We start from the raw sequence: 288,358 nt of genomic DNA on the forward strand, positions 1-288,358 counted from the left end.
TATAGTAGACATATATTTAAATTTTTAAAGAAACTACCAAACTGTTTTTCAAAGTAGTTGTATCATTTTACCATCCCAGTAGCAGTGTATTTGAACAGTTACCCTGAGGTTTCTTGATTGATCTGATCTCTGCCTCTTGATAGCAAAATCTGAATTTATTAAGCACCCAGGAGTATGTCATATTCTGTGGGTTCATATATGTATAACAAAAAGTATTAACAATTTATACAAAAGGACACGGTCATTTCCTCTTGGTGTGGGAGTGGGTGGTCAAGAAAGGATGCATGAGGGATGTAAGCACACTCTTGTTAATCTTAGCTGGTCACCTAAATCTTGGAAGCCAATTGTATTTATAAAGAATGAGTCTACCACCATGAGAAAAAAAATTTATTTATGAAAATCTTAAGCAGTACAAAACTCAGAAGCTCTACTTAGGTGCAACAAACATCGATATGATACTAAGCCATGCTAATCTTGCCCATAAATTGAATAAGATTTAAGTTTGACAGAGCATAGTAATCCTTAAAGCAGCACTCCTCAAATTGCAGTATGCCCCTGTGTATTTTTAAATAAGCAAGGCTAGAATGAGCTATAGTTTTTCAGAATCTATTGAGTGACGGATGCAGATTACATGACGTGATCTGAACAAAGGTGCACATGAGCTTGAGCACAACACTTCACATAGGTAAAAATACTGATGCCATGATCGACCCATATGGCCCACAGATTCACTAAGACTGCTAGATTCTCTAGGGATGAAGTGACGGTTTTTCCCAGCTTACCGTATTCATAACACGTTATTATTGTTCAATTTCTACTAAAGCCTGTGGTACAACTAGCTACCATCAGGTAAATGCTTTTGCCTAGAAGAGAAATGCAGTTTTGTTCATGTTAGTGCCAGCAGAGGGAATTTGACATTAAAAATTTGGTCAAAAATCTATAGAAAACTGAACTGTACAGGGACTTAGGTTAAAAACATTTTGCAGAATTTGTGAGCTCTAAGGTAATAACATCTTTTCAGAGTAGCATGTGAAGAACCTACCAACAGTACACATTATAAACAAAGTTAAGAGCGGAAAAAGATCTCGACTAAAGTGGGGAGGACAGTATGAAAGTATTTACAAAAAAAAGGTTCAGAATAAAGGAATATTTACAGAATGCTAAAAAGCTATTAATCTGCAGCCACAATGAGGCCCCTCCGAGCTCCCAAAACCTTTGCTTTCTTCTCCTTTCGTGCTTGCTCATGTTTCTTCCGTTGCTCCTCCCTAAGAGGGACAGGTACACGTTAGGTTCTAGTGAGCTCCACAACAGACCACTTTAAAGCACTTGTTGTTAGACTAACGTCCAAACTTAAAACGACATCCAGCACACTTGGAGGACACTTACAGGACACTGCCCTATCTGGTGTCCCTGTGATGGAAGCCACACCTGTAAATCACTGTCTTGTTAAAGGGCTGGAAATTGGTGTTTTCCTTTTTATCTTAATGCAGATAAGATAGTCAAGCAAGGAACTGGAACCAGAAGGCACCTTGCTGACTGACTCTGACCCTTGTAGTTGTTGTTTTAAATGAGAAGTCTCTACCTCAAAGTCAAAGGTCAAGCTCAAAATTACAGTCTAGTGAAAATGCTAGAAGTAAGAACTAGGGTCTTACTGACTTAAGCTACTATGTTTTTCTGAAAGAGATTAGGGGAAAAAAAAAAGCCCAGGATCATGTCAATGATCTTAATAGCAAATATAGTTAGTAAAGGTCTTGATGGCAGCCGAATATAGGCAACTCAAATGACAGGTACCATATGTCGGGAGGGTTTCATGCAGGGAATCGACATAGCCAAGATCAGCTGTAGCTCAGGGTGAGCTCTGGCTTGAACTTGGTTTTCATGTAGAAGAAAGTCTAAGGACCATCCCGGGGTTTCCCTTGAGTAGGGCGTTGAAACCGAGGTTTCCCTGGGAGTGAGGAATTTACATCCACCTGCATATCTAGGTACCCTGGGCACTTGGATTGGTGTCTGGAGGGATATCCAGGTGCACTGTGTGGGCAGGTAGGTCACATGAGGGCCATACTCTGAATCTGGGTCCTCTTCTGAATCACCATCACCTGTAGAGCTTCGCAAACAATGCAGAAGCTTGGGCCCCACCTCAAGCCCGCTGTGTAGAACCCATTGGGTGGGGCCTAGACACATGTACTTACAGAAAGCTGTGATTGCACAGCTTTCTATAGATGTGATAATAGATGTGATTGCACTTCTAGCCTCTTTTTAAACACCACTTACTGAGACTCGCTATCCCTCAAAGGCTCTGCTTTTATATAGTCTTTCAAAATTAAAAGACTTACAGAACTAGATAATTATGTACTCACCTGGTCTGGAGACAAGGCTGTTTGTAAGTTTTCTTACGGAAGCTAACTCTGTTTACATGCTCATTATTTTCTTTAGATGATCCCCATGGTTTCAGTTTTCCTAGTTTAGAACAGAGACAAGGACGGATTTATGACGATTCTTGTATTTATATTCCCAGTTTGGTTCATCTATGACTACTTACTTGCTATCACCATTTTTACTTTTTAATAGACATTTGCCAGTATAAGTCTCCTATTAATTTCAACTTCATATTCCACAGATATAAACCATATTTTTTTCTCTGAAAAAAAATGTGTTCTACTTTTTAATCCTTGGAAAGTCACAGGAAAAATCCTAATACTAAAAAAGTCCAACAACTCCTCTTCTTTAGCACATTAAAAGAAGCCATCACAACCAAGTAGTTTATCCCAAGGTTGCATTATGTATTATGTTTAATAAAAGTAGCATTTCACCTGTGCAGTTTGCTATTACTGTTATCTATTAAAATGCATTTGGAGTGGAAGGAGTAGGAATATTTTGTTGGCTGCAGAATTTGGACCAAATTTCCAGATGTTTATGTATTGCTGTATTGGTATAGTTTATGACTTTGAGTATCAGTGATTATCATTTGGGGTATTTCCTATTTTATAAAAATCACTTTCACACCCCTAGCATCATTTAATTACCAACATTTGAAGTAGTACTCATTTTCCCTTCCATAAAGGAATTAAGTAACTTGTCTAGGATTTGAACATAAGAAGCACAGATGAAGTTCTCATCCCGATTTTCTGCTGTCAATCCAAGTTAGTGGTGGGCACAGTCATTCCCGCCACAGATACTTTTGGAGCAGCTGGTATGTGCCAGGGACTGTTGTAGGTGCTGAGGACACAGCAGTGAAACAAGCAATCAAACACCCTTGCTCTCCTGGGCTTCTATTCCAGTGCTAGAAGTAGGTGACAGTCAAGTCACATATTAGGTGGTACCATATGCTATGAAGAAATGTAAAACAGGATGAGGAGTAAGGAGTGTGGAAGGAGGGAAGGAGGGAGGAGAGGAAAGGCCTGAGTTGGTGACAGCTGAGTACGTGCCCCATTGTCATGAGGGAGCAGTCATGCAAAAAGTCTGCGGTAATAGCATGTATTCCAGCTGGAGCAGAGGGATAACAAGTGCAAAGACCTGGAGGTGGGAATAACTGGGTGTGTTTGAGGAGTTGAAACACCCGTGTGTTTGGCACAAAGTCAGGGAAGGGAGGAGGCGACGACTGAAGTGGGGGGAGAGATGGGAAACCTTAGGAGTTTCTGAGCAAGGCAGTGATGTGCTCTGGTTTGTTTTTAAGATTGTAGTGGGGTAAAGAGGCTATTCTAGAAGCCTAGGTTAGAGATGATGACCTGGACCAAGTGGATTAAAGCTAGAGGTGAAAGGACTAGCTGAGGGGCGGGATATGGGGTCTGAGAGAGAATGGGGAGCCAAAGACGACTGCTACGTTTCTGCCGAGACAACGCTGGAGATACAGGTACCATTGCCAAATATGAGAAAACTTGGGGAGAAAAAATGGGATGTGTGAGAAAAGATTTTTACCAGTTTAGTTGACTCTCACTGCTAAATAAGATTTTTGTTTTCATTATATTTGTTATATTGACATTAGTAAGTTAGAGACAAACACTTACATAAACATGATTCTTTGTTTTAAAGTAATTCCAAAAGTACTGAAAGATGGATCACATTAAGTATTGATATTTTAAATAGATACAAGGTTACTTTAATATATGCTCAAGAGTGACATCTGGCCAATAAATTTCCCAGGTTGTTGGACTGGTGGTTCCCAGCTAGTCTGGGATCCTTTGAAAGCTATAAAGAGAACATTCATTTACCTACAGACTAACTTCTCTAAGTGTCTTGATTTTGGCTGAAATTTTATTAATTCTTTATAGTAATATTGATTAGGAACTATGTCGTTGATTAACAAAAAAAGTAAGTGAATCAATTATTTAGTATTTAATGGACATTCTTTTTAATTATGGGTCACAGGGATGTGGGGGCAGGAATGGCTGTGGTCACGTATGGCTGCCACTGTCACTAGAATTTTTACATCCTCAGATGCAGAGTTCGTTAATCTTATGTCATCGCATGTCTTGTACCACAAAACATCCCCACGTACCTTTGTGTGGCTCATAGCTGAGGGGACGAGACAGACTTGCTTTGAGATCAAACACTGGTTTCTTATGGGAGACTGGAGTCTGTGCTGCTTCAGCCATCAACTTGAAAGGAGTAACAACTAAAAAAAGCCAACACACAAAACGCAAGAGCTTAATTAGGAAAAAAAAATACCTGCTATCCTGCTATGGTTTATTAAAGTATCATTCTTGATCTTAGAAATATAATCTATATGAACAGTCTGAATCAGATGGAGGGTTAAAAAGGAGACAAGGGGAGAAAAGAATAACTGAGGAAAGCTAACCACTGAGATTTGTTTCCTGTTTGTTGGCAGCTCCCCAACTAGTCTAAACATTATGACGTTTTCTAGGATCCTCAAGGATTTTAGAATCCTGTTTAAAGAATTAACTGGGTAATTTTTCAGGCTGTTTCCCTGATATTAATTATCCTTCTTAAAAATGATACATTATTAATAGTAACATTTTCATTAACACAGATGTAAGCCTGCAAGGAACCTAATCACGTTAGATCCTAATCACAGGGAAAGATTCATGGCTCTGGTTGTTACTAAGAAAGGCTGTTATTTAAGAATGAAATTTTGTACCATAAAAGTTAAAAATACACCAGGATGGTATAATTCAGTAAGCCAAATTTTTGCTACAGTGGGGCAACACATATCTGGCACACATTTTATAATCCTTTCCGCTCACAGGCTGCATTCAGGCCATTGTCAAATGTTAGCACGTGCCTGTATGTGATCTAGCAGCCAGGATCTAGGACGATCTAGTTAAACATACCAGAAAAGCACAAAATGCCTGTGCGTAAGCTACCCCATTGTGTCGATATCAAGTGGTGGGAGGGAGGGGAACAATGGGGCGGTCACACAGTGCTGATGCGAGTGTAAATTAGTACAATTCAACCGGTGCAGTAAATGTCTACATACCCTTCTAACCAGCAGCCCCACCCCAGTTCTAGAGAAACTCTTACACATGTACAGGAGACATGTTAATGAATGGTCATAGCTACACCATACGTAATGAAAGTTGGAAATACATGTCCACAAGCAGTAAAACTAAAATTGAAATAATTATTTAATTGATAATTGAAATTAACCATACCAGTGAAAATGAATGAACTTTAGCTCATTTCTCAATAGGACGATTCTTGAAACATTATGCTGAGTGAATAAAGCAAGTCACAGGAAAAAAAATAGTTTGATTTTGTTTCTATAAAACTCATATTTGATAATTGGGGGAAAAAAATCCAATCCTAACTGGGCACACCCCTGATTTAGAGGAGAAAGCTCAGAATATGGTAAACCTTTCGTTTCTGCCTCACGTCTTTATCTGTGAGCATGTGTGAGCCCTTTCTCATTATAAGGCAGATGGCTACTGCTTAGTGAGCCCAGGCAGCGTAGTGCTCTCTGCAAAATGACAGTGTCATACCTTAGGCAAGCCCACTCTCCATCTTTCAGCACTCCCTTCTGCCCCTTTCTTCCCATCCTACGGGATGACTTAGAGTGTTCCATGGAATGTTTGTTTGCTGGTCTAGTTAAGGGTTAGGGTGGGAATGAAAGAGGAGGAATCATATAAACTTACTATTCCCACCTCTGGATTCTTGAAATTTCGTTGTCAGTCTCACTATTCAATTTAGGTCTCTAAGGCATGAAGAAATCCTCAAGCAGAGTCCCCACACTGATTATTACCAACAACAATCCTCTCCTCCAGTCTGAAGGGCCTGCTAGATTCCTCTAGTGTCAGGGGATCTGACAATCCTTTCTGTGTAATCAAGGCTTTCGACTGACATATTCAATAGGGCTCTCAGGAGAATCTTGACGTACTCAGTTTGAATACAGGCTTCAACCTGTACTGTGCTACTGTTTTAAACCTTCGCACTGCTATTACAGTTCTTTTGAAAACTGCCTGGTCATTGTAGATGATGATGAAATAACACTGTGTACAAGAGGATCTGTATGGCTTATGCCGGCCTACCCAGTGTACCAGTCAATAGTGGAGCATTTAGTCCAGGAACTCTGGAATCCTGTTAGTTTCAGAGTCCTGCAGGACCGTTTGGAGGCTGTGATGAATACTGTGATCCCCCTAATCCATTCCTGAGTCCAAGAAGGGGCTGAATACTCCTCAGGGAGGGTCACCATCTCAGAACTCCTTTGGACAGGATGGAGTCCTCAGGCAGATAGCAGTTTTTCGTTTGTGTCTCTGGCTTTTCCCTCACCAGTATAAATGAAAAAAATGCTATGGTGGAATGTTTGCTTTTGATTTTATAGATACGCAGAGGCTTTAAGGAAACAGATATACTTAATAATTTCAGGAAGTTATATGGCTTAGAGAGGAACCAAAAGTTTTCGGTTTTTTTTTTAGTGTTTTTTTTTTACCTGCAACAGAATCCCCCTTTGTGGTCTTTAACTTGTGTGTCCCAAGCACAGCCTGGTCTTTTGGGGTACTTCCAGATATGGTCACATGTGGAGACTTTCTGGCCGGAGTCTTGGTTAGTGAACGCTTATGTTCATTATCTTTAGTAGTGGCTGAAAATCTAAATAGGATGGTAGAGTACAAGACATGAGTAACTTGCATCAAGCTTATAAACAAAAGCTTTTCCATCACCAAGCAGTGAAAGGGCCTCAGTAAATACTGTTACACAAATGAACCTCTTTTGCAGAATAGACGTGGTTTTAAAACCCTGATGCTAACCATTTATCAACTTTGGTTATTTGTAAAATATGGCTTTGTATTCTCTTCTCTCCCAGTCTTGGCTAATGATAGTACAAAGCAGAGCTCGAAAGAGATGCCCGCAGGCCTCAAGTTATAATTTAGGAGGTGCTCGAAGAAGCTCCCGTTATTTCTCTTCTTGGTGATGACAAGTCAGAGGGAACAGGAGACTGCTGTGCCAAATGAGTGGTAAGAACAGATCTTACATCTCATCAGAAGAGTATTATTCATTTGAATGGCACATAAGCCTATTCTCTACTCATAGCAAACTGCCATAAATGAATTTCATTGATTATCTGATGCATAGTTTCCCTACATGTTAACATCTCTGAAATTGGGATGTGTTTTACACTTGATAACACGTCATAGTTAGCTGGCAGTGTCTTTTCTAACGGGTTCATAAAATAATGGTGAGTCTTCAGTTGATGGTGTCTTACGATTAACGAAAATCTAGTAATGACAGATAAAATTTACAAAGGGTTTGTGGCGTAGTGTTAACAGACGGGGACTTCTGGCCTTATAACTAAAGATTTGATGCTGATCCTGAATCAACACCCAAAATTATTACCAAAGACTCTACAACAGAGTTAAAAAAAACTGGATGTGCGAGGACAGACGGTGTGAAGTCCAGGCTGTTCTGTATACTGCAATGAAACAAGGGCTGACGCCTGACCACAGTGTTCTTAAATAGCGTTAAATACAATCAGAACTGCCAACTGTAGGTACCTCATATTCCCAGCTAACTCAATAAATAGATCTCCAAACTTCAGAGTGTTTTTAAGATGTAGAAACTATGTCAGATAATTGTACATGTTGGGGAAGTGTTACCATGCACCAGCTCTATTAGATGCTGCAAATGTCCTTAAAAAAGGAGAATAAAATTTTGGGGAGTGTCATAGTTGAGGGCTACAAGCAAAGCAAACAGGGCTCAATGGGGCATGATATAGCTATGACACTGGAGTACCCATTGTGCTATATAGTATTTATACTTTAGGACGAGTCCACTTTTTAGTTCACTGCATTGAGAGATCTTCTGTAGGAATTTAGCTTCAACTTTAAGTCAATGGAAAAATTTCTCTACACATCTTTGCAGGCATACATTAAACTAATAAAATGAAAAAATATCCATATATACCTTATTTTCTATCTTATGAATCAAATGTAAGCTTAGGAAAGTTGGATGAAACAAGAAAACTAAACACAAATTTAAAAAGATCAGAACTTATAAAACCATTTACTGATCTTTCTCTGTTCCGATCCTCATTCTCATTCTTGCTCATCAACATGAAAACATATTTGACGTAGTGCTTGTGACATGTACTAGAAGATATACAGCTCTGAGACCTTGTCCTCGATCACATTTTGGAGCTCTGCTTTACCTGACATTCATTTTAGTTGCCGAGAGAGTGGAGCGCTTGACCGCCCCCTTCACACATGAGGTGCTCCGACCTGCAGCGCCTCGCGACTGGCCTTGAGAGCGCTGCTGGCTTGTGGGGGTACAAGCCACAGACAGTCTTCCTTGGACACCAACTGGAGTTGCCACCACTCCCTTCATGACGGGCTGTTTCTGAACAAAGGGAAATGCACTGTTGAAGCTTGGTCTCCTAATATTGTCTTTCTGGCAAAGTGCAGAAGAGCACCCACCTTTATCCTTGTTTCATCCCCACTACCTCATCCTATCCTACCTGCCTGGCAGGTTTGGCAGTTCCCTACACCTGTGTTGCTATGGTGACTGACTGAAGAGTAACATTTGGTTGTGCTGAATAATGTGTTATAGAAAGCCTTTCTCAGATCCCACGTACCATGGTAGTTTTTAACTAGAGAAAGAACGTGGCTTAAACAGTCCCGTGTGGCCAGAGAGGGAGAATAAATGGGTTCTCTAGTGGACATATGGTAACTTTGAGAGCATGATATGCAGTTTATTAAATACGAATTCAAAGAAGAACCTATTATATAATTAGCATGTGGAATCTACGAGTAATTCCACCCCTACCTGTCTCCCTCTACCCCCAACAGCTTTTAAAATTTCTTTTGGGGGAAAAAAAACAACTAAAGAAAAGAAGGGAGGGAGGGAAATGCTTTCTTTGAAATAGCTGGAAAGAGTTCCACTTGGGTTATTTTTTTAGATACTGTCAAGGCACAAAGAATAATTCAATGGTTTGCTATCATCAGGCTAAGCTCTGTTGCAAGCAGAATAAATCTAACTTCATTAACAGACAATAGAGGAGGACTACTGAAATTGACAATGTAAAGCCAAAAGATAAAAAAATTCAATTGTATCCTATGAAATACGAACAACTAGAGAATTATGTTAACTTCTCATTGTGACATACAAGCAGAGGAGATTCTAATGTTGAGACAAATTTAAAACTAAAATATTTAGTAAATATACATCTTTACCGTAAGAGAACCCAAGTTAGATGTATTAAGCATACTGTTATATTTAATCTCACCTTTTACACCTTCTTTCTTTTCCCTAAAATTCCCCGTGCCATACTGCATCTCCTCGCAGTTCACACTTGGTGCCAGGACCATCAACTCTACATCTCTGTTTGAGTACCTTATAATGTATAAGTGATTTTACTTGCACTGAATACCAATCATTTTGACTTTTTTTCACGTACAACATTATGCTGCTGACGCTAGTAGTACTAATTCATTTTGTTAGCAATGTAATCAATTCCTCCCTTTCTTTTAGCAATAAAAATCTTGTTCTAACAAAGCAAAGAGCTCAATCATATCAGATCATACACAAAAATAAAAATGTGGGTTAAAGATTAGGGGAAAATAATAAAAGCAATAAAAATAAATATAAGAACATATTTTTATAATCTTGGGACAGGGAGCACATGAGAAAAAATTCAGAGCCTTAAAAGGAAAAGTTGGATAGATTTAACTAAAAATAAAACAAAAGCACCTTCCACAAGGTAAGACATCATTAATGTAGTTAAAAGATAAACTGTAGGAAAATATTTGTAACATATGTATCATTAATATAGATTAATGGCTCATAAATATGCAAAAATTAAGAAAAAGCAAATTCAGAGAAACAGCCAATTGTAACATATGAAGATATATAACATCCAAACAACATGTAACAGAATCAAAGAAATGTCAATTGGGATTTTTTCATATTATCAAAGATTAAAAATTTTGATCATTCCCATTGTTAACAAAGTAAACAGCCATCTCTGGCGCACAAGCTTTCTGATCTTTGTGGAGAGACATTTGGCAACCAAATTAAACAGGTCTTCGTTCTCTGATCATGAAAGTCAAGGAGAGACTGGTCATGGCCAGGATGATTTTCTCTAAGATCTTGGCTCATTTATCACTATCACTATCCAAATGACTAATCCCAAAACATGTTAACTGTCAAGAAAACTTCATCTCAACTATGGCAACGTCACTGTAACTGTTTTCATTCTCCAGTCTCCAGGTAGGTCATACCAAATAAAGCATCTGATTGGCCAGTTCCTTAAATAATGAGAGTGGGGTGGGATTTTAGAACTCATTCAGATGGGGCTATCACTAAAAAAATAAGATAAGCTACTCATTTATTCAACACATCTTCAAGGATACACTCAAGTTTATGGTTGAGACAGTTGTTCTGCCCTTAACTTTTACCTGGAAATTTTTTTTTTAAATTAAAGTTTATGGGGGTGACAATTGTTAGTAAAGTTACATAGATTTCAGGTGTACAATTCTGTATTACATCATCTATAAATCCCATTGTGTGTTCACCACCCAGAGTCAGTTCTCCTTCCCTCACCATATATCTGATCCTTACCTGGAAAATTAACTCATCCATATTATGTAGTACAGAAAGCTTGATTTTTCAGTCAAGTACTTAAGTAGACCCAGCTTCATGATAAGCAAGATGGCCCTGTTTCCAGGCATATCTGCAGCTAGCTCATGCCTATGTAAAAAAGGAAGCCAAATGCCGACTTTCTATAAAGTGTCAGCATAGGCCTGTTGCGCCAGTATTCAACTGTGAATGTGGTGATACCCAGTCCTTGCTAATATTTAAGAAAGTCTCATTATGGGCATCCCAATGATCTCCTCTCTGAATTCTCCAACCTTGTTGTTAGATAAGTATGAAAGAATGGAGACGTTTAATGCCAGGACTTGGCTTTGTCACTGTTTGCTAGAAGGTTGACAGTGTCTTCAAGTATGGTAACAGTGGTTTTATAAATACTGTTTAAATGAATGGTTATTATCCGATATTAAATTTCTCACTAAGAAGCTTGGTTTTTTTTTTCTTTTTAATTATTTAGAACTTACCACCCAGTGCATTTCCTTACAGGCAGTAGTATCAGAAAATTCAAAACTCAACCAAGTGAATGATATAATAGACAATGTACCTGCCAACAGTGCCATTTTCTGCCCTTTTAAAATCGACATTATACTGTTTTGTGTTGTGTGTAATACCACGAATTGCCTCAAATTCTTTTCGAGAAAGAGGCAGGTTGTTATGTATTATTAAATTATAAGGCAAATGTTTCCCGGCCCTCTATGTGGTAGCCCTTTAACACGGGATTCCATGTAGGACAATAACATCAACTTTCTAGGATGTTACCAACTCACTACTCTGCTAACTCAACCTCGGGGTTGACTTCATCACCTTTTCTTACTTGAAGGGGCTTTGAGTCCAGTAGGACCTGGACTGAAGGCCTCCCAGGGAGCTCAGTTATCACTGGAAGCCTTTAGATTAGCCACTGCTTGTCACCCCTTCTTCCTTTAGGTGCGAGACAGGGAAAGAAGATGGCTTCAGCCACGTATCGGTCCATCCTCAGCAAAAGTGGTAGGCACAGGGCCTGAATGTGGGAAAAAAACTCACTCCCACTTGGAATTGGTTCTATATAGTGAGGACTCACTCTTTTATCTGGAGGGTTATGAAAATTCTCATGGTGGGAAAAGTTAATTTTAGATAATGAAAATACATTAAACTCAAACAAATCCATTCCACTAATGTAGTAATGGAAAGCTAGCTGTGTTAACCATGGTGTATACACGGTATCAACGTTAACTTCAAATAGTTTATTCCCATTAAGAACATAATTACCTTCAGTTCATTAAGTAAATTGTGTTGTTCAAAATGTTTCTTTTTCCTCTCAATATATTGATCAATGGACTCCATTTCCTTAAAACGAGCCTCATGCAGCTTCTTAAAGTCTAGAATGTTCCACAAAATATGAAAATTAATAACAAGACAAAATCCATTTATTCACTTGCCCTTTGTTTTCCTATTAATATTTATTTTCTTCTTTGCATCCCTGCCATTCAATTTCAACATCATCTTTGCCAAAACTTTAATTTCAAAACATTTAGTTTTTGCAAACTCATGGACAAAACATATTTATCTTAAAAAGTATCTTGCAACAACATGGATGGACCGAGAGGGTATTATGCTAAGTGAAATAAATCAGAGAAAGACAAATACCATATGATCTTACTTATATGTGGAATCTAAAAACCAAAATAAACAAACAATCAAAACAGAAACAAACTCATAGATACAGAGAACAAACTGATGGTTGCCAGATGGGAGAGGGGTTGGGAGACTGGGTGAAAAAGGTGAAGGGAATAAGACGTACAAATTGATAGTTATAAAATAGTTACTGGGATGTAAAAGTACAGTGTAGGGAATATACCATGTTTCCCCGAAAATAAGACCTAGCCGGACAATCAGCTCTAATGCATCTTTTGGAGCAAAAATTAATATAAGACCCGGTATTTATTATATTATATTATATATTATGTTATGTTATGTTATATTATACTATACCCTGTCTTATATTAAATAAGACTGGGTCTTATATTAATTTTTGCTCCAAAAGACGCATTAGAGCTGATTGTGCGGCTAGGTCTTATTTTCGGGGAACATGGTAGTCAATAATATTCTAATAACTGTATGATGCCAGATAGGATCACTTTGTAAGTTACATAAATGTCTAACCACTATGCTGTACACCTGAAACTAATATAATCTTGAATGTCAACTGTAACTGAAAAATAAAAAAGTAATGAAAGAAAATAAAACAAACTATCAAACATTCACCATCTCTCCGTTGTCCATTTCACTGCTAACTGGCATCTTTGTTTAGAAGATAAGAAAAGAATAACAGATTTGTCCTCTCCCCTCACCAATTAATCAAATGGCCTTACTTAATCACAAATTTGACGTTTTAAAATGCATAGAAAGCTCTATGCCAAGCACAGGCAAACTTTTTCTGTAAAGAGACAGATAGTAAATATTTTAGGCTTAGAGGCCATGAACGGTATGGCTTCTTATATTTTTTTATACAACCCTTTAAAACAGTAAAAACCATTTTTAGCTTAAGGGCTCTAAGGCCAACGCGGGCAACAGTTTGCTGACCCCCACTCTGTGCTCTTTTAATTAAGTATAATTAAGTATACAAATTTCTAATATATGCTGAGCAGCATTACAAATACTATAAATATATAACAATCAACATTCTATGCGCCAGTCAACACAGAAGACGAATTACATGTCCAGAAATGGAGTCCCTTAGACTTATTATTAAAAAAGAAAAAAAAGGAAAGAAAAAAATTTATTACAAGATGGATATTATGCCAAGCACTTTGAAGACATTCACTCTCAGATATTTACTGAATACCTGCTACATGCTAGAAGCTACTGTGCTAGGAAATCAGAAGTGGAAAAACAGTCTCAATAAATCTATGTCAACCTGATAAAACAGGCAGTAAAGAAAATAAAACAAACTATAAAACATTCTATCAATCTCTCCATTGTCCATTTCACTGCTGACATTTTTGTTTAGTCCAGAGGATAAGAATAACATTTAAGAATAACCATTCTCACTTTCAACTGAGGAAGTGGATTTACTGAGGATAAGTACATTGCCCAAGGTCTCAGAGCTAGAAAATGACAGAACAAGGAAGCCAGCCCCAGTTCCAGCATCCCAGCTTTTAAAATTGTGACAATACACTGCCTCTCCAATAGCAGCCTGAGCTGAGGGGGACCAACCATTATGTTATGTTTCTTTGTGCACAAAACTTACTTGGAGTAGTGCTTGCAGTTCTTTTAATTTTTCTAGATTTGGAAAATCCATCTGTGTAGAGAAACTTCTTTCTTTCTGAAGGTACCTTTGAATCTTCATTACCTGAGTCCGAAGATACAGAATTAATGAAAGATTTCAAAAAAATTCTTCCCATTAAGAAATGTTTGAAAGTTAACGGGAAGCATATTCATATAATGGGCTCTGCTAAGGTGGTGGGAGAAACTGCACATAAGAAGCACAAAAAATGAGCTACAGTATCACTACAGTTTTAGCTCACATGCTTCAAGGAGGCAGAAATTTTATGCTTCCTGTATAGAAGTTATTTTCCAGAAATTTAAACACACTTTTTCAGAGCTTTTGCTCTGAACATGCTATTTTTTAGAACTAGAATGACAGAAATCACATCATCCCACCAGCCTAAGAAACACCATTGGCATTTTGGCATATTTCTTCAGGTCCTTTTCTTCTACACAGGCAGACCTCAGAGATACTGTTGGCTCGGTTCCAGACCACTCCAATAAAGCAAGTTGTCATCTTTTTGCTGGTGGAGGGTCTTGCCTTCAATTTGTGAAAAACAACATCTGTGAAGTGCAATAAAGCTAAGCATAATAAAGCAAGGCGTACCTGTACTTGTTTTGTTTTTTAAATCCAGTTGATATCTTGGTGTGTATAAGGTTTACTATTTTCCCCCACCTATAATCATTTTCCACATTCTGTTATCTTTCTCAACTTGAGGCAATCTACTAAAAAACACGCAAGTGGGGTTTTCAAGAAATACCACTTACAAAGTCACCTATCCCTAAGATTCCCTAATGCATCCATAAAATAAGGCAAAAAGACTATTTGATAGAACAGGAGGAATTCCAGGGGTTTCTGCTTGGACCCTGCCTCTAAAACCATAGAACAGTTCCATGAAAAACAGGATATTTACAGACTCAGAGTCACTCCTCACAAGATACTATTACAACTGGAAAAATAGTAACTTTACAGAGGAGCAACTTAGCAGATACCAACTTAGCCAGATGATGGGCTGTTAACACGACCAGTCACAGGACAAACCAACATGGGGTGCCTTCTGGGGTGCTGTCAGCATCACTGCACAGGATTATGGCCAAAGTGCATGATCTGAATCTAACCATCACCACGCATTAGACAAACCAAGTCCAGGACCAAGAAACAACTGGCCTGTATTTAAAAATGTCAACATCCTGAAAGACAAAGGAAGACAAAGGAACTATTCCAGATTAAAGTAGACTAAAAAAACATGACAATGAAATGCAAAGGATGAACTCAGATTTTCCTTTGTTTTAAGGAACAAAATTGATAAAATTATTGGCATAATTGGATGAAAATATTGGAATAATTACTGAAATAATTGATGAAACTAAATAAGGTCTATCTATAGATTATTACATCAGCTGTTCTCATACTTTCTAGTCTCAGGATTCTTACGTACTTTCAAAAATTATTGAGGTTCCAAAGAATTTTTGTTCATGTACATTAGTTATTATCTATCAATGTGCCATATTAGATACTAAGACATTCAAAAACATTTGATTCACTAAACACAATATGCCCATTCAAATGTTAACATAAATTTATGAAAAATGGCTAAAATTTCTAACAAAAATATCGAGTAGCGGTATTTTTTTAATTCAATGTCTTTACTATTTGGCTTAATAAAAGGCAGCGGAATTATTTTATCTGTTTCTGCACATAATATGTTACCATGTTGTTTTGGTTTAAGTATATATGAAAACAAATCTTGCCACATACAGATATATGTTTGAAAGGGAAGAATATTTTAATAGCCTTTTCAGATAATTGTGGATATTCTTCTCTGATACGACAGTAAAACTTGACAAGTGGTAGTTTCTTAAAAGTTAGTTGCAGTGTGGAATATGAAGCCACATCAATAAACTTTTTGTATTCCGTACATTTGTGAGAGAAAGTCCTTGTGTTTTAAGAAATACACACTGAAGTATTTAGGGTAAAGGCGCCCATATCAACAACTTACTCTCAAACAGTTCAGGAAAAAAAATGTATACAACAAATATATGTGTGTATTAAATATAAATAAAGAGGAAAAAATGTATTAACATTTGGGAAATTTAGATAAAAGATATATAGGAACTCGGTACTATTCTTACAACTTTAAGTGTGAAATGATGTCAAAATGAAGTTTTAAAAATTCTTCACAGCCTGTGTTTCGTTAGGCAAACCTGACTTAATGGGTCCACCCTCATTTTTCCCCCACCATTGAAAATGAGTCCCAGAGCGAAGTCTCCCTGATAAAATGGTTGGTGGAACAGCAAACATTTGGAATTCCACCCTCAGCTTCTGACTGTCGTATTTCATAACAACTTGCTCTAAATCATGATTTTAAAATGGGTTTATGAGGCATATGCACCAAAATTACCTGGAGTGCTTATTAAAAACAGCAGACTCCCAGGCTCACCTGAGACCTACTGTATCAGAACCTAGAGGTAGATTTAGTAAGACACACAAAATTCTGGGGAAAATGGGAAGGTTCAGCATTAGAATTTCTGCATTTAACTCTATGGTGGACACTAGAATGGATCACCTTCTATCTTGATCCCCTCAGGCAAGCCTCAGGTACCCAGACAGATTGGCTGGGGTGAAACGAATACTGAGACACTGCTGTAATTGGCAGGCTTCCTAAGGAATGAAATCAGAAAGTACCAGGTCCTGGTAGGTGTGGGGCAATTGAAATTTTCTGGTGTCAATGAAACAAACTATTAGTTGAGAAAGTTTAGGGAAGAGGTTTTTAGGGGGTTAGAGATTAAGAAGAGAATGCATTTATCATAATAAAAAAGGCCACACCACTGGGACTTTGCAGCCCCCTTTTAACTGCCCTGGTTGAACAGGCAAACATGTCTTTGTACCTGTCTCTGGAGTCAGCCAGGAGGTACTGGACAAAATGCAAGCTTTCCTCATTACTGAGTAGACATCAACTTGCCTAAACGTCCAACTACCATTTATTCTGGTTTTTCAAGTTCCTAAAGATGACCTGATGGCCTACTGTATTTGCTTCTAACTTTTGCTTTAATTGCCAAATCCTTAGAAGTTATAATGATATTATGGGTTGAACTGTGTCCACCCCTCCCCCCGCCCTCAAAATATGCTATAGCCTTAACGTCTAGTAACTTTGATATAACCTTATTCAGAAATAGGGTCTTTGTAAATGTAATCAAGTGAAGGGGAGGTCATTAGGATGGACCCTAAGCCAATATGACTGGTGTCCTTTCAAGAAGACAATGTAAAGAAAGAGACACACAGGGAAAATGCCATGTAATGAAAGAGGCAGAGATTTAGAGCAACGCAGCTGCAAACCAAGAACCCCAAGGGTCAAAAGCCACCACCAGAAGGTAGAGGCCAGGAAGGAGTCTACCGAGTCTCAGGAGGATGGCCCTACTGACACCTTGATTTCAGAATTCCAGCCTCCAGAACTGTGAGAAAATAACTGTTCTTTTAAGCTGCCCAGTTTGTCGCACTTTGTTATGGCAATCCTAGGAAATAGAGTTATGGCTACTGTAGCAATTTTGGAGATAGATAGATAGATAGATAGATAGATAGATAGATAGATAGATAGATAGACAGACAGACAGAGATGGATATAGATATATGTATACTGCTTAGTAACTTGGCATAGCATTTATCCCACTTTTTCCCAAGGACACTGCATTCTCACCTCCTTGGCTCTCATCTGGTGGAGAAGGAACTTCTGCAGCAGTTTTGAGGCCCTGGTTTTCCTGCATTTCTTGATTCTGGAACTCAGCTGGATCACTTGTTTGTACCTCAGAATGTTCCTGCTACAAATTTTAAAAGGAAATAAATGATTTAAATGATAAATAAGAAGTGACGTATTTGAAAGTCACTAAGAGTAGATCTTAAACGTTCTCATCACAACAAAACATTTTTGTAACTGTATGGTTATGGGTGTTAACTAGACTTACTGTGGTGGTCCTTTTGCAATATATACAAACATCGAATTATTGGGCTGTACACCTGAAACTAATGTTACATGTCAATTATACCTCAATCAAAAAATATACCATTAAAACACTATTGGCCAAGATTAAAAAAAAAAAAAACCACGAAAAAAATTTAAAAACATTGCTTATAGTCAGATATTTTAAAAAAAAAAATAGAAAGAAGTAATCACTGCCTCCCAAAGATAGGTATCAAACCGAGGGGGAAAAGAAGTTAAAGGTGAAAAGGAGGAGAATAAGATTTTTGAGTGGCAGATCTGGCTCTCTTCCTCACCAAGTGTCATAAAAGTATTGTTTGGGGACTAGGAGATACAAGGGACCATGGCAAGATTGGCTCTCTTAGGGATGAGAAACTAACACTGAAATACCCAGATAGGCTAATGACTAGAGACCGTACAAAGCTAGAACATAAGTATGAGGACCATGTATTGTAAAAGTTACGTTTGAATGAAAGGATAATAAAACCAGAGTGCTCCCAAAGCAAGTGAGGGAAGCCCCTGGATTCACATGGCTACTCTGCTGAAAGACTAAGAAAAGCGTGATTGACAGGCCTGGGACAAGCTGGGAAAAATTTTTAAAAGTCCTATTTGATGTTGGTTTCTCTTTCCTCCTTACTTACTACACCTTACTTAAGTAAACACTTAATGAAGGTTTGTATTTCTTCAACAAGTATTTTATTTGTGCTTAATACTTAGTGAACATTTCCCGAGGGCCAGCGCCCGGGGGTGATGATGAGCAGCCTCGACTTGGGTCTTTGCATTCAGGGAGCTTATAGCACACAGCGTTTACCACCACCTGATATCAGAAGGGAATTAAAACAAAGTTCCCTAAGTATATACCAATTTTGACACCGGTGGTGGCTCGTTTTCAGTTTGCACACTTCCATTCATCTGAGAGTCAGGATTCCTGTGGACTGTCTTGCGCCTTCTCATGTTGGTGACGTGGCCGGCCGGCTCCCCCTCAACTTGTTCCTGGCTGCTAACATGCATCTCGGTCTCATCACAAGAGGATGCAGAAGTTTGACTTTCATCCTGAAAAGAGAGACATTAATCTGCCATGTCCTGTGTATGTCCTATGTATATGTATGTGATAATGCTCAGAAAGAATCAGCATTTAAACAGAATAAAAAACATATTACATATGTAAAATAGTTTTAAAATGCTCTAGCACTAAATTATAGATAAGAATTACAGAGTATTCAAAAAGAAACAATCACATTTAATAACTCAAGCTAAAAAAACCTAGGCTAGGAAAGCATTCAAAGTTATCTTAGTGTGAGTAAATAAGCAAATTATTAAAAGTGCATTCATTTATTGAAGATACACTATATGCTAGGCATATGCTATAACTGATAATAATTACAGCTAATACAACTTTATTGGACAAAGTACTAATATTACCCACAGTTCACTGATAGGGAAACTGAGGCTTAGAGAGTCCAAATAACTTGTCGAAGATCAAAGTAAGAGTACGGTAAGAAGGGTACTTGAAGTATCAAACTAATGTAAAGCTACATTATCAAAACAGTGTGGTACATGTACTAGAACTTTCCAAACAGACTGTTTATATAAGAAATCATTGTATGACAATGGTTATACTTCATATTTGTGGGGGAAAGTAGGATTCATTTAACACATGATGCTGAGAAACTGTTTTAAATGTTTTTTTGTGGTAAAGGGGCAATGAAACTTGACCATTCTCTCACACCAGAATGAAATCTGGATGGATGAAAGATTTAAATGTAAAAGGTAAAACTATAAAAGCACTAGAAAAAAATAGATGAATATATTATCATGAGTGTGAGGAAGCCTTGCTTACCTAGCGACTATAAAGGAAAGGCTTTGCTTGTTTTTGGTGTTGCTGGAATTTTTTAATACAAAAATTCTAATGTTTTGAAATAAACTAATACATACATATGGCTTAAAAATCAAATACTAAAGAGATTATGAAGGAAAGTAATTGGTTCTCTGCCTACCCTTCCTATTTCTACGGCTTAATTTCATGTGGTTACTTAGATGTCACTAGTGATTTGCTGATGAGGTATTCATTTATATTTTCAATAGCTATTCTTAGTAGCTATCATGTGCTAAAATTTAGCTCATTTGTACCACTTTCATCTCCCATCTTCTTCCTAAAACAGAATAATACTTTAATCATTCTATTAGTTACCTTTGCAGCTTTAAATATACTTAACACCTTGAAATCTTGTTCCACAACTACATACATCTACCTTGTAAACTGCAGATATTAGCATCCGTATATATTTCCCTTCACCTATTGTCCTCCCTTTATTTCTCAACTTGTCTTCTATTGTCTTTAAGTATCAAAGTAAACAGTATTTAAAGCCTGTTATATAACCTTAATTGAATCATTTCTATTTCGTTAGTGTAGCTTGATTCTAAGGGTTTATAAATCAGTAAGTTATGGTACGGCTTTATTTTATTTTATATTTTTTAAAGCTTTTGTTTGTTTTCCTCCGTTTCCTTTAGGGTCATCTTTTCCTTTATCCTAAGTTCTCTCAAACTAACTGCAGGCTTTTCTCAGATGTCTGTGACTGTTGGTCATCTATCATTTCAGAGCAAAAACCTCATTAGGAGCTTGAATGTGCGGGGGTGCTTGTTATCTGGTGGGATCTGATCTACTAGGTTCCTGAGGTGTGGAGGAGGCTATTGTGCTGGGGGGTCCTTGGATGTCAGCAGGCAGAGGCCTTTGCTTAATAACCATTTAATTTCTTACAGAGAAATCTTCTACTATTTTAGAGGGTAGTAGACACCCGGTACTCTGAACATGGAGGGAGGGGGGTAGACTGCTTTGTATCCTGACTTTCCAGTCCATTTCACTACGGTGCCTGGACCCCACACTCTGAGAGTGATTTAGTTGGCTTGGGGTTTGGTGAGGCCTACATATCAGAATTTTTAAAAAGCTCCCCAAATGATTCTCCCCTACAACCTGGGTTGAGAACCACAGTACAAAATAAATGTGTTGGGCATGAAAGAATAAGGGGGCTCAGAGAGGGGAAGATTTAATCAGAGGTGAAATATTACAGTACTATATATGGTTCCAAGGGATATGAGGTCCAGGATATGCCCAAAGAAGTGGATGACTGATGAAGAGTAGAAATGAAAGTCACAGGAGTTAAGGAACCAGGAGGCAAGGGTCGTAAGGGACATCCAGATGCATTCACCCAAAATAAAGTCAGGTCATAAGGCGATAAGGAAGACGAGACAATAAACACTGAAAGCAACCAGGAGGTGAACAGGTGAGTAATGAGAATAGGTGAGCACACCTTTCTACACGACCGTAGAAAGATGGTATCTGGATCCCACTTCCCAACGCCCTGGATAGTCATGATGAAGAAAGTGAAAAGAAACTGTCCACTACAGAAATGGTACCTCTGGGTTACACCACATATTGCTGGAATGTTAAAAAATTTTAAATGTTTATAACTTGGAATATAAAGAGTTATAGAAACTATAAAGACAGAGGAGAGGAAGTTCAGTTCATGTTTTTATTTCCTTCATTTCCAGATATATAACGGATGCTCCCTGAGGCCCAGTTCCTTAAGGCCTTTCAACATTTTTCTCTATTTCACATTAAGAATCCTGGCCCTAATGAAGCATTCATTGATCCATTTAGGTGTCATGACTTGTCCAGAATCTCTGGTGTGGGTGTACAGCAGCCATGACAACCCCTGCCATCAGCACTGGTTTATAGTTGACAAGTCTCTTTCACAGTTACCACTTAATTTGATTCTCACACTAGTCAATTCAGCAGAGCAGACGTTATTGTTATTTTATACAACAGGAAACTAAGAACCAGGAGTTTGAGTTTTCTGAGGTCACACAAAAAGAAATGACAGAGCTGTTACTTAATCTGGATTTTTCAGACGTTGAATCCATCTCCCTCCCTAGGCATACCATGCAATCTCTTGTAACTTTTGGCATTTGTATCAAAGTTAACCTGTGCATTTGTATCAGGTCTTATTCAACAGATTACTGCAAGGCAGTTTTGCCATTTATAACAAACAGTTATTACGAAAGGAGTTACTATTTCCAATAATGACCTCGTTGGTAATAAATAGCATGTCTTAAAAGTCATCACTAATTGTGTTTCTCATTCATTAACTAAATATGATTGTTTTGCTGTTAAATAGGTGATAAAAAACCTTACCTGATTCTCGTTTTCTTTTCTTGCTTCCTGTTTAAGGTGGGCTTTCAAGGCTTTTAACAACTTGTCTGCCTGCAGAAAAGTTGAAGATCTTAGCAATAAAGCCAAAAATCAAATAAGCAAGACAGATATATTGAACATTTTCTCTTGTTCTTACATTCATTTAAAGTCCTTTGGGTAGGTTCTGGGAATAGAATGATGACCAATACAGAACTGGTCTCCGCCTTTACAGATTTCATAGCAGAATGGAGAAGTCAGACAAGGAAAGAGGCAATGGCAATGCAGTGGGCTCAGTGCCAACACGAGGACGCTCAGGCTCTTGTGAGAACATAATTGGGCTTGGCCACCAAGCTGGCCCACTAGGGTAGACTTCAGCAGGTAAGTGGACATGCCAGTTCTAAGATAAAGACATGAAGGCTCTAGCTGCTGACGTCTGAAGGTCGAATAGGAGAGTGGGATGCAGGGAAAGGGTAAAGCAAGCATGGGAAGGCAAGAATGAGAGTGGAGTTTGAAGAACAGAAGTTCAGTGGGGCTGGAGTATGGAGCTGTTGGAGGAAATGGTCAGGGAGAATGCTGGGAAAGTAGGCAGGGGCCTGATCCCATCAGGCCTTGTAAGCCTCTTCAAATTTACCCTCAGGATAAAGGGCAGTCTTCGAAGAGTCTGCAGCAGGGGAGTGGTGACGAATTTTGCATTCCTCAGAAGGATCATGGCTGAACAATGTGCAGGATGCATTTGATGGGGGTAAGATGGAAGACAGGGAAACAGCTAGGAGGCTGTTGGAGGAAACCAGGGATGACTGGCCTGAGCTAAAACAGGGCTGAGGCCGTACAGATGGATTCGAAACCTTCCTAGGAAGTAAAATCAGCACAAATATGGGGCTTGAGGAATAGGGAAACTTCATTATACCTGGATTTCTGGCTTGGGCAGCTGGTGGAGCATGGAGGGGGTCCCTAAGATGGGGAATGCCAAAGACGGGGCAGTCTTTGAGAGGAGGATGGTTATAGGTTCCTGGGGGACGGCAACTCCTACTTTCTCTTCCCCCTCAGGAAACTACCTTCTTATTCCTTCCCGAAAAAGGAATATGAATCGGAATCGTCATATTTTCCTATGCTTAAAGGGTCAAGCATATTGGTTGGGATGGTCAGGGAAGACCTCTCCGAGGTGGTGACTTTTGAGCAGAGATGTGAACACGAAGAGGCAGCAGATGAAGATGTGAGGAAGGAGCGTTCCAAGCTGAGGGACACCAAGCCCAGGGGCCCTGAGATGGGTTGGTGAATGTGAAGGAAAGAAAGAAAGCACAGGTGAGCACCGGGACAAGGAGGGCAGGGAGCTCAGACAGGTGACGACAGCCTGGGCCAGCACTTACAGGCCACAGTGAGCAGTATGGATTTCTTCCTCCTAACTTCTTACTGTAAAAAAATGTCAAGTCTATAGGAAAGTTGAAATGGTGTAGTAAACGCGTTTATACTCCCCACCTAGATGCAACAATCGTTCATATTGTCTCATGTTTGCTTTCTCTATATATTAATATGTATTAGGTTGGTACAAAAGTAATTGCAGTTTAAAAGGTTAAAAATAATTGCAAAAACTGCAATTACTTTTGCACCAACCTAATATTTCTTGCCAAACTATTTGCAAATAAGTTCCAGACATTATAATACTTTATCACTAAATACATCAGCCACATCTCCTAAAAACAAGGGGATATTTTCCTACATAACCTCTATGTATTATCATACCTAGGAAAAATATTAATTTCCTAATGTCCTCTGTATGATACCTAGCCCATAATTAATTTTCCACAAGTGTCTCCAATGTTAGCTGTTTTCTTTTTAAAAAATTTCCCTCCAAATCGGGCTCATGCCAAGTTTTTCATATTACTTTTGGAGGAGTTTGGATTTTATTTTAGGTGTAAGGAACGTCATTGGAGGGCACTGAGGAGGAAAAAATGACACTCGAAGTGTCAAATAGCACCCAAGTACCAAGAGAATACTACTTGAGGCAAGAGTAGCGGCAAGGAGAGCAACAGACAGGTGGAAGCAGCGGCAGAGGACGAGGGTGTTGTGGTCCAGGTCTGCGCACTGGACATGGTGCACAGAGGTCAGATTTCAAAGATACTTGGGAGGAAGGGCTGACCAGGATGGACGGGTGTGCGCGGTGAAGGAAGGAACGAGAGTGATTTGAACCATTTACTGAGACTGGAATGAGATCTTAATTGTGTTGAAATGACCATGCTGTTGAAGATGCACTTAAATACACCAGTCAGCAGCTCAGGGGAGAGGTCCCACTGGAAAGGTGGATTTGGGAGTCGTTAGTCCTAGATGAATTTAAAGTTATGAGAATGGATACGCTTCCCAAGGAAGAAAGCACAGTTAGAGAAAAGGCCAAGGAGAGAACAACTCTGGAGCCTCCACATTTAGAGATTTGGCAGAGGAATAGAACCAGCAAAGGAGCCTAGGAAAAAGTGCTAGGAAGGCAGAAGAAAATGAAATATGAAAGAAGTCTAGACAAGAAAGTGGTGTGAGCAGAAGGAAGTGTTCAGTCACGCCAAACTCTGCTAATGGGCAAGTAAGGATAGAGACGCAGGGCACGATGGCCTCGATAAGAACGGTTTCAGTGGAAAAGAAGAGAGAAATTGGACAGATGAAGGATGTGGGGTCAAGACAGGGTTTTTGTTTCTTTTTTTAAAGATGGGTGATATGAAGATTTGATTGCATGCATACGGAAATGAGCCAGCAAAGTGGGAGAAATTGATGTAGGAGAGAGAAGATAATTGCAGAAGTATAACTAACAGTAGAGGAGGCAAAAGGTTTCCCAGCATAAACAGCAAGGCTGCCCTTTTACTGTAATAGGAGGGAGGCAGCCTAGGCGGGGACAGGTGCAGGCTGTCTGGAGCGTTTGTTGGTGAAAACATGAGGTAATTCTCAGCTGATTCCATCTATTTTTTCCATGACCTATAAGGAGGTGAGGGAAGGGAACCAATCTGAGGCAAGAAGATATGAAATAACTGTCCTCAAAAATGGGAAAGTTAATGACTATCAAGAAAGTGTAGTAGAATCTAATGCTCCCTTTATGATTTATAGTCATAAATTTAAATTAAGTTCAGTCAACAAATTCAGGTGATTTTTCTCCAGCCAGGATCAACTGGTGGGTTTAATCAGGCTTAGAGTTTTGCCAGGTGAGGGAGGGGAGCTGCAAGAAAGTGGAAACAGTGCCAGTCTGTGTAATCTAAGCTTGCAAGAAGGAAAGTGAGGGCATGAGTGAGAAAAGGACCAGTGGCCAAACAATAAATATTAGTAACTGACTCCTTCATTTTGCTTTATCATTAATAATAATAGTATCTCGAACGAAAGAGCTAATTCTCTCTAAATTTATTTAGAATGTTATCATACTGGTAAAATTTATTTAAATCTTATTGTTACATTTAAAACATAAATCAATAATTTCTTACAGTGATTTACTCATTTTTGTTATGTAGTTTGAATTTTAAAAGCTCATTTGATTTAATAAACTCCTGGGCTGTACCAACTGTAAATAATTTAAAACATTTTAATTATGGAAATTTTCAAACACATACAAAAGTAGAGAGAATAGTGTAATGAACCCTCACGTATCTATCACCCAGTTTCAACAATTATCAACATTCGGCTCTTCTTACTTCATCTAGTCCCTTCTTTTTCTGAGTCTTTTATACCAAATCCCAGGCATCATAACATTTCACCTGTAAATACTAAGTAGGATGTACAAAGAGATAAGGATTAAAAAAGAGAGAAGCATAACCACATACCGTTGTCATACCCAACAAAATTAATAATACCTTAATATAATTTAATACCTAGCCCACGTTAAATTTTCTGTCTCAAAGGTGTCTTTTTATAATTGGTTATAATAAAGCTTTGTATGACTAAATCTGTCTGGGAAATAGTACCTCTCAACAAATATTTGACACCTAATATGTGCCAGCCAGATATTGTGTGCTAGGCAGGCAATGGGGTCTGTAGCGACAAATACTTCTCCACCTCTATGAAAACAGATGATTAATTGACTACCCCAGATCAGGTGCCTCAAGAGACAGTGATAGGACTTTCAGAAAAAGATCTAAACTTGGCAATAGCTTTTTAGAGATCCAAATGGTTGTGGGGCCTTACTGTTAGCCAGAGATCTGAATTCAGGTGGCAAGCCACCACTGTAACTCTCTTGCTACCCTCCGGTGCATTATTCTAGCACTGCCAAAAAGTACTAGAACAGACTGAATAATTATTCATCATCTCCTGTACAAAATGTACTGCACTTAGTGCTGTGAAGACTTCCAAGGTGAATGGATGAGATCCTCGTTCAACTTTTAGTAGAGAGGATAACATACATAAACAACCAGAGTACAAGGTGTGGAAGGCTGTAAGTGTTCAAAGACAGTACTTGAAATTAAACTGTTTAAAAAGCACAGAGGGCTCCTGGGGTGGTAGGCCTGTGGCTAAGGGAATGAAGAGGGGATAGGACGAGGCACCAAGTCAGTGATGACATTTTAGTTGGACTGTGAAGAGTAATCGGAAATTATTCATGTAGATAAAGAAGAGGGAGAGAGAAGGGGATCTGAGCCCAAAGGGTCAAAATTAGCAGACATAAAGATGGACAAAGGTACCAAGTGTTCAGGGATGCAGGACTGGATAAAAGATGCCAGCTAGATGACAAAAAGCCTAAGGGATTTAAGCTAATACCCTTTGTTTACGAAGTATTAGGGAACCATTGAACATCATAGCTCATAAATATCTCCAAAGACACTCCTTTATCATTCAGTCCTAACAGGTACTTGGACACTGATTATTTTGTGTAAGCCATTTAAAAACATTTGTGATGCCTGATTTTAGGCATTCGCTCATTGTAAATACCACAACCAGCAGAAAAAATATCCAGAGTATACATTAGCATTATGTGGGAAAATTCCATTAGACTCTAATACAGAACCCCAATCCCAAATTGAATCCCCACATTTCCCCTCAACATTTTGCAGCCTCAGAGTCAAAGACTGTACTGGTGTGGAAACAGAACACTACCACAATAGTGATCAATAAATGAACGATCATACTAGATCAAGGCTGCATTATAGAAAATGTATCCATGGGGGTGGTCCCCAAATAAAGTAGCAAGAAATTTTGGACGCTATTACAATTTACATAACTGTGACTGTTTGGAATTTGCCAGAATCCAAGGCAATTATTTCCGTGACTGCCAAACAATCGGATTAGACCCAGCATTCCTTGAGCTTTCTAAGCCTGCATTTCGTAATTGATGCCCTGAGAAGTATCACAGAGTACGTCCAATAAAATCAAACAAATCCTTTTGAAGCCAAGGCCTATGTGAGCCCCCACAAAAATCAGCCTCAAAATAAGGTGAAGACTATGGCTCCCTTTCCGTCCAACTTTTGCAGAGTTGGAGGGACCCCCGTGAACCAAATCTACGGCCCCAGGGGCGGACTCAGTCCCTCCCCACCACGTCTACCTAAGGCCGCTCAGTCCCTTCCCAACGTGTGCAGAGTTGGAGGGACCCCCGTGAACCAAATCTACGGCCCCAGGGGCGGACTCGGTCCCTCCCCACCACGTCTACCTAAGGCCGCTCAGTCCCTTCCCAACGTGTCTTCCCCCGCCCGCCACCGGCCCCGTACCCTCAGGTTAGCCCGTAGGCCAAGACTCTTGGCTAAGCTCTGCAGGTCACTGTACTTGAAGGAGTCCAGCTCCTCCAGGGAGGGGACGGTCATCGCGATCCGCAATCCAGGCAAAGCACGCAGACGGTATAGATCCCGCAACCTCAGCAGGGCGGTTCAAAACTCTGAAGCCACTGTAAACGTTTACCAAGCCAATTTTATACAGTTTAAATTAAGAGTGCTGCACTTCCATTGGTTAAAAAGGTCTTGAAGGAGGGGCTTCCTAGCGTTGACCAATAGAAAGGCTGATTCCCCTCCACATCAGATGCACGTTCTACCCCTCCCCTCACCAAAGCTTAGGCGCGGAAGGGCCCGCCGAGCCCACCGCCCACGATGTCCAATGAAGACGCGGTGTTTGGGGCGGGGCCTAGAGCGTGTTCGAAAGCGAGGCGCCGTGCTGCAGGAAGATGGCGGCGCAGCGTCGCTTGTGCTATGTTGACCTGCGGGAGGATGGCTGTTGTGAGGGCACTAAGACACTTGACGAACCGTCTCTTACGTCTTCCATGGAGTGGGACACCCAGGTAGTGAAGGGGTCCTCGCCACTTGGCCCCTCAAGGCTGGAGACGGAAGAGCCACCATCTGGCCCACAGCTGCCGTCGTGGCTGCAGCCCGAGAGGTGTGCCGTGTTCCAGTGCGCGCAGTGCCACGCCGTGCTCGCTGACTCGGTGCACCTCGCCTGGGACCTGTCGCAGCCCCTCGGGGCCGTGGTCTTCTCCAGTGAGTTTGGGGCGGCGTCTGGGGAAGGAGGAAGAGGGCGAAGAGGGTGTTACCGCTTTCGCACTGGGTGTCCGAGAGCCGGCTGGGGAAAAAACCGAGTTGGAATCTGGGAATTAAACCTTTGCCAGGGATGGGGGCAACTTTTCTTGATTTTTGTGGCCACGATGAGCCTGTCTGGAGGGGGTAGGTTTTCCCTTTCAAGCCCTCACAGTTACTCATTCTGACCCGCTTTTTTTCTTCTTCCTAGGAGTCACAAATAACGTGGTTTTGGAAGCTCCCTTCCTGGTTGGCATTGAAGGTTCACTCAAAGGCAGGTATGTACTGAAAATTCCTGGTTGGTCCCTAATCCCTGACTTAATGAGCATGAAATCGACCTGCACTAGGAGAAAACGGTTTCTGTCTTGCGCTAGAAGAAAAGTTTATTCCATCCGTGTAATATTTTGGAAGTATGCTCCTTCTACCTGTTTGAGTCTTGTACGAACTTGATGGATTAACGAATGGAAAAGTTGTATTTGTGTGTAGATTTTAAGATCTTTCTGAGGACCACATCTCCGTAGTGGCTTGTGCAAATGAAATGAGGCTAACTAAGAAAGATATGTCTAGTAGAGGAAAAAGGAGAAAATTATCCTTTGGTGTATAGTGAGAATAACTTACTAGAAACTACAATCGTCTGTGATACTTAGGACTTTTAAGTTTGTATTTAACCTGGAGTTTGTAATAAGTAACTCCAGGACTAATTCTGCTATAATTATAATCCAGGAAACGAGAAAAACACAGTTGAATGTTACAGTAGTCCCCCCTTATCCGTGGTTTCGCTTCTGCTCTCAACTGCAGTCTGAAAATATTAAATGGAAAATTCCAGAAATAAACAGTAAGTTTCAAACTGTGCGTCATTCAGAATAACTTGTTGACATCTCGCAACATCCTGCCCTTTGTCCAGGGTATCCATGCTGTACACACTACCTGATGGTTAGTCACTTACTAGCCACCTGGGTTTTCAGATCAGCTATCCTGGTATCAGTTCTGGTGTTCAAGTTACCCTTATTTTACTTAATAATGGCCTCAAAGTGCAAGTGTAGTGATGCTGGCAATTCAGATATGCCAAAGAGAAGCCGTAAAGTTTTTGTTTTTATAGGAGAAAACATAGTATATATAGATTCAATACTATCTGCGGTTTCGGGCATTCACTGATGGTCTTGGAACATATTCCCTGAAGATACGGGGATACTACTGTATTGCCTAGTAAACTTTGCATCTTGCTATAATATGATTTACAAGTGACAACAATGTTCTCAGTGAATTTAGTATTACAAGGTTCCCCAATTATGAGTGTTGGCTTTAACAAAAAGACAACGCATTCTGACCACAGTTTGGTTCAGTTTTAGGGTTATAGCAATTTTATTTTATTTTTATTTATTTTTTATTTTTAAATTGCGGGCTATTCGGGAACAGTGTGTTTTTCCAGGGCCCATCAGCTCCAAATCGTTGTCCTTCAATCTAGTTGTGGAGGGCGCAGCTCAGCTCCAAGTCCAGTCGCTGTTTTCAGTCTTTAGTTGCAGGGCCTGCAGCCCACCATCCCATGTGGGAATTGAACTGGCAACCTTGTTGTTGAGAACACTCGCTCTAACCAACTGAGCCATCCAAGTTGCCCCTCCAGAAGCTCAGCGGCAGCTCGTTGTCTTCAGTCTAGTTGTGGAGGGTGCAGCTCGCTGGCCCATGTGGGAATCAAACCCGCAACCCTGTTGTTCAGAAATCATGCTCTAACCAGCTGAGCCATCTGGCCCAGAGTTATAATTTTAGTTGCTATACTCAGTAACCAGGAAGAGTTCTTCTGTTCCTCTTTCCCAACTGAAAGACAGACACTCCCTATCCTTACTGGAATGTCGTCTTCCCACCCAAAGGGAACAGAGAAGAAAGAAGTGGTGGTCTCCTACTTGGAATTGGATCATTTGCGGCCAGAGGCAGAAGCTCTTTGAATATTTTCTTAGAGAGGAAGATAATGCATCTAGACCCATGTTATCTAATACTATAACCACTTAATATGTGGCCATTCTGACTTGAGATATGCTGAGTGCAAAATACATAACTGGATTTTGAACACTTGGTACAAAAAAAATAGTAATTAAAAATATTGATTATACGTTGAAATGATTTTTTGGTATGTTGGGTAGCATAAAATATTTTAAAACTAATTTCACCTGCCTTTTTTTTTTTTAACAAGACTAATAGAGAATTTTAAACTTATTATGTGTCTCAAACTATTCCTATTGAACATTACTGATTTAGATGGTTTATAAAACACTGGAGGGAAAGTCCCGTGTGTTTGGGTATTTTTGGAATAAGGGGAGCGATGGGACTTGGCAGGAGGAGATTTATTATCAAGAATTGGCTCATGCAGTTGTGGAGGATGAGAAGTCCTAACAGTTGTAGTTGGCAAGGTGGAGACACAGGAGAAGCCATGGTTTAGTTCTAGTCCAAGTCCACAGGCCTGAGAACCAGGAGAGCCAAAGATGTAAGTTCTAGTATAAAAGCCAGCAGGCTCAAAACCCAAGAAGAGCCCACATTTCAGTTCAAATCCAAAGGCAGGAGAAAAGACAAATGCCGGAGCTGAAAGAAGTCAGACAAGTGTTTCCTCTTACACATGAGAGGGTCAGTCTTTTTGTTCTATTCAGATCTCCAACTGATCAGACGAGGGCCACCCATATTAGTCTGGGTAATTGCTTTACTCAGTCTACTGATGCAGATGTCAATCTCATTCAGAAGTACCCTCACAAACACAAAATGTTTGACAAAATAACTGGGAACCAAGTGGACACATAAAATTTAACTATCACTTGCTAACTTGGCACCCACATGTGTCTCCTAAACTCATACTTAATTTTCAAATAAAGACACTAACCAGGGCATAATTCTGCTTAACATGGTTAAACTATCCTGAATACAACTGAAAATGCACTAATGCCTTCTTCAGAAAAGGAGGGAAGTCCATAAGTGATGTTTATTTTTCTCCTTGATTTAAATACTATTATGTAAATTTAACAATACATAAATACTGTGATATAAAGACAATACATCTTATGTTACATGATAAGGGAATAAGAGGAAAGAAAATAGCAGAAGAAAACAAACACATATACACACAAATGTATGCATAACAAAGAAGAAATACTCATGGCAATTACGGTCCTTGGTTCTATAACTGATCACATGGTCATAGCTGGTATAACTACCTTCTTCCACTACCTGTTGTGTATTCCCTCTGCCTTCAGCAAGCACTCAACTGGTCATAAGTCTACCTGGTGTGGTGATACAAACCTTCATTTGTGAAGGACCTGGGCCCGTTAGCAGACAGATATTCAAGGAAGTATTTGTTTTATATTGCATGCATAAGAATAATTTTGGTATTTCTTTACGTTTTGTTCTGTGCCATATATTTCTGAGACATTTGTCTGTAGGTACTGTATTTTGATATAATTAATTCCTACATAGGAGTTAATTCAAATTAATGTAACTTTATTTCATGGCTTGCCTTGTTGGTTGCCATATTTAAAAAAATGCAGTACTACATGTGTGCTGTGGGACTTCATTTGCCAGTAAATTTAGTATATTTTGTTGCTTGGCATTGTTTAGTATCCACTGACATGAATCTGTTTGTTTTTAACCATGTGATTTTTATACTCTAGAATTTTACTGCATAGTATATTTATGCAAATAGTTTTTCCCCTTACCAAGCCACTTTAAAATTGCTTTCAGTACATGCATGATGAAACATAGTTTATTTTGTCCTAAAACATTTCTTTGTAATATTTGGATGTTCTTACATACCAGCAAATATGGTAAGTGACTTGCCCAAGTGGTATAACTAGAACTAAAATCAACATTTCCTGATTCCCTGTCTAATAACCTTTCAGAAGATGAAGGAAGAGAAAATTGATGGCTTGCTAGGTAATAGGATTCCTTTTCTTTCATTTCCATTTTGACTGGGTAATTTTTTGTTACTTTTTTGTTATATCTGTAAAATAAAAATCCTGATTTGAATTCTATTAATAAATTGTTTAGTAATCCGAAGTTGATTATTTTGCTTCAACTAATTTAATGGTAACTAATTTATATGGTCCTGTGTGGTTTTATATGCTTAATGTTAATCTGATCAGTCAGTTCTCTTACTCCTTTTCAAACGTAAATTACTCTTCTCTATTGAAGTGACATTTGTACATCCATTTCTTTTGTGGCCAGAATCCACAAGGATATCTGTAATCTAGGGTGTACTTATATTAAAATCTGAGTTAACCTTTCTTCAATGTGACATTTCTTCATTTTCATTCCTATTATAGCATAGTTTTAGGAATGCTTTCAGAGACTGGTTATTTTGTATTTGTTCTCAGATTTTCTTCTTACCCATATCCTGTTTTTTCCTCCCAGCATTTACAACCTTTTATTCTGTAGTTCATGTGGGATTCCCATTGGTTTCCATCTGTATTCTACCCATGCTGCCCTGGCTGTCTTGAGAGGTCACTTCTGCCTCTCCAGTGATAAAATGGTGTGGTGAGTAGACTTAGATATTCTTTTTCAAATAAATTTAAAAGATCTTCCAGAAAAGGCAGAATGATTTTACCAAAGAAGATGCTGAAGCCAGGTACTGTTTACAGAAAAGATGGTAGTGGGACCAAGAAACAGTCTCATAACATTATGATTACTTTATTTTTTTAAGTTCTCACAATAGTGATTTTATTAAATTAGTTGCACATTATGATCATTTTAGATGTTTTGTAATCATACCATGTCTTCATAATCATATCGTGGCATAATCGAGAAGATGTTCTTTCATTACAGAAGTTTCTGGAACTAAGCTTTTGCAAACTGTTGTAGTAGACACTTTTTGGGTATGTGCCACGCCTGTCTCCCTCCCATAGGGTGGGACCTTGTGGCCATGTTTGAATCATGTGTTATATCACTTCCATGTGATGGGATCAAGAATGGATACTTGACCTAAGCTAAGCCTAGGTTTTCTATCCTAGGAATTTGAAATAAGGACCCAGAGACACTGGTCATTTGTAGATGGTACTGATGAGGAAGTTGGGAAGTGAAAGCTTCCCAAGGTTCAGGGTAGCTATTTTCTACATTATGCATGTAGATACAGAGAAATCTTGTCTGCAGAAAAAGAAGAGTGAAACAGGTACACAAAGTAAAAAATAATGAGACCATGTGGCCTCATAAAGTCTGAAAAAATATCCTATTGGCTATCCGTTTTATGAATTACTTCGGGTATTTCTTTATCTTCCTAATAAATTCACTTTCTACTTAAGCTTTTTTGTTTATTACAATAAACTGAAACATCCATTAACGTCTTTTCTTGACCATTAAAAACAGCTGTTGATGACCTAGTTTGTGCTAGATATGCTAACCTCACTGAGTTCGTAATAAAATAAAACAGGCTCAGAGAGATAGAAGAGCTGAGATTTGAATTCATGTCTTTACTCCAAAGCTCATTTTCCTTTCATGAAACATACAGTTTCCTTTTTCTCATTTAATGTACTTAGATAGGTATTTCTAGCTGAGTTATGGATGACACAATACTCATAAAGCCCATCCTTTACCATGAGTGTGTTCAATGTGTTTTGGGTATACCATTTGTTCTTCAATGCAGATTTTCAAAAAGAAATATATACTTGAGATATTTTACTTTCAATTCTAGTTTCTTCTTACATAATTTCTATTTAGAATTAAGTTTAAAGGGGGGGATAAAAGTTATCTCTTAAGTGTGTGCTATTAGTAACCTCAAATCTTTTTTAGAGATAGTTATAAGTAATTGTTCCAGCAGAACTGTAATTGAGTTTTTGCCAAGTGGAAATAAGCTTTTAGTAACAAATTTTTAATATAAATTTGAAAAGCATTATGGGATTCTGAGTAATTTATTAATCTTTAAAATGAGGAGTTGGACTCAAAGGTCAGTATATTCTTTTTAAGTAGAAATTGGGAAAGTATAGGTAGCATGAGTCTGGGAAGATAATCTATATCAGTGTTGGTTGGCAGTCACAGAAAACCTAACAGTGGCTTTAACAAGTAAGGGGTGGGGGCGGGTGGCCACTCCAGGAGTCTTCTAGTGGCTCAGCTGTGACAGAAGCATCTCTGGCTTTCTTGGCCTTTTCTTCTTGGATGCAAGATGCTGCTGCAATTATAAACATATCTATAGACAGTAGCATCCCTAACTGGAAGGAAAAGGATATGCGAAGTATGAGAATGGTCTTTTATCAGCAAAACAATTATTGGCTAGAACTATGTCACATGATCTCCTTAAACTGGGAAAGCAAGTATGTGACAACGGAATGATTGCCACAATTGGCTTAGAACAGTTATGGTTCATTTCCTAGGACTGGGCACACAGCTGCCCTCAACAAAATCTCACTTCTACTAGCAACAAAGAAGTGAGAAATGGCAACTAACAGTATTTGTCATAATGTGACTGCTTTTCTTCTAACTGCTACGGGGTCTACTGGTGGAGTGTGAAGCTTATGATTATTCATATGACCCTGGTTTTTGTCTTTAGTTTTTCCTGGGATAATTTTGTCTCCTGTATTTGGCTGGCAAGGAGAATCTTTCTGATTGGTTAATGGAGAATTTGTTTTTCCTACAAAATACATTATGAATCTTGAAATGGAAATCAGAAGTCAGTCTTTGCTTGACAGATATTTCTTTAGTGGGCAAGTTTGGTTTATTGATAATCTTAACTGTAGTATGGTACTAATATTTTCTCTCTCTCTTTTCTAGCTATCTCTTAAAAACAAAAGCCATAGTAAAGGCATCTGAGATGGATATTCACAACATGCCTCTACCAGAAAAGGTTGCAGAGGTAAAATTTCATGATTGTTGGGTGTTTCCTTTAATATAGACAACTCCTAATAATTTGTACCCATGAACTTGGGGACGATGCAATGGTGTGATACTCCACCAGTCCTTCATACTTGGTTTGACATGCCTTACTGAATTTGTGACACAAAGCAAAATGTAAAAAGCCATGTTGTAAGGTCTAGTTCAGGAGGAGGTAGAAAGCTTCTCAGCTCCTGCATTCCTACGGTCTCCTCTATGCTGGGAATGAAACCATCGTCTTTCATAGATCTGTCCTCTTTGTAAGGACTATATACTTAGATGTCTGCAGTGTTCCATGGACACCCCTTCCCCAGCAAAATAGCCATAACTGAAGAAAATTATGAAGAAAACAACCATCTTAAATCTGTAGAAATTTTCCTCAAGGCATAAATCAAATGAAGAGACGTTTTTTTTTTGTTTTTTTTTCCCCAAGAAAATCTATTAAACCTTGGTAAGAACAGTGACAAGCCTATGGTATTTGAGCCATAACCAGCTCCCTCCTTCCCATCCCCCTCCAGCTCAGAGGGAAAGAGGTTCCATCTGGGCAGATGCAGCCAAGAACACTGGGAGCTTTTCCCCTCTAGCTCCCCATCGAGGGCATCGTGGTATCGTCCCAGGAGAGGCAAGCTATCAGCGCTTCTCATCAGAAGCTTATTCCGGGCAAGAACAGCCAGCTGTAGTGTGCGAGTTCTACCAGAGGCACCGTAGGCTAAGAGTACTGGGGGACCCATCCACCCATGATGCACCTTACTCGTAGGGCAGAGGTTTCCTGTTGGCAGAGGCAAGCTAAGAAGACCAGAAACTACTGCCTCTTCCCAGCACCCTGCTTATAAAGCAGGGGTCTCTTCTGAGAGACACCGCCCCTACCCCCAGCTTGGGATTCCAGGGTAAGAAGCACATTGCGAAAACAGTTCTGAAGCTCTCCCAAGGAATTGACTTTATTTTATTTTTTAATTTTTCAATTACAGTTGACAGGCAATATTATATTAGTTTCAGGTGTACAGTATAGTGGTTAGACATTTATATAATTTATGAACTGATCCCCGTAAGTAATCCACTGGGTACCATACATATTTATTACAATATTATTGACTATTCCCTATGTTGTACTTTACATCCCCTGGCTGTTTTGTAAATGCCAGTTTTGTACTTTTTAATCCCTTCTTCTGAACCCCCTCCCATCTGGCAACCATCAAGTTTATACTCTGTATGAGTTTCTGTTTTGATTTTTAGATTGCACATAAAAGTGAAATCACTTATTTGGTATGTCTTTCTCGGTGTGATTTATTTAACTTAGCATAATATCCTCTAGGTCCATCCGTGTTGTTGCAAATGGTAAACTTGCATTCTTTTTTGTGTCTGAGTAATATTCCATTGTATACAAGTATATGTACCACATCATCTTTATTCAACTGTCTATGGATGGACACTTACCTTGGCTATTGTATATGAAATGTCCTTTTTTGTCCTTTATGATAGCCTTTGTATTAAAGTCTGTTTTGTCTGATACAAGTCTTGTTACTCTAGTTTTTTCCTTTCATTTCAATTTGCATGAAATTTCCATCCCTTTCAGTCTGTGTCTTTCGATCTGAAGGTCTCCTGTAGGCAGCATATGTATGGGTCTTGTTTTCTTCTCCATTTCAGCCAGCCTATCTTTTGTTTGGAGCATTTATTCCATTTAGATTTAAAGTAATTATTGCTACGTATGTAGTTATTGTCATTTTATTCATTTTACCTTTTTTTCCCCCTCAAAGAAATCCCTTTAGCATTTCTTGCAATACTGGTTTGGTGGTAATGAACTCCTTTAGTTTTTTCTGGCCTGGGAGGAATTGACTTTATTTGAAACAGTGTGTGGGATATTCAAGTCTAAGGGTGCTGCCCCAAAAGAAGGAAGTTTTGGTGATAAGCAATTCAGAGAAGGCTGGTCGTTCCATGAGAGCAAGAAGCAAAACCTTAGTTTATAAAAGAGAATCAGGGAAATAGACAGCTAAGAAGAGCTCGCCTGGGTTTGGAAGAAAAACACTGGCTTTAAAGACTACCCCTGCCCAGGGGTCTGAATTTAATTGGGTTAGACTGTGGAGCAATTTATGTTCCAGAGCATTGTCAAAAACAATAGAGCAATCACCCGGCAGTTAGTGGAGGCTATCAGCCAGGTGTGATGCTGATGGTGGCAGACAGCCTCCACAGAGATCTGGGAAGCAGGGAAAGCATCCTGCTAAAACCAGTCGTTCCAGGGTGACTGCACTGGCCAAGGCTGTGCCCTCTGAGGAGACTTCAGAGTCTGCACACTGAGGGAAGCAGACATCAATAAAAGAGTCTAGCCGGCTCACTAAACAGATAAGCAGACCCCCTCAAGAAGGAGTGTGTATGTCATGTATAGTATGCAGAGTTGCTACAGTATATTATCCAACTGTCTAATTTTCAATAAAAAAATTAGACACACAAAGAAAATATGACCTATATGAAGGATAAAAAGCAGGCATCAGAAATTGTCTTTTAAAGGGCCCAAATGTTGGGCTTAGCAGACAAAGCCTTTAAAAGCAGCTATTATACGTCCAAAAAACTAAAAAAAAAATCATGCTTAAAGAAGTAAGGGAAGGTATGATGACAATGTCTCATCAAATAGATGATATCCCAAAAGAGAAAGGATAAAAAGGAACCAAATAAAAATCCTGTGAGTTGAAAAGTACAATAACTGACATGAAAGATTCACTAGAGGGGCTCAATAGATTTGAACTGGCCAAAGAATCAGCAAACTTGGAGATAGATTGATGACCTTATGCAATCTAAAGAACAGAGAAAAAGAATGAAGAAAAATGAACTGAGCCTGAGAGACCTGTTGGGTACCAGCAAGCATACCTAAATATGCTTTGGTGATGGGAGTATGAAAAGGAGAGGAGAAAAACTTTTCAAGGCAATAATGGTTGAAAACTTTTCAAATTTGATGAAAAACATTAACTGACATACTTGAAACCTCAACAAGCTCAGGTAGGATAAATGCAGAGAGCTATGCATATCACCATATCATAGTAAAAATGTTAGAATATAGACAAAAAGAAAAAAAAAATCTTGAAAGCAGCAAAAAGAAAAATAATTCATTACATCCAAAGGCACCCCAGTAAAATTAACAGGCTCTAGAGCAGGGGTGTCCAAACTGCGGCCCGTGGGCCAACTGCAGCTCGCAATCCATTGTTAATTGGCCCGCAGCAAATTCCAAACATATTTGGTTTACTTAAATAAACCAGGTGAGGCAATACGTACTTCACCTCGAGTGAGTGGCCCGGCTGTTTGTGTATTTTACCGTATATGGCCCTTGGTGAAAACCGTTGAAAAAAGTTTGGACACCCCTGCTCTAGAATTACCTGTTTAAGCAAAAAAATTTCCTGATGAATTTTGGGTATTCTTGTATCTTGGACCGTAAAAAGTAGATTTAGTGTACTGTGCCATTTATGTCAGAAATAAGGCTTAATTTTTGTTTAACCCTGACTTCAACAGAAGACTGTTATCCATTATTCTGTACCCCACGGTAAGTTTATGAGTCTTCAGTACATGTTGCAGGTGAGTAACACCACTAAGTTTGGTTCTAGATATAGCTATTATAAGGTTAAAGAGCTATTGAAAATTATCTAATTACAACAAACGTGTGCTAAACCTGACAACCAGAGCTACTTTTGAAGACCATTAGCAAAATCTTAAAGGTATCTTTTTACTGTGAACAAAAAGTTAGGTTCTTGCCACTAGGAAAGGAGGGAAGACTAGTCAATGCTTCTGTCTCCACAAGCTTTCTTACCCCAGTCTTTCTTCCTTACCGATTGTTTGGAGTTTCAGCCTGGTGAAAAGGGGTACGAAGGAGGGAGACAGAAGCCATAACGCTCTGCAATGGCTGGTCTTTTTTCATGTGAAACTTTATATCTGAGGATCTGACTGTACTCTGGTATAAACTTCTTTCAGAAATAGAACCAATGTATTTATGAAATGTGTGGAGATATTGCCAGCTCCCAATCACTCACTTAAATTTGAAGTGACTTCTAGAACCAGCAAATTGAGAGTTAAGCTTAAGATGCCCTGATATCTGTATATTTCTCTTCCCAGCTGAAAGAGAAGATAATGTTAACGCATACTCAATTAAATTCACTGATGGAGATTCTAAAGGAAGCGACTCCTGACCAGTCCAAGCCAGAAAACTGACCCCAAACCAAAGCTTGAGTATCAGAGTCAGGCCTTGACGCTGTCTTCAACAACAGGTGCTGTTTGATCATTTCTTGAGAAACATCGACTTTAAGAATGGATATGAAAGGTGGTTTATTATGTTTGCCTCTAGGCTGATTTCCCAAATCATTTGTGAAGCTGTTTCTAGGAGATGAGAAACTTCTGTCCAGGTTTCAAAGCTATTTGCCTTAAGAACTTATTTTAGCTGCTTTTTAGTGTCATAAAACTTATTTCTGAATATATCTTTAACCGTAAATTTAGGGATTAAGAGGCAATGTCCCATGAATGCGCTGATCTAAAGATGCATGGTTGGTTTGAAAATAAAGTTGTACTTAATGTTGACGACTGATTCCTGCATGGAGCTGTTAGATGAATACTGAGAATAATTTTTTCCTTATCTAAAATACAGGTACATACATATTCTGTAGGTAACATTCAGTAAGTTGTATGATATACAATTTCTCTTTTCATTTGGAAACTGAGCTTAATAGGGTAAGAATGAAAGGCATAATAAAACCTCAAACATTCTCCTATTTTGTTTTACATAACACTTTGGCTCAGTAGCTTGTATTATTCATTTAATAAATATTTATAATATGCTAGTCGCTGGGGTAAAAGGTAAGCAGAAACAGCCACTCTCCTCACAGAGCTTCTAGTCTAGTCAGAGATGGACGGTCAAATAACCACACGAAAACATAAAATTATAACTGTAGTAAGGGTTTAAAGAAAAGGGACATAGAGCTACAGCACATGTAGTAGGTAACTGACCTGGTCTTGGTGTCCAGGAAGGCCTCTGAGGAAGTGAAGTTTCAGTAGTGGTCTGAGAGAGAAGGACGCTCTAAGGTGGTGGAGGGAACAGCCTGTGCAAGGCCCTGAGGCCCTCCCAAGACCTGCAGGAGTTCTGGTGGCCAGAGACCAGAAGATACAAGGCCTCACTTGGACTCCTGACAGTGTTTGTATGAACAATGGGAAGCCCTTAAAGAATTTTAAAGGAGGAGGCCTATGACAGGATCATTTTCTTTTTCAGAACCTCATTATGGGTGTCCTGTGGTGAACGGGTGGGAGGGGCGTTAAGCCCACCACTGACACTAGCACAATAAAGAGGTGATATAATAAAGACGAGCTTGGTGCATAGGGAGCTTAAGTTGGTTCAGATGTAGCTAGCAGGTTGTTTTTTTTATAGCAGATTCTTTACATTTTATACTGCATAAAGCATATTTTCCTTTTAAAATAAACTGCAGAAAAAAACATCTGATTTGCTTTATGCTTTTCAGTTGCGAAATATGGTTCTATAAGCAAGGGTGAAAACTCTGGTAACAAAGAGTACAAGAAAATACTATATTGAATCATCCTGGGGTTTTCATTGTATGTGGGTTTTGTTTGCCTCAATATATTTGTCTAAATATAAAAGCAGTTCTTATGTAACTATTTAACCTCTTTTTTTTAATTTAATTTATTGGGGTGACAATTCTTAGTAAAATCACATAGATTTCAAGTGTACAATTCTGTATTACATCATCTATAAATCCCATTGTGTGTTCACCACCCAGAGTCAGTTCTCCTTCCATCACCATATATTTGATCCCCCTTACCCTCTGGTAACCACTAAACTATTGTCTGTGTCTATGAGTTTTTGTTTCTCATTTGTTTGTCTTTTGTTGTTTTTGGTTTATATACCACATATCAGTGAAATCATATGGTTCTCTGCTTTTTCTGTCTGACTCATTTCGCTTAGCATTATACTCTCAAGATCCATGCATGTTGTCACAAATGGTACGATTTCATCCTTTCTTACCACTGAATAGTATTCCACCGTGTATATATACCACAACTTCTTTATCCATTCATCTATCGAAGGACATTTTGGTTGTTTCCATGTCTTGGCCACCGTAAACAAAGCTGCAATGAACATTGGAGCACACGTGTCTTTATGTATAAATGTTTTCAGATTTTTGGGGTAGATACCCAGAAGAGGGATTGCTGGGTCATATGGTAATTCTATTCGTAATTTTTTGAGGAACCTCCACACTGCCTTCCATAACGGCTGCATGAGTCTGCATTCCCACCAACAGTGTATGAGGGTTCCTTTTTCTCCACAGCCTCTCCAACACTTGTTACTATTTGCCTTGTTGATGATAGCCATTCTGACTGGGGTGAGGTGATATCTCATTGTGGTTTTTATTTGCATTTCTCTGATGATTAGTGATGTGGAGCATTTTTTCATGTATCTATTTGCCATTTGTATGTCCTCTTTGGAGAAATGTCTCTTCAGGTCCTCTGCCCATTTTTCAATTGGGTTGTTTGTTTTTCTGGTGTTGAGTTTCATGAGTTCCTTGTATAGTTTGGATATTAGCCCCTCGTCGGAGGCACTGTTTGCAAAAATCTCCCATTCAGTTGGTTGCCTCTTTATTTTGTCGATAGTTTCTTTTGCTGTGCAGAAGCTTTTAAGTTTCATATAGTCCCATTTGTTTATTTTGGCTTTTACTTCCATTGCCTTTGGAGTCAAATTCATAAAATGCTCTTTGAACCCAAGGTCCATAAGTTTAGTACCTATGTTTTCTTCTATGCAGTTTATTGTGTCAGGTCTTATGCTTAAGTCTTTGATCCATTTTGAATTAATTTTGGTACATGGTGACAGATAGCAGTCCAGTTTCATTCTTTTGCACGTGGCTATCCAATTCTCCCAGCACCATTTATTGAAGAGGCTGTCTTTCCTCCATTTATGTTTTTAGCTTCTTTGTCAAAAATTATCTGTCCAATTTTCTTTAACCTCTTTATTGCCATTTTTTGGTAGACTTTCAGTAGAAAATTAAATGCTTGAACTTGACATCAAATTAAGCTGGCTAGTTTTAAACCGATTTCTTTTTCCAAATACAAATTACATGCTCACTCTAGAAAAATACACAGCTATAGATGTGTGATAATAAAGGGTGTACACTTCCCTTTTTATTTTTGAGAGGCGTAATATAGCATTCTGGGAAGTGAGCAGGCGGAGCCAAACTATTTGGAGTCAAGTTGTGTGTTGGGTACTTATTAGCCATGAACTTGAAGAATTTATTTAAATTCTTCTTGAAAAATAGAGATTAAAAACTGAGGGGTATAGTGAGGATTAAAAATGAGTTAAAGAATACATCTAATGTAATTAGAGCAGTGCTTAGCTCAATAGTAAGTACTCAAATACTAGCTATTATCACCTTCATGTGTGTGGATACACACGAAAAGATAAAACAAAGGCAATTACATTTTTAACATTCCGCAACCTGCTTTTCACACAGTAAATGTCATGGACAACTTTCTACCCATCCATATGCAAATTTATTCATTTTAACACTTGCATATGATTCAATTATATGAATGTCAGAACTGAACCATTTTTATATTGGATCCTTGTCCATATGTTTGCATATCTGTACTGATATTTCTGTAGGAGTGACTCCAAAGTGGGACAGAATCAAATGTGTATTTACAGTTTTAATATTATGTCTTCCATAAATGTTATACTAATTGATACTCTCACAAATGGCTGGCTTTATGAACATGCTTTAGGTGGTGTAAGAGCTCTGGGGATGTAACAGATGATAGGGTGGCTGATATTAACAGATTCTAAGGCTATTTAGTTTGATACCATTTAGCATTGTATATATGTTGAATAAAAGCAGTTTCAAAATTCCGTGTAGTTAGAATAAAATTGCATATTGAAGTTCCCCAAGTTGTACACTTTGAGCTCCTTAACAGAAAAAACCATGTTACTGTAACCCTAACATCTAGCACAATATTTGGAATGGAGTTTATCAGTGTGTGTTAAATGAATAGTCTTATAGACAAAGGAACTATTACATAGTAGTTTCACAACAGAAATCACATAGCTTTTCTCTGTCTCCATTTAATAATAGCCAATTCCAAGGAAGTTTTGTAACATCTACTTTACTTTCTACTATTTGTAGAAAGGATAAAGGATCTTAGTGTTAAAACCTCGTTAACTTAGTCAACATTTAAATATTAAATATAAAAGGATCTTAAATACTTCATATATTTTAAATAGGAAGGATCCCCTGCAATATTTGTCATTATGGTACTTAGCTTGGTATTTCTTTAGCAGAAACATTTATTTGCTCATAGACTCAGGTTAAGGTTGGTTCCAAAGGTTAAAGGGGAATAGCACAAGTTTAAATGGGATGCCTCTTTCTTCAGATGGCTGCCTGTATCCTTGGACTATACCAGGAGCCACAACTTGAGTGTCAGGAAACCTGGGTCCTTCATCTTTTCATTTTGACATCAGGAGCCTACCTCAGCACAGGTCTGTGGATAGGTTCCTTTTCTCGTCTCCATAATTTACTGCATTATCTGAAATTACGCATTCCAAGTAACAACACACAGTGAAATCTCAGTGCATTCTCAGTCCATGCTGCTTTATTGCCAAAATAGATATATATATATATATATACACACATATACACATACACACACAGGTGCAGAGTTACCAACTCTTAAAGCAGTTCCATTTTACATCAAAGAATAAAATCTCTTCTAAAATCCCTTCTAAAGATGCATAGATTAAAAAGCAAGCTGCCTTTTGTAATACTTTAAACATTCAATCAAAGTGTTAACATCGAGTACACCAATCGTGCATTGGAGAAGATGCAGAACAGCAACTAAAAACAGTGAGCAACAACTGTAATTGACAGTACATAAAACTATGTGAAGGGTACTATATAATATGAATCTTTTTAATTACAAGTGATGGGTGATTTTAAGGTAAGCACCAAGACTGTTTTGTTGTTTAAGGACTGATGATGCTGTATTGCCAGAATTCCTTTCTTATCCCTGGGAGAAAAGTATATTTTAATCAGTGGCATAACATACCATCACCACAGGAGACAATCTTTTGAAAAATGCCAGTAACCTTAAAATAATCTGTCTATTCTGACTTAGGAGTATGGGTTTCTGGAGAAATTGTGATGTCTGGTTTTCTAATAATTTTTGATATGCCTTAGTGGAAAAATAGGAACAGTTTAGAGAAACTCTGTCCTTAAATCTTTATTGGTTTCATTGGCAGATATATTGTTAATAAGTGGCAGAGAAAATTTACATATGGGATGACATCTCACTTCCTGTATTTGAGTGAAGACCAAACACTGCAATGACTGTGTTAATTCAATTGTGAACTACTAGAAAGTTACCATTACACTTAAACATTCCCAAAGCTATCTGGAGTGAAATCCCACAGCAAAGAAAATGAGGTTAAAACAATTTGGAAAAATTATTTTTCAACCTGGAAGGGGCCTAGTGAAAAATCATTTAGTCTAATCCGTCTTCTATTTAGGCCTCTTTCAGATATAATGAATTCCATTCGTAAATTATTATTGTCAAAATTACTTGTAGTTATAAGGGTTATTCCAAAGGCAGGAATCTTCTCAAAAATTTTAATAAATTCACCACAATAAACATCTATTATCTTCATCAATCAAGAAAATAAATGGCAAGGTTTTTTCTTTTTTTCATAATGGGAAAACTTGCACCTGTTTACCGGGAATCAAAAGCTTTAGGCAAAAAGTTTTTAGGCAAAAAACTATGCAGTCTGACCAAATCATCAAGAATAAAACTCTGGCTATTAAAAAAAATTAACAAAAAAATTAATGTAACACAGTAACAAAAGAGAAACCAAACCACAGCTGTGTCAACATTTTCATGATTATTTCCACAAAACATAGCGGTCTCCTTTGCTGCAAGGATCCTTTATAGCTCGTCAATACCAGTACCACCCAGAAGAGTTGCCTAGTTATCTGAAAATCCTGGAACATAGGAAGTATGTGCATATTGCTCCTATTTACTTCTAGGATACTACCCTGTTCCGAAAATAACACCTAGCCGGACAATCAGCTCTAATGTGTCTTTTGGAGCAAAAATTAATATAAAACCCAGTCTTATTTTACTATACAAGACCGGGTCTTATATTAATTTTTGTTCCAAAAGACACATTAGAGCTGATTGTCTGACTAGGGCTTATTTTCGGGGAAACAAGGTAATTTTAAGAGATGCAAACTTAAGCCACATAAACTTTATCAAGACAAACCCCATACCTAACTGTTTTACGTACTTCACACTGGTATTCCCTACTTTTCCTACCCTTTCTGAAACTCTGCACCTTTCTGATTAGTATAGCCATAGCAGCTTATTTATTTATTCAACATGCTTAGTTTGTGCCTTTTGTATTGTTGTTAAACATGCTTGGGGACAAATGGAGCCAGGCAAGAGGTTAGAGGGTGAGCACTGTTATGCTCTATTCCTGACAGTTTGAATGTCTTGTGGTTCCCCGTTTATCTTCTAGCTCCCATTTTCAATGGAAGTAAGGTAACCTTTACTTAGAAAATGAAAACTAATAATCCAAACAATAAAGTCAAGCTATTGGTTTAAGTCTCTATCCCGTCATTATTAGTAAGTGCATATATGTAATTACTAGTAAACACATAACACTGGACATTTTCAGTCATGCATTAGAATATTGGTACTCTAAAATCAAGTCATGGGTCTGCCACTATTGACTGCACTTTCATCCAGACCCAGTTTTAAACATGCAGAGTTTAAATCCCTTGATTCAGAGGAAGGATACATGCAAAGTTTGAACCAAAAATGTGGCTTAATAAAGTGATTGCTTAGAAATGCAGGCAGATGCTCTACATCTATCACAATGCTGCTTCAGAACAGTGGTACAAAAGTTACAGAAAAAAGGTTAAAATTAGGACCACTATTCAGTTATAAAAGGCTGGTCCGTTAGGGTAGAGAATGATGTAAAAACTTGGAAAAGAATTGGAGCAGTAAGTTTTCTTGCCCATTTACTGACTGCTACAGCATAGAGCGTAGGTAGGGATGGTAAAGACGCTTAGGCAGAATGGTTTCTTTTCTGATTCACATTAATGAGCATTGCCTGTACAGCCCCTGGGAAAAGGAGTTTATGAACAGCAGAGCTAATACAATGTAAACTCAAAATCAATGCCCTGAAATTTAGCATAGCCCTCTGCTTTTGAACTGTTGGCCAACGGTTCCTTCCAAATATGGTATAATTAATAGCCAAGCAATGTTCTAAATGAACTAGAAGTAATTTGCTTGCATCAGCAGCACCATGAGAATGTAAACTCCTGGAGGCCAAGGGTCTCTTCATATTTTGCATATTACAGGTACACAAAGAGTAAACATGAGACCACAACAACAATGAAAAGTAACTGCATACTTTGAGATTACAAAAACTTACAGCACATTTTAGCATTTAGAACTATTAAGGTGGCTGTGAAGGGTAATCTTTAATTGTTCTAAGTAACTAAGCTGTTGGCATTACAGTAATATGCAGTTATGTCCTCATGATCATGCAGATGTCTCAATATTGCTTGGTTATTCCAGTGTCTCTAACACCAACTGATGGTGTAGGATATTTAAAGAGGAGCTATAATCAATTTAATACAGCCTTTCCCCTATCCTTTGGAGTTGCCAAAGAAGAATTAAATACTCAATAGGGACTATTTTCTTAGATCTATTCCACTTTTAGTCCCACCCCCAACCCCTGCAGGACAAGGGAACATAAACCCAAACTTTTCAAGGATCTTCAAGGTGCTAAATGGCCAAGATGGCATGAAGTCACCCTCATTCCATTATATCCTGATGTGAGTTATACGATTCCTCAGGTCAAGAAACTAGTTTGCTCGGTTCTTGTTACAATAAGCAGTCACAGGCCATAGGCCTAGCACATCTACATTAGACAAGGTTTAAAAAACCAACACACACTCTTTGGCTCTTCAATCCTTTTGTTTTACACCTTTAAATGCTAACTCCCCTAAACTAACCATAGGCATGAGGAAAGGCCAGCTATCCAAGTTATCTGTTTGGTTTTTTTCAACCCTAAATACACTACAAACTTTTCCTTTTTAAAAATGCACCCAGAAAACTAATGGAAAAAGATAAGGTGACAAAGCAAAAAGTATGCTATTAGCCTGGTGCTAAAAGCAGAATCCCTACAGGATGGCTTTTGTGGGACTGCCTTAGTAGTACATTTGTTTCCAGGTTAAGCACTAGAAGTTTAATTCAATGGCTGTTAACACTCTGTTCTAGGAAACAAATAGGATCTTTAACCTTTAACTTACACAAAAGTTGCTATTTTTCACACACTGACTTATTCAGATACATTCATAGTTTTAAAAGTACCTTTTATATGCTCTTTATCTAGAACATCTTTTTGTGCAACTGTTAATCACAGAGCCTCACAAACTCAAGTAGCAATACTTCCTCTACAACCTTGCAACTTCTCTACATGCAAAACTGTTATTGCTACTAAAATTCTACCTCTTGAAAATTATTCATTTAATGGCTTTTTTTTTTTTTTTGCAACAGGAAATATCCTTTCCTATATACTGTGCTATTTTGCATTCATTACCTTTTCAGAGGTATTTTTTTAAAAAAATGTTTAAATGCTTTTCAGAAATGGATTCTTGCAGGCGCTAAACTACTTGAGCCAATACAACTACTAAAAATACACTATGAGAATGTAACCCTGGGGCCCTGGAGATCTGCTGCCAAAAAGTTTGTCTAAGCTTGCTTCTACACAGGAGACACACATTAAAATAGTTTTACATTTCCTATCATGCTAACTGTAGAACCTGTGCCAGTAAATCCTGGACTCTCCTAATACCAAGATTTAAAAATCACCTCAAAAAACTGCCATTTCCAAGCTCTAAAGGCAGCTTTTAGAGGTAGGAATTTCTTTTCTACAGAAAGCTGTCTTATGTTTTCAGAACAAAACTTTTATGTCTACAAGGAAAGTAGAAAAAAGTGAAAGCTGTCTGAGGCGGCTTACTATAACCAAGCAAGAGTTACTACAGGGCAATCTAGGTAGGCTCCATCAGTTACATTCCCAACCCTCATGAAAAGGTCTGGAATCCCATCGATGCATAATTCAGCAGATTTGGAAATAGGAAAAGCCTGTGACAAATTAATCTAGGACACTGAACTACTGACCAGTGTTCTTCTGTTAGCATGCTGCAAACAGGAAATGTAAATGGTCTGCAGATTAGAAAAACACTCAAGCAATTAACACAGCATCTCAGTTAAGACAGTCAAAATATACTTGCTTGATGCAAAAGGAGTAGGAAACTAATAAACCTAGAAGGACATACAATGTGAAAACAGGGAAAGAACAATTTCACCTCAAACGGAGAACAAAGCAGAATCGTAAAATGGGGCCTCATTTTAATTTAAGGTTTCATAAGACACAAAGGCAGCTGGTTTCCAGCTACCTCATGGAAAGCGTAAGTATCCTCAAACACAGTATTTCACATTATGACCCCACATTTCTGTTCATAAATGAGTCTTTTTGGCCTAATCTCCTTTCCCCAGGGAGTATATCATGGATACAGAAATTTATGAAAAAAGAAAAGATTTTTCACTCTTTTTACACTATGGGTTATAATAATTTATCCTGAAGTTTAAATTATTACTAGGTTCATGCACTAACCTCTAACATGGCACTACAATACGCTACCAAGCACTAATGCTTACAAAACTATACACATCTCAAAATGGAAGACATTGGTGATTTTGTTGTTCTTAAACAACTTGTAACATTTGTCCACAAGTATTAAAATATACATATATATATTTCTATTGCACATATCCCGTTTTTAACTTTTTAAAAGAAAAACTGCCAGCTAACAGAGATGAGCAAAGGAAGTAGGTACAGCTATAGATCAAGGCATAGTCCTGCCTAAAATCATAGCTTTTGTCACCAAGAAGCGGACCAAAATAGACCAGGAAAAAATGTAGATGTATTAAGTAAACACTGGGCAAGTACGACTGGAAAATACCCATTTTGTTAAATGCCATTTGGTGACAAGATGCAGAAACAACATGAAAGAGCATTAGAAGGTGGCTGTCTTAGTTGTGAAATGAGAAAATACAAAGCAAGTGGAGAGGCTGAGTCTGATACATATTCAAATAAGTGGGCCTGAGATGGTTTCACTGGTGCTTATAGTACAGAGTTCCTATTTCCTGCCAATGATCTTACCCCAAAAATGGTCAAAAACACATGGGGAAGACGGGTTACAGACAACTGAACATCCAAATTCTCCATAATATATGGTATTTTCAACGTACCAATGGGATGGACCCATGTACGAAATTTCCATTCTGTCCTTAACAATACCAAAATACTAAAACATCAGGAAGTGGCTGGGAAGTTAGATAAAAATTTAAGTTACCTTTATCCAAAGTTATTTCTATGCTTTACCACTTAGTAACAGCCCTCAATTAAAGGAAATTAATGTATTTACATATATGATGTAATTATTTTACTAAAACGCTTCCTGTGCCAATTCAAATTGGTCGACCAATTAAACTAATCATTAAGAGTGCTCAACATTTCCACTTTTTGGCCATTTCTACTACTCTCAATTTTTGGTAAATCTGAAGTTTTCAGCATCATTGCATGTATAGCCTTGGGAAAACATTCCCTAAACCACAGAGATGATCTAGGATGGTTTATTCTTAATTTCATCTAAGAAGCTTTAAATCCTTTCTCTACTCACACAAACTCATAAAGGTTTCACTCTTATGTAAAGACCTGACAATTCATACACTGGTCCTCTGTTGATTAAGAACAACTTTACGACTATAGTCTGTTCATCATATAGTATAAGTTTTAAGGGTAAGGAAGAAAGATCCATGTCTTATTGGAACTATTTTTCTTGTTTGAGGTTTTTTCAGACCCTGAATTTCTTCTAATCTACACTGACCTAACCACAAGTTTGGGAACACTGCTTCTGAGGCCGGTTCGCTGATGAGCAAGTTAAGTTCCAACTGGAGAAAGTTACGTGAGTCCCAGCCTATTCAGCCTGACATTACAGCTATCTAGAAAAATAAATCAAGCATCCAAGTACCAATCTTGAGTCAAAGGAAAAAAGTTATTTAAGATTTTACAAAAAACAGAGCTATAGAATGTAAAATGCCATAAAGTCAGGTGGAGCTGCATAAGGCATTTTCACATCTTTTTCTTAGGAGAAGGGAGTTATATGGAAACTTCTCATCCCCCTCCACCCACCATTCCTCCATGTCCAAAGTTGAAGGCAGGTTATACTGTAGGGTCCATCTCATCTTCAGAGCAGAAAAACCACATGTCACCTTTCTTCCAGCCTAGCAGCACAGAAAACCGTCTCAAGAGCTATATAGGACTCCATAAAAAAGAATGAAGTAATTGGTGATATAGCAGCCTCTCATCCTACAGAGGTGAATAAGGTTCCATCACTGGACTCAAAACATTTGTTTCCTTTTACCAACCTTTCACTAAACCCAAGCATGCATTCATAGGGTTAGCAGCTGTACAATGTGGTCCTTCGAAGAACGAAAAAATCATTTAAAAATACCAAATGTCCAAAGACTTCTGAGAAAGAACATCTTTTTCTAGGAGAAAAATTCCTCTTCTCATTCAAAAAAGTGGATTTACACATGTAAAAATATGTATTTATACAGAGATTGTGATGGTTTATTCACATATGAAATTAACCTTGCAATATTTTGTCTTTATGCTTCCTTATCACATCAAAGGTTTTACTGCAAAATGGGACTTTTGTTCTTATCCGGTTAATCTATCGCAGGATGAGCCAGGATTTAGATACATATGTAATTTTTTAGCATCTCTTTCATTTCAGATTTCCACACATATTTGGAATTTGCTGCTGCAGCCTCCACTGTGCTTATCATGATAGTGGCTGAAACTGGAAGACATTAAAAAAAACTCTAATGTCATCCATACTTGCTATTTATATGTAAGTCTTCTTGTTGGAAACAAAAGGTAGAGAACTCACAAATACCACCATCTAAGCACCTGTTTCAAATTAAACATCAGCCTTCAGTTTGCAAGATAATTTCTTTACAATTAAGCAAGTAGCAGCAGAAGACACATGTCAGTTGCTTCTTTCTTCCTGGAGAAGTCTGCAGGATAACTGCACCCTAGGATCTTCTCTGAGTTGAATTTGAGAGGTGGAAACAAAAGAAAAGCAGCCTTTTCCAATCCAAATCATGGAGGTAAAGTGTACAGAAGAGACATCCATATTTCAAGATTAGAAAAAGTGACTGGATAAACAAAGCAGGACTATCCACTCCAGGAGACGACACAGAAATACCTGGAAATACAAAATGAATTAAGAAAAGGAAAATTAAGACAGGTACTTCTGCATTAAAAAATATTTAACACATAGAAAGAAAATAATATTTTGGATTACACATTGTCTAGAAGAAAATGTCCAACCATAACTTGAAATTCAGTATCCTCATCACAAAAGTAGAAGCAGTAGCCAGAAAAAATATGTAAGTAAAATACAAAAAGTTAGATTTATTTAAAAAACTTATAAATGAGATACTTACATTAATTTCCTTTTATGCAAATGGAGTAACATATTCCAAGTTTTTACAGCCAAAAAATGATTGTATATAAAACATGTACAATCATTTTTTAAAAACGTGTTTAAAAGCCGTATTGTACTCCAAATTTGATGTCTAAATATTTAAAGTTCAAAAACCATATGAATCACCTTACTTTGAAGTATCTTCAACTACATAAGACACAACTGAATAATAAAAATTTTGTAAAATACAAGTAAAACAATATATATTGTATCATGATCAAATGCAAGCATGTAAAAACATTAGCAGGTCATTGTTAAACATAACACTTGTGAAACTGCAAATATATGAAAAAGTAAATCAGACAAAAAAAGGACAAATACTGTATAATTCCACTTATATGAGGTACCTAGAACAGGCAAATTATTAAAGACAGAAAAGTGGAACAGAGGTGACCAGGGGCTAGGGGAGGGGGAAAGAGAGTTACTGATTAATGGACACTGAGTTTCTGTGTGGGACGATGAATAACTTCTAGAAATAGATATATAAAGGTTGCACAACAATGTGAATATACTTAATGGCACCGAATTATACATTTAAAAATGGTTAAAATGATAAACTTTATATATATTTTACAATAAAAATTTTAAAATCACAGATGAATATCAAAAGCTTAAATAAATTACTTTGGCTTACACAAACAGCCAATAGCGATTAGTTAACTAGTCTTCCTAACCCTCTATTTTCAGTAAGTCACATATATTAAAAAAAATACCTCAACTCGAAACTGAAGTTGAATAACTTATTTTGGTTGAATATAAGAGTTCTGATTCAAAACTTATGAAAGACAAATGTAAATTAATTCAGAATAAAATAACAGACCTACAAAATTTGCATTCATTCCAAAAGCAGCACTGTAAGTAAGAGGAAAAAAACAGGTGATCCACAGACAGGCCTTTACATGGGCAACAGGGTTGTTTCATTATATTAGGTTGGTGCAACAGTAATTGCGGCTTAGAAGGTTCAACAACAACAACAATAAAAAAAAAGACTGCAAAAACCGCAATTACTGTTGCACCAACCTCATTCAGGCTAATTCAAAGCTCGCACCAGCCACTAGCGCTGTTAGGCAGTTCTATGGCAAGATAATTGGCAGTGATGTTGAGGGGAAAAGAAGATACAAGCTAGGACTTTCCAGAATATATAAACCAAACAAGCATCAAAGAAGCCTTTAAAAAGAACACCTAGTAAGAAACCTGTTTAGATTCTTTTAAAAACATGCCTTCAGCAATACCAACTACTAAAATGCATATTCATCATATATATAAACCTTATCCTCCTATCTGTATCGTAATATTAGGCAATAATGCTAGAGTATCCTAAGTTTGTATTTTCTTCAAAATACCCAATTTCACATCTCAGACATGACTACCCAATTGTATACACTAAACATTCACACGTATGTATCAAACTGTAGCACCCATTCAAAAACTGAATTAGTCATTCATTATAAAGCCAAATTTCTGACCAAAGACTGACCTACAACTCCCCGTAAGATCCAAAGCACCCCCCTTTGACTGTATCTCTTCTGATCCCAACTCTCTCCCCCAATCACGGGCTCCAGTGGACTCCTTGCTCTTCCTGGAATGTCAGGTGTGCTCCCACTCTACAGCCTTTGTACTGGCTGTTCCCTGTGAGAAGACTCTTCCTCCAGGTATGTGCATAGTTAATCCCCTCACCTTTACTCCAATGTTATTTTTTCAACAACTACTTTGAGCCCCTATTTAAGATTATATTGTCCCCTCTTCCTACCCACAGACATATTTCCACCATTCTCCTTTACCCTACTCTACTTTTCCTTTTATCCATAGCAGATAACACTATCTAACCTACTACATAAGGTACTTACTTATTCCTATGTTTCTCATTTACTGCCTTGTCTAAAATGTAAGTTCTACCTCGGAGGAATCTATTTTTGTTCAATGATGAATTCCAAGCACCTAGAATAGGGTGTGACCCACGGTAAGCACTTAACTATGTACATTGATCTACAAAACTTACAAGAACAACCCTGTAAACTTGGTACCTTATTAGGCACTTCTGGGTCTCTGAAGTCACTCATTTAGTGATGTTGATTACACAAAATAACTTTGTGTTATAAAATCTGACTTGCTGGGAAGATGAAAAGGGAAAACAGGAGTTTTCAATGTAGCACTTGGGCTAGACAGATCTAAGTCAGACGGTGTGATAGTCAGCTTCCAAGATGGTCCCCCGTTCTTGCTGCCTCCTGATATTCACATGTTTTTAGTCCCCCCTAACGAAGCATCAGGGTTGATCTATGTGACTATTGTATAATAAAGAATTTCACTGGTTCTGTCCCTGAGAGGGAAAGTAAATCCTTGAAATTTACAGTAAATGTGCCAGTGGAAATTAAACGATAAACTCCTAAACAACCAATGGGTGAAAGACATCACAAGGGAAATCAGAAAATATTTTGAGACAAATGAAAACAACACAACATACCAAAACTTAGGGAGGCAGCAAGAGCAGTGCTTGCTAAGAGGGAAATTTACAGCTGTAAATGTTTACGTTAAAAAAAGACAGATCTCTTACCAACAACCTAACTCTACACCTTAAGCAATTAGAAAAAGAATAAACTAAATGGAAAGCTAGGAAGAAGGGAGAAAAAAAAATTGGAGCAGAGATAAATAAAATAGAAAGACATGGCGGCCGGATGGCTCAGTATGTTAGAGCACGAGCTCTCAACAACAAGGTTGCTGGTTCAATTCCTCAATGGTATGGTGGGCTGCGCCCCCTGCAACTAAGTATTGAAAACGGCGCCTGGACTTGGAGCTGAGCTGCGCCCTGGAGAAACACACTGTTCTCCAATTAAAAAAAAAAAAATCCTCTTTAAAAAAATAAAATAAAATAGAAAAACAAAGAAAATCAACAAAACCAAAAGTTGGTTCTGACAGGGTTGTGGGAACCCCTGACTTTGTAGTTAGTTGGTCAGAAGTTCGGGTGGCCTGGGAATCTTCCAAAGTGCAAATGCATCGCTAAAGTGAGGGAAGTCTTGTTGGAGACCAGGTCCTTTGACTTGTGGGGTCCGCATTAACTCTGGATGGTTAGTGTCAGAATTTTATCGAGGTACACTAGTTGTCAAAATAGTGACCAACAGAATGAGGAGGAAGTGATAGTTGAGAGACTTCTGAGGCAAGGTCATAGATGAGGTTGTGGCTTCTGCCTTGTTGTCCTGGATTGCTTGTTCTGGGAGAAGCCAGCTGCTGTGTCATGAAGACACTCAAGCAACCCTGGAAGAGGCTGACATTGGAAGGAACTGAGGCTTTCCATTACCAGCAGGAATCTGCCAGCCATGTGAATGAGCCACCACGGAATAAGATCAGATGACTGCCACCACAGCCACTATCTTGACTGCAACTTTGTAAGACTCTAAGCCAGAAGCTCCACCTAAACTGCTCCCTCATTCCTGACCCACATAAACTGGGAGAGGTAATGTTTCCTATTGTTTTAATCCACAAAACTTTGGGTGATTTGTTATGCATCAATAAATTAAATCAATATACTTTACTTCCTCTAAGGACAAGAAGAATGATATATCATGGGAGTTAAATATTCCTTTCTTTCTTTGCTTCGTGAATAGTAAATTCAAACACATTTCACAAAATACAATGGCTATCACTATCATTCAAATTAAGTTTTTATTATTTAAAAATGTGCTGGGCTTGTTGGACAGTTTCTGCCCCCAGATATGATAGGCTATACTAATGTAAAATTAACTTCTTAGTCTCTTATCAAATATTTACTTCCTATTGAGTGCTTCCTTTCTTTGAATATTTTGATTTACTTGAAAGGTAACAAATGCACATGATAGGAAAAGGTGAAATAAGGTATACAGTGTTTCTTGCATATCCTGTTAAAGAGCTTCTATGGTTATGTAAAACCTGTATAAGTAGATTTATTTCCTCCCCACAAATGAAAGCACACTATACATCGTGTTCTGCACCTTGCTTTTTCCTTTTAATGTACATTAGAGATCATTCCGTATCAGAACTTAAAGCTACCTTCTAAGTATAGAGGCACCTAAATTTATTCACATCACTTCCCTATAGATGGATATTTAGATTGCTACCAATATTGTGCTATACCAACGTCCCGTTTCTATTACTGTGAACCTGAACTTAATTAAGGTTCTACATCCAAGCAATAAAGCCTCCGCTCTAAAGGCATATGATAAAGACTATCACCTAAAAGGCATTTTGCCCATCGGTTTTTATTCCTTTTCTTCATATTGAAATACAGAGGGTGCCAAACAAAATGTATACACACTTTAAGAAAAGAAAACTGTATTAAAATTGCAATACTCAACATATAATGGTAACAAAAGATGACTACAGTCACGTTTGACTTCTACAATTACAAGAGGTGTTCAGAGTGGTTCCCATCAGCGTCCAGACACTTCTGATTACAGCGAACTACTGCTTGAGCAACACTGACCAAAGTGTCTACTTGCATACATTTTATTGGCACCCCCGGTGTGTACGTACACTTACATGTGTACGTACACACGTACACACACACACACACACACACACACACACACACACACATACACAGACGCATGTGCGGTCTGACAAGTTCGCGAACTCATCCTAGAAAAAGTGCTCCATACCTCATTGCTGAATGTCACTATGGTCACCTTCGAAATACTCCCCTTGGGAAGCTATGCACCGACGCCAGCACCTAGTCCATCCTTCAAAGCAGTTTTGGAACCTTTCTGGAATGGCCATCAGACCTTTATTGTATTACCCTTGATGTCCTGAATGTTATCAAAATGTCTCCCTTTCAATATTTCCTTTATCTTCAGTAAAGAAAGAAGTCACTGGGGGCCAGATCAGGTGAGTAGGGAGAGTGTTCCAATACAGTTATTTGTTTACTGGCTAAAAACTCCCTCACAGACAGGGCCGTGTGCGCTGGTGCACTGTGAAAGAAGAGCCATGAATTGTTGGCGAAAAGTTCAGGTGGTCTAACTTTTTCATGCAGCCTTTTCAGCAATTCCAAATAGTAAAGTTGGTAAACTGTCCAACAGGTACAAATTCATAATGAATAATCCCTCTGATATCAAAAAAGGTTAGCAACAAGTTCACCAACTTAATTGTCAGACCTCGCATGCGTACACACATGCATTTATATGCATATATACATATATTGTTGGGAGTTCTTTTCCTTATTTTTTTTCAATTTTTAAAAATTTACCTTACCCCTTTTTAAGTATTCAATTCAGTGGTATTAAGTACATTCATATTGTTGTGCAACTATCACCATCAATCTGCAGAACTCTTTATTTTGCAAAACTGACTCTGTACCCATTAAATAACTCCCTCCCTGCAGCCCCGGGCCATTATTCTACATTCTAATTTCTCTATGACTTTGACTACTCTAAGTACCTCACATAAGTGGTATACGAGATTTTATTCTTTAAAGCAGTTTTACCCTGAATGATTTTTATAAAATATTATCAAGGTATATTACTGAGTAGATGATATAGGTTGAACGGTATCCTCCCCAAATTCGTATGTTGAAGTCCTAAGAGCCAGTACCTCAAAATGTGACCTTATTTGAAAAGTCACTGCAGATGTAATTAGTTAAGATGAGGTCATACTGGAGCAGGGTGGGCCCCTAATCTAATCTGACTGGTGTCATTATAAAAGGGAGAATTTAGGGCACAGACACACCCACCTGGAGGATACTACGTGAAGAATGGAGTCATGTTGCCACAAGCCAAGGAACTACCAAAAGCTAGAAAAAAGGCCTGGAACAGATCCTTTACTAGTGTCTTCAGAGGGGGCATGGCCCGGCCAACACCGTGATTTTGGATGTCTGATCTCCAAAACTGTGAAACAATTTCTTTGTTCTAAGTCACCCAGTTTGTGGTACTTTGTCATGGCAGCACTAGGAAACTAGTTCAGTAGGTATGAACCCCTATTTTGCAGATAAGGTATTGTCATTTATGAAAGCACGTATCACCTCTTGCTCTTTGAGCAACAGAACCTACTTCTGGGGTAAATTCGTAAGGCATCAACACTTGGCACAGAATAGACTCATACCTAGGAATTAAAGGTGTACTTAAAAGATTTAGAAATTACAGATTAAAATAATCAATATTTGTCTATAATTAAAACTTAAGTGAATATATTCTAAAATTTGCCTAGTAGCATATTTTTATCAGCTGAACTCCTTCCATCTAATTAAATCGGTATTTTTTTTCTTTAATAAAAATTATTGGTTTGGGCAAATGATTAAGTTTTTCCTTTTTTTATACTCAATACACTGCTTTTGCTCAAAAGAAGAGGTTTAGCTTAAATATCAATAATATATAGCCACTTTTGATGTTCATCTCCAGTTGAAGCTAATGATTTATTGTTCCACCTCTCAGATATTTTCAAGCTGCTTAAACAGTATTTGGAAGCATTAGCCACTATTACTCACTTGCCAAATCCTGAGTTCAGGGTTTTGTTTTCTTTTCAAGATGAATATAAAAGTACTTAAAAGTCAAGGAAAATGTTCTTCCTGTGATAAGGAAAAATAAAAAGAACGTTACAGTAAGGATACAGCCTTCACTTATGCTATATGCATTCATATGCCAGATCATTCAAAAGAATCAAGCTATTCTAAAAAACATCACTATCGAAAACTATTCAGAAGGAACAATAAGAAAAGTTATTCTCTACCTGCACTGGTATTAATTTTATAAAGATGTCAAAACTCTTGAAGCAGTGGCTCCCAAGTATTTATGGAATACTGTCCCCTCTAATGATGGTACTATGGACCCTCTTCTCCCCAAAGACCTTTGCTTTTGTATAGATGACCACTCTCCTCTGTAAAGTAAGGAGGAAAAATGTTCCCTTCCTTTCCCCCTGCCCTGTATCTTCTTTATTCTAGATGAAATGAAAACCTACTCCTAACAAAATCAAAAGAAAGGTTTTATTTAGAAGTGCTTCTTTACCTGATTATTTTCAGCTCTGCTAAATCCAGGGCCAGCAAAGAGCATACCAGAAACATTCATTTGTATAATATTACGACATGTCATTGGAACAGGACTCAACTAACGTGCCAAGTTTAAACAGATTTCAACAATTCAGAAACCTAGTAACAGGAACCTTTCCCAGAATTTAACTTCAAAGATCAAGAGAGGGGTTGTAACAATGCAAATTAAAAAAGAGATACCCCATAATGTTAAACAAGAACTGAATACAAATTCCTTACTGTATTACACTTTGCAACCCCACATTACACAAATTACGTTCTAATAATTCCCAACTCATTTTCTCTGTAAAAAATAAGTAAAAATTGTACAGACTCCTTTAGTCCTGTAAAACAACGGAGAATTCTACGAGACTTAAGAGTCATCCGAGATTAATGCACCATTAGGCAATTACCAGGTCGACCACACGAGGACAAAGCTGCTTACTCAGATCTTAAGTTTGAGAGGTGAGACTGGGAACGAATGAATACAGTAAACGTAGCAAGAGAACGCGCACCATACAGATTCAAATTAAAATCCTGGATGGGGGAAGGGGGACCTGTTACACCAAATCTCAAGGTCAACGGACCAGGGACATAAAATACTCCGAGCCGCAACAGGCCCGGATTGATACGAGAGCCTCAGGCAAAACAGTGACCACGAAGCCGTGAGGCGAAGAGTATAAATAAATCAATAAAACAAAGATATTCTTCAAAAGATAAACCGAAAGCCGACGCAGCTGCGGCCAGATATACACCCGCGTGGGTGCAATCACCGGGAACTACCCGGCAGCCAAAGGCATGGTACTGAGACGAGCAGTGGTGGGTAGAGGGCCGGGTGCTGATGAGACACACCACGCAAGGCGGGAGCGGCCGTCCTGGGGCAGCTCCGGAGGAAACCCACTCCCGGCCCATTGGCCGATGCCCGCGCCAGCTGCGAGCAGACTCCGCGCGCTCCCGTGCCCCGCCGGGTTGGGCCGCGCCACTTCCTACTCGTCCCCCGGTCACTGGCTGTCTCGGCTTACCTCGCACGAGCCAGCAGAAGCACTTGACCGCCCGGGGGCCGGCCCACCCCCGGCCCAAAGGCCGGTGTGCCACGGAACACCTCACTCCGCCATCTTTGCTCTTTCCCAACTCCGCCAACCCTGCGGTGGCCGTTTCCACAAGCCCGCCTCTGCCGCTGCCGTTGGGTATTGGTTGGATAAAACTCGCGCAGGCGCGCTCTCCTTCTGTTGTAGATTGGTTGGAATATACGTCAATCAATAGCGCTAGCCCCATTCTTTTCATTCTCTTTTTGTTGGGTTGGGTCCCAGGGTTGAGGTAATAGCAGAGATAAATGCTTTTGTAATTCGTTAGGAATGTAAAATTATTTCCTCGTAGAAGCGATGTCACTTTGTGGTAAGGTAGTCTGGCTAGGCCACATAACTATTTTAAACTACCATTAAACTGTACTACTAATTTCATTCTCAGGCCCTGGAGCTTTTAATTCTGGGCGTAGCAGGAAACCTAGGCAAACAATATAACTACAGTTTGTCTCTGACTTTTGCCCATTTCGACTCTTAAAGGGCCCAAACGTTGGACTGCTGTTTACAGCTTTGGTTAATACACGAGAGCAGATTTGTCATTTTTCTTTCAGGGCCCTTCTGTCGGAAGTCAACCTGTTCCTTACAAGGGACAGTTTTGTCGCTTCCTACATCCAACTGTAGGGCTCTTGAGATCCTTCAGCGATTGTTCCAGGAGAGGCAGGGAGAGTAATTGGGAACTCCTCTTCCGGGGCCTCAGACACCACTAAGGCTGTCATCTAGGCCGCTTCCTAGAAGTACAGATTCTTAAGGCTACACCTCCTCAAGATGCTAAGTCTTCTGATGAGGCCAAGGCATCTTATTTTAACAGAAGCTTATGATCAAGGGCATCTACGAGAAAACCTACAGCTAATACTGAATGGTGAGACTTCATACTTTTCCCTTTAAGATCAGAAACAAGGCAAGGACACAGGCTCCTACCATCGCTACTCAATATTGTACTGGAGGGTGGAGCCACTGCAAAAGGTTGCAAAAGATTGGAAGAAACAAAACTGCCTTTACTTAACAATAGGGATTTGGATCCTAGCACTTAAATTTCAAATCTTGAAATCTTACCAACCATGTGGGGGCGCACTGTGGAATGTATTCACCCAGCTATCGGATGCATTGTAAGACATTTAGGGATTGTAATGAGATTAAAGAATAATAACATGTCTGTTAGCCATCTGTATGTCCTCTTTAGAAAAATGTCCTTGCATGTCCTCTGCCCATTGTATGTAAATGTCTATTACTTTGTACACCTGAAACTAATAAAAAAATAATAAAAACCACACCAAAAAAAACTCTATTCGCAGATGACATGACCCTCTGTAGAAAAGAATAAGGAATAAACATACAGAGAGAGCAAAAAAATACTATACCTTGTATGTTTAGCAAGGTTTTAGGGTACAAGATCCATACACAAAAATCAACTGTATTTCTCTATACTAAAAAAAATTAAGAAAACAGTTGCATTCGCAAAGCATCCAAAATAATAAAATACACTGAAAACTACAAAATATGCTGAGAGAAATGACGATCTAAATAAGTAGAGAGACTTTCCATGTTCATGGATTATCAGACTATTGTAAGGATGGCAGTTCTCAAATTGATTAGATTCAATGCAATCCCTAATAAAATCCCAGCATTTTTTGGGGGGGAGGGGTTAGAAACTGACAAGCTGATCCTGAAATTTATGTGGAAATACAAAGGACCTTGAATAGCTAAGACAATTTTGAAACACAATAAAATTGGAGTAATTATACTACTTGATGTCAAAACTGTCAAAGCTACAGTAGTCAAGACAGTGTAGTACTATCACAAGGATAGGCATACAGAATCAATGGATCAGAATTGAGAGTCCAGAGACAAACTCTTAACATTTATGGTCAATTTTTGACCAAGATGCCAAGATAATTCAGTAAGGAAAGGATAGTCTCTTCAATCCAGGATGTTGGCAGGGTCGATTGATATGTAACTTGGTTACTAAAATATTAAAATACTTCCACACTTGCTCAAGAGGAGCCATTGTCCCAAACCTGACTTTCCCTCCCCTTCCTCACAGTATTACCCAGCGTCCTCCCAGACTTACTCTCTATCTGGCAACTGAAGGATTCACTGGCCAGCACAGCAGAGATCTCCAGGACTCTGCTCCAGCCCTACATTCTGATTGGTCAGTGCAGCACTGGTAGAAGAATATTTTGAAAACCACCCGCAAATACAGGTATTTTTCTTCCTGAAACCCAGACAACTAGGGAAGAATCAAAAACAACTATAAAATAGTGTCAACTGGGATAATACAGACTGTTTCTCATTTATTTCCTCTTAACAACATCCCCCTTCATGTTTAAAAATTCTCTAGATATACCGTGGGTGTTCCTAAAAACAAAAACAAATACAAAGTCTTTTTTTTTTTAAATACTGTAAATATCTACTTGGAGAACCTAGTAATTATATCATTAATTCATCAGCAGGAATTCTAAATCATCTTGGTAAGCCTGTGTTGTAATTTAGGAATTCTGCAAGATCCCCAACAAAAATGATTATTTAAGATTTTGCTTAAGCATGTGCAGAGACTGCTGGGTGCCCCCAGTGTCTTTCTACTTCCGCCATAGGAAAACTGACCATATTTCCCAGGCTTTCTCACAGTAAGGTGGTGCCATGTGACTAACCCAAGTGAAAAATGGTCATTCAAGCTTTTGCCTAGCAACCAACAAACAGGGAGTGTACTAATTTTGGGGATTATCTTGTTCTGCATTTAGAAAGTTATAATTATATAATGCCCCCACCTCATGTCCAGGCAGCAGCTGAGTAGACCTGCATTTGATAGCACAAACATAAACCTGAGTAAGGGAGGCACAGTTTGTGATTTCAAACTTAAAGAAGGGGATTGAGTTATATAAAATTCTTGTAAAACACATGGACAAAATCAACCAAGTTATATTGTTTTAACCACAAGTATTTATTGATGGATTGGAGAATACAGTTTTAATGGAACAATAAGGCACCACTGTGGATTAAAATAGTTTGCTATACAGCCAAAAGGAGGAAAAAGCCACAATCTTAGGAACTTTAAATATGCAAGTCAAGGAACCCTTAAGTACCTTTCAAGCAGATCAGTGTCAGGCAACTCTTCCCTTTTATACAATTCCTATATTATATCATTTGATCACAGACAAACTGATACTTCATCAAGAATTCCTCAGTCATTTACACTTGAGTCATCCAGCCTGACAACTCTGTTCCTCACTCTTCCCTTTGTAGTGTTTTTTGTTTTTCTTTTAGCAATTCCCTTCCTAATGTATTGTGTATACATCTTGGATAGCCTTCCAAAGCAAGGAAACAAGCCAGCAAACAAGGAGTCAGAGAAAATCAGCCAAGGGCAGATATATAAGGATGAACAGACTCATAAAGACATGTTAGGATGACAACAACCTGATTCAATGAGGTCTATACTAAGCTGACTTAGCAGAGAAGTTGCATCTGGCTCATGCAAAGGCCTGTAATGCCACCTCAGGTCATGCCACCAGTGCCGGACCCCTTGTTTCTAAGGGATTCGCAATGGTCTACAAGAGGAGCTAGGGAGTCAATGTAACCAGGCAGCTAATGATACATTCAATGCTTTGGACCTGTATTAGGAGCTGACTATGGCTTCCAGCATTAACATTTGCCGAGTGTAAAATTCAGAGAATTTTGTGTAAAACTTCAAGACACTGGGGACAATCTCTAAATCTCTTGGACTGGGATGGTTAGGCACTTCTGTAACACTAATCTTTCTACTTGGAAATGTGAAGTGAAAAACATTCTAGGGCACACAACACTGAGGCACAAACCATGCTGCAGAGGTGGGAATACCTGAGGCTTTTAGGGTGCCCAGCCTCCTTATTCAAAAAGCCATGAGAACGTCCCCATGCATATCGCCAGAGCAGCCATTCTGGTGCCGATGGTGTCCCTAAACTAAGCCACCCTGCCGGCATATGGCTATTTTCTGAAAAGTCAACACTGTACAAGAGTAGCCACATCAGAATGTATGCTAAGAATCAGAGGCCAGAGGTAGAGCGACCTGGGCCAGCCACCTACAAGACTCGGCTCTACACCTCTCACCAAGGCCACCACCTGTGAAGAACATCTCCGATCCACAGCCCTTTGATAACAGAGCAGAGTGCAAGGGACCAAGAGACATTCACATTCTTCTGAGAGACGTGTCGGTTACTGCAAAGCTCCTGGACAGGCAACATCCCAGAGACCCATTGAAGAGTGAAGGTAATTTAAAACCGGCCAGACCACAGGACTATCCTGCCAAGTCACAAATACACGGAACAGGCATAGCTTAGGGTGCCGAGTAGAACAAAGGGGACTGAAGCGTAATAAAAAAACAGTGCGAAGACGAAGTGAATGGTGTGTCGGGTGAAAGAGAAGTAGGAAGCAAAGGACAGATAAAAAAGGACGGAGAAGCACGCTAACGCCCAGCTGGAGGGAAGGCGGCATGGATACAGTCTCATCCAGGGAAAGAGCTTTGCTGGCTGGTTCTTGGCATGATTCCCTCTCTCACATTCTCAGACTAGATGGACATGTGGCATTCAGGAGCAGAACCGGGCTGGGGGGTACTTAGAAATGAAGATAACTGGTGAATGATACTGAACAGATATAGACTGGGTGTACCATTCTGTAATGCCCTGTTTATACACCAAAGGCAGGTTCGTGTTGACAGAACATAACTTGGTATCATGCAACAGCCATAGTACTCTGGGAGAAGGAGGAGAAGGGGTGGAGGTGGGGCTGATGGACAGGAGGACTCTCAACTTCCAGTTCTTAAATACTAGAGAGCAAGGAACGGTTTGGTCCCAGTCTTTTAGTGAAGAAATCGGATGCTCATTTTCTGTTCTACGTCCACTTTCTCCAACACCTGGGGGGAGAAACCCAATTACAGTTATGAAGGTCACGACAGAAGATACTGTCCCAAACTCTTATCTGAATGTTTTTCTCCCTCCCTCCTGTGCAGAATTTAGCTTTTCAAACTAAGTGGTGACTGACTGACCTTCACAAATTCTGTGAAAGATATGGCGCTGTCCCCATCTTGATCAGCCTCCTGGATGGTCCTGTCTGCGATGCTGCCCAGCTGTTCATCTGAGATATTCACTCCGACCATCATGCGTAGCACCTGCAGGACCAAGAGCCAGGAATGACAGGAGACGTGGGGTCAGGGGCACTCTTCTATTAAGATTAAAGATAAAGCCTCTCCAACCCTCTTTTCCTTTGATGTCCTCAGTTAACAGCCAGACAACTGAAACCCTTATCTTCTCATCCAAGCCACTCTAGACGACAACATGAGCAGAACTCTGTGGCAAACTCACTGAACAGGAAAGCAAAGCCCCACTGAGGGACAGTCCTTTGCATTTTATCCTTCCCCATTCTTCCTGCATGGAATGTAGATATGATGACTGGAGATACAGCAGCCATCCTGGGACTGTGAAGTCAAAGTCATATGTGCTATGGATGCTAGGGCAAGAACACAGAGGCAGCTTCGTTCCTGGACATCATTTAGGTACTGTATCAATCTGGACAACCTACCTCCAGATTTCTTGTTGCATGGGGCAAATGAGTTCCTTACTGGTTTTAGTCAGTTTGGTGGGGCTTTCTGGAATCCCACTCAAATGCAGTCCTCTGAGGCGGTGCATTAGCCCACTCTTTTTAAAGCATGGCCAAGAAACATCAAGGTCCTTGAAGGGTTAAGTACTATCTACCCCTTTTTAGAAAAATAACATTTAATGGGCTGTGAGAACTCCAGTAAAGAGAGTTTAACAGTTTCACCAAATTTGTTTCAAACATAACAAATTTACCCTCTCCCCTCCCCCCCATTCTGCTAGCATCTTTAAGGTGTGAATATACTCTAAAAACCGCTACCTTAAACAAAAGAAACAACTCTAAAGATGTGACTCTCAGACAATATGAAATGCGGACGGGGGCTTTTGCGATGCCTCCCATTGCTGTAGTCAGCCACCTGTCGTCAGAAGGTAAACGCTGAGCTTTTCCAGGAAAGAAAGGCCTTCTAGCCCAGCTGTTCACAGGCCTTCCTTTCCCCCCTCCTTTATATCTTTCTCCAATCTCATGAAATGATTTTTAAAAAGTAAATTACAGGATTTTTTTCAGAAAAGAAAAAAAAAGGGCTGAAATAATGATTTGTATCAACACATCATTTTTTTTCACAAATCAATTCTTGAAAATTGGAAGTTGTACATTTTGGGCATAAATGCACACCAATCAAAGGATTCATAAAAAGAGGCAATGCGAGCAAAAATAAAAAATGGCCGTTTGCCATCTTCCCTGATGGTGTGTGGCCAACAAGACAAATTCATCCTCAAACAGCAGCTTCTTCAGATCTCAGTCCAATTAGTCTCTAAAGTGTTTTATTTGTAGAATTACAGAATTGAATTGTGCATGTGTGCTGCGTGGGGACAGGGAGGTGGTATCTTAACAATCACTCATCCAGTCTGTTACTGAGCACACGAGGGTCCAGAAGTGGCTTGATAGTCCGAGCAACCAGGGCCCCGAGTTGTCTGCCCAGGTCTCCGTGCCCAGCCAGTGCACGTTCCGCCTCTCCGTGGTGTCACTTATGCTTCCAGTCAGAAGTTTTATTAGCAAATGGGCTTTTATTATGACTCTTTTTTAATGTCTGGTGAGATGTTTTGTATATACTCTTTATCAGTTTAAGAAAATTCTCCTCTATATGTTTTTCTAAGACTTTTTTTCTTGTATAGTCTTTCCATAGTTTGGTTTGCACATCAAAGTTGTACTTAAGCCTCATAAAATGAGTATAGTGACTATCTTTATTGAAGTGGAATTGATATACAATAAACTGTACATATGTAAAATTTACAATCTGATAACTTTTGACATATGTACACACCTATAAAACCATCACCGCAATCGAGATAATGAATATATCCATTCCTCCAAAAGTTTAACCAGGACTTCTACAAAAATCATACTAGGAAAACATGACCACTCACTCAGCCTTTCCTTAGGATAAACTTTCCTTAGGATAAACTCGCCACAGATGTTTTAACATCCACTGAATAGTTAAGAAATGGACGTTTTGGAAATGGAAGCATCTAGAAAAGTAAACTTTATTCTCTTCTCACTTTGGTAAAATGTTCGTATCTTCTTCCAAGGATAAAATGAGTTCTCTGATACCTCAACAGTTCACGAGCTGTTTATTCTAAAGTCGTTTCAGGCCTCAGGGTTACTTTAATGACGCTGACTGGCATTCTGGCCACATGATCTCCTCCCCACTCTGCCTCAGGCTTGTGTTATCCTAATAATAGAACATAAATCAACCCTCCATTCCAAAAAAAAAAAAAAAAAAAATCAAAACAATCGTTCTGGCAGCCAGATCTGGGCCAGAGAATGAAAACGTGCAACTATAAGTGACTGTCTCCACTTTTTCTCTTCAGAACTCAGAAGCCCATACGTAGCAATTTTAAATAAATTCTTCTTACTGACGAAAGAGATCCCCAACTCTAAAGCAAAGGATACTAACACTGCCCTGCAGACCATTTCAGTATTCTCAGACATAGAAATGTGGGAATGAATACCTTGGACTGGTTCTTAGTCTGGTCTGAGTAAGCTTCAACTTAGAAGACGTCTCAAGACACTGAATGAGTTCAGATTTACTTCAGGACAAAAGGAAACCACTTTATTTTTTAGGCGTATCTTGAAATAGAGAAATTTCCCCATGGAAATTCCTAAATGTGTTAGCCACCTAGCGTCCTCCAGGTTTATAAAGATTTTAAAAAGTAAAGAAAAAAGGAGAATGTTCTCCCCTTCTAAACTTGTACTTAGGGGAGAGGGGAGAGGAAGAATAGATGGGCCATGCTAACAGGATGAAATGCTAGTTACTGCTAGAAGACAAGGAACTGTCCTCAGGGAACCACACAGGACAATGGGCAGTTAGTTCAGTGTACACGGCCCAGCAGCAGTTCCCTGACTCTTGTGTCAAACCCAAGGATAGATGAAACAGCGGCCATTACCTACGTGTCATCAGAATTACTTGGTTGATGATAAACTGATTGGACAATCACGGAACTATTTAATCTAAATCATCTCGCATATTTGAGCTCTGCCAGCCAGCACCTAAATGACACTTATTTGGCTTTTCAATAGTGGAGACATCTGTTGGTGAGAACTCGAAGTGTCATTTCAAGTTTCCGCCATCATCTGCTCCCTTGTATCTAGGACAGGACTCTGCACACAACAGGTGTTAAATAAATGCTTACTGAAGGAAAGAATAATTCCTGCCTGCAAGAATAAGTAGGCAGGGCCCAAACACAAGTTATCCGCGCTTGGGAACTCGCCCACATACCTGTAACAGTTCATCGCGAGAGATCTTGTCGTCTTTATCCAAATCATATAGTCGAAAAGCAACTGGTAGGGAAAAACAAGAAGTTAGTAGAAATTCAGTAGTGTTTTGCCCCTTCTCAAGGAATTAATATGTAAAGGACAGAAAACTGACAGCAAATGAATAGTTTTTCCAAGAGCAATTGCCATTACTTGTAGAGCTTTTAAAGACTTTATAACATTTACGAAATTGAAGGCATCTTAGCTTTGGTGAAATATGGCATCTTAGCTTTGGTCTCATAATTGAAGGCATCTTAGCTTTGGTGAAATATGGGCCCCTCCTCGAACAAACCAGAAAACTCAAAAAGTTGAGTGCCCTTTTTCTTAGAATTAAAACAAAAACAAAAACAAAAAACAAAAACCTATAGTGGTTCTGTACATTATTAGGTCAGCTCACAACCCATCAAGTCTACTGTGCACCACTCAGGGGGAGCCAAAAATAGGAGCCATACAGGTACCAAACAGCTAACTACACAAAATACTGCTCTGGGAAAATGGTCACTTTCGGAAATTCAGGCCAAATTTCTAATAATTCTCTACCATTTGGGAGTCCTGAAGGAAACTGAAAGAACTTTAGTTTCAAATAAAATTGCCAAAAATTTGATGATCTGACCTTGTCATGTTTCTCTCTAAGTCTTCTACAAAGTAGGATATGTGAGAGAGAATTCAGAGGAGCAAAAATCATTCACAGTACCATGTTTCTGAAGGGTTACCAAGTGAATAAATAGTGTGACAACACTGAGTGATTTTATAGGCACTGTGAGAAATTGTCACACTGAGGAAGTGGCTACCTTATAATCATAGCTGAATTTAGTGTGGTTTTGAGGCTTTGAATCACTTCAAGTATGCCACTAAGATTTTTAGTTACTCAATGAATACTAAAAGGCCGAAACCCACTGCTCTAGTTATTCAGATACATAGATTTAGATCTTGTCCTTAGAAACTTATGATCTTGTAGAGGAGAGCAACATGTACCCCTCACTTTAATACATTCTAAATGCTCTTATACATCTGAAATTCAGGGGGACGAAGCATATGGCAGATATGCTTCTGGTTCAAGTAACAATTGATTAAGTTTGATGAGGGTAGCATTCCAGGCAGAGCTAATACTAGGTACAAAGGCACGAGAACATGGATGAGTATCTAAAAATTTAAACATCACCCCCTACCAAAGGAGAGAATCCACTAAAAGTGGAAGTAAACTTTTTTTTTAAAGTCTAATTTACTCTTTGTAAGGTACACATTAGAATTCTGGAAGGGGAAGTAACTGGAAGAGACTTTCTCTGATGTTTGTCTGTTTAATTTGGTTAGCTGAGTAACCATCTTTACCAAATTTGAGGATTTATCTGCTTAGGAAGTTTAGAGTCCAGGGGAAAGAAGGTAAGGGTCATAAGTGTTCCTAAAGGAGTATATGTTTAATATATTCCCCACCTCCTCACTCTCTCTTCTGCATATGCTGTCATCTTTCTAAAATACCATACAATGTGTTACCTACTAAGCTATCTTTAGGATGATTTCAGGATTGAAACCCGTTTGCTATATAACCCATAAATATCTATTTCTGAATTTCTTAATCGGGTAACTGGAATAAACACTTATATCCCTTTCTACCAAAGTATTTACAGAAGTCTGAGCTTCTTTTAAAATTTATTGGGGTGACATTGGTTAATGTCGTAAGTTTCAAGTGTCCAATCATATAACACATCATCTGGATATGCACTATGTGCTCACCATCCAAAGTCTAGTCTCCTTGTTGCCATGTATTTGACCCCCTTCTTCACCCTTCCCCCAATCCCTTCTCCTCTGGTAACCACCATACTGTTATCTGTGTCTATGAGCTTGTTTAGTTTGTTCATTTGTTGCTTTGTTTTATATCCCACATGAGTGAAATCATATGGTTTTTGTCCTTTTCTGATTTATTTCACTTAGCATGATACTCTCAAGATCATCCATGTTGTTGCAAATGGCAGTATTTCGTTCTTTCTTACGGCTGAGTAGGATTCCATCGTATATATGTACCACATCTTCTTTTTTTAAAAAAAACTTTTTATTTATTTCAAGTGTATCAGCTCCAAGTCAAGTAGTTGTTTCAATCTAGTTGTGGAGGGCACAGCTCACAGTGGCCCATGTAGGGATCGAACCAGCAACCTTGTTGTTAAGATCACTGCGCTCTAACCAACTGAGCTAACCGGCTGCCTCCTGTACCACATCTTCTTTATCCATTCATCCATCGAAGGACACTTACGAGGTATGATCAAACAATGCGGTGAATGTTTAAATAAAAATATATGTATATATTATAATAAAAGACATATTGCCATTAATGCCCCTCAAAATACTCCCTCTCACTTCGAACACATTTATCTTATCGTTCCTGCCACTTTCTGAAGCAGTTCTGGAAGTCCTCTTTCGTGAGTGTCTTTAGTTGTGCTGTTGTCGCTGCCTTGATGTCCTGAATCATTTTGACTTTGGGGAAGAGCCAGAAGTTGCACAGTGCCAGATCCAGTGAATAAGGTGGATGAGGTCACACCGTGATGTTTTTATTTGACAGAAATTGCCATATACCAGAAGCAATGTGTGACATGGAGAGTTGTCATGATGGAGAATGGTTTATGGCACACTTTAAAACACAACTTCCCTCCACCGTAGCTCACATCCAACTGATTGCATTGAACAAGTTGAAACTTGTCACACACTGTTACTAAGGTTCTATGTGCCGTTTCCCATATAGAAGATCCCTGCCTTCCTGTTGGATGGCACTTGGCAGCAGTATTCATCATAGTTTGTCACCTTCTCCTATCTCCAGTTCCATGATTTCACATGCCATCCAGTGCTGAGACCCTCAAATGTGCATGTCCAGCTTGGACCCCTCCCCCGAGCCCTTGACCTTGGTAGAGCAATATAGGACAGGGGTTAAGACTGGCTCTGCCGAATGCTGGCTCTGATGCTTACTATGTGAACATGAGCAAGTTACTTATCCTCTCTCTGCCTCAGTTGCCGGAGAGGTACAAAATCATACATTTGCTTAATGAAAGACCAAACGAATGGTCTCAGTCAAACCTTTACATTTTAATAACTGTTTCTTTTAAAAAAAAAATTGTAGTAAAATATACATAAAATTTACCATTTTGACCCCTTTTAAAAGTGGACAGTTATGTATGCTCGCATTACGGTGTCACCATCACCACCATCCTTCTCCAGAACATTTTCGTCTTCCCTAACTGAAACTGACCCAGTAAACAGTAACTCCCCATTTCCCCATCGCCTGGCAACTTTCTCTCTACGAATTTGACTACTCCAGGAAGCTCATATAAAAGTAATCGTTTGTGTCTAGCCTGTTTTTTTTTTTGTATAAGTAGATTCATTCATGTAGTAGCAAGTGTCAGAATTTCCTTTTTAAACACTGAATAATATTTCATTGTATGTACACACCACATTTTGTATTTCCAGTCATCTGTTGATGGACACTTGGGTTGCTTCTACCTTTTGGCTATGGTGAATAATGCTGCTCCCTATTTCTTTTTGGCTACTCTCCCAAACTCAACTTTACCACTATTCCTTATCATCCAAATAAAATATCTTCATGCAGACTCTTTATTTCCCACATCATTCATGATGTGTTATAAAACACTTAAATCATTTAAGAGTACAATTTGAACATTGAAAGGGAGGGTTAGACATCTAGCTTATTTACCATGCCCTAGGCCGGTCCGCAATCCATTGTTAATTGGCCCGCAGCAAATTCCAAAACTATATTTAGTTTACTTAAATAAACCAGGTGAGGCAATACGTACTTCACCTCGAGTGAGTGGCCCGGCTGTTTGTGTAGTTTACCACATATGGCCCTTGGTAAAAAACATTGAAAAAAGTTTGGACACCCCTGCCCTAGGGCACTGTAAGTTGGGTTGTATCTTTCACATAAGTCATTAAAACCTCTCTGACCTGAAGGAGAGCAATAAGGAACCAGTCCTGGAGACAAACGGAGCAGTAATACTATGTGTGCTTGGGCCTGTGCCTACGTCGGTACAGCTAAGCCTTGTTTGTTGCACTTGACATTCATTCACTGTGGCATAAAAAAGAAAAGGACAAGTGTGCTCTCAGAGTTCCTGGAGAAATTCTTCAATGCAGAAGATGGATCATAAACAAATTTGGTTCCAGAAGCCCACATTTTTAAGTAACGTATCCCCTATATGTAAGGTAAATGTTCCTCACTGGCAAATGTGTTGCTAGGTGTAGGATGTTCAATTGCTCTTAATCTACAAGAAGTGCCATCTTGCTGCTTCCATTGCTCTGTACGAAATTCAAAGAGAACCAATATATAGACAGAGGAGCAGACATCCAGGGCTCCTCCTGTCTGTAGCTTTGGTTTCACTGTTGGTCTAAGTACAGGAAAGTGATCCCTACATATAGACCACAACAGAATTCTAAGTCATTTTCAGCTTCATATAAAAGTTGATCTGAAAGCCAAGACTAAAGTCATGGTGAAAACCATGCACAAGTTGCACAGCACTTTGTGGTTATCCTATTTCATCCTAAAGTTTGCCATTTAAAGTGGTATTCAGACCTTCTTCCTTCCTAATAGAATCTCATCCACAGTTTCAGGAGGGGATTCTGTCTCTCTGACTTTCTCTGCCCCCTGTAAGATGTGGGCAGGGAAGCACACAGCCCATTGCCACAGAAAACCGTCATGTGACCATGAGGAGCTATGCCTTCGGATGAAGCAGACCCTAAGGATGACAAAGCAGAGCAACAGAAAAAATCCGGGTCCTTGACAACACGATTATCCCTGATGGGTGCCTCTCCTGACCTGTAAAATGAGATAATACATGTCCTTATTGTTGAAGATGAGTCAGCTGAAGGGATCCTAACTGACATACCGAATAACTACCAAGTACACTAATGCTATTCAGAATATTTTCTTAAAGGTCAGTGTTAAATTAATTCACTGAGACCACAGTAATTTATAAAGGAAATGAACTGCAGAGAAAGAACTCCACAGATGTGTTGCATAAAATATCTGAATCAAGTCATGGAAATACAAAGCTAACAAAGTGTAATTTTTTTCTTTTCTTGTTATTAACTGCTTGCTGATTGAAAGGTCTATAATGTAGAGACTTTGAAAAACCACAAGGGGTTCAATTCACTTTACCTACTACTTTTTCTTTTCTTTTTTTATTGTGGTAAAATACATATAACATAAAATTTACCATCTCAACCATTTCTAAATATACAGTTCAGTGGTATTAAATACATGTTTTTGTTGAATAACCATCACAATCATCCATCACAACCACAACTCTTTTCATTTCATAAAACTGAAACTCTATTAAAAATAACTCTCCATTTTCCCCTCCCCCTATCCCTGGCAATCACCATTATACTTTCTGTCTTTATGATTTTGACTATTTTAAGTACCCGATATAAGTGGAATAATACAGTATTTGTCTTTTTATAACTGGAATAATGTCCTCAAGGTTCATCCACATTATAGCATATACCAGAATTGCCTTCCTTTTAAGGGCTGAATAATATTCCATTGTATGTATACACATGTGCTTATCCATTCATCCTTTGATGGACACTTGGGTTGCTTTTCCATTTTAGCTATTGTGAATAATGCTGCTACGAACATGGGTGTACAAATATCTCTTTGAGACTCTGCTTTCAATTCCTTTGGGTATATATACTCAGAGGTGGAATTGCTGGATCATATGGTAATTGTTTTTAATTTTTTGAGGAACTGCCATATGGTTGGGTCAAAGAATTATCATAATTTTGAACCACTGATAAGCACAAATGACAAACTAAGATACTTGCAACAACTGTAACGTGAAATAAATATGTCTCATTTCTATTGGTGTCAGAGCCACAGGTACTATGATTGCTGTGGTCTGTTGCCAGCATTCATAAATGAATGAAATATCAAATTTCAGTAGACATTGGGAGAAAAATAAATACTATTTTTCCTTCCCACCTTTACAGACTCCTCCTGTCTGTGGATCCTAAGTTAAGAAGCAGTGTTTTACGAGATGCCTTTTTTTTCTAGAACAGGGAATTACTACCGTTTTTGAGGCAGCCCTATCTATACATGAGCATCTCTTTAAGAAATATTCCTCCTTCTGCTGAACTGACACATCTGTATGATCTTCACTGCATAAATTCTTTTCTACATGAGACTTTCATATATTTGAAGATAAATCTCTAAGCCAGTCTTTCCTTCTTCTGACTTTATGCCCAGTTCTCTCAAAATTTTCCTTAGCGGGTAAAAAGAAAGTTTAACGGGTCTACAGTTTAGATTAGCTGAAAGATGAAAAAGTTCTGGCAACCTGTTCCACAAGAATGTGAGTGTAGTTAATATTACTAAACTGCACACTTAAAAATGTTTAAGATGGTTAAGTTTTATGTTACGTGTTTTCTACCACGATAAAAAAAAAAAATCTTCCTTATGATAATGATTTATGGTTTTTGGTGCCTTCAAACTTCTACTTACTTTCTTATAATGTGCTCTAGTATATCTTTGGGATCCAAAATGAAGTATAGTTCCCAAGACGTGTTCTTTAGCACACAGTAGACTCAGCACTACTCTCATTCTAAATGATACATTTCTGTTCTTATGGCCCAATATTACATTATTTTGGGGTGAGGGTGCTGCAGGGTAGGCAGACTCAGTGTATGGTGGCTTCATTTTACATTTACCCTTAGATCTTATTTATATGTGTTGTTGGACCCAAGTGCAGCACTCTCGTTTATCGCTTATAACATTCATTTTGTTAGATTTAGTGCAACTTTTTTCAGCCTATCAAGATCTCTTTTGGTTCTGATTCTGTATTCACTATGCTTTCAAGTTTACAGTCAACCAGAAACTCGATATATTTGCTAATTATATCTTCAATGAAAAGTCACTGATGGAAAAAAAACAACAAAAAGCTGCAAGAGCCCTGCAGCATACCACTTTCTAGTGTGACACAAATTCATACATTTTGGGTATTCTAACCTATTTGTTCCATTGTGTACAACAGAACATCGAGGAAGACCTTATTAAATGTCTTCCTAAAAGCTATTTTACAGCAACTAATGCCATGGAAGCAATACACAACAGCAGCACATGAATGAGTTTCTTGATTGCTTTCCCCATGTAATGTTGGTTGTTTTGTTTTTACTTTTTATTCTGGAATAATTAGAAATTTATAGGAAGTTGCAAAAAATATATATATACACAGGAAGGTCCCATATATCCTTCATGCAGCCTCCCCTGGCGGTAGCATCAATATACCATCAAAACCAGGAAACAGACAGGGGTACAATACACACAGCTTATTCAGACTTCACTGTGTGTGTGTGTGTGTGTGTGTGTGTGTGTGTGTGTGTGTGTGTGTGTTTCTATGCACTTCTATCACCTATGCAGATTCGTGTAACTATTACCACATTCAAGATACAGAGCTGACGCACAGCAGCAGGGCTCCAATGTTACACCCTGTGACTTAATGTATAATAAAGAAGCACATCTAGTGCTGTATTACGAAGTTGTCTTAATATTTTCATTATACTTCAATACACTTGGTTTCCTTTGTAATCTTATGTATTTTATCCTATGCATTTAAAAACATTCTGAGAGGGGGGTCAGTAGGATTCACCAGACTGCCAAAGGGAACTCATGATTTGGAAAAAGTAGAGCCCGTGCTGTGTAGGGAACTGGTGACCTTTCAAGTCTCCTCCAATTCGGGATTAGAAAAATGAGCACAGTTTCATAGAGCACAGAATGTCTCTCAACTGTCTTCTCCTTAAGCAACTCACCAGAGACACAGATGCTCTCCCTCCCCCCATGCAAATCGACCCAACTGCCATGGGGGGACACTGCATGCTTGTACCTGACAGGCTACACGGAGTGTCCACGCCACCTGGTAAATGGGTTCCTTACTAAGAGTCATGTGTGTCAACAGTCCTAAAACTGTACCATTTTTATTTTTAATAAAACTATATAATTTAATAATAAAGACGTATGCTCAGTGGAAAGTTACTGTTTCTAAGAAAATTAGATTAGTTACTTCTAAACAACTCAAAATTAAGTCACTGGAAAAAAAATCTTGCTAAAGTTAAGTATGGCAAGACAACTGTAAAAGATTGAGAAAAAAAAATGTAAATGCCTAGAAAGAGTCTATTCTCAGAATGCTTTACGAGTATCTTGAACCCTTCTTTCCACTTAAAAGAAACTGCAACTAGAAACTTTAGATTATACATTATAGATGTGCTCTACAAAAAAAAGTCTCACAACTCCTATCAGCAGACCTATTCTAAAACAAAACAAAACAAAACAACTCTTGGTCCTCTATCAAAAGATTGTTTTTAAATGTATCAAAAGTGAATGTGCTTTTAAATATTTTAAGATAAAATAAAATGCTAAACCACGTATCCTTTTCTATGGTTCTATGATGCTGCTGATTTTGCCAACTACTGATCAATTCCTCGTCTGACAACACTGAATAAGAACATTTCTACTATACTAATGTCTGAATCAGGCAAACATGTACTAAGTATATGCTAAAACTCTTTAAATGTAAGACACATGGCTTTGTCTCAAACAGTATTTAGTCTTGAAAGAAGAAATTGGAATTCACTAATATAGTATACAATAAATTTGAGAACAATTCATTAGAGTTCTCTTTTCTTCTATAGTCAGTTTTGTTTGTATTTAAGCATTCTGCTCTTCATTAAGGTAAATGATCTTGTAGTAAAGAAGAGCAGTATTTTATTATTTTGGTTCAAAATCTTCCCTATCCTATATAACAATATTTATTGCAGTGCTTCTTAAACTCTTTTCTTGAAGTATCAACACAGGGGTGAACTCATACTCCTAGAGACCAACTGGGGATATAGCCCAAGGGCCACAAATCAGAAGTTTAAGCCTTACGTATCATCTTTCAAATGTATGTAAATTTAGCATTATAGTCTATAATTTATCTGCATTTGTTTCAATATTAAAAAGCCTTTATTTTTCTTTTTACAGACGTCTCTGTATATCACTGTGCACCCTTGTAAGAGAAGCATGAGCTCAATCAATTCAACGTAATTTCAATTCTAGTTTTGACTTGTGTTGAATAAAAAGAGAAATTAAATTTCACTTAGAAGTGTTGTAAGAGATTTGGCAATCTCATACATGAATCAACAAGGGCAGAGGGAAATCTAAGGAACAAACATCCAAGGAAAGGAGGCAAAGAGGCATGGGGACAAAAATTAAACTTTGCACTACCCCAGCTGTCCACCCCGACCTTAAGTCACATTCAGTATCTATCAAATTCTAAGATGGGCCGAGGATCTTGCCATCATTCCTTACAGGTGGGACTGGCTCTTTTTCACTGGTGTCACCCTAGCACTTACCACAGTGGGCATTCTATGAACTATAAGGATATTAGTAGCTAACTCTAATTGTCAGGCACTGTTTGAAGTACTTGACACATATTAACTTATTTAATCCTCACGACATCCCTATGTGAAACCCCTTAATATTCCATTTTACAAAAGAGGAAACTGAGGCCCAAGGATTTTAGTAATTTGCCCAAAGTCACATGGTCAAAAAGTGGCAGAGCTGGGATTCAAACCTAGCCAGTTTAGCTCCTGGGTCTGAGCTCTTACACTATACTGTTGTAAATGCTTATTCAATAAATGAACGAGTAAATGAATGATTTGTAAGAAATGAAAAGCAAATATTTAAAACTAGAAGACTTGAACTCCTTACAGTGCAGTTTGTTGCTTCGGCTGTTGAGTGGTTCTGGTCCATTCACATCTTTACTCTTTTCATTATCCTCAATGGGTCGGAAATGAGCCAAAGTTCTCATGAATCCACGGAAGTTTACCTGGTCCTCCCTGTTTGGGAAACATAATAAACAGATGTCAATTAGGGTGATTATTTCTTACGAATTCAATATATTGGCAATCGTTTTAGTTAGAGTGGCCTGAAAGTCCATTTAACCAGGTCTCTTTCCATATGCATAGTACTTTAGGGCTCATAAAATTAGCGTCACTCCAACCCTGTGAGGTAGGTACTATTATTCCCACTTTGTGAATGATTAACCAGTGTCAGTCACCTATTGAGTTTATTTCTGTATCTTTTCCCAAAGAGGATTTTGAGTAGTTCCAGGGCTACGCTATCAGGAGCCAGAACTTAGACTCGCGGCTTCAGACTCTGCAGCAAGCAGCAAAGTAGTCATTTTAACCCAATGACTCCCCGACCACTGCAGTCTCATACACCTAGTGGTATTTTAAGGTTAAGGCATATTATGGAAAAGTGCTTTTAAAATAAAGTTCATTTAGTTATAAAAGCATTAAATACATTTCTGGAAATTTGGGGTAAAAAGTAGAAAGAAAAACCATTCCAAGTTCTACCAATCAATTACAACTACCACTAATATATTTTCTTCCAGTAATTTTTCCACGCTTTTTGGATAATTGTCCACACAGCATGTGAAATTTTATCTTGCTTTTTAAAACTGTTAAGCTTTTAATGTTTGCAATCAATAACACTTTGAAACATTTTAAATGTCTGCATAACAATTGTGTGGCTGTATCATGATTTTATCATTCCCTCATAATGGGATAGATATCCCCTCTCCTATTTTTCATGATCATAGTTTTGAAAGACCTTATTGTATATAAAGCTTTTTTGGTACTTAACTTTAGAGAAAATCTTTTTATTGAGCCACAGGCTAATCAATAATCCTATAAGAAATAATTCCAAAACTTGAATAAATGAAGAACGTTCTTTAATATTAAAAAAGAATGTCTCATGACACATAGTCATTCATCTAAAGCAGGCATGGAAAGAACAGGTTGCCTGGTTCCTGTGGCTGCCTAAAAATAAATCCCAGTCTTTGTGTGCCTCACTTAATAGATCTGGTATGTTGGGTCTCTTTGTACTCAAAAGAATGACCTTCAGTTCTTCAGGGTAGCTATACTACTAGTGGAGCAGCATCTGGTAAAAAATGTAAGATCTGAGGAATCAGGTAATGTGGAGTAAGATTTGAGTCATATGCCAGAACAAACAGGTTAATGAGTGCACATATTACTAGCATGACGTCTCTGAGTAAAGGTAACTAAATACCAATGTTCCCCTTTCAAATCTCATTCTTTAAAAAAAAAAAAAAATCCACCTGCATAAGACTAGACAACAAAAACCCTGGAAGCCAAAATCTGTATCTGATTAGATAGAGCAAGAAGCAAGGGTGCAGCTTGCTAAGAGCTTAGCAGTGCAGCTCAGCGTGGGTCTCGGCCTCCTCGTGTACACCCGCCTACTGTGCTGAGCAGCAGATCCCTGGGTAGGACCGCAGGCGACACTGCCCACACAACAAAGGTGGTTTGGCCTTCCAATCATCAATGGCGACTGTGAGGGGGAAAGGCTGGCAAAATGACTCTACTGGGTTTACTTTTCATTGCAAAAGGTTTGAATACAAAGCACAGTTGTGGAAGTTTTCTCTAGAGAAGGTTCAATGCTCTGTATGGGCTAAAAGAGGAAGTGAAAAAAGGGGAAAATTCAGCACAAAACTCACACCTGAAACAAACAGGGCAGGCAGTCCAGGGAGAGAAACCGGGAAATGAGGAAGGGGAGGAGATTACTCATGGTCAATGTCTGCAAAGAGCACGTCTCAGTCTGATTTGGTTCCTGTCTTACACAAACGGGCTGCTAGTGTTCCTCCTCTGACTGTCGCTCAGATTTACTGAGTACCCAACTTCTCAACTTGCAAATTCTTTTGCTCTCTATTCAAATTTCTAAAATTTCCTCTCCAGGCATTTTATCTGAGTGTCCTCACTGACACTCAGTCTCATTATTAAGAACTGGCAACCATAAACCTTTTCAAAGTCCTGTGGGTCATAAAGACAAGTCACAAGGAACCCGGAAGAGATTGTTCAAGAGATTACTTAAAAAATGATTATATGATAAGCTTTATTCATGAAAAGGTACCTAACCAAATCTGTAAATATTTACTCAGTACTTTGAAGGGAGTGTATTAGCAAGTGAAGCTATCAAAAGCCTAGTCTTAGATTAGACAAACCCAAAGCTATTTGAGAAAGTGTGCATGTGGTGGGGGGGCCGGGCGGGCGGAGGACGGAACCATATCCTTAGTCAATGTGGTAAAAGAGAAATAAAGGCCGTGGAAATGTTCCAGATGAAAGGAGGCTAAAGAGACTTGACAACTGACCCAGACTGGATCCTGTATTGGAGGGGGGGAAGTGCTAAAAAGGACATTATTGGATGAACTTATTAAACTGGAATATAAATAATATATTAGAGTAAAATAGATAGTGGGGGAAACAGGTGAAGGTGGTCAAAGGGCACAAACTTCCAGTTATACGATGAATAAGCTCTGCCAATGTAATGTACAGCATACACAGTTAACAGCACCATACTGTGTATCTGAAAGTTGCTGAGAGTAGATTATAAAAGTTCGCATCACAATACAAAACTATGTGAGGTGACGTATGTGTTAATTAACCTCATTGTGATAATCATTTTGCAATATAGACATATATAGAATCACACATATAAAACACACAATGTTCTCTGTCAATCATGTGTCAATAAAGCTGGAAAAAAATATATTTTATATTATTAAAGCACTTGACAGGTACTATAATTGTAAATTACACACTGGATTTCAAAGACTTAATATGAAAAAATAGTGTAAAATATATTAATAATTTTAAAATATTGATTACATATTGAATGATAATATTTTGGATATGTGGGGTTAAATAAAATACGTATTGCCAAAGCTAATTTACTTGTTCGTTTTTACTTTTTTAATGTGACTACTAGAAAATTTATAACTATGTATGTGGCATGATTACATTTTTATTGACTAGGACTGAAAGAGACACAGAGCACACACAAATGAGGCAAAATGTTAACAGTATAATAATAGATGCATCTGGGTAAAAGATATACAGGTGATTTTTGTATTATTTTCAATTTCTGCAACTCTTGTAAATTTGAAATTATTTCCAAATAACAATTTTTAAAGAGTTTAGTTTTACATCAAAGATAAACAGAGATTAAAGACAGAATTTTGAAGATGGGCTCATGTTTGAAGTCTAAAAAGGGGAGGAGAGTAAAGAGGAGATATTCTAGATATGATCAAGTTAGGGATGCCTAATACATTCAGGATCACGGCGTGAGATGACCCGATCAATATCATTAGTCCCATTAGTCCCGAGTAGCCTCAGAAAGTAGGCCCAACAACTATAGGGACTCACCCCTCTGGAAAGAAGGCATTGATGATCCGGTCCCCCAGTGGGTTGATGGCAAGTTCTGGAATCCGCTGGAAATCTTCCCGGCTGCCAAGAGAATCGCCCAGCATTAGAGACCATTGGCCCTTAGCATGTATGAACTCCTTCAGTCATGCAAGAGTACAACCTAGCAAAGGTATTACCTCCTGGAATTTACTTCTGTGGCAAATTATACAAAATAACTGCAAAGAATAGCACTTTAATACCTGCCAAGTGTTTCCTGCACCAACTCAGAAGTAGAAGCCAGATTTGACTATGCCACATTCCAGTGAATTCAGCACACAGGTTATGTCAATAAACCACCGAGTGTAAATACTCAGTTGTTCCCGTAAATGATTCCTTGAACATTACCATTTTGTAATTAGTTATCAAGTTTGGAGAATGAACAACAAATGCAAAGTATCAAACACTACAAAGCTTGAATATGGGAGCAAAAATTCAAAGGGGCCTCTGTACTGAGACCTACAGCACTATGAAATGAAAGGAACTCTTAGGTGATATTTACATTCAAAGAAAGAATAAAATGTGACAACTAAGTGACTTCCATAATTACTTGCTCTGACTCTGGCTTTTTCCTCCATTGTCTCCTACAGACTATAGAGCTAGAGAAGTATTTAACCCTCGAACATGGCAAGAGCAGTCATCTTCTCACAACTCGGAAGTGATGTTGGAGTGAAGTTACCGTTCACTGTATGTATACATGTGCCACTCTGTTTATACACGTGATCTCATTTCTTCATGCCAACATTTTATCTATACCCTTTCAGAGCTGAGGAAATGGAGAGTCAGTGAGACGAAGTAACTTGCCCAGTGCTACAAAGCTAGTAAGTAGCAGAACTGTGATTTAACTCTAAGGCTATAAGTCAAAGCACATGTTCTTTTTTCCTAAAGCCCACATTTCTTTCCTATATTAAACTTTTTGAAAGGAAGGTGTTCTCCCAAAAAGTGTTCAATAAGTGTTTTTAAAAAAACTTCTCAGTTGATATTCTGTGCCATGAGTATAAAGCTGTCTACAACATAACTGTGATGCACTCTTCAAAAATACCAATGTCATGAAGGACAGAGAAAAGCTGAGGATTGTTCCAGATCAAAGGGGACTAAAGAGACATACAACTAAACTCAATGTATGAAAGGGGGGAAAAATGCTATGAAGGACATTACTGAGCCAATAGGTAAAAATGAAAAAGACCATTTTGAATATGGAATATTATATAACAGTACTGTATCGAAATGCTAAATTTCTTGATTTTGATAGGAGAATGTCCTTGTTGAAGGAAATACATACTGAAGTATGTGGCAAAATGTTAACAATGGGTAAACCTGGGTGTCAAGTATGTGAAAGAACATAAATTCAAATAAATCTTGATTCCTGCTGTCAAGAAGGTTACTACCAAAAGAGATAAAACTTAATCTTCCACCCTCTTCGTACTAAATACTAATGTTCCTATTTACCCAGAGGCCTTTAACATTCTGTTCTTCTTATGGTTTAACTTTACACAATGTGTAACTAACAAGCTCATCTCCACCACATCCGGTGGTGACACAGGTAGAAACTAATCTAGGGGACTGAGCACAAAGCCCTGGAATAGTAACTCTGGATTCTAATCTTCCTTGATCACTTAGGGTGATCATTTTAACTGGGTTGCTTAAGATGATCTATACTCTGGAAATTACTGAGATCCTGATTATTTAATTCAACAAACATGCACAAAGCTAAAATGTAGCTCCTCGTGTTTGACAGGGTTTAAGAAACAATAACTGCTCCCTTTTACGTGAAGTTTAAGGCTGAATTGAATTGCACAGCCACATATCTCAGTTTAATGTCTAACAAGCTTAAGTAATTTTAGCTGAGAAAAAGCACAGTTTAGCGGGGGGGGGTGGGGGGGGAGCACAGTTTAAATACCAGGTCTAGTATCAAGTGGCAAGTGCATAACCTAGCCTGAGTTCCTTCAGTCTCACTAAGGGATCTAGTCTCGGACTTCCAATGTCAATGAGGACCTAAACCCCGTCCTCGGATACTTTTAAGCTCTAGTCTTGGAAGTTAGATTGTATATACAGTGTGGTTCCTGACTTCTAACACTATAAATTAGATCAGCACAGAGGATATTTAAACACAAAACCCCATCTTTGTATTCAGATGCTGACCAGGCTCTTCTCGACCTGACCTACAAAGGACCATTTCAAGACCCCTTACAGGACCCAGCTGCCTTTTCAGAAAGACCAATTTCCATGGCAGTGGTATATTTCACTCAAAATAATGGCATCTGCAGAAAGTAAGACTTGTGAGGTTGCACAGCACATTTACATTCTATGAAATACCAATCTGAAGAGATGATCCCTGTAAGAGAATCTATAGGGAAACAGCAAATCAACTTGGCAGACAGTGTTTACAACACTCCCCTCCTGAAGATGTCCAATTCCCTTGGACATATGAAAGATACTGGGAAATTCGGTAATGAAGACACCAGCTTAACCTTGTTTACTACGCTCTCACAAAGTTTAGTTGATAACTTGTTTCTTTCTTCTTTTTAACACAACCCTTACAGGTAGACCAAGGAACTAGAGGTTCTATAAAACATACTTTGGGGCGCATCTCTGAAAGCACTTTGCAGAAGCTCCATTTCTAACCAAAGTCTTCCACAGTTTCCGCTGCATGTTCCCACTGGGACTGACAATACACAGGAATAGAGAATGCTTTGGACAATACATTATAGCCTCTCACTCTGCAGAATTTGGCTTTGGGCCCAAGAGATGGAGCATCTTGAAAAAGGAAAGTGAAGAAAATGTAGAAGGGAAAAACATTTCTCCTTATTACCTTCTTAAGAAAGTGGAATCGGCTCCAAGTAACAAAAGATTGGAAATCACTTGCATTGGGCTGACGCCCTGATGAGTTCTGGAAAGGTCAAGACAGGCGTTGAGCTGAGCTTGGCAGTAAGAGGCTGGAGAGACTAAACGCTCTGTACTAACAGAAGAATCTGAGTTACCGCGTAAGCTTTAAGGCTGGAGGGAGTAGAAGAGAAAATGAGGCTGGGAAAAGGGAAGACAATCTAAAAAGATGGCCAAAGGCTGAGATGGCCACTGTCAGGAGGCACAACAGTGCGAAATCCCTGATAGTGGGTGGGTCCAACGAAATGATTTTACATATATATGCTACCTGTTTACTATGTAGTACAATGAGGTAATTTCTTCCTGTACTCAAGGTGGCCTGGGGCTTCGCCCATATTTTAATCCACACCATGATGGAGATCAAAGACCAGATTTAAGACCCAGTTCTTTGTAAAGCTGAGTACAAAAAAATCAGTTAGATCCAGGTAACCATGAAATCAAAAATTACCCCATCACTTTCTACCACCTCTTCTCCCACCAAGAATTTGTAGAAACCAGCACTGAGAACAGTGCATAGTACAACACAGGTACTCTTTAAACACCTGTCAAATAAGTGAGTTAATTCACTGGCTTTCCACAGTGTGCAATGGGGTTTTAGGGGTTGAGCAAATCTTACCTAGATTTTTAAGGAACAGGTAACATTAGCTGACACCTGGAAAGTTTTCACCCCTTTCTTAGGAGAAACAGTTCCTTTTACAAAAGCTTTTCCATTGTTTTCCAGCAAATAGTCAAAGTGATTAAAACACACACACTTACAAATCACTCATATTCTACAAAAGAAATGGACTCACAACAATTTGGAATCTGTATCTTTACTTAGTGGTTAAATGTGACTTTAAGAGGAAGATGTAATCCCAAACTCAAGTAAATTATTTAAGTATTGGAGCTAAAGGGGAAAAAAGGAAAGATTTCTAGTCTGATATATTTTTCAAGTGTAAATTTACATAGTCTCTTCAACAGATGATGCTAACAGGTGGATATCCACAGGCAAAAAAATAAAGTTTGACCCTCACCTCACACTATATATGTATACATATATTATATATATATACATTTTGTAAATATATACAAAAATACATATTTTATGTGTGTGTGTATCTCAAAATGAATCAAAGACCAAAATATAAGAGCTAAAACTATAAAACTATTAGAAAACTCAAGGGCAACTCTTCGTGACCTTGGATATGGCAATGGTTTCTTAGATATGCCACCCAAAGCACATGCACCAAAAGCAAAATCACATAAATTGGACTTCATCAAAATTTAAAACTTTTGTGCTTCAAAGAACATTATAGAGAGTGAAAAGACAAGCCACAGAATAGGAGAAAATATTTGGAAATCATATATCTGAAAAGGGTCTAATATCTAGAATATAAAAAGAACTTTTGCAGTTCAACAACAAAAAGATAAACAATCCAATTAAAAAAATAGACAAAGAACATGAATAGGCATTGCTCCAAAGGACATTTACAAATGATCAACCAGCACATGAAAAGGTGCTCAACATCGTAAGTCACTAGAGAAATGCAAATCAAAACCACAAAGAGTTACCAGTCACACCCACCAGGATAGTTAAAATCAAGACAGAGTATTGGTGAGGATGTGGAGAAGTTTGAACCCTCATATATTGCTGGTGGGAATGTAAAATGGTGCATCTTCTTCAGAGAACAGTCTGGTGCTTCCTCAGTTAATTAAGAATAAAATTACCATACACCCAAATCAGATATATATCCAAGAGAATTAAAATGTCCACACAAAAATGTTCGTAGCAGCACTATTCATAACAGCCTAAAGGTATAAACAACCCAAATGTCCACCAACCGATGAATGGATAAACAAAATGTGGTACATACACCTAATGGAATACCCCTATTATTCAGCCAAAAAAGGTACAACATGTATACCATGATACATACTATAACATGGGAGAACCTTGAAAACATGTTAAATGAAAGAAGTCGGTCACAAAAGGCCACATATGTATGATTCCATTTATACGAAATATCCAGAGAGATAAAGAAAGTAGATTAGTGGTTATCGGGGCAATCACTAAGGAGGAATAGGAAATGGCTGCTTAATGGGTAAAAGGTTTCCATCTGTGATGAAAAGTGTTCTGGAAGTAGACAGTGGTTATGGTTACACAATGTTGTGAATACACTTAATGCTAGCTGATTGTACACTTTAAAATGGTAAATTTTAGGTTATATGTATTTTGCCTCAATCAGGAAAAAAAAGAAGAAAAAGCACCTCGTGTGGTCCTCGCACATGGTAGATACTCCACAGTCGTTGATTTTAATGACTGTGCAGCACGGTTTTGGTCCCTCCCAGCTTCCAATGACCGTGGAATTTGCCCTGAACAAATGGATTTACCTATGGATTTACCAGCATCCTCTAGCTCTTCTGCCTGAGGATTATGCACAAAGAGTTAGCAACTGTGTTCCTTCCCCGCTTCTGCTACATCCCACAACTGTACTAGAAGCCTTCAAAGAAGTTCTCAACGGCCTCCTGCCAGCCACCAGAAAGGCAGGCAGCTTCATTCTATACCAGTCAATCAAAGCTGAGGAGCCATAGTCACAAAAGGCTGTTACTGAGAGTTAGGTTGGGAGGTGGTAGTCAGGAATTATTTCATTTGACTATGATTAAGACAATTACAAATATGAAATTATAGCATTACACTACTCTGAAATCACACGCCTACTCTAGACCAGTGGTACTTTGGACATTCAGGGTAGAAAAGTCTTTGTTGTGGGAGGATGTCCTGTGCATTGTGGGATGGTTAGCAGCATTTGTGGCCTCTACCTACTAGACAAGGGTAGTATTCCCCAATCAGGACAGTCAAAAATGTCTCTGGAAACGGCCCTCAGTGGAGAACCACTGCTCTGGACTAAAATATTGAATATCTTATCTAACATTAATACATATAAAGTGACGTACCCTAGGGCTATGGATTGTGTTGGAAAATGAGAGGAGAGAGGACAAAACAACCTGACTACCTTACATTGCTACAGGTCAAAAGCTAGTATGTTTGGGAAAGGGCTGTGGGAAAACTCAAGAAGAGACAGCTGAAATCTCAAAAGTATGTCCGAAGGACCAGAACAATGGCCACCCAAAGTAAGGGGAACTGAGCAAAGCAGCAAGCACCGACTGATAAATGTACTGCTGCTGTTCTGCTTATTTAACTACCTTTTGGATCAATGATGCTCAAAGACCAGTGAAGAAAGGGTCCCTGCTCTCCGCATGCTGGATGCCTACCAGGCCTGTCCTTGGGATAAAGGCAGCTATTCAGACATTGCCAGAAAATATGGAAAGGAACTGCCTACCTGAGAGTCCCGTTCTCTCCTTTGTCCAGGCTGGTAAACCGACTGTAGAGGCGGGTGATCTGACTGTGGGAAACTAAAGAACACAAAATTAGTCCCAGTTGGAGCAGTTGCCCTCCATTCAAACTGAACCCCCTGTGGCCCTTCGGAAGCCAGCTGTCTTTCTGGTCCAAGCCCGCCATTAAATGCTTCACAGTGAGCAAAATGGGGGGATGTCTCCACTCTAACTCATCTCTAGAGTGAAAGCAGAAAATTTAAAGCTAAAGAATGAAAGGAATTAGAAAATAAACTAAATGAAGAGCAATCAAAATTGACTAGTAAGTCTAGGCTTACTTAAGAGTATATGTTAAGTGTCAGGTGGTTGAGATTTAACAACACAAAGCCAATTTTAGTTTAAAAGGAAATTGTGAAACTTTCACCTTTCAGTGCCCTGACTTAAAGGTTATAAAAATGCATTAATTGTTTTTGATTAAAAACATACTTATTAATCATTTTGCTGTTTCAGGCTGGCACTGCTGGGTAGGTAACTTGTACTGAATTTAAGATTGGGGCACATAGGGGGGTGGCCGGTTAGCTCAGTTGGTTAGAGTGTGGTGCTGAAGATCGGGGTACGTCAGATTCTATTTTAAAATCTGGTTTAGTATTAGTGCTTTATCTTTTCCCTCAGTACTGACCTTTCCCTCAGGTTTGGGTCAGCCTCTTTTCTGTGACTACAAGAGCTCCACTGAGTTCTCAGTAAAGGAACGGGCTCCAAGAAAGTAAATTAGGCAATTTGTACAATGTCATGTTATCAGATGACATCTAGAAGGAAGCTACTCTGATAGTTTTGGGTTAACTCAGGTACTAGCTGACAATTAAAATGAGGTAATAACTACAGGTATACAATAAAACTTTGAAAAACACAAAAAAGGAATTTCTGGGAAATAGTTTAGTCTCCTGGATGACTGGAGGTAGAAGGGAAAAAACAGTTATCAAAGGAGAAGAGACAACAGCTCAAAAAAGGTGTGGCAAGGGTGGACTTTGTCCCAGGCTGTACCTTCAGGGGTTTAAAGGGGTGGCTGAAGGAGTTATAATAGTTGTCATCCTCCCTCAGCTCAAGAAACAAAAACCTACTTGTGGTTTTAGGAACAACGGGACAAAGCCAACAGGGGCACAGCACGAGAAGCAGAAAGCAAGTGGCCCAGATCAAGGCTGAGAGGACAAACTAGGTGCAGCTGTGGATGCTTTAGGGTCAGGTTTCACCCCAAGCTGGGCTCTGTTCTGTACTAGCTCTCTCAGGAGAGCAGAGGAGGAATCATTCCCAGCCAGGGCAGAGCCAGCAGGGGTCCAGGCACTGAGGAGGCCCTGTGGCCCTTTCTGCCGGCCAGGCAGGTGTGAATCGCTCGGTACAAAGAGTACACTCCTGGGAGGGTCAGGTGGACTGACGGATTCCATTCAAGGCACCAGCGCTTGCCCGTGAGGGGTGAGTGAATGGGGCTGTGGAGGGAACTCACCGAGTCCACGAGAGCAAGGTGGCGAAGTGTCTGGCACACGGTAAGCACTTCAGGTTAGCTATTAGCATCATCATCCTTACACCAGGAGCCTGAGGGTACAGTTTTCCCGCTACACTCATTAATCTGCACCTTTCTTCTGACTCTGCCAGCCACAGCCCTGTCTTCTGGAATGTGACCAGTTTACTCTGGCAATGGCCTTGGGCCTCAAAGGCTACTCTACAACTCAAGTTCCCTTTAGTTTCACCAAAAAAAAAAAAAAAGAGTCAGTTAATGAATGACTAACTTTCTCAAAAGATTTTTTTGAAAAACCAAAATTTGTTCACACTCTCATTATCACTGTTTTCATTTCTTTATATACCACCTAATATCAGTCACGTGTCCACTTAACATAGTTGTAAGAGCTTACTTTTCATATAAGTCATCATTTTTCTATGTTGCTTTAGAGTCCTTTTTAATAACTGTGTAATATTTAGTCCACTGAATCAGTTTTTAGTATATTATATATTTCAGATTACTTTTCTTTAACCAGGAAAACATTCAAATTGAAAAGTCTCCCTAACTACCAAGTTCCCCAGTCTCCCTTGCCAGAGGCAAACACTATTACCAGTTTCTTTTGCATCCTTCCAAAAATTCCATGTGTATATAGAAGCACGTACAGCAATTTATACAATTTTAAAACGGAAAGGAATGTCCAACCCTTTCAACTAACAAGTGAGCCATCAGACACCTTTTGGATGTAGATCATCATCTGAAAGAACTAAGCACTGAAACCTCTTATAGTACGATTTTTTAGAATTCCCTTCATAAGTACCGGTAAAGCATTACAGCCCACATTTCAGGAAAAAAGACCAGTTTATGGCTGCCTGAGTTCAGAATTTATCAATATGTTACAAATAAATAAGTAGCCAAATAACCACAAAACTGCTATCTTCGAAGACAAACTGGGCTATGTGGAAATCAGTGGAGAAATGTACAACCAAATGACAACTTTTAACAACTCAATACCGCTGCATCTCAATCTAGCTCCTAAATTTCCGAACTAATGATATGATGTTGTTACAAAGAACTGTTGAAGAAGAAGGGGGGAGAGAGGATGGAAGGAGGGAGGGAGAAGAAAAACAAGATTTAAAGCTTTAATTTAGGCACTAAATCCACCATGACCAAGAATATAAAGTAACGTTCAAGGCAGAGAGCTCAGAGCAACTTCAAGGAGCAGAAAGGCATTGGAAAGGCCACAAATGCAAGGAGGGTAAGTTTCCAGTAAACTATTCTCACCAGGACAGGTGCCCCAAACCTTCAAAGGAAGTCTCAAGAGCTGACAGTTACTCTCAAAAAAGGCTGTACACATGGACCTCTCTTGAATGAAGCTGTATTTTTCTCCCTTGATGGGCAAATAATTATTTTATATAGTTGAAAGATTACTTAGAAAACCCTGCAAATCTTCCTGACTACAAACCTTTCCATCATCACTGCCTTGAGCTCAGAGGAGGGAGGCTTTTCAGAGAAGCGCTAAGACTAAGGAGAAAAGGCAGAGGGAAAATTAAAAATGAAGAGGGAGGAAGAAAAAAGTTATTTTGCCTTTGCCTTTATCCTGTATCTTAATGCAGAAGAACAGACCTACATACCAATCACACAAGTGCAACCGAAGGTAATAAAACCACGCAAAAACTTCACTTCTTTAAAACGACAACTTTTTCTCTTTCTCCTTGATTCAAACTGGCCTTGTCTAGTCTAATCGCACCATGACTCACTGGTTTCTTTCCGTTCCTTATCCTTCCACCTTTGCACACACTGCCTGACCACTCCCTTAATTCTTTAGCCCTTAGGACATCAGATTCTGATCCACATCAAACAGTTTTAGGAACGAAGCTTCTGCTGTCCACAGAAAGAGTTGCAGTCAACTGAAAGTTGTGTTTCAGCTCCAGACCCGTGAAGGCAGAACGATCCACAATGCCATAACTGACATCAGGACTTACTTGATGCAATGGTCAACTCACTACCTCCTACGCGAGCCCCACCCACTCAGGGGATCCCAGGACCCCAACTCCCTTGGCCGACCATGACCAATGATCGTTCCCCTATATGAACTATCTCCTAGAAACCACTGGGGAGCCGGGTCTTTGAACGTTAGCACACTTGTGTCTCTGGGCTCCATGCCACTTCCTTTACTTTCTTTGCTACACACTCCGGTTTGTCTTACTGGGCTTTGATGCGCGCAGGCAAATGAACCCTGTGAGTCTGGTAACAGTTACTCTAGATAAAAGGTTAAGATGTTGAAGCCTACACCCCATCCATGCCTCCTGAACACTCCACACCCTAACATTTTCCGTGTTTTCCTTGACAAGAGGACTTCAAGAGCTGGCCTACCTACTCTCTTAGGGAAACTATAGATGAAAAGAGACTTAAAAGACATTAAAAAAAGAACACTACTTCTTACAATTGCAGAGATTTGAATATGGACTTACTGGTAGACATTATACTAGAATTATTGTCAACTTTCTTAGATGTGACACCAATACTGTGGTTATGTGGGGGGGGATCCCTATTCTCAGGAGATACATGCTGAAGTATTCAGATAGCTGCATTTTCAACTGGTTCATCAAAATATATACATAGATAGCAAAACGTTAACAACAGATGTGTTATAGCTGTTTAATATACTATTTTAACTTCTCTATATTTTAAATTTTTCATCATAAGTTGGGGGCAGAGGGGGAAGTACAGAGCTTTACAAATTACTTAACCCCAAACCAGCTAAAAATGTTAGTTATATGTTCATTTCCATTGCAATAGGAGCTAGAAGTCCCTTTAGAGACTTACGGCATGGCAGGTGAGGGCCATGAAGGGGCCCTGAATTTTGGCCTGAAGTGGAACTTCCATTTACACTGTAGTCCCAGAAATTATTCTCAAGCAATTGACTTTGCCAGGCTGGGTTCTTTGTTGCAATTGTACAGAAACCCACTCTACCGTGTTTCTCCGAAAATGAGACCTAGCCGGACCATAAGCTCTAATGCACAGTATAAGACCAGGTCTTATATTAATTTTTGCTCCAAAAGACACATTAGAGCTGATGGTCTGGCTAGGTCTTATTTTGGGGAAACATGGTAGTTCTTTCATCACTACATCCATCAAACAAAACCTCACCAGCCTGTGAAACTTATTTCTAAACCTGTTCAACACCCTCCTCATACAAAATGACACCAGTAGCTAGACACTAAAAATAAATGAATCTGCATTCATTACTACTCAGTTGGCATGAATTGTTTTTCACAGATTAAGTGGCTATTTTTTTAAGGTTTCAAGTAATTAACAGCCAGTTTATTAATGAATTACTTATTAATTATTATTAAGTGAACTAAGGGTGGAGATTACAGAAACTTCCGAGATACTTGTGACCTTCCCCCAATGACAATTTTTATTCAAATGAGTTTTAATTTATAGAAATGCTAAAGTGTGCAAGAATTAGCTAACAGAACAAAGACAATATAGCAAATGTTTTATGCCAACACAAAAATGTTATTAGTATTTTTTAAACTATTAGTAACAACAGGATTTCTAATCCTTTAAAAATTCTATTGCCTTAGAATTGGAAAAACAGCATCTGTACTCGATTCCTAATCCAATGCCCCCTGAAAACAGGAAAAGTATGAAATGCTGTCACCTCCCCTAATTACATAGACCTAGAGATAGTTTTTATAACTAGCACATGCAAATGGTATTTTCCCAATAAAATGATTGTTATCTATGGTTCAAAATAGGGGTGGCCAGTTAGCTCAGTTTGTTAGAGCGTGGTGCTAATAACACCAAAGTTGCCAGTTCGATCCCCACTTGGCCCACTGTGAGCTGCGTCCTCTTTAAAAACAAACAAAAACAAACAAAAAAAAAACCCCACCTCGTTCAAAATAATAAATGCTAACGTTTACCTGGCATCACATACCAGGCACTATTCTAAGGAGTTTACATAATTTATCTCATTTAATCTCCATAAGAATCCTATGAAGTGCGGACTATTATTACCATTTATAGATGAAACTGAGGCTTATGGGTAATTATTACCTAGAGTTCCTTTCCTAGAATCACTTAGATACTAAATTTCAAATACCGACTAAACTAGTGATACATGGATTCTAATCAATTTAGACTTATGAAAAATGTTTAAATATAATCATTAATTGCAATGCAAAGCTTTTACATTGAACATAAAGTCAATTTTCCTCAATTATGCTACATTTTCTTACTGGCAAAGGTAGCAGTGAAATGTCTTATACTTGTTCTTAACTCGAAGTGCTTCTGATTGATAGTTCCTCAAATTCTTAATAAAACAAGAAACACATGAAAATAGGGCAAATTCCACCTCTTTACCCTACCCTCAGGCATCTGTTGTTTTTATTCTTCTAAACCTTTTGCATCACGCTAAAATTACGACTTTAAAAATCAGCTCTACAATAATATTGCAATAATTATGTATGATGTCAGATGAGTACTAGACTTATTGGGGTGATCACTTTGTAAATTATAAAAATGTCTCATCACTATGTTGCACACCTGAAACTAATATAATATTGTGTGTCAACTATAATTGAAATATTTAAAAAATAAGATAAAATAAAAATCAACTCGGCTAATGGGCACTAAAAGGATAAACTGATGGCTCAACTCCCAAGGTGGAGGAATGACTGACAGTATGGGGGGAGGGGAGAACGCTCCTGGAAGCCACCCCAAAATGCCCGAAGTTAATTTATCCAAATCTAACCCATTCATGCATCAAGGCCCAATTCTTGTCCTCTACAAGGCCAGCAGCACAAGGACTGTCTCCCCTGAGTTCTGCAGGTGGGTCCCACACAATTTCAGTTACCTTCCGTTGAGATGCTAATCCCAACGCTTGTGGTGGACATTTTTTGTCACCACCTGCTTTGAGTACCTAGCACAGTGCTGAATACACATTGCAAAAATTCAATAAGCTTGTTTCATTAGGCTTTCTGGCTCAATACATACATTTGCCTTGGTTGTGGTTAAGAATCTCCCTTCGCTTGCTTTACTTTTTGCCAACTAGAAAAACAGCTCTTCCAGGAATACTTAGTTCTGTGTCCACAAGTCACACGATAAAATAACCAACAGTCCTATAGCAATCCACGCCCTTTTCATTTGGTCAAATGTATTAGGTTGGTAAAAAGTACTGCAGTTTTTGCAATTGTTGGTAACCTTTTAAACCTCAATTACTTTTGCACCAACCTAATAAATAAATCAGAATGGGATTACTGCTCCCTTCATCTTGAGGCAAAAATAGCTTTTTCCTATCCTCACTATAGTTTACACTTCCTCATTAATGTGACTTTTATTTTAAGCACAAATGCTTTAACTCTATTGTTACCTTAGACCTAATGTAGTTCTTATATTTAGAAGTATAGCCAGAGGTCATGGCCACAAAATGTAATAAAATGCTTGCTGAATCCAAACTGCCTACATTTCCACTCTTGGAGTTAGAGTGTCAAAAACAGACCATGAGGTCAAGTGGCCAAACAGGTACTGCACATTACAAACAGCTAACTACTTTCTGTTATTCATCCAAAATCATGAAAAGGACTGCACTGGTAGAGGGTGAGCTCATCACTGTTAAAGGTCTTTATGGAGAGGCTTAATGGCCATATACTGTGTTTCCCCGAAAATAAGACCGGGTCTTATATTAATTTTTGCTCCAAAAGTCCTATTAGGGCTTATGTTCAGGGGATGTCATCCTGAAAAATCATGCTAGGCTTATTTTACGGTTAGTTCTTATTTTCAGGGAAACACATCTTATCAGGGGATGCTGAAAGCAGTAAAGCACTCTGACAAGTACTGGGACTAGATAACATCCCTTCCGACTTGAAGGTTCTAGAAAATTGAATTTGTCAGAAAGCTCAGGAGAGCATTTAATTTATCTCAGGCCATCAATGCCTGAGTACCTCTGTAATTCCCCCTGCATCCTTTACTATTACCTGCATATAAGCCACTGCATTACTTACTGGTCACCTCATTATCAAAGATTGCTATCATTCAGAGACAAATCTCAGATGCTTACATAACTCGTGGAAAATACAAGAGTCACAATGGATTATTAAGAAGAGAAAATACTGTATGCAGTATTAAGGGCTATACAAATGTATGTGATGGTGTTCACAGAGCTGCTGAATTCTTAAAGCCCTGTTACCCCTTTGTTCAGGTTAATGAGGAAGAGAATCAGTTCCTAGTACAAACTCACACAGATTTTTGGAGCACATCCAATTTCCATAGCGACCGCATAAAGTACACGAGCACAGGAGAAATCAATATATCGGAAATTAGCATCCTCACTGCAAGTAAAAACTAGTGGTCACAGCATCCATGCTTTTTCTCTACAAGTTCAGAAGTCTTACACTCTCAGACCCCTGCTTCTTTAAAGGTCTCCAAAGTCTTACTATACTATCTTGCTTTCTGTGTCTATTTTCCCAGTTGTGGCAAGAATTTGTGACTTCCCACAGATGTCAGTGGTTAAGTCCTTGCCCAGAAACGTCACAGTAACGGATCATGTTTTCTACAGGTCCGTCCAGAGTTCCCGAGTTTGAGCATCGTGAGAAGAAAGGTAAAAGAAAGGAGTTCGGGGGTTTTCGTGAGCAGGGGGAGAAAAGGGTGGTGTCTGCGTTCTACGGGTGGTCGCAACTCCCGCCTTTGGGGCGAAGGACAGCCCCCCCTAACAGTCAGAACCCCTGTCCGGGTAGCTGTAGCTGGAAGAACAGGTCCTCCAACCCTCGGCCTCGAAGCTCCAGCGCTGGAGGCTGCCCAGCACCCCCGCAAACTCCGGGTACCGCAGCTCCAGACCTCAGCGCCAGCCGCCCTCGGTCCTGAAGCCAGCCGCAGGAGCCCGGCCGAGTTCCCACCCTCCTCCCCGAACTCACAGCCAGTCTCCTTCTTGATCTCCTCGAGCTCTTCGTCCCGCAGTAACGTGGAGGCCCGAGACCCCATCACCGAGCCGGAAGCTCCTCCGGGAGCGGGGGGCCAGAAGCGACGGCGGCGACAGGAGGGAGGGAGGGAAGGGAAGAAGGACCAGGGGTCAAGAAGGAAGAGGGCAGCGTTACCACTGCGGACCGGGGAAGGAACCCAGGGCTAGTGCGCGGAGGAGGGCGGCCCGACAGGCGGCCAATCAGAAGCGAGGCTACGCCCGGCGCAGCAGCAGACGTCGGCGCTCGCAACCCCAGCCCTGAATGAATCAGCCCAGTGCCAGGTGGAGTCTCGCTAAAGACGGACCACGCCCCCGGAACCGTGATGCAACCGGTCTTAAAAGGGCAATGCCACTCTGACCCTAGTGACCGCAGTTAAAAGGGCAACGCCGGTGAGTCACTGTTTTCATAACAAATTAACCTGCGGCAGCGTAGCCGAGCAGTTTCTCACAGAACTCACACTAGAAATCCCACCCTACGGGTGGCACGGATTGCTCAGAGAAACAATAAAAATAGAGAAAACGTCGCGTAGGGGGAACGCTAGGGTGTGTCTCCTGGGAACGGCATGCTGGGAGTTGCACCTCCTCCAGTTTTCAGGCGTCTCTCTCCTTCCGGCCGCTGGAGACGCTCGGGAGTCGGCTTCGGGGCCTCTCACCGAGTGGCTCCTCCGCAAACAGCCGCGACTTTTCGTTCGGCTGGGTTGGCTCGGCTCAGCCGCGCGGGTGCCCCGCGCTGCGTACTTTTCTCCAGTCCTTGGATAACCGCCACCGCGGGCTTGGAACTCGCCGAGAGTTCTTCCTTCACTGTCCCTCTCTTTTTAGTTCGGCTGAAGCTCGAGGAACTCACCATTTGGCTGAAATTGAGACAGGATTTCCCAAACTTCCTTCGGAAAAAAAAACCACACCTAACGGCAGAGGAGAGTGAATTCATAGCGTATGGGCCCGCCTTTTACTTGAAATTTCTTATTTTGCCTTAAAAATAAGGAGTTGTCCATTGTAGTCTTAACAGTATATTTTTGTTTTCTTGAAAACGTTTAAATGCACCCGTTAAATTAGTACACCCTCTCAGATGAACCAGTTCTTTGCCTGTGGTTTTCATGCCTTTCTTGACACCCCCTCTCTACCCCTCGAGTGTTACCCTTGTGCAGAACTGATCCGAGATATGGAGGAACCAAATTCTGACCGTTAGCCTTGGTAGCTAAGCACTAGGGGACGCAGCAAGCTTCCCAGGTCAACTTAGGGAAGGAGTTTCAAGCTTTACCTAAGGCTTGACGGCTCAGCGTGAGATTGAGGTTCTAGTCTCACTGAGTTGTCTTCATGATTGATCTGCTCTTGTCGGGCCTAGTGAAGATGTCTGCCTTCATATACAGTGTGACATCTGATAACAGGAGCTTCTTTTTATCTTGCGAGTAGGGGTATGGGAGAAAAACCTTGATGTCTGCGACCTGAATGACGCTTTTCGGAGGCTGCCTTGAAGCCCATTCGTAGATCCTGATGTTACCTTTTCCTTCGTAATCTTGAATCTTAACCATTTGCAGCTGTCCTCAGTCAAAGCTTTCTTTGCTTTGTTAATGTTTTTATAATTTAACATGTCTTAAATATCCTTATTGTCCAAGCCTTTATTTCCTATAAATCTTTTAAAAATGTAAATTATTTTTTGCCCTTAGTAAGGGCTGGTTTTACTAGTTTTATGTCCTCGTGTTTCTCTAAAAATTCCCCTTTTGCCTGTTGGATTGACTTGAATACAGAAGAATTATTTTCTTAGGCACTCTGGTGGCTTGCTTGTGTTATGTTCTCTCTGGATGCATAACACTTGGTCTTGCCGTAGACTACACACATCCTCCACTAGGAGCCTGGTTTTAGTTCAGGTTCCATTACCTTCTAAATGTGTGACTTGGGGGAGGTGTCTTAAATCTTTAAGCCTCAGTTTCTACATCTGTAATATATTTGTTGTAGGCAACAAATATTTGTGCAAGCACTTGCTAGACTTTAAAATATAAAAATATAGGTTATTGATGTAGCTAAAAATGCTATGTAACTTCTCACTTTCTTCCTAGTTGAATTAGGCCTTAGTTATTTTGTCAGCGTTTTATAGCTAAAGTGGATTGCATATTTCACTGGTTGACTATTGCTGGTGTGGCAAAGGCAAGTAGCTTTTAAATTTAAACCGCCGTAGAGGAACATTTATCTAGGGTTCTAAATACAAGACTACCCCAAGTAACAGGATTGTTCCAAAAGATACTTTTTTAAAAAGCATTCGTCTTTTAAATTATAGTATTACACTAAAGAATATGCATATATACTATGAATGATAGTTATTTCTACAAGGTAAAGTTTTTTTCTTTGTATATTTCTTCATTGTTATCATTCTTTATAATGAGCATACATCATTTTTATAAAAACAGTTGAATTTTACAAAATCAATGTATAGCACATGACTGGTTGGTGATACTACAGCAGTCCAGTCCCTGAGCTGTGGCCAGGGTTGGGTGGGATGACACTTGCAGTGACGTGGCAGCTGGATTGGATAAAATGATATGTGTATGTACCATTAAACAACCTCTAAATGTTCTGCTGGTTCATTTAGCTAAGGAAGGAAAGGTGGTATTACCCCATTTTATAGACAAAGAGACCAAGCCTGCCTTGCCCCAAGTCTTACGGCTTTCAGTTTCCCATGTATAAATTAGAGTTGGTACTTGCATGATCCTTTTCTCATTATCACTCTAAAAAGATGAACAAAACTGAGTTACTCTAATATTTTTATTTTTCTTGTTGCTTGGGGGTATGGGGCAAGGGAAAATAGCCCCACTCTCCCCAAAATATTTAAAAAATCATAGATCTCTTTTATTTTCAAGTGTACGGATACTGAAAGAAGATTATTTGAAGACTGCTTTTGGAATCAAAAAGCATGGATCCCAGCAGTGACTACCATTTCCTCAATCAGATTTTGTGGAGAAGGGTGAAACTCACATTGGTTTGTGGTGTCTTTGAGGGAGTGCTCCAGCATGTGGACCCTAACAGGATTGTTGTCCTGAAGAAAGGTCTCATTTTATTTTGCATAGTATTCTGCCTTTTACGAGATTAATAACTGGGTTTAGGTGATGGCTCTATGCTCCATTAGCAGCTGGGAAGGAGGCATCATTCCTATTTTAGGGGAGGGGTAGGAGGTAGATTAGAATGCTCTTTTCCCTAGCAGAGCAACATGGCTGCTATACTAGCTTGTCCCCACTTTTATGCTTTTACTGAGGTGACAGTGGAAATTTTCAATATATAGAATTTTTTTTAACAGGGTACTTTTTAAAATTTCTCTCCATATGCACCTTGAAATTAAAAATCACTCTGTTAGATAGAATTGCTTTTGGCTTCAACAGACAAATTCACAAAGACAGTAAGGAGTTAATTTTTCTCATGCAAAAAGAAGTCCAGAGGTAGGCTGCTGAGGAATAGTGCAGAGGCTCAAAGATGCCAGGATGGACCAGGTATCTTGTGCTCCTGCTCTGCCACCTTAGGGATCATCTGTTATCCTCATGGGGACAAGGTAGCCGCAATACCTCCCAGCTTCAATTTCAGTTCATTGTAAAGAGTACAGCTCAGGAACAGCCAAATGGAAGAGATGCATCGGGCAAGTATGTGGAAAGGGGCTTGGAGTTTCCATGCCTTCTCTGGGCATACCACCTTCCTCCCTCCACCACGTGCTCACCTTGAAGTTCCAAGATATACCTTTTATTCAGCTAGAATACTGACTTGCTAGGGTTGTTGTTTTCCTGGCATGGTAAGTTTTCAAGTTCACAATTCAAACATGTATAAATGGCCATTAAGAGATCAGTGTTATTGTTAAACCATACTATGAGTTAAAATAGACTTGTGGACTAGGATTGGATTATACTAGGCTTTTGCAATATTAAGTCATTCATTTATCATTTACTGATAGTTTCATATCCCAGGCACCGTCTTAGGTACCAGGGATACAGATAAGAATAAAATTGTCCCTGTTCTCCTAGTAAGGAGACAGATAAGCAAGTAGAAAGACATACAGTAATGCAGTGTGATATCCTCTCTGGTAGATGGATGCACAGATGGTATGGAAACACAAAGGTTCAGGTAATTTAGATCTGGGACTGGTAGAGGCTTCCCAAAGGAGGAATTGGTGATGGAACTTCATCTGGAGGAGTAGAGGGTAACTGGATGGGAAAAAAGGGGAAGTTGTTTTAAGTCAGTGGTTCTCAAACTTTATCTGTGCATCAGAATCACCTAGAAGACTTGTCAAAACGATGCTGGGCCCCCTCAGAGTTTTTGATTCTGAAGGTCTGGCGTGGGGCTCAAGTATTCACATTTCTAACAAGTTTCTAGGAGCTACTGATGCTGTGCTGGGGAAGCAGACTTGGAGAGACCCGTTGTTCTCAGCAGAAGTAGTAGCATGTACAAAAATGTAGAGACGTGAAAACTTGCTGCATTCAGATAACCTCAGTAAATTTCAGTGTGAGGATGTAGTGAGAGAGAAGGCTGAGGTAGGCACCAGACAGATGAGAAGGACCTTACATATCATAGCATTTGGACAATTCTGAAAGCAAGAAGGACCATCCTGAAAGATTTTTCAGTGGGAGGCATATACATTTTCAAATTAGTTGCCTGAGATTTTTAATGCTGAGGAACCACACTCAGCTGTTAGAAACAGATTCGCTTCCAGTGGCTTAAACAAATTAGGAGTTTGTTCTCTCGTATAAAACAAGGCAGACATCCTGGGGCTACTGGGATGCTCCCCAAAGTTTGCAGGGATCCAGGATTCTTCGCCTTTCTGCTCTGCCATCTTTAGTACATGGTTTCAAATCTCAAGGTCATATGGTATGTGGTGGAGGAGGAAGAAAGATGGTGGGTTGGGGGTCTGGGTATTCCGACCTTCTGAGTCAGTTCCCTTAAAGAGATACTCTAAAAGTCCAGTAGACCACCATTACCACTGTCTTTGGGGAGACTGAACACGTTGCTATTCTGAATAAATGGCACCGAGTAGACAACAATCAGTAAATGCCACATGCTTGTTCAACAAAGCATTCAGTCCCGATCAAATGCCTTGGTGTATTTCTCTCTAGTCTTTAATTACACAGATTTATATAGTTGACATAAAAAGTCTGGTATACCATTTATACATTTTTTTAGTTAATTCTGTAACAAGCATTTTCTCATGTTATTTAAAACTTCAATTGAATGGCTAAATATTTTAAAGCAAAAAAGTTTCAAAATATTTGTTGTATTTCATAATTATAAGTTATAATTATGAAATACAATTTAGTATTTGTTATATTTAATAATCATTTTCTTAGGCATAGTTCCTAGATATGAGTTACTGGGTGAAAGTTACAGATGTTTTAAATGTTTTTGATGAATATTTCCAAATAGTTTTGCAACGGTCTGTGCCTTACTTTGCTACTAGTAATGTGTGAGTGAATTACAGTAAATAATCTGGCATTGAGGTTTAAAAAAACGCTCGTGTGTATCTTTCCTTAAGTTTTGCTAGTTTTATAGGCAAAAAGTGATATTGTATTTTTTATGTTTAAAAAATGTTCCTAAAGAGGCTGAACATATTTCTTTACGTGTTTACTAATTTTATGTACTACTTGGGCAAAGCAGGGAGTCACATTAATGACAGCAGTGTAAAGGAAGGATTAAAGTAGGGAGAAACTAGAGGCAAGGAGAACAGACAGGAACTATTCAGAGAATCAAGGGACCCAAGAAAGGGAAAATGATAGGGATTGGAGCTAAGACTGCAAGGAGTGGAGATGAGAAGACAGATTCTAGAAAGGCTTAGGAGATGGGACAAGTAACCTAGTTATATAATTATTATATAATTATATTATTATATATTATATATATATAATTATATATTATATATAATTATAAATATATAAATAAATATATATAAATAAATATATATAATAATATTTTATATTTTATATATATATTATAATATATATATAATATATAAATAAATATATATAATATATAAATATATATTATATATATTATATAATTATATAATCAAAGAGCAATGGAAAATAACGCCTACATTTATCATTCAGAAGATTAGGTGTATTAGTATTGTTGTTAGTTGATAGAAATGGGAAGAGGAGCAGGTTTGTTGGTCACTGGGAGAAGATAATGGTTTCCGTTTGAAAATCTTATAGTAACCCTGCTGTCAGTCAGTTGAAAATGTGAGTGGAGCTCAGAGAACTAATCCATACTGCAGAAATAACGGATGTCAGGACAAGGAAGTGGATGTGATCATTTAAGAAGAAGGAAAAAGGATGAAGAACATAATTCTGGGGACTATCAATGTGTAAGAGGCAAACAAAGATGGGAGAGGCAGCTGAAGAGACTGGAAGGAGCAAATAAGGAAATGGTAACACCGGATACAAAATGTGTATTAACATCTGGAGGCCTGGGTTTGGATGCTAACTGTCTTTTACTAGCAGTGTGACCTTGAGCAAGTTATTCATACTTTCTGAGCATCAGATTCCTCCATAATGGCGATAACGAAACGCCTATCTCATTCTGTTATGGGAGAATTCAGTGTAGGCAAATAATGAGCAGGGTGCCTGGCTCTTACCATTGGGGCAGATATGAGGAAAGGAAAGGAAAGGACTCCTATCAGAGAGAGTACTGCTGGCTTGGACTCGGTGCTCAGTGTGGTAGTTCTGGGTAACTAGGAGGAAAAGAACTCAACATGGTAACCTGTAAGCCAAGAAGAAAGGATAGAACAGTCTTGAAGGATGCATGGAGCCATGTATGACAAGACTCAACTTTTTTGGGGGGGATTTGAGAAATAGGCAGTTGGTGATCTTTGACCTCAGTCAGAATATATTCATTCAGTGGATGAGTAAGGGTAAAACTCAATTATTTTGGATTGCTGAGATGTGCAAATATGCAGCTGCTGTAAATACTTCCATTTAAAAAAAGGACACTGTACTGTAGACATGGTGTCTCAATTTCTCCTAACTCCTCTACCTGTTCACAGAAGAGCCAGGAGTTGGATTGTTGTCCCTGACAATATTTTTGAGCATGTAGCATGGTATGAACAGTGTGGACTCTGGAAGTAGTCAGCTACCTGACATTTTTTTCTGGAGTTAGGTGGAATAAAAATCATTTATTTTTAGTTAACACTAGGAAATATAATAAGTAGTATAGTCCTTAGCCCCAAGGGCCTCAGAATATTCTTGGGAGAAGTTTAAATCCAGTGTACTACTGTCACCCTTTTAGTTTCTATTGGAACATTCTGGGGTTCCCTCTGTTCTCTATGCTACTTGTTTCAATGATATTGCTTTGTAAGTTATTACTGACTTCATTTCTTGGGGAAAATAGTTCGGTGATTTTTATAAAACTCAGACTTGGGCACTTTGGAGAGGCATTGTATTTTCTTATAGTTTTCAGGAACATTATTTTTTATTAACCTAATGAATTGTTTTCTATAACAGTGAAGAATGTGGAGACTGGTAGAAGTGTCCCAGGAGTGAAGATGTTTTTCGGGCATGAGATTGTGAATGGTGAGACTTTCATGTTTCCTGAACCCTGGCATTGGGATTTACAGTAGTAATAAATTCACTGCTCTGCCTCATTCCAATATTTTTTTTAAAAAAAAGAGATTATCTTACCTTTAATATAGCATTTATGAACTCTTAAAGTTGGTATTTGAGAATTGACCCTTATCTTACTATGTTGGTAGAGACTATGAGCAGAATAGTCAGAGAGAATTTTAATCATCTTGCTTATACAATGCTAGGACTGCTACAATGTTAGGATGCTCATGACTAGAGTCAGCCAGCAAGCAGAGTGAGGAGGCTGAACAGAAAGGAATGGTCTTGTTCAGAAAGCAAGTTGACCACTACAGGCTCACATTGCATTCATAGTCCCTTGGCTGAAACCTCGGGGTCAAATGTTTCAGAATCCAGATTGTTCTGGACTTGTGGAAAACCTAACACACGGTGTATACTGTTCATATTATATAACACCTCAAGCTAGGCAGCACTCTGTAATAAAACACATTTATACAGAGAAAGGGGTGGATAATCATATTAAGTGGAATAGAATAGGACTATAAATAGAATGTCAATTAAGGTTTTGCTGCCAAAAAATTTTTGGTTTTCAGACCTTTTTAGATTTTGGAAATGCAGGAAGCAGCCTTGTTCTTTCTGCCAGTTTCAAAAGCCATTTAACGAGAGTAGGTCCAATTATTTGCCTAAAAGAATAGATATAGAACCTCATCTGGTCAGTTGCTTCAAGCCAAATGGGCTAAGAGGAAAGGGTTGGGAGCAAGAACTATTCTGGCTTTCAAGAACTCCAAAGCAGAAAGTCCTCCAAGGAAGAGTAAAGATCAGTAAGGGAGTGAGAGATCTGGGACTTCTTAGAGCTGTGCATTTCTTACCATTGGGGCAGATATGAGGAAAGGAAAGGAAAGGACTCCTACCAAAGAGAGAGTACTGCTGCTTGAAAGATTACTGTTTTTGATAGAAGTAGAATTTAGGGATAGATGAAAATTTCACCGAATTAGTGATTTCTGATCCAGACCCAGTTCAAGGCAGACAAGTCCAGACAGCTATCTAACTACTTTCTCACTGAGTATGTTACGGTAAACATTCTGTCCCTTGAATACCTTTTATAATGGTGGTGATGGTGGTGGTGGTAGTAGTGTGATTTTTAATTCTGTTCTAACTATTAGTCTTTGCAGAGGAGCAGAGCTCTGGACTGGCACAAAGCTAGGCTGTGGATGGATTTGTAAAGAGAATGGAAGGAATCACTATTGCCATCTCCCTAACGCAGGAGAAGGCTGACCACTGACTAGCTTTGTGATCTGTACACATGGATTTCATCTAAATTCTTTCTCAGAACTTGGCCTTTGTTCATAATTTTTAGGCTTAAAAGATGGCCTTCTCCTTCTTTGCCCTGTGACTCAATCAGCCATTGACAGGTCTCCCTGAAAAGCACCTTGAGTAAGAATTATCAAGATGAAGGATAATAATTGACTAATTAGTGACTGTTTTTAGTGAATTTCACTTTCTCTGCCTCAGACTCAATACTTCTAGATGGTGCAGAGAAAAGAGACATTTGACATATAGTGTCCCTGAGAGGCTTTTTCCTTGAAGTACCTAAGTATACTTAATTGAATCTAAGATGCTATTAATTATAAGGGACACTGTTACTTTTCCCACGCTAAGACAGAAAAGAAAACCCTGCTGATTAAATTGTCATGTGCATTTATTGTAAATTACATTCAATTTCAGAGCTGTTCAAAATGCATCTTAGAATCAATGACACAAAATATTTCCCTACATTCCCTGCACTGCTAGGTTAAAAATAAATAGTTTCAGAGTCTCTGTAGAATGTTTTTCTCATATATCTTTTTTGATTTCCAATCTAGCTTTTATTACCCTGAAATATTAATGTTCCAGCCTGTAAGAGTGAAAGGGACAGATCTGTAAATTATTTCAGAGAGATGCCCCAAGCAGTACATAGTGTGAGGGAAGGTGCATTAGGATGAGAATGAAGAGGAAAGAAGAGATATCTCTAGAACCAATCTGCATGACCACACAGATGCCCTGGAACAAAAAGGGTAAAGGGAAAATGTAGGGAGGTTCCTAATCCTGCTGAATGACAAAGAAAGTTACATAGGGAAATAATATTAGGAGTCTTCACAACCTAAGTGTCCATCAATAGACGATTGGATAAAGCAGTGGTATATATACACAATGGGATATTACTCAGCCATAATAAAGAATGAACTCTTACCGTTTGTGGAAATATGGATGGACCTAGAGGTTACTATGCTTTGTGAAATAAGTCACACAGAGACATACAAATACCATATGATTTCACTTATATGTAGAATCTAAAAAAATAAACAAAACAGAAACTCATAGATGCAAAGAACCAACTGATGGTTGCCAGATGGGAGGGGAGTTGGGAGAATGGGGGGAAAAGGTGAGGGGATTAAGCAGTTACAAAATAGTCACAGGGATGTAAAGTACAGCATAGGGAATATAGTCAATAATATTATAACTGTGTATAGTGTCAGGTGGGTACTTATTAGGGTGCTCACTTTGTAAGTTATATAAATGTCTATACACCTATACACCTGAAATTAATATAATATTAGACACCAACTGTAATTGAAAAATAAATAACAAAAAATATACTAGGAGTCTTTAGTACTTGGGATAGTCTTTTCTGCTCTGTTATTGCTGGCCAATGAAAGCCCCTATGTACGAACATTTCATTTCCAATTACTGTTTGTGGTGCACAAACTGTGGGTGGGGACAGACGGTGGTTAATTTATTTCAGATTGGAAAGTTTGTTGGGGATCATTTTTTTTTCTTTGATTTTGCAGTGGAGCTACTGGATGAAGTGGAACAAGGTGCAGTGAGAGAATCAGCATCTTCTGTTAGGTATGCTGGAGTCATTTCTTAATTATGATGTTATCCAAATGTACACGGTAAGAAGAGAAAGCCTTAACTCTAATTGACTTGGCTGGGTAATTCCTAAAATTGCCTGAAGTAATAGAAAAGAGAAGAAATTGATGTTTTCTTCCATCTTTAGATGGTATCAATGTAAGCAGTGGATGAATGAATCCTCTAGGAAACAGAGGTCCAGATTTCTTAACATTCATGTGTGGCAAAATCTGTGTATGGCGTTCGCAACAAAGAACAATTCACCTGAGTGTTGTTTTTTGTAAACGTAGTCTAAATACAGAAAGAACCAGGGTGGATAAAATGAAAAATGAAGACCTACATGTATGTGAGCCTCCTTCTCCTGCCCCTGAAGCACCAGCCACCTCTCTGCTGAATGACCTCAAGTACAGCCCATCAGGTGAGTACTGGGCTCTCCATTGTGGTTCAGAATTCTTCAGAGTTGGCCTAACCCTGAGCCAGGGTCCTATAGGGAATGCTCAGCTAGGCCATTGCTTCTAGGCTCTGAATTAAAATAAAATATCATGATTCATTTGTTTATTTAATGTTCGAGGGCACACTATGTCCAGACATTAGAGATACCGAGGTGTGTGGTATCCATGCCTTCATGGAGCTCGTGTAGGAAACAGACACTAAATAATTAAATAAGATAAATTAGTATAATACATAGTATGCTAGTGCAAATGCTATGGAGCAAATAAATAGAAGAGAAGAAGTCTGTGGAGAGGGTGGTTTTACAATTTAGGGCATCTAGGACAGGCCTCACTGAAATGGTGACATTTGAGTGGGTCAGAGCTGTACGGATATCTGTGGGAAATGTGTTTTAGGCAGAAAAAAGAAATGCACAAGTCCTGAGATAGGAACATGTTAGGATATTAACATAGAGCAAGGAGAGTAGTAGGAGATGAAGTGGGGTCAGTGGGTCATGGAGGACGTTGTAGGTCATTGCAAGGACTTTGGCTTTTATTCTGAAGTGAGAAGAAAAGCCACTGGAGTATTTTTTTGGATGTATCATTTCCCTAATGGCTAAGGACGTTGAGGAGCTTTTCATGTGCTCATTTGCCATCTGGATATCCTTGGTGAAATGTCTTCGTATCTTTTGCTCATTTTCTTATTGGATTATTATTATTCAGTGTCGGGAATTCTTTATATATTCTGGATACAAGTCTTTTCTCAGATAATTGCTTTGCAATATCTTCTGAGTCTGTGGTTTGGCATTTCATTCTCTTAAAGTATCTCTCAAAGAGTAGACCTTTTTAGTTTTAATAAAGTACAATTTTTCCATTTTTTTCTTGGATTATGCTTTTGATGTATTATCTAAGAAAGTTTTTTTCTAACTCAGAGTCACAAAGATTTTCTCCTATGTTTTCTTCTAGATGTTTCAAAGTTTTAGATTTTACATTTAGGTCTATGATCCATTTTTAGTTAATTTTTGGATATTGAGGTATGGATCAAAGTTCTTTTTTTTTTTTTTTTTTTGGCATTGGATATCCAATTGTTCCAGCACCATTTGTTGAAAAGACTATGTATTCTCCACTCAGTTACATTTGTACCTTTGTCAAAAATCAGTTGTCCATATATGTATAGGTTTATTTCTGGACACTATTCTGTTACATTGGTCTATTTTTCTATCTTTACAGCAATAATAGATTGTTTTGTTTACTGTTGATTTATACTTGGAATCAGGTGGTTTTAGTTCTCAAAGTTTGTTCTTTTTCAAAGTTGTTTTGGCTATTCTATGTTTTTTGCATTTCCCTATGAACTTTAGAATCAGCTTGTTAATTGCTACAAAAAAAAAAAGCCTGCTAGAATTTTTATTGGGGATTGCATTGAGTTGATAGATCAGTTTGGGGAATATTGGCATCGTAACCATTTTGAGTATTCCAATCCATTAACCCAATATTCTCTCTCCGTTTCTGTAGATCTTTTATTTATCAGCAATATTGTGTAGTTCTCAGCGTATGTCTTCCACATCTTTTGCCATATTTATCCCAAAGTATTTCATATTTTTATACTATTGTAAATGGTATATTTTTTAAAAACTTCTATTTCCCAGTGGAGAGAGTTGAGCAGAAAAATAACCTAATCTGACTTCTGTTTTAACAGGATCACTCTGGATGTTGTATAGGTACTGAAAGGAGGGCCAGGGTAAAAGCATGAATATCCATTGGGAGGCTATTGAAATAGTTGTAAGATGAGTGGGTGAGGTGGGGCTTGGACCCTAGTGGTGGCAATATGGTTAGATAAGAAGTAGTCAAATTCTGGATGCGTGTTGTGATGGAGCATACACGATGTATTGACAGATTAGATGTGGGTGTGAAAGAAAGAGGAATCAAGGATGACTTCAGGGGTTTGAACCTGAGCAGCCTGAAGTATGGAGTTGCTTTTAAACTGAGATGGGAAAGACTATGGGTGGAAAAGGTTTGGGGAGTTGATTAGTTTCGTATAGGTCAACCTAAGTTTGAATGTAAGCATAAAGATGAGGAGAGAGGTCTAAGATGGAGCTATAAATTCAAGAGTTAGGCTATAGATGATATTTAAAGCCTTGAGACCAAATGAGCTAGATCACTAAGAGAGTGAGTATGGATAGAAAAGAGAAAAAGTTACATGGACTGTGTCCTGTGCCACTCCCAAGTGTCAGAGGTTGGGAGATGAAGAACTATATGTTATGCTATATCTGTAATGTTTTAAATTGTATAATTAAAAAAATAATTAACTTTCAGGACCCAGAGAATTTTAAAAGTGTGGACATTGGCCCATCTCCAGTACTAATTCATTTTAAACTTATTTTTTTTCCTATGAACATGCTTTTAAAAAGTGTATGTCTTGAGATATTCAAGACAAACCTATGAGGAGGAAAACATTACTAGATTATCGCAGGAAATGAGTCAATCATCCAATTCATAAGATTATCATTGGTGGGGCTTTTGTTTCTTCTCGGTTGACAGACAGGATACTAATAGTGTTTTCTGTGTGTGGGCTGATGCAGGTGATAATGAAATAACATCAGACATTTGAGTTGTAATAGTGCAGGAGTTTATGAATATGGCTAAAATTCCTGGGAAGGCTCTTCTATTGCCAAGAACAACAACTAGATCTAATACCCTCATTCTCCTGCAGAGGAAGAGGAGGTGACATACACAGTCATTGATCAGTTCCAGCAGAAGTTTGGTGCTGCTGTAAGTATTGCCCCCAATCAGCCCCAGTATTGTCCGCCTATTGGTGTCATCTCTACGTCTCACAAATTTCTCTCTCCTTATGAGATCATTGATGTTTTCCCTAATAATTGAACAAAATATTTGATGCCTATTCTGTGCCAGGCATTGTTCTGAAGTCTGGGGTAAAACAATACTCAAGACAAAGTTCCAGTCCTCAAGGAGCTATCATTTTAATGCAAGAAAACAAACGCATAATTGTATATCAGCTGGTGACAAGTGCTATGATGAAAAATAAAGTGTGGTATGGTGAATCAAGTGACAGGGAGTTCCTATTTTATATAGAGGAGACAGAGAAAAACCTCTGTGAAGAGGTGACTATAACACAGATCTGAAAGAAGTAAGGGAGCTAGACATGTGGCTATCCAGGTAAAGAACTTAAAGAAGGTGTAATTGGGAAGTGCAAAGGACCTGGGGCCGAAGCACACTTGGCCGTGTGAAGGAGCAGCAGGGAGGTCAGTGTGACAAGACCACACGGAAGAAGAGAGATAGGAAATGAAAGGGGACGGGACAAATCAGGGAGGGTGTTTAGACATTATAAGGATTTTGAATTTGACTTGAGTGAGATGGACAGCCATTGACACTTTTAGAGGAGAGTTAGAAATTCTTATATTTTTAAAAAGATCATTCTAGATGCTCTATTTAGGCAATTTCTCTATAATCATTTATTAATATGAGACCTGGCAGTATTAATTATTCAGCCTGGGGTACAGTTCACAGGTGGACTTCAGAGGAATCAGTAGGCTTTCTGTTTGGACGTAAGCTTATGCTCATGGGTGCATTTTTAAAGGGAGAGTTAGCTTTCAACAGATTCTTTTTTTAAAAAACTGTGTTTTTGAGATATAATTCACATGCCATAAAATTTACCAGTTTAAGATGTACAGTTCTCTGGCTTTTAGCTTAGTCACAGAGTTATATATCCATCACCACCATGAATTTTTGAACATTTTCAGTACCATCCAAAGAAACCCCCTACTCCTTCACCATCACCGCTAACCTCTCCTCAGTCCCCCAGCCCCTGGCCACCACTAAACTATTTTCTGCATCTATGGATTTGCCTAGGACATTTCATATAAATGGGATCATGCAATATGTAGTCATTTGTGACTGGCCTTTTTACTTAACATAAACATTTTCAAGGTTCATCTATATTAGTATTTCACTTATTTTTGTTGCCAAGTATTCCTTGGTATGGATATACCACATTTCATTTATCCTTTCACCATTTGATGGACATTTGGGTTATTTCTACTTTTTGGCTATTATGCATACCGCTGCTATGAACGTTCATGTACAAGTTTTTGTGTGGGCATATGTTTTCATCTCTCTTGGATAGATACCTGGGAGTAGAATTGCTAGGTCATATAGTAATTCTATATTTAACTTTTTGAGGATTGGTCATACTGTTTTCCAAAGCTGCTGTACCGTTTTCCATTCCCACCAGCAGGATACAAGGGTTTCAGTTTTACCACATTCTTACCAACACGTGTTGTTATCTGTCATTTTGATTATAGCCATCCTAGTGTTGTAAAACGGTATCTCATTGTGGTTTTGATATGCATTTCCCTGATAGCTAATAATGTTGAGCATCTTTTCATGTGCTTATTGGTTATTTGTATATCTTCTTCAGAGCGGTGTCTATTCTTTTGCCCTTTTTAAAATTAAGTTATAAGAATTCTTTATATATCAACAGATTCTTTAAAGGGTCCATGACGACAACAAGAAAAAAACAGGATAAGAACTTTTGCTTTGGAAATTCAAAGAGGTAGTTGGAAATTCTTATCACTAGGGAAATACAGCTTTTGTTCCCAGTTCTGCAGCCTTCTTGTTAACTGAGGGTGGAAGTGAAATTCAGTTCCCGTTTTCCATCAGTGATTAAACATACCCAGAATGTAGACCACTTTATGCTCTCTGAAGGAAGATATTGTGTTACTGTCACTCATATTCTTGAGTAATTTACCTACTTGTAAAATGGGGAGAATCTTGTATCATACGGATATTTTCATAGATTAAGGATCTTGGAATTATATAATGTTTTGAAATTGGATAAGATTATAGATAATCAAAGGACCAGTATGTATTCCGGGGATATCATTGTTTCAGTTTCGAGTAACTTAATGAATCCAAGACTTTAAGAGACCTGTTGAGTCCTTATTTCTCTGATTCTGAACAGTAGATGCTGTGAGACTCCACTACTTTGTGAGTTCCCTTCAGGTACGGTAAATTGCCCTGTGTTCGGGAGCTGTTCTTTGCATGAGGAATCAGGTCATAAAGACTTGAAATCTTTTGATGTAGCATCAGTGGTGACAAAAGCTACTTGAGTTTTCAACTCTTCTTAGCATTTGGGACGTGAATGATTTATTTTTATTTTCCAGTTGTAGAATAATTTTACAAAAACAAAAAAGAGGATCAGAAGTGTTCAGTGTGATGTGTGTGTCTGTGTGTGAGAAGCAGACTGTTGTTTTGGATTAGTCAGATGCTATGAGTTTAAAAAATAGGATCCACTTTGTGTATTACTATCCATTTTACTTGTGCTATTCATGATGTCATAATTACATAGTTAATTCCCTGGAGAATTTTATTTTCTTCCTTTTCTTACCAGATGCTCCACATCAAGAAACAGAGTGTCCTGAGTGTGGCAGCAGAAGGAGCTAATGTGTGTCGTCATGGGAAACTATGTTGGCTTCAGGTAAAAGATAGGTTTTTGAAAACATTTTTGTAGATTCACTGTTTAAGTTTATTTTAATTGTCCTCTTTATGTCACCCCAGTGTTACTGTCCTATAACTTGTTTGGAATGCTTTCACTCTCTTAGAACTCAGTTTGTTTTTTTCAAAAGAAAAGAGCTTCTGTCTCTTTATAGATTCACTGTTATAATCATCATTACTGTCTCACAGTCTCTACTTGAGATCTTTCCCAGCTCTGTTCTATCTCGTTAGATACATGAAGAGTTTCTCGTCTTTCCTTTTGGTTGGTAGAATTCCACAGCAGAGTTCTGCCACATCATTTTTATTTTCCTGGACCTGGAAGATGTCAGGTGTGGGTTCCCATTGTGTCAAAAGACGTGGCTGTTTCATCTACTATATAGAAACCAGCAGAGAGAATCAAGGAAAGTGAAGACACAAAGGAATATGTTCCAAACAAAAGAACAAGATAAAACCTCAGGAAAAAAAACACCTTAATGAAACAGATAAGTAATTTACCTGATAAAGAGTTCAAAGCAATGGTCATACAGAGGCTCACTGAACAGGGGAGAAGAATGGATGAACACAGTAAGAACTTTAACAAAGAGATGGATAATATAAGAAAGTACCAAATAGAAGTCACAGGGCTGAAGAAAACAGTAACTAAAATGAAAACTATACTACAGGTGGGGTTCAATAGCAGACAAGATGAAGCAAAAGAAAGAATCAATCAACTCAAAGACAAGGCAGTGAAACTCAACCCAAGAGAACAGCAAAAAGAAAACAAAATGAAAAAAAAAAAAGTGAAGAGCGCTTAATGGTCTTATGGGAGTTCACAGCCTACACTCCTTGAAAACAGCTCTGTAGGCCACAAAATGTGTGCCAAACCTGAAGCCTGCCCCTCAGGCTGAAGTTCCAAGACAAGTATCAAGACCTTCTTAACAGAAAAACCAGGAAGTGTGTCCCAGTTTACTGTCTGCAGCTCTGTGGGTGGTAGCCTGCCAAGAATTGTCTCTAGGGTTGCCACAATCCCATGGGGACCCAGGAATGCAAGCCATCACCCTCTAGCCACCAGAGGCAGGTGATCAAGGGGCACCCCCTGGGCAGAAGCCACAAAAACTGGGTCACCAGACACACAAAATACAGAGACACCTACTTTTAACGTGTTGAAATGTTTCTATTTCCTCTTTTCTAGTAACATGCTTATTGTTCTCTCTTTATTCATCAGTTTTACAAATTATCTATTCACTTTTATTGTCATAAATAAAGATTTTGCTCCCTTAGAGCGCCCATGCCTCCCTGGATCCTCCCAATTTAGTTATATACCAATTTTTGGTTAAGACAAGATTCAGGCTGTATGTGATTATAACTGTACCTATTGTTCCCTGCTGAGCCAAATAAGATTGTTTCTTTTCTTGCACAACTTGTTTTTCATAGAATTGATAATTGCCTCATTTTAGTAGCTTTGTTTTCTCTGCACCTGTGACTAAGCCTTCCCATACCTTCCCCTCAGTGTAGTTTTTCCACACGCTTACCACTGTCCTGCTAAACTGCGTTGCAGTTTTTGTCTTGAAACCATCTTCCCTGGAGCCTTCTACCCTCCTGTTCCAATCAGGCTGTTGTTCTCAAGGCTGCACGCTGCGAGGGAAGAGGTCTCGAGGCTCACAAGTCAGTGTGCGGACTGTCATTTTCCAGTCCATGACCTAAGCCTCCTCTATGTCTTATATTCCCAACACTAGAGCCTCTCTGGTTGGATTTATCCAGGGAATACGTCTTCTGTCCTCTGTGGGAGTGGAGGGGAATGGGTGCAGATAACGTAGAGGCTTCCTTCTCCTCCAGTCCCCTAACCCCATTTCCAGTTCCTCATTTTTCTTAGTGTCTGGCACATTTAATTCCTTAACCCTTATTTATTGATTTTATTTAATTTTGTTTGTTTCTTTGTTCTGTTTTGTTTTCCCTAATCTCTTTCCTTTCTGTCAGCATTTCCCACTGATTTTCTTTAAATTAGTTAAATATTTAATCTTCATCTGTGGCCAGATATTTTCAGATATAATAATATGTCTTAAGATGAAGGTAGCAGATATTTGTTGAGAGTCATAAAATTGTTATATCCTTTGGCCCACTTCTTAGGGCCACTTCTAGAAATTTATCCTAAATAATTCAAAATATGAAGACAAAAATATGTGAGAACCTATTTGTCTTTGAATAGCATCCTTTGTAATGGTGAAAAATCAGAAACCACTTACATAGTTCATAATAGGAAATGTTCTAGTACATTTCATAACTCTTAAGTGGCTGCCAAAAAATTGATGACAGGTGCAATATAGAAAAATGTTTGGAAGTTTATGAATGGAAAAAGCAGGATATAGATTTGAATGCATATTATTAAAGCCATGTACATTTTTTGCATATCAAAAACTGGAAGGAGTATTGTGTGGCATGCCTTGATTCGCTGAAGAAGAGTGTATTAGCCATCCATGTGCATGGCTCTTTCTAGTTGTTGCACGTAGCACGTATAGTGGTGAATCGGACATAATCTGTCCCCTCATAGAGCTTACAGTATAGCAGACAATTACTTTCTAAACGTTTAGTGTCTGTTCAATTTTTTTTTTTTTTTAAAGATTTTATTGGGGAAGGGGAACAGGACCTTATTGGGGAACAGTGTGTACTTCCAGGCCTTTTTTCCAAGTCAAGTTGTTGTCCTTTCAATCTTAGTTGTGGAGGGTGCCACTCAGCTTCAAGTTGTTGTCCTTTCAGTCTTAATTGTGGAGGGCGCAGCTCAGCTCCAGGTCCAGTTGCCATTGCTAGTTGCAGGGGGCACAGCCCACCATCCCTTGTGGGACTCGAGGAATTGAACCGGCAACCTTGTGGTTGAGAGCGCACTGGCCCATGTGGGAATCGAACCGGCAGCCTTCAGAGTTAGGAGCATGGAGCTCTAACCGCCTGAGCCACTGGGCCAGCCCTGTTCAATTTTTATAACTAAAGAAATGGGGGGAAAGAGCAGGGATTGACTATTTTAGGTGTCAGATTCCAGTAAACATCACGAAGGGTCTGAGAATGTGCCAGGTAGACCCTGTCATTCTAGCTGTAGCAATTGTTAGCTCCTGAAATGACAAAGATGGCATCAGATTTCAGGTGGCTGACCCCCTAGCCCCATTTGGATCTTTTTTTCTTTTTGCCTTCCACCGTCTGACTCAGTAGATTATCCAGCTGTACTGCCTTTGTGACTTTTATGATCAGAAATAATCTAGAATTCTTATAATTGTACGAAGTTGATCTATAAAGCAGTAGTTTACATCCTACCATTTGTGCCCCTGTATTTGTTGCCTGTTTTATATTGCTAGTGGGTAGGGATCTTCTCTTATGAGTAATTTTATATAGTACCTAACACAATCATTATGGAACTCAGAAAAATAAAATAGCATTTTGTGTTATTAACAATGAAATGCTGTTCATTCCCCTTAAACCTGTAATTCCTGGGGTATTACAATGTCATAAGTAAGACTGGTAAAACATTAAAGTTGGGACTGTAAAAAGTGAAAGGCTAAATCACCAGCTTGTCTGTTTCTTTCCTTTTGAAAATCACAATGATAGTGTCTTTTTTTTTAAGATTAATGCAAACCCATTTTCCCTAAGAATCACTGAGTGCCTATTGTTTACTTTGAAAGTGAGAATGCTAAATATTTTATCACATGTTCTTTCTTGATCCTCAGATCCCCTTTCCTAGTTCTTGTCCTATAACGTGTGTCTGGATGGTCTATTGTAGGTGGCCACAAATAGTCGAGTTTATTTATTTGATATTTTCCTTCTGGGAAGTCGTGCTTTCAACAATGGACTTCAGATGGTATTAGAAGACAAAAGAATTTTGAAGGTGAGTGTGGAAACTGATTCCTCTTGTAGTAAAATTAGCAACCATGTTCTGATGACTCTGTCTCTATCTTCTGGTTCCTTAGGTTATCCATGATTGTCGTTGGCTTTCTGATTGTCTCTCTCATCAGTATGGAATTTTGCTGAACAATATCTTCGACACACAGGTACATGCAGGGAAACACTGGATTCAGTCCAGTGCACAGCTCCTGTAGAAAACGGGCTTCATCTGATGAGTGGTAGAAAGTCTTTTTGTGTGTGTGCCCCATTCCTGCCCACTTCTCACGTAAGATGTTTGTACAATATGTGAGAACATTTGGTAAACTGTAAAAGCACTTCAAAAAGGTACTCAAAAGTACTTAGGATTTTGTCCCCTCATTTTGCTCCAGAGTTTGTCAAATAAGAAGCAAGCTCCATACTGTATAACATTCAGAAACTTGAACAATTTGGGGGTAATTCAGAAGCGTGACATGGGACACTAATATGAGGTGACTAATCACATCTCTGCCCTTGGCACATATGTATCAGTCAAGGTTAGTGGCTAGTTGGCATCTAGCTCAGGGATGTATGTTGTCCTAGATATGCCCCCAAAGCCTATTATGGCCCCAAGTAGCCTGAAGATATATGGTTTTTCTCTTCTCTAGAGGACCCTAGAGATCTGTAGACTTCACCAGCTCTTAGAGTTGATTTGGCTGTGAAAGCAGTAAAACCGCTAGTTCTCACTATGTTTTCTTAGGGTTCTTCTTGGTTTATGCCAGTGAAAGGGAGATCTTGTATATATAAGCCTAAAGCCTTTGGAGAGGGATTAAAATAATGAGTTGGCCAATTATTTTTGAATAGAAATTCCTAAAAGTTCAATTTCATGTTATTATTTGTAGTTCAAGTTGCTCTTTATGTGTCTGCTCTTAATGAACTTTATGCCACTTCTCTTGTTTACATGCCCCTTTGGGCCTTCTTTCGGGATCTTTCACTGTGTAGAGATGGCTTCTGTGCTTACTCCAAAGTGTAAGAGAATTGCTCCTTATTCCCTTGAGGCCATCAGGCTCCTTGATTAGACCTCATATGTATTGTGTAATGAAGACATTGGCATATCTTTCCATATTTTTCTTTTCAGATTTTCACAGTGCAAGAAGCAGGAATTGAGAGTTTTTCCAATTTGTTTTCCTTTACTACGGTGTATTAGTTTCCTGGAACAAATCACCACAAATTTAGTGGCTTAAAACAACATAAATTTACTCTCCTATAGATCTAGAAATCCGAAGTCTGAAATCATTTTTACTGAGCTGAAATCAGGGTGTCAGCAGGGCTCATTTCTTCTGGAGACTCTGCAGGGAGAGTCTGTTTGCTTGCTTTCATCAACCTGTATTCTTTGGCTTGTGCTTCTTTCATCTTCCAAGTGCTTAACTCCAATCTCTGCTGCCATCATCATATCACCTTCTCCTCTGACTGGAGTAAAATCTCCCTTTGCCTCCCTCTTATAAGAACACTTGTGATTACATTTAGGGCCTACCCTCATAATTCATGATAATCTTCCCATCGCAAGATCCTTAATATAATCACAGCTGCTAAGTCCATTTTGACATTAAAATAACATTCATAGGTTCCAGGAATTAGGTGGTGGCTATCTTTGGAGGCCATTATGTAGCCTTCTACACACACATAATTATTCCAATTCTTAAGAAAAATAATTTTTGAATTTTATCTTCCTTTCTCCATTCCCCAGACACCAAAGAGTAATAAATAACAATAAGGCAGGCAAATTAAAGAAGTGGAAAAGAAAGTAGACAGGGACACATTAAAGTTGGGTGATCCTTTTTCTTTTTCCTTGTTTTCCCCCTAATTTTTCAGAATAAGTTGACTGAACAACTTTAAGTTTTCTGATGGCATTGTCTGTCATGTGGCTCCTTGGGAAAAATGGTATTTAAAGACACTTTTCTAAATACATTTCTGCCAGGAGATAAATTGCTGTATGTATTCTACAGACTGGTCTGTTTGTCTTTTTTTAATGCTACAGGTGGCAGATGTCCTTCAATTTTCCATGGAAACAGGTGGATTTCTTCCAAACTGCGTCAGCACTTTACAGGAAAGTTTAATAAGACACCTTAAAGTAGCCCCTAAATATCTCTCCTTTCTGGAAGAGAGACAACAGCTGATTCATGTGAGTATTAAAGGATAGCCCATAAGGTATTAATTTTTTTAAAGTGCTTTCTGAGTGGGACGACCAGCATAATCCATAGAGAAATGATAGCAGCCATATAAGCTTATGCGCATTTCCAAAATCTTAGTTGTTCAGAATGGGAACAGTTTGCGGTCTCAAGTGGATAAGAGCCAAGATCCAGATTTGTTGTTTATCAATTAAAAAGCATTCTGAAATAAATTTTTAAGTTGGGACAAGGAGGGATTGTGTTGAGAATTTGAACTAAGGTGATGGAGCAAAAATTATCCCAATTATTTCTCCCAAAGTAAGGTAGATTTTCTTTATCTCCTGATAGTCTTGCATGCAAATTTGGGTCATGACTATATTGACTACAATTTTGGCCAGATAAGCAAGTTTGCTGCCTCCAGTTTTAAATGAGAAGTCCTGATATTTCTCTCTCTTTTTCTCTCTCTCTCCCTGTGCCCTGAATATTTCCCCTGACACACACACACACACACACACACACACACACAGTATACCCACACAAAGTGTGTGCGTTCTCAGAAGGCTAGCCAAAGTGTGAAAGTAGAAGGTAATAATTGAAGAAATGGCAGTAATAGTATTTTAAGTAAAGCAACACTTAAATAAACAGTTATTATCTTTAAGGTTTTGCTTACTATTCAGAGAAAATTGTTCTGGTGTTTCTAGGAAAATCCAGAAGTGTGGTTCACACGACCTCTTTCACCCTCCTTACTAAAAATTTTGGCCCTGGAAGCCACCTACCTGCTACCCCTTCGCCTGGTCCTCCTGGATGAGATGATGTCTGACCTAACCACCCTGGTGGACGGGTACCTCAACGCCTACCGAGAAGGGTCTGCAGACCGGCTGGGAGGCATAGAGGTAGGTGCAGCCCTTTGGGGCTGTGTCTTGAGAACTTCCACTTTTGCCTTATTCCTCTTGGAGAGCACAATGATACCCACTCTTCACAGCTGCAGCAAATTTCATGAGGCTGACTCTGCGATAAATATTCTTGAAGGGATTAGAGTTTGGGCTTAATCCATCTCCTTGAGCTCTTTTTCACAATATTAAATTATGTTTCCAATAAATATTTCTGTCAAGAATGAGTAAATTTAAGATTTCATTAGTTAACCTTTTCTTAAAGATTATTTTAAATTAAAACATAGCTAACCTATATTTATATTAGTTTCAGGTGTACATCATAGTTATTCAACGGTACCCACCTAGTTCTATACAGTGCTACTTACTGCATTATTGGTGTTATGCCCCATGCTAAAGAAGTGATCACCATAATAAGTCCAGCAAGCATCTGACACTCATTAGTTACTTTTATAAAACCAGCATATTATAAGAAAATGACACCCACGAGTTGGGAATTGATGCCCTAAGGCCAAATCTGACCCATGGCCAATTTTTGTACAGCTCACTAGCTAAGAATGGTTTTTTACAATTTTAAAAAACAGTAAGAAGGAGGAGACGGAGAAGGAGGAAAAAGTATACAGCAGAGACAGTTTGAGGCTCACAAAATATTTACTAAAATATTTACTATTTGGTTCCTTACATAAAAAGTTTGCAGGCTGCCGGTATAAACCATTCTCACTTCAGAATACTGATGCAGAATCCTAAATAAAATACTAGCATTTTTGGTACGAACCGCACTTAGATATATTATACTTTTCTTTTAATGTGTCACTGGATTCTAGTTGCAAACATAGTTCAATGTTAGGAAATTCTCCATCTTACTGGAGCCAAGAAAGTCTTATGATTACCTCCTAAATGCTGAAAAAAAGTATTTTATAACTTTTTGTATTTTGTTCTCACTGTTTAACAAAAAAAGAACAACGTAAAAATCCTTGCATACCTTGTTCAATTAAAGAATTTTAATATTTTTTATCATTGTAAAACCCAGGACAATTTTATAACTTTTTTGCTCTCACTGTTTAATGTTGGAAAAAATTAAATTTTTCTGTTTACATTAGTGATTAAAGTTGGAATAGATACTTTAACATGAGAAAACATGTATCTCAAGTAAGAAGACTACATAATATTTTATTGGGAACACTAAAAGCATTCCCATTAAAATCAAGAGAAAAATTTTAAATGGTGACTATCACCATTACTTTAATATTTTTGAAGCTATTAGCCAATGGAATTCTTTTTGAAGATGAATTATAAAAATTGAACAGGAGGAATCAGAATTATGACATTCCTATGGTACAACTAAAAACTGAAGAGAATCAACTGAAAAAGACAACCACAAACAAAAAGACAATTTAGTAAAATGGGTACACATATAACATAAAAATTAATAGCTTTCCTATACCCATATACACAGCTGGAAAATATAATGCAAGACATCAATTTATAATTCCTTGTTTCCCCAAAATTTACAGCAAAAATTAGTATAAGACCCACTCTTATATTATGTCATTTATATTATATAACACTAGGTCTTATAGTAAAATAAGACCAAGTCTTACATTAATTTTTGCTCCAAAAGACTCATTAGAGCTGATTGTCCAGCTAGGTCTTATTTTCGGGGAAGCACGGTTGTAGCGAAAAGATTACTTAGAAATAAGTCTAACAAAAAATGTGGAATATAGAGATGAAGAAAACATTAAAATATTACTGAATGACATAAAAGAGAACTTGAATGGGAACACTATGTATTTTTAGCTATCAAAATTAATTTTTGAATTTAGCTCTATTCCAAGAAAAATATTAACACCAGTATTATTTTGGCAAACTGTGATTATAGAGTTTATAGAGATCAATAAACATAAATAAGTCCTGTCAACTATTAAAACATATTATAAATCTACACTAAATAAAACAGTTTGTGACTGGTGTAGTGTAGGCAGATCAGTGGAACAGAGTAGAGAACTCAGAAATAGATCCAATATATATCTGCCAGTACGGTTGTGATAAAGTAGAATTTCCCATCAAGGAGAAAAAGATAATTATTAAGGAAAAGGCCTTAGACAGTTGACTGACTATTGTAAAGGAGGAGAAGCACAGGTGCTGCTAGATTGCTATCTCTTTCATTACACCAAAACAACCCCTATGAATCAAGTATTTATGTAAAAAGTGGAATCATAAAATTATTGGATAAAACAGAATTAAAAGAAAATGATCTCACAGTAGGGAATGCTTTTCACCTCCCCAACTTTACTGAGGAATAATTGACAAAATTAATTGTATATATTGAAAGGTACATCTTGTTGGTACATATGCATTTGTGGAATGATTACCAAGATCAAGATAATTAATACATCCTTCACCTCACAGTTATGCGTAACTTTTTTTGTGTGTGGTGAGAATGCTTAAGACCTACTCTCAGCAACTTTCAAGTATACAGTATCAAATTATTAACTATAGTAACCATGCTGTACATTATATCCTCAGAACTTATTCTTATAACTGAAAGTTTGTACCTTTTGACTTACATCTTACCATTTCCCTCTTTCTCCAACTTCTGATAATCACCACTCTGTTCTGTTTCTATAAAATCAGCTTTTTTAAAAAGACTCCACACATAAGTGGTATCATATAGTATCTGTCTTTCTATGTCTGGCTTATTTCACTTAGCATGCCCTCCAAGTTTACTGTGTTATCACAAATAATTTCCTTATTTTTATGGCTGAAAATAATATTCCACATCTTCTTAATCCATTCAGCCCTTGATGGACACTTACATTGTTTCCATATATTGACTATCGTGACTAATGCAATGTAAATGGAAGTGCCTATATCTCTTTAAGAAGTGATTTCATTTCCTTTGGATTTGGTAGTTCTATTTTTAATTTCTTTGAGGAAATGCCATAGTGTTTTCCATAATAGCTGTACCAATTTATATCCCACCAACACTGCATAAGAGTTCCCTTTACTTCACATCTTTGCCAATACTTGTTATCTCGTCTTTTTGATAATAGCCACCCTGACAGTTCTGAGGTGATATCTCATTGTGGTTTTGATTAGCATCTGCCTGATGATTAGTGTTGTCCAGCATCTTTTCATCTATTGGCCATTTGAATGTCTTCTTTAGAAAAATGTCTATTTAAGTCCTTTGCTTATTTTTTTAATTGGATTATGTATTTGCTCTATCGCTATTGACTTGTATGAGGAAATTATTTTCTACGCAACACAAAGATACTTAGAACTCTTAAAGGATTAATAAATTTGGCTTTAATATTTTTGTATGGTGAAAATACTGTGTACAAAATCAAAAGGCAAGCAACCTAGGAAAAATTGTCTCATGTAACAAAGAGGACATTTTCTTAATGTATTTATTATTGTTGTATTTATGTAACCACAGTTGAAAAGGGAGACTTACTTTTTACTGTATAATCGGTACACACACACACTATACACACAAAACTAGATTCAAAGTATTTACTTGAAAAATAGGACTACTGTAATTGCAGACACTAGAGGGTGCTATGAGAACACATTTGAATAGCATCTCGCTTGCCAAATACTATATAGCAGAAGTGATTTTAAGGAGCATATTCAGAAGTTTAGTTATAGTAGACTTGTGTTCATTTTCTTTTCTTAGCCTTCATGCATGGAGCTTCCAGGGGAACTGCTTCAACTCAAGGACTTCCAGAAGCAGCGCAGAGAGAGAGCTGTAAAAGAATACAGGATGAATGCAAAGGGACTCCTACTAAGGACAGAGTTACGTTCAAAGAAATCAGTGACAGAGACAGCAGGGAAAGAGGGAAAAGTAAGAGGTTTCTTCCTTTGTGAAAAATCTAGGCTAAGTAAAGCTCCGAGTTGTACATCTCATGGGGATGTAAATTTTCTGAAAGAACAAGCTAAGAGTAAACAAACTACAAATCCTCCACAGTTACCTCCCATAATGGAAGGAGCCAATTCGGATTCCAGTAATAAAGTCATTTGCCCTGAGTCTGAAGGGTCGGAGGACCCGAAAATAAATAAAAAAGGACACCTTCAGATACCCAAAAAGGAGTTTCAGACAAGTTTGTCTTTGAAAGAGGAGATAGAAAAGTTACTGATGGTGGAAAACAAGGAAGATTTAAAATGCACCCAACAAGATGTTTCAGTGTCTCCTTCCCTTTCTCAGGAAACCAGAGTGTCTCCGAGTGACAACTTTCATCCTTTTAGAAAGTCTGTGCTTTCTACACTTCCTCCCTGTCCAGCCTTAGAGAAGATTCCTGGATAAATCCGTGTTCATTTCTACCTTAGAGATTGGCAATTTGTTGTTGAGGCCACAGAGGTGGTTCATTTCCCCTGCCATCAGGGCCTCAGTGCTTAACTTCTCATGTTGTAAATTTATGCCTCAGTCATGAGCTTCGGGGAAAATTGCATCCTCTTGCTTAAATTCCTGGAATTTGATTAAGATGGGAATGAATAAGTTAAATAATAGACGAAGTAAATTTTCTGATTAGGTCACTGGGTAGAAATGTTCCTAGTGGCCAGAGTGAATTATTTCTCATAATTTGGATTTAAAGGATTTAAAGAAGGGAAAAACTTTGGTCTCAGTATCTGAAAGAATCTATACTTTTAAAAGTTGGTTGTGTTTTGGTTTGAAGGGGTTTGGTAAAACTCTTAGTCATAAGTTTAAAAATAATCGGTACCTGACAACTTTATTAATACTCTTTTGCTTTTTAAAATATTAACTTTAGTTTGTCAGTTATACTTCAATAAAGCTGAAAAATATTAACTTTGTTGTTGAATGTTTTGTCTGATGTCATAGACAAACAGTAGTTAATGTTACTATACGAATCAGTCTCCCGGTTTTAATTTTTTTAGTCCATTTACTTTTAGAAGATTTTGGCCATTTTTCTAGCAAAGCAAGGACTACTTTTTAGTATGTCTACTATGTAAACTTGAAGTTTGATTCCACTCTATTTGCCTGGAGTTGGTGTACTTTCTTAGGGTCAGAAGAAGGCAGCTTGTACTGAGCCTTTTTTTATTTTAAATACTTTCAAGTTTCTCACCTTCTTTTGTGTACAATAACCAAGAAACCTGTTTTGGCATTAGGTTTTCTCTTTCCTTAATTCGGTCAGGGTAGGAATAAATTGGAGTATGTCTGGATTTCTGCGTTTAGAGTTTTTAAATCTGTCATTTGACTTTTACGGGACTCTATTACTGATCGCACTGAGAGGAAACACAGGGACACTCTATGGTTAGGAACATCCTCGTCTGACCAGCTGATTCTATTGTGAGCTGCACTGGAAGGAGAGCTGTGCGCTTCCAAACCCCAGAGCCCAGATCCAGTCTAAGGTTAAGATGATGATGACAGGCCCAAGAGCAGATGGCTCAGCCCTGCATTTGCTGCATCTCACTTTGCCCAGAGTTTAGAAGGTCACTTGGGGCCAGGGTGGTTTCTGGTTCATCTTGGGTGAATGCATCTTCAGGTTGAGCCCAGAATGTGGTTAATCTAAGTTTACTCTGGTAAGATCATGAATTCCTGTAAAATTCCTGGCATTGATTTAGCTTTATGGAACCATGCAGTTACCCCACACAACATATATACGTACGGGCTACAGAGAAAAATGTAATATTCTTCGTATTTAAAGAGAGGATTCTTCTTCCATTTTGTACATTTTGTGTACTTAAAAAGAACAACAGGACTGCATTGGACCTTCGCTGTGCCATTAAATGTGATAGCCACTAGCCATAAGTGGTTATTTAAATTTAAAATTAAATTAAGAAAATTAAATAAAATTTAAAATTCAGTTCCTCAGTTGCACTTACCACATTTCCAGGCCTCAATAGTCCCACGTGTCTAGCGGCTACCAAGTTGAACATCGCAGATATAAAACATTTCCGTCGTTTCAGGAAGTTCTCTTGGGCAGTGTTGTTTGAGAAGTGCTTGGACTCCCGGAATTAGAGCCTTTGGGTTTCATTACAGTATTTTGTCAGGGAAACACACATAGTCCTGGCACTGCATTTGTTTTTCACGTCCTCATCTAGCCTGCAATGCCTACCTAAATTCCATGTTCAGTCAGATCCGGCCATGAAGTTCTGTACTTGGTTAGACAGAGTGTAAAACAATCCCTGGGTTGTTCAAGGCCTGTTGCTAGTGCCGTGTGCCATTACTCACATTTCTGGTCTAAAATTTGCCCAGAATTTTGGGAAATGCTGGATTCTTGTCCCAACCCATTGTTGAGTTCTTTACTTACTCTGTATTTTTCTAGTTGAGAGCTCATAATACAAGAGTGCCTGCTTTCCCAAACTCTTGGGGTTTTGCTTCAGCCTACACTAATTTCCTGCATCCCACTCAGATCTGACATTCCTGATCTGACCTTTCTGTACATGACCTACAATTAGATAGTCTTACAAGTAATCTGACCTTTTTAGTTTGGGAATTAGAAAATGGAGACAAATGACTTCCCTGAACAAAAATACAGCGCTGATATTTTTTTTTTCCTTGCGTCTTGGTCCTTTCAATGTTCTTTTATTATGAAAAATCACTGTAGCAACACTTGCCTCTAATCTGGCTGTGGGCTTGATAAATCCCAACGTGACACAATAGGGTTTTACTGCCCTGTTGGTGTCTCATTGTTTTCACACAAGGCAAGTGCCAGCAGCAAACTGTGTTGATGCGTAGGCAAATTAGGGAGCTTGGGGGTGAATAGCCAGGTATACTTACCAAAAAGGCATTTACATTGTATTATACAAGTAAAATAAATTCCTTACAGAAAATGTAGAATTAAAGAGAAAAAGATACTCAACTATAATCCCACATTATATAACCCTTCCTTGCATTTTGGCATTTTTCTTTCAATTGTCTCTCTAATTCTCTCTCTCTACACACTTACGTATTTAAAACATCATCACAACCATACAGTAAATCCACACGTATTGTGCTTTCTATATCATGTATTTTTCCATCTTATAACCATAACAGTCAACATTTAAATAGATGTTTCATTTTAAAATTCATATGCTATTAAACAGAATTTTGGAAAATAAGAAAAAATTACTCTTATTTCTCTAACCTGACAGAAAAAGCATGTGACACTTTTGTTAATTCCCGTGTTTATACAGTTTTTTCTCCCTACATGGTTGTAATCATACACATGTGTATATACCCTGCCTTATGAATGTTTTCCTATACTGTTGACACAAACTTTATAAAGATTTTTAATGACTGCCTAATATTTTTAAGAGGATGCAGTATGGTCTATTTAACTGTACTTTGGTATTTTGAGGTTGTTTCCAATTCCTTATTTCATGCTTTTTCCCCAAACCTTTTTCCATGTTTTGAATCATTTGTTAGAATGAAATTCCAGAAATAGCATTAGCAGGTTTTCTTGCTTTTGTTTTTACAATTTTTTTACAGTTCTTGCTAACTTACTTTATAAAAGTGTTAATTATATTACTACCTCCAATTTTTGTAGTAATGATGCATCATTGAGGCCATTAGATTGTTTTTTGTGAGCGGCATGGCGTACTTTTTTGGCTTTCAAAATTCTTACTTCTTCATCCATAAGTCTGAAAAGTTTCTTGTCATTTTCTATAATTTACATGCATGGGATACTATAACGATTAATGAGAACATAAATATCGGGAACATTTGAATCTCTGATCTCTAAGTAAGGACAATGTAATGGGTAAAATATTTTAATCATAGAAACCTCAAAATATAACCAAAGTCTATATACTCACAATAAAAGGTATCTTTAAAATATCTTCAGAGCTCTCATCAGGAATATTATAGAAAATTACATTTATTATATGAAATAAGAATCTTAGCTAAATTACTAGGTTCACCGTAAGACAAAGTTTAATACATTCTATTCCACATACTCACAGGATTTGAGCCTTTGACTCTACAATTTAATAGACCTCCTCAAACAGGAAGAGCTGTCAAATTGTGATCAGGGCATAATCAGCAACCCAATCTTAAAATAACATAAATCATTGCAAAAGAAATGTCTAGAGACTATGCTTCAATTTAGTCAGTCATGGAATAGAATAGAAAATATAAGAGTGCTTTGTACATAGTAAGGGAAAGTATCAGTTTGTGAAACTTTTTTTTTCTCAGTTGTATGCCTGAGGCATGTGTGATTTTGCTGTTTGTTGAAGTAACAAACAGCTAAAGATAAGCATAAAAGGAAATTTATATCTTTAAATACTTACACAATAACCCAAGAAAGATCTAAAACCAGTGATCTCAGCTTTCACTGTAAGCTAGAAAAAGAAGAGTAAATTAAACTTGGGGTAAGTAAAGGATGAAATGAATAATGATGAGTAGAAATCAACAAAATTAATAGTGGATGGAAAAAAATGTATAAAACCAAAATCTGGTTCTTTGAAAATACTGGTAAAACTGCTAAACCTTTAACCATACTGACAAATAGGGAAAAAAAAGAAAGACACAAATTACCATTATCAGGAATGAAAGAAACTACATATATTAAAAGGATAATAAGGAACTGCTATGAACAATTCTATGCCCACAAATTGAACAACTCTGTTGAAATAGAAAAAGTCATTAAAAAACACAAATTACCAAAATTGGCTCAAGAAGATAGAGAAACATGAATAGCCCTAAATCAATTAAACAAATTGAATTCATAATTTAAAACCTTCCTTAAAGCAAACTTTGTACCCAGATAGATTTACTGGTGAATTTCTATCTAAGGAAGCAGTGATACCAAGTCTTTAATGGAAATAAAAAAAGGAGGGCGTCACTTCACAACTCATTTTGTGAGACCAGCATTACCCTGATACCAAAACCAGACTGTGACACTGCAAAAAAAACTATAGACCAATATTCCTCATGAACTTAGATACAAAAGTCCTTAACAAAATATTAGCAAAGAGAAACCAGAAACATAAAAAGGATAATATATAATGACCAAGTTATATATTGGTCAGAATAACAGAACAAAGGAGAAAGACCATATCATTATCTCAGTAGCTACCAAAAACTTTTTGACAAAGTTATATAATACATCCTTTCATGGTTAAAAACACCAAACAAACAACAAAAAAAAACACCTCTCAGCAAACGAGGATTAGCAGAGGACTTCCTCTACCTAATAAAGATCTGTAATGAAGGAAAAGAAGAAGAAGAAAAAAAGAAGGAGAAGAAGGAAGAAGGAGAAACCTATTACTGATACCAAAGGCACAGGCAACAAAAGAAAAAATAGATTAATTTGACTTCTTGAAAATGTGTGCCTCAAAATAATAAAAAGACAACCCACAGAATGGGAGAATATATTTGCAAATCATATCTGATAAGGTATTCATATCCAGAATATATAGAGAACTCCTGAAATTCAACAACAACAACAACAAAAAAAAAACTTGCTTCAAAAATGAGCAATGGGTTTGAACAAACATTTCTCCAAAGAAGATAAACAAATGGCAAATAAGCACATGAAAAGATTATCAACACCACTAATCATTAGAGAAATGTAAATCAAAACTACAGTGAGATACCACCTCATGCCCACTAGGATGTCTACTAACAACAACAACAAAAACAAAAACAAAACAGAAAATAAGTGTTGGTGAGGATGTAGAGAAATTGGAATCCTTGCACACTGTTGGTGGGAACATAAAATGGTACAGCTGCTGTGGAAAGCAGTATGATGGTTTCTCAAAAAATTAAAAATAGAATTACCATTTCATCTAGCAATTCCACCCACATATATACCCCAGAACTGAAAACAGAGTCTTGAAGAGATATTTGCACCCCATGTTCATAGCAGCATTATTCAAAATTGATAAAACAAGGAGGCAACCCAAGTGTCCATTGATGTTGGAATGGATAAGCAAAATGTGGTATATACATATCATGGAATATTATTCAGCCTTAAAAAGGAAGGAAATTCTGATATATGCTACAACATGGATGAAACTTGAGGAGATTATGCTAAATGAAATAGCCAGTCAAAAAAAAAAAAAAAACAAATATGAGGTACTTAAAGTAGTTAAACTCATAGAGACAAAAAGTTGAATGGTAGTTGCCAGGGACTGGTGGGAAGAAGGAATGAGGAGTTATTGTTTAATGGTTATAAAGTTTCAGTTTTGCAAGATGAAAAGAATTCTGAGGGTTAATGCTGGTGAGTTTGCAGAATAATATGAATATATTTAATGCCAGTGAATTGTATGTGCAAAAATGAATGAGATGGTAAATTTTATATTACATGTATTTTACATTTTTTTTTTAATTGGGAAAAAGCCCTGTTACTAACATCACACTTATAATGGTGAAAGTCTGAATGTTTTCCCCATATGATTGAGAACAAAAAAGGATATTTACTCTCACTGCTTCAATTCAAATTGTACTGTAGGTAGGTACTAATTAGTGGAATAAGGAGAGGAAAATAAACAAAAGCATATAGATTAGTAATTTTAACAGTAAATTTGTATTTTTACATGACATGATCATGTGCATATAAAATCCTAAGAATCTGCAAAAAGCTACTAGAACCCATAAGTGAATTTATCAATATCATAGGATATACTGTCAATATACAAAAATATGAGTATACCAAAAATACCATCAATGAACAATCAGAAACTGATTTTTCAAAGTACCGTTAACAATAATGTCCAAAAAACATGATATCCTTAAGGATATATTTCATAATACATGTGCAAGACCTGTGTATTGAAAACTACAAAATATTGCTGAGAGAAATTAAAGAAGGCATAAATAAATGGAAAATATACCGCAGAAGGCTCAGTATTGTTAAGATTTCAATTATTCCCAAATTGATTTGTAGATTTAACAGTCAAAATCCAAGGAGGCTTTTATGTAGAAACTGACAAGTTGATTCCAAAAATGTATGGAAATGCAAAGGACTTAGATCAGCTAAAACAATTTAGAAAAGGAAGAATAATGTTGGAGGGTGTTTGCTACCTGCTTTAAAGACTTTAAAAAGCAACAGTAATCCAAACAGTGTGGTATTGGTATAAGCAGTCATGAAATCAATGGAACAGAATATTGAGCCCAGAACAAGATCCACATATATAAGGATATTTTTAAATTTTTGACAAAAGTGCCAAGATAAATTCAATGAGATGAAAACTGTCTTTTTAACAAATGGTTGCAGAATAACGAGGTATCCATATGGAAAACAATGAAGCCATTCTTTATCTCATACCATACAAAAAATTAACTCAAAATGAATAATAGACCTATATGTAAAAGCAAAAACTATAAAAAATTTCAAAGGAAACATAGGGAAACATTTCAATGACACTGAAATAGACAAAAGTTTTGTAGGATACAAAAAGCACAAACCATAAAGAAAAAAACTGAATTGCACATCATCAAAATTTGAAAGTTCTGCTCCTTAAAAGATATTTCAAAGAAAATGAAAATAACAAGCCACAGACTGGGAGCAAATATTTACCACGCATATATTCTGACTAAGGATTTGTATCCAGTATATATAAAGAAATCTTATTACTAAATAAGACAATTCAGTTTAAAAGTGGGCAAAAATATGAACAAGAGATTAAGATTATCAGACTATGTATATCACAAAAGAAGACATAAGAATGGCCAATAAGCACATGAAATGATGTTCAGTATTATTCATTATCAGAGAAAACAAATTAAAACCTCATTGAGATCTCACCATGCACTTATTCAAGTGGATAAAATTTAAAAGACCAACACCAACCAAACATAAGTGAGAATGTGGAGAACCAGAACTCTCATATTGTTGGTGGGAGTGTAAAACGGTACAACCACTTCAGAAAAAGTCTTGACTATTTCTTAAAAGTTCAATATTCATTTACCATACGATCCAGAAATTCAACTCCTAGGTATTTATGCATCAATAAAGTTTGTTTGTTTTTGTTGTTGTTGTTTTAGTTAAAAAAAAAAGACTGGCAATATCAGGTGTTGTAGAATGTGGAGCAACCAGAACTACTATAAAATATACAACCATTTTAGAAGACAGTTTGTCAATTTCTTTTGAAGTTATCAGCCCACAATCCACTCCTAGCGATTTATTCCAAGAGTAATGAAAGCATATATCTACACAAAGACTTGGACAAAAATGCTCATGCTGGCTTTATTCCTAAAAGTCCTAAACTGGAATCCAAATTTTCAACAATAGGTGAATGAATAAATAGTGGAATATCTATAAAGTGGATTAGTGCTCAGCAATAAAAAGGGATAAACTATGATGCACATAACGTGGATAACTCTCAAAAAATTTTGCTGAGCAAAATAAGCCAGATGCAAAAGAGCACATACTGCATGATTTTATTATGTGAAACTCCAGTAAAAACAAAACTAATTGATGCTGAGTGAAAGCAGATCAGTGGTTGCCTGGGGCAAGGGACAGGAGTTGAAGATTGGCTGCAGAGGGGCCCAGCGGAATTTTTTTCAAGAGATATGAATGTTCTATATCTTGATTGTGGTGGTGGTTACACCGATGTATGCATTCATCAAAACTCATTGAACTGTACGTGCATTTTACTGTGCATAAACTATGCTTCAATAAAGTTTATTTTAAAAGCATTTGGAAACCACGGGTCTAATGGGTATAGGGGAAATAATCATTAGGGTTACAACATTTTGTTAAATTATATCAATTAACAGAGGAAGCAAATATGTGTTGCTAATACAATCAGATTAAATTTAAACAAAATTTAAAAACAGTAATACATGCACATGGTTATAAAATAAATAGTACAGAGGACGTATAATGAAAATAAATATCCCTTTGCCCCATTCTATCCCAACCTCAGTCATTTCCCCAAAGTCACCCACTTTTAATATTTTAATTCCACCTGCCCCCTTTTACCTCAGTGAACTAGAGTGTCAACTGGTAGATACGGAACAGTTGATGAAAGGCATTTAATCGTGATATAAACCAGAAGGGCCAGTAAATTAAGCCGAAGGCTGCTGATCTGTCCACATTGCAACAGTAGCCTCTCTGATTTGTATGAGATACTTCCACATTCTGGAGTTTTCAAATTCCCCAAAGTACATTCTTGTTTATAATTTGAAAGCCACCTGATGTCAAACCCTGAATGTTTTAAATAAAAAGCTTTGTAATGGAAACAAATGCTAATGAAAACATTCCGTAGGAAGGGCCAAAACAGCAAATTCCAGGAATGAGGGAAAGAAGTTCTGTTCGTTATTGTGTAACTTGCTGGGATGCCATCCATAGTTTGCTTTTTGAGTAGCCATTGAAATAGCAAGTCTTGATACAGGAAGGGAAACTCTCCCTCAGCTCCTCTTTCTGAGAAGGCGATCTTTAAAATAGAGAACACTGAACTGTGGCTGTAAAGCTGCATTAACGCAGTGTCTCACATTTGTGCATTCATTAGCAACTATTTTGGAGTGACTTTTTGGAGCCAGGCGCTGGCTACACTGGCTTGGGGAATCAGAGATAAAAAGACAGTCCCTACTCTTAAAGAACTTAAGAGTCTAGTGGGAGACATGTACAAAAAATTAAAATTGAAAAAAAAAATTAAAATTGAAACAATAGTTATGTTCAGGGTGTGCCAGTGCATTGGTTGGGCTGGGGAGTTGGACAACGAAGGCAGAGGCTAGCCTTGGAGAGGACATAATACTTGCCCTGGAACTGAGGGGTCTTTCAGGGGGCTTCAGAAGAGATAGGGTAATAGTGCATTTGGGGTAAGAGAACTATAAGGAGTTCACTATCACCAGGGAGGAAAACATGTAGCGTGTGATGGTGAGAGGTAAGGCTGGGAAATAGGGCCCATGTGCCTGTTACGGTTTTTTGGTCATAAGCAAAAGAACTAATTTGGTTAACGTAAACAAAAAGAGAATTTATTGGAAAGATGAGTAGCTCACAGAATTGACGGGAAAGCTGAAGTAGGCTTGGAAATGGGATCAAGGGCAACTGCAGAACTCCAGGCAGCAGGAACTACTCAACTGTCAGAGTGAGTGAGCGCCAATACAATTTTTTCCATTCGTTCATAATTTGACTTAGGATTCGAAATCCTGAGAGAGTATAATTGACCTTATATCATGGACCCACCCATCTAGGGCACTCTGATTTATTGTCCTACCAACACTCCCCACAATGGGGAAAAGGTAATTCCCAAAAGAAATCTAAGTGTACCACCAAAAGAAGGGGAAGGTGAGGATATGACTTTTTGAGTTTAGGTGTTACCCTATGGACTCTAGGAAACCACTGAAGAATTATGAATAAGAAACTAAGATGATCAGAAATGTAGATTTTAAATCATCTTGGTTTAAACTGGAAGATGGATTGAAGTGGGAAAAAGAATGGTATGATGGAGACTTGGATAAAAACTTGGCTTTCTGGGGTGGCCGGTTGGCTCTGTTAGTTAGAGCACGGTGCTCTTAACAAGGTTGCTGGCTTGATCCCCACATGGGCCACTGTGAGCTTCGCCCTCCACAACTAGATTGAAACAACTACTTGGAGCTGACGGGTCCTGGAAAAACACACTTAAATAAAAATAAAAAATAAAACAAAACAAAACTTGGCTTTCATTCAAGTGGGAGATAGTGAATGCTTGAATTTGATAGGAATATGGAAGTTGGTAGGATGGAGAGGAATATGAAAGGTATTTAATCTGCTATGTACTATAATCTCTCTCTTTTACGTTCATTTAGTCTTAGTTCTACAAGGAACTATAATTAATGTGTACCATTGGTTCTTATGCGTATGTCAATGATTCTCTAGTCATTTTGATTGTCTGAAGCTCTTCCTCTAGTACAGGGGTGTCCAAACTTTTTTCAACGTTTTTCACCAAGGGCCATATGCGGTAAAATACACAAGCAGCCAGGCCACTCACTCCAGGTGAAGTACGTATTGCCTCACCTGGTTTATTTAAGTAAACTAAATATATTTTTGGAATTTGCTACGGGCCAATTAACAATGGATCACGGGCCGCAGTTGGCCCGTGGGCCGCAGTTTGGACACCCCTGATCTAGTAGATTCACTAGCAGGGCCTTATGGGAGCAATATTCCCTGAGTTTTTGCATGATGTAAAAATTTATCTGTGCCTTTTAGAGGTCAGTTTTGCCAGATATAAAATCCTTGATTCATATTTTCTTTCTTCGCGTATCTTAAGTATGTTATTCCATTTTTTTTCTGACATGAAATGTTGCTATTAAAATCTAAACATACTAATCTGATTTTATTTCTAATTTTATGTCATGTAGTGTCCTTGTCTAGATGCCCAAAGTATTTTTTTTTCTTTTTCTTTAAAACCAAATCATTTTAGCAGATTATATCTTGGTGTTGGTCATTCTGGATCACCATTTTCAAGATACACAGTGTGCTTTTTGAACATGCTTTTTGAACATAGCTTTAAGGTTGTTTTTTAAATTTTAGGAAAGTTTTCCTGAATTATATTTTTAGTATATTTGTTCTCTTCTCTTGCTTCATTTTTATTTTTTAAAAAGTTCTATTATCTATGTGTTGGATTTTTTTTTTTTGCCTGTCTTTAACACTTGCCACTTTCTCTCAAATTCTTTACTTTTCTCCAGTTTTTTTTAATTCAAACAATGTCCTTCCTTTTCATCTTTTTCTTAATATATCACTTGTGTTTATTTACTCTTATGTTCATTCTAGTTTAGTCTTTATTTAAAATTTTTTTTTTTAATTTGTACTTCTATTCTTTTTTGGGTTCTGTCACCTCATTTCTTAATATTTCCAATTCTGACTTATATTCTTTCATATCTTGAACAATATTTTTAATGCCTTTTAGCTTTTTATGCAATAGTACATTAGATGTTAATATTTTCTTTTTTTCTTAGTGTTTCTTTCTAGCATGATTTCATTGGGTTGTTAGTCTGCTCCTTATTTTCTCTCTCTCTTTTTTTCCTGATAATAAACTTGTATGGACTTTGAGTAGCACACTTTTCTGTTGCCCATATTCATGTGAAATTCGTTTCCCTAAAATTTTGCAAGGAAGCTTAGTTCAGTTGTCTTTTTTTAACTTCACAGAGCTCCCTCTTTTGTTGTTTTTGTATAGCGTTAAAATGAGAGTGGTTTGCCCTTTGAGATTTCCTGGCTCTATTTTCTGGCCCCACTTTTATCTGGACTTTCTCTTTCCTTCTTTGTTGTCCCTGCCCTGCTCAGTTTTGATTCCATTTCCAGCAGCTTCTTCCCAGTGTGGGACCCTGTCCTGGAAAGGAGCCATGGTTAGTTATTTTCCAGAGTATAGGGTCTGGACTTCTCCAGCCTCTATAGACCTTCATACTGTGAGATCCTTACACTTACTTGTTATTGGAGTGGGTAAAACCCTTAATACTTTCTAGTGATTGCCAATTGGCTATTTTCATGTTTTCTTCTTAGGGCTGTCAAATGCCCCATTGTTTCCCTCTGCTTTTTTTTCTTACATAGCTGCCAATAGCTCTTGGTGGTTTGTTCCTACCTGCTTGTAATTTAAGGTTTATGGGATACTTTGTTACCTAGTTTTGTTGTAAATATTGTTCAAGGATTTTGGATTTTGCTATCTAATTATTGTCTTTTTCTTGGGGAATTTGGGAAGATCTAAAAACTATGCCACCACAGTCATTGCTGCCATCTTCCCAGAATCTTGGTATATACTCTTATTTTCACTGAAAGGTTTAATACTATGGCTTTCTTTTTGGGTGCACTCTCTCTCCGATCACTTGTTCTGAGGGAAGTCAGCTGCCATGTCAGGAGAACACTCAGGTATCCCTGTGGAGAGGTCACCCTGGCAAAGAACTGAGGACTTTAGCCAACGTCCTGTGAGGCACTGTGTCCTGCCAACAATCACATGAGTGATTTTGGAAGCACATCTTCCCCACTCAAGCCTGCTGATGACTCTATAGACCAAGTCAACAGCTTGACTGAAACCTCACGAGAGATTCTGAACCAGAACTACCCAGCTAAACTAATCCTGGATTCCTGATCCTCAGAAATTGTGAGATAAATGTTTGCTGCTTTAAGTGTGAAGTTTTGGGGTAATTTGTTACCTAGTAACAGATAACAAAAACATATATGAATAGATGATCTCACTTGGTAGGTCTAGATGTCTTGCTGACTTCAGTGATGTTTTTTCCAACATTTTATTACAGAAAATTTCAAACATGCAGCAAAGTCACAAGATTTTACAGTGAACACCCATATACCCACCACCTAGATTCTATTAACATTTTTCTGTGGCTTTTAATGGCATCATATAGAACTTGTAGGAGAACATTTTATTCATAACATTTCAAAATATTTACCAAATTGTAGACTCCGAAATCATCACTTTTCAAGGCAAACTGTTGCCCTTTTTAGACAATTGTGTTTATTTAACTATTCTTTCTTATTTTGAGTTGAAATTTGTTTTACTTAATTTTCCATCTGTTGATTCTCCAATGGTGCCATGGAGAATAAATCCATTCCCTCTCCCAAGTCATAGCCATTTGACGATTTGGAGACAAGTGTTATGACTTCTCTAAATCCCCTTTTCTCCCTATTCCCTTCATTTCTTGCCCTTCTGCTATTCTGCTTTTGCTATTTTTCAGCTGATTCGGGCTAATGGGAAGTACTAATGAGAGATTAGAGAGAGGAAGAAACCAGGGTATTCACACAGCCCCCCTCTTTCTTCTCTGGCTGGTATCTCCATCATTGACTGCATCTCCTCCATGGCTCCATTACTTGCCTGACAGTCTTGCCATGGTTCAGCTTCTACTGGGTGATCCACTTCTTCTCTTTGTTCCTTCACTTCTTCTCTTTGTTCCTCTAGTGAGTTTTCCTGCTGTTGATAATCTCTGGACTGCGTCACCATCCACTGTTGGCTTCTCATCTCCTCCATAAGCTAGATAACTAATATCCTGCATTAAATTCCATTTCAAATACTTAGAATGCTTTCTGTTCTCCTGATTAGATCCTGACTGCTATAGGGGTGTCCCATGTAATTTTTGAGGAAGATATGTCATAAGAGGATACCTGTGGGGTTCTCCACAATCACCTGTCACTTCTCCCAAAGACAGGAAATTGTGTTACATGGATTTATGTTGCCTTATCTGTGCCTTGCCACCCATGGAATGCCTGGAGGTATAAGAGAAATCTGTTTTTAGAGATGCAGTTGGAATTAGATGAGGAAAACGTACAATAATAGTATTTTGGAAAACGGTATATTAATGATTTGTAACTATGGGAAAGGAAGTAGTCTTTGGAGTGATATACTATAAACAAGATTAGAAGAAACTTGATAACCAAGGAGGAATTAGAAAATTAAAGTCAGGCAGATGACTAAAAAGCTGAATGTACATTGAAAATCTTCCTTCAGTAATAAAAAAAGTCCAGTCATCATGAAATATAAACACCAGTAACATTGTATGACTCATTGCTAATGTTTAAAAAAAACAGGGAAATCAAAGCATCATGCATTAGTACTGCTTCTCATTATATGACTTAGATTAAATATTCTATTTATTGTAATTTTTGTAAAATCTCAACAATATGTTATTGTTATTGTCATTCATCTCCATCTACACTGCAGGTGCTGAATACATTATAGGAATTAGAGATGAATAAGGAATAAATACGTAAATTTCAAAAAATGTTTCTGGAAATCACCATCATGCAACTATAATCTCAACATTAAATAAAATAGTAGAATAAATATTTAAAAAGACAAAATGTGTAAGCTTTTAAAGGATGAAGGAATTCTGACTAATCAACAGCAGTGATGAATTATAAATAGCAGACCTTGCCAGATTGGCGTGAGTGGTTTTCTGGGGGTTTTTTGGATTTTGAATTCCAGGAACAAGAGGAAAAGAGACATGTTAGATATTCTAGACTGGGCTATCGGTAAAGCATTTTGATCTAGCATCTTGTGAAATCTCAATTACGAAATGAATTTATAGTGACTTCCAGGTGAGGGTGGTAACTGGAAACTTCCAAGGAAGGCTTAGAGGAACAAATGAGCAAGGACAGGGAATTTTTAAAACACTTTTTCATTGTGAAATATACATAGAAATTTACTATATAATGAAAATGTACTGTTTCAAGAAAAATTTAAAGTGAATACTCAGTTCCAGAGCTCGGACGTTGCCAGTACCGTAGAATCTTACCTTGTATTTGTTTTCCATCACAATTCTCTTTCACCCCACCCCACCCCCACAGAGATAGCCATTATCCGGACTTGGTAGCCATGTCCTTGCTTTTTTATTACAGTGTCACCATCTACCTATGAATTCCCCAACAGGAAAGTAGCTTTGCCTGTTTTGAACTTCATATACCTGGAATCATACTGTATATATTCTTTTTATTCAATATTATTTTGTTGTTATATGTTGTGTGTATCTGTGTCTCATCCATTTTCATTGCTGTGTAGTATTCCATTTTTGTTATGTAACACAGTTGATCTACTCTATTGTTGTATATTAGCTTTGCTGCAGCCAACAACCCTTCAGTTGCACTGGCTTCAATAACCAATATTTGTTTCTTGCTTTTGATACTTGTAAACTGTATCATCTTAGTTTCTTTTCTATGTGTTTTCTCATTTCAGGATACAGACAAAGGGAGCAAACTGTCTAGGACATGCATTTTTGTGGCAGAGGTAGAAACGATAGCTTTGACAGAAGCTCATTAAGACTCTTACGAATGTAATATATATTATGTCTGTTCTCACGTTCTATTGGCCAAACCATGTCTCATGGCCAAGCCAAAAGTCAATTAGGTGATATGTCTACCCCTCTCACGGGAAGCATGGCAAGTTACCTGGTAGGGAGACATACATAGTTCTTTTCAAAGGAAAGGTGCTACAATTTGCCACCACTATCAACGTTCCCATATTTGGTTATCCCAAAAGTGTTATTATGAGTTTTCTTGTATATGTATCCTGATGCAAACGGGAATGAATTTCTCAGGAGTAAAATTGCTAGTTATGTGTGTTTTTAACTTTACTAAGCGATATCAAACTGTTTTTGCAAAATGGTTTCATTGGTTTACACACCAACCTATAGTGTACGAGAGTTCCAAACGTGCCACAACCTCACTGACTGTAGATATAGTTAGGTATATAATCTTGTGAGTAAGTGGTTGTAGGTTGGTGTGGTTTTAATTTGTATTCCCCTAAGTATTAATGAGATTGAATACTGTTTTATATACTAATCGAATAGGAATTTTAAAGTGCCTATTCAAATCTTTTCCCCATTTTTCTGTAGAGTATCTGTCTTTTACTTAATAAGTTTTAGGAGTTCTTTATTCTATATATGAGTTCTTTGTCACATATATGTATTGGAAATATCTTCTCCTGCTCTTTTACTTCTTTTTCACTTGGATTTGTATCTTTTGATGAATACAAGTTTTTAATTTTGATGATGTCTAGTATATCATCATTTTCTTTCATAGTTAGTGCTGTTTTGTCTTGTTTAATAGCTTTTTTTACTCCAAGGGTCTGAAGACATTTTCTTTGTTATGTTCTTTTTGCTTTGCCACTCATATTTAGGTCTATAATACACTGGGTATTGACTTTTATTTTTTATTTTTTTTAAAGATTTTATTGGGGAAGGGGAACAGGACTTTATTGGGGAACAGTGTGTACTTCCAGGCCTTTTTTCCAAGTCAAGTTGTTGTCCTTTCAATCTTAGTTGTGGAGGGTGCCGTTCAGCTTCACGTTGTTGTCCTTTCAGTCTTAGTTGGGGAGGGCGCAGCTCAGCTCCCGGTCCAGTTGCCGTTGCTAGTTGCAGGGGGCGCTGCCCACCATCCCTTGCGGGAGTCAAAACGGCAACCTTGTGGTTGAGAGTCCGCACTCCAACCAACAGCCATCCGGGGAGGCAGCTCAGCTCAAGGTGCTGTGTTCAATCTTAGTTGCAGGGGGCGTTGCCCACCATCCCTTGCTGGACTCGAGGAATTGAACTGGCAACCTTGTGGTTGAGAGCCCACTGGCCCATGTGGGAATCGAACCGGCAGCCTTCGGAGTTAGAAGCATGGAGTTCCAACTGCCTGAGCCACTGGGCCGGCCCCTGGGTATTGACTTTTAAATACAATATGAGGTATGGATCCAATTTTACCAGCTTCTATATACAGATACTTAATTGTTTGGCACCATTTATAGAAAAACTGCAGTGCTCTCACTATCAGATATCCAGCATTGATACGTGCTGTGCATCCACTGCAATGTCTTCTGCTTGATTCTCCTTCTGTTTATTAGGTATTTGTCTATCTTACGTCGATAACATACTGTCTTAATTATTATAGCTTTATAACAGATCTTGATATCTAAAACACAACTCATTCATCATTCTTCAAAAGTATCTTGGCTCTCCTTAGCCTTTTTTATATCCACGAAAACGTTAAGCGTGTAAGTTCCACAAAACATTTAGAGTGTTGATTGGGAACGCATTGAATCTACAGATTACTTTAGGGGGAACTGACATCGTTACTAAATCATGAATTCTAAACCACGAATTTGGTATACCTCTCTATTTAGGTTTCCTTTAACACCTCTCTATAAAGTTTTGTACGTTTTTATACTCCTATACACAGAAGTCTTACACATCTTTTTGTATCAAGAAGATTGTATGGCACATAGATGGTGCTCATAAATGTTTGTTGAATAAATGAATAGGCAAATCCATAGAGACAAAAAGTAGATTAGTGATTGTCAGGAGTTTGGGGGTAGGACGAATGAGGTGCGACTGTTAATGGGCACAGGGTTTCTTTTGGGGCTGATGAGAATGTTCAGGATTTTGATAGTGGTGATGGTCGCATAACCCTGTGAATATACTATAATAAAAAACACTCAACTGTACACTGCAAAAGGGTAAATTTTATTTCTGTTTTTATTTTTTAAAATTTTATTGGGGAATATTGGGGGACAGTGTGTTTCTCCAGGGCCCATCAGCTCCAAGTCGTTATCCTTCAATCTAGTTGTGGAGGGCGCAGCTCAGCTCCAAAGTCCAGTAACTGTTTTCAATCTTAGTTGCAGGGGGTGCAGCCCACCATACCATTGAGGAATTGAACTGGCAACCCTATTGTTGAGAGCTCAGCTCTAACCAACTCAGCCATCCAGCTGCCTCTCTGGAAGCTCAGCTGCAGCTGGTTGTCTTCAATCTAGTGGAAGGTGCAGCTCACTGGCCCATGTGGGAATCGAACAAGCAACCCTGTTCAGAGCCCGAGCTCTAACCAACTGAGCCATCCGGCCGCCCCTAAAAAGGTAAATTTTATGTGAATTACATCTCAAATTTTAAAAAGAGGATCACACAAGAGGGTAAGAGGAACAGCCTCAGTGGAAATTGGGATGACCATTTGAGAGGTCAACATAACAATAACGTAAGAGATATAAAGATATTCGAAACTTTTGATTTTGTAATTTCATTTTAAAACATCAGTTCTAAGAATTTAGATGGAAATGCAGATACAGATGTTAAACATTATTTTTAATTGTGAAAAAATTTGGAAACAGCTGGGACTTTATGGGAGTAGTTCAGTAAACCATGGTAAATCTAGATGATGCATCCATTAAAATGCTTTTGAAAAAATTTTAATAATATGAAAAAATGCTCAGTACATTGTGTTTTAGAAAGCAATAATCAAAATTATAAATCAATTTGGTTTTCAAAAATCTATGTTAAAATTAGATGGTGTTGTGCGGGAGAACCTGATCGCTGCGCCATTTGTCATGCAAGGCAGCCTGTGGGGTCTCAGCTCCCGCTCCCCACATAAGAACGCAGGACATGGTGAGGCCAAAAAGGAACACCCACGGAGCCATAGGTAGGGGAGTCATACCGCTATATTCTCGCTGGCGGCTGGGTTGGAGACACAGGAAACAGGAGCCATACTATTCGCAACCCTCACTCCGCCGCTTGCAGGCTCAGCCACCATCTGCTTGCTAAGCCCCCATTTTGCTGCTAGCGTAGCCACAGCAGTTATATTAGTGCCCAATGGCTCACTGGTTACAGCTGACGGCCAACTAGCCACAGCTGATGGCCATCCAATCACAGTTGATGGCCATTTACTACCTGAGCCAGCACCTTTCCACGTGAGGCCGAGAGCCTGGAAACTGCACTCCTGGCTCTGTCCCCACAGATGGGAAGAAAATGCACCCAAATACTCTGAGTAGTCATTTCCGAATTGTGGAATTATGGCTGATTTTTAAAGCTCTTTATCCATTTTTTCTGTAATGAACACATAGTAATACTTTTTGAATCTGAAAAAGAGCGTTGTGTAGTGGTTCTGAAAAAAAAAATTATGTTTTTTGTTAGGTAAATAATGTTACCTGGAATGAAGAAAATACGATCAAGTATGTATGTATTCTTAATACCTCATCACACCATATTACAAGAAGGAGTTCTTAAGTAATTGTACCGTATGTTCCAGAGAGAACTCAGCATTCGAATTTCAGCTGTTGTTATCTTCTGTAAGTAGGATAATGTTTATCTATAATGGAGGATTTGCTAACGTTTTTCAGCCTGGTAAGCCTGATTTATCGGGGTTGATAACTGAGGTAGTTTCTTGAGCAAGAGTGACATAGTCTTACGGTTTTTCTAAAGTGATTTCTCTGAGGAAAAGAGATGATTGACAACTCCTACTCGCCCTTCAACTGCCGCTCGGGTATCCTATCCTTCAGGAAACCACACTACCACCACCTCTGTGTGACGTGTGTCACTGAGCTTCCCATACTTATAGCTATCTTTGTGCTCACTACATTGAGTCAGAATGATTGGTTTTTGTGTCTGCTTTCCTCATCAAGCTGCACTCTTTAGAGGCTGAACCAGGCCTTGGTCAATTTTGTAGTCCAGACAACTGGTTCATGGTCAATATTCAACATGCTTGATGCATACATGAAGAACCAGTAGAAGATGAGTAGTTTGTACGAGATGGTAGGCTGGTGAGAGTGGAACTGGATTCAATAGGATGTCTGAGAAGGGATTTGGCAGGTGATCACACTAGAACATTATATCAGGTTTTAGAGGTCAGTTTCTCAGAACAAATGGTGTACTGGAGGGGAAAAGGGAAGGACAGGAAATTCTGCTGGTGAGAAGGTTATTTCTCACAGAGTCTGCCCCAGGGCTGGCAGCATCACAACCACTGATTTGTAATGCTGTGCTGATTTATAACGCAGATTTCTGGGCCTCCTCTCAAGCCCTCTGAATCAGAGTTTCTGGAGCTGGGCTCAAGGTACCTGCCTTTGAAAAGCTTCCCAGGTGTAACCGTAAGGTGAAAGGGCCTCTAAAGCAGGTGATTTAGTGCTCGAGTCTGAGTACCCTGTAATAATTTGTGCTGCACAACTGGCTGTGTGTGAAGTTTCAACCCACCACAACAAACAGACTTGTGGCTCCATCTCGGAGCTTGCTATTCAATAAGTTCAGGGTGAATCCTGAGAATATATGTAGTAAAAAGTAGGTGCGCAAGCCCAGCAAGCACAGAATATATTTGGACATGTCAAGTAGTCAGTTTGACGGGAATGAGAATTTTCCTCCCCCAACGGTTTATGAAGATATTCATAAAACCCTCTGATTTATTATATATTTTGACCAGTCTGTTATTTATTTACTCTATGCCAACAATGTGCTAAGTGTTATGAGAAATGGGAAGATAAATTAGACATAGCTTTTATGTTTATTGCTCTTATAATTGGAAAAGAAAGATGAGTGGAAATAATTGTTGTAAAGACATGGCTCTCAGATTCACATTCTGGAACCTTCTAGTAAGGACCTTAGAATGGGGGAAACCAGGATGAAGCAGGGGGGACTAGTATGAAGCCCCTTTATTGTGTCCAAAGGCATAATTCGGGAGTCAGTCTCTGAAGACCCCAAAGTGAGAAATCAGGACATGGTTGCAGGATTTCTTATCAGTGCAGATACTGGCCAACAAGAAGAAGAGAGAGATTCATATGAGCCAGTGTAAGCAATACTGCAGAAATGGAGTTAGAAACTGTGTAAGGGGTCCGAGCTTTGACTGAAAAACAGGCTCCAGGGGCAGGCTACAATCCTGGAAGGAAATTGGAGTGAGAACCAGGGACTCAGGCCAAAGGTTTTTTTTGTGTAGACTTACCATGTACATTGGAGGGTAAACAGGAAGACTCAATTTGTTGTTCCTGCAGACATCCAAGAGTTTGCACATCAGGCCAAGGGCAGCAGACTACATCCTCACTAGAGGAAAAGGAACAGAAATTGTGCCAGACGAGGTCCTCATTAGTTTGGGCCTGGTGGGACGGAATCTACAGGTAGCAGGCTCTCCATGCCTACAAATGTCTGGGGCAGAGGCTGGAACAAGCAGGAAGCAGTTCATGTAAGAATGCAATTTTTGCATAAGAAAAGTAGAGATACAATTTGACTGGAGTTAACCAGAGGGAAGTGGGAATCAGGAAAAGATTCATGGAGGAGTGAGAATTTGAAAAGAGTTTGAGAAATCAATGCTAAGTAGGGCAAATGAAACTTACTGGTCTGCATTAACAAGGTCACTTATGGAGCCCTTCTCATTATGAGGAATTATGTAGCAGTTTATCAAAATCTTGGCCTAGTGACAGAATTAAATATTTTTGTTATGTGTATGCAACTGAACTCTAGAATTTTTCAAAAATCCTGAATATATGCCATATGATTCCAGTGACTTCCCCCCCAGTATCTTACTATTAAAAATGTCAAACATATACAGAAGTTACTTTACAGTTCTCTGGAGATTGATCTAGGTCGTTGCCTGCATCAATAGTTCCCTCTTGCTGTGTGGTATTCTGTAGGATGGATCTACCACAATCTGCTTAACAGTTCACCTGTTAAAAGACATCCAAATTGTTTTTAGCTTTTTACTATTATGAATAAAGCAGCTATAAACACTTGTGTACAGGTTTTTTTGTGTGAACATAAGTCTTTATTTCTCTCGGATAAACACCCAGGTGCACAACTGCTGGGTCGTATGTTAGTTACAGGTTTAGTTTTTTTAAAAATTAGTTTCCAGTGTTACAGATTTAGTTTTTAAGAAACTGCCAGATCGTTTTCCAAAGTGACTGTACCACTTTATTCCCAAGAGCAATGTATGAGTAATCCAGTTTCTCCAAATCCTCAGTAACACTTGGTACTGTCTGTGTTTTTAATTTTAGCTGTGTGAGTGGGGTGAGGTGGTATCTCATTGTGATTTTATTTTGCATTTCCCTAATGGCTAATGATGTTGAACATCTTTTCGTGTCTTTATTTGCCATCTGTATATCTTGGCTGAATTGTCTCCTCATGTTTTTTGTCCATGGATTGTTTGCTATTTAAGTTGTTTCCTTTTTACTGTTGAGTTTGTTGTTGTTTAATGTATAAAGAGTTAGCGTTGTTTCTTTAGTCTGCTAGATGTCTTCAATGATCCATTCAAAGAAGATCACTTAGTCTAATGTGATGAAACCGATATCCTTTGTGTACTGACACAAACACTGGTGGCACTTACTGAGGCCATATTTCCAGGTTAGATGGTGCTGGTTTGAGCAGCGGTAGCAAGAGTAAGAATCTTGGCTGATATTTTGCACAAGTGGCTCCAGTTGAAATGCTGGCGACCCACCTTACTTTTATGGATAAGACGAGGCAAAGGGCTACTGCTGAGTTTTGAGAATATTTTATGTATTCTAGACACTGTTTTTTGTCGGACATGTGGTTTGCAAATATTTCCTTCCATCCTGTAGTTTGTCTTTTCATCCTCTTAACAGCTTTTGTAAAGAGCAAAAGTTTTTCATTTTGGTGAAGTAAAATGTATCAGTTTGCTTTTGTGGATGATGCTTTTGGTTTCAAGTCTAAAAGCTCTTTGCCTAAATCTACATCCCGAAGATTTTCTGCTCTATTATTTCCTTAAAGTTTTATAGTTTTACAATTTACATTTAAGTCCATGATCCACTTTGAGTTTATTCTTTGTGTGGGGTGAGACTTAGCTCAAGGTTTATTTTTCTGCCTATGGATGTCTAGTTCCTCTGGCCATTTGTTAAAAAGGCTCTTTCTTTCTTTAATTTACTTTTGCAATTCAGTTGGTCTTTGTGACCTTGGATTAGGCAATTATTGCCTAGATATCATAAGGAACAAAAGAAAAACAAATTAATTGGACCTCATCAAAGTTAAAAAACTTTTGTGCCTCATGGGACACAATGCTAGATTTTAAACCTACATATTTCTCTTTTTTTGAGTGATTTAAATGGTATTGTATTTTAATTTTGGTGTCTATATGTTCATTACAAGTATATAAACATATGATTGATTTTTATATGGTTATCTTGTATCCGAGACCTTGCCAACCTCACATGTTAATTCTTAGATTTGTTTTTTGGTAGATTCTTTGGTTTTCTCTGTAGACAATCATGTCACTTGCAAATGGAACAGTTTTTTTTTCTTCCTTTCCAATTTGAATGCCTTTTATTTCCTCTACTTGCTTTATCGTACTTCTTGAACTTCCAGCACTCTGTTGTCTTAAATATTTCCCCTATATATATATTTAGAACATTAGACAGTGATTATCTTAGTCCACTTGGGCCGCGATCACAAAATACCATAGACTGGGTGGCTTATAAACAACAAAAATGTATTTCTCACCCCTTTGGAGGCTGGAAGTCCAACATCAGGGTGCCAACATGGTTGAGTTCTGGTGAAGGCTCTTCTGGATTACAGATTGCTGACTTTCCTCTGTGTCCTCACATGGTGGAAGGGGCCAGGGAGCGCTGTGTGGTATCTTTTATGAAGGCACTACTCCCATTTATGAAGGCTCCATGCTTATGACCTAATTATCTTCCAAAGGCCCTACCTCCTAATACCATCTCCGTGGGCATTAGATTTTCAACATGTGAATTTTGGGTGGAAACAAACATTCAGCCCATAGCAGGTAATATAATTTTTGTTTCAACTGTCAAACATAATCAAGAGGAACATGTATGACAAACATATAACAAACACTGATTCAAACAAAATCAAAAGGAAAAAGAAAGCCTATTCTATTTACCTATATTTTTACTTATCATGTTCTTTTTTCTTTCCTGATGTTCCAAAGTTTCCTCTTTTATAATTTCTTTTCTGTTTAGAGAACTCCCTTAGCCATTCTTTTAGGATGGGTCTGATGATAACAAATACTCTTCAGTTTTCTTCATCAGACAATGTTTAGATTTCCCTTTCGTCCCTGAAGGACATTTTCACTGGGCAAAGGATTCTGAGTTGTCAATTCTTTCCTTCCATCACTGGAAAAGTATTGTGCGACTTCTTTCTGGCCACCATGGTTCCTGATAAGAAATTCACTGTCTAAAAATTGTTTTTTCTGAATAGGTAGTGTGTCCTATCTGTCAGCTTAGTGTTGACTTCTCTTGTCTTTTTTTCACTCAGGTTGAGATATTGGTTCTTGGTGATTCGCCATCAAAACCTGGACATTTTTATATTATATCTTAAATACAATTCTGGGCCTTATTTAAACCTATTTTAGTTGGCTTTCCAGCAGGAAAGTTGGGGGTGCACCATCTTGTTACTGCTGGTGGAGGTAGCAGGTTTCTTACTTGGTTTCCATTGATGTCTAAAAGGGCACTCCTCGTTATTGCTGGTTGGGGGGTTGGAATTCCAGGTCTCTATATGGTCTCCGCTGATACCATGGGGTAGGTGTTCTTGTTATCCCAACTGGGATGCAGGTCCTGTCTCCCTACTTGGCTTTCTCTGATGCTACCCTGGCAGGGGTGTCAGGGCACTTTGTTACATGCCACAAGAGTGGAAGTCTAGGCTCCCCATTCAACTTTTGCTGGAGTGGATGAGTGCTGAGCCACAGTTTTTTCTGTGGTGTTTGGCTGGAGTAAAGTAAAGTGGTTATCGTGTAAAAATGTTCTGTCTTGCTAGGCTGCCCTTTTCCTGGTCCTTTGGCAAAAGAAGCAGAATTGTGTTGGGGCTTTTTTTTTTGGTCTGTATCCATTGGTTTCAGGGTTGCCAACTTTTTCAGCTCCAAGTCTGATACATGAGACAAAAAGAAAATCCAGGGAATCTGTCACCATGTTGCTCCTTGGATCCTGAGGTCCCTTGCTAGTCAGTCTTCTATTTTCTCCACCTTTTAGAGTCTTAAGGTTTTGTTTTACATATAGTATTTAGGGAATTCTAGTTGCAATCAGTAGGAGGAATAGGGAAATATTTGTTTAGTCCACCTTCCTGGAAATCCAATTATTGTGTGAGTTAATGTTTCTCAATTTGAGTTTCTCTGCTATTCCCTCACGATTAAATTAGGGTTATACTAATTCATCTGTAGTTCCACAGAAGCAATGCTGAGTTCTTTTCAGTATATCACAGCATCACCCACTAGTTTTAGCACCATACACTGATGACACTTGTCTGAATCAATTATTATGATGGTTTTCAAATGATGATTTTCCAATTCTATCATTCCTTTGTCATTTATTAATTTACATTTAACTGAAAGAAAAGCTTTCCCTTCTCTACCACTCATTCACTCACTCATTCATTTATCTATATATCTATTTATGTCAGCTGTGAATTCTTATAAATAATAATTCTTTGCTATCATTATTTATGTTGATGTTCAAATTGTCCCAGATTTGGCCAGTGGGATCCCCTTTTAGTTGCTTCCTATCTCCTTGAGACATGTCTTTATTCAAAGGTCACATGATCACCTATGTAGAAAATCAAAAAAAGCTACTAAAACTATAAGTGAATGTTATAATGTTGTAAGACACAAGATTAATATACAAAAATCAAACATACTTCTATACAATAGCAATAAGCAATTAGAAATTAAAATGTTAAAAGTGCCATTTATAATCACAAAAAATCATAAAATATTTAGGGATAAATCTAACAAAATATGTGCAACATTTGTTGAAGCTACAACTTATGATAGAAATTAAAGAAGAGATTAATGGAGAGATGTACCTTGTTTATGTATGGAAGAGTCAATATTGTAAAGCTGTTAATTCTTCCCAAATTTATCAACATATTCAATACAAACCCAAGGAAAATCCCAGGATCCTTACTGGATAGAAATTGGTAAGCTGATTCTAAAATTTATATAAAAAACAAAGGATCTAGAATAGTGAAAAGAATTGTGAACGTAGTTAGAGCACTCACACTATCTAATTACAAGACTTATTCTAAAGCTGCGATAATCAGGACTGTGTGGTATTGATCTAAAGATAGACAAATATATCACTGGAAAAATAGAGTCCAGATATAGAGTCACATATATTTGTTCACTTCATTGTCAACCAAGGTTCCAAGGCAATTCAATGGAAAAAGGATAATCTTTTCAAAAATTGGTTGTGGGAATTATTGGATATCCATATGTAAAATATGAGCCTTGACCCTTGCCTTGCAACAGATAAAGTAACTTGAAATGATCATAGACTGAAATCTTTTTTTTTTAATTTATTGGGGTGACAATTGTTAGTGAAATTACATAGATTTCAGGTGTACAATTCTGTATTACATCATCTATAAATGCCATTGTGCATAGACTGAAATCTTTAAAACTTAAAAATATAACTTCTTGAAGAAAACACAGGAGAAAATCTTTGTGATGTTGAGTTAGGAAAAGACATCATAAAGTGGATACAAAAATACAACTCAATAGAATAGAAAAAACCCCAAACAATCTGATTGAACAATGGGCAGAGGAAATGAATAGACATTTTCCCAAAGACATACAAATGGCTAACAAGTACATGAAAAGATGCTCAACATCACTAATCATCAGGAAAACAAAAATAAAAACCACAGTGAGATATCACCCCACACCTCTTAGAATGGCTATTATCAAAAAGACAAGCAATAACAAGTGTAGGGGAGGATATAGATAAAAAGGGAACCCTTGTGCACTATTGGTAGAAATGTAAATTCATGCAACCACTATGGAAAATAGTATGGAGGTTCCTCAAAAAATTAAAACTAGAACTACCATGTGATCCAGCAATCCCATGCCTGGGTGTATAGCTGAAGAAAATGAAAACAGGATCTTGAAGAGATACCTGCAGTCCCATATTTGTTGCAGCATTATTCACAATGGCCTAGACATAGGAAAAAACCTAAATGTCCGTTTGACATTTCTTCTCAGTTAGCTTAGTAGTCAGCTTATTGTTATAGAAAGAAAACCCTAAATGCTCTGAACTATAAGCCTCCTAGACTTTTCCAAAAGGATCTGTGTGTATATTTGGGCACACTTTCAGTGCTCCAGCATGCTCTTCTTTCTTACATACCAGGCATGAAATGATTGATGGTATTAACAAAATGGATTCCACTGAGCCACCCCACAGCCAGAAGAGAAAATATGAAATTGTTGAAGCCAATACATATATAGTGAAAAAATTGGTTAAATCCTGGATCTGGAAGCATTTCTGGTTGGAATGGGGACAAGCTGTCAAACTCTAATATGCTCTGGATTAAAGAATAGAAAATCACCTGTGAGGACTTTCTACTAAAAAATACAGTTCGAAGCCTTGGATTGTCTCTACATCCACTAATCAAGTTGGCAATCGTATGTCTTTTCCTTCAGGGAACAGTGGAGCAGTTTCGTCATTGTGGGTTGAATGAAGACAGAGTTTCTAAGATCATGACTGAGTGTTCTGTCACAATTGAGTGTTCTGAAAGATACTAGACAGAATATTTTCCCTTTTAAAAAACCTCTTCTTGCAAAAAAATTTCTAATATACTTAAAAGTACAGAAAATAACATGGTGAACCCCAGGTACCCATAACCATAGTTGTAGAATTATCAATATGATGATTCCATCATTCTTGTTTCATCTATTCTTTTTTCTTCTGAAGTATTTAAAAACAAATCCTAGACATCGTATACTTTCCCCTGTAAATATTCCAGTATATATCTCTAACAAATAAGGCCTTGAAAATAATCACGCAAACTCTTTCATAGAACAAAGAAGACAATTTCAAAGCATTTTGTAAGGGCAATATTAATTACCCTCACATAAAAATCAGAAAAGGACATGATAAGAAAAGAAAAATACAGACTGGTATTCCAAGCTCACCAGCCTGGCCATTCCTTGAGATACTACCTTGGTGGGCACCATTATCAGCCGCAATGATCAGATCAGCAATTTCAGCCTGAAATGTTTCTATAATCATGTTTTCTCTGAGGACCACGATCTGGGGTACTTAAAGGTCTCAGATTTCATCAGGGAGGTATTGATGTCATGTTCACACTCAGCCTTCAACTTTCAGACCCAGGTGTCTCCCACGTCAGCAGCCTCCTTCTCCAACTCTCAGTGGTTCCTGCCTTAATTTCACATTTGTAATTCAAGTGGCGGTGGGCCTGTCTAACTCTACCTCTCTAATGACTTCGATGTTGATGTGATTCTTTTCATTTCCCATTTGTTTCTTGTTTGGCACACCATTGGCAGAAAAGACTCCTCTTCTCTCATGAACTGGCTCAAATATCATGTCCTCTGAAAAGCCTTCTCTGAATTGTATTGGCAATTACTGATGCCTCCTCTCAGCTTCCTAAATACTTTACACATATCTCTTTTGTTGGCCTTGTCCCGTGATACTGTGATTATTTTTAATGTTATACTGAGATTATTTAATCTGGTATTTCCCTCATCAGACTAAATAGCCAGTGGCTAGTACATGGCTTAGCATATAGCAGTTAACTCAGTAAATGTTTGCTGAATGAAAGACTGAATAATAAAAATACAAATCTAGAGTTAGTTTCGATCACTCAAGCCAAGAAAAATACGCCTCTATCGAAAAACAAAATGTCTTACTGTAACTTCACGCATATAGAAAACAGGAGGCTTCAAAGGCCCTTAAGAAAGAATAGGTGTAGTTTATGATTTCAATTTCTAATATAATACTTTTTAAATTATAAACAGTAATAATAGATACTTGTAAAAAAAAAAAGGCTCGAACAAATCAGAGGTGTTGAAGTAAGAAGTAAAAGTCCTCTAAAAAGAGGCTGCCAATTTAGACTTCATTAATATATTGTGGTGCCTGTATTCCCTCAGCCTTGCCCGTTCTAAGCTTAACCTTTGCATATCTGGTAAGTGAAAAGAAGTATTTAAATTTTTTTTTTTTTTTAGAGAAACAATTTATTGCAAGTGAAATTGAGAATCTTTTCGTATATTTATGAACCTTTGGTATTTGTTTTTCTTTGTTGTTTTTTCCAAAGCCATATCTCCAGTGTCTAGAAGCAAGCCTTGCATATATTGAGCATTCAGTAAATATTTATTGAACAAATGAATGAATTCTGTTTTTTCTTCTTTACCCCTTTTCCTATTGGGATGTTAATTTTTAAAATTTTGTACACTGGTGTTCTTTATATATTAAAGAAATTGGTTTTTATGGGATTTAGGGTGATTTTTTAGGTTAGGTGAGGGCTATATTGTTTATGTTGTATTTATCAGCCTTTTGCTTTATGACTTCTGGATTTTATGGCAGGTTTACAAAGGTTCCTTCACTCCCAGGTAAAGAAAAAAAAATCAATCTATGCTTTCTTCTAATATCTTCTAGACACATTTTTATTGTTTTAGCTACCCAGAGGAGTATCCCACCTTTTTGGAAATCTGTTCCTCCCCACCCCCATAGTTCTGGTAGTGGCTGTCTATCAGAACCCACTGCTCCAGTTCAGCCCCTTGGGAACCAGAAGCAACTTGTACACACATAGAAAACTTACCCCAGCACAATTATAGATACACATTAGTTTCCAACTTCTGGGTTTCGACTTGAAGGCATTAAATTAATGTGTCATTTAGCTAGCTATATTCTAACCGGATAGCTTTGTTCTGTCTGTGTTAGAAGTTTTTTTTTTTTTTAATTGGGGAATATTGGGGAACAGGGTGTTTCTCCAGAGCCCATCAGCCCCAAGTCGTTGTCCTTCAATCCAGTTGTGGAGGGCGCAGCTCAGCTCCAAGTCCAGTTGCCATTTTCAATCTTAGTTGCAGGGGGCGCAGCGCACCATCCCTTGTGGGAATTGAACTGGCAACCTCGTTATTGAGAGCTCACGCTCTAATCGACTGAGCCATCTAGCTGCCCCTGTGTTAGAAGTCTTGAATAATGAGAATCAACGTTTCAAACAAGGGTGCCATGACCTCTCAGTCTGCTGGACGCCTCATTACCAGCATGAATTCAGGGTCTTCCTGGGCCTCATTGAATGAGTCCTTCATCTCACTAATTATCCCTCCAACTTACGAGTTGAGCCCAGAGGAAAGAAAACAACAGAACTGCAGACAGTTGCAACTTAGGAGAAAGATGGCGCACGTAGATGTTCCCTCCTGGTTAATGTCCCTGTCCCCTGGAAACTGCTCGAATATGTTTTTACTATCCCAGACATGGAGTCTTGTAGGGCAAAGGGTACTGTGGAAAGGGTGTTGTTGATTGACATGGAACAGTGTTTCCCCAGGGAGAGGTGGGATTTGGCAGTATCCTTTCTCTCTGGGTGAGGGAGGAGCCTAAAAACCAGAGAGGATGTCTAAGAATTGTCTATGGTGCAGAGGATGCTGGGAAAATACTTTAATGGTTCACGCTGTTCATAGACTGAGTGAACCTCATAGACTCAGAACCTATTAAGAGCTAGCTGGGTTTGGTCCTCTTGGAGGAGCGGGTCTGCCTTCCCTGGGACTTGCCTTGAGCACATCTCCAGAGGGGTCAAGTATGTGGAAACTCTTCTAGACCCTGCTCAATCCTCCGCTGACAGAGGGAAAAAAAATGGGCTGGTGGTATAAACAACCTAGAACCAATGAGTGGGTTTGTCTATTGCTTTAAAACTAATCAAGGAACCCCTCTTCTCCTTCAGGGTGCACTGTGCATTGTTCAACTCTAGCCTTCTAGTTATGTCACTTCAAACACTGGCATGAAGTCAAACCGGTTTCTCCCCTGTGACAGATCTGACAGGCAACATTCCCCAGATATACAGCATTGGTAAAGAGAAGAGATGGATGAGTTATTCATCCTGTCCCCAACATCTGTCCAAGTATGGTACAGACTTATGGGGTATGAATTCAGAGTAGGATAGGCCTGAGACCTGTACAGCCACTCAGGATTGCTAGGGACCAACTGAAGTACACTTTCCCAACCTGACGGGACCTTTGCATCTGGGCCACCACTGGCCTCTGGGTTATCCTATCGTCACTTTCTATTTGATTTCCGTGATAAGCATGCTGGGGGTTATCCTGAACAGCTAAAATGTGGACACAATCACTCTCAGATTAATTTAAGAAAACCTTTTTTTTTTTTTTTTTTTTTTTTGGCGTTATCTAGGAAAAAGGAAGGGGTGTAAGGGGATGTTGCTGGGAAGATCTGGTCTCCAAGTTCTTCAGCCGTTCTTTATTTTTTACAACTTTGTTGAGATATAATTCACAACAATACAATTCATCCATTTAAAGTGTCAATTCAACAGTTTTAGTATATTCACAGATATGTGGCACTATCACCACAATCAATTTTGGGACATTTTCATCACTTCCGAAAGAAACTCCATACCCTTTAGCTATTACACCCTCTAGCTCAATCCTCCCCAGTTCTAAGCAACCATATTCTTCCAATTTCAATGTAGACGCTGAGGATACCACTTCAGATAAGGTGAATGAAAGCTCAAACCACATGTGAGATATTATCAGCATCAGAACTATCCACTGCACTTAACTCTAAGGCAATATGCAAAATTATCCTTCTATAAATATTTAAATCCATCCTCATAATCTTACTTTCTTTGTTAAATCTTCTCTATTATAAAATAACCACAATGGAGAAAAGAAGCTAAACGTGTAAAACTATTTTTAAAAATTTCTGTCGGTCATGTTTTATACTCTCATGGCTAAATTTATTTATCTTTATTACATCCTCCTCTTGCCAGGCTTCTGACTCTAACAGCAGCTTAAAAGGGTCCGTTTTCATTACCACTAAATATGTCTAATTTCTTTTCTTTTTACTTTGCTCCTTTTACTTACTGTCTTAAAACTCCAGTATGCTCTAAGGATTTAAAAATTCGGTGCTTCAGAGCTCTTTACCAGGATGCTCTAATTTTCTTTCAAGGATTGTGATACAGTGGAAAACAGGGAATTTACATTGAGAGATCTGGAGTCAAGTCTTGGATTTATTAATAACTGGATTTGTGATCTTGAGTTTATTAATATTCCTGAGGTTCTATTTTGTCATCTATAAAGAGGAAATGTTAATACTATCATATTTACAGTATCATATCAGATAATAAATATAAACATAAATATATAACATTAATACCAGATATATTGGAAGTGTTTTCTTTTTATTTCTCCTAGCAATCAGTCTAGCTCTGTAGACGTTAATGTTGAGAAACTTGACGTGGAAGATAGTATCTAGGGCTAGTGGTTATTTGTTATTTCTTTTAACTTGGCTAAATTGCTTTTCCAGAAAAAAATGAATATCTTTAGTACCAAGCTCCTCTAACTTAATTCTTTATATTTCTTGGAGATTCTCGCACAACCGGCTCATTTTCCTTCTCGGAGGACTTGAGTCTCCGGCTGATGCTAATTCTAACACTGTCAGGACATTCCATCCTCTACTCTGAACATGCCTCTCCTGCAGTTTGACTTTGGCTGGACCATAACTACAATGTGATAAAATTCATCTCATCATTTCAATTGGGATAGTTCCTTCATTAAATATCTCTCAAGTGTACTGATAACTTAGATTTGTGTTATTATTCACACAGCACTTTCTGTTGAAGATGTACGTACCCTGTGATTCAATAATTTGAGTCATTGGAGTACACCCGAGAGAGACTCCCACAGATGCCCAAGAAAGATGTGCAACATAAAAGATAAGACAACTCTTACAATTTATTCATTAATATACAAGACAAAATAATATCTGAGAATATAAAGTAATTAGGAATAACTCTAACAAAAGTGGTCCAAGGCTTCTATAGGAAAAACTGTATAAAATGTTATTAAGAGGTAGTAAAAAGGATCTAAATAAAACTAGTAAATGTGGAGATACCATGTTCATAGATAGAAAGATTTAATATCATGGAATGGCAACTCTTTTCAAACTGATATATAGATTCATGAGAAACAATAAAAATACCAACCCTATTTTTCATTAAAGTTCATAAGATGATACTAAAATTTAAATGGAAGAGTAAAGGACCAACAATAGTCAAACACTTCTAAAGAAGAAAGGAGAGGGACTTGCCTACCAGGTTTCAGAACTGATTTTGAAATTGTAGTAATTAAGGTAACGTGGCATTGATGGAGCAAGAGACAGACTGACCAGTGGAATAGAATAGAGTCCAGAAACAAATTATCACAGTGTAGCACTTTAGTAAAGAACAGAGATTGCACGTCAGAGCAGTGGGAAAAAAGGGACCAACTGTTCAACAAACAGGTTTGGAAAAAATGGATCTCTATGTGGAAAAAGATGTAATTGGGTACTTACTTTACAACATATTTTAAAATTCCAACTGGATTAAAGATCCAAATGTTTAAAAAAATTTAAAGTCTTAGTAGAAAATATTGGTAGATTTTTTTAGACATGGAATAGGGAAAGAAATCTTAAGCAAAACATTAAAAACATTTAATGTAGAAGAAAATATTCATAAATTTGACTATTAGAATTAACTTTTAAAAGGGCACTAAAGAAAGTGAAGTGAAAGGACACTCAAGAAGTGAAAATGTAACTATCAAACTAGGGGAAGATATTCATGCTATAGAGAACTAACCAAGGCTTCGTATCAAGAATAAATTAGGAACACTTACAAATCAGTTGGAAAAGCACACACACACCCACACACACATACACACAAAACCAATAGAAACATGGGTAAAAGACACGAACAGGAATTTCACAGAAGAGGAACACAAATGGCCAATAATTATTTGAAGTGCTATTAATCCATAGGATCTCTCTCTCTCTCTCTCCTTTATTGCTGGTGACGGTGTACATTTGCACAACCACTTTGGAATATAGTTTCCAAACAGTTTTAATTATTTTCTATACTTGACCAGTTGCATATCCATGATTATGCAAGTGTACTATTATGTATATAATAGGAAAAACTCTTGGACATACATGAGAAGACTGTGCAAGCCAACACCATTCATAACAGCAAAAACCTGGAAAACAACCCAAATGCCCATCAGTGGGAGAGTGGATAAATAAACTGTGGCATAAACAAAATAATATTATACAGCATTACAAACGAATGATATAATCTATAGAGATAGAAAGATTAGTGGTTATATGGGGTGGAGGTGGGCATTGAGAGTAGGGAGTGAAGCTAATGGATAGGAGTATTTCCTTTTGGAGTGCTGAAAATGTTCTAAAATTAGATTATGGTGATGCTTACACAACTCTGTGAAGATACTAAAAATCACTGAATTATATACTCTGAAATAGGTGAATTTTTTGGATGTGTAAATTATATCCCAATAAAGCTATTTTTGAAAGTATACACTCCAGTGACACCTAAGAGTTGTGATGAATTTTGTCAATATTAAGTAGAAAAGGTGAGTCCCAAAAGATTACATGTATCAGGGTACTCTTTAACTTTTATTTTGACATAATTTCAGACTTAGAGAAAAGTTGCAAGAATATCAGAGTTGTCATATATTATTCACTTGGATTTCCCAAATGTTAATATTAAGCAAACATTTGCTTTCTCTTTCTTTCATACATATAATTTTTTTGTACACATATAATACTTTTTTTTCCTAAATTGTTAGTTTCAAAGGTGAACATAATGGCCCCTTACCCCTAAATAGTATATAAATTTCTTTAAAACAAGGAACTGTGTTACATAACACAATTATCAAAAGCAGGAAATTAACATCAACAGACTACTATCATCTAATCTACAGAACTTACTCAAATTTTGCCAATTGTCCCATTAATATTCTTTATATTAATAAACGCCCCCCCAAAAAAAACCCTCCTTGCTCACACATTGCATTCGGTTGTCATATCTGTTTAGTCTTCAGTCTGGAACAGTTTCAGAATATTACTGCAGACACTAGTTCTGACCACTTGGTTAAGATGGTGTATATCAGGTTTATTCACTATAAAGTTACTCTCTTACCTTTTGTAATAAGTATCTGTGTGAAAATATTTTGTGCCTATGATGCTACCATTTTTACATAGGATAAAACATCTAAAATTTAAAAATATATACTTCTAATAAATGTCCATAGATCCAATAGAAAGCAAGAGAATGTAAAGATGGAATTCAGGATGATGGTTATGTCAGGAGGCAGAAGGTGGAAGTTTGGAACGTGATATGGTTAAACACAGCTTATTGTCCAGGACCTAGACTTTGTTTTTCATAATAAGTTTGCAAGTGCTTATTACATTATTAAAAGTAAGCTAAAGAAATAAAAAGGAACCACTGAGGGGGTGGGAGATGAGGGTAAGGGGGATCAAATATATGGTGATGGAAGGAGAACTGACTCTGGGTGGTGAACACACAATGTAATTTATAGATGATGTGATACAGAATTGTACACCTGAAATCTATGTAATTTTACTAACAATTGTCACCCCAATAAATTAAAAAAAAAAAAGGAACCACTGATAGACCTCTTACGTGTCATGAACCAAAGATTATGATTAATCCAATTTTGTGAACCTGAAGCCACCCTCCCAAATTTAAAAATAACAAAAATTTAAAGTAAATTAATTAAAGCTATGCATATTAATGTGGTTAAATCTAAAAACATAATGTTGCCTGAAGAGAGCAAGTGAAGATAGATATGTGCAGTATAATTTTTATGGGTATATATATATATATATATATATATATATACATATATGTAACATGGATGAGTATTGTCAATAAATTCAGGATTGTGGTTACATCTGCGAGTGGAGAGAGAGAGTAAATGGTATCAAAAAGGGCTATATACAAGGTCAGACAATTAAGTTTGCGAACTCATCGTAGAAAAAGTGCTTCATACCTCATTGCTGAATATCACTATGGTCACCTGTGAAGTACTCTCCTTGGGAAGCTATGCACCGACGTCAGTGCCTAGTCCACCCTTCAAAACAATTTGGAACTCTTTTTCTGGAATGGCCTTCAGAGCTGTCGTCATATTACCTTGATGTCCTGAATGTCATCAAAATGTCTTTCTTTCAATATTTCCTTTATCTTTGGGTAAAGAAAGAAGTCATTGGGGGCCAGATCAGATGAGTAGGGAGGGTGTTCTAATAACAGTTATTTGTTTACTGGCTAAAAACTCCCTCACAGACAGTGCCATGTGAGCGCTTGCATTGTTGTGATGCAAGAGCCATGAATTGTTGGCAAAAAGTTCAGGTCATCTAACTTTTTCACACAGCCTTTTCAGCACTTCCAAGGAGAAAACTTGGTTAAGTGTTTGTCCAGTTGGTACAAATTCATAATGAATAATCCCTCTGCTATCAAAAAAAGGTTAGCAATATCCGTGCAACAAGTTCGCGAACTTAATTGTCAGACTTTGTAAATAGCATCAACTAGATTTGTAATGTTTTATTAATAAAAACAAATATTACAAAATGTTAAGGTTTGACAAATCTGGTAGTGAATACAGAAATGTTCGTTCCATTTTTCGCTATACTTTGTGCTGGTATATATTTCATAATTTGAAAATGAAATAGCAATAGCATCAAAGATTACAGCTAGGCAATCAAGTAAGTAAAGCAAATGAAAGTGGTCAGGGAAGTGTTTGGTACAGTGTAAGAACACAGAACTTAGCATCTGAAGACCTGGGTTTGAGGCCCTGCTGTATCACTCACTACGTGTGAGAGCTCGAACAAGTTACTTAATTGTTGCTTAATGATGTTCAGCCTCAGTTCCCTCTTCATAAAATGGAAATAAAGAGCTTTTATACAGCTTAAATGTGTATTGCTTCTAGAGCACTGCCCAGCACATTATTGGTTCTCACAAAATGGTAGCTATTGTTATGTTTTACGTGCTTTCAAAACTGCATTTACTAACCCATACTAATTGGAACAAAAATCATATCAATGAGACTGACAAATTCAAATAAAAAAAATCTTTATTGTAAAAATTGCAAAACTGAAATATCTGCAGAAGCTGGGCAATTATGGAAAGAGTCAGTAGATTGGGTTTAAGTAGTATTACCAGTAGTAATAGGAGCTCAGGTGAACAGGAGAGCACATACAGTGCACGAAGGGAGAAGCTACTGTTTACTTCCATTCAGCTGTTGGACTGGTGTTGCTAGATCTTAGTTTTCAAGAAAAAAACATTTAAAAATAAAAAGTAAAAACACACATCTTGAGACCAGTTACAGCCAAAGACCACCAGTGTATGGCCCTTGCTTTCATGCTTAAAATGTGTGTGGTGCAGATCCAGGCAGAATGTACTTGCTCTTCACCTCCGTTTTCCCTGGAATCCCAGACAGCAGTCAGGATGGTGGAAACTATGCCGTGTGTGGAGTTGATGGTTGGTGGGTGCTGCTTCATGGTTATTGTTGATCAGATTGTTGCCATCTCTGCTACATCTGAGAAAAGGTTGAGTTTATACTTCCAGCTCCTCATAAGTGAAGTCCCCTTGTTTCCTGTGATTTCAGGTTTGGTAAGGAGAGTGTCTTAAAATATTTTTCTATTCTCATGTAGTTCCTGCCATTTCCTCATTCATCAAGACCAGTCTTTATGAACAGTGTCCAAAGAGAAAGAGCCTCCTAGAAAACTAAGAGAACATCTTGATTCCGAAACCAAGGGAAGACAGTGTTTCAAAAACAGAGATGGAAAGTCAAATAGAATGAAAAAAAAAATTAACTTTTTATTTTGAACTAATTTTAGACTTACAGAAAAGGTGTAAAAAGATTTGCTGTATGTTCCTCACCCAGTTTCCCCAACGTTAGTATCTCATATAACTTGAGTAAAATTATCAAATGAACATTGGTACAATATTTTGAACTAACGACCTCATACGAATGTCACGTTTTTCCACCACTGTTCCTTTTCTGCTCTAGGATCCTTTCTAGGACGCCACATTGCATTTATTTGTTCTTTCTCCTTAGTCTCTAGCAATCTGTAAGAGTTCTCAGGTCTCTCCTAGTCTTTCATTACCTTGACAGCTTTGAAAAGTATTGATCAATTATTTTTTGGAAAGTCCCTCAATTCAGAATGTCTAATGTTTTTTTCATGACTGGAATGAGATTATATACGAATTTTTTACAAGAATACTACAGAAATGATGTTGTGTCCTTCTCAAAGCAAAAGTATCAAGTGGTTCATGATGTAAATATGTCATTACTCATATTTACCTTGATCAGTTGGTTAAGGTGGTGTCTTCTGAGTTTCACCATTGTGAGTATCTTTTCCTTTGTGCTGAAATGTATCTTTGGTAAGACACTTTGAATCTATGCAAATCCTGTTTCTCTTCAAATTTTCACCCACTAATTTAGCATATATCAATGGATTTTGTCTGTAAGTTATTACCGTGGTGTTTGCCTAATGGTGATTTTTGTTATCCCTCTTTCCTTCTACTGCTACGTTTATTAATTGGACTTCTACTCTAAAAAAGATCTGCCCTCTCTCCCCCATTCAAATAACCAGTTATTTACATCAGTATGGATGCATGAATAATAACAATAAATACCTATGGGTCTCTAAGTCATAATGTAATACTATCAGTTATTTTGTTGCTTTGGCCATTAGGAGTTCTTTCAGGTTGGCTCCTGTGTCCTTGTGACATCATTTTTTGATCATTGTTTTCTGGACCCACAAGATAGTCCAGGTTCATCTTTTATTTTCCAAGCCTCAGCCTAGGGAATTATTTCTCCAAGGTTCTCCTTGTTCTTTTGATTGGAGAATGGTGTTTAGAAATAAAGATCTGGATAATAGGTATCCTCATTACTTCTAAATACTCTCAGCAGGCAGTACTAGGAAATATATGTATATTGATCCACACCAATCTGTATTTCTGTACCTACTGTACATATGTTCAAAACTATGAGTTTATACTGATACCTCAGATTCCAATCAAACACCACAGGCTTCATTTTAGCTTTTCCCATTTCTTTAAAAACTTTTTTCTCCAGCAGTGAGACACCCAACTCATGACCTACAATGTATTTAATTCTAACACACACGTAGTTTCAAATTGCTCACTTCTCCCCACCCCACCATGGGAAGCACTTATATGTAGATCAGAGCATTTATGTACATTTCAGTTTGTCTTATTTTAAGGTATTCAGTCAGTTATTTCCCTCAGTTATTTAGGTGAGTTCTTTTCTTCCCCATTCCCTGCAGAATGGCTATGTTACTCATTTGTAATACAGTAAAGTTCATTCCTTAGTGTTTATATACAATTTTGGGTCTCTCTCCACCTCACCCCCACGTGTTGTGGTTTTTGTTTTTGATTATTGCTTTATTATCAGAAATTGTCTATGGCCATACCACACTGAACTTGTCTGATCTTAGATGCTAAGCAGGGTTGGGCATAGTTAGTACTTAGATAGGAGAAATAAAGTATATATCATAAGTCAACAGCACAAAGTTTCCTCAAAATAATCATTAAATAATATTCTGTATGTTTTATTTTCTAATGTATTTTATACATACATCAATAAATTTAATATTGCATATTGAATGAGTGTGAACAGTATTTAAAGAAAGCCAAAGAGACTCCTCTTTTTGGACAGAAAACAGAAAATGTTACAATGAACTGTAAAATAAAATCAAGATATATCTGGAAAACATTAAATCTCAATTTAAATACAAACTACAAAGAAATTGTGGATTAAATCTTACATGATGTACTACATGTCTAAGGCAAACAATGTACAAACACTTTTAATCAAGAATGCAAGACTGTATTAGAGATTGGAAAAACTGTTTTATCATGAAAGTCATAGACGAAAGATGTAGCGAGCTGTATTTCAGAAGTTCTAGGACAGACGGAGGGGAGCAATAATGCTCCCCCCAAGAATGACCACAGGACCTGTGAATATGTTAGGTTACATGGCAAAGAGAAATTAAAGTTGCAGGTGGATTTAAGGTTGCTCATCAGTTGGTTTTAAAATGGGGATATTATCCTGGATTATCTGGGTGGGCTTAATGTAATCACAAAGACCCTTAAAAGGAGAAGAGTTGGTCAGATATGATGTGAGAAGGACCCAACATGCTATTGCTGGCTTTGAAGATGGAGAAAGGGAGCCAGTAGCAAAAAATGCAAACAGACTCTGGAAGCTGGAAATCAATTCTTCCCTAGAGCCCTGCCAACACCTTGATTTTAGCCCAGTGAGACAGTGTCAAACTTCCGACCTACACAACTGTAAGATAATAAATTGTGTTTTTTTAAGCCACTGTTTGTGGTATTGTTAGCACAGCAATAGGGAACAAATACATCAGACAATATACATTTGACCACTTTACTAAAAGATTGTATAACTTGGTCCCTCCCTAGATTACTGACTTTCCTCCCTTTATTTTTTCTTTTTGGTCTATGCTCCAAACAGCTCATTGTTACTCAAATATTATCCTACTTGGTTTTAGGTATTTACTTTTGGGGGTATGTGAAACATTACTACAGTTCTAAGAGTCAGTCCAATACAAAAATCTTGTCAATTCTCCATCACTCCTGCTACCTTGTTTCCATTCCTCCCCTTCTTCCAGCTCTTCCCATATAGGAAATCAATCATTTTAATTTCTGGTTTAGCCTTGTATTTCTTTTGCCCAAATAAGCAGAAATTTGTTTTATGTCCCCTTCTTTCTTACACAAAAGGTCGTATACTATACTTCTGCCTTTAAGCAAATTAACATTTTACAGTCCAGTGAATTTAGCACAAGGACGTCTACTTAATAACCTTAAGCAAATGCTGTTCTGCTTAAATACACCAAGGGCCAGGTTGAAATGAATTAAAGCTTGAGACCTGAGGCAACTGAAATAGCATAGTTCACTTGCAGGAAGTTAGAATCTTTATGTGCAGTTAGGGTATACACTAGGTCCTTCTCATCACAGGTCCTGGTAATTCAGTTCATTAACTTTAGTAAATGCGGGTAGCATAGGAGCTCACTGTTGCTGGCACAAATCAATTATTCCCTTTTCAGAGGCTGAGTGGGTGACATTTCTGATGACAGGTGTGTGGGTTCCCCAGGCCTTGAATCAATCCTAAAGCCCTCACTTAGGCATCTTGCCTAAGTCACAGGATCGTGGTCTTGATCTGAGCCTGAAGGGGAGGCCAAAACTACAGTATAAGAGTGCTTTTCACAGCGGGCACTTCCTTTATATACAGTCCCGCCCAAAGGGTCCAGAAACAGGATAAAACATCACACTCGAATCTATCCTTTCTCTCCAGTGGATCTCCTCAGTGTTAGGTAGCCCCTAACACACTAATCACAAGAACCCTCCCACCTCCAGCCTGCGGGAAGGAATATTCCCAGGATCCTGGGCCGTTTCGATTGACGTTACTTCCGGGAAAAGTAACCTTTCTTCGGCGGTTGCAGGCCTGGAGAGGTCTCGCGACATTTGCTCCCGCGAGATCTGCTTGCTCACTCTAGCGACGACATCCTCCTCCTCCTCCCCGCCGCCTTTCGGCAATCTTCGCCAGTCCCAGCCCCGACCAATCTGCACTCAGATAGCATGGATCATAGACTCCCCCCGAACCCCGGTCCACGCGGGGCATCAGGCAGCAGCGGCGGGGTGCGAGGTGCTCGAGGCCGACGGCAGCGGCACTGCGGACAGCCACGGGCTGGAGACTAGCAGTGAGCGTGGGCGGGGCGGGGGTAAGCCAGCTGAGTAGCGGCTCGATTGTTCTGGCCTGGCTATGGCGCCTCTCCTCCCCCCCGCCATGGCTCCCCGTGTCCCTGCTCCGCTCCTCTCAGTGAGTGAAAGTGGCCGCCGCCGCCGCCGGCCCAGCGCCCGCAGCCGCCTCAGCGCCGCCGCCATCTTGGGGTCCCAGGAGCCGCCGAAGGAGCGGGCTAGGAGCGTCCACGCTCAACGCAGTCACCGTCCCACGGCCTCAGAGAGCGAACCGCGGCTCCATCGTCGGCGGGGCGACCCCCCCCTCCGGACCCCGCCCGCACCCCGCCCCCCCTCCGCCGCCGCCGCGGCGGCGGGGCCCGGCGGCCCGAGGTGAGGCAACTAGACGTGGGCAGGCGAACGGAGGGGGGGGTCGTGTAGGCCCCGTTGCGCCCCTCTCTGCGGGCGACGACTGGGCCGCGTCTTAAAGGGGCCGTAGCCCCCGGCCCTTGGATTTGTTGGGGTTAGTGGGGAGGATGGGTGTGAACACTAGGCAGGGTTGGGACCTCAGGGACCTGGGCCTCGTCCTTCCCCTCTCATATCTCTGAAGACCCGGGGTCACGCGATGACCTCAGCCAGCCGAGGAAGCCCGTGGGGCGCCCACACGTGGGGAGTGTTAGACCAGGTGCACGTGGGACCCGGTGGGGCGGTGTCGGGCTAACACGTGTGTGGGTTTGGGGGTGGGGTGGGGCAGGGCGGGGGCTGGTTGGGCTCGAGTGTGAACTCTGTGAGGATTATATCTGTCCTTTTAAGCAAATGAGATCTAAGGGCTTGATAGTGTGTTCATTTATGGGGAGTAAGTTGGGGTGTGGATCAGTGGTGCATGCTCCCTGTTGGTGTTGGGTGGGGGCAGCCTAACACGTGCACAGACTTAGTGTGTAGGTGATACTCTTTCTGGTCTTTTAGGCTTTCGTAGGGTGTCTAGGCAAGTGTCATCCTATTTGACATTCCTTCTTGAGCTTGCTGATGAAAACTACTTCCGTAATCACCGAGGGTGGAAGCCCCCTACAGTTTAGGAGTGATAGAGCCTGAGGAGGCACTCATTATTTTAGTTACCGGCCAACTGTGCCGAATTCTCCTTTGATTCATACGCTGTCTGGTTTCATGTTTCTGTACTTGTTGGTAAGAATGGGAGAGGGAATTAGGGGGTTGACCTCGCTAACAGTTATCACAGGTAACCAGCTTACCTTTCCAATCAGTGAGTTCCGTGATTTCCTCCCAGGGAAATTCTCATTGTGAGGGGCTTTTTAATTCATTTTTTAAAGTAACTGCTTTCTTGATATATAATTCACATACCAAGAAACTCACCCTTTTAAAGTGTACAATTCCGTGATTTTTAGTATACTCGTAGAGTTGTCCAGTTATCACCGCTATCTAATTCATCAGCCCCAAAAGAAGCCCCTTTAGCAGTCACTCCACATTCTTCCTCCCTGGAGCCCCTAACAACTAATCTATTTTATGTCTTTGTAGATTTGCCTATTCTGAATATTTTCTATAAATGGAATCACATAATATGTGCCCGTTTGTGACTGGCTTCTTTCGTTTAACATGTTTTCAGGGTTCACCCAGGTTAGAGCATGTGTCAGAACTTGGTTCCTTTTTATTGCCCAATAATATTCCGTTCAGATTGTGTTTTATGCTTGAAATTCACAAGCTCTTCCTAGAAAACAATTTGAGATTATGTATGGTAAAAGTTGCATACCTACTAGTTGCATACTGAATGAATCGTGTTTTTAAGGATTAAATTCCATTATTTTAGTTAACAGTGTTCTTATCCTCTACTTTTGTGTTTCAGAAGACTCCAAACCATTTTTAAAAGATCTGTGTCTTTTGATAGGAAATAATTGTAAAGAGCACAAATGTGATTTTAAAAGTTTATGACTAATAAAAACATTTTGAGTACATCAAGGTGCAGATGTGATTGTCTAAGCAACAGACTATAAACTATGGTGTGATAATGTCACTATATTGAAAGTTTGTCAGGTACTACTGAGGGAAGGTATAACAGCTTTCGACTGCGTTCCTCGTGTAGAGATAGGGCAAGGAGAAGAATAATAGACACCTCTTTTGCCCACAAGAAGATTAAAACTGGCTTGGGGATTTAACATGTCAACATACATGTTCACACAATATATCAATGCTGGGATGCAGTGAATTTTAGACTGGTCAGAGTGGGATAGGGTTCATAGGGAACTTTCAGTTTGAATAGGAAAATAAGTGAATTTGATGACAAATTTTAAAGTTGGGTCTTAAGTATAAGAATTTTGGTAGGGTAGGCTGTACATGCAGAAGATGAGAAAAGCATATTTGCTAATACTTACTCTACACACTTTTTATAGGCACTAATCCTAATCATGAGGGCCCCGGTCCCACCTCCTAATACCATTGCTTTGGGGGTTAGGATTTCAACTTAGGAATTTGGGTGGGACACAGACCTTCAGACCATGGCTGAACATTAAGTCAGAAATTTAGTTAGAGAAGCATTGGATTCACTTGCTAATCATGATACAGTAGGTTTGCTTAGGGTTGAAAAATTGATCACAAAGAAGCTTAATGCCTGTGTTTACTAAGTACATAAGAGATTTCTATATGTTAGGTCAGAAACAGGAGATCAGTAATAGTCAATGTAGTTGACACCTTAGATAGTAAAAAGTCGCTGGGACTAAATGCTGTCCCTATTTTGAATGGACTAGAGGACAGTGAGTAAACTGACGCACGCCTTTATAAACCTTCACTACCAAAGATTGACAGCCTGTGTGATGGGCTGTACAGCAGGCAGGGTTCTTATATTTTTTTACATGTCATGGACTCCTTGGCATCTAAAAAAGCCTGTGAACCCCTTCTTAGAATGTGACTTTTTTTTTTTTTAATAGGACTTTATTGGGGAACAGTATGTACTTCCAGGACTTTTTTTTTTTTTTCCAAGTCAAGTTGTCCTTTCAGTCTTAGTTGTGGAGGGCGCAGCTCAGCTCCAGGTCCAGTTGCCGTTGCTAGTTGCAGGGGGCACAGCCCACCATCCCTTGCGGGATTCAAGGAATTGAACTGGCAACCTTGTGGTTGAGAGCCCGCACTCCAACCAACAACTGAGCCATCTGGGAAGCAGCTCAGCTCAAGGTGCCGTGTTCAATTTTAGTTGCAGGGGGCGGAGCCCACCATCCCTTGCGGGAGTCGAATCGGCAACCTTGTGGTTGAGAGCCCACTGGCCCATGTGGGAATCGAACTGGCAGCAGCCTTCGGAGTTAGGAGCATGGAGCTCTGACTGCCTGAGCCACTGGGCCGGCCCCAGAATATGACTTTTAAATGTATAAAATGTAGTTCATGTATTTAAAGAATTTATGATGTGAAAGATTTGCTTTTATTACTGAATGAAGTAACAGCTAGTGATAGTCCTGCTCATAGTGGTGTGCTGCCTACATTCAGATTTGAAGGAAGTACTGCTTCACTTACAGGTTAGTGAGAATAAGGATGTAAATTTTTTTCCATCTAAGTTCATGGACCCATAATGTAAGACTCACAGTTTAAGAGCCCCTGCCCTATAGGGCTTTGTACACATAAAACTGTTATTTCATATGAGTCAGACCAGTGGTCTCTATAGCAAGACGTAGGATTGTTAACTCTTAAATTCATGTTCACAAGAACATGAACATGACTTCTTATGGGAAAATCAAGTGATAGTTTAGCTAAAGAGAAACCTGGTAGTATAATGGAAAGACATTGGTTTTGGACATTAAAAAGACTTGGGTTCGAATCCTGCTTACCACTGGGTAAGTTATTGGACTTTTTTTGCGTTTCAGTTCTCCTTATCTGTGGTAATTTCACTTCTGAGATTAAATGACATTAACTACAAAATAGCAGAGCATGTGTGGCATAGAGGGTTTTCTCAGGGTGTTCAAGTACAGAGTTCACCTTTTGGTAATGGTACTAAAACTATTCTTATTTCTTATTAAAGAACAAATGAAGTGTCTCCAGATTTGCATGTGACAGCTAGCTTTTCTGGGTAAGAAGTTAGTAGCTAAGTAGGTTAAACTGGGTAAATCTCATATCTTTGCGCATGAACAGAAAAATGGCTACTGACCATCAATATGGTGAAAAGAAAGCTAGGCCAAGTGGTCAGTTTATCTCTGAGAATGTTGCCAGAAAGGCCTAAGAGAGGTATGAAAAGTAAAAATTTTTGTATTTACTGCATTATCTTGGTATGAAACAACAATACTGCCACTCTTAGATTATTGAGTAGATTCTAATTATTGCACCTCAAGGAAGAGCACATTAAGCAGGAGGGAAGTTTCCAGAAAATGGCAGTGTAAATGATGAAGGTAATGGGGAGGCTTTTGTATGAAGATAAAGAAATTGGACTCTACAATGCAATGATGAAGACAGAGATGGACTCTGACTAAACTGTATTGAATTAAGAAAAACATGAATAATAATCCTGGAAAATTAGAAATCGCTTGAAAGATGATGAATATTGTTTGGCAGGGTGTGAATAGTGAGTGGTTTGTTTATGAAACATATTAGCACAGAAAGTGGTTAAGGTTCAAGAACAGACCAGATATAATTTAAGGATTACAAAGCCAAAGACTTGGGATTCAGCTCTAGTTTATTTCAGGTCACCAAACCATTTAACGATACTTGTACCTAATAGTTTATGAAATGCCTTATTCTATTTATTCACTCAGTAAAGATTTATTGAACACCTAGTGAATGCTTTTTGATCCAGTAACCATTTGTTGAGCATCTGCCACACCCAAGGGACTGTGATAGATTCTGGGGGTGTGCAGTGAATACAGTTCTGTCTATATGTATGGAGATTACAGAGGCTCTGCAAAGATAAACACACAATTATGCAAACTCTCAGTGCCGTGGAGAAGTATAAACTCAAATGTTTCTCTTGAGGTGCTGATATGAATTACTAGTACTTAGGTTTGTGGGTTTTTTTTAAGGAGACATTCTGTTTCAAGGCCCTAATCTGCTTTGTTAACAGAAGCATTGTAATCCAGTGGCAGAGTAGGGTAGCCCAGCCGCTTTTAGATCTTGGAGTCAGATGACCGGGGTTCGAATTTTAGCTCTCCCTCTTGTTAACTGTGTGGCATCTGGAAAGCTATTTAAACCTCAATTTCTTCAGCTGTTAAATTAGGGTAATAGTAGTACCTACTTCAGAGAGCATAATTGTGAGAAATCAGTGACTACATAGAAGTACTTAGAATGGTACCTGGCACATAGTGCTCTCAAGTGTTAGCTATACGTAATTATAAATGCCGTTTTATTTTGACAGTATAATCAAGAGTTTAGAGTTTTAATTTATAAAGTACGGGAATCAGAACCTTTTTATTATGAGTAGAAGATATCTCATTTGTAGGTAACGCAGAGAAGAATACATCAATAAAGAAAATAGTAATTGTGCATTAACTTTTGCGTTTATGTAATGAATACCTGTAAATGTTAATAGAAATATCTTTCTATTTAAGATTATGACAAAGAGGTGGTGTTTTACTACATAGAACTTTTTAGTTCAGGCTCTAAAATATTTCTGTCCAGTATGTCATTCTAATGTTAGTAATAGTTTGCCATTTTTTAAATTTTTTTGTTTGGTGAATATTGGGGAACCGTGTGTTTTTCTGGGACCCATCAGCTCCATGTCAAGTCGTTTTCAATCTAGTTGTGGGGGGACAGCTCAGCTCCAAGTCAAGTCATTGTGTTCAGTCTGGTAGTGGAGGGCAAAGCTCACTGGCCCATGTGGGAATCGAACCAGCGACGTTGGTGTTATGAGCACTGCGCTCTAACCATTGAGCCCATCGGCGCCCCTAGATTGCTCTTTTAAGAATCATTCTCAGAATATAATAAGTAGACCAGGCTTCTAGAGCAGGGCTTGGGAAAGTTTTTCTGGAAAGGATCAAATAATAAATCTTAGGCCTTGCTGGTCATGCCTTCCCTGTTGTTTCTCCTCAACTGTGCCATTGTAGTGTGAAAGCAACCATAGTCAAGATGTAAATGAATGAGTGGGGCTATGTTCTGAGAAAACTTTATCTATGGGCACTGAAATTGTAATTTCATATAATTTTCCTGTGTCACGAAATAAGGTCCCCTCCAGTTATTTAAAAATGTAAAAACCATTCGTACCTGTCAGGATGTCCAGGCATGGACAGTGGTCTGGGTTTGGCATGCAGGCCATACTGTGCCAACTCCTCCTCTGGAGTCTTGGCTCTACAACTTCCTGGCGGGGTGGTCTTGTGCAAGTGAATAAATACTGTTAAGCCTTAATTCCATCTTTTAAATGGGGGATAATAATAGTATCTATTTATATAGAGAGTTGTTAGAAATAAATGAGATAATCCTTCTGAAGTGCTTAGCACCGTCCTTGACACATAGTAAGTGTTGAATAAATGCTATATGTTATTATCTAATTGAACCCATTCGTTTTACCATGAGGCTGTTGGGGACCCTGAGAGGATCACGCATGGTCCTGATGTCTCCCTGTGGCTTGTCAATAGCGTTACACTCGAAGCTCTTGACTTCAGCTTCTCTTTCTACCCTACCATGCTGCTTTCACCGAGGATTGTAGTACCATTTAATTTCGTTAAAATGCTGCTTGACAAAACTATTCTCTTGGATAACACAATGGTGGATACATGGCATTATGCATTTGTCAAAACCCATAGCACTTTATAGCACAAAGAGTAAACTTTAATGTGTGCAAATTAAGCAAAAATCATTTAGGAGGTCAGTGATCCAAGGAAGGAATGTAGACTGTGACAGGAGAATCTAATTATATTACAAATGTATGAAACAACCTTACTCAAGGGGAGGAAGATGGTGCTGACCTAAGTAACCTTGGAAATGAGTGGAATCTAAGACCAAAGGAACTGCACGTAAGCACTGTAGTCTGATTGATAAAGTTGTGTCCCATGGGGGTTCAGGTCACTTCTGACACTTACATACATGTATACTGCAGTTGAACAATTAAGTGAATGGATGGTGGGAGACAGGCTTCTCATTGTTAGAGCAGGAACTGACAGGTAAGCACATCGGCTAGAGTGATCCATGTAGTAATGGATTAGAGTTGGAGACATGCGTATGAACCCATGTTCAGCGTAATACAGATACAGATGTTTACGTATTGAAATATTTGCAGGTATGTGTACATACTCGGGTTTATATATACACACATACTTATATATATATATCCGCTCTTGTCAGCTGAGAAGGTGAAAAGAAACCCAGGAGCCCACCTAGTACCTCGATCTTGGTTTCTAATACCATTAGCCAATGAACGGAACTAGAACTCTTTGGAGAAATGGCTGATTCTAGGACTGGGGCAGGAAATACACAAGATGAGCCAGGATCATCTTGTAATGCCAGAAAGTAAGGAAGTGCCCCAACCACCACCACCACACAACCACCACAGCCCCACGTTCATGAGCACATGTCAAAGGAGCACAGGAACCGACTGAAAGAGCTCCCAGGGGCCAAAACCGCAACCATTTGAGCAGCAGAATAAACAAAGCAGCGTTGGATTGTAACCCATAATGTAACATCAGCATTTAAGTGTCTATATTGACCTTAAATAAATGATTGAATAAATGAATGTACTGCCCTAGGCCCTCTGGTTTGCTGGAGGTCCTTCAGACAATATTGGAGCACTTTATTACTTGGGACTTTGGAGTTCTTGGATTCCAATCCTGGCTCTGCCACTTCTGGCTGTGTGACCTTGGGTGGGTTAACTAAGCTATCTGTAAAATGGAGGTTATAATAATAATATCAATGTTACAAAAGGATTGATTAAATGAGTTTACATATATAAAATGCACATGCATATAAAATGTTTGGCACTTAGCTCTCAACAGAATGTGTGTATATGGCCGCCTTATTACAGCAGCTTTCAAAGAATTTGGATTCTCACTTGGAATTCATTGTCATGGAGCCTCCCTCCGCACCCCTGAAACTTCTTGAATAGAGGAAAATCTAACTTTAAGAAGTGTTTATTGAGCACCTAGTCTGAAGCAAATACCTGCATTGTTCAAATTGTGTAGACTGTATAGTGAAGAGAATAATGATATTTGGTGTTAATAAAATCATCACACATCTAAGTGACTAAAGTACCCAAAGACTGAAAAGCAAGAAGCAAACTCATAGACACAGACAATAGTTTAGTGGTTACCAGAGGGTAAGCGGGGGTGGGGTGGGGATGTGGTAGATGAGGGTAAAAGGGATCAAATATATGGTGATGGAAGGAGAACTGGCTCTGGGTGGTGAACACACAATGTGATACGTAGATGATGTATCACAGAAGTGTACACCTGAAACCTATGTAACTTTACTAACAACTGTCACCCCAATAAACTTTAATTAAAAAAAAATCAAACTTGATTAGAACACACACACACACACACGAAAAGACCCATTTAGTGTACAATTCAACTCATGCTTATTTACAGGTGGTTTGTCCCTAGGATGAATTACCTGAACTTTGATTTTTTAGACTTCCTGTAGAGAACACAATTTTACGTAACTAAGAACACACACACCAGTTAGTATGTTCACTCCCCAAATGAAAACTGACTTTCAATATAGGAAAACTTTGAGTAAATGTAAAAGTGAATTTTGGACTATTGGCTGTTTATGGATGTCCTTTGCTTCTCAATAATAACCTTTCACCATCACTCATGTAGTAATGCAGGGTTAACTATACAGAACTAATAACTAATTTTTCCTAGTATTTTGTGTGGGATCTGTATTTTTCACAAGTAACTATCAAGTAAGCTAATGTTATCTTCCCCTTGCTGAGTAAGGAACTGAGGTGATCAAGATTTTCTGGGCTGAGAATTCACTCCTTTATCTCTTTACAGGAGCATTTTTTTCCTCAGCTATCTCATTCCCTGAAAAAGGTAACTTGTTTTCATGGATCTAGCAGTGAAAGTCATTGAAATCACTGGTTCTTAAGTAAAAAGGATTTTTAGCTGTTTTCAAATTTTTGATAAATTATTATTAATTCAGATTGGGTGTTTTTCACCAGAAGACTTATGAACTATATAGCCTGGGGACCTCTAACATAGCCTAACTTAAAAAAAAAAAATTCTTTTTTTAATTACCACGGGAAAGGTCCACCATCTACCTCTGGAAACATTTCGTCACTTTTGGATTTTTTGAGCTAGTAATATTTAGACTCTAAATGCTTAATAAATAGGGATTACACTTGTTTGACCAAATCCTCTCTGTTGTGAATACTATAGAACTCCCTGGAGGCATTTGTGCTAGTAAGGCTATTTTATTATTCTCATAAGATGTTTTTATTATCCATCTTGGTAAAGATACCATGTTTTCCCGAAAATAAGACCAGGTCTTATACCGTATTTCCTCCAAAATAAGACTGGGTCTTGTATTAATTTTTGCTCCAAAATACACATTAAGGCATATTTTCAGGGGATGTCTTATTTTTTCATGTACAACAATCTACATTGATTCAAATACAGTCATGTCATCTTCTGGAACATTGTCATAACATTCTAAATGCATCCGTCTGGCTGATCTTCTAGGAAGTTGAAATGATTCTTTCCTAGAAGAAAGCAAATGCATTGTAATTGATTTTTTTTGACCTTGGTAACATTTTTTTGGTATAATATTCCAATTTCATTAAGGATGAAAAGTAGGGAAGGGAAAATGGATAAGCATTTTTTTCTTTATCACAATATATCTGTGATGTAGGCCACAATATTTTCTCTTTGCCATTTTTGAAATTCATGAAAGGGCCTTTTTTTTTTTTTTTAAAGCTAAGAGTTCTTCATTCCATTTAAAATGTAGGTGTTATTTTTACCTCTGGAACTTTGTGCTTTGGGTAAACTCTGGGCTTGTTAATTTGCTAGACTGTTCCCATGCCCTTGTAATGATCCCTTTGGTTGAGCAGGTTTCTGGCCTCCATGTAGAGGGCTCTGTCAGCCTCTTCTCCTTGAGGGCAAGGTCTTTTCCTCCTCGTGTTTAAATTCAGTGTCTGGTACATAGTAGTCTCTTAGTAAATGTTCAGTGGTCTGAATGGAAAGTTTTGGTTCAACTAGAATATTTCAAGATTGCTTTGTGATTTATTTATCTCTTATTTGCCATGTGTAGGGCGACCAAAAATTTGTTACTCAAATGTGAATACTTTTGAAAGCAAAGGGAGAGCAAATATTAGCAATTATGCTTAGGATAACAGGCACATGCTTGAACTGTGTTGGGCAAACCAACTAGGAGGTATGTCACCCTAGTCATGACACTTTTTTATTTTGGTTATAGGAGAGTCTGATGGTGAAGAATGGGGCTTTGGAGCCAGTGGTAATAGATATGAGTTCTGATTCTTGTTTGGACAAGTTATTGAACTTAAATGAGAATGAGATTTGAATCATTGGGAGGATTAAATAAGCTCGTATTATTAAAGCTCCTACTTAGGACAGAGAAGCCCCTCACACTTGTGTGCGTTTATTCAGCGTTGGGTCCTCTCCTTCCATCAGGGCCAGAACTAGAGTTTTTACTTGCAGCTGAGGCTGGCTTTGACCTTTTGTATTTTTATGGCCTAGATTATTTTAAACATTTCAGGGAATGCAGAAATATTTTTCAGCTGAGCCATTGAGCTTGTTTTTTGTTCAAGTTGTATAATTGATGGTGGGCAGGAAATGAATGCCCTATCAAACCTAATTACTCTTATTCTTTCTCAGAATATTCCTGAAAAACTTTACCCCAATTATTTTCTGCATAATTGCAAAGAGATAATTTAATAATTTAGATTTAGCAAACTAAAGAAGTCATTGTAACCTTTGTTTTAACTAAATGGAAGATACAAATAAATATTATTGATTAGCAAAAAGTGATTTAAATGAGTATTTCATTAAGTTTCTTATCAATATTTATACTATCAGAATTATTAATTCTTTTTTGGCATTTGAATTATTTTTTCCCCCTGTATTATTTATGTTTTGCTAATTTAATTCATTTTAATTTGTGATTTTTAAAGAAGGAAACCAAAGAAAAGCGGTTTTCATATGCTTTGTGCATTAGTACAAGCATCCGCATTGTAAACCAAAGGAACGTGTTCTGATACTAAGACTCCCAACCATTTCTGGTATTGCGTATGATTCCTTATGAAACAACAGATAATAAGGTAATGCAGAAAGACCTAGAGTAAAGGACAGTCTCAATGATACAGGTCCAACTAAGAGAATTAAGAGAAATGGGGATTATTTACCCATTAAGTATTCAATAAACTGTTGCTTCCTTAAAATATTGGCAAGTTAATAAAGACACTTTCGCTTATTTTTTTCAGTAAAGGATACTGGTTAAGCACAGCATATGTTATGGGAACTTTTAGTATCTTCCCGTAGGTTGGTGCTGGAGGAGCACAATAATACTTTTAAGGGCCATGGTTGGAAAGTGAATCCTAATCTCAGCTGTGAAAGAGAAGGTGGACCAGGATCTTCTGGAATAATTCTGGATAGCCTTGGAGCCCATCAGACTTCCATGAGAACCCTGGTAAGGTTATGACATTTGTGTTAGAGGGAATTTGCACCTTTACTTGGTGTGGAGTTGGCAAAGGTGGCCACTTAGCCTGATGGCATATTATTTGCAACGCCCTCTGCAGACTGATTTTTTTAATACCTTTGCACATGGATAAAGAGTAAAACCAAGCAAGGAATGATTAGTACTTTTTTTTATGTGGAAGTTTCTAATTTTGATGAAGTCAGTTTATCAACATTTTCTTTTATGGTTAGTGCTTTCTGTGTCCTATCCAATAAATTTTTACCTACTCCAAGGTCATAAAGATATGTTTTCTTTTAGAAACGTTATCATTTTAGCTTTACATTTAAGTCTGTGATTTATCTCTCAACTTTATTTTTGTATATGGTATGAGGTAGGGTTTTGAGGTTCAGTTTCTCCCCCACTGCATGGATCTCCAGTTGTTTCAGCATCATTTGTTGGAAAAACTTTCCTTTCCCTATTGGATTTTTTAGCGCCTTTATAAAGAATCACTGTGACCATGTAACTTCGGGTTTCTTTCTGGACTCTATTCTGTACCATTGTTTTATTTATCTATCTTTATGCCAAATGCAGTACTATCTTGATTACTGTAACTTTCAGTAAGTCGTGAAATCAGATAGCATAAACTCTAACGTTCATATTTTTCAAACTTGTTTGGATTATTCTAGGTCCTTTGTATTTCCATATAAATTTTAGAATGAGTTTGTCAGTTTCTTCAAAAACCCTTCTGGGATTTGCCTGGGAATCTAGAGATGAATTAGGGGACAATTGACATCTTAATAATAGTGAATATTCCAGTCCATGAACATATAGTGGTAGTAACACATAGAACTGGCAAAGGCATTGTATTTATTAGGCTAGTGCAAAAGTAATTGCGGTTTTTGCCTTTAATTTTAACCTTTTAAACTTCAATTACTTTTGCACCAACCTAATATGTAAAGGACTCCTATAAATCAATAATAAGAACAGTACAATTTTATTCAAATGTGGTAAAAAAAACAATAACACATTTCACAAAGGAAATTATACAGATGGCAAGGTGCTCAACTTCATCAGTCAGTAGGGTGTACAAATTAAAACCACAGTGATTTTGAGATACTGCTACAACACTAAGTGTTGGCAAAGACGGGAAGCAACTGGAACTCTTTGTTGATGGGAGGGGAAAATAATAAAACCATTTTGGAAAATTAATTATTTGATGGTTTCTTTTTTTTTTTAATTTATTGGGGTGACAATTGTTAGTGAAATTACATAGATTTCAGGTGTACAATTCTGTATTACATCATCTATAAATCCCATTGTGTGTTCACCACCCAGAGTCAATTCTCTTTCCATCACCATATATTTGATATTTGATGGTTTCTCATAATGAAAATCTAAATATCCATCAATAGGTGGAGAGATAAATTTGGTTATATTTATTCTTACAATGGAATCCGATTTAGCATAAAAAAGGAGTGAACTACTGATACATATACTAACATGGATGAAGTGCAAAACATACTAAAAAACCAAAAGTGTACGTGTAGTGACTCCATTTATATAAATTTCTAGAGCATACAAAATTAATTTAGTCATAGAAGTCAGAACAGTGATTGCCCCTAGAACAAGAGGTAGGGATTGACTGGAAAGAAGCAAAACCCTCGGAGAACTTTCTTGGTGTAATGAGCTATTCTTGATATATCTTGATAGGGGTGTGAATTATATGGGTATGTGCATATGTCAGAACTCATCAAACTATGTATTGAATATCTGTACTTTTTCCAATACATATAAATTACACCTCAATTTCAAAATTTTTGTAACTTTCACTTGAAAAATAGCACGTTAAGAATTTTGGAAAATATTAAAATTAAAAAATAGAAAGTAGAGAGGTCTCTCTTAGTCCAATTCCCAGAAATAAACACCTTTAGTTGTTTGGGATATAACTTTTCAGACATATTCTAGTCTTACGGTATAGCAGTTAAAGGTGAGGGGTCAGATTATCGGATTCTAATCCCAATCCCTATTAAATTGTGTGATTTGAGCAAATTACTTAAGGTGTAAAATTTTGGTTATCTGTAAGTGGGATGATAATAGTAACAATCTCTTTAAACAGAAAATTACTGGGTGCTCTAGTTCTATGTGCTAGACATACTACTGCTAGAATTTTGTAAGAACCGTCTATATGAGATTTAAATTTGTAAAATGTTACAAATATTTTCACTATTTATCATTTACTTTTTTTATTTACTTTTTAACTGTATTTTTTTCTTTGCAGAAATGATACATTATTAACATGTTCTTTGAGATATAATTCCCAGTCTATAAAATTCACCCATGTAAAATGTATATGGTTTTAGTATACTCATTGGTTTTAGTATACTGTATTCAGAGTTGTAACAGTCACCACAGTCTAAGTTTAGAACATTTTTGTCAGCCCAAAAAGAAACCATTGCCCATTAGCAGTCACTCAGTCCCCCTGCCCCATGTGACCATTAATCTATTTTCTGTTTCTGTGGAGTTTTCTTTTCTGCATATTTCATATAAATGGAATCATACAATATGACGCCTTTGTTAACTGGCTTGTTTACTTGGCATAATGTTTTCAAGGTTCATCGGTGTAGCATCTATCAGTATTCCAGTTCTTTCTATTGCCAAATAATATTCCATTGTATGGGTATACCACATTTTATTTATCCGTTCATCGCTTGATGGACATTTGGGTTGTTTCCATGTTTTGACTATTGTGAATACTGCTATGAAGATTCATGTCTAAGATTTTTTTGTAGACATGTTTGCATTTCTCTTGGGTATGCCTAGAAGTGGAATTGTTGGATGATATGGTAACTCTAGACTTAACTTTTTGAGAAACTGCCAGACATTTACGAAATGGCTGCACCATTTTACATTCCCACCAGCAGTAGTACATGAAGGTTCCATTTTCTCTACATCCTTGTTAACACTTGTTATTTATCTTTTTTATTGTAATCATCACAGTGGGTCATAAGCAGTATATCACCGTGGTTTTATTTGCATTTCTCTGATGGCTGTGACGTTAAAGCATCTTTTATGCGTTTATTAGCCATTGGTATATCTTCCTCTTTGCCCATTTTAAAGTTGGGTTACTTGTCTTTTTGTTGAGTTTTAAAAAATATGTTCTGGCTATCAGTCCCACATCAACTATATGATTTGCAAATATTTTCTCCCATTTGTGGGTTTTCAGTTTGTTGACAGTATCATTTACAGCACTAAAGTTACTTCTGTTGAAGGCCAATGTATTTTTTGTTGCTGTATGATATCTAAGAAACCACTACCTCATCCGAGGTCATGAAGATTTACTCCTGTGTTTTCTTCTAAGAGTTTTGTAATTTCACCTTTTAAATTTAGGTGTGTGATTTCCTTGAGTGAATTTTGGTGTGTAGTGTTAAATAAGGAGGAGGTCCAACGTCATTCTTTTGCATGTGACTATCTAGTTGTCACAACATCATTTGTTAAAACAGCTGTTCTTTGCCCCATTGCATTATCTTGACACCCTTGAAATCAGCCGACTCAATGTAAGGGTTTATTTCTGGACCCTTAATTCTGTTCCATTCATTGATCTATATGTATAGCCTTATGTCAGTATATGGCTATATGTATAGCCTTATGTCATTTTAATTCCTGCAGCTGTGTAGTAAGTTTTACAGTCAGAAGTATGAGTCCTCCAACTTTGTTCTTTTGTTTTGGCTATCTTAGGTCCCTTGCATTTACATATGAATTTTAGGATCAGCTTGTCTATTTCTGCAAAAAAAAAAAAGCTAGCTTGGATTTTGATAGGTGTTACATTTAATCTGTATGTCATTGCTATCTTAAAAATATTAAATCACTTGATTCATGAATCTTGGGATGTCTTTTCATTTATTCTTTAATTTCAACAAGTTTTTTGTTTGAAGGTTATTGTTTTCAGTACATATAAGTCTTCGTTGAAATTTATTCCTAAGTATTTTGTTCTTTTTGATGCTATTGTTAATGGAGTTGTGTTCATAATTTCATTTTCAGATTGTTCGTTGCTAGTGTATAGAAACATAATTGATTTTTGTATATTGATCTTGTACCCTGAAAGATTAATGAGCTTGTTTATTCTAATAATTTTTTAGCATATTCCTTAGGATTATCTGTATACAAGATCATGTCATCTATAAATATAGTTTTACTTCTTTCTTTCTAACTTGGATGCCTTTTATTTTTCCTTAATTGCCCTGGCTAGACTTTTTGGTACAATTTTGAATAGAAGTTGTGAAAGCGAACACTTGTCCTCTTCCTTATTTTAAGGGGATGGCATCCTGTCTTTCACCATTAGGTATGATGTTAGCTGTGAGTTTTTCATAGATGCCCTTTATCAGGTTGAGGGAGTTTCCTTCTGTTCCTAGTTTGTTGAGTATTTTCATTTTGAAATGGTGGTGGATTTTGTCAAATCATTTTTCTGTGTCTTTTGAGATTACGTGGGTTTTATCTTTTGTTCTATTAATGTGGTGTATGTTGATTGATTTGTAGATGTTATACCAACCTTGCATTCCTAGTATAAATTCTACTTGGTAATGGTGTGTAATGCTTTTAATATGTTGCTGGATTCAGTTAATATTTTGTCGAGGATTTTTATGTCTGTATTTAAGGGATATTAGTCTATAGTTTTATTGGGATGTCTTTTCCTGGTTTTGGAATCAAGGTAATTCTGGCCTCATGGAACGATGTGGCAAGTGTTCTTTTCTGTTATTTGGAAGAGTTTGTGAAGGATTGGTATTCATTCTACTTTAAATGTAAAATTCATCAGTAGAGCTGTGGGCCTGGACTTTTCTTTGTGGGTAGTTAGGAGCATTAAATTTTATATGACCACATTCATCAGACTTTTCATTTTCTGTTCTTTTGGTCATACAGACATAGAAAGATCTTCCATAACCTAACCTGTAATTTCCTCATCAAAGATGTAGATATTTGTAAATAATGCAGTCAGTAGGAGTTATAAATTCCTCATATTTCATTTAACAGGCACTGGCACTCATAAATAATCATCTTTTCCTGAACTCCCATGGCACTTTATCTGTATCTCTCTTAAATGACTTCCCATGTGCTTTTTATTTGTGTTCAAGTCTTGTCTCTTGTTAAACTGAATTCTCTGAAGGAAATACCTTTTTCTATACTACACTTAGAGTTCAGCAATTGAATGGCTGAGTGAAATGTTACTCTAATGTTTATATGAAAATAACATATCACTTCTTTTTGGTCTTACTTCCATCTATTAAAATATTTTAGAATTCATTTGTTTGGCCCAATCCTGCTACTTGTGCCATAGCGCTGGAAATCATCAGTGTAACCTGTGGATCTAATTCAGTATGTCACGTTCAGTCATAGGTTTGGGCTGCAGTGTCTGAGTTACAGGGGAACAAAGGTGGGATCTTCAGTTATTTTGTTACCTTAATGTTTGGTCTTTTGTATAAAGTTCAGCCCATAACCTGCCACAGATTGTCTTTAGTCCTTTAAAAGCTTTAAAGCTATAGTTCTCATAAGAGTTATACCTTTATTCAGCCTTTTCTGTATTAATTAGTGTTGGTAAATTTAGGAATTATTTTTTAAAAGGCATATGTGATTGAACCCTTTTTATATATCTTAATAAATCAGTGATTCCCAATCTGGTCTTCTCTGAGATATTTTCATAGGTGTTTTGCCAAAGAATGGTCAAGTAACTTTGGTATTCCTCTTAGAGGGGAACTGAGAGCACATTAGCATATTGAAGACTAAAAATATTTAGGTCTAACTTTAATGCTTTAATATTTTTAATATTAATGGACATTTGTTAATATCTTGAGCTAGTGTTCAAAGAAGCAAACTTTGGGAAATGCTTCTCTAAATGATTGGTATGAAACCAGATACAGGCAGCATCTATAAAGAGAAATCAGAGGTAAAAAATACAATTAAGTATGGAAAGTCTAAATGTGTAAGTCTTAGAACAAGTACTTAATGGCCATCATTGTAATTGTAGTATTTTATGAGGTGGTGTGTGTGTGTGTGTGTGTGTGTACGCGCACATGCATACATGCATGCACATGTGGGCGCATGTATTTTTACCATTGCTTTAAGGAAAAAAAATTCAATCATTCCATTTTTAAAAATAAATTTTTTTTTTAAAACCAAGACAAACAAAACTGTTGGACTAATCTACCATTTGAGCAGTGCATCTTAGCTCTTTTTCATCCAGAGATAGGGCAGCTTTCTCTCCAAGGAGATAACTTTGTTAGACTTTTCATTTGGAGGAAGATGAAAATCCTGTCTTCAGGTAAGAATTGGAAATTGGTGCAGGTGTCCTTCAAGTTCTTGTCTAGAAGTAACACCTTGATCTCTCACCTCTCAATATTTATCTAAAGCTTGTCTGGAAGACAGTTTTTATACAGGATTGCCTGAAAGATACTCAGTTCATGCATTCTCCTGTTCTTGTTTAGCAAGGGTGGGTAATGAATGATTGAACCCATTTTTTATGGATTATACTTTTGATGTCATATCTAAAGACTTTTTGCTTTACCAAGGTCACGAAGATTTTCTCCTATGATTTCTTGTAGAAGTTTTACAGTTTGGAGCTTTACATTTAAGTTTTCAAAAAGTCTTAAGCTATATAACATCCATTTTGAGTTAATTTTTGTGCATGGTGTGAGGGTAAGGGTTTAAATTTATCTTTTTGTATGTGAATATCCAGTTGTCCAGCATGACTTGTTGAAGAGACTATCCTTTTCCCCAATGAAATTGCCTTGGAAATTTCACTGAAAATTAGTTGACCGTAGAGGTTCATAGCAATACAGGCCTACCTCAAGAAACAAGAAAAATCTCCATTAAATCTCACTTTATACCGAAAGGAACTAGATGAAGAAGAACAAATAAAGCCCAAAGTGAGTAGAAGGAAGACAATAATAAAGATCAGAGTGGAAATAAAAACCAAGTAGAATCTAAGAAAACAATACAAAAGATAAATGAAAGCAAGGGCTTGTTCTTTGAAAAGACAAACAAAATTGATTAACCTTTTATCTGACTCATCAAGAAAAAAAGAAAGAGGACCCAAAAAAATAAAATCAGAAATGAAAGAGAGAAGTAACAACTGACATCACAAAAATACAAAGGATTATAAGAAAATGCTACAAATAGGTATGTCAACAACTTGGACAACCTGGAAGAAATGGATACATTTCTAGAAATATACAATATTCCAAAACTGAATCAAGAAGAAACAAAATCTGAATAGAATGATAACTAGTAACAAAATCGAACCAGTAATCAAAAAACTCACAAACAAAAGTCCTAAACCAGATCGCTTCACAAGTGAATTTTATCAAACATTGACACCTATCCTTCTCAAGCTATTCTAAAAAATTTAAGACGAGGGAAGGCTCCCAAGCTCATTTTAGAGGGCCAGCATTACCCTGATTCTAAAAGCAGACAAAGACATTACAGAAAGAAAGAAAATTATAGGCCAGTATCCCTGATGAACATAGATGCAAAATCCTCAACAAAATATTAGCAAACTGAATTTAGCAATACATTAAAAAGATCGTATACCATGATCAAGTGGGATTCATTCCTGGGATGTGAGGTTGATTCAGTTATCTGCAAAACAATTAATGTGATACACCACATAAACAAAATGAAGGATAAAAATCATATGATCATAGCTCTTCCGGGGATGGTGTCTACAGGCATTCACAATGGTCCAGCGTTTGACATACCGTATTGTAGGAGGCTGTCCTACAATACAGCTTCTAACAAAACTGGGCTGTCTCGAACCCCTGGTAATAGAATTGTTTACCTTTATACCAAGAAGGTTGGGAAAGCACCAAAATCTGCATGTGGCATGTGCCCAGGCCGACTCCGTGGAGTTCGTGCTGTGAGAACTAATGTTCTGATGAGGTTGTCTAAAACGAAAAAACATGTCAGCAGGGCCTGTGGTGGATCCATGTGTGCTAAATGTGTCTGTGACAGGATCAAGCATGCTTTCCTTATCGAGGAGCAGAAAATCGTTGTGAAAGTTTTGAAGGCACAAGCACAGAGTCAGGAAGCTAAATTAAAAAATGAAGCTTTTTTTGAGTAATAAAAATAATTAAAAGGCAAAAAAAACCCCAAAAAACATGTGATCATATCAGTAGATGCAGAAAAAGCTTTTGACAAAATCCAGCATCCATTTATGATAGAAACTCTCAGCAAGGTGAGAATGTATCTCAATATAATAAAGGCCATATATGACAAACCCACAGCTAATATACTCACTGGTGAAAAGCAGAAAATGTTTTCCTTAAGATCAGGAACAAGGATGTCGACTTACACCATTTTTATTCAACATAGTGTTGGAAGTCCTAGCCACAGCAGTCAGACAAAAAGAAATAAAAGGCAACTAGATTGGAAAGGAAGAAGTAAGTCATTATTTGAAGATGACATGATACTAAAGATTCCACCAAAAAAGTATTAGAGCTGATAAATGAATTCAGTAAAGTGGCAGGATACAAAATTAATATCTAGAAATTAGTTGCAGCTTTATACATCAATAACGAACTATCAGAAAGAGAAATTAAGAAAACAATCCTATTTACAATTGCATCAAAATATATAAAATACTTAGGAATAAATTTAACCAAGGAAGTAAAAGACCTGTACTCAGGAAATTATAAGACATTGAAGGAAAAAATTGAAGATACAAATAAATGGAAGCATACACTGTGTTCACGGACAGGAAAAACTAACATTGTTAAAATGTCCATACTACCCAAAGCAATCTATAGATTCAATGCAATCCCTATCAAAATACGAATGGCATTTTGCACGGAACTAGAACAAAAAATCCTAATTTATTTATTTATTTTTTAATTGGGGAACTGCGTTTTTCCAGGACCCATCAGCTCCAAGTCAAGTCGTCGTGAAAATCTATTTGTGGAGGGTGCAGCTCACTGGCCCATGTGGGAATCGAACCGGCGACATTCATGTTATGAGCTATGAGCATTGCGCTCTAACCAACAGAACCAACCAGTCGCCCAATAATCCTAAAATTTATATGGAATTACAAAAACTACAAATAGATAAAGCTATTTTGAAAAAGAACAAAGTTGGATGCATCATGTGACCTGATAATCAAACTGTACTACACAACTGTAGTAATCAAAACAGCATGGTACTGGTATAAACACAGACACATTGATGAATGGAACAAAATAGAGAGCCCAGAAATAAACCCACACCTATGTGGTTAATTAATCTATGACAAAAGAGGCAAGAATATACACTGGAGTAAAGACAGTCTTTTCAGTAAATGATGTTGGGAAAACCAGACAGATATATGCAAAAAATTGAAACTAGATCACTTTATTACACTATATACAAGAATAAACTCAAAATGGATTAAGGACTTAAATGTAAGACCCGAAACCATAAACCTCCTAGAAGAAAACATAGGCAGTAAATTCTTTGACATCTCTCTTAGTAATATTTTTTTTGGATATGTCTCCTCAGGCAAGGGAAACAAAAGAAAAAGTAAACAAATGGGACTACATCAAACTGAAAAGTTTTTGTACAGCAAAGGAAACCAACAAAATGAAAAGACAACCTACTGAATGAGAAAATATTTGCCAATGATACATCTGATAAGGGGTTAATATCAAAAATATATAAAGAACTCATACAACATAGTACACACAAAAAAACAAACAGTCTGATTTAAAAATGGACCGGGGACCTGAATAGACATTTCTCCAAAGAGGACATACAAATGGCTGATAGACATATGAGAAGATGCTCAATATCACCAGTCATCAGAAAAATGAAATTTAAAACCACAATGAGTTATCACCTCACACCTGACAGAAGGGCTATTACCAATAAATCAACAAAGAAGTGTTGGCGAGGATGTGGAGAAAAGGGACCCTTGTACACTGTTGGTGGGATTGCGAATTGGTGCAGCTACTATGGAAAACAGTTTGGAGGTTCCTCAAAAAATTAAAAATAAAACTACCATATGACCTAGCAGTCTCACTTCTGGGTATTTATCCAAAGAAATCCAAAACACTAATTTGAAAAGATACATGTATCCTTATGTTCATTGCAGCATTCTTTACAATAGCCAAGGTATGAAAGCAGTCTCCTAAGTGCCCATTGATAGATAAAGACGATATCCAACGACTGCATAAGGAAGAGGTGGTACATATATACAATAGTATAATACTGGGCCATCAGAAAAGAATGAAATCTTAACCATTTGTGACAACATGGATGGACCTAGACGGTATTATACTAAGTAAAATAAGTCACTATATACAAATACCGTATGATTTCACTTACGTGTGGAATCTTAAAAAGCAAAATAAACAAAACAAACTCAGATACAGAGAACCAACTGATGGTTGCCAGATGGGAGGGGGAATTGGGGGAATGGGTGAAAAAGGTGAGGAGATTAAAAGGTAGAAATTGGCAGTTACAAAATAGTCACCGGGATGTAAAATGCAGCATAAGGCATATAGTCGATAATATTGTAGTAACTGTGTATGGTATCAGGTGGGTACTAGAGTTATTGGGGGGGTCACTTTGTAAGTTATATAAATGTCTAACCACAATGCTATACATCTGAAGCTAATATAATACTGAATGTCAACTGTAATCTAAAAATACAAAAACAAATTTAATAAAAAAATAAAATGCTTTTAGAATAAAAAAGTAAAAAAAATTAATTGACCATAAATGTAAGAGTTTATTTCCATTGATCTAAACGGTTATCCTCATGCCAGTACCACACTGTCCTGATTACTGTAGCTTTATAATATGTTTTAAAATCAGGAAGTATATATCATCCAATCCTGTTCTTTTTCAAAATTAGTTTGGTTTTTCTTATTTTGTTGTGTTTCCATATAAATTTAAGAATCAGCTTACCCACTTCTGAGAAAAGCAGCAGCAGCCTGCTGGGATTTTGATAGGGATTGTGTTGAATCGGTAGTTCAATAGGGGGAGAATTTTTACATTCCCTTAAGGAGAAAGATTATATTAGGAAATTTTAAACTGATAATACAAGAAAACAACTCAAGATAAAGATGTTATGGTTTCTTTTAAAGCTTATACCTTAGTTTGTTAGATTATGAACTTTTAAAATGTAATTTACCATTTATTGAGTAATCATTGTATGTGAGATGGCTAATTGCTCTATGTTATTTCATTATTTAATCCTGGCTTGCCTGTTAACTCTTTAAAGATAATAAGCAGGAGATGTTACATGACAAATGGGAAACGGTTACGTTTTTTTCTCTAGTGAAGACATTCTGAGTCTAACATTGTCTTTAACAACTTAAGGGAGCAATCTCAGGCTCTACTTGTGTTTCTCATCCTCACTTCTATTCTCTTTGCTTCAGTTTTTAAAATCATTTCTAAACATTATATGGCATATTTACAAGGGATTGTAAAGTATTCTGCCAATATATCTATTCTCTTGTCAATGGACTATCTCACACATACGTACAAATGTAAATACAAAATGGAAAAAGGGAGCGGCTGTTTTGAAGCAGATGCTAAGTACAATGTGGTGAGCTCCTCTGCGAGGTGTGTAACAGTGAACTTTTAGAGATTTGGATTGATGGAATTGTTCATTGTAGGGCAAAAGAGAAGTAGGTAACAATTTTAAGGAACTGTTTCAAAGAAGTACATGAATTTCCATTACAACATATGACAGTGTTTCTGTATTTTGATATTCTTCTCATCCTTTTCACATCTGCCTTTGCCTTAGAAGGCAATGCCTGTTGAGAGCTTTATCATGATCTTTTTACAGACTGCTGTCTTCTCACCTGTGTTCTACAAGGTCTGATTTCTCTTCACATTGACAGTAAGCAGTCAAGATAAAGGGAGAATGAATAGCATTTCATCTTTCACTACTTATCTCCATTCTACAGCCGTGCAGTCGGAGACCTTTGTGCATGAAGACAGATTTGTTCTATGGCCTCGGAGTTGGGTGCCGGGGACGATGGCGGCTGCACTGAGCTGGCAAAGCCCCTCTATCTTCAGTACTTGGAGAGGGCCCTCCGGTTGGACCATTTCCTGCGACAAACATCAGCCATCTTCAACAGGAATATTTCTAGGTATGCAAGTCCATATTCCCAGTATAATAATGTTTGACCATATTTCTGATTCCCTTTATCCTTGTAGATTTTAGGGTTCAAATATTTTACGATTCTTAGCGTGTTTGGTCTTTTTTTTCCCTTTTAAATAAAACACAGTCAACTTATTCAAAAGATCAATTTCTTCTATAAAATGTTCAGTCTACCAACCATAAATTATAATATTTTGCTGGGTCAGCTCTGACTGTGGATTCACCATTCTTCAATTTATAGTGATGAAAGTGAAGATGGACTGGATGACAGTAATCCTTTATTGCCCCAGTCTGGGGATCCCTTAATACAAGTTAAGGAAGAACCTCCAAATTCATTGCTCGGTGAAACTTCTGGAGCAAGCAGTTCTGGAATGTTAAACACATACTCACTGAATGGAGTTCTCCAGTCAGGTCAGTGTGGCATGAGATCCCTCTTTGGACTGTCAGTTCTGTTGGGGCAGTCATCCTTTCATTTTATTATTCTTTATGTTTCTTTACACAGAATCAAAATCTGACAAAGGGAATTTATATAACTTCTCTAAGTTGAAGAAAAGCAGAAAGTGGCTAAAGGTAAGAGAAAGCAGAATGTTCATGATTCAGATAACCTACTACAATTATAAATAAAATGGAAAAGATATTGATTCATTCTGGCAGACTGGCAGAGATTTTTCTAGATATAATAAGTCTTTTATTCTGGGTGTGGTTTTTGGAAGAGTTGGAGAAGAATCTAGAGGACTCAATGACATTTCATTTTAGCAGCCATTGTTGAGTACAAAGTACTGTGCAGAGCAAGGGAGTACAAATATCGATCAGATACGATCCTTGCGCTCACTGGCTCACATTTTAATCAGGATTATTAATCTACTTTTCATCTGTCCCTGAGTACTTGATTCATTCATCACATGTTGACTGAGCGCATCCTACATGCCAGATACTGTTGTGGACAGACAGGGTTCTTGCCCTGTGGAGCTTACATCGTGATGGAGGGGGGCAGTGAGTAAGCCTGGGAACAAATAAATAAATATGACTTCTTTAAAGAGATAACATTTCAACTGATTTCTGAATGATCAGAGAGAGCTAGGTGAAAGTTTAAGATACGTTTCTATTAGAAGAACTGCAACCGTCCTGAGAAAGGAAGCAACTCGGTCTGTTTGCAGGAGAAAGAGGGCTGGTATGGCTGGAGCACAGTGAGTGAGGGGATGGTAGAAGATGACGTCAGGGCCTCATCACTTAGGGCCTTGTCCATCATGTTAAGGATTTTGTATTTCAGTCTCCAGGGGTACGCCATTGGAGTGGTATAACTCCAATAAGCAAGAGAGTGGTATAACCTGCTCTGTACTCTTAGAAGATTACTGTCATTGGCCAAACTGAGTTAAGGATAGCATTTCTTCTATTGAAACTAATTATTTCTCTACTTCATATTTTTCTTGTGAAGAGATCAAAGTAACTTAAAGAATACTCTTATTATTCTCACTAAGCCCTTTAAAAAACTAACGTTTAAAAGACCTGATTTGCTTCATATCAATGAGCTGTTGGGAGTGCAGAAATCTTTGTGTTTAGCCATCCCATGTTAAAAAATTCAGATATATAATTCACATGCCATAAAATCTACCCGTTTGTAAGTATAATTTGGTGATTTTTAGTATATTCATAAAGTTTTGTAAGATTCATAAAGATCACCACTATCTAATTCCAGACTGTTTTCATCACTCCTGAAGGAAACCTTTGTACTTATTAGCAGTCATTCCCTATTCTCTGCATCCCCAGCCCCTGGCAACCACTAATCTGTTTTCTGTCTGTATGGATTTGCCTATTCTGGACATTTCAAATAAATGGAATCATATGATATATTACCTCTTGTGTCTGGCTTCTTTCACTTAGCATAACATTTTTAAGGTTCATTCATATTGTGGCACATATCAGTACTTTATTCCTTTTTATGGATGAATATTTCATTATCTGGATAATACCACATTTTGTTTATGCATTTATTACTGTATTTGGGGCTTGTTTCTCTTATTAGTCATCATGGCCTGCTTTCTGTATTTCTTTATATCCTATAGATAATTTTTTTGTTTTTAGGTGGTTGTTTTTTGCTGTGGTGTTTGACATTTAGTTAACTATCTTATGTATAGTGAAGTACTTATATATAGTGAAGTAAAATCTAGCCTTGTTGGTATTTACAATAAAGCATTTCCCATGTTTTAGTGCTCTTCAATTTGTGCCCACTGAGTTTAATTGGTATTGTTTTGTTTTTCAGTTGAATTGGTAAAGAATAGTATAAGGGAAACTGGAATGACTGCCCTCCAGCTGTTTTTGCCATTGTTTGGAGATGGGGAAAAAAATGCTTGTATTATAAAATGAATTGCTTCATAGCAGAAACTCCATTTCCATTTTCTCTCTTTTTCAGAGTATTCTGCTAAGTGATGAGTCCAGTGAGGCAGATTCTCAGAGTGAAGACAATGATGAAGAAGAAGAAGAAGAGGAAGAAGAAGAGGAAGAAGAACTCAATCTCAGCAGAGAAGAACTTCATAACATGTTGCGGCTGCACAAATACAAGAAACTTCACCAGAATAAGTATAGTAAAGACAAAGAGGTGAGAGTTTCAGGAGAAATCTTAGAACTTCATACGGGGTATTTGCCCTCTGGGTTATAGTAATTGAAGATACATTATTTTAACTTCATATTTAAATGGTGGTGGTGGTTCTGATGACAGCTTTATTGAAATATATTTCACATACCAAAAAAATTTAGCCTTTTAAGATGCACAGTTCAGTGGTTTTTAGTATATTCAGAGTTGTAACCACCATCACTGTCTAATTCCAGAATATTTTCTCACCCTCAGAAGCAAGCCCACTCCCGTTAGCTGTTACCTCTCATTGTCTCCATTCATCTCAGCCCCAGGCAGCCATCAGCCCATCATTTGTCTGTGAATGTGTCTATTCTAGGTACTTCATACAAATGGAACAGCACGTCCTTTGTGTTCAGCTTCTCTCACTTAGCATAGAGCTTTCAAGGTTCATTTTTGTGTAGTATATGTCAGTACTTCGTATCTTTTTATTGCCAAATAACTTTCCATTGTATGGACATACCACATTTTATTTGTGCATCAGTTGGTGAACTAATTGGATTGTTTGTGGTTTTTGGCTGTTATGAATCATAGCTATCAGTAGTGAGTTGTTTCTACTTTTTGGCTAATATGAGTAATGCTACCATGAAGATTTGAGTACAAGTTTTCATTTCTGTTGGGTATATATCTGGGAGAGGAATCACTGGGTCGTATGGTAATTTTATGCTTAATCCTTTTAAGGAACTGCCAGACTGTTTTCCAAAGTGGCTGCACCTTTTTAAATCAAGTGGTTGTTTTTTAATATAGTTGCTCTTTGAAAGGTCTATCTTGAAAAACCACCCTTTCTTCACATACTAATCTTAGATTGATGATAGTTTTAAGTGACAGCTATTTGAATGCTGTTATCAAAGCCTTCAGATTTTTGACAGAAATGTGGCACTTTATACATAATGAGCAATAAGATATTTGAAGATCTAAAAACATTTCAGCAATTAGTTAAGGTCCAAAGTTGTTCAGAAAGCTTTGAATAATATGCTAAAGTCTACAAACCTGTAATAGTGATAAACAGTAAGATACCTGACTTTTGATTAAGACAGAGTTCCTCAAGATGCAGTGCTAAAGCACTTGGTGCTTGAAATATTTGTTATTTTTTCATTTTTATTTTTTAAAGATTTTTATTAAAATATAGCTAATATACACTAATATACACTATTATATTAGTTTCAGGTGTGCATCATAGTTATTCAACATTTATATACCTAAAAAAGTGATCATCATGATGAGTCCAGCATCCATCTGACACTGTACCACACTATCACAATGTTATTGACTATATTTCCTATGCTCTACATTACATCCCCAAGATTTATTTGTTTCATACCTGGAAATTTGAACCTCTTATTCACCTTCACCTTTCCCCCCCCTTTTTAAATTTTTCAATTACAGCTGACATTCAATATTATTTTATATTAATTTCAGGTGTAGAGCATAGTGGTTAGACATATAATTGAAGAAGTGATCCCCCTGACTAGTCTAGTACCCACCTGGCACTATGCATAGCTATTACCATATCATTGACTATATTTCCTATATTTTACTTTACATCCCCGTGACTACTATGTAACAACCAAAATTTGTACTTCTTAATTTCTTCTTCTTTTTCACCCACCCCCAATGCCCCTCCCATCTGGCAACCATCAAAATGTTCTCTGTATTATGAGTTTGTTTATGTTTCATTTATTTATTTTGTTCTTTAGAGTCCACTTATAAGTGAATCATATGACATTTGTCTTTCTCTGTCTGAGTTACTACACTAAGCACAATATCCTCCAGGTCCATCCATGTTGTAGATGGCAAGATTTCATTCTTTTTTATGGCTGAGTAACATTCTGTTGTATACATGTACCAGCTCCTCTTTATCCATTCTTCCACAGACAGACACCCAGGTTGTCTTCATATCTTGGCTTTTGTAAATAATGCTGCAATGAACATATGGATGCACATGTCGCCTTGAAGTAGCATTTTGGGTTTCTTCAGATAAATACCCAGAAGTGGGATTACTGGGTCCTTTCTTTGTCTCTTGTTACAGCCTTTGTTTTTAAGTCTATTTTTTCTGGTATGAGTATTGCTACTCCAGATTTTTTTTTTTTCATTTCTGTTTTCATGAAATATCTTTTTCCCTTTCAGTTTTTGTGTGTCTGTTGATCTGAAGTGAGAGTCTCTATTGTAGTCATCATGTGTATGGGTCTTGTTTTCTTATTCATCCACCCTATATCTTTTGATAGGAACACTTAGTCCATTTACATTTAAAGTGATTGTTGATAGATATGCTAGATATGAAGTTATTGCCATTTTATTCATATTTTAGATTGTGTGTGTGTGTGTGTGTGTGTGTGTGTGTGTGTCTTAAATCCCTTTAACAATCCTTGTAATACTGGTTTGGTGGTGACAAACTCCTTTAGCTTTTTCTTGTCTGGGAAGCTCTTTATCTGTCTTTCGATTCTAAATGATAGTTTGTTGGGTAGAGGAATCTTAGTTGAAGTTTCTTTCTTTTCATCACTTTGAATATTTCCTACCAATCCTTTCTGGAATGCAAAGTTTCTGTTGAGAAATCAGCTGACAGTCTTATGGGAGCTCCCTTATAAGTAACAGCTGCTTTTCTCTTGCTGCTTTTGAGATTCTCTGTTTGTCTTTATCTTTTGGCGTTTTAATTATGATGTGTCTTGGTGTGGGCCTGTTCAGGTTCATCTTGTTTGGGACTCTCTGTGTTTCCTGGGCTTGCATATCCATGTACTTCACCAGGTTAGGGAAGTTTTTGTCACTATTTCTTCAAATAGGTTTTCAATTTCTTGCTCTCTCTCTCCTCCTACTGGTACCCCAATGATGCAAATGTTGGTATGCTTGTTGTCCCAGAGGCCCCTTAAACTGTCCTAATTTTTTTTGGATTCTTTTTTCTTTTTGCTGTACTGATTGTGTTTTTGCTACCTTCTAAATTGCTGATTTGATCCTCTGCTTCATCTAATCTACTCTTAATTTCCTATAATGTGTTCTTCATTTCAGTTATTGTATTCTTTATTTCTGACTGTTTTTTTTGTTTGTTTGTTTGTTTTTTCTATCTCCATATTTATGTTTCCTATCTCTGTTGACATTCTCCCTGAGATCATTGATCATCTTTATAACCGGTATTTGGAACTCTGCATCTGGTAGATTGCTTTTCTTCATTTTGTTTAGTTCTTTTTCTGGAACTTTGTCTGTTCTTTTATTTGGGTCATGTTTCTTTGTCTCCTCATTTTGACTGCTTCCCTGTGTTTGTTTCTTTATATTAGGTAGGGCTGCTATGTCTTCTGGTCTTAATGGAGTGGCCTTATGTAGTAGGTGTCCTCTGGGCACAGTGGTGCAGTCATCAGAGCCGAGTACACCAGATGTGTCTCTTGTGTGGATTGTGTGTGCCCTCCTATTGTAGTTGAGCTTTGGCTGCTGTTTGCTTGGCAGTGGGAGGGATTAACCCTCGGGTTCATTGTTTGTGAGGACTGGCTGTGACAGTAGTGGAGGAGTTGTGGTACAGGGGCTGATGCTATGAAGCTGGATTCATTTTAGCATGGCTCTGGTGCCTGCCCAGTCTGCCCTTTGGGTATGTCATCCTTGGAGGCAGCTGGGCAATGCTCTGGCTTGGTCTGAAGCTGGCCACTGGGCAGGCCTGGGGCCTCTTGGGAAGGGAAGGCCAAGTTTAGCTGCAGCCTGTGCCCTGCCCAGGACCATACTGCATGAGCCTCAAACCATTCTGCAGATGGCTACCTCCCGTGCTGTAGCTTGGAGGTGCCTTGAGAGGCCAAGCCACGAACCAAGGCTGGCTGTTGCTAGTACTGGGCTTACGGCTCCTCCGCTGGAAGTACAGGATACACCAAAGCCAGATGCTGCTTGTTTGGATTTTGTGAGCTTTTGAGAGATTTAGGAATGTCTGTAGCATGAACCAAGACAGGCTGTTTGTAAGGATAAGCCAGTGGAAGCAACTTAGGTGGGCCTGAAAGTTTTGTGGTGTGGAGTCTCAGAATCACCAGGTGAACAAATGGTATGGCCACGTTGATGGAAACTCATATATGGCAGCTGCCTGTATTTGCATGCCAGAAGGGGGAGGGCTCAGCAAAGAAGCGATGGCTTCCACCAGCTCCTCCATCCGTGAGAGAGCTGCCCTTCCAGCATTTGTCCTGAAGGTAGACAACTCAGTTGCTCCCCATATGTCCCCGGCGCCTTTCGAACTGCTGCCCCAGCACTGGAGCTTAGCGTAAGTGAGTCCTTCAGCAAGTAAGTCCGTGCATGGGCCCTTTAAGGGGAGCACCTGGGGCTGCAGCCGCCTTAGTCTCATTCAGCCACAATCTCCGCTGTTTTCCACAACCAGAAGTTATGGAGACTTCTCTCCTGGCACTGAAACCCTGTGTTGGGGAGCCTGGTGTGGGGCTGGGACCCCTTACTCCTCTGGGGGAACTTCTGCAGCGAAGATGTGTCTCCAGATTTTCAGTGGTCACACATGGGTGTGCGACCAGCCCATTCGGCATCTCTGCCCCTCCAGTCTCTAGGTAGCTTCTTCTTTGTGTCCTTAGTTGAAGGGTTCAGTTCAGTTAGACTTAAAGTGATTCTCAATGATGGCTGTTCTGTAGTTAAATTGTAATTTTGATGTGGTCAGGAGAGGAGGTAAACACAGAGTTTACCTACTCTGCCATCTTGACTGCAACTCCTGTTTTTTAATTGAAGTAAAACATACATATACCATGTTTCTCTGAAAATAAGAGCTAGCCAGACAATCAGCTCTAATGCGTCTTTTGGAGCAAAAATTAATATAAGATCCGGTCTTATTTTACTATAAGGGTCTTATATTAATTTTACTTATAGTAAAATAAGACCGGTTTTATGTAATATAATGTAATGTAATATAATATAATAACGGGTTTTATATTAATTTTTGATTCAAAAGATACATTATAGTTGATTGTCTGGCTAGGTCTTATTTTCGGGGAAACAGGGTAGGAAAGTTCACAGATTTTAAGTATACAGCTTGATGAATGCTCACTTAAATTTGACCGTTGACAGAGGACCTTGTAAGAGTTCTCCATGTCACTATTCCATCCTAGTTTCAGTGCTTGGACAGTTCATCTGGCTGTAATCCAGAAAAGAGATTCAATAGTGGACTACTTAATTTTAATTTATATTTATATTTATCCCTTAGTAACAAGTGCGGGATGTAGTTAATATGAGCTTTGGTGATCAATTTAAATGAAATGTTTGAAAGGATTAACTACTCCTTGGAAAGAAAGAAATAGATTACTCATGTTAGAATTCTGGCAACATAGGCACTATCCATGATATTGTCAGACTCAGTAGGTGATGAAGAGAGAAAAGACTTAAAAGACTGAAGAATTGGGATGTCTGGTGACTATTCAAACCAAATCTAAGACTATAATCCAGAATAGCAGGCATCAGAAACGTTAGTATACCTGAGAACCTGTTGGTAATAGAAATATGATTTATTTCTTGTCGATGAATTCCAAGAGGAACTTTTTCTGCAAAGAATTGCATCTCTCAAATATGTGTCAGGACTAAATATTTTAGTGGAGATTCAGAAGCAATGAAGGGTTTTCTTTAAGTTATTTCTGGCAACTTAACATGTGCATAGCCTATGAACCTATTTTGGTTTTTGTTGTTGCTTTTATTTTTTAGTTTTAAGAATTCATTTGAGCCAAACTGATGACATTGCTGGGAAGCAAAATCTCAAATGTTCTCTGAACCTATTTTGCTGTGAAGTGTAGGAAATAATTTACTTTGATGCCTAAATCTTTGTTGGAGTCTATGGGAAGAATACTGTATTTAGGAGCGATGGTTTTCCTCTGGCTCGGCTTTCTGTAGTAAAGTTACCTTGAAGGTTGTGCTGTGGAACACAGATAGGCCCTGTTAAGCATCACTATTCGCCTGCTTCAGTTGCAGCAGTACCAGTACTACAGTGCGGGCCTGCTTTCCACATACGACCCTTTCTATGAGCAACAACGTCACCTACTTGGACCCAAAAAAAAGAAATTTAAGGAGGAAAAGAAACTTAAAGGTAAGCTTATTGACCTACCTGCCTCCCATATTTACTCGTTCTTAGTTTCAGGACTGTGTGTGGCTTGCTGGTGCATTTGGACTTTGAACATAACACATGTAGTAGAAATTTGCTTTACCTGAAGAACACTCGTCTCCCCTATCTAATTAGTTGCATTAATTAACCTTATTTCATATTTGGTTTATGATGTTCGCTGGGATTATGAAGACAGAAGAGCTATAGATTCCTAGGCAGAGTTTTAAGCCGATTAGTTTATTCCTTTTTTCTTCTACACATTCTTCAAATGTTAAAAATGTTCTGGGAGTGGAAGAAGTTGGTTATGAACAGGGAAATATGAAGAGTAACCTGAAGTGTTTGGGATAAATTATAATTGTTGCTGTACGTGGTGATTTAAAATAGATTTCCTCCTGATGATCTTGTGTAGTATTTTTTTGCATGTTTGTCAGGAAGTGTCCTTTCCTATCTTACTGAGCTCTAAGCAGCTGGATGGAAACCAGGAAGGAAATAGGAAGGGAATGTTAAACTATCTGTACAAGGCAGATTTTATTCCCCTGAAGGTATGAACTCTACTCAGAAAGACTCTTTTTAGCTGTCTTCCCTTCTTTCTCCCACATCCTCCTTGTTTATCTCTGTTTTGTCATCCTTCACATCCTCCCCCTCTAATTAGGAATTTGTTCCATATATGATTTTCTCTTTACATGTCTTAGTGTCATACCAGCTAATGTATTTTTTTCTCTATTTGTCTTTAGTCCCCTTACATTGCCATTAAGTAGAAATGTTTTTGTTTTTTTTCCTTTTGACCATTACTCGAGCCCATGATACCTTATAAGCTTCCTTTCCTATTGTTGGTTCAAAAGAAATTTAGTTCTTAAGTTTTATTCTGTGTTTCTCTTTCATGTAATCAGGGAGTATCCAGTGTTCTTTTCCAAGGTAGTAAGATCTTCCTTTTGGAATATTCATGGGCCTGAATTGATAAAGGGATAAACATTGCTAACCTCAGGTGGAATGTGAAAGAACTTTGAATTTGCTTAAAATGATGAAGTGGTTTTGTGGCTATCTCCTGTGGAAAGGAAAGAAATGCAACCTTTTGAGAGTCTGTTTCCTTTGCAGCCAAGTTGAAAAAAGTGAAGAAAAAAAGGCGAAGGGATGAAGAACTTTCCTCGGAAGAATCTCCTCGTCGCCACCACCACCAGACCAAAGTCTTTGCCAAGTTTTCTCATGATGCACCCCCTCCTGGCATCAAGAAGAAGCACTTATCCATTGAGCAGCTTAATGCTCGTCGCAGGAAAGTCTGGCTCAGCATTGTGAAAAAGGAACTACCAAAGGTAAGCATGTCTCTCCAGTGTAGGTTGTGGCAAGAATGTTTTTTCTGCCTGTCTTCTAAAGAGGAGCTGGGAGAGCTAGATACCTTCACAGAGCTCAACAGAAACGAATCTGTTGAAATTAAGAGAAGGCTGAATAATACTCTCTTTAGTTTGCTAAAATGTGATCAGAATTCACAAGACAATTAATGGTTGTGTGATGTTCCTCCACCAACAACAACAAAAGAAAATGGAGGGAAACTTCTTTAAGGAAGGAATACAGTCTTCTTACATATATCAATAGAGATTGACAGCGAATTAAAGTGGGGGAGATATGTTTCTTAGAGAATTTACAAACATTTGGATGTTATTGGATAATCATAGGCAGTAGGAGAAAATGGAAATGATTCAAGAGAAAAATGTATTAACTGTTCTTTTTGCTCTTTTTATAAGTGGTGCTGGGACAATTGGCTAACCATTTGGAAAAAGATAAAAGTAGACCTGTCTCACACATATACTGCAAATGGATTAAAGACCTCAATGTAAAAAATGAAACCATTCAAACACTAGAAGAAAACAGTTGCATTCCTATTTAACCTTTATGTAGGAAAAGAGTTTCTAACTGTGACTCAATATCCAGAAGCAACTAAATAAAATACTGATAAGTTTGATTACACAAAAAATAAAATTTGCATGACAAAGGACAACTGGCAAACTACGAGGGATTATTTACATTGTATATCATGGTCAAAGGGCTATTATCTAATATATCTATTAGCTAATATATCAAAGTTCTAATATATAAAGAACTCTTAAAAATTGAGGGTAAAAGGACCAGAAATTCAGCAGACAAATGGAAAAACAACATGAATAGACAATTCACAAAGTGAGATATAAAGTTGGCCCTCAAACATAATAAAAATGGTCAAAGTCTCTCATTATTGGAGTAACACAAATTGAAATAACAACTAGACACCTATTGTTATGCATCACAGGCTATGGGGAAATAGGCTCTCTCATACATTGCTGCTAGAAATGCAAATTAGAGAGAACTTCCTTCTGGAGGGAAAGTTGGTGATATCTGACAATCTACATACACACTTACCTTTCAAATCAGCACTTCCACTTCTAGGAATCCACCCTGAAGCTAAACCTCCAACAGTACAAAAATACATGTAAACAAAGTTATTCATTGGAGCATTATTTGTGATTGCAAAATAGTGGAAACAACACAAATGTCCATATATGGGGCTTGGATTAAACAATGGTAGGTCTACACAGTGGATTATGATGCTGCTGTTAAAAAGAAAGAATGAGGAAGACAATGCTGACCGGATATGAATTTCTAATACTGTTAAGTGACAAAAGCAAAACAAGTATCTAGAGTACTGACACTTCATAAGAAAAAAAGGAATACAAGAAAATACACAAATATCTGCTTGTTTGTGCAAAAGAAATTCCAGAAGGATAAACCAGAAATTAAAGTGATTGATTCCTTACAGGGGGAAGGTGGGAAAAGGATAGGAAAATGGGAAGGGATGGGAACAGAGTAGCAGGGATGAGAAGGGAGTCTTTGGGTACATCTTTTTGTGTAGGGCTGACTTTTAGAACCATAGTAATGTTTTAGATACTCCTGACATACCCCCAAAATAAATAAAACAAACCATGATGTAGGTGGAGAGAGAGGTTGTGGGTATTTGTGGGCAAGATGGAAGAAGAACAGAACAAATGAACTTAACTGTATTAGAAATGAGTAACATAATCAAGTTCCAGTGAGTGGCGAATAAAAAAACTCACCTAAGTAACTGAGGAAAATAGTATTTTGACTGGATATGTAAGACTAAAGACCAAAAGAGCTATAGATAAGTGCCATATTGACACAGTAAAAATGTTTCTCATAGGAAAATGAGTTAGCAATTTTGAAACTACTTTATATGTAAACTAGGATTGAACAAATAAATATATATTGTAGGTGAGAGCCAATTTCTCACTGTTGGAGGAAGAAGTTATGAGTAAGGAAAAGGGGAAAGCTAAAATGAAACCTGTGAAGTTTGATTCAAATTAGAGGCATCAGTATAATAACTTCATGGCTTTTTATATACATATAGATAGATAAAGACAGAAATATGTTAGGTTGTGCAAAAGTAATTGCAGTTTAAAAGCTTAAGAACAATTACAAAACCGCAATTACTTTTGCACCAAGCTAATAGTTGGGTGTATGCATGGATTAGTATACGTGGTTTTTTTTCTAGCTCTCTTTGCTGAGAGGGCCTGGGAGCAGTGACAGACACCCCAGTGACCCATGAGGATGCCTAGCACCCAGATTTTGATTCCTCAGTACCTTTCATTCTGTAATAAAAGGAAGTAGGGCTCCATTGAAAAGTAGTTTATTCCAGAACTTGGTAGGGAAAATACAAGATGAGCGTTAAACATCTTGTGGTGAGATGGAGGGCTTGTCAAAAGAACCCAGGAGCCAGCCAACCTGAAGGAGCTGCTCATGGCCAAAGTTAATCATTTAAGCAGCAAAATATATAATAACAACACAGGATTTTAACCCATAGAATAAAAACTATTTATGTGTCCATACTGTTATACATAATTGAGTAAACAAAAAGGTGAGGTAGAAGGAACAACTCTTCCTTACAGTGGAATTGCAGTTAATAAGTTGCAGTTCAGAAGGAAGGAAGGAAATAGAGAATCATTATGCAAGCACCGTTGTAATAATTTTTGCAGACTGGATTCATTGGGTTTTTTTGTTTTATTTATTTTTATTAGTTTCAGGTGTGCAAAGCAATGTAATAGACATTTACACCCCTCACAAACTTATAGCCCCCCCAATCTGATACTCCTCTGACATTATCTATAGCTGTTACAATACCATTGACTGTATCCCCTATGCTGTACTTTACATCCCATGATGAGATATATGTGTGTATATATACGTGTGTGTGTGTGTGTGTATTTGACATTTAATACTATCCTACTTCAGCCTCAGGTGTACAGCGCAGCGGTCAGGCATCCACACAGCCCTTGAAGTGATCTCCCCGATAAGTCCAGTGCCCATCTGCTATCCTACATAATCTTTAAGACATTATTGATTATATTCCCCATACTGTATTTCATATCCCCGTGACTATTGTGACTGCTTATCATTGTTAAATGCTAAAATTAGAGGGCAAAAGTTGGAGGAGAAACCATTTGTGTAGACTCAAAGCATCTGCCCCAGCATACGTATTAGCACAAAGGAGAGTACTGAAAACGGGCAGAATGCACTTTAACCAAATGATCAACGTAAACATCACTAGTAATATAAACGTTGACATCATGAACTTCTCGATGGGATGCACTGAGAACACTTCATATCTGTGGTATTCTTGCCAAAAGGCATGTCATTCCAATCATGAGAAAAAAATCAGAAAACCACAAATTTTGGGACATTCTAAAGAATAACTGAATGGTGCTTTTCAACAGTGTCCAGGACATGAAAGAAAGATTGAAGAAAAGTTACATATAGAAAGAGACTAAGGAGAAAAGCAACAAAATGCAATGTGGGATCCTGTATAGGATCCTGGAACAGTAAAATGCTATTAGTGGAAAAATTGTTGACATTGAAATAAGACCTGTGGTTTAATTAATATTTTGACAGTGTTCATTTCCTTTCTTAATAATTGTATTATGGTTATATAAGATGCTAAAATTAGGGAGAGTGATGGGGGATGTAAGAGAACTGTACTATTTTTTGCAAATTTTCTGTAAGTCTAAAATTAGTTGAAAAGTTTAAAAAAATATATTGCAAGAATAATGCAAGGAACTGCCATGTATCCTTTACTTATATTTAGCAATTGTTTGCCTTTCTTGCTTTTGTTACATAAACGCATACTTTTTTCTCATCCATTTTGAAGGTTTGATACTTCGTGCTAAACTTACTCCTAATAATTTAGTGTGTATTTCCTAAGAAAAAGAACATCTCATATATAACCACAGTGAAGTTATAAAAATGCTCTAATCCATAGACGTATTCAAATGTCATCAGTTGTCTCAATAATGTCCTCTGGAGCATTTTGTTCTTTCCTGATTCAACACAGGATCCGATCTAGAACTATATATTGCATGTAGTTTTCAAGTCTCTTTAAGCTCCTTTAAGCTGAAACAATTTCTCAGCCTTCATCTTTCATGACATTGTGATTTTTAAAGAGTATGGGCCTGTTATTTTGTAGCATATTTCTGAATTTGGGTTGTATGATGTTATCTCTTGATTAGATCTGGGTTATGCATTTTTGGCAGGATTACCAGGGGAGTGATGTGTTCTTGGTACATCACGTGACACATCTGTCCCAGTACTGTGTTCTTAGCTTTGATCCCTCGGTATAGTGGTTCTTCTCTACTGAACAATTGCTAGTTCCCCCCATAGCAATTAGTAAGTATTTCTGGAGAGTTTATGTATGACCGTTCTTGATGGGAAAATTTATGGCAAAACCTGCTTTATACCTGGTGCAGAGGTTTCAGGTGGTGCCACTCAGCTCTGCCTCTTCTGTGTCTTCTCCCACATCACATGAACCGTCGTGGGAAATCAGGTTTCTTTATTGAGATTTTTTTTCCCCCCAACTGAAATGGAAGACCTGATAAGCAGCTTGAGACTGGGTTGTAGGTTGCTGAGTCGTCTTACGTTAGGTCTGCCTCGGACTTTTTTGTTGGAGAAGATGAGGCTTAAGTGGTGATGGAAATTGAGTAATAGTGGCAGCAGGTTTGCCCTGGCTGAAGATGGGGCTGGAATCACAAACTGGGAGGCTAGTTGATGTTTCTCCTAACAATTTTTGTATCTGAGTGCCCTGCTATCTCAGCTTCTTTGCAGATCAGCCCTGGAAAGCAGTGTGTTTTAATCAGGGTCATGCTAGGGTGTGTTGGTACATTTTCCTCATCCATTTCAAGCCTTAAATATAAATATAAACCTTAAGTTCTTTCCACAGCTCTAGCTTATTCTTCTTAATGCTGCTTTTGTAGCTTTCTGTAATATGTCTTGAATATACATGGCTTGATGTTTTATTATTTAACCCTAGAATTGAATAAGAGACAGTGTCACTCTTTTCGAAAAGGAATCCTAAATGAAATCTTGTTTTTAATTATTTTAGGCCAACAAGCAGAAAGCTTCAGCTCGTAACCTGTTCCTCACCAATAGCCGAAAGGTAAAATTATAGTTTTATATTTCCCATTTTATATTTTGCTGGAATATGTTCTTGTTCTTTGGATCCATGCTTTCTGCTCTTGTCTCTTGTGACCTGTTGATAATGAATCTAATAGTACCTAAGAGAGTTTCTAAATGTTCTCAATCTATTTTATACATGAAATTGCTCTTCCTCATGTTTCTAATATTTGAACCTTTTTGGGTAAGATCATAGCCCGCTCTGATTCCTTGGGCAGACCATACAATCTTCCTGTGCTCAGTCTCTTCATTGAAGAAATGATGACATTAATATCTTTGCGTAGGGAGAAATAACTCAACTTCCTTTGAGAGTTGTGAGGACCAGATGAGGTAGTATTACGAGTTGTATTTCCCTGGGCTAGTATTCATCCTCGGCTTCCTCATCTATAAAATGAGAATGATAACTTTGTGAACAATGGATTAGATTAATATACGAGTACATTAAGCTTGGAATTGTGCCTAGCATATAATAAGCATTAATAGCTATTATTATTTTGCATTTTATTTTACTTTTATTTTAAGGAGGGCGCAGCTCCCAGTGACCCATGCGGGGATCGAACCGGCATCCAAGGTGTTAATAGCACCGCGCTCTAACCAGCTGAGCTAACCGGCCGCCCCGAGAGCTATGATTAATATGTGTGATAACACTTTGTAATTTCCCAGCACATGTTTTTTCATCTGTTAAGGCATTATGCCTGCAGGCTTCTCATCCCGGATACCCTGGGTCTGCTATTGGGTCAGAATACTGTCAGGGACATTAATGAGATGAGGGGAGAAAGAGATGTGGCCGTAAGAAGATTGTGTACACTGCACAGATTGAGGACTGCTGTAGTTTGGAGCCAAGGGAGCACTGGCCCTACGATGGGTTATCTGCTGTGCTAACGATTGTCATCTGCAGCTCGCCCACCAGTGCATGAAGGAAGTGCGTCGAGCTGCCTTGCAGGCTCAGAAGAACTGTAAGGAGACCTTGCCTCGCGCCCGCCGTCTCACCAAGGAAATGCTTCTGTACTGGAAGAAGTACGAGAAGGTGGAGAAGGAGCACCGTAAGCGTGCAGAGAAGGAAGCCTTGGAGCAACGGAAGTTGGATGAGGAAATGCGGGAGGTAGGACCACAGCATACCATTTTGAAAACCCTAATTGCTGTAGCCTATCAAGAGACTGGTTTGGCACTTCATAAATTACAAGTCTAACTGGTGAAATTGTTAAAGAAATGTTTTAAGGCATAACTGAGGGTAGTGATTTTAGTCCAGTAAACCAATTCTGGTTTTATTTTTTTAGTAAGGCCTTCTTACTGGCCTTCACCTCTCTTCTATGCTAATTTCCTCTATTCTTTGTAGCTTTCTTCCTTTGTGTAGCTTTCTTCTTTTCTGGAGGACCAAAAAAAAAAAAAAAGAGGAAAAGAAATGAATGAAAAAAGAAAACAGCTTACAGTTTATCTTAGGTTGGTTCCAGGTGCTGGCTGCAGTTGTGATTTGTTGGAAGATCAGGGCTGGTTGCCAAGTTTAGGGCCAGATAGGGACAATGGACAACTCGCCCAGTTTTTTGAGACTCACCCCCCCCCACCTACTTTGCTGTTTTAACTTGCCGCTGGTCCTCTTGCTGATCCTCATGGCAGCTGATACAGACTGTGGATATAGTTCAGGGAAGCAAGAGGAGAGAATAGGAGGACACAGTATTGTGTTGCCATAGTAAACACTGGGGATGAGTGGAAGGAAGGTTGAAGTCTAGAGAAAGAAGAGAGTCAAAGGATTGGAAGATGTTTTCTTTCAGTACAGGTAGTACTGCTGTCAAAGCAGAGCTTTGGGACTTCTTTTAGCTTTTGATCTTCCCTCCTTTATCGTGTGCCTTTGAGGATGAATATGGATTTTGCCCAATTCTCTTTTTAAGTCCCCCTTTCAAGTGCTATAAAACCTCAACTGGAAAGGATAGTTTTATGTCGCATACTTTGGGACTTGTGTCCTTTCTTGGCCTTATTCCTTATTTTATTGTTGGTTTTCTTTTGAGGAGGTGATCTAAGGGTAAATTGAATACACTTCCTAGGAATTTTATTGTAAAATAGATAATGCAAAATAATGACTCTTAGTTTCGTATTTATTGTGTGTACTGTATTCCATATAGTTTGTCTTTTGGGGCATTTGTTTACTCATTTTATTATTTACTTTGATGATTTTGTTTATTGACACAATGATTATTTTCTGTACCAGGTTATTTCAGAGGCACTTTGAACTTAGTTTTTTCACATTTAAAAAAATACATGTCTTTGTGTGTATTTGGTCTATATTCATGTTTTATAGCTGTTGTCACAAATGTACTTTAGGTTGTTTTGGGGAGTATTGTTTTCCCTTTGATTGGCTTTTTATTCTCAGATATCTTCTGCACTAACTTTCAGAATAATTTGTAGCTCCTAGTCACTTATTTTGACTTTTGGTGATAAAAAAGAGTTTCTGACATGTTTACATTTTTAAAAATAATGAAGTTACACATATGTATCTACCAGTCAGGTTATCAAATAAAATATATTTGAATTTAGTTGGTATCCCATCGCCTTTATAGAAAAGTAATATAGTAAAGAAATAAGCATTTTAGACAGAAGCCTAATGGAGAAAAGATTTCATACTGTAAAAGAAAGCAAAACTTAGGTTATTATTAGACTATAAGTGAAGGTTATTATTTCAGTAGCACTGACTTGGTTATTATAAAACGGTTCTTTAGCAATTTCTACCTTTCTAAAAGTAAAGAATTTGTAAAGGAATTGTATGCAAACTATATATAGGTTTGGTGAATTCTATTGACTACCTCTTTTATATGATTGATGATGTGACTCTGTTTTCACTTTAACTTTTTTTCCCATTTAGGCTAAGAGACAACAGCGAAAACTGAACTTCCTAATCACCCAGACAGAGTTGTATGCCCATTTCATGAGTCGCAAACGAGACATGGGTCATGATGGGATCCAGGAAGAAATTCTAAGGAAACTGGAAGACAGTTCTACCCAGAGACAGATTGACATTGGTGGAGGAGTGGTCGTTAACATTACACAGGAGGATTATGGTGAGTCCTGAATCAGGAGTTAGAGGAAGCAGGTACCCTATGATTTTTCCTATCTAGGGTTATACATATTAAGTCTTGCAAGTTTTGTCTTGACTGATAGGTAATATTGGTCAGTAAAGGGGAATTTATTGTATAGGAGTAGGAAAAGTATGACTGTTTCTATAAAACATGCATACAAAATAACTTTTATTAAAGAATTTGAAAAGGAAAGGATGGGGTTACATGATCTTGCAAGTTTGGGAATATTTTATATGTTTTGATTCGTTAGTAAAAACAGAAGGTTTTAAATCAGAAGAATTCAGTGAACATGTCTCAGCAGAGACATGCAAATCATCTCTCACATAACAAGGCTCTTGGTGATGCAAGTCAAGCATAAGAAAGAGACTGTTCAGTTTGAGTATTTTTATGACCACAAGGGGAGGGAGAAATTAAGATGAAGTTTGAGAGGAATTTCACAGAGAATAGTGATCAAGATCGTGTTGAGCTAAGAATAAAAGGGAATGAGCGTGCTTCACGGAATCTTGGGGATTTTACGTGTCTGTGTGTCTCCTTCTGGAATAGTGTCACCCAGCAGAAATATATCACAATTTTGAATCTTTGCTGTCTTGCTTTCCTGGCTTTGGCATTGCTTTGTGTAAGAAACCCAGGATTGGGAGCCTGGAGCTCAATCTCCTGTGGTTTTTCTGAGCTGCTTTGGCTCTTGGAGATCGTGGTAGTCCTTTGCCTCCGTTGCCACTTCCAGGTCCTTACCTCTGTCAGGTAATGTGAGCCTTTCTGCTTCCTCACCCTCCTTGAGCCTAGGGATAAGTGTAGGGAGGTGTCAGGGATCCACACCTGTTAGTGTGAATTGCACATTTGAACGAGTTCAGTTAATGACGTATGCTAATCTGTAAGTTTTCCTTTTCAGACAGTAACCATTTCAAAGCCCAGGCCCTGAAGAATGCTGAAAATGCTTACCATATTCATCAAGCTCGGGTGAGTCTTAAAAATGAAAAGCTAAACTGTAATGAGCCTAGGAAATACCCCACAACCTTTTACTTGCGTGATCTTCCTTTAATCCTAATATTTTCAGTTAAAAACATTAGTGAATGTGCATCTGTGTAAGTGATTGTGTATTGGGTGGGGGGATGTGTCACTATTTTAGAGTCGTAGGAATACTTGAGGAAAGGGAAAACGAGCATTCGTGTAAGATTTAGGAGTGTGTTGATGGAAGCTAGGATAGTTTGTCTTTTTTGTGTGCTCTTGTATAGTAATCAAGGGAAATAAAGTAAAAAAATGCATGATGGTTGTTTAGTGAAAAGACTAAATTCTTGCTTGTTTAGAGAGCTTATACCACACCTTAAAAAAAATTTCGAAGTTCGTACCTTCTTTCACTTTAGTAATAATTTGTTTATTCATGATATAGTGACATTTAATGAAATCAGAAGGAAAATGCAGTTAGATTGAATTAAGTTAAGAAAACACGGTTTAATATACTGCATAGGAACCCATGGATAACTTTGACAGGGTCCAAGTCAAAGATAGACACAAACTTGACCTTTCTCTCCACCAACCTCATGCAAATTTTATGAGAACTTGAATGAATTCCTTGATGAAGCGAGTAATCATGTATAAGGCTTAGTGTCAAAAGTGTATTTTTAATATAATTGTTAAATTGATTTAAAAATATTAGTAACATACTTGAATTCATTATACATTATATTATTAAATTAGCTCATCAGAAATTTTGTTTCAGTTAGCACAAAATAGATATGTTGTCATTGTGAATTTCATTTGAATTTAATTTTTTTCCTCTTATATTTTTCTTCTAATATATTTTTCTTTTCCAGACAAGATCATTTGATGAAGATGCAAAAGAAAGTCGAGCAGCTGCCCTACGGGCAGCAAACAAGTCTGGCAGTGGGTTTGGGGAGAGTTACAGCCTAGCAAACCCATCTATTCGGGCTGGTGAGGATATTCCACAGCCCACAATTTTTAATGGCAAATTAAAAGGCTATCAGCTGAAAGGCATGAATTGGTTGGCAAATCTCTATGAACAGGTGAATTTTAGAACTATGTCGTACCCACTCTCTTTCATTTGTTACCTGTTTTTCTAAGGTCATTGGTTCAGTGTATTTTTAAGTGAGCACAAGATAATGTTTCCGATTTCATTCCTTTTAAAAAACTTTATCCTTGACAAGAGTCAGAAGGATATCTCTATATTTTTAACCTGGTGATTTTACTGGAGAATATTTGTATCATGTATATAGTTTGTTTTAGGTGATCTTGGTAAACCTGATTGTTTGCTTTCGTGCCTGAAGTAAATTAGCTGAAAAACTTGCTTTGGCCTGTTCATCTCATACATATCATGATTCACAGTTGTAGCTCTGGAGTTGGCGGAGGAATTATTACAGCAGTGGGTAGTAGTGCAAAAGCTGGGTATCTCTAGTCACTTTTGTTTGAACAAGTCCAACATTTTGGTTAGTTCTTTTGGGCAGTAGGTTGAACCCTGTACAATGGAATGTGAGAGGTGTTGACCATGTATTGTTTTTTTTCCCTCCAGGGTATTAATGGCATTCTTGCAGATGAAATGGGCCTTGGTAAAACAGTACAGAGCATTGCCCTCCTGGCCCATCTGGCTGAGGTGGGTTAGATGCAGTCTTTCTGTGTTCCTTTCTTTAGATCCTAGGTCATTTTCTACTGAAAATCAGTCATCATGAAGCACTGTATTAGGCGCTGTAGCATGCCACGTCAGTAGGAGTTGCTCCTTGCCGTCAAACCTTTACACGCTAACACAATATGGTGAAACAGTTGATTTTCAAGAAGACTAGGACAGTTTTTGAGCATGTGTGGTTTGGAAGCCTGCCCCACCATCCCTGCCCCCAGTTGAGAACCCCCAGTTGAAAGACACTGATAGTTAGATCACAGAGTTCACATCTCAGCTCTACACTTACTAGTAGTGTAAACTTGGGCAATTCACTTAACCTCTTTGAGCTGACTTTACTTTAACTCCGTAAGACTGTTTCCACTTCTGCAAAGTGGGATAATAATCTGCCTTACAGGAATTTTGTGAGAATTAAGTCAGAAAATATGTGTAAAAGCAAAAGGTCTATATCCATTAAATGATAGTAAAATTGTTACGATTATGTAGTATAAGGGAAAGCAACACATGCAAGTCAGTATGTTGTAAGAGCTTTGTGAATGATATAAATTAGTACCTATAAGAGGTAGTGGGGGGTGGCAGTAATTGCTTGGTATTTTTGAGTGTACAGATATAGTAGATAGGCACCATTTCTCTTGTTATAATGTATTTCCTAGTCTTAAACTACTTTATTGTTGATTGTAATTTTGAATTAAGTATCTTCAGGTTTCCTGCAGTTGGCTAACCGAGTTTTTCTGTTTCAGAGAGAGAACATTTGGGGGCCTTTCTTAATAATTTCACCTGCTTCTACACTTAACAATTGGCATCAGGAGTTTACTAGATTTGTTCCTAAATTCAAGGTAAAAATTAATCCAACAAAAAATTCTGTTGCTCTTTAAAATAAACTTTCTTTTTTTTTCTGCCTTACGCATTTATTGCTTATAATAGTTTTCAATTTCTTGAATTTTTTTCCAAAATAACTTGCATATAAAAATTACTATAAAATTTACTAAGAGGAGCAATAAGAGAGCATATTACATCCTTATGTTGTAAGTGAGAAAGCCGGAGTCTAACTTGAGTGATTGGCTACATTAGCCACGTGACTTGACACTCTTGGTCAAATTACCATAATAGAAAAATACCTACTTAGCTGGTTTAATGCTGATTTTGGCAAATCCTCATCAGGGCACATATCCTGTCATTTATGGCATTATCATTGTTCCTCCCCCCACCCGCAGATAGATTGATAAGTGATCCATTTTCTTGATCCTCCAAAGCTAGATCTTTAGTCCAGATTAGTAATGTCTTAGGTAGATAATGTGAAAGTTGATTTTAATGAATTCGGAGGAAAAGAATTGAGGTTGAAGTAGGAAGTGATTGGCAGGTAAATATGTTGCATCAAGTTGGGTAAGACAAGGACAAGATTTAAGCAGGGGTTTAATTATGGAAAGTTGTTGGGATGTAAGAGAATGGGTAGGATTTATTATATTGTTTGCAAGTAAAAGTTAGGGGAAAGTGAGTTAAATATGTGTTAAGTCCCTAAAGGGATAGAATAACAATGAATTTGCACAGTGTGGAGGATTTTATGGAGCTTATGTATCGACATATTGACATGATCTCTCTGATTTTGGGTCTCCATAATAATCATGGGTCCTGTGTAATTCAAAGGGCAGACAGGACAGGTAGAGATGGGAGGCAGGTGTTTTTCTTCCTATGCTTTCTAAGGAATAGGGAGGTGTCTGGGATATTCTACTTTGGGGCATCTTTGTGGGTGTGGCCCCACCTTTGTGGCTGAATTATAGATTTAGAAACTTTACAAGGCACATTAGTTGTGTAGTTTTTAACTTGGCTGACTAATTTTTGACTTTGTAAGGAGTAGATGAAATCATCTAAGGCAATTGGTTGAATATTTTCTATAGAGTTGTTTGCCATATGGAATACGGAGCTCCATCTTTTTTCTGCTTTTGTTGGTGTTATTCAGTACTTGTTGAACAATCAGGAAGCTGAGAAATTAAGTCTTAAAATTTTCCATAAAACCACTTAAATTTTCAGTATTTCCTTCATTGGCCGATAGATGGCAGTGTGGTAGTAACTATGTCATTGTTAACGTCTGACTTTATACCTATACCTGAAATAGCCTTCATTTGCATGTTGAGCTTCCCTTTGATGCTATAGTTTAATGGGTCAGTAAAATATGGCCTTTGGGCTAATTCCAGTTACCACTTGTTTGTCCCAATTTTTAAAAATTGTTTTAGAAAACACACGAAGTGTACCAATTTAAAGTGTACAGTGTAGTAGCATTAAGTACATTTACAATGTGGTGTAATGGTTAGTGCTATCTGGTTACAGCATCTTTTCATCATCCTAAACAGAAACCTTCTCCCCTTCACTCCGTAATTCTCTTTTCCCTTTGTACCCTGGCTACCACAAATCTTTCTCCATGGATTTGCTTATTCTGGATATTTTGTATAACTAGAATCATACAATATGTGGGCTTTTACGTCTGGCTTCTTCCTTTTACTTAGCATAATATTTTCAAAGTGCATCTAATGTCGTAGGATGTATCAGCACTTCATGCCTTTTTATGACTGAATAATATTTCTGGATATACCATATTTAGTTTCCATTCATTTATTTATTTATTTTTTATTTATTTATTTATTTTTTTTTTTAAAGATTTTATTGGGGAAGGGGAACAGGACTTTATTGGGGAACAGTGTACTTCCAGGACTTTTTTCCAAGTCAAGTTGTTGTCCTTTCAGTCTTAGTTGTGGAGGGCGCAGCTCAGCTCCAGGTCCCGATGTTAGTGGAGTTGAACCAGCAACCTTGTGGTTGAGAGGACGCGCTCCAACCAACTGAGCCATCCGGGAGCTCAGCGGCAGCTCAGCTCAAGGTGCCGTGTTCAATCTTAGTTGCAGGGGGCGGAGCCCACCATCCCTTGTGGGAGTCGAGGAGTTGAACAGGCAACCTTGTGGTTGAGAGCCCACTGGCCCATGTGGGAATCGAACCAGCAGCCTTCGGAGTTAGGAGCATGGAGCTCCAACCGCCTGAGCCACCGGGCCGGCCCCCTCCATTCATTTATTGATGGATATCTGAGTGGTTTCTACCTTTTGGCTATTATTAATAGCACTGCTATGAACATTCATGTACAGGTTTTTGTTTGAACACCTGTCCTGTTTCTCGGTTCTTTTGGGTATATACCTAGGAGCGGAATTGCTGAGTCATTTTATATTTAACTTATTGAGGAATCTACCACCTGTTTTTTGTACAGCTTGCACACTAAGAATAGTTTTTACATTTTTAGATGGTTAATTAAAAAGTATTTCATAACAAATGATGTATGAAGTTTAAATAAATATACACAGCCATGCTGTTTTGAGTAGCAGAGTTGAGTAGTTGTGACAGAGACCATATAGCCTGCAAAGCCAAAATATTTACTATCTGGCCATTTACAGAAAAGGTTTGATGACCTCTACTCTATTAATTCATTGTTTTTATTGTCATTACTCTTTTAGATTGTCATAAATGTGTTTACTTCCCTACAGAACATAGTTATATATACACTCTGCTCAGGTTTATAGATTACCTTAAGAAAATACATAAATCTATGATGATAACATCTGAAAGTTCATTTTAGTTGCCAAGTATCTGAGTAACACTCATTTTATGGTTCTAGTGTGTCTCTGACTTCCTCCTTTTTCCCATGAAATACGATTTACATTTTTTCTATAGTTAATGTACTATTTTCCAGCCCTTGAATTGGCTATTTAGTATGTTTTATATTTCATTTATTTATGCTCTTTTATTCTTGTCTACTTTTTTGGTAAACTTTAAAATTTTTCTAACGTTTTGAGGTGGAGCTTAGATTGTTGATTTTAGCTTTTTCTAATATGTGTATTTAAGGGTATTAATTGTTTTCTAAACATGGCTATAGCCGTCCAAAGGTTTGATGGATTACATTTTCATTTTCTTTCAATTCAAAATAATTTGTAGCTTCTACTGCAAGTTTATATTTGACTCATGGGTTATTTAAAAGTGTGGTTCTTAATTTCCAAACAAAGGATGGTTTTCTAGGTACCTTTTTGTTATTAATTTATAGCTTAAATCCACTATGATAAGAAAACATGCTTTTTATTATTTTTATCTTTTGAAATTTGTTGAACTTGGCTTTTATAGCCCAGCATATGGTCAGTTTTTATAAATGCCCTATGTGTGTTTGAAAATGATAGGTATTCTGCAGTTGTTGAGTTTAATGTTGTGTATGTTGATGAGGTCAAGTTTGTTAACTTGTTCAGTCCATCTGTATCTTTATTTATTTATTTTTTTGTCTGCCTGTCCTATTATTGACTGAAAGAGGTATGTTAAAATTTTCCACAATCATGTATTTATCCATTTCTGTTTTCTCCTGTCCATTTTTGCGTTATATGTTTTGAGGCTGTGAGATATATACAAATTTATAATTACTTTATAATCTTGGTGAATCAAACCTTTTATTATTATGAAATTTCCCTCTTCAAGACTTCTCTCTCCAACAACATGTTTATAGTAAATCTTCTGTTTATAATCATCCCCATTTTATTTGCCATTTTAAGGTTTTGCCTTAAACCTATTTTCTCTGATACTAGATAGATTTCTTTGGTTAGTTTTTACATGGTATCTTTTTCTTCTTTTCACTTTTAATCGTTCTCTATCTTTACATTCTGGCCTTTTATTTGGAATATTTGTGCTTACTTTTAATGTAATTACTGCTATATGGAGTTTAAATCTCCTGCCTTGCTGTTTGCTTTCTACTTATTTTCACCTGTTCAACTTGCCTTTTTTTCTCCTTTCTTGGGTCCTTTTGGATTGATTAGATTTTATTACTCTTTTTTTTTTTTTTTTTTTTGTCCCCTCCGCTCTTAGCTTGCCAATTATACATTCATTCAGTAGATACAGGGAGAATACAACATGTATCCGTGACTTTTCAAAAAATCATATTATTTTATCTCTTAAACTCCATGGTATTTTATTAATTATACATTTTAAACTTATTTAGATTTATTCATATACAGTGGTACCTCGGTTTTCAAACGTAATCCATTCCGGATGTCCTGTCGAGTTCTGAAACGTTCGAAAACTGAGGCACTGTTTCCCCAAAGAAAGTAATGCAGAATGGATTAATTCATTCCAGACCTTTAAAATCAACCCCTAAAATTGTAAATTTAGCATGAATTTTACTATCTAATGATACCATAGATCCATAAAATTTACGATGTTCATAAACTGAAATGCTCATCAACGGAGACATTTGAAAACCAAGGTACTACTGTAACTCACATGTTCACTTATTTTCTTTGATCTTCATTCCTTTTTGCATATTTGTGTTTCTGTCTGGCTGAGATTTTTTCATAACAGCAAAAGACATCAAGCTACAGATTCAAGAAGCATTTTGAGCCCTATATGGAGAAAAAGAAAGCCACACCTAGAGGCATCACAGAAAAAGTATTTTGCATTCTTTTGTTTCTCTGTGCTTTAGTCTGGATATTTTCTTCTGATCTATCATCTAATTCACGAATTTTCTCTTCAGCTGCATCTAATCTGTCATTAAACCTATCACTAAATTATTTTCAAAAGTCTGTTTCTGATATTTTCATTATCTAGATCTCCTGTGGCTTTTTTTTTTTTTAATTGTATGCCAGACATTGTATAGGAGAAATTGTAGAGATAACTGGGTTCTGGATACTGTTTTCTTATTCCAGAGAGAGGATTTCTGTGTTTTAGGTTTTGTTTTGGTTTCTTGCCACTAGTAATTTTTTTTCCTGGGGCAGTAATAACCCAAAAACCCCTTAATCTAGTTTGAAGCTGAAATTCAGTACAGTTGGCTGTCTGTAGCTGAGGGTTCTGCATCCATGGATTCAACCAACCACAGATGGAAAATACTTGGGGCAGAAGTTACATTGTTGCTGATGTGTACTGGGTGTCTGTAGGGAACTTGTACAGACTTATTCTTGTCACTGTCCCTTAAACAGTATAGTATAACAACTATTTACATTGCATTAGGTATTATAAGTAATCTACAGATGACTTAAAATATCAGGAGGATATATGTACAGGTTATATGCAAGTACTATACCATTTTATATAGGGACTTTAGCATCCATTGGTTTTGGTATCCTCGGGGTTCTGGAACAAATCTGCAGGTACCGAGGCAAGTGTGTGTGTAATATACCTTTACTACCAGTGTGTATGAATCCTTTGATCCTAATTTAAGGCCAGGGAGGATGCGGTTATCAGAATCCCTTCTCCTTGAACTATAGTTTTTGTTCTGTGGGCCATACATCTCTTTAAAAACAACAGCAACAACTCTGTTCAGTTTCTTAGCCTCTCAACTAGAACTTTTAGAAAGGATCACCTTCAAGGGGGACCATATACCAGGTGCCAGGATTGCATCTCTGGGCTTCCTTTCTTTTCTGGATCATGACTCTATAATTTCCACTTCCTCAGTAGTTCTCTGATACCCTCAAACACATATTTTATGTGTTTTAATTTGGTCAACAGGAGGAGTGCTAGTCCATTACCTAGTTTGGTAATGACAGAAGAGGAATTCCTATATTTAATTTGTTTTAGGTTCTTTTACACATTCTGAATAACATATTTGTGATGATACTTTAAAATTATCAATAGGTAATAATCTATATATTGGTCCTTTTTCCAGGTGCTACCATATTGGGGAAATCCTCATGATAGAAAAGTTATCAGGAGGTTCTGGAGTCAGGTAACTTTCAGCTTACTGCATACACACACACACACACACACACACACACACACACACACACACGGTGTGATCGAAAAATATGGTGAATGTTTAAATTAAAAATTTATTACAGTAAAAGACACATTGCCATTAATTCCCCTCAAAACACTCCACCTCACTTCGAACACACTTATCCCATTATTCTTGCCACTTTCTGAAACAGTTCTGGAAGTTCTCTTTCGTGAGTGTCTTTAGTTGCACTGTCGTGGCTGCCTCGATGTCCTGAATGAATTGATTCAGAACGTTTACTTTCATGGTCATTTTGACTTTGGGGAAGAGCCAGAAGTTACATGGTGCCAGATCCAGTGAATAAGGTGGATGAGGATACAAATATTTTTATTTGACAGAAATCGCCGAATCGGAAGCTATATGTGACACAGAGCATTGTCATAATAGAGGATGAAACCATTTGCCCATTTCATGTTAATACATTGTTCATGATCCACAATTTATGGCACACTTTAAAACACACCTTCTCTCAATTGTAGTCACACCCGATTGACTGTACCAAACAAGTTGAAACTTGTCACCCACTGTTACTAAGGTTCAGTGCACCACTTCATGTATTGAAGATCCCTGCCTTTCCGATGGATGGCACTCAGCAGCAGTATTCACCATATTTTCTGATCACACCTTCTACATGTGCAATCATTATTTCTCCAGTTTATTTGAGTAATTTCTCAGTTATGAAATCTTTTTGTATATTTCTGGGCAGTAGACAAGTGTAATGTTTTTCTTTTACAATGCTTTTCCCGTTATAGACAATCAGCTGGTTTGAAACTCAGGATTAAAAACTTTTTTCTTTAATAAGCTGAAAACTAGTTTTTAACATGATTTGTGATTATAGTGACTACTTTAAAAGCAGTTATGGTTTAATTTGTTGTATATCTACCACATGGTAGAAATACATCATTAGGGCTATTAATAAACTCCTTGGCCTTAGAAAATACAATCCATTCCTTAATATCTTATTATGAATTGTGAAGTATCTCTTTTCACCCTTCCCCTCTTATATTTACAGAAGACCCTTTATACTCAGGATGCCCCCTTCCATGTGGTTATCACCAGCTACCAGCTGGTGGTGCAGGATGTAAAGTATTTCCAGCGGGTCAAATGGCAGTACATGGTATTGGACGAGGCTCAGGCGCTCAAGAGTAGTTCCAGGTAACATGAGTACTAGAAACCAAACTCCATGTACTGAGGATATATAGATATATGATATACAGTTGACCCTTGAACAACGCGGTGATTACGGTGCCAACCTGGACCCTTCACCCCCTACTCCCTGTAGTTGAAAGTCTGCGTATAACTTTTGACTCTCTTAAAAACTTAGGTACCAATAGCTCACTGTTGACCAGAAGTCTTACCTATAACGTGAACTGTCGATTAATGCTTATTTTGTATGTTTTACGTATTATATACTGTATTCTTTTTTTTATTATTAGTTCCAGGTGTACAAAACAATGTAATACTTAGACATTTGTCATTTATATCCCTCACAAAGTGATAACTCCCCTTCCCCCATCTACTACCCTGCTGACATCGCACAGAGCCATTACATTTCCACTGTCTCTATTCCTAATGCTGTTCTCTACTTCTTGTAAGTATATGTATATAAAATTATAGTTGACATTCATTATTATTCAGCTTCAGCTTCAGGTGTACAGTGCAGTGATCAAGCATTATCTACACCGTCCCTGAAGTGATCTCCCTAATAAGATAAGTGTTCATTGGATACCCTACAAAGTAAGCTAGAGAAAAGAAAATGTTACTACGAAAATCATAAGGAAGAGAAAATACATATACTATATTGAAAAAAATCCATGTGTAAGTGGACCCACGCAGTTCAAACCCATGTTGTTCAAGGGTCACCTATATCTGTATGATATATACACACATATGAATAAAGATCAGAGAGGTTTCAGAACGTGGCATAATACGGTCTCTGCATAAGCCATGTATCTGACTAGAAGGCAGAAATTCCCTTACCCATTTTTCATGGAACATAAATATTACTGTTTAGAATACAAGGATTTTTCCCAATTTCTAGCCTTACTCAATAATTATGACATTTTAATAGATCTTTGTTCTTCAAGGACATTTTCTGTGGAGGAAGAAGCATCTGCCCTTTCCTTGAAGGATTATTTTAGAAGGTTATTTTAGTAGGAAGTAGATCGTTACATGATGTGGATTGTAGGTTTTGTCTGCCCTGTGCGAGGTATCCCAGTCTCTGAGTAGATACTAGATCCCCAAGACTCCTTTTATTGGAGTCTTTTTATATGTTTAAAGTATTCTAATACTTTTAAGATCCCAAACTGAATAGTAAATGAATGCTTAGCTATAAAATGTTACTCAGTGGTATTAAACCTGGGTTTGATGCATTTTTGTTAACTTGGTGAGCACGCAGGACTTCCTTGAAGGTCCGTGGTAACTGGCAGGATGGTATTTTCCATGGAACTTTCCATCCTCTGAAGGGCATTACTTCATTTATACTCTTTTGAAGTAGGACATGCTCATAGCCATAGACTCACTTTGCATTTGCTTCTCACACCCTTCCCCTTTCTCCATTGCACGCTTCAAACTCATACTGGAAGCACAGAGTAATACTTTTAAAGCTTTCTACTCCAGAGAAGTATCCTACAATGACATGATTTGTGTCAACACAGAGAGAATTTTATCAAGGCAGAAAGGATCCTACCCTGCCTACTTGAGGCCTTCTTTTTCTAAACCCTAATACCATATTTTCCTTTTAAAGTAGTCAGTTGCTCTGAAATTTCCTGTCTGTAGCTGTGTTGAATAATATTTTTCAGTTGTGTATATGATGGAGTACTTGAATCTCAGTGCTGTTTTTTTGGAAAGCATATTTAGAACTGTGAGGTCTTGGTAGGACAAAGAAAGATTTACTGCTAATTTGGAATTTGGAATTTGTCTTGTTGGACAGTGTTCGCTGGAAGATCCTCTTGCAGTTCCAGTGCCGGAATCGGCTTTTGCTAACTGGGACGCCCATTCAGAACACCATGGCAGAGGTAGGCATGAGTCAAGGGCTTAGCTTTGTATCTGCATTACTCAGAGTGGTTCCAGCACAGAATGGAATTCTCTACGCATGCCCGCCTGGAGTGTTAGGGCTCTGTACAAATTACAATCCCCACCTAAAAGGAAAACTCTGAACATAGCTTGCCCTCAGTGGGATTGTGTGGGTTTTTTGGCAACATTCCTATTTTCTTGTTCTCTGGCTTAAGGCAAATAAATTCCTTTATTTCTTTGTATTTATGTAATAAATGGTGACCACATTCGGAATGCTACCTAGCGAATGCACAGACCTAGCGAATGCATACTAGAATGGAAGGTAGTATTCTTTAACACTGAGAGGAGGTAAAATTTTTTCCTTTAGAAAAGATAATTGACCATCTACAACAGGGGTCAGAAAAATTTCTATAAAGGCCATACAGTCAACTGTCACAACTATTTAACCTTGCCATTGTAATGTGAAGGCAGCCCTAGACTATGCATAAATTAATAGGTATGGCTATGTTCCCATAAAACTTTATTTATAAAAATAGACGGCAGACCAGACTTGGCTGACCCCTGATCTAGTTATTACCACGTTATGCTACCTCAGATTGGATTTAATTTTGCAATCGATTTTTTAAATATATAAGATCTTTAAAACTATGTCACTCCAGAATCTGATTAGTACTTGCACTTTCAGACTTTTAGTTTGAAATTAATTGAAAATAATCACTTTTTCCTACAGCACCTTATAAAATTACCGTTGGTTGATGAGGCATGTGTTTACACACTTTCTCTATCTTTCTGTCTCATTCACTCATGTATACACATGCACCTAGGCGCAGACATACACCCATACCTGCAACTCTTTCTCTCTCTCTCTCTCTCTCTCTCTGTCTCTCTCTCTCTCTCTCTCCCCTCATTATGTCTTCATACACTGTCATTTTGTTGCCCTACAGCTACTTCACTTTTCTTTTGTTTCCAGCTCTGGGCTCTGCTGCATTTCATTATGCCAACATTATTTGATTCGCATGAGGAATTTAATGAATGGTTTTCCAAGGACATTGAGAGCCATGCCGAAAACAAATCCACCATTGATGAGAGTGAGTACTTTATGAACTTTCTTCTACGTTATCAGTGTAGGCAACGACATAATTGTATGTTTTCTTCTGTGTGAAGAATTTTTCTCAAATATATGGTGATGGAAAGAGAACTGACTCCGGGTGGTGAACACACAATGGGATTTATAGATGATGTAATGCAGAATTGTACACCTGAAATCTATGTGATTTTACTAACAATTGTCACCCCAATAAATTAAAAAAAAAAAAAAGAATTCTTCTTCTAGTATACATGGGAGGATGGGGGAGGAGTTGTTTTCCTTACAAAATAATTATGTACTTTTTTATGTTTAAAAGAGTCAAAAAAGGACTAATTCAGATGGTGTTGCAATATTGACTAATAAGGCAGGACAGGCAGAGTTATAAAGCACCACATTTTGGCTTACGGAATCCTCATTTTCCACATAGATCCTAGAAATTTCCTATCAGAGTTATATTCTTTGTGGGATGGGGTAAGGCTCTTTTCCTGTGATAAAGACTGAAAATATTAGAAGGGTCATTGTTATTTTCTATCTGTATTAGGATTTATTTCTACTGGGAACACGTTTGATCTGGTTTATCAGTACTCTTGGCCTTATTGAATATTAAGGGAGTTATGGGGTGTTTATTGCATAGACATGAAATGACATCTGGTAACTATTAGAAAAGTCTTTAAGTAGTTTCTTATACTATAAGTGGTTAATTTGCTGACATACTTTAAAAAATGATTTTTTGGGAACACTGGGAGTCCCACATAGCTTGCATTATACCTATACGAGAACCCTATTATTAACAAAAATGTTCCTGAAACACTCTAAAGATGAATTCTAATAAAAAATAAAGTGGTCCTCGTTGGTATGAGTAAATGAGAGCAAAATGCATTTACCCTGTTGACTATAGGAAGATGCTATGGAAGATTCCGATTCCTTGGTTTCTTACTTGGGAAACAGATTTGTTTAAGTCTTCTTTCAGAGACTCATTAAGCCAAAAGGTATTAAAACAGTTTAGTGAGAGATGATTATGATTTTTTCTTTTGTTTGTTTTAAATCGGTATAATGTATTATTTATGGGGGGGCCTCCTGGCATTTCAGATCAACTTTCTCGCTTACACATGATCTTGAAGCCATTTATGCTGAGGAGAATCAAGAAAGATGTGGAAAATGAATTGTCTGACAAGGTAAGGAAAGAAGACCTCATGAGTTTATTAAGCCTTAATAGTCACCAACTTAGGGTTCCAGGGCAAAAAAAAAAAAAAAATTCCTTGATAAATGTTTAGTTGAAGAGTAATTTGTTTGACCTGAGTGGATCAAAGAAGATTTAATATGAGTGAAATAATCACGGCAAGTTATGTTTTTTTCTTTTTGTTTTATACTTTTTGTTATAGAGAATTTGAAGCATTACAAATGTAGAAAGAATAGTATAATGAACTCTCTTATAATCACCATACAGCTTTAACAATGATCAACTCGTGGCCATCCCCACTCATCTAGATTATTCTGAAACAAATTCCAGATGTCCTTTATTTCATTTACAAAAATTTTCAAATGTATCTAAAAGATCTGGTTATTTTTAAAATACATAACCATGTATCATTATCAACCCTGCTAAAAAAGGCAGTTATTCCATAGTAGTATCACATATCCAGTTAGCAATCAGATATTCCCCACTTGGTCTTGTGTTTTTCTCTCTCTCTCTGTCTCTCTGTCTCTCTGTCTCTCTGTCTCTCTGTCTCTCTCGCTATCACTCACACACACACACACACACACACACAAAATTACATTTTTTAAATCAGAATACATGCAAGGTCCACCCATAGCATTTGGGTGTCATGTCTCTTAAATATCTTCTTTCCCTTATAATTCTTTGTTAAAGAAACTGAGTCATTTGTCCTGTACAGTTAGTTTTCCACATGCTAGATTTTGCTAATTGCATCATCGTGGTGTTGTCACATATGTTCCTGTCTCCTGTATTTCTGCAAACAGAGTTAGATTTAGAAGTTTAATGTGCTTCAGGTTATATTTTCTCATACAAAGCCAGTAATTTTGGTTTATAAGTATCTTTTTTGGATCCTTACCAGACTTTTGTAATTTTCTATTACCTCCTATGAATTCTCCCCATATTCTCCTTCCTCCTTCTACTAGTTCCCAGTCCTTTGGAATTTTTCCCCATCTTCCATTTCTCATAATTCTGCTCTCTGTCGGACAGGCATCTTTTCAGATTCTTGATAATATCAGGTGTTTCTCCTCTATCACTGTCAGAAGGGTGGATCATTTTGAAGTTAGTAGCTGTCTTTGCAAGATTGTGGAGGGGATGTACACCTTCAAACAAAAGAATAGAAGTGCACCTTTGTTTTATTTTTTAAAAAGTGTTGGTGGCTATTTTGTGAAACTGGCTGATTTTAACTAAATAGTACTGCCACACAGGTGTAGCTGATAGAAGGAAAATACTTTATGAAAAATGGAATCTTGAGGCTTTTATATCAGAAAGGGCTTAAAAAAGAATCGCAGTGTCATAATTTCTGTTTTGTTAGTAGTCAATAGGGAGGTGAACGGTAGATGTAATATGGTTCTTAACCACTGTGCATAGTGTAAATTTCTTAAACATCAGCAATGTTTCTAATCTATTAAATAATTATTTATTTACTGAACTCTTATTGACTGCCAGCCTCTGGTACATTAAGATGCAGCCTCGAGTTTCCATTCAGAATTCTAAGGGCGATAAATACATAACTAACTATAATGCTATGTCATAGAGATACAGTGACTGTCTGTGTGAACTATAAGAAGTAGTTCTGTTAGGGAGGGTTAGGGAAGGCATCAAAGCAGAAATGACATGTAAGGTAGATCTGGAACAACGAGTTCTCATTTACTAGGAAAATAAGATAGAAAGGGGTACTAGGCAACAACAGCAATGTGAACAAAGAGCAACATTCAAATATGCAGCATGTTTGGCAGACATTCAGACCACAGTTGCTAAGGTTTATAGGACGATGTGGTGATGAGACTGGGACAGGAAGGTGAGTTCAATTATGGGAGGTCTTTTCTGCCTGTGGGAGAATTTTTAATATTTCACTATAGGCAGTAATGTACACTGAAGGTTTTCAGCAATTGAATTACCTTATAAGATTTGTATGGAAAGCTTCTCAGAACCAGGAGAGACCAGAGGCAGGAAGACCCCAAAATAATAACAGTCTAGATGATACGATGAGATTCTGCAGTAAAGCAACGGGAATGGTCAGAAAGTGTGGTTCAAAGTAAATTTCCAGGTTGAGTTGAGACTTAGGAAATGATAGAACATGGGGTATGAGAGAGAAAAATCAGAGCTGACTGAAGTTTCTCTTTGGGCGATTGAGTGAATGGTAGTGCTGTTAATTTAGGGAATTGTGGAAAAGAATTTTTTTTCTGATATGTCACATAAACAAATGCTGCAGACTCTGAGTGGTACTATTAGAGTAGGTAGTTGAAAGTATAGGTATAGGGCTATTTAGGAATATATTTTTGTTGTAAGTCACTGTGATGGACGATAATTGGTGCTCCTGAAAATGGAAGAGATTGCCAGGAACAGCATGTAGAGTGAGTGATAAGCGAAAAGGGGCAAGAAAAAAAATCATTTTTCTGGATAATTAACCACACCACAGGTTTATAGAGATATGTACATTGTTTTTTCAGTCATACTCTGGCTTGCATGCGTTTTAAACTTTATGCTGATACTGAATCTTACAAACTGTTTTTCAAAATAGAACTGTTCTCCCTGATTTTTAGATTGAGATTCTAATGTATTGTCAGCTGACCAGCCGACAAAAGCTGCTATATCAGGCACTAAAGAACAAAATTTCTATTGAGGATCTATTGCAGTCTTCTATGGGCTCCACCCAGCAAGCACAGACCACCACCAGCAGCCTCATGAACCTGGTCATGCAGTTTAGGAAGGTAAGAGCTTGAGGCAGCTACCCTGGAGTGGTCTTTACTAACCCACTTCAAGGAAAAAGCTCTAGCCTTAATGCCCAGTGAACAGTCTGTTAAAAAGATGAAAATGGGAAAGTATATATTCACAAAGGCAAACATTCAGGGTTTTGGATCCCCCATCATTTCACAGGGTGGTGTCTGCACCTAAAAATGTTGTCTTGTTATTTCCCTCCCTCTTAGGTGTGTAATCACCCAGAATTATTTGAACGACAAGAAACTTGGTCTCCATTTCATATTTCCCTAAAGCCATACCAGATTTCAAAGTTCATCTACCGTCATGGACAGATCAGGGTCTTTAACCATTCACGAGACAGGTGAGCAAATGTTAATGCCTGTTTCCTCTGGGAGTGTTTTTTAATTGGGGGGTTTATGGAGATAAATTTAGTGGAGAATGTTTGAGTTCCTCAGCAAGAGATATTTAAACAAAGGGTGGACAGCTCTTCGTTAAGGCATCTCCTGGTTGGAATCTCTGCGCTATCTAGGGTCTAACCAGGTGACCTCAAAGGCCGTCACCACTTGTAGTTGCCTTTCCAAACGAGGAATATGCACCTGTGTGCAAATATGTACTTGCACCAAAAGCAAATGTTTCTGCCCCAGCACCGAAATTGCTTTATGGTGGCTTATTTTATACTTGGAATAGCACTTGTGAGAGAACTGATTGGATTTTGAATTAATCAAATATACCTTCGTATCTGAATCAGCAATGACAGGTTTTGGATAAAGGTGAAGTGGTTGTTAATGCCAGAGACTGCTTCCATTTAGAAAATTGGCGTGTGGGTCAGTTTTACTCCTGATCGAGGGTAGCCCTGGCTTCTGGACCTTTTAATAAGCTCCCAAAGGATTCTTACGCACACTCACATTTGAGAACCATGGATTTAGAAAGCTCCTTCTGTAGAGGAACTATATAAACAGTACCATCAAACTAATTATTGACAACATTTAGCCTAATGAAACTGAAATTGAGGAATTTCTTGGATTTTAATTTTAAGAATTCTATGTCTGTGATAGCTCCAGGCTAATACTTAACTAGATAAGCAGAAGGAAGCAGACGAGAGGTACGGTGCTTTTTGTTTGACTAGTATATGAAAGCTTAGGGTGCTAAAATTATGAGTGTCTGAAATAAAATGAGACCACTTTGAACTTGTATTATCTTCTTATACTTTTATTAAGCACTTACTACTTTCTGACATTTTATGCCATGATTTTTGGTAATAACAAACTTCTTAAAAATATAAAGAATTTCAAACCTAAAAGATTCTGTTTAGTTTGGAACCTCCAGTGTAGTTAACTTCCCAATATTTGTATTTGAGTTCGGATTTATTTTATTTACTTACTTTACAGGTGGTTAAGGGTTCTTCTTTCTCCATTTGCACCGGACTATATCCAGCAGTCTCTCTTTCACAAAGGTAGGTGTTTTGATCTTTGGGAAGAAAAGTATGTAGGATTTACCAGGATGCTACTCTTTGTTTTGCTGAGTGACTGCTTTGGAACTAGTAGTGGTTTGCCTGGCATGCTAGGTTTTTATTTATAGTCTTGATAAGATTTAAGTGAATTAGTCACCTTCATCTATAGACTCTCTGATTTGTGACTATAACAGGAGCAGTAAAAAATTATTACATTGACCTTCCATCTTTATTTTATACCCAACTCTTAAGAATTTCTTACACTCTTGAAACTCGACAGAGACAATGCAGGACTCTTATTAATGTGGCCTAGTTTCCTTCCCCTTAGTCTAAGGAAAAGAAGCTGCTCAACTTTGAGCATTGTCCACAATATTAAGAATCTTTCACCTGTATCCTTTCCGTTTTTCTTTTTCCTGACATGATAAAAAGAAGAAGGCACTTAGCAAAGGATCCAAAAACCCCAAAGGTAACTGATGAGCCAGCTTTACTCTGGCCCAATATATGCCACCTCTCGTAGGTCTGCTTCTTCTACTTGTGATTTTAGTGCAAAAATATGACACCCTGACTTCCATCAAAGTGGCTGAGGTTTCGAACCTTTCGGCTATGTTTTGATTCTTAAGCCAAAATTCAGCAGTTCATCAGACTTTAGTTGAGTATTGTCTCTTGGCTTGCTATTGAGTTTAACTTTGTCCTTTGATATTCTAGGTGTTAATGAAGAAAGCTGTTTCTCTTTCCTTCGCTTTATTGATGTATCTCCAGCAGAAATGGCAAACCTCATGCTTCAGGGACTTTTGACCAGGTGAGAAGTTTGCTCATTGTTTGGTGAGAGAGCCTTTGGGAATAAATGAGGACAAATGTTGAGTACTGTGAAATTAAATATTTGATGTTATATCATCTTAGAGAAGCCTCTCATTCTATTAAGAATAAAAATTTTTATTAGGGAATCATAGTTTTCTTTGATCATTTAATAATTGCATGATGTTTCATGATACACCGTAAATAAAAACTATTTAGGCTCTTCTCCCAAATGCTACCAGAAGGTCTTCAAGTCTTCTTAATTTCTAGTTAGTCTACTATATGTTATTTGCTTCGGTGGGGCAGATGATGGCTGGTGATGCCTTTAGTTAGTAGTGATTGCAGCATAGTCTGCCGTAAGTGTTCTGGGAAACTTAGTTCTGTGTTATTATTCCTTGGTATAATAGCTTTCACTTTATTATCTTGTATTTCTGTAATAGTAGCCTCATTAGGAAAGGCGCTCCCTAATACGAGGATATTTTTATGATAGAGTTTTTGTGATAGAGTTGAATATTCCATAATACTGGGATGAGCTTTACGGAGGATTTTAGTTTTCATAGTAGCAAACCACGTCATGCCAAAGATAGAATTTACAGAACAAAAGTATGAAATGGCTTTATCTCACAGTAGGAAAGAACTGTTTCTAAAATGCTCAAGATTTACAAGAGACATGTTAATGAGAGACAAGGTTCCTTGCTGCTATGAACTACCCTCAAACCTCCATGGAGCACTGAATAAGCATGTCTGCTGTGGTTTGTTTCAGATGGTTAGCTCTTTTCCTGTCTCTGAAAGCCTCCTACAGGCTCCATCAGCTGCGCTCCTGGGGAGAGCCAGAAGAGGAGAGTCAGCAGAGGTATCTGAGAAACAAGGATTTCCTTCTGGGGGTTAATTTTCCACTCTCCTTTCCCAACCTTTGCAGCTGCCCTTTGTTAAAGGTAAGGAATTATTTTAGCATTAATTATCTATGTAGTACTTACTCCCTTCCCTTTTCCTTGAATTAGTAAAAGTAGTAATAAAGTAAAGGATGGCCTGACAGAGCCAAAAAGTTCTCAGAGGAGTGGGAGTGGTGTATTGAATTGTAACTAACTGTATATAACTTGAGACATTTTGTATGTGTATGTGTGTGTATGTTAATATATATTTGTATATAACTTTACTACAAAGTATACAGATCTTAAATGTACAGCTCCCTGAATTTATACATGTGTATACACTTGTGTAACAACTACCTAGATCAAAGTATGGAACCTTTCCAGCACCCAGAAGTCTCCCTCGTGCCACTTCCCATTTAATACCTCTAGTTCAGAACAAACCAACAAATAAAGGTGATCACTCTTCTACTTCCATCATCACAGATTATTTTTGCCTATTTCTGTACTTTATGTAAATGGAATTATCCAGTATGTACTCTTTTGTGTCTGTTTTCTTTCCCTCAATATTAATGTCTATGGGATTCATCCATGTTGCATTGTAGCTTTTTTTAATGCTACGAAAGTGTTGCATTGTCTTAATAGCCCACAATTTATTACTCTACTCTATTGTTGGTGGATATTTAAGTTGCTTTTAGTTTGGAGCTATTATGAATAAAAGTGCTATGCACAATCTTGTACGTGTCTTTTGATGAACATAGGCGCTAATTTCTTTGGGGTTTATATTCAGGAGTGCTATTGCTGTATCATTTAGTTATGTGTGTGATTAGATTTAGTAGCCACTGCCAGACATTTTTCCAAAATGATTTTACAATTTCACCAGCAATGTCAGAGATTTGCTGTTGTTCCTCATCCTTGCCTAAACCTGGTATTTAGTCTATGTTTTTGAATTTGTGGTAGTATCTCATTGTGATTTTAAATTGCATTGCCGTGAAAAGTAATGCTGTTGTATACTTTTTCATAGAATTATTGAACATTGTAGAATAGGTGAAGGGAAAATGACAGGAAATAAGATGATAGATGTAGGTCCAGATTATAAGTTATTGCTAAGGATTTGGGTTTTATTCTGAAGGAAGTGGGTAACACTGGAGAGTTTTGAGAAGAGAGTTGTAGGTGTTTATATGCTATTGTTCTTCAACTAGGTAAGACGGTAGGACATTTTCTTTGTATCCTCTAGGACATTAATGGGTCATTAATCTTAGCTGCTATCAAATGCAGGATGTTCTTTGGCTACATCTGGCGTGTACTCCCTGTACACTGGAGAACCCATATGATTTCCTTCTCTTCTGTTTTCTCAGTTGATTTCCCAAGCATTGCTCTGTGTACATTTTTGGACTCCAGAAATAAGATTCGTAACGCACGAAGAGAATAGGATTGGGTTCCTGTCTGTTTAGAATAATGTAGTCAGTGGTGGCAGAGTGATTTCCTTCTAGTGAAATGTTGATATGTCTGATGAAGAGTTGCTTAACCTCCTATAGACCAGTTCCTCTACATTTGCTAACGTATTAGTTTACAAAAGTAATTTCAGTTTAAAAGGTTAAAAAAATTGTAAAAATTGCAGTTACTATTGCACCAACCTAATATATTGCACTACAGTTATAAAATTTTACTAGATTTATTTTTGGTACAGAAAGCGCCGTCCTCCCATGGGTTTACTATGCCATATTAAGTAGACACCTGCATCTTATTTAACACTCAAAGATATGCATGACTTATTTGTGTTCTTCTCTTTCTCTTTCATGAAAATATAGTAGTGTGTTCAGAGCACCTGTTCAGTGAGGTCCTTATATCAATTAGTGAATTTCCTGAGAAATTCAGATATGGACAGTATGCTTTATGGGAAATTGATAGTGAAATATGAAAGTTTATCTAATTGAAGTTAGATTCACTTCCATTTCCTCTTTTTAAATTTTATTTTGGGTTGTGGAGAGACATTTGCTCTTGTCACTGAGTTACTGAGCCAGTGGGCTAGGTAGCTGAAAGCTAATCATTTATGTGTAGAGACACTATTTTGCTTTGGTCTCATCATCCTTACCTCCAACGTGCATATATTAAAATACCAACCAGGCAGTGTATTTTGCCAGAGTTTGTTGATCTATCTATTCTAAGAAATCTCTGCTTTCAACTAAGCAGAATGATCTTTACATGGTATCTAGCCTTAAAGGTTAGCCTAGGTTCTGAATAAAGAATTATTTGGTTGAAGTTCCATGTGTAACAATTAATAAAACTATAATAAAGCCCATTATATCTGTGGCTTTTAGAGTGTGATCATGACGCAAGTCAAGAATAGTTTATATCACCTGGTCGGTATGTAGACATACCAGATACTATGTGTACTAAGTTTTTAAAACAAAATATTCACAAAACAATACCCACATATACAGTACACCCTGGGATTTTTTTATTTTACTTTTTTTTTTCTAAATGTTTTTTTATTGGGGAATATTGGAGAATAGTGTGTTTTTCCAGGGCCCATCAGCTCCAAGTCAAGTCGTTGTTCTTCAATCTAGTTGTGGAGGGCTCAGCCCAGCTCCAAGTCTAGTCGCAGTTTTCAGTCTTTAGTTGCAGGGGCACAAAAATTCACCATCCCATGCGGGAATTGAACCGGCAACCTTGTTGTTAAGAGGTCGTGCTCTAACCAACTGAGCCATCCGGCCACCTTCTTTTACTTTTTTTTAATGTTAATGGGAAACTACTAAAAAATGATTTCATGACCCTTGCTACTCGTGGTTTGAAAAATGCAACACTAGATGACTGTACAATATTAGAATAGCTAGAGGACTAGATAAAAAGAGTCACCACGTAGAAGATTCTGGATTATTCTTACAATAGTAAGAAAGGAAAGAAACTGACATTTTGGAACTTAAGGAAGAGTCTCGCTTTCTGAATATGAAAGGGAAGACCAGAAGTTACTCAGAGAGCAATATGCACATTTCATTACAGTTACCCTGACTTAGTGATCGAGGTCCATCTCTGTTTTAGAATATTCTGGTATGTACCTGTTATATCTCTGGTATTCTAAGAGAGTATAAATAAAAAAGAAGTAATTTTGGAAGAACCAACCGATTCAAATTTGAGCAAAGTAGTTTATTATGGGAACTGTTCCCCAAGAATGGCCTTGTTAGAATATGCCTATCACCATTATTGTGCTGTTTCTCACACTGGTTTCTCTGAAATGAATTTTTATTCAAGAAACATTTCTCTAGAGAATATAGATTTTTGTTTGTTTTGCAAAGAAGAGTAGAGAAGGAAAATTTAAGACACCTAATCCTGTAGAACAAATTTCCAAAATTCATTAGTTAAGAATGTAAAAGTTAAAACTTCAGATGCATATTTTAGCATACATACACACATCAAAATCACACTTCTGAATTTCATAGTTTACTCTGATACTCTGATTTTTAAAAAAATCGTGATTGGGGGCAGCCAGTTAGCTCAGTTGGTTAGAGTGCGGTGCTCTTAACAACAAGGTTGCGGGTTCGATCCCCACATGGGCCACTGTGAGCTGCACCCTCCACAACTAGATTGAAACAACTACTTGACTTGGAGCTCATGGGTTCTGGAAAAACACACTTGAAATAAATAAAACGTAAAAAACAACAACAAAAAACTGTGATTGACAAAAATGAGTCTTTTTTAAAATAATTCATCTAATACGGATAGCGGTGCTGAGTCTTAAATGTAGTAATTATCTGTTGTGCTGATGTTTGAATTTGTCAGTTGATTTTAAATACAAGGTCTTGGGTTCTTTTTGTTTCTTGATTTGTGTGGAATAAATTCATTATCTGTGTGCCTTGTGCCTTTCATTCCCGATCTGACTTACTTGCTGTCATTGAGGTCTACAAAATACTTTTGGCATTAATACAATTTACAAATCCTATGAAAGACCCCGCTGCTTAAATAGGGATCCTGTTACTGTGACATCAGAGAGAACATTTTTATTTTCACAGAAAACAGATTTACAACTGTGCTTAACTATTTTCAGCCAATAGCCTGAAAACATGACTTGAGAGGTATTTGCTATAATCCATATGGTGAGTTAGAAACCAGGAAAGACAAGAAAAGTCTTGAAAGATTAGAAAAGGGCCGATGTATAAATGTGGGGTCCATCTTTAAAGCTTGAGGGAGGAGGAAGAAAACTTGGAAATGATAACCATTTAACCTAACTACGCTATTGGGGAGGTTTAAATTTTTTTTTTCCCTAACAAAATTAATTAGTAACCATTTGAACTCATGATTCTAAGAAGCAGCTAACTTGGTTCTGAAAAGATGACCATTTGCTTTCCTTTAGTAGGTAACAGGCCAAGTAGATTAGAGAGACAAGAAGAAATAATAGGTATAATATGTTAAAATCTTTAAGCCTTTTCTCTTGTTGCCTTGGCTGTCCTTCTGGAGATATTAACATGCATATAGGGAAAGGACACAAATCATAAGTGGACATACAGCTTAATGACTTCATAAAACACTACGAGAACCCTACTCCAGACGTTTCTGTGTGCCCACCTCTATTCATTGTTCCTCTCCAATGCCCTCCCACAAGTTACTGTAGGCAAATATTTGGGTTGGCTCTAGTTTCTGTTACTACAAATAGTAAGGCTGTGAGCACTGCACACCTTGTAGTGAAAATTTATATGCATTTTAGTGGGGTGTGTACCTAGTAGTCAAATTGCTGGGCTATAGGGTGTACATATGGCCATATTTTATAGATAATGACAAACAATTTTTTAAAACAATTCCACCAGTTTTCACTAACATTAACAGTGTCTGAGAGGTCCTAGTTGCTGCACATCCTTGCCAGAATGTGATAATGTTTGTTTAGTTTAGCCCTGCTGTGTGTTGGTATCTCATTGTGGCTATAAATTATATTTCCCTTATGTATAATGATATTCAGTACCGTTTCTTAAACTTACTGGCCATTTTGATAACCCCCTTTATGAATGCTTTTTCAAGACCCTAATTTTCTAATAGGCTGTCTGTATTTTTCTTTTGTAGTTCTTTATGTATTGCAGATATCTTCTACTCTATAGCTTACTTTTTCAAAAACTCTCAGTAGTGTTGTCATTTGTCGAAGTTAGCATTTTTGTGAGCTGTTGAAGAAATCTGCCTATACCAAAGTCATGAAGATAATCCTCCATGCTTTTCTCCAAAAGCTTTTTTATTTGCTTTCACATTCAGATCTACAAGGAATTGAGTTTTTTGTCTGTGTTAAGGATTGTTGTTTATATTTGACCCATTATCTATTTGATCCTACTGTTTATTGAAAATATCATCCTTACTACACTGCAGCAACCCTTTTGTCAAACAAATGGCTGTGTACGTGTGGATCTGTTTCTGGACTCTGTTCTGTTCCATTAGTCCATTGTCTGTCCTTGAGCCAGCACCACTCTATCTTAATTACTATAGCTTCATAATAAGTCTCTAGCTTTCTTCCTCACTGTTACCTTGACTGTTCTTGGCCCTTTGCATTGTCATGTAAATTTTAGAATCAGCTTATAAATCTTACACTCTTTTCAGTAATGTAGATAGTGTAAGCCAGTGATCCCCAAATGCTTTTTGATTGTGTCCCCCTTTTATTAAAACATTCTTAATCCATTTCACCAATACCTATGTATTATTTTAAATGATAAACATAATAACATTAATATTGTTTACATTGTGAAGCTTGCATGTGCTTTCTTTGGAGGCCACTGATTTGGACAGTAGAAGAAGCCTAATTGGGTAAGGAGTGCTGATAGAGGGAAGGACTCAACATTTACTGGAGAAAGGATTCTTTTTCACACATCCTTTATTCTTTCTCTCCCATGGTGTTTTCAATTGTTTTGATCCCAAGGGCCAGTGGGCTTGAGCTAATGGACACATTGATTTGTATGGATGGAAGAAGAGCTTATTGACTGAATGAATCTCCAGTGGTCGAATGTTATCTGGGCTTAATGGTTGGGGGTTGTCTAACGCTCCTTTTTCCCTCTGATCCTGGCTACCTTCAGAATAACCTCCTCCCAATGTCAGACTCCTCCTGCAGGAGGAAAGCATGTGTAATCAATGTTGTTTACAAACCTGTCATGCACCAGCGGCTACTGTGGGCAAGGTGTGTTAACAGTCACGGGTCCTGTTTTCCGGTTTGAAAATTCATTCACGCACATAGTAAAAATACATGCACAGACTTAAAAAGACTTTAAAAATAAAAACGATTCAAGATAAGAGTTGAAGGAAGGCATAATTAGTTGCCAGATTAATGGTAGATGGTTAGTGGTAAAGTTCAGAATGGAAGATCAATTTAGGTTGAAATGAATGAAAAAGTCGTTATACGAATGGGATTGTTTAAGTTGAATCTTGAGTGGTAGGGAGGAAGGATAGGAGGAAGGATATTCCAAGTTAAAGATTTGAGCCAAAATAAAGGACAGCCAGAAAAAGGGCCAGAGCGGTAAGTCGTGGGAGTCTTTGAATGCCAATCTATTGGGATTTAGGTATTAAACCAGGAGTCTCAGCCCTCTTGGCTTACTTTCTTCAGCAGATGCTCTAGTTACAATCCTGGGGGGGTAAAGTTTTGGTGGCTACTATCAAGCCCCGGGAAGGAGTCATCTGGTAGCAGGCTTCAGGAAGGCTGCCGCGTCACTCAGGTCATTACAGCACACCAGTGGTAGTGATTGCTGCCGTGGTGTTTAATAAAGATTAATCTCAGAGTGTGGTATCAGGAAAGATTGGACAGGGGTCCATATTAAGGAGGATGTTAAGCAAAGGTTGCAAGTAGTACGTACTAATGACCCAACAGAAGTGGTTATAGCCAAAAGGTTATAAAGAAAGGGTCTGGGGACTCTGATTGATTTGGATATGGCTGAACATTGGCTGTGGAGGAATCACTTCCAAAACCTAGAGTTCAAGAGAGGTTCCAAAGGGAATGGTCAATTCTATGTCAGGTCTAAAGTGACCTCTTGGGCAGGTACAAAATTAGGAGCTCTTGGATGTTACGAATGCAGATAGGACAGAAGGCCCAGGTACAGGGATTTACAGGGACAGAGACTCTGGTTAGAGAGTGTAGAGAGTGGATAATGAACTGTGACTACGAGAAAGGAGAATAGGAAGGTATTTTAGGAGGGGCAGTTGCGTTTAACTCAAAATTGAGTTTGTAAGAGAGAAGACTCAGATTTGAAGACTAAAAAAGGAGAAGACAGCAAAGAAGGAACTTGAACATCCAAGAGAGACAATTGATGGGGATGCAAAAGTGGTTTATTACCCGTTTGATGTGGTAGAAAACTAGTGAATACTGGCAGGAGCTTTATAGTGAACAGAAAGATAAGGTACTGCGTCTCCACTACTAAGAATGTTTTACAGTGTTCAGAAAAACAGAAGGTAAGCTTAACATGAAAAAAGTATTATTAAGCAATTCTGTAATTTTTTCTTCCTAACTTTTTCTCCCCTAAGTGGGAATGCAATTTAGATGTTTGGACATTTTCTATAGTCCCTCTTCTCTTTGTGGTCTGATTATTTTAGGCACTTTGCACTTACAAAGTTAAATAAATGTTTGCTGAATGACTTAGTGAGTGCTGGTGCATTGTGTTATTGTTGCTTTTCCCTTTGGAACTTGGTGTGTATTCTCATCTGAGGGAATGGCCTTCAGCCTAAAATTATACGTATAGTATTTAAAACAGAATTTTGTTAAGAATTCTGACTTTACCTTCGAGGTTGGGAAAAGTAGGTGGGATTGGTAATTTGTTTAATCATTCATTGATTTTATCATACATCAGTTATTTTTGCCTTGCATTTGAGCTGAGAACTGGAGGCATTTCTTGGCACTGAGGAATACCAGCAGAGAGAAGCTCATGCATAGAAATCTCAAGGGTAATTGAAAAAGGGTCAATTGTGGATGTTAGAGCCTGTAGTAGTTACCGATACCTACATAACAAATTACCCTAAAACCTAGCAGCTTGAAACATAAACATTGAATATCTTACAGTTTCTGTTGGTAAGGAACTTGGGAACAGCTCAGATAGGTGGTTCTGGCTCAGAAAATCTGAAGTCAGGATATTAGCTGGGGTTACGGTTACCTGAAAGATTGACGACAGCTATAGGAACTGCTTCCAAGGTGGCTCACTTACATGCCTGGCAAGTTGGTGTAAGCTGGAGGCCTCCATTCCTGGCTGTGTAGACTTTTCCACAAGGCTGCTTGAGTGTCCTCCTGGCATGGCAGCTGGCTTTCCCCAGAATGACTGATGAGAGAGAGAGAGAGAGAGAAGCCATAATGCCTTTTGTGAGCTTGTTTTGAGAGTCATTAAGTCTGCTCACACTCAAAGGGAGGGGAATTAGACTCTACCGTTTGAAGAGAGAGGTATTAAAAAATTTGTGGACATCTCTTAAAATGACTACAGCCCCTTACTGCTGGCTGATGCCCCTGTAGTAGCGACTTCATTATAAAGTTTGTTGTGGTAGTCACCGTCCTGAGATTTAGGCTTAGGCTATAGATGGCTTCTGACTGTGACACCATGAAAGTTCTTAAACTGGAAAGGATGTTGTCATCTCTCCCTTGTCTCCCTGTCACCCATCTGTTTACAGTTTTATTATGCACAGCAAATTGTCAGCTGGGGCAGATATTAAATACAGTCTAATATCTGGCTTTCATCTTCAACAGGAATTCATTGTTCGTAGGCCGTAACTCCTTGCAAGCAAAACTTGTCCTTGCAAGCTCTGTTCTGTTCTATATCTTGCATTTTCGTTTGATTTGCCAACTTAGTTCTGCTTATGTAACTTTCATTATTCATAAACATAATTTGTTTTGCTTTCTTTTGTGGTACTAGGAAGTGAGGTAGCCTTGTTTTAATATGCAAAGTAAACACAAATTATGTGTCAGAGTTTTGATGGAAGAACATGTGAGTTGAATCCAGATTCCATGTTCAAAATCAGTTTTAAAAGTAAAGGTTGGGATTATTCTCAAGCATACCTGAGAAAGAGACAGGGGAAATGCTGAAATCAGAAGCAAATGTCAGGAATCTTTTTCTTATACTAATCAAACAATAATTTTAAGTAAAATTCGTTTGGAGCTATGAAATGAGCTTTAAATTAATTTTTCCGTCCTCAGCTTTGTCCTCTTAGTGCAGAAAACCCTTCATTCTATTCTCTTCTGTGCCTTGATTTCTTTCATAAATAGTAGTAAGAATTGTGACAGTAGCCTGTCTCCTGAATACAGCTTCCTATCGTCAGAACAAGGTGAAGGCTTGGTTCTTACTCCTCTGAGGACATATAATGAGCGTTGACCTAACTACATGTTGTCATCTTGTTCTTGGTAAGCTATCTTAGATCACATACTATTTGAGTCATATTCAGCAATGCTAAGTCTTCCCTCCCCCTGCCAGTACATGTGAATGAATCTGGACAGTGAGAACCTCTTTCGTTTTTTGTTGTTGTTGTTAAAGTTTATTGGGGTGACAATGGTTAGTAAAGTTACGTAGGTCACAAGTGGAGAACCTCTTTCTTTCCCAGTGTGCCTATAGAACTCATGTTCTCACCCTGCAGTGAATATTAAATTTGAATTCTGTGTCACAGAGTTCAAGAAAGTCCCATTCTCCTAATGCTGCTTTGGGATGATACATAAACATCAAGGAACTAAGAACTAGGCTAAGGACACAGAGCAGATGACGCTTATGAGTGTTTTAAAATCTTTCACTTGACAGGAGTGCTTGTCTGATATTTTCTTATCTTCTGATGCTGTGTCCCACTTAATTTCATTGTGTTCCACCTTGCTTTGCTGGTGAGAATTTAAAGAAGGAATAGTATTTAGTTCAAAACTTTCATAAATTTATTCTCACACACCTCCCTCCCCACAGTGGGCTCTGGCCAGAGCTCCTTTCTTGTACGGTTTTGCAGAGGTTAAAAAGTATAAGTCTTACACATCTGAATCTTTTTTCCTTTTTAATCTTGTTTTGCTTAGAAGACTAAAGACAAAAACCAGAATCTGTAGGAAATAGACCATTTCGCCATCTTTCGAGGAGGCAGAACAGATTTTATATTATAACCAGTTAAGTGTCACATTGAGAATGGTGATCAACAGAAATAGTACCAGCATCGATTCCATCTCCTATCTCAGTGTCAATGAAACTGTTGTCATGGAAATGATCTATGGAGCAGCATATGTGTTGAAAGCTTTATATACTCTACAACACTAGTGAGCCAACTACCTCAGACAAATTGGGGGCATTTCAGATTTTGCAATTTAAAATATACAGAATGGTCTAAACATAATTGTTTTGAAAAGTGGTGTATGTTTTAAACACTATTCTCTATTAAATGTTTAGAGAGCTTTGACTATTGATGAAGAAGCCCCCAAACAGGAAGTTTTCCAAAACTCTTCCGCTAAATGTGAATTTGCAACTACAGTATCTATTATCTATCATCATTTCCTGAGCTCCTGAAAGCTGCCAACGCCCCTTGTGGAAAGCCCTGGGAAGCCATTGTATTCAGGGTTTTTCTGTATTTTATTTTCCCCTTTTTGTTTGGTCACTTAAAGTATCTGTGAAAATAGAATCCATGTAGTCTAGCAGATGATCTATAAACATTTACTCCCTTTCATTTAAAGTGAGACCTTTTCTCTGTATCTAAATTTGATCTTATTTAAGAACACAAGCAAAAAATTAATTTCTAAGTAATGGAGTCCTAATATTAACATAAGTATTCTTTTTAATTTTAAATAAGACATGGAGAGCAAAGTATGGCTCCTTGTTAAATGGGTAAGTCTCTGTCTAAGGGAGGGAAATACCTGTGTGTTTTCTATGCTACACTGTAGCAAGAAGTGTACAGCTGTGGGGCTTATCATTCTGCCCTACTTACTTTCCCTTAAGTCTTTTACATGGTGCCAAAAGACTCTTAAAAAGCCTGACTTGACTGTTAAGTACATATTGTGGTGCTGGCGGCAAGGTGCACACAGCTGCCAGTGCCTACAGTGTAATGTGACAATCTAGAGCATGAGGAGGGGACAACAGAATGACAAAACCCATGACCACATTATAACCAAGTCACATCTCCTGTAGTGTGACATTCTGTTTTTGTTTTTTTTCGGGGGTGGGGATTCCTAATTTGTTTTAGGCCAAAATAAACTAAAGGAGTAACGAGCCCTCTTTTCTGTCCCTATCCCACCCAAGCATCCTACACAATTATGTTTAAGGTGTCCTTTGTGTTCTTCTGTGTCTAACAGTTCATGTCATGTGATGGAAATGTGGGTGGTGTGCTTCCAAGGACCATCTGTACCAAGAAAGGTTTGATGGAACCAATGTTAATAGAATAATCTAGAAAAGTATAAATTAACCAAAATATGCTGGGGATAGTCAGGGATTCTCTAAAGCTAAAGCTGTATGTCTGTTGAACATTTTGAGCTAGTGAATTATTTTTATTTTTTTAAATTTGGAATCAGAAAGCTACAACTCACCTTGATTTAGTGACTTCCAATGAGACTGTCTTCTTAACCTAGCTCCTAATAAGACAAGTGAACATATTCTAATTTGGGCATGACCACCTCTGGAAATAGGATTGTTGTTGGACTTTTTCCAGAAAGGTATCACAAATGACATATTGTGTTAAAAGGACTTCCTACAATGAAAGTTGTATCCCTTTCTTATTAATAACCACAATGTTAGAGAGAAAATAATTAAAGGAAATATTTATTCTTTTGTGTTTTACCTTTGTACTTTAGGAATAGGAACGAAGTAAAATACAGCTTCTGTTGGGTTTTGCCATTTGAGAAAATACTTAAATGAGGGTGACTTTCAGAGATCCCTGACAGAGACATTGTTATTTTTCTTTAGAAGTTAGGAAAGAATTCATGTTTTTAGGTCAGCTACTACTGCTGCTGCTTCAGCCACCTGGGTAGCAGTGGACAGTCCAGCTAGCAGTCCTGAGCTATTATTGTAGCTGGATGACATGAGCAATGGTTGCTAGACTTGTCCTCTTTTCTGTCCATCCCCAGGAGGGGCAAAAGGAGTCGCTGCTCATAATCAGAAATGTACTTTTCGGAAAACAAGAAAATTGCTACATTTTTTCACCTTCATCTATGCATCAGTAATAGGGTTTTTTTTAAGTAATGCTCCTAGCTATTCAGTATTGGAAGAACAGGGTGACACTCAGTCTAATAATCTTCATGATGGTCATCACCAGGCATTCAGATGATAATGGACATAAACATGTAGAGAGGTGGATGTACTCCAACGTAGGGGACTAGCCATCATAAAGATGAGAACACAGATATTGTTGAAAACCTCTTATCAGAAGCCTAAAGTTCTTTTCTGGGTAATAACAGGGAGCTCAATATCTAGAGAAAAAGGTCAAACACATCAAAGCTACATGGACCCACCACTGTAATAAAGTATTGTAAAGACTTTACACTGTAAAGTATGATTAGAAACCACTGAAGACGTCTCAGCTCTGTTGGAAACAGTTAAAGCCGTTCATTTTGTTCATGACCATTATTGAGAAGATGCTGATTATTTCATGGAAGCCAATTAGAATACACATGTCCTACTAAACAGCTTGAGGTGGCTTCTCTCAAACTATGATCCTAAAGAACCCATTTACTTGGGAGACGATAGGTACTGAACAAAGAAGCCTTGAAGAGGTTTGGTACTAGAAGCTTTTGGTACTGGGATTATAACTGTTATTCTCCTGCAGAGGGTCCTGGTTACTCTTCGTCTCCCAGTTTGTTTTCTTGCCTTTGACTCCCTTGTGTGTTATCTTCTTGTGTATGGTTATCAACCTGCCTTATCTGAGAAACCAGCAAAACAAAGAAGTGAAGTAATCAAGAATAAAGATCCAACAATAAAATGTCTTAACACTGAAGAAAGAACTGCATCTGTAACACTAATCCCCCTGACAAATCCTTTGTATTTGAATATTCCACACTTTAAATCTTTTGTATGAATAGCTGTAAACTGAAGCTTTAACTTGAGCTGTGAAATCTTCTAAGATGTACTTTTGATAACAGTAATATAAATGAAGAGTTTTATATCTTTTTAAGTGGTGGCCAGGTAGAGGAACAAAAATACCGTTTGCTGTTCCTGACCACTTGTAATGATGTCATTGAATACATAAAACTGCTAACCTTGCTAGAACTACACTGTACTATGTTAGTACACGTATGTGATGCTAAACAGATTTGCCTTGAAAAAAAATGTAGAAGGAAATATTATTGGTCATCGTCTTTAACTCAAGACCTGAGTTTATGTCCACAGTATAATAGATGAACCAAACTCCCCCCATTCACACAACATAGTGTTTTGTCTAATGAAAGTTTTGTTGTCACCATTTATAATTGACAGTAACTCTTCCATACAAAGGTAGAATTAGAAATGACACTTGCTTAAAGTACATTAATAATGAAATCAGTGTGGGCTTTGACTATGTTATACATTTGGTTCCAAATAGTGTTTGTTTATTAGAATTCATAATATTCACTAGGAAGAATGTCTTTAAATCAGATGTTTAATACGTGCATTTCCCCCCAGTTTTGATTACATGAAACATACTTGTCGATGGCACTAATTCGCATTTTTGTTTTGTAGTCTCTGGTTTTCAGCAGCCATTGTAAAGCAGTGAGTGGCTACTCAGATCAGGTCATCCATCAGCGGAGATCAGCTGCCTCCTCGCTTCGTTGCTGCCTGCTCACTGAGCTGCCATCTTTTTTGTGTGTGGCCAGTCCACGAGTAAGTGCCGCGGGAGGAAAGAGACAAAATAGATGGTATTTGAAAAAATAAACCAATTTTCAAGGGAACCATTTCTTAAAAAGAACGGTTTGAAGCTATTTGGACCTTGAGAAACACAGATTCTCAGTATTTAGAAAGAGCCTCCGTGCCACAGCCCTGGCTTTCCCAAGCAGCACTGCTCGCTTTGATTGTGTGGGTTTAAGAATAGTTGTATGGTACATGGGAGGGGCTTCTTTCCCTGACCGCATTTCTCCTGTGTAGTTCCTCTCATTTAGTCAGGGGCTCTAATCTACCACGGGAGCAAGCCATCTGTCAGGTAGATTATCACCCAACAGCAGGGTCAGGGGCGGTAGAATATTTGAAAAGGAGAGGGAGCCATTTGTCACCTGCATTGAGGTTTTTGAGGGTTTTTCAGAGGAGGGGGCCAGATTGGGAGGGAGATTTGATCTGGCCTTATCGCCTCAGTATAGTCTCCACATAACAAAAGGAAACATAACACTCTGGCATCAAGACACTTCTTAGTCTGCTGTTCTCTCGCTTTCCTCAGCGCTCCTGCCTGGACGGTGGTTCACGAGTAGGTTCCCTCTGAAAAGTGACTGTTGCGCAGTCATCTCTGTTCAGCAGGCCGACTTATTTCCAGATTAGGGGTCGTTTCTGGTGTGGTTTCAACTTTGAGCCGCTGTTGGCTCCTTCCTGTCCCCAGTTTATCCAAACAGGTCACTTCAGTGATTGTTGACAGCATGGCCGAAAGTCTCCCCGGCGCACTGTGGTTGTTTGCTGTGCTTAATCTTCCGCTCTCTTTCTAGTCCGTGGTGGTCAGTGCCAGGTACCAGCTCTCTCACAATCTTGGAGAAGTATATGAAGGGAAGAGAGGTGGAGATGTGGCCAGACCAGGTGGTCAGAGCAAAGAACAAGTTTCTGTCTTTCCAACTTGTTTCCTTTTGCTGTAAGGGGCAACTTTCAGGTAGCCAAGAGACGCTAAGAAGCTGATTTCTTACCTTTCTGTGTTACTTTCTTGTTTTCTCCACTTATCCTAGGAAGTCTACTGTTTTCACAGTTCTATTCAAAGAGGGTGGAGCCATTTGAGTCTTGCTTAGTGATTTACATCAGCTTGCATCCTTATTTTATTAAGTTACCAAAGGTCAGCATTTGGCAGAGGGTCCAAAAAAAGATGGTGAATGGGAATAAGATAATGGTGTTGAATCCCATTGACTCCTGCCTCCTAGATTTCTTTCTGTTGGTTCTGTGTTGCATGAATTTGATTCCCTTGCCACTGTCAGCTTCATTTGATTTATATTGACTATCAGAAGGTATTTAGATTTTGTGTGTATTCAGTTCTTCCAAAGCATTCTTGGTCTTTGAAGCTTAAGTTGATAACAGAGAAATGCACTTTTTCTAGGAAACATCTAAAAGTCAAGTGCTTGCATGGAAAGCAGGCATCATAGTTGTGTGGTTTGTTTCCTTCTCACTCCTAATCTGATGTGTATACTGAGATGCCCGATAAGAGGAAGTCTACATTTTTGAGAGCAGTATGTCAAGACATTTTTACTTCTCGTATTACCAGTGTTTTATAGAGCCAATATAAATTTAACTGTTTTGAACTGTAACTGCATTTGTGGACATAAAAATTCTTCACTTGTACCACTCAGAGCTCTATAACCAACCACTCGGAAGAATAGCCCCACTCTCCCAACATATTCGCACATGGGTATCCCAACTGTACTACAGAGTGTTGTTTTCCGAGGAGCCAGGTATCTAAACTATCATAGCTGGTCCTGCTGTTTCCCTAAAGGACAGTAAACAGGAGCTTGAAGGAGGCTATAATAGCAGAAAGGTGTGGTGGTGACAGTCCAAACAGGAGAAAGCCCTTAGCATTTGACTAAAGGGCTCCTTCCTGGCCTCCTACTTGGCTCCTCCCCCCATATTTGTAGTTTTTTCACATAGTGTGTGCTAAACCTGAAAACGGGAGTAATTACACCGTGGTTATGAGGAAAGGAAAAATAATTTTAAACATGTCTGCATGTTTTATACACACATTCTTGCCTTTCAGATCAGATCTGGGGTGTGAATAAGGCAACATTTCATGAGATACCTTAATTATATTGATTTCTAGCCCACCTTTGGTGGAGAGACACTGATTTCCTTTGAAACTTCAGCCTTGGCCTTTAGTTAAGACAAATTAATTTCCCTGGCACATGCTATGAAAACTTTAGGGTTAGTTCAGGAAGAACTGTGCCATTAAGGAAGGAATTATAGGAGCTGTTTTCTCATGAGCTGAGGAAATAATTCTGCAGGGTTAATAAACTAAGAACCTGGGAATTCATCTTAGTAAAAAACTAGCGCTTGGAGCGGTTACGCTTCGTAGAGCCAGAGCAGGAATACACTTGTCTTTAGGAAGGACGCGTTGAATGCTTGAGGAGGCAGCGCCTGAAGATAATATAGTTGAGGAACTTAATGAAGCAAGAAACAGAGGTTAGCTCATGTGGGACTGAAGGGACTGTGTTTCCATTTGTGGGGCGGGAAGAATGTCGTGTCATGCTTCATCTCCCCCTGCTTCTGAGCCATCAGGAAGGCCACTAGGGGTGAGCAGAATGGGTGGAGGCTGTTGAGGATAGAGCTGCCTTGGAAAGCAGGATTTAAGTAGAAATGGATTTGTTTGTTCGCTTTTGGGCCTCATGAGTTTGCTCTTTGTGTATTTACAACATAACATTCTATGATCTGCATGTATTTTAACACAGAGCTCCTGCCAAAGCAGCTTATCAAAACATTAAAAAATATTTCACTAAGAACTGTGCCTTGCAAACCTCCCAGTTTCAATTCTGGATTTGGAAGGATATCAGCAAAATGAAAATTAGAAAATAGGTGAAAGTTTATAACTAGAAAAAAATTGGTTTTTAAACTACTAAGAGTGCCTAGAAGTGCGTCACAAACAAGGAAAGCATTCTTTCCTGTGTCGCTGTTCTACCCCTATCCCTCAGGCTTAGATTCTAGCTTTTGATTTTTTCATCCTGAAAATACGGGCCCAGAGTCTTTATGTATCATTCCAGTATAAGTTCTGCTGCTCTACAAATAAACAAAGAGACATCAAAGCAGTTATCTTGATGTGTAAAATTGGCCAGTAAGTCTCACGGACTATGCTTCACTCATCCAAGAGTACGTGCTGTTTTAGATACGGTTCCTGGTCATGAGATACGATGCTGGTCATACTTCTGTAGTCCAGACCACTACTTCCTTCACCGTTTTTATGGAAGTATAGCAGCTGTTGATTGTGAGGTTCTGGGACTCATACCCTAGATGGTGGAGTATCTGCTAGGCCACTGCCAGGACAAACCATCGCAGGAAGAGAGCCGGTTTTATCAATCTCATTTGTAATTCAGTGTGTATTTGCCTATGCTCAACTTCCAGTGGGAAAAGTGACTAACTTGGAAGCAAGAGAACAAACTCCTTCTGGAGAGGGTAGAGGTAACCTGAGATCACCCAGATCTGGTCTTACTACTGTCCACATAAGCCAGTTTCTGTATGAACCTATCTATCTGGGTTTTGGAGCTCAAGGGGCCCAGCTTGTTGTGACCCTCTGTAGTTTTGCAACTGGACTGTAGATGGCGCTGCTCCCTAGCAAACTCAGTTCAGCTTCACTGACAGCCAGAGTAGCATATTCTGTGGTTGTTGGTAAATGATATTCTCTCTGGTTTTGGGTGTCCTCTGGCCGCCAGCAAAGGCACCTACAGCCCCATGGTAAGCTGGCTGTTTATGGACCCAACGCAGTATTTAGAAGGCTCAGCCTGAGACGATGGCATGCTTGTTACAAACCTACGTCTATTGGCTCCTCCCATCTGAATACACAGCTGCTTATTAGAATAGGAATAGACCCAGATAGCTAAAGAAGGATCCTTCTGTTCTGTTGGGGGGCAGCATTTGAATGTTGTTGCCCCTTGTGGTGAGATAAGAATCTGTGCATAGCCTCTGCGGTAGCCAAGAAATAAATCCACTACTTCTGGCAATTGCTCCCCACCCCCACCCCTAGCTTATGGCTTGAAAGAAAGATTCTCTTATTTTCCATTAGCTTTGTCAGTCAGCAACATGGTCAGGGAAGAGGAGAAGGAAGTGTTGATAAGTGTGGGAGCTTTGCCACAAAGTCAGTAAAGACAGCTTCAGATGCATCGGACCAATATACTCTTTTGTTTTTAGTGATGACTGACAAGCTCCAGCTCCTTTTCCGGCCTTACCATTCAGTGTATGGCAAATTGAACTTTTCCAGAAGCAACATCCAGCAATGAATGGATGTGCAAAGCAATGAGACACGTATACACCGATGATAGAATTATTCCCGGCCTGGTTTCCCAGTTTATCTGCAAGCTCTCCAGCACTCTTTGGATCTGTAGTTGGTTATAGGTTCATGTTATAAGAGGTTGGCCTTTTACCTGCTAAAGCTCCCTAAGTCAGTTATTAGGGACAGCGTAGTGTGTGAGAACAGGGAAGGTAAAACCACTAGCCTAAGAATTACCCACATTAGTCTGATTTCAAAGTTGAGGTTCCCAAAAGGCTTAGTGGGTGTGGAAAATGGGAAAGCGCCATCTCATTTGAATCTGCTTGCAGGTCACCGCAGTGCCATTGGATTCTTACTGCAATGACCGAAGTGCAGAATATGAGCGGCGCGTGCTGAAGGAAGGAGGGAGTCTGGCAGCCAAGCAGTGTTTGTTGAATGGAGCCCCTGAACTGGCAGCAGACTGGCTAAATCGACGATCCCAGTTCTTCCCAGAGCCAGCTGGAGGGCTGTGGAGCATCAGGCCTCAGAACGGCTGGTCTTTCATCAGGATTCCAGGTGAGCCCCTTCATTCTCTTGAAATGTGTTCTCAGGTTTGGCGAGGGGAGAACCAGGGAGATACTCCATGTGATGGTTTCAGATATTTGGAATTCAAAGTTTTGGGGGTTCTCTGTTTTCTCTTTTGCCCTCAGTAACTTATAGGTAAGAATACTTAAGTAATTTGTGACTTGAGAGAGAGAAGTGTTTTTCAGATTTGTGCTTAAATACTCTTTTGATAAGCTTACAGCTGAGCAAGGAACGCCGCTCTTACAAAAAGGGGTGTGTGGGGGGGTGTAGAAATGAACTTGGTAAGAAAGGCTCCAGGTCGAGTGAGTACAGTTGTCTTGTGCAGTTGCCAGTGCGATGAATGACAATGTCGTCACTCACAGAAAGCCTAGTTTAAGTAGCATAAACAGTGTCCTGCCCGAAGCACTAGAGATCTGAATGATAACCAGAAGAAAAACAGTGTATTTTGTGCCAAAAGGCTAGCGGATTCCCAGACCTCCCAGGGTCAGGGTGGTGGATTGAAAGGAAACTAGGTTTTCAACTTTGCTTTAGTGAGACGACTTTTAAGGAAATTGAACACAGGGTTCATGAGCTCCTGTTCTTGGCTTACACCTGCCAGCAAACTAGAGCGGTAGCTTAGAGCTACTGTGTTAGTTTGCGTTGTCTAAATTCTCTGATGCTTTGATTGCATTCATTTTATTGGCATGTACCTGAAGTAAACTAAAGCTAAGCATTCAAAAGAGAGAATCTGCTGGTTCTAAGAGAGAACTGGATTCAAGGATTTAAGGCCTGGTTTTTCCATTTTAATGTTAACTTTGTCAAGTGTCAAGAGACTTCAGGTCAACCTGTTAGTAGCTTTGGGGGTACTAAAGCTTTGACCTGGAAGATGGCATTTGGGATGTATGAGAGCCATATGTTAAATGGCCTCCTCTATGACTTGGAAATGGGAAAGCAGTGGATAAAGGTATGTTGCTGGAAAAGAAGGGGAAGCCCAAGTGTAAAGCACGCCTGAATACTGGTGGGAATAGAGGGATGGGATCCAGCATGGATGGAAACCGCAGACTCTCAGGCGGAAGATGAGCACAGGTATTGAAAGAAGCAAGACAACACCTTATTTCTCCTTTCTCTCGTCTTCATTCTGACTGCTTAGTTCCCAGTACAGGAGTAGAAGGCTTATTGCTGGTGCTGTGGGAATCTCTTGTGGCTTTTCCTGTTCTTTGAAAGAAAAATGGACCTTGTTTAAATAGCAGGAAGTGTCTGAGTTCTTTTTGCATCGATAAAAAGCACCAGCCTCACTGGCTGTTTACTGTGAGAACCAACCAGCTCCTCACTGACCCTATTGTGCTCTGTAGACTGGCTGGGGCGGGGAGCGGGGTGGGGGCCGGGGGGGTGTCGCTGGAACCTGTATGTTATATCTCTTTCCTCTGTACTTTTATATTTTCTGTCTCCCTGAGAAGGGTTGGTTCCATCATATTCCTTGAGAGACTAACCAAAATCTCCTGGATTTCACACCTTGAATGCATCTCCATGTTTCACCAGGAGAAGGATGTACAATCCCTTCAAAAGTCTCTTCTCCTTGGTAAAATAGGCGGTATTATTTAATCTGTTACCCTGATTTTACTGCCACGGGATACATTCGCTTAATCTCTGAACAGGATCTTACCCTGTGGTCAGTAAGAACTTGGATCTAAGTAAAAATACTATACGATTATACCAGAGAATTGCAGAAAAGATTGCAAAGAGAGTAGGTCTGTTCATTTCAATATTTTTTGAGCTCCTGTTTTAAAGAAAGGTCTGGGCACAGGTTTCCCTTGGCAGAGTCAGCCTGATTTCTAGGAAATTGTGCTCTTCTTGGCTTTACACCCTGCTGAGCTATAGGTTTGCTCTTGTCCCGTGTAACTTTGGTAGCTCCTGAAAAAATGGGTTGTGGATGCCCAGAAGACACTGGTGTGTACAGGGAAAGAAACCAATGTTTCTGCATATCTTTCTAAGGACAAATACTCCAGGCTGACTTCCTCTGTCTCGCATGCTCACCAGACACAGAAATGTTGCTCATTACTTAAGCATTTTAAGGCTACTCTTTAAGTCTTTCTTCTTAGGCCTTTTCCTTCAGGGCAGTCCAAAGAAATCTAGTTTGTGCACTTCCCCCCACCCACACAATGACAAATTAATAACAGGTACCACTTCTTGCTCCTTTCAGGTGCGTCAGAGTTCCTTCCATCTAAGTGTATGCACATTGTCATCTCTGAGCTTTCTGAATCCTTGTACCAGTTCATTCTGGTTAGCAAAGTAAAGTAGATGTGGGAAGCAGGAGTGTGTAAAAACCATTGACTCAGGGTTTTGAGATGAATTGAAGCTTCTCAAAATTTAGACACAAGACAGATTTGTATGTGTTTAAATATTTGTGTTGAGGGAGTATATGCGAATGGAGAGAGAAGATAGCAGGCTGCAGAAACCTGATGAGCTTAGCTTGCCCACTCTTGCTCAGTGTCTGATGAATATAGGGGCTTTTTTTTTTTTTTAACTTTCCTGTGCTTTTAATGAGAAAAGAAACGTATTGTCTAAAGCTGATTGGTAGCTCTGTGGGGAATGATTAGGAGGCATCAAAATTAAGGGACCCCAGGGAATCCAAATAAAGGGGAAAGGTAACTGTGACAAGAAGAAAATCAAAGATAGTTATGAAAGCATTGCTTGCTGCCTAGTCAGACTGGGAATTTACACAGGCCCCCTGTCTGGTGCCAGGGAGAGGGCTTAGCAATCACTTCTGTCCCTGCTGCAGTCATTTGATTGTGTTGTAAGGAGGCCAACAAAAAGAAGAGCGCTTCAATAATCTAAACAGGACCAAACAAAGAGGCTGAACAAAGGTGTGTGCCGCTACCTCGGGCGGGGGTGCAGGGAGAGATGAGGTCTGGCAGCGGTCCGAAGGTGGGAAAAGGCAGGCGGCCGCGCACAGGAGTAAACATCCAGGACCTGTGGCTTTGTAGCAAAAACAGAGTGGCTGGTGATTTGTTATGGTGTTGTCAGCACATCCGTTCTCGTTGAGTTTATACAATAATTGTGTACTTGGCAAATAGTGGCAAGAACTGAGAAATGACCGTTGAGAACTTTCGGATTGCTCTTCAGTTCTGAGGAGAAACCATGGGTTCAAACCCAGAAGCTAAAGAAAGACAGTATGTTTTTCTTAAGTTTTTTGTTTTACTTTTAGTTGTTAGTTGTCTATTTAATGTCTCTGGCCTTTCTCTCTCCCTTTTTGTGTCCCACAGTCACTTCCATAGACACTCTTAAATCTCCTAGCCCCTTCAACCTCATCTCTTCCCCTCTTAATAACAGCAATTGTTCAGGGCATGTTTATGGACCAGTCTGCAAACAGGAAACTCTCCTTCCTGAAATGTGATGGGAGTTGAATGATACTGAATGGATAAGATGAAAATTTGTGAGTTAAGTGTTCTTTAAAGATCTTTGGCTGAAACAATTTTTTTTTTTAATGGGAAGAGGAAGGAGACAGCACTAGTTAGTGAGTGAAAGCAACTTCCATTTCACAGAAACTCAAAGTCAATCTTTCTGAAAAACTGAACGAGCCCTAGTATCTTTATTGAATTACAGCTTAGCGTAATGACATTCCCCAGTCAACCTATTGGAAATCATCCAGGAGAGGGAGTTTGGGTTTTTTTTTAAAAAAAGGCAGAAGTGGGTATGTTCATTTGTGTTTCTTGGTGTTTAAGTTTCTCCAGCGGCAGGCAGGAGCAGCCCTTGTTTCTTTACATTCTCATGCTTTCAGGGGGTAAACCATTTAGCCACAGAACAGCAGAACCAGGTATCTGGAGGTAGGATGGACAAAGAAACATTAGGTCCCTCAGGTCACTTACAGCAGATATGACATGGACATTACTCGTAGGTTTCCATGACCTGCTCTCCCCTAAGTAAGAATTGGAGCAGGGAAGCTTTCAAGTGTCTGTGTCTGATTGGGAACTCTCAGTTGGGAGGGACCCCACACTTCCCTTAAACTATAGACTCAGTTGCTTGATGCAACAGGAATGAATCTCAAAAGAGACGACCCAGAGATAATGTAAGTCATCTGTAGGCAAGTACTAGAATATGGGGAGGAGAGGGGGGTATGTGCAGGGGAGAGGTCCCAAACCAGAGTAAAAATTGGATAGTTCCCACTTGGATATTTCTTCCCAGAGCACTACTGGATCATGTTTTAACGCTGCTTTGCATTCTTCTCTAGAGTATTTTCCTGCTCTCAGGATGACAAGCATCCTGGTTATAGTAATTGGGGCTGCATATAGCTTTGCAGTGAATGATTTTGCTGCTTCAATTAAATACAGTTTTCCCCTCCCCCCTTTTCTTCTCCATAGGCAAGGAGAGCCTCATCACTGACAGTGGAAAGCTGTATGCCCTTGATGTCCTGCTGACTCGGCTCAAGTCTCAAGGACATAGGGTCCTTATCTACTCCCAGATGACCAGGATGATAGACCTACTTGAGGTAGGAGAAGAAACCTTGGTGACCTAGGACACCTTGACATTTAACTTTCAGGAATCAGATGTCTGTGACTAATACCAGTCCTGCTTAGTGCCAACTCAAAGCTCATCTTTGTGATTTTACTGTCTATAGAGGAGGAGAAACAGTGAATGCAAAGGATTTCTGCTTCCCTCCTTATAACAATGAAATAGAACACCACTAACTTCTTTCCTTTATTAGGGAAGAAAGCCCCTCATTTTAGAGTAGATCACAACCTAGGAATTTCTGGAAAATTCTGTATGGAAATTCCTCTGAAATTCTGTATGGAAAACAAGATTTGGGATAAGTTCTCTATTTAAAAAATCCAGAATGGGGCTTTTCAACCAGAGTTATGGTAGTGGTTCTCAACTTGACTACGTGTTGCAATCTCCTGGGGAAGCTTTAACAAATACTGATGTCTGGTCCTGTCCCCAGAGATTCTTACTCAATAAGTTTGGATGCAGCTTAGATATCAAGATGCTTAAAAGCTCCAAGGTGATTCTACTATGCAACCAAAGTTGACAATCCCTGGGTTATACTGAAAGATACAGCTGTGTCTTACTGTGCAAGGCAGCTTTTGTTTCTTTAGTTACCTCTCTGTTGACATTCTCTCTGCTTTCTTACTGCCTGAGTAATCACTTGTTACTTGAGAGAGAGTAAGTCATGGACAGAGAAAAAGGAGAGTGAAGGTGAGGACAAATAATCAGAAACCATTTGAGTAAATCTCTAGTATAAGATAGTTGGAGGAGCCGCTCGTTGAAGAGGCTGAAGCACTTGGATGTCAGTAGTGTATAAATACTCTCATGTGTTTCCGTGGGTTTTATGTGTCTAATGCTTCCTATTCTAACCCAGCTACTCCAGGGAGTAGTTAGTAATAAATGGACGTTGAACCATGATTATCCCTGTCTCGGAATAAAGGAGCAGGGCTCATATCAATGTAGAAGGAAGGAAGGGTAGCAATAGGGAAGAATTTTTAGGCTCTTTGGAAGTCAAAGCTGGCTTGCTGAATTTTGCAATGAATTTATTTGAATTTGGTGGCAGGCTCTACTTAAATAACCTGGCAACTTCTTTTAGCAAGAGACATAAATGATATTCGAAATCAATTTAATCACTAAGTCGTAGGTTTAATATGAGTGAATATAGTGAATGTTGTCAACAAGTCACACTTGCTGATTTGTATTATGAGTAGGTTACCTATTTCTAAATGATGGAAGGTGCTTATAAATGACTGTAAGTCACTGTAAGAGAGGTGATTAAGCCATTGTGTTTGATGTAAATCTTGAATGCGTTAAAGGTCCTAACAGCAGTAATTCAAAATAAAAGGACTGCCTGCATCTTTAATGTTCTCTTCAAAGCAGTGATGCCAAGACGGTAAGAGTAACTCACCTTCAGTGGGGCTCTTCTTAGGTAAAGTGCACTTGGCTTGTCCTGAAGAGTCAGTCAGGGCAGAGTAAATGAAGTAGTGATTTTACACTGCTGAGAATTACAGAAAAAGCAATATGGTAAGGATTTTGTAAGAGAGGTGATGATCTTTCTTTTTCAAGGCTATATAAGTACATCGTAGAGTCCTAAAAGTTGATTCATCCTAAAGGGAAGTTTAAGGGAAGGTGGGTGAGCCACCAAAAAAATAAGCTGCGTCTGGTAGCTGAAGGTGAGTGTGGGTGGTTTAAGTTTGGGACAATCCTACATTTCAGTCCGTCATTCTGCATGTTACACACTTCTAGCTGTTACAGGAAAATAGGGTCTTTGGCTTTGCGCAGGAAAGAATTCAGGTGTGAGCCGGTATAAAGTTTAAAGTAAAAGTAAGTTTATTTAGCAGAGAGTAAATAAGAAAAGAAAGGAAAGGCCACCCAACAAACAGAGTGGTGGTCTCTAGTTGCTAGTGGAAGAGAGACCTCCTCCATCTGCCGGGCTAGGGTCTATGTGTGTTTCTTGTTTCCATGGAAAACTTCTTGGTATGGGGAATTTCTGCAATGTACAAGAAGAATAGGGGCAGGGTTACCTTTAACTTTTGTAAGGTACAGCCTGTGGCTAGTTTGTAATAGGCTTAATTACAGGGATGGCCATAATGGTATCTCTTTATGGTCTGTTCTGTGTGATTGATTAACATCTGCCCAAGTCCTGTGTCTGACAGCACGTGGGCTGCAGACTTGGAATCTCCAACCTTCTATTTCCTTCTTCTGGGAAAATAGTCCTCATGCCCCTTTCCTGTATTATAGGTACTCATAAATATTACTAAAATAAGTGAATCAAAACATGATCATGAGTTTTATTCAGGATGAGAGCTGTAAACCTTACCCACCAGGATCACTTTCTCTCTCTCTAATCCAGCAGGTTTTTTGAAGGGGGAGGGAGTGTGAACTTTTTGGGGAGGCTTTGCAGACAAGGCAGCTTGAAAACCTTCCCTAAATGTAGTTGCATCTCTATGGGGAATTCCAAATTAGGAAAAAGCAAATTCAAAGCCTGCATTTCACAACTGCTAACATTCTTTAGCCATATGTATAACATACATCTAGGATGCTGAAGCCAGAAAATGTTGCAGCTATTTGTATGTTTTACTGAAAAACTGAAATGAAATTGTTGTCTAGTTTCCATAATACTACACTATTTTTTTTATTCAACATTAAATTTCCTAACAGTTCATTCTTTGTGTGTCTGTTTGTTTTAGTATGATTTACCCAAATGAACACATTCTGTATTCCAAGAGGTTAATCCACAAACAGAATTTATTTTGTGGGCATGAACTTAAAGTGCCCACAATGTTTAGTAAATGTCTAACCATTTATTGAAATGTAAATAAATATCTTGGTACAGTGCAGTGTTAGGTCTACATTTCTTTAACTTTTCAAATAGTATTCTAAGCTTTCAGTCACTTTCCTAATGGAATCTTGTACTATAAACATTCATTAGAGCTATGCTTCAGCTTTAAAACCTGACCTGGTACATGAACCCTAAGGATCATGATGTAGCAAGGCCCTTCTGTGTAGATGCTTGCCCTTCAGTACACTTGACCTCTTCTTTAAAGAAATAACTTGACCCTAGCCTTGCTTCTTTATTTGCAAAGTGTTGTGGTTTTTATTGTGTTTCAGATTTTTTTTTTTCAGGATTCTCTTTTTCCCTTGACATCCTATACTCAGTATGTCAAGGAGGGAAAGAAAGAAAAGCTTCCAGTAGAACCAAAGTTAGAAACTCACAGGGGGCATTGAAGCTCTGTTGTAGAGTGTGAAATATGTCAGCATCTCTTTCATACAGCAGCCTTTTTGGGTTTTTTGTTATGTGCCTTAGCCTTCCTTGGCTGTTTGTCTATTTCTGGGACTCAAGAACTAGAAGACAGTGAAAATTCACATACTTCTATATGGCCAGGTTTACATTTTGTGAGAAATACTAGATCTGGATGCTTAGTATTTGCTCAGTATTTTCTAAAGTGATTGATAGCTTCTTTCTCTTGGGCAAAAATCTGACTTTAATTTAAATTTCTTGTGAATATATCAGATCTTCGTCCAAATAGAATTCTGTAATCTGAAATGCTTTATCCTTTTCCATGGTATCCAAATAGTATTTCTGGATAGGGGATAAAAAAGGAGTCTGCTTAATTTCCAGGGCCAGGAATTTTTAGTGTGCCATGGGCAGAAATCAAGGATATAAATGGGGGAGGATATGATAGACCACTAAATGTTATGTTATGGTTTATTTTATATTTACAGAATGACCTGTAGGGTCTTGCTGGTAGGGGTACTGTGGAAATAGACATAGCTCCTGTGCAATTGGGATGGTGGTGTCCAACTGGATGTCAGACAAAACTTTCCCTACTGCCATCATTTTTACTCTGGTTTGGGACCTCTCCCCTGCACATACCCCCCTCTCCTCCCCATATTCTAGTACTTGCCTACAGATGACTTACATTATCTCTGGGTCGTCTCTTTTGAGATTCATTCCTGTTGCATCAAGCAACTGAGTCTATAGTTTAAGGAAATAAGCCTCAGTATTTTCTATGCAATACAACAAAAGTGTTTGGAAAGGGTCAGCCAACTGGTAGTGTATGTGGTGTGATTATTAAGTACGAAACCCAGACAAATCTTGAATTGCACCAATATATGAAAATAGTGCAACGCAGAATTAAATCCAGATAATCCATAGCTAATGGTGATATTTGAGACACTGGGTTGTATAACTTGCCCAGTCAGCAAGTACCTCACTAGGGAAGGATTCATGCTGAACAGACTTTCTATCATTTATGGTCTGGCTTCTCTTAGAACTCCAAGTTACCTTTGGGAGCTGTGATTCTGAACATACTGGAAAGCTGGGTATTCTAGAACTGTCCCATGGAATGAAAAGCAAATTAACTAGCATTTTCATTAGTTCTTAAGAATGATAGAAGGAAATATGTCAGCTTACAACTATACTATATTTTTTCTGTGTAGTTTATTTTCATGCCAACTGTAAGCAAGGCATTGTGCTAGGCAGATGTAAATACCAGTTAAACGTGGTCTTTGACTGCAAGAAATGTATCTTTAGAGAGGGGTGTGTGTGTGTGTGTGTGTGTGTGTGTGTGTGTGTGTGTATCACAAACACAAATAACTGTCAAGTGTACCTTGATACTGAGGCCAAAAATGAAGCCTAAACAGAGCTGAAGAAAGCAAGAGGGTCATACAATTATTTCTAACTGGGTTGCTTGAGGAAGGCTTCATATAAACAGTAACACCTGAACTGAAGTTAAATAGAATTTCAGCCATCAGGGCAAAGGGCTTAGTGGCTTCCAGACTAAGGAAGCCAGATGTATTATAAAAAGGCACAGCGATGGGCAGGTAGAAGACATGTGGGGGAGTAGTTCATTGTGAAGAGCATACAGTGTAGAAGAGGAAATAACACAAGTAGTGTGAAGACAGATTATGGTGGGCCTGTGAGGGCCGTGTGATCACAGTTGCTCCACAGCGCTCTGAATCAGATAAGGGAAGGAGAGCTGCCATATTTTACTCACTTGGTGCGATTTACCTGCACAGCAGAGAAGTTGTAATAGACATTGAGAAGAGCCTTACTTTTTTCTGGTGATAGACCCCAAAGATGGAAAGGGTCGTAGCCAGGGAAACAGGTACACCACGTCTGCAGGTTTGTGGATCATACTGAGTCTTTCCCTCGGGTGGTTTTATGAAAGTGAAGTTGGGTTAAATGAACATCAGAGGCAACTTTGAGGAAAAAAAGCCTGAGAATGGAAATTCATGTTACAAATCTATAAGCATTTGCCTTTATTTTTTTCAAGTGCCCAATTGTCCTTTCTTTATAATGATGATGAATGGGGGTTATGGAGAGAATATACTAAGAATCTTATGGGGCTTCTCACCCCACCGCCCTTATTTCCCTAGTGGTGGTGAGCTTCTGTTCCATTTGGGAAGCAGTAGAGGGGTTAAGCCAAAGGCTCGGTCTACCTGAGTCCCCGTCCCAGCTCCAATACCTACTGCCTTTGTCACTTTAGAGACCTTAACGTCTGTAAAATGGGAGTGACACTAACAGCACCTACCTTTAAAGGCTGTAACGAGGATTAGATGAGCAAAATCAAGTAAAATACAAATAGTGATTGTTGCTTAGGAAAGGTTCAGGAAACGCTAGCCCTCATCATCATCACTACTACCGTACTACAAGATGAACCTAGTCCTTTGTGTTACACCACTGGGTACGGGAGCGTTTGCTTTCATTTAGGATACTAGAAGGAATGAGAGGCACTTGCGGAAACTGTTTTGAGTTATGCGTATACCCCTGTTTGCAGGCCACTGCTGAGAAGTGGTACTGAAGGATATGAGCCAGAGCTGACCTGTTTTCTCAACTTGTATGTAAGCTGGTGGGATGGGGCAGAGGATAAGAGACCCAGACAGAGATTGAGCTGGCTGGTGGGGCTCTCGACTCCCTACCCTTCTTTATCGACCAGGCCTTTTTTCTATTTTATGTTAGAGCGGTTCCAGTGCTTTAAAAATAGCATAAGGATGTGTTCTACAACAGTGTTCCTCAAACCTCAATGTACTCACAAGTCTCCCATGTTAAAAGGCAGATTTGATTTGCTGGTTCTGGATGTGCCCCTCAATTCCGAATTTCTACCAGATTTCAGGTGTTGCCAGTGCTTCCCGTCTGAGACCTGTGCTGAAATAGTTAGATTCTAAGGGAGCCGCCACGTCTTCCCTCCATAATGGTGGTTCTTAGCTGCAGAGAGAGGGTATCTAATCTCACCCATCGCTGGATCTTTTAAAAAATAAATCAGTCCAAGCCCTGGCCTAGACCTACAAGCTCGTAAACCCTAGGGTGGGTCTGTACATGGGTATTTTTAATCCTGGTTGAGAATCACTACTCAAATGCCTAGAGTACATCTTGTCCATAACCCCTTTGACTTCTTTAAAAATTTTAAAAAATAGTATCTACTAGAACTGTCTCAAGACTTCCTAAATGTTAAAAGCCATAATTTTTATTTTATTCAAGCGGTATTAGAGCTTACTTTGGTTAGGTTATTGATCCATAAGAATTGACTTGGGAGTACTGGTGTTCGTATTTGTTTAATTAAAGGCAGATACTAAATTATAAGACCTCTGGGAAAGGGAGAAGGTCTACATTTGGTTTCTCTTCTCTCTCTGCTGCTTTAAGTGGAACAAAAGGAATTCTTGCTACAAGGCTCCAGGAAATTTAATCATACTGGTAGATCGTTTTCTAAGCCTTTCCTAAATACCAAAAGTAGACTTAGGTGAGAGATACCTTTGGTTTCTCCAAGGTGCCTAGAGTAAGGAAGGGCTGGATGATGGTTAGTCTTTCTGTCCCGTAGCCCTTTTTAATGTAATGATGCAGTTCCTATAAACCACAGTAAATCATCCAGCAGGAGGTAGGCAGCCAGCAGGGGTCCTCAGAGGGGAGTAAACCACGGAGAGTTGGGGATGACTTGGAGAGTTGTGCCATCTTTAAAAGATATCCAACTACAAAACTCAGCAAATAGACAGTTTCTAATTAACAGGTATGAGCAGCTGGCTTTGAAAAGAATATAAAGTGCTATAAGTACTATCAAATCATTTGTCATTAGAATTTCTGTTTTTATTTTAACAAAATAGAATTGAATTTTATACTAAAACGAGATGTTTTTAGGATCATAGGAAAACAACTAGGAATGGAAGTGGGCACAGTTCTTGAAATTAACAGTCGGAAGCAATTAAGCATTTCTTTCTAGATGAACATTTGATTAAGTATCTTTTCTAAACAGCCTAGAATTTTAAAGAGACATGTAGAATAGATTTGGTATAACCAGAATTTGTGAATGAAAGAAATACTGAATTGCTTTTATAGCTCAGTCTTTATCTCTTAGATGTTTTTCTATGGCGGGGCATGAGGATTATAGACATTCCTCTTATTCTGCTTTTATCTGCTTTTTCCATGTCCATTTACTAGTTGTTTTTAAAGCTATTTACTGAAATAGGATCTAAACTCATCTAAGCCTTCTGAAATCCCACTACTCCCCTGGGTGGGAGAGCAAAGGCTGAGAGCAGTAAACTGAAAATACTCACTTCTGTTGCCTCAGTAACAGGCTCTCTGTAATCAGCATTGGTTTGGTTATGGTCTAGGACATATATCTCTGGTATTGCGGAACTTGATATATAAATGATATGAACAGCAAGATCTACAAGAAGATTCATTCAGTTCCCTCACTGAGGTTAGAAATGCTGTTTTAAAAGGCCAAATACTGCCTGTGCAAGAAGCCCACCCTTTGGTTAAAATCCAAATCTGTAGGATGCCTTTCTGTATAATCTCATTTTGTTGTTCTGGATGGCGGCATTCCCTGATTGGATTAGCTGCCAAGGTAGTAAGCCGTTAAAGACCATCATCATGCTATCATTTTTCACTTTCTTTCCAAAATTCCACCTAATCTAAAACACCCCTACTCTTCTGTCATTAACCGTGTTCCATTATAGGGCTATACCACTAAATGTGAACTTGAGGTTCACTGTGGCTGAATATTTTCTGCCCGTCATTGATTATCAAAGCCCTTAAAAAAGGACCCGGAGACAGAAAGAAATAGTAAATAAGTAAATATATATATACATATATATATGTGTATATATATATATATATATGGGTGTGTGTATATATATATACACACACATACATACACATATATAAAACACAATGAGAATGTATGCCTCAGTGAATTTGTCTGCAGTGTCAGCCAGCTTCACCTCCCAGGTACCCTAGCCAGAGACCTCTGCCAAGCTCTTAAGGGGTTTGGCTCTTACTTGCCCTAAGAGTAGGCTGCCACATATACTGCACCAGCCATACCAGATTGTAGCAATGGTGTGTGCTGAAATACCCAGCCAGCCAGGTATAAGTTACAAGAATATTGCAATAAAAGAACATTTGCACAGAAAATTAATTCACTCAAACATCTCCCAAACATAGAAACGATTAGCCTTTTTCAATATGGAAAAGTTATTTTAGAATTGAAATAACTGTTTCATGGTGTTTTTTTATAAACAGGCAGCTGTGTTGAGTTGTTGACAATAGTTCCTCTACAAATGGACTTTCTGAAATGTAATCCTTTAATCAGAGGTAATGAAAGAGGAAATCAGTGCTCATTTGGGTATCATCTGTACGAGGAATTGCAACTTCTGAAAATGGAGATACGTCCTCTTCACTGCATCTCTTGAAGTCTCTTCTCCATTCTGAAAAGTTGTAATTCCTCTTACACATGATGTTAAGAACATTCTCTGCCATGGAAAGTCACCTTGTCTTACATTCACTCTGACGCTTAGGCCTCCCTTCACAGTGATGCGTGCTTTGCTGAGAAAAGGAAGTTTAGGCTATAAATTCAAGGACTTTGGTCAGCAAGGATTTGCTGGGGAGAAACACATTAGGGTGAGTGTTACTTATTTAGTCCACAGCTGTGAGAAACATCTAGTTGGGAAGCCATTTTGGTTTAGACATTTCCTTTTGGGGTTTGTTTGTTTTTTCATGAACCCTACAGAAATCTGCAGGAGTAAGATCAGTTTCCAAGTTGAAATTGAGGGGGGCTGTAGTCTTCAGGTTACCTTCGAGTTTTACGCACTAGCAATAAACTCATTTACAAATTGAATTCCTGTACTTTTTAGATTGCTTTCTTCTCATTCTGGATATGATGAGTTGCCCCAAGTATGGATGAGGTAGAAGGCAGGTCGATGTTTATGGGAATTGGAATACAGTAATTTGCATCAGACTGATTGTATCTTTTTACTCTTGATTGACAGGAATATATGGTTTATAGGAAGCACACCTATATGAGGCTTGATGGCTCATCTAAGATCTCGGAGAGGCGGGACATGGTTGCTGATTTTCAGAACAGGTAATGTTAATGGGAATTAGAAAAATCCTCGTTTGATTTTCCTCAGGTACTTGAGGTGGTGAGTTCAAAAGAAATACCAACACATTTCAGATTGTTAAGTGATCGTGATATATATAGTTCCTGCCATTTTAAGAGGTAGCTAAATCTGCTTATAGCAGTTCAGATTTGTGTGTGTGTGTGTGTGTGTGTGTGTGTGTGTGTGTGTGAGAGAGAGAGACAGAGAGAGAGACAGAGAGAGAGAGAAATGAATACTTGATGATTTTTGTATTTGAACTCCGCTTCTTACTAAATCCGCCCCTGTTTCTTTGGGCAATAAAAGAAATGATTTCTGAGTATGACCCAGTTATCTTTATGTGGATAATACGTATGTAGAAAAAAATCCACAAGGCTGTATTCCTAAATCCACAACACTCAGTGGCTATATATGTGGGTGTTGATTTATAGTTGATTTTAGTTTGTTTTTGCTTACCTGTTTTACTTTGTATGAATTTAAAAAAAAAACACAAAAAACAAAAAACCTTCCTTTTCCCTGCTTTTTCTCCAGCATTGTAGTAGTACAGTGCAGCATGACAAATTGCAGCAGTGCGCATTCTGTTCAGCTGGCACCTCTCAATTACAGTACTTCTACCTGATAATGAGCCTATGAAATTTCAAATACTACCTGCTGGATGCTGGTGGCTTACAGAGCCATAATTATCCTAAGTGCAGGTTCTCATTGTAATAAGCAGAGTCTGGTTACTGCTCTCTCCAAGGAGAAAGCCAAGCTCTGCCAGTGACAGGTCTGCTGAACTCCACCCTTAATTTTCTTCCTGAAACCTGGAGAACTAAGGAATAGAGTAACTCTTAATGTTTTATAAATCAGAACACTCTTTAAATTTCTGGTCTTTGTGTAGTCTGTTAATATTTAACTTTCGCGTTCTTGGGAAGAAAATTAAGCATGTAACCGTTTGTACTTAGATTACAATCTTTAATTTCTTTCAGTTTTGAAGTACGGTTTATTTCAATTGTAAACCAATTTAGTATAAAACAAATCCATATTTCAACATAGAATGCCCTCTGATTGAGAATTTTTGCTTTTGAAAATTTTTGCTATTGCGTGATCCTTTACAGTGAGCACAGGTAAGGAGATTATATCCTGATGTTTACAGTGTACACTCAGACCAATAACTTCTAAGTTGAAGCTGTATGTCTGATTTTGGCGGCTGTTTGACTAACACTGGAAGGGAAGATCTGCCTTGGACTTGTTCCAGTTTGTTACCTTGGACCAACTGTGTGGATGGCCTAAACTAGCTTCTCACCTAGCAGAAGTATCAGCAGATTCTTTTGTTTTTCAGTTTTTTTATTGGGGAACAGTGTGTTTCTCCAGGACCCATCAGCTCCAAGTCGTTGTCCTTCAATCTAGTTGTGGAGGGCGCAGCTCACTGGCCCATGTGGGAATCGAACTGACAACCCTGTTGTTCAGAGCTTGCACTCTAACCAACTGAGCCATCCAGCACCCCCAGCAGATTCTTAATTTGATTATTTGAGACATGTATAAGCATAGTAGTGTCCCCAAGACCCCTCATTGGGATGCCCTCAACCATAAAAAGTTTACCAGCTGATCTTCAGCTTTTCTTGATTCTGAAATCAAATGAAACATATTCTACTGTCTCCTTACCTTTTCCAACCTAAGAGCTCCAACAGACAAGAATCTTATGTACAAAATTTGTAGACTGTTTTCCCCCAGATTGCCTGTGTTTTCTCCAGGCATGCCAGCATTTCTCATGTAGGCACACTGGTCTGAGGTGGCATGAGTTGTGTGTGAGAAGAAAACCCATTAAGTAATCAGTATTGCACCTACTACTGTTTGTGTTTATTTTCCACTAATATGTTTGATATTGTACATTTGAGGAGCTCATGAACAGCAAAGCTGTTTTTCTAGTAACAACTGGCATCATTATATATTAAAATGCCTATTGAGGAAAATTTGAGAGATATTTAATGAAGAAAATAAAAATCACCCACAATCCCATCACTGAACAGTTTGTTATATCCCTTAGTCTTTAATGTGTGTGTGGTTATATTTACCCGTTGATACCATATGTATGTTCTGATTTCTTCACTTAACAGTTACATCACAAACGTTTTCACATTTCATTTAAAAAGTCTGTGCAATCATTATTTTTAGTGACCAGTATATTCCATTACATTAGGTATGCTCTATACCACTTTTCTGTTAAAATGTTGAGTGAATACTTTGTTTATGAAAAGCTTTGTCATCATTTCAGATTATTTTCTGAATATAGATTCAAACAAGGGAAATCACTGAGTGAAGGGATGTGAACATTTAAGACAGTGCATATTGTCAGCTTGCTTCGTAGAGAGTTTTACTGATTTAGATTCCAACCAGAGCTGTAGTCTGTTGACTTCTGATGATGTGGGCTTCTGAGTTGTAGAGCTACAGCTGTTCTTCTAGCTGACCCAATTCCCAGAAAACTGGACTATGTGATCCAGAGCTTGGTATATTTTACAGTGACCTTTTAGTGGAAAATATCAGTACATGTATGTAATTCATTACTTCAAAATCTCTTATTTAACTTGTGAAGCAGTTATTCGGGCAATCCCAGTAGCACAAAATAGTTTTGAAAAAGCTTAGCTCTAAAAGCTTAGCTGACCATTAAATTGTACTATTATCTACTTAGTAAACATCTTATTTTGCACAGCTTTTCTGTGAAACCTTACTTGAGCTTTCAAACCGTACAACTGAGAATTATTTAGGGAGCAGTGAGGTGTTTGTTTTTTTTTCAGATTGAACATTTGAATATTAGGCAAAATGAACGACAAACTAAAATGTCCTCTCTGCCTACAGTATGAGCGAGATGATTAGAGTTGGGATTATGACTAGGAAGAAACGAACTTTGCCTGTGCTGACCGGAGGTTTATCAGGCAGACCCCTCCAAATGGGGAAAAAGTGTCTCAACTTACAAATCTGAGTGGCTGCAGTAGGCCAACATTGAGAAAAAGACAGGTGTTCTTGAAAACAAAAAGCATGCCTTGCCAAATATTTCATTATTATTAATGAAAAGACATCAAAAGAAAAAATTGTAGTTTCAACTGGAAAACCCTGTGGCTCTCAAAGGTCAGCCAGAGTAAACAAGAACTCCTATAAAAAGCCATTTACATTCCCTTCATACAAGATTTATTTATGAGGGATCCTTCCAGGAAAGAGTCTGACTGAGACTAAAGACTGTTTGGCCAGGATGTCCTGACTGGGCAACATTCAGAACATGTGACCAGTGCGTGATCCTAGAAGCTGTTCACAAGGTCTTTGCTCTGGGGTGCCTTGGCCTTTGCTTCACTTCTTCCTACCCCATGACATTTACCAAATGATTCCCCCCGTTATCTGACCACTCAAGGTGACCTTTTGGAAAACATGAGAAAAAGGAGTGGGTTTTTGTTTCCTGATGTGAGTTTTGTAGCGCTCCAGTGTCGTCTTTCATTGTGGCTCTTTTTCAGTCACTCAGCAGGTCTTTACTGCAGGCAGCAACATGCCCAGTACTATTTGGGTATTTTGGTACGAACTGGCCTCATTAACTCAAGCAGAGTAAGGTCATTAACTAAAGCAGAGTATGAGTGAGACCTAGGCGTATCTCATAGACCACCTGGAAGCGGGTCTCTGAGGCCCTTTCCAACACAGACCCGGAGATGAGATTCCTTTTCAGCCCCCTAGAGGGCACCCAAACCATCATGTTGCCTCTGGGATTCTGTTTTCTTGGTTCAGTGGCAGCCTCCCAAACATTAATCCACATGATAAATACTAGATTTATTAAGTAGAAAGGAATTCTCAGCAGTTTGATTTAGATATTTTTCAGTGTGATTCAGGATGCAAACTAATTTCTTTGATTTTAACAACCCAAGGTTTACACAATACTTGTTTTTCCATTACAGTATGATAAAATTATGTTGAATGCAGCCAAACCTTGCTACTTACCATCTACTTCATCATTAAAAGGCATCTTCCCAATACAAAGTTAATATCTAAAAAAGGGCACTTTCCACCGTTATATTTCTAAGTTTGCTATTTTTACCTAGATTCCTTTAACTGGTGTTTTTTCAATAATAGTCCCTGTTTGTAAGTGATTACAAACACTTACAAAAAAAAAGATCACATCTGGGGTCTTATCTCTCTGGCTGTCCAGGCTGTGGAAATGACCCATTTTTCTGCCTCTACCCTTTTTTTAATTGTAGTTCCCAACTGCCTTGTACCCCCCTCCCTGTCCCCCTCCCATTTCCCACTCCCCAGCCCATGCTCAGGCTCTGGACTTCCTTAGGAATTACCAAAAGAGTCCTTGCCTTTGGGTTACTGTCATTAGCTCTCATACAGGTATTGGTTGGAGAGAAGCCTCTGACCCCTGCCTCTGTATCCACCAAAGCAGGAAAGAGAGATGTATAGGGAAAAGCAAGCTTCTCAGGGCCAGAGTGAGAAGGATTTTTCTATAGAGATTAGTACAGGCTAGAAAACTCAATTGTTATTTGAAGACTCTGGTTAAGTATTCTCTTATGGGCTGTGAGGTATCAAACTTTCATGTACATCATCCCGTATCTATGGGAAAATGTGTTTGTAAACTGGCAGATGCCTTTTAACTGTTTGGTTTGCCTTGTATGATTTTACCATAAATGATAACATCTTATAAATTAAATAAATAAAATTATGAAATATTAAACTTTATGATAATATTCACGGATAAACTAGTAGAACTTATGTAAGAGTACAGAGCTTTTGGAATCATGCCCTACAAGAGGTCTCCAAACATGCTGTTATCCATGCCTGCCTCTTGGAAAGTCGTGTTAACTGAATGCAAATAAAGTACAGATTTCTACTAGGACCTACCCAGCTTAGTGATTAACCAAGATGCTTGTTACAAAATATCTCCTTCACTGATACCATGTTTGCTGTTGATATGTCATCAGTTAGTCACTTCAACTATATTCAGAGCATCCCAATTTTATATCCAGGAAACAGACCTTTAGCAGTCAAGTGACTTTATCAAGGAAGAACAGCATCAAGGGATGAAAGCATCCCGATGTCAGTGTTTCCATTTTGTTTTTACTTGAACCCGCAGAATAATATTCATTTTACATTGGAATTTAGTACCTATGTACCATACCTGAAATTTCACAAAACAGCATTTAGCCTTACGACCTATGCTATATTACAATATTTTCTAATCTGTTCTGTTTCTTTAATTTATATCTTTAATGTGGTTCAGATCCACCAAACGGATTTCATGACCCATGATAGGTGTGACCTGCAATTTGAATAACACTGACCTAAATGAATTTCCAGTTGTATCCCTCATTATAGTCATAAAGAAAAGGGATTAGCAACTTGATTTAGAGGACTGTAAAGTTTGCTCTCAGGTATAATGCAATCCCTTAGAAATATTCTGGAAAATAACATCGGGTTGCAGGAATGTGAAAACACAAGATAATTTTAAAATGTATTTATGTTATCTGCAAGAGCTGGATTCAAACTAAGCTCCTAATTGTATGTGTATACATAGGTAAATGTTACAGTCAAAGCCTATTTTTGTGTTCTGCCATGGGCCTTGTTCCTAGAAGATATTCAATAAATATTTGTTGCCTGAATGAGTGACAGTGGCACCTACTGGTTTATTTGTAATTCTAGGTTTCTGTAAAAGGACATAACATGAAACAAAACTATATCTAACTGTTTCTGTGTAAGGGCTGTGTTGTAAGGGCATTCATTAAAAAGTACTTTCATTCCAGCCTGTTGTCATGGATTGATCCTAAGTTCAACTTGATACCTACATAGAAGTCCTGACCTCGGTTCATTTTTCTGGGAAGGACTTTCTTCATCCGAAAATGAGTGCTTTAGAATTATAATCATTAATTCTCAAATTTCTGGAAGTCATGATTCCTCAGAGGAGCACTAGGAAATACTGATTTGTCTCCTCTGTGTGAAGTAGGAGTGGTTTGACTTGTTAAAAATATAACTGTTAACATATAGAAAGAGGCCTCTACTGCCTTGATAACATACTTTTATATTTGCTACATGTTTGTAATTATATTGCCTATTAGTCAGTATTAGTGGGCAGCAAAAGTATATCTGCAAGTTGGAAGATGACAACCATGGTTTGATATTAGCCGCAGAGCACCTTTGTACAGTGTGTTAAAGAAATTGGCCTAGGTAACCACCAAAACTCTTTGTAAGATGCTATTTTGTATTCAGAGATCACTCTCTTATGCCAAGTGCCATTTTTCTTTTTCAGTTGTTCCTCTTAACGTACCCCACTCTCTTCTGCAGGAATGATATCTTTGTGTTCCTGCTAAGCACACGAGCTGGAGGACTGGGTATCAATCTCACTGCTGCAGATACAGTAAGTAATGAGAGCACAACACACTGGTTTTCTGCTATAAATGTATCATTCAGTTGGCATTACCCTTTGCTAACAGTGGTCGCGCTTTGCCTGGAACTAGAATATTTTAGCTTTCCTTTTGAACTATTCTATCCATTCTGTTGGAATAAGTTTCTTACACATTCATTGTGTAAGAATGAATGCCTACTGTGTGTCTGATACTATTCTAAATACTTGGAGTACATGAGTGAATAAACAAACTGAAAAAAATATCAGTCAGTTTAACCAGATTTGTTTTGGGAGCTCTAACTGAACAAATTGGGAAGAATTGTTTTATTACTCTTATGCATTATTTTATCATAAGAAAAACTCACATTTTTGTATCTCAAACTTCAAAAGTTGGTTGGAGAGCAATGAAATTGGTGATTTAAAAAAATAAAGACATTCCATCAAATTATCCTTTCATATCCAGTCTCTTTGGAGGAATACTTGAGCAGCTGAAAGGGAGAAGAAAAGAACATTCCTTTTGAATCTCAGAATTATTCCCAGTATTCAGATATATTTAATAACAATTTCAGTAATTTTTGACATTAAAATGCGTAAATGGGGAATTAATTTATAGAAGGCATGACTCTAAAAATGTCATTTTATGTGGCTGTTGTAGTACCTCGCCGTGAAATACAGAGCATCAAAATCCCCCCCTCCCCCAAATAGGAGGATGCAAACTCTGGGGAGTCATGGAGAAAAGAAGTACAGGGATGGAGAGGCTTAGACAGACTCAGCAGCAGAGCTAGAACTAGATCCCATTTTCCCAGTCTCCTCTCCTAGGCTGTGCCACTCTTTCAACTTATTCACTATTACACCACAGAACTGCCTGCTTTCAAGAAGGAGAAACAGATTTCTGTAATACCATTAAATAGACTATCAACCATAGGACTCAGCTATATCTCCCTTGGCATCTAAACCTCCAGCCAGTTAACCAGGTGGGGAAGGGGCTCCGGGGGCGGAGGACCACCGGTACGTACCTGGGTAGATGCTGTATCTTATGTGTCCATCATCCGCCTCGGTCATCTTAAGAAAAGGCTGTCATTGGTGTTCTTGTGGGTTCTAATGTGGTGGCTCACTTGGTACCTCATTAGCTAGCAGAAGCTTGGCTTTTTCTTTACCTCTTGTTTCTCTGTCAGCATTTCCTACAGTCCCAACTTAGTCACACTCCCCGTCAAGATTCATCCCGTTCTCCTAGCTGATCTTTTGGACTCCAGTCTCAGCCCCCAGCCCCATACCTACTCTGTTACTTTGTTTTACTAACCGTGCCACTCCCTTGCTTAAAACTCTTCAGGGAGTCTCAATCATCTACAAGATAACGTATAAGCTCTTTTACAAAGCATGTGGACTTTATCTCCCTTTCCAGCCTAATTGCCAGACTGCTTCCCCTTCTAAAATTCATGTTCCAGAAAATAATGACTGACTTACAGTTTTCCTGAACACATTATCCTGTATCACACTGTTGCATAAACTCTTCCCTCAGCATAGATCATTCTCTTGGGTGCCTCTTCTTCCACCTGATAAATTTCAAAACCCTATTCATGATCAGGGCTTACTGTGTTCTATGGGTTGGTAAATCTTCTCTGTCTGATAAGGTGACATTTGAGCCAAGATCTGAAGAAAGTAAGGAAGCAAGCCAAGCATGTATCTGGCAGAAAGAAGAGCATTCCAGGCAGAGGAGATAAGTGCAAAGCCCTGAGGTGGGAACATGCTTGGCATAATCAAGAACAGCAAGGAGCCCTGTGTGTGTGGAGCACAGTGAATGAGGGGGGCAGAGTGATGTGAGATGAGTGCAGAATCAGATCACGGAGGGCTGAGCAGGCCATGGTAAGGGTTTTGAGATGGGAGACACAGGGGAAGTCATCTGTCCTTTTGAACAGATGACTAACATGATTTGGCTTGGGTTTTAAACATGTCCCTCTGGCTTGGAATCGGGAGTGGGGGTGGGGAGAACTACAGGGAGAAGGGTAGAACAGGAAGTTCAGTTAGGAGTTAGACTCGAGATGATGGTGACGTGGACAGGGGTTGAAGCCCCAGAGGTAGTGACAAATAATTGGCATCTGCAGGTATTTTGAAAGCATGGCCGATGAAGGGGGTTTGTTGCTGGATTGAATGTGGGACATGCAGGAGATGTGACGGAGAACTCCAAGATGTTTGACCAGAGCAGCTGGGATGATGGAGATACCAATTACTGATTAAGGGATCAGTTGGAGGGGGGAGGACGCATTTGATTGGACAAATCAAAGGTTTGTTATGGTTTAAAGTTCAAGATTCCTGGTAGATGTTCAGTGGCAGTGGCTGCCAGGCAACAGGATCTGGAGTTCAGGGGGAAGATTGGGGCCGAAGATGTGTTTTTGGAATCATCAGGTCATAGATGACACTTAAGGCCATGAAGTGGGATGAGGTCACCTGGGGAGGTGCAGCATAAGTTCATTTGATTAAAATGTATTTTCCTTCTCAGCCTGCCTATCTCAGGTTTGGTCTACGGTTTCTTAAAGAATAGTTGCCTTAGCTGTTCATTTGAATGGTCAAAAAAATAAGCAGATTTGAGCGGGGAGATCTTCATCATGCTTCCAGTGTTCACATAGTTTGCCTGGTGGGGGTAAGGAGCTCCTGCCAGCCACAAAGAACCAAAATAGTCCCCTAACCCATAGCAAAAGGAATAGAAATAGGAGTTCCCTTTTTATGCTGGGAACTAAAGAGAGGCTCCGAATATTCTGAGTTCCCAATTCCAAAATAATTTACATTTAGTTTTGAGGGGAGGGCTTAGGGACTCACTTGTAAATTAAAACCTTATGGAATACTCGTCAGAAAAATGAGACCACAGATTGAAATCAACTCCTAGGTTATGCTTTTTGTGAAGTCAGGTTGTGCTTTCTGTGTGTGTTACTAGAGAAACAATAGGCTTAACTGCTTGCCTGGCATTTTTCCTTTGTCCTGAGATTTATTTAGCTTTGGAAGATCCCCAGAGCCATTTATGGACAAGGAAGAGGTTAGTCAGCCTAATATATCAGGAAAAACTCAATGTCTTATGATTGAGAATGCATATATAAACATGTATTTGTAAACAGTGGGACTCTGGCACACTCTTTTAGTAAAAACATGGTTTTTGCATGTAATTAATGGCAGCTGCCTCTTACGATCCATGTTGTTCTTTGTGTATTCTTCCTGATGTAGGGATCTCTTTGCTGTTTTAAATGTTTACATGTAGAGGATGAGGAGCTTTTGTCCTTTGGCAGCAATGTGAAAAGTCCTGTGTCCTGTGAGAGGGCTTTCAGCCCTCCCAAGAGACTGAACTTCCACCCATTCTCTTGGGGTGGGGGAGAGGGGAGGAGATTTCCACCCTCCAAGTGCTGGGCCAACTTTTCCAGTTGTTGCTCTTAAAATTTTCCTGTTTTCCATTTCAGTCCATCATCCCCTGAAACTACTTCTCATCGACCTACATATAGTCAGGTGCCTTCACCCCATCTCAACTCTTACCTCTTCCTCATCATTCCTGTCCAACTTGCTGTTTACAACTTCATGAAGGTGCTGACTATTAATGTTTCCCCTTAGTCATCGCTGGGCCACGCTGTGTAGATTGACTTGCTTTAATCTTTCCTACTTAAGTCAGTTGATCTAATCCTTTCATTATTGTTTGTTTTTCTCTAGAGTGTCTCCCTGAGTTCCATAAACCTGATTACCAAATATAGGTGTCATTTCTGTCCTCCTGGGATGGGCATTGTCTCCCCAATTCCCCACCCCGAGTTCATGTGATGGTTGATTCTGTGTTTATATTGTCAAATTAGGTAATAACCGTATATGTAGCTTGGTTTTTAGTTCTCTCTTTTTTGTTATCGTTTTAATTTATTTGCTCGTACTTCGTGTTCATTTTCCCTGGGTAAGTATTTTTCTAAATTTTATTCTCTCTTCCAAATTTCCCACTTCTTTTTAATTCATGATAAATAGCCACTAAATTTGGGGGGTTTTTTGAAGTTAAATTGCAAACCTATCTCCTTAGGTTTTAATCATACTGTTTATGAGCTCAAAAAAAACCCAAGTTGAATCAGGTTTGGTTGTCACTGAGACTTGCAGGAAAAATGTAAATGTTAAGGAAGCACCTATGAAATGATTCACAGTATAGAACTCCCCATTATGAATTCATGCTGAACCATTGCCTCAGGCTTGGACAACTAAAGGTACTTACTATATTTGGGGTGTGACGTCAACTCTCATTTTCCACAAACGAGTATGTAGTCATTTAAGGTATGTTGGGCAAATAATGTTTCCCCCAGTCCAACTGGTAGTCTCCTTTTCATTAATGCTGCCTTCTCTTCGTTTCTTCTCCTTGAAAGTTTAAACTGGATTTCCTAGAATTTTGTATATCTTGTTGAAGTTCCAGAATGTCCTGTGGTCAGGTTTGCTGTGCTCCTCTCCAAGCGACAGGCATTGTGGACTTCCATATCCTAGGTGTGTGGACACTGTGGATTAACAAACGGTTTCACAATGATCTTTTTCCTTGGCAAGCAGTTTAAAATTTTCTCCCCCAAAATTCTAACCTGTACTAAAAATTGAGGGTTTATACCTCATATAAAAGCAAAGCCAAAAAGCACCAGTGGGGATTCTTATTAGTAAGTCAAGAGCATTGAAAATGGCTAATGCCTTGTGTTCATCTTCACCAAAAGTCTGAATTCTCCAGAGAATGGCAGAAGAATTGCCTCTGTTTTTAGATGAGAAAACCAATAAATTACTTAGGAATAATAGTAAGCAATGGGAAAAGCATCAGAGAGAACGAGTTTCAAGAAAGACAAATCACTCCCCAGGTTACATTTTTAGGCTCTGTCTAATTTTGATCAATCTCCTTAGAGATTCTAGTATCAATTAACTAGTATCTATAGAATTCTACTTTGTACTGATGGATGGTGTCTGTCTTCAAATAAGACTGGACAGAAAGATATTTTCAATAAAAATAATTGGACACCCATAGATAATAGTAGTTAAGTGGGAACTTGGACCAGGGTAGGCAATGAAAGGAATTGTTAATAGTGTAGCTTGTGGGAGGAGACTGTTAGAATTGTGAGCTCCGGCCAGTCTCTTCCTACTTCATAGGATGAAGGAAATACATAGGATTTTTTGTGAAAATTTCATGAGGTATATATGCATACTAGTGCCAGACATATTGTAAGTGCTCAACAGATTTTAGTTATTATTTCTAATAGGAATTCATAAGGAGTAGGAAAAGGAGACATTGTTATAAGCAAGAGAAATCAGGGAGGCCTTCCTGAAAATGGTGAAGCTTGAACCAAATCTTAAAAGACCAGTAGAGAAGAGTTGAAGAACAGAAAAACAGCTTGAGCAAAAAGTGGTGCAAACAAATGTAATACAAGTGAGGAACACTGAAGAGACCTGTCTGACAAAAGGGAAGGGGTGCGTTTATGTTAGGAAAGAATAGAAATGAAGTTGGCTCAGTATAGCAGAGCCGATCATTGAGGGAAGTTTGGGCTTGGTGTGTTACAGCATAACTGGCAGAGAGGGAATGGTCTGCAGTTGTACTTAATGTAGACTGAAGAAGAAGGAGACGGAGATCTAGGAAGCACGCTGGTCTGACAGCATTAGTGAGGCAGACGTAGGTGGCGAGGACCTAGCCCAGGATAGGGACAGTGGGACAGTAGAAAGGATAGATTCGTTTCTGAAGGAACAAACTGGTTTTGGTGACGTGATTAAATATAGAGGAGGATGCATGAGAGATGAGGGCCATTTTGAAGTGGCTTTCTTTTAGGGGGTCCACTGGATTGGATAGTAGCCTCACGGCTGACGACTCAGGAGTCTGTTGGTTTTAGGATCACTACTGGGGTGGAGGAAGAGGCAGTAGTACATTTTGTTGTTATTGTTTGTGTTTGTTGTTTAGCAAACTGAAAGTAGCTTTCAGGGAACTTTTAAAGGTTTCTTTCCTGGAATTCAAGGGGCAGGGAAAGACCCTGTTGACAAGAGCATGAGACTGCCAGGAGCGTCATGCCTGTCTCTTACCAACGTCAGATTAGTGTGTTAAGGAGAAGCTTTTACATTCCTCACATCCACAGCCCACCACTTACTTAGGTTGTGTAGTCTTGAATAAATTCTCTAATTCCTCTGTGCTTCGGTTTCCCAATCTATAAAATGGGGTCTTAATAGTACCTAAATCATAGTGATTATGGGATTTAAATGAGTTAATACACATAAAGCACCTAGAACAATGACTGGCAAATAGTAAGCACTAAGTGTTAACTAATTATTATTACCACTCTCTCTTTTTTATGAAAACCCTGATAAAAGCCCAGAGTATATCCCTTTATTCAGGGCAAGTGAAACAGTGGCTTGGTTTTATAAGTGAATAGCTGCTCATTTTAATATCATAGAAAAAAATCTGGCACCAAACTCTTGCAAAGAGATGAGTGGCTGAGTTGCTGTCAGAATTCCTGGGCTTGCCCTAAGAGTGCTCAGTCCATGCTGTGTTCTTGTCCTGCCTACTCAGGTGATTTTTTATGACAGCGACTGGAACCCCACGGTGGACCAGCAGGCCATGGACAGGGCGCACCGCTTGGGGCAGACGAAGCAGGTGACTGTGTACCGGCTCATCTGTAAGGGCACCATTGAGGAACGCATTCTGCAGAGAGCCAAGGAGAAGAGCGAGGTAAGCACGAGGCAAAGGAAGTACTGTCCTGGTGGAGGAAATGGGAAGTCCAGCCACATCGACTAGACAAAGACGCTCTTGCCTTTGTCAGTCACGAAGGGGCTTAATTTCTCCTGGATAGAAAATAAAATCAGGTCCTGGACAGCGGTCATCTCTCCTGCCCTGGCCATTTCTCACTCCTTTTCTACCAGAATGCTGTTGACAGCCTAGATCCGGCTGTTGGTTATGTGGAGATGACACCATTGCCCTCATGTACAACATACTGTCACATGCAGAGAAGAAGAAAGAACAGTGGAGCGCTCACCCTAGTACTCTTGATTTGATCAGCCTTTAAGCTGTATGCCAAATTGGCTAGTTTCCAAAGAAATGTATTATTTGGAATCTTTTTTTCATCTTGAGTTAGTGTTGTTGGACCTTCTAGCTATCAGTTATCCGTCCTGAGCAAAAAGGTTCTCATTGTCCTTTCTGTTGGGAATGGACTAAATTCTCTGGATGAGCCAGTTGGATGAATGAAAAAGAAATAGGGGACCCAGGGGTTCACCGGAGGAGCAGACTGAGAAACATGTTTCTTCCTGGATATTTGCCATACAGGGATGGATGCCTGGTTATGATGTTTTCATCTGCTTTTGTATAGATTCAGCGGATGGTGATTTCTGGTGGGAACTTCAAACCAGATACCTTGAAACCCAAAGAGGTAGTTAGTCTGCTTCTAGACGATGAAGAATTGGAGAAGAAACGTACGTACTCTAACCTCTTATTAATGCTCTCTCCTCCCTACAAAAGATGTTTTTCTGGCCCCCACATCTGAAAATGTGAGAGGCTTTGGGCTGTGTGCCAAGGGTAGACAGAGCCAAAGGTTATTTGGGGAGAAACATTTTTGTGTTAATATTTTATATTAAAACACAAACACAACTTATGGAATAGAAGATAAAATGCACATATATTTTTAAAGTAATATGACTTCAAATAAATTTGTACCAAGAAGGCTAGATCCCTAGATTCCTCAGCAGTCATAAATTTACTGAATTCTACCCAGAGAAATGCTTTATGGAGCTGAACGAGCACATTGCTGTAAAATACAAACTCTTCGCCCATGTGTTTCTGGCTTTTGAGAACCATGGGTTTCCGACTCACCTTGTGAGCCTCTGAGGGCTTCCACAGCGTCACATCAGAAAATAGGATGAAGCTCCTTTCTTATGGTGCTTGCATTTGCTACCACCTTCTGAAAACCTTTTGGGGCTCTGCAGCCATACTTGGTCTGTGCAATGAGAGATATCAAAAGACTGAAAAGAAAAGGAAAAAAAATAAAGGCAAGGAAAGACCCATGGTAATTACACAGTCATGGTTCGAACCCCAAAACTGTTAAGAATCCAAGAACTCTGTTCCTTCTCCAAGTTAGAAAACCACCGGTTGTCTGCCTAGGGCAGATAAAAATCATACTTTGAAACATAAATATCAAAGGATGTGGCCACTTTAATTTCAGAGAAGAGGATTATGATTGCACAGATACTTCATCCGATTTTTTTTTTCTTGATAGTAAGACTGCGGCAGGAAGAGAAACGGCAGCAGGAAGAAACCAACCGAGTCAAAGAGCGCAAGCGCAAGAGGGAAAAGTATGCAGAGAAGGTACCTCTCAAACTTGGGGTGGCAAGGACTGGCGGGGGCAGGGAGGTGCTGACAGAAAAGGCTTCGCGGTACCTGGCTTGTCGTCTTGGTTACTGGTTGGTAAGCCAGCTCCAGCTGTGGATGATAAGCGGCAATTCTGTGCTTCTGCACGGTTGATCAGGCGAAACGAAGCCTTGGTAGACCTGTACTCCCTCCACACACCCACCCTGCCTGTGGTCACATGACTATGAAAACCATTGGTCGGGATGTTGTATAAAGCATAAGGCTAAAATGGGTAAAGTGGTTGTGTTTACATTATTAGATTCCATAGAATCTTAGAAAGGGCAAGAGGTCATTAGATCCAATCTTTCTACCATGATTCTGCTAGTGTACCATTCAGTGTCGTCCACCATTGGAAAAAGAAATCGCTGGCCAGTCTGTACATCTCTCTCTCTCCAATTCATGCCAAGGATTTGAGCTGTTTTTTGTCTCTCTTCTGACATTTCCTGCTTGAGCCCACTAGGCTAGCTGCAAAGTGGGATGTAGTTCCCCAACAGTTCTTTCTGTATTGCTGTTTCTACTGAAATATTGTGTCAGTAATCCTTACTCCTGGTCTTTATTGACATGTGAATCAGAAGGGAGGCCTTCAGGACTTGGTCTTATTTCAGGTGTCAACCCATTAGTTCTAATTTCCCAGACTTATTATACGTCCAAGGACTGTTGTTTTGGAACCAATTTACTACCTTCCAGAAAGTGCTTCCTAATTTTTCCTGGTGGGTTTGGTTTACCTTTGGATTGTGCTACCCTGCCCCTCCCAGCCCTGGTTTGGCCCCTGCTCTTGAACAAATTAGTCACCTATGCTTCTGGCATCTCTGTATGTCCCTTCTGCTAAGCAGAACTCTTTCTGAAGGATGCCCCTGGTGCTCACTGTAGTTAAAAAGCTGAAAAATCCCCGGAATGAAGGATCATGTTCCTCCTAGCCTGGGCTGCCATCAATACCCAGTTCCTCAGGTTCTCAGGATCTCAGGGTCAAATCTCTAACCCATTACTTACTACGATTTAGATTAAAATAGCTTTAACATTTAGAAGAAAAGGTGCTTTTCTCATACAGGACATTGTAGGGTTTACTGAGTTCACATCAGACGTCATCCCTATTCTGAGCATAAAAGTTTCAGATAAATACCCGGTAATAATGTAAACTACACAAAGACATACCATATCAACCCGAATGTAGGTGTAGAAACAAACAAATTAGGTACAGTGGGTGGATGTGATTCCCAGAATTTTCCAGGTATATTCTGTGATTCCAGGTCCCTAATATTGACAAAGCCCTACTGAACTTGGTTCTAGAAACTGCTTAGTGTAGCTCAGTCACTCAACCCATAAACATTTACGTGTAAATTGAGGAAATGATGACCAAAAATGACAAAAACCCATCATTATTCCTTGCGTATGATGAAGAACATTCTTTCTCATGTATATTTAAAAAGAAGGCAGAGTAAAAACAGATGTACAGAAAATGTGCTACAGGCATCGGCCCTCCCTCTTACGGGACCGCATCAGTTCAGCCCTGCTGCGTGCCACCACGGGGACCTGCCAGAAGCCGGCTGTGCACTTGGCCACGTGAGGAGGCCTGGTGCAGCTTCGGCTCGGTGTGGCTGGCCTGCCTTTCAGCTCTGTATTATTGTGGTAGAATATACATGAACTCTTCAGACATCCCTTTCCTCCTTCCTCCTTCCTTAGGAGTTTTTTTCTTCCTTAAAAATACACGAATTGAAAAAAGTGAAACCTAGAAGTTTACAGTCCAATTTCTGTCATCACTTTCTTCTCCACCCCCACTCTTCTTTTGGTGTCTGTCCTCATGCTTTGTTCGTATTTCTTGATTTGTGTGTTCCCAGAAGAAAAAGGAAGACGAATTAGATGGGAAAAGGAGAAAGGAGGGCGTGAACTTGGTGATTCCATTTGTTCCCTCGGCTGATAACTCCAACCTGTCTGCTGACGGGGATGACTCCTTCATCAGCGTGGACTCGGCTATGCCCAGCCCTTTCAGTGAGGTGAGGCTCCTTTTAGATGCCTTCATCGCAGCAATGGGACTGCCCTGACCGGGTAACCATTGTTTCTCCTGGAGGCCCCCTGCCTTGTAGAAGGGGGTTGCACATGGAATCCATAAGGAAAACAAATGAGGACAGGCTGGCTTCTCTGGAGCCAAAGCAGGGGGTCTCACCCTCAGGAGGGAAGCAGTGGCGAGACCTGAGGAGCCGCCCTCAAGTGGGCACAGGGCCACGGGCTGTGGGTACAAGCAGTGGTGGTTTCTACCCTCCCTCTAGATCTCCATCAGCAGTGAGCTGCACACTGGCTCCATTCCCCCCGATGAGAGCAGCAATGACATGCTGGTCATCGTGGATGACCCGGCCTCTTCAGCCCCTCAGTCTCGAGCCACCAACTCTCCCGCTTCCATAACGGGATCTGTCTCGGACACCGTGAACGGTAAGTGCTGCTGCTGTCCCGTACACCTTGGGCCTGGTCCCCTGCGTCAGAAAAGGCATTGGTTTGGCGGTGGATGAGATCCTGGTTTATTCTAAGATAATGGCATTTGTGTTTCCTTTAAAGAAGAGTGGAGTGGAACAAAAAGAATTTGTAGGCTCAGTCTTTCATTAGCCCTGTTAAGTGAAAGGGAGAAAGGGAAGCTTTAGGGAAAGCAAAGTAAGAACTTTACAAAGATTTCAAACTTCTTTGTTTTTTAGTCACCTAGTCTTTCATATTTCACCTTAGTTTTGCTAGTTTTTAATTAAAATTAGCTTTTCTGGGCCTTCCCTCACTTGGTTCTGTGAGGCCCGTGTGGCTGCTATTTCTCAAGGCACTCGAGGTTTAGAACGGGAGTAAAAGTTGACTCTCAGAGGTGGGCGCACACTGGAGTTTGCAGATGGGTCTCAGGTAGCCAGTCCCTGGGGTTCATTAGTAATGATCTCGTTTAGAGAAGAAATTCAGGAGTAACGGAACCACTCTTCTAGAAGGAAAACAGCTTGAGGAGTCGGGTTATTCTGTTTAGAATTGTGACTAACTTGGTATGACTCCGTGGCCCAGCCATTAAATGGGGACCTAGACCTCCCTGAAAGCCCTGAAACAAACACCCTTAGAGCCAGCCTACCCTGCCAGGGGAAGATTCTGTTAACATGAAGAGATTGATTTTTTTCTTCCTCCTCTTGGCCCGTTTATTCCCACAGGAATTTCCATTCAGGAAATGCCAACCGCAGGACGTGGTCACTCAGCCCGAAGCCGAGGCCGCCCCAAAGGTTCAGGAAGCACAGCCAAAGGAGCAGGGAAAGGCCGGAGCCGGAAGTCCACCGCGGGCAGTGCTGCCGCAATGGCAGGAGCCAAAGCAGGGGCTGCAGCAGCCTCTGCAGCCGCCTATGCTGCATACGGGTACAACGTGTCTAAAGGTACAAGGCCCCATGGGGGCGCAGGCTCCATTCCGGTCAGGGAGAGTCCACTGAGTGTTCTGCTGGGTGGACCAGGTAGGACACCCCCAGCCCAGGAAGCTCCTTCCCAGAGCCCATGTTGGGTTCTGCTTCTGCATTGAGCGGTCCTGACCTCTCTTTGTCCTTGTGACTTAGTACAGAGCCACTTTCAAGGTGGAAATCGCTGTGGAAAGAGAGAGCTGAATTTCTGGACTAGACTACTTTCAACAGTCAGAATTTTTCCTGCTTTGAGAACTGATTTTTTCCCAAGATCCATATTTCAGTAATTACATTTCCCGAGACCCATTTTTCAGTAGTCTCAGCTAGCATAGTTAACATTTACCCAGTTTTGTGATCCATCACCTTAGATATTAAGCACCTGCTGTGTACATAACACATAGACCCTGCTCTTAAGTGTGTAATAGAAGTAAAAAGGGGAAGCTCTATGTGGAGTATGTTTAACAGCAAGACAAGGCAGTATATGTGTATTGAGTGAAAAAAGAGGGAGTGAGATTTTCATTGTGGCTGTAGATCAGAAAAAGGAGGAACCATGGACCTGATGACCAAGTGCCCAGACTGTAACTCAGAAAGGAGGCTAACAAATGATTTGTACTGGCGACAGAGTTGGCAGTGATCAAGGCCTATTGGGGGTCACCACGCAGGTTAGTCAGGCTGTGCTAAGGAACAGCAGTGGAAGCCAAGTTTGGAAAGACATGGCAAGACTTGATGGGCAAGAGCGTGTCAGGTGTATGCCGGGGGGCTCTGGTAAGTTTGAGAAGGGAGTGGCTGTTGTGACCCTGACAGGTGGACGATAATTGTAGCAATGGAATGTAGGACATCCAAGAGGGGTAGAAGGGGCGCCCCCGTTTACAGACTTCTCTCCCCATTCAAAACATGGGCTCAGTATTTAACTCATAGGGTTATTGTAGCAAGTAAGGGTATTATTGAATAGAGAGTGCTCAGTAAGTATTAGTTCACCTCCCCTTTCTGCTACTGTAACAATCTCAACTTTCATTTGTTTGTTCATTCAACAAACGTGAAGAATAATAGCCTTGGCCAGTGTTTTTGAACCCTCATCACATCTTTGGAAAACAACAACCTTGCCAGTAGTCAGGGCTTCCATGGCAGGTCTCACCCACAAATAGGCAGAGCATGGGCACCATCGGGCTTTCTCGTGGAGACTTGGCCTGAAAGGGGGCAGGAGGGGCAAAGGAGGCAGCGGGGTAGAGTGCCACAAGAAAAATCAGCAATGCTGGATAACTGGGTACGGAAACAAGGAGAAGAACTGCTTCAGAGACTACCTGCAGTTCCACTGTGCATGAAAAGAGACAGGTGTCTGCCCACCAAGCACTGAAAATTCTTTCTGGAAAGTAAAACCAGTACACAAGAAACAATTGAAGCATCGTATGAGACAATATGTTATCAGCTATAAGTGGATTTGGCTCATACAAGGAAAAAGGAGAGTTCACTGTTGCCCAGGAAGCCATGACTAAAGATGGGAGATTTGAACTGGGTCCTTGAAGTGGCAAGACTTAGAGAACAGGGGTGGCCATGTCCGGCGCCAGGAGAACCGCATGAGTATAGACACAGATAGATTGGGCAGCCTTGTGCCCTCTGGCCAGAGGAGTAAAGGACATCGTCTAAAATTAAGAAGCAGCTAATCACAAATGGTGTAGAAAGAAGGAATGTGGAAGAAAATACATTAGTGCCGAGTAAGTTACAGGTCATCCCTCACCTTTAGCTTCCCCACATGTAACGAACGTGCTCTGTCCTTGAGCACCCAGGTGACGTCTTACTCCTTGTAGATGACGTAAGGTGAAGAGGGCTGGGTAGGTGTCAGATTTCTCTTAAAAATACATCCCTCTTACTGAATGGACAGTTGACAGGAGTAAGCAGATGTGCTCAGAAGAGGTTGCGGGAAGGTTCCCCACGACCTCACCTCCAGCGCAGACTCCAGTAGTCAAGGTCAGGTTCCGGCAGCTCAGCACGACTGCTGCTTACTTTCCTCTTGTCTCTTTCTCCACCCCCACAGGAATATCTGCCAGCAGTCCTCTGCAGACGTCTCTTGTTCGGCCTGCTGGCCTTGCTGACTTTGGACCTTCAAGCGCCTCTTCTCCCTTGAGTTCCCCTTTGAGCAAAGGAAATAATGTTCCTGGGACTCCCAAGAGCCTCCACTTGACCAGCAGCCTAGCCCCAGACTCCCTGGTCCGGAAACAGGGCAAAGGCACCCACCCCTCTGGAGGACGGTAACCACCTGGGCCCTCCAGCTTCCTTCAACCTAACCGGGGGCTAGCATCCTAGCCTGCAGGTGGTCTTGTTTGGCTTGCCCAGTGCAGCATCTTAGGTACCAGGGCAGAGGGCAGAGATGACCAGTCGCAGCAAAGGAAGAACAGGCAGGTGTTAGTCTGAGCACTTCCATCACTTGTGTCTTGAGTCGTGCTCTGGGATTGCCTGTGGGAAGGAGGCCCGAGAATAGGGATAAGCCCCGCAGCGTCTCAGATGAATTTGACAGCTGCGTCTTACAGCTCGTGCTCCCGGGGAAGGGCCTGGCGTAGACCCCAGGTAGACGCTCAGGCACACTCCATCCCCCTTCCGCTCTCCAGCTCTGGCCGTGTCCCTTGCAAAGGCTCCACAGTGCTGTGAAGAGCCTTCCCTTAGGGCTGAGATTTCCTAGAGGGCTCGCAAGGGAGGAAATCATGTACCTGGTACCCTCAGTCTTTGGGCAGCTCCCCAGGTCTCCAAACCCCATTTGTCAGTGTCACCGTTGAAGAAAGCAGTGAGTGCAAAAGAAGGTCTGGCTTTGGGGGTGACAGAAGGCTGGAGGAAGCATACGTGGAGACCGTGTTTTCCCAGCATCTCCTCCCCTGTCCTGCATGGTTCATACCAGAGAACCTTCAGGTCCCACCAGCAACAGTAGCAGCAGTTCCCACCTTGGGACTCCTAGAAGCCAGTTAGAGACCAGGAGCCACCTCAATCAGCAGGACATCCTCACTGCCCTCTTACAGACTCCCCTTGCCCTTCCTGAATGCACAGTCTCCCCACCCTCGCCCTTCAGCCCCCTGCTTGGCTGTATGCACTGTCTGTATTGCACTGAGAAAGGGAGGGACAGCAGGAGTGAGGAAGAGAGGATGGAAAGAGGGCAAGCTCAGCACCGACCCTCCCGCCCCACCAGCCTGAGCTTGCTTCCCTCCAAGAGAGGCAAAGGGGTGGTGTTTGCATGGGAGGTGTTTCTGCCTGTCCCCCAGCCTGATGTCCTTGGTGGAGCAGGTGCTTCCGGGCGGGCCAGCCTCTAATTTGCACACCTGAAAATCGCGGAATTGAGTTTAGCTAGATTGATTTTTAAAACTTTTTTTGGGAGTCGGAGTGGTAGGGGACTCATTTAATTTAAATCATTAAGACTCCCCTGCCCAAACTCAGACTCCTGTGTACAGATGCTGTTTAGAGGGAAGCAGAAAAATGCCAAGCCTTTTTTCTCTTTGAATGTGCTATTTTTATAACTGAACTTGTACATATGTATAAAGAGAGACACATCTTTCTTTTACTAACTGGAGAAAAAAATCTTAAATAAAATGGAGTGAGATAATTTTATGTAAATTGGAGTGCCTGTGGTCTTTGCAGCTGCCTCTTCTTGGGGGTGTACAGGGCTCTTGGTGTGATATGTGGTCAGAGAGGACAGGTGGTCCGTGGAGGGAGCACGTTTCTCTGTGGGTTTCCTTAGTGGCGTCCTTAACTGAGGTGAGAAGTTTGCCTCCATCTGTCAGCGAGGAGGCTTTACCAAGCACCTCATGCAGGGCCGAGGCCTCGGTCTGGGCTTGTTACGTACGATTCAGGACCTAAACGCCAGGACTTCGGTGTGGGCAGCTTGGCCTGTTTCACCATCAGGCAGTTACACTGTAGTAGTACTGATGGGTTCATGCTCCACTCAAGGGAGAGACGATCCTGGTCGTGTGCAGTATGTACCAGTCGGAATTTCATGGTCCCAGTTTCTAAAACTGATATGTGAACAAATATGTGTATATATTTGTTCCAGCCCGTTTGCAGTTCCAGTACACTCTGAGGATCATTCAAGCCAGCAGAAATGCAGTAAGTCCTCACTCAACGTCGTCAATAGATTCCTGGAAAGTGCAACGTTAAGCGAGATGAATATAGGAAACCAATTTTACCGTATGCTAATCGATATAAACGACTTAAGTTCCTACTACATACTTCTGGTCACAAAAACATCACCACACTTCTAAATAGAGACCCAGAATCCTTCTAATAGTAAACATTGAAATAAATATAAGCTACATATACATTTAATAAAGATTAATAAAAATCAGTAAAATTATTTTCACTTTCCAGTTCAGGGTCTCTGGTGGCTGGAGCCTGTCCCAGTAGCTCAGGACACAAGCGGGGGACCTGAGCCTGGACAGGACCCCCTTCCATCGCAGGGGCACACACACTCAGGCTGGGACAATGTAGATATGCCAGTCCAGCTGTTGTACACATCTTTGGGATGTGGGAGGAAACCAGAGAACCCAGAGAAAACCTACACAGACGTGGAGAGACCGTGCAATCCACACACTGGTCCTGGCTGGGAATCAGGTTTTTTTCTTCATCAACCTTATAATGAAATGATGTTATTTGAGGACCTGCTGTACTAACAAACCAAAAGGAACTTGGTGTTCTCAAAATGAGCTGTACTTGTAAGAAACGTGAAAGAAAACAGTGAGATACGTTACTAGGGATTCCAAAGACATCCAGGTTTTGAAAACTTAGCTCTCTGGTCAGTTGGAAAAAGAGTGAGTGCCCAGACTAGACTAACAGTTGGTGTTTCCCTGATTGAGCTACAACACTGATATGCTCTTGCGTCACCTTAGAACAGGGCTCGTGCCATTCCCTGGCAGGGTGGCCTCCCGAGCCTTGGCTCACCCTGCACACCCTTGAGCAGGGGGGCTGGCTCCTGGGCAGCGGCTGCTCACTCAGTCACAGGGGCAGCCTTTCCATTTTGTTCATCTCCAGTAGTCCCACGGTCAGATGTGCTGGGTCCTGTTTTTCTTGCTGGTAAACTTGACCAAGACCTCACAGAACAAGCCAGGGTCAGTTTCCTAATGAACCCTGCCCTGTTGTCACCACTGGCTTCTGGTCAATGAGCCCCCTGGGATGGGTCCATTCCAGTTCTTATTCAGCAAGGCCCCTGGTGACGACTGCGAGAGCCTTGCCAAAGGTCAGTAGTGGCTGCCTCGGGGGTCTGACAACTCAGATACTTACTTGCACAGCTTTGCCCAGATGTGATGGGCTAGTGCCCTCTTGAGAAGTGTGGTAAGTTGTGGATCGGAACCCTCTGTCTTCTCTGCCCCCAAACATGCTCCCTTTTCACCCATTTTCAATCCAATCCCTGAAGAAACAACATTTCATATTGAAGGATGCCCACAGCCTTAATGTACCTCTTTACCTGTCCCTTACCTAAGGGTGTGGGACTTGAATCTTAAAAGTGAAGGCTTCAAGCTCATTAACAACTTGGGTCCAACTTGAAGTTAACGACTCATGCCCTGTGTGAGTACAGAGTTCCACAGAGCAGTTTCCAGGCTCTCGGCCTCACGTGGAAAGATGCTGGCTCGGGTAGTAAATGGCCATCAACTGATTGAATGGCCATCAGCTGTGGCTAGTTGGCCGTCAGCTGTAACCAGTGAGCCATTGGCCACTAATATAACTGCCGTGGCTACGCTAGCAGCAAATGGGGACTAGCAAGGGCGGATTGCAGTTAGCAAGGGGTTGGTTGGTTGGTTGTTGGTTGGCAGAGAAGCCGCCAGCGGACTGCAGATCATATGGCTCCTGCTTCCTGTGTCTCCAACCCAGCCACCAGCGAGACTATAGCAGTATGACTCCCCTATCTATGGCTCCGTGGGTGTTCCTTTTTGGCCTCACCATATCCTGCGTTCTTATGCGGGGAGTGGGAGCTGAGACCCTGCATGACACCCTGCATGACACATGGCGCAGCGAGCAGGGTACGGTGCCGGCCAAAGCTCTCCGAAAGGCGGTGGAGCAGTTTGTGCGTATGAACACCCAGTTTTAGGAAGACCAGGAGGAGCAGCTGCCGGAGAGCTGGACCCCCGTGGAGGGGTGGGAAGACGTGGATGGCTCTCCGACCAGCATAGGCCGGAGAAAGCGAAGGTCGTTGTGCCTCGTTGTGGCCCCGTGGGCTGGGAAGTGCTTGCTGGGGCAGCCCGGATGCGGGACTTGTAGTCCTAGGAGGAAACACTTGCTGAGTCCTCCATGGAAGATGCGGGTGAGGTCAAGGTTGTCCCTCACCCCCTGGTTGGGGAGGACTTGGAGCCCTCGCCCTGCGGAGAGGGCACACGTTGCACAGCCGTGCTGTGCACATTCGTCGTGCACAGCCCTGGCGAATGACTGTGGACTATGGGGAATTGCCTTCCATCCCTGATTTGATGGACCGCTTGACTGTTTGCTTGGGAACGTACTACCATGCAGTAGGACAAGCGGATATTTGCTCCTTGTGTCTCGACCAGCCGGCATTGAGAATATGTAAGCACCTTGGCTGTGAGCCATTATTGTTCCAGAAAGACTGGCGGTGCCCTAAGAGCCCTGGCTGTGCCCAGAGCGCCTGGCTGTGTCCAGGATGTTGCATTCACCTCCAGGCTCCTCGCACAGGGCCCCTCGCAGAAGACGCTTGTCGTGTAGATTGTGAGGCGAGACCCTGGAGGTGTAGAGTGCGGGGACAGAGCCAGGAGGGCAGTTTCCAGGCTCTTGGCCTCACGTGGAAGGGTGCTGGCTCGGGTAGTAAATGGCCATCAGCTGTGGCTAGTTGGCCGTCAGCTGTAACCAGTGAGCCATTGGCCACTAATATAACTGCCATGGCTACGCTAGCAGCGAATGGTGGCTGGCAAGGACTGATTGCAGTTAGCAAGTGAAGTTGGTTGGCAGAGAAGCGGACGACAGGTTGTGGATAGTGTGGCTCCTGCTTCCTGTGTCTCCAACCCAGCCACCAGCAAGACTATAGTGGTATGACTCCCCTACCTATGGCTCTGTGGGTGTTCCTTTTTGGACTCACCATATCCTGCGTTCTTATGTGGGGAGCAGAAGCTGAGACCCCCGCATGACACCCTGCATGGCACATGGCACAGCGAGCAGGGTACAGTGTCGGCCAGAATCCCCAAAGGGATAATGGAGCAGTCTATACGTATGAAAGCTCAGTTTCGCCAGCAGGGTACAGTGCCGGCCAAAGCTCTCCGAAAGGCGGTGGAGCAGTTTGTGCATATGAACACCCAGTCTCAGGAAGACCAGCAGGAGCAGCTGCCGGAGAGCTGGACCCCCGTGGAGGGGTGGGAAGACGTGGATGGCTCTCCGACCAGCATAGGCCGGAGAAAGCAAAGGTCATTGCAGCCGGCCGACCAGCATAGGCCGGAGAAAGCAAAGGTCATTGCAGCCGGCCGTGTGGGCTGGGAAGTGCTTGCTGAGGCAGCCTGGATGCGGGACTTGTAGTCCTAGGAGGAAACACTTGCTGAGTCCTCGGTGGGAGATGCGGGTGAGGTCAAGGTCGTCCCTCACCCCCAGGTTGGGGAGGAGTTGGAGCCCGCGCCCTGCGGAGAGGGCACACGTTGTGGGGCCGGTGCACAGCCCTGGCGAATGACTGTGGACTATGGGGAATCGCCTTCCATCCCTGATTTGATGGACCGCTTGACTGTTTGCTTGGGAACGTACCACCATGCGGTGGATGTTTGCTTCCTGTGTCTCGACCGGCTGCCATCAAGAATATGTAAGCACCTTGGCTGTGAGCCATTATTTATCCAGCATGGTACCCTGAGAACCCTGGCTGTGCCCAGGAAGTCTGGCTGTGCCCAGAAAGACTGGTGGTACCCTGAGAAACCCTGGCTGTGCTCAGGAAGTCTGGCTGTGCCAGAAAGACTGGTGGTGCGCTGAGAAACACTGGCTGTGCTCAGAGAGCCTGGCTGTGTCCAGGATGTTGCATTCACCTCCAGGCTCCTCGCACAGGGCCCCTCGCGGAAGATGCTTGTCGTGTAGATTGTGAGGCGAGACCCTGGAGGTGTGGAGTACAGGGACAGAGCCAGGAGGGCAGTTTCCAGGCTCTTGGCCTCATGTGGAAGGGTGCTGGCTTGGGTAGTAAATGGCCATCAACTGTCGTTATTTGGTCATCAGCTGTAACCAGTGAGCCATTGGCCACTAATATAACTGCCGTGGCTACACTAGCAGCAAAATGAGGGCTAGCAAGAAGATGGTGCCTGAGCTAGCAAGCGCGGATTGCAGTTAGCAAGTGAGGTTGGTTGGCAGAGAAGCGGACTGCAGGTTGAGGATCAAGCAGCTCCTACTTCCTGTGTCTCCAACCCAGGCACCAGAGAATACAGTGGTATGACTCCCCTATCTATGGCTCCGTGGGTGTTCCTTTTTGGCCTCACCATATCCTGTGTTCTGGTGCAAGGAGCAGGAGCTGAGACCCTGTATGACACCCTGTCTATCCTGAAGATGTGTCCTTCTCCCACGCGAGAGAGCTAGCTCTCACCTCTGCGCCCAGGGACCCAGTCCCTTAATATGAAAAATAGCTGGGGAGAGCTTCCACCTAACTAAGAAGTGTCCCCCTCAGGAAGCCCAGAAGCCTGGTCCTAGAGTGCAGGTCTGGGCTGCATCACAATGAGGGCCATCCTTTCAGCCGGGGTCACCTTGCCACATGAGCCAGCTCTGGGAGTCCTTCCTAGGTACGTGGATTTTAAGATTGTGGGTCTGTACGAGCAGCCCTGGAAATACAGGGTATACACTGGGCTTATTACTTTGTTGAAGCACCCAGGACTATGGAGACCCACCCCTGGACTTGCTTGGGTCTGTCTGGCCCCCAGGATGAAGACGGGCAGGAGGCGGGCAGTATGGGCTGAGCAATGAGCTGGGTTTTTCTGCGCAGCCTTGCGCTGGTGTCTGCTGGCATGTTCCATCTTATAAAGCCTCTGGTGCTGGCTTTTGGGTACACCTGTCCCTCCCAGCAGACCACCTGTTGTTAGAAACATCTCCTTAGCTCCCTTAAATGCCACACTTAGGAGCCTGGTAACAATCAGTGGGTATCAGCTGGTCTCCAAAGTTCTAATAGAGATCCTCAGGTGTGCCTCAAGCACTGTTGTGAATGATGAGCTCAAGGGGCGTGGGCCTCCCAAATGACCTGCATTCTTTCACTGCCAGATAAAGGTTTTGCGTGGAGTTAAACTCTTAAGAAAAAAACTTTAAACGTCTGAATCATCCCTTAAATCAATGCTTCCTAAACTTGAGTATGCATAAGAATCACCTTGGGAATCTTAAAATGCAGATTCAGTTTCAGAAGATCTAGGGTGAGACCTGAGACTGAATTTCTAACACATCCCAGGGGATGGCCTTGCTGCTGGTCCTTGGACCACACCTGGAATAACAAGGCCTGCGAGTCAGAATACACTCTCATCTCTGTAGGGCCCCGCCCTAGCCAGGCAGCCCTGTGCAGGCAATACTTTATTTTTTGTTACTCAGCTTAATCCACCTGATGACAGAAAATGAAACCCTAGCATTTCCAGGAAAATTCGGTTCCATATGTGTTTTGTTTTTTTCATTTTAAAACTGTCAGTTCATGACTTTTGCCATCACCTTTCTCCCCTGGGTAGCACCTGTTAGATATGTTAGGTCTGAGAAAAGGTTGCTGTTCGTCCTGTGTGACCGACACCGACATGCAGTCTTTATTTGCTGGCATTCCCGGGAGGGCCTGTGATCCCTCGACTCCCTACTTTGCTGCGTGTTTTTTTACCATGACCACCAGTCTCTGCAGGATGAGTCTTTCTCAGCAAATTCCTAAGGCCTTCTCAGGGACATGGAAAA

At 38.8% G+C, this 288,358-nt stretch overlaps 5 protein-coding genes, 1 long non-coding RNA gene and 1 pseudogene across 9 annotated transcripts; 4 read left to right on the forward strand and 3 right to left on the reverse strand.

Annotated features, from left to right (window-relative positions):
- Window positions 1-371: 371 nt before the first annotated feature.
- NUSAP1 (nucleolar and spindle associated protein 1) lies at window positions 372-28,286 on the reverse strand. The gene is made up of 11 exons (XM_033107026.1): window positions 28,101-28,286; window positions 22,444-22,512; window positions 19,113-19,304; window positions 17,973-18,093; window positions 14,261-14,362; window positions 12,280-12,389; window positions 8,597-8,784; window positions 6,884-7,041; window positions 4,496-4,612; window positions 2,358-2,457; window positions 372-1,265 (listed from the first exon to the last, which is right to left on the reverse strand). The coding sequence occupies exons 1-11, from the start codon at window positions 28,191-28,193 to the stop codon at window positions 1,172-1,174; spliced, it is 1,344 nt and encodes a 447-aa protein (XP_032962917.1). The 5' UTR covers window positions 28,194-28,286; the 3' UTR covers window positions 372-1,171.
- A 233-nt stretch (window positions 28,287-28,519) lies between these two features.
- On the forward strand, window positions 28,520-49,589 carry OIP5 (Opa interacting protein 5). Of its 2 annotated transcripts, XR_004423147.1 has the most exons (6): window positions 28,520-28,856; window positions 29,104-29,170; window positions 33,279-33,401; window positions 35,625-35,706; window positions 39,816-39,967; window positions 44,124-49,589. XR_004423147.1 is itself a non-coding variant. In XM_033107193.1 (5 exons), exons 1-5 carry the CDS (start codon window positions 28,547-28,549, stop codon window positions 39,909-39,911), a joined length of 678 nt encoding a protein of 225 aa, XP_032963084.1. In that variant the 5' UTR covers window positions 28,520-28,546; the 3' UTR covers window positions 39,912-40,274. The 2 variants fall into 2 exon arrangements, 1 of the variants encoding a protein (XP_032963084.1); XM_033107193.1 differs by lacking the exon at window positions 44,124-49,589 and having other exon boundaries at window positions 39,816-40,274.
- Window positions 48,290-60,515, reverse strand: LOC117022938 (uncharacterized). The gene is made up of 3 exons (XR_004423148.1): window positions 60,380-60,515; window positions 58,821-58,901; window positions 48,290-52,093 (listed from the first exon to the last, which is right to left on the reverse strand). It is a non-coding gene; the product is annotated as an uncharacterized LOC117022938 (long non-coding RNA).
- A 2,841-nt stretch (window positions 60,516-63,356) lies between these two features.
- Window positions 63,357-96,850, reverse strand: CHP1 (calcineurin like EF-hand protein 1). Its single transcript, XM_033108201.1, has 7 exons — window positions 96,698-96,850; window positions 88,297-88,369; window positions 82,058-82,138; window positions 78,546-78,673; window positions 68,778-68,839; window positions 65,454-65,576; window positions 63,357-65,321 (listed from the first exon to the last, which is right to left on the reverse strand). The coding sequence occupies exons 1-7, from the start codon at window positions 96,762-96,764 to the stop codon at window positions 65,268-65,270; spliced, it is 588 nt and encodes a 195-aa protein (XP_032964092.1). The 5' UTR covers window positions 96,765-96,850; the 3' UTR covers window positions 63,357-65,267.
- On the forward strand, window positions 96,834-124,899 carry EXD1 (exonuclease 3'-5' domain containing 1). Of its 3 annotated transcripts, none has more exons than XM_033108199.1 (12): window positions 97,187-97,284; window positions 99,594-99,779; window positions 104,205-104,273; window positions 107,111-107,168; window positions 107,462-107,589; window positions 110,310-110,368; window positions 113,007-113,093; window positions 116,853-116,957; window positions 117,040-117,120; window positions 118,968-119,111; window positions 119,799-119,990; window positions 123,664-124,899. In XM_033108199.1, the coding sequence occupies exons 2-12, from the start codon at window positions 99,647-99,649 to the stop codon at window positions 124,288-124,290; spliced, it is 1,683 nt and encodes a 560-aa protein (XP_032964090.1). In that variant the 5' UTR covers window positions 97,187-97,284; window positions 99,594-99,646; the 3' UTR covers window positions 124,291-124,899. The 3 variants fall into 3 exon arrangements, with proteins under 3 accessions (XP_032964091.1, XP_032964090.1, XP_032964089.1); XM_033108198.1 differs by lacking the exon at window positions 97,187-97,284 and adding an exon at window positions 97,314-97,672; XM_033108200.1 differs by lacking the exons at window positions 97,187-97,284; window positions 99,594-99,779 and adding an exon at window positions 96,834-97,131.
- Window positions 124,900-165,909: 41,010 nt separating this feature from the next.
- INO80 (INO80 complex ATPase subunit) lies at window positions 165,910-282,110 on the forward strand. Its single transcript, XM_033108373.1, has 36 exons — window positions 165,910-165,969; window positions 189,051-189,236; window positions 189,489-189,658; window positions 189,750-189,817; window positions 191,658-191,843; window positions 197,787-197,907; window positions 199,018-199,232; window positions 204,338-204,391; window positions 205,307-205,510; window positions 207,263-207,458; window positions 208,366-208,433; window positions 209,288-209,497; window positions 210,001-210,081; window positions 210,843-210,938; window positions 216,773-216,832; window positions 217,893-218,035; window positions 219,813-219,897; window positions 220,866-220,983; window positions 222,072-222,157; window positions 224,742-224,909; window positions 225,126-225,259; window positions 226,287-226,351; window positions 227,054-227,147; window positions 227,907-228,078; window positions 241,608-241,748; window positions 246,345-246,570; window positions 250,917-251,044; window positions 260,302-260,396; window positions 266,704-266,776; window positions 273,291-273,449; window positions 274,084-274,186; window positions 274,987-275,075; window positions 276,953-277,108; window positions 277,382-277,541; window positions 278,279-278,494; window positions 280,545-282,110. The coding sequence occupies exons 2-36, from the start codon at window positions 189,094-189,096 to the stop codon at window positions 280,760-280,762; spliced, it is 4,701 nt and encodes a 1,566-aa protein (XP_032964264.1). The 5' UTR covers window positions 165,910-165,969; window positions 189,051-189,093; the 3' UTR covers window positions 280,763-282,110.
- LOC117023524 (60S ribosomal protein L34-like) lies at window positions 184,842-185,239 on the forward strand (annotated as a pseudogene).
- Window positions 282,111-288,358: the final 6,248 nt, after the last annotated feature.

The sequence above is a fragment of the Rhinolophus ferrumequinum genome, chromosome 6 (assembly GCF_004115265.2).
Source record: "Rhinolophus ferrumequinum isolate MPI-CBG mRhiFer1 chromosome 6, mRhiFer1_v1.p, whole genome shotgun sequence".
NCBI lineage: Eukaryota > Metazoa > Chordata > Mammalia > Chiroptera > Rhinolophidae > Rhinolophus > Rhinolophus ferrumequinum.

Coding starts and splice junctions, on each gene's coding strand:
- CHP1 (XM_033108201.1), bottom strand. CDS start 96,764: ATGGGGTCTCGGGCCTCCACGTTACTGCGGGACGAAGAGCTCGAGGAG. Junction 82,139..88,296: donor GGAGAGAACGGGACTCTCAG/GTAGGCAGTTCC, acceptor TTCTCTTGGCAG/CCGGGAAGATTTCCAGCGGA. Junction 65,322..65,453: donor CTTTCACAGAATTTGTGAAG/GTCAGTCAGTCA, acceptor TTCTCCCCCCAG/GTGTTGGAGAAAGTGGACGT.
- OIP5 (XM_033107193.1), top strand. CDS start 28,547: ATGGCGGCGCAGCGTCGCTTGTGCTATGTTGACCTGCGGGAGGATGGC. Junction 28,857..29,103: donor CGGGGCCGTGGTCTTCTCCA/GTGAGTTTGGGG, acceptor TCTTCTTCCTAG/GAGTCACAAATAACGTGGTT. Junction 29,171..33,278: donor GAAGGTTCACTCAAAGGCAG/GTATGTACTGAA, acceptor TTTTCCTCCCAG/CATTTACAACCTTTTATTCT.
- NUSAP1 (XM_033107026.1), bottom strand. CDS start 28,193: ATGACCGTCCCCTCCCTGGAGGAGCTGGACTCCTTCAAGTACAGTGAC. Junction 19,305..22,443: donor GAAAAGAAAACGAGAATCAG/GTAAGGTTTTTT, acceptor CTCTCTTTTCAG/GATGAAAGTCAAACTTCTGC. Junction 18,094..19,112: donor CACCACCGGTGTCAAAATTG/GTATATACTTAG, acceptor TAAAATTTGTAG/CAGGAACATTCTGAGGTACA.
- EXD1 (XM_033108199.1), top strand. CDS start 99,647: ATGGATCCCAGCAGTGACTACCATTTCCTCAATCAGATTTTGTGGAGA. Junction 107,169..107,461: donor GAATCAGCATCTTCTGTTAG/GTATGCTGGAGT, acceptor TTGTAAACGTAG/TCTAAATACAGAAAGAACCA. Junction 119,991..123,663: donor ACCGGCTGGGAGGCATAGAG/GTAGGTGCAGCC, acceptor TTCTTTTCTTAG/CCTTCATGCATGGAGCTTCC.
- INO80 (XM_033108373.1), top strand. CDS start 189,094: ATGGCCTCGGAGTTGGGTGCCGGGGACGATGGCGGCTGCACTGAGCTG. Junction 191,844..197,786: donor AGTATAGTAAAGACAAAGAG/GTGAGAGTTTCA, acceptor CGCCTGCTTCAG/TTGCAGCAGTACCAGTACTA. Junction 251,045..260,301: donor GGATGATAGACCTACTTGAG/GTAGGAGAAGAA, acceptor CTTGATTGACAG/GAATATATGGTTTATAGGAA.